The sequence below is a fragment of the Pipra filicauda genome, unplaced genomic scaffold, assembly GCF_003945595.2.
Source record: "Pipra filicauda isolate LSUMZ 115617 unplaced genomic scaffold, ASM394559v2 scaffold243_size1161148_pilon, whole genome shotgun sequence".
Lineage (NCBI taxonomy): Eukaryota > Metazoa > Chordata > Aves > Passeriformes > Pipridae > Pipra > Pipra filicauda.
The window spans coordinates 567,494-815,524 of NW_024104358.1; the positions used below are offsets into that span (position 1 = coordinate 567,494).

A 248,031-nucleotide genomic window follows, 5' to 3' on the forward strand; every position below is an offset into this window, starting at 1 on the left:
GCATGTTGTCCTAGGGAGGTATGAGGTTTCATCCTCTAACAGAAAGTTGGTGTGAATATTTCCCAGAACTTATGGTTTATGTCATTCTGGGCAACAGTTAGGGCCTGTTTTTCAGCGAGGCTGAGGAAGCCAATATGTAAAATGCACTTATTGCCTGTGAAAGTCAGACACATGTAGGGACTGGGGAAAACAGAGCTGCTTGGGGAGTTTGGATGAATATGCCATCACTGCATATGATATTGTTCCTTTTAAAAGAGTGTGGTTTGTATGGAGTTCTGTAGCCTGAGATGTCAGCTTCTAAATCTTAATGGAGCAATTTTTTTTACCTTGCAGCACTGGATTATCCACAAAGACACATTTTTCCCATTGTATTTCATTCTTAGAAGAAAACTACAGCTGATGATGATGGTTGTTAAGAGTATTTCAGTTCTAGCCTTATTTTGACAGCATTCTAAATGAATTATGGGACCAATTTTGACAGTAGTGTTAGCCATTGGTCCCATTTTCATGGTGATTTTGACACTATCTCTAGCATCTTTTTCAAAGCTTTGCATGGGCTGGATGCCATGTAGTTTGATGGTGAGCCTTCCCATTGAAATCCATACAAGTCTAGCACACGGGCAATTTCACAGTATGGAAGTGATGTTTCCAAAAAAGTACAGTGTCGGTATCTTTTCCTTGGGCATGGGGCCCACTTGCTGCCTTCTGAGCTGAAAAACACTCCAGTTGTAGCAGTGGCTTTGTGCAACTTATTTAAGGAGCAGAATCTCAGCTGCTGCAATCTTAATAGCTCCTCTGATTTCTGTTTCCACCTGATAAAATTACAGCTCATCTGTTTGCTTGTTGGTTTCATTTAAGGTTTGAATTGTGCTGATGAGCCTCATAAGATCCATTGCCTTCTGTGTCTTCTATTGAAACATTGGTGCTGAACTGGGTTGACCTGCGATGCAGGAGCTCTTCATGTTTAAACAGCTCTTGGGTGAAATCGTGACGCAAGCTGTGACAAGGTGAGGAGGGTGATGGCCTTTGGTGGGCCTCTGAATCTGACACCTGGTCATCTGTCCCTCAGACCTCTCACCTGTGCCACAGGAGAGCTGACAAGATAATTAACGTTTTGAACTGAGAATAAAACCCCAGTAGGAACCCAGCACAGTCATGGCTCTGAATTCTTCCTGATCATTTAGTAGGACAAAACACACCAGAGAAAAGCAATTGAAAGATGTTCTTATTTTGTAAGGCCACTTCATACCCATATAGTTTTCTTCTCCACATGGTTTGATTTCAGCCGTCAAAGGGCACAGCAGGCAAGGCAGTGGAGAATCAGGCTGCGTCATTTTAATATGGAGCTTTAGCTGTGTTTCATTTTAGTAATATTTCACAGGAGGCTTCTATGACTGACAGGCACCATATAAATAAAATATATAATCATTTCAAAAGCATAACCTGTAGGTTGCTCTCTTGTGCTGAGTACATTTGCTACTAATGTTCTTCCTCGGCCACAAATAAAATGAATCAACAAAGCTGCTGCACATGGTAGTTTTAAAACCAGTCTATAAACTAAACATGTAAAGAGGTGTATAAAACATAAGGTAGGGTACATCTATACACACACACATACACATATATATATGCCAGTCACTCACTCACTGTCACATATTCACGTGGTACAAAATATAAGTTTCTTGCTTTTCAATCATATACTGTTAACAAATGTAAAAATACAGCATCAGTAAAAATAAACCAAGCAACTCAGCTGCCCACACACTGAACTGTGGTATGCCCTGCTTGTCAGTAGGTGTCATGCAACACCACAGTTTTTAAACACCTATCTTGCAAATATCCCTTAAAGAGGATATTCACCTCCAAATGGCTTCTGTTGGTTTTTTTCTTTAAAGTCACAAGTATTCTTACCTGAGTGATGAACAAGTGTAATGAGAGTATCCACTAATGAGGGACTGCAACTAATTCCCGTCTCTTTGGATACAGAGTTGGTTGCGTTTGGAAAGGCAGCAGCAGCAGCAGCAGCCAACGCAGCAGTCAGCTGAATAGACAGGGCAGCAGAGAAGAAGAGAGCCCTTGCTGAAGAGACTGAGCACAAAGGCACCAAGCCTAATACCTGCTCACCTCTATATTACCTTTTCTTTCCCCTTTTCCCCCTGTGCCCCAGTAATCCAATAAAAACTCCTTTGTTTCTGTCATAGCTGCAAACACAACTCAATAATGTCATCGTACAGATCAGCCAGCTCAATTTTTCTCTAATCCAATCAATAAAATGACCATGCTGTGCTCCCTGCTCCAATTTAAAATCAGGGATGATAGCCTGAAAGAAGCAAATCCCAGTGTGCTGCTGATCAGACCTTAGGGTATCATTTTGTTTGGTTGCTGTTTTCACAGCTTGGTCATACACACATTGAACCTGCAAATGCAGCAATGAAGCTAAACGAAGTGGGAAGCAAAACCAAAGCTGAATTTTACAGAATTTAGGCTGACTGGAGCCCTCAAAGAGCTCATCAGATGCCCCAGCTGTGAGTTGAGTGCCTGGGTGCTCAGTAGGAAGGAGTAGGGTTCAGTGACATGCCTGTGCCCTAAAACCTAGATCCATCCACAGCCCTGAGGGGTTCAGACTGCCCTGAGACAGGACATTAAACATAGTGGCTGAGATCAGCAGGCATTTCCATCCCAGCTCCCTCTGGATAATTCCTGATAACACTTTGAATGTCTATTGATCAGGCAGAAATTTTTCTATTTGCTCCTGCAATTGAAATCTCATTTGATTTGTTGGCATGAAGGCATCACTGGCTTTTAATACAAAGAGAATGATATTTTTTTTCAACATCTCTAAAGAAGAAAATTGTTGCAACTCTTTTCTTTTTTTTGTTTTTTTTTTTTTAACATCTTTAATGCCAAAGCAGCTGGGGGAAGCAAGCCTGAATTTGTCAGACAGATAGATAGCCCTTGTTGTAGAGAAGTGTCTTGGAGTGTTCCGGTTAAAATTGGTTTTGATTTGCCAGAGTTAAGAGCTGTTGAGAATTGCACATGCCGTAGATGTTTTAACACTGATAATGCTGAGCTGGGAGCTGGCAGAAGCTCCCTGTGCCACTGCTGTAGCTGCGGTCTGGCCAAGTTTGCTGAGGCATGGGATGTCAGAGGCCCCTGGGGGCTGTAAACCAAAGGGATCAGGTGAAGGGATCCAGAACACTAAGTAGAGTGAGCTGGAGCCAAAAAAATGCCAAGGTCCCCATGGGGATCTGACTTCTCAGACCCCTTCTAAATCCAGCCCTAAGACAGGGAGACCTTTTTTTCCCCGCACAAAATCAGCCTCCCCAGGGGAGATGCCACGCTGTTGTCACTGGTAAGGTAGCAAAGTGCTCTGACAGCATATTGATTTTGCACAACGTAAGGTACTTCATGGAAAGAGAGATTTACTGTGTGACTGATAGACAGAAAGGCAGGTAGCTATGTAATCAGAGAAAATGGAGTCTACTAGCAGCATCTTATTTATGGTTGTTTATTGTGAAAATACAGAGCACCAAAGAAGGACTGTTATTTTCTCTTTAAAAGGGAGAACAGCTTCCCAAAACCAAGTGCAACATTGCAGTTAGTGACTATTGGACTAAGTAACTTGGACCGATGTTTTATTAACAGATATGTATTGCTAATAGAATACCTATTGATCTATCACTTGACTTGTGGCCAAATCTTGGTTTTTGCAGAACCTCTGGGGTAGCTATAACCTGTGCAATGCCATGGCTGTACACCACCAACACATCACCCCCTTCCACAGAGAGCCTATCACCTCCTATTTATGTTATTGTTTCTGCATCCTATAAATGGCCACAGCATATCTATCTATAGGTCCAACACCTGGTGGTGAGCAGAGAGGAGATGCAGATGGTGGCATTGTAGTTGTCTGTAAGGTTGTCAATAAAATCTATAGATTGAGAAGTAAATATGGAGTGTCTAAACAGCTGGAATATACAGAGATGTAGAGATACAGAGAGGGGTGTCTGTGTGAGTGAAAAACAAATTCATTCATGAGATGTATTCAAATATATGTCTGGAGATACATAATTTCCATATATATTACAAGACAGCAGAAAAAGTAGGGTGGATATGCATTTTCAGAGATTTCCAATTCTCTAAGCAAGGGAAAATACGCAAATATAGCAAATAGCTCAGAGCAGCAGAACTAATGCAGGCTGCTTTCCTATGGATTTGTGCCCTGGCTTGACTATACAATATATAACAACTTGTGAGCTCCAATTTACTATTTTTCATGTCTGGAAATCTGACAGGGTTTCCTAGCATCTAAGAAAGGGTTAGGCAAAGCTTGTGCTGCAACCTTTCCTTCAGTGGAGATGACAGCACAGCTCCTTCCTCTACTTGGCTGCTGATTTTCATTAAATCTGTGGGAATACAGCACCACCAAGATTGTCAAATATGTTTGAAATTAGTCAAGATGTTGAAAAGTTATTAGTAACACATACTCATGCATACACGCACACACGTGCAGCGCGTGCTTGCAGAAGCATGGGCTCATAGGAAGCCAAGCCTAGAAGAATATGTAAAAAGCTCTCTTATCTATAAGCTGCGCATTCCCAGTGTGAAGCAAAACAGCAGAATGTAATTTATTAAAATATTTGTCAGTCTGTTCTTAATTTAGAATCTGGTTCTTTCTATAGGAGAAAAAAAGAAGTGCCCCTCCTAAGAGCTGAACAAGAGGCAAATGTGTAACTGTTCGTAGATTCGAAAGCTGAAGGACAATTACATTCCTGTAGTCCCCACATCCTTGCCAAAGAGTGTACAGGCGAGATAGTTCCCACATGCACAAGGCACAATTAGTGCCATAAACTGAGTAAGACTTTGGTAAGATGGTACCTGTAGTCCCATACCCAGTTCTACTGCCATGTGGTAACAAGGAATTCAACCTGGAATGGGGTAAAGCAAGTCTTGTAGGATGTTCAGGGATTTTAGCATTTATTTTTTGAGGGGACATTGGAAAAGGTTGACTTGTTTAGCTTATCAAAGTGGAAGTTGAGAGAGAATATGGTCATTTTCTATAAAAATATCAGTGACAAATATAAGCAAGGCAGAAGAACTGGTTAAATGTAGAGATTGACAACCTAAGAGCTCACAGTCATAAGATAATCTTCTAAAATTAGAAGTTGAAATAAGCTACCTAGTGAGCAGAGGAGTTAATTCCTGAATCTGCATTTTAGCACAAGTGGGAGTAAATAACAAACTCACATTAAGATCTAGCTTAATAAAAGATTACCAGGAAGGCGTTTGACATAGTTTGACTAGAAGAACTTGGGCTTTGCAACCCAAAGTGTTCTTCATCCTCATGAAGTTCTAATGGGCTTTGTTCAGCAGTTCAGAGGCTGAATATTTGAAGCTGAGCTGTACACTATATTGAAATAACGGTGAGCCAAAGGATAGGTCTGCAGTGCAAAACTATATTCAGCATTGAAGGAGGATTAGGAACTACCCAAGAATAATGCAGAATTTAGGCCACTTCCCCTACACACCACACCAAGTGGCACACATTGCAAGCCTCCCAGTGATGTGATTGTAGCCCTATCACTCTTTCCACTTAACTTGGCACCATGTCAACTCCTGTTAAAGGCTATACCATTAGTGAGCACAGCGCTCTATCCTGTTTCATGAACTTTATCACTTTCTTTGCTCATGCCCTATTTACTAGGCTTGTAAAATATGTGTAGCCTACAACTGGCAGAAAGAGTTTGACTAAAAATATAGTTAAGAGAATTCTATACAACACAGACATGGAAACTGGAAGCCATCAGCCATAATGACTGTGCTGTTGGACGTGCATAATTGTCACTAAGCCACCCGACAGCATTCCATGTTACGTGGGTTTGATTTCTTTTCCCAAATACTGCTGAACAGATTGGTGGGAGTTTGAGGAGAAGAAAACAGAAAGATTTATATTCTGCCTTGCACCCTAGATTCTGAGCCTCACCTTCCACCAACTTTCCAGCCTGACATCATTTCTCCGGATGAGTAGGTGTAGGAGAAATCTCATTCCTAATGTGGCATATAGACCGTATTTCAGTCTCTCTTTATGTTTATCACTAACATAAATCTCTTTTCTTACAGTGCAGAACATCTCTTGGAGGCAGGAACTCATTGACCACATGCTGCAGCAGTTGGAGAGCCATGCCTACTAATTACTGGCACTCTGCAGCACTTCATCAACATTTGCTGTTGCAAGTAATAATAATGAGCCACAGCATGGGTTGAATCACATAACCAGTAACTTCCTCCCTACTTCTTGTTTTTTACCCAAGTTTTTCCTTTTCACTTTTCACCTTTGCACCCTGATCACCTCCCTCTTCCCTGGACCATTGCGTCTGAGGCAAAGCCCAGCCAGTACCAGCTCAAGAGCTCCCTACCTCTTCCAGCTGTACCTCAAGAAATCAGATGTAGCATCAGAAAGTCCAGCTCACGCAGGCTATACAAAGGGTGACTCCAAAAGAGTGCCTAAGCCCATACCCCAGACCCTCCCTCAGCAGAAAACTACTTCCTTATTACTATTCTACATGGTACAACAAATTATCTTCTTTCCATCCACAGGCCCCTGTAGTCCCTCCTTAACCAAATCAGTGTATTCCAGCAGCCTCAAGACTCACGGAGGTGTTTTCAGCAACACGTGCTTGGCTCCTAAGACAAGCCCATGGAAAGCACTAGCCTGACACTGCACAGAATGAAGCAAAGTACAACCCATGCAGCATGCAAAGCCTCAACTTTAACTGCTTTATTTTCTGGTATCTTTTTTCTTACTTACTTTGATTAATACTTAAAAAAACACCAGCAGCACTAAAATAATTGCCAGTATTTTGACTAACATCTTGCATTTTCCAGGTTGAGAAGCTAACATTGGTCATAAGAAATCAGCCTGAAATCCTATGTTGTCCAATGTCCTGTTTCTGAGGAAAAGCAAGGGAAGATCTCAGCCACATAAACTGGTACTGACACAAAATATCCTTCCTGCCTCCAGCAGCTTCGGGACTACACAGGCTGTGCAGGCACTTTTTGTATGAATGATAATATGATAAATGCTCTTTATTTTTAGTCAGCCAGCACATACAAGAAGCTTTTAGGATTTTAGTCTACTCAAGTAGGAGGCAAAAAGATTTTTAGATGTTATTTATTTCTATATATAGAGGAAACTACTGTTTATGCCCCCCAATGTATTCCTGTTTTCCTTTTATTCTCGAGGTTTTTCGTGCTGGAAAAGCAAATATATCTGTGAGTTAAACACATCTTTTTAGTTGAAACTGATATGAGGACTTACTGGGGAAAAAAATAATAAGGTAAAATGCTGTCTCAGTTGAGTCTTATTTTTTTCAAAATAAAATCCATATTGATGAAAACTTGTCAAATCAGAATATGGATGGTCTACAATCAGGTAAACAGTGTTAGTTTGCTAGCTGTTTTCCCAAACCAGAGCCAAGATTTTTAATGGTGCCAAAGATGAGCGTCAGTAGGTGCCAAGAAAGTCTGTACAATGCACAACAGGAAGTTTTAGCGGTCCTACCAAGCCTAAAAATTATGCTGCATGCTCTGAGTGTCCTTTCCTGGCACTTATCTATTTAGCTGCTGCAAACATATGTGCTATAGCATAGTTAAGTTGCCCAATTTGAAATATTACTCAGTCTTCAACTCCCACTGATCTTAGTGTTTAGGTTTCTGGGAAAAAGAAAACAAACCACAAAAATAAAACTAGAAAGATTCGTCTATCTTTTCAGGAATCTAGATGTGGAGACAGAAAAACAGATACTCAAATCCTGGCACCAGATGTCTGATGGCATGTTTGGAGAATTAGTAAGACTGGAAAGACAAGAAAAATGGAAAGAAAGTCTTCACCCAATATGACAGGAATGTATCTGCAAGCAATTATTATGTCATTATAGTTTCACAAACAATACGTATTAACTGGTACACAAATCTCCGTAAGTGCTAAATGAAATGTTAACCATTATATTCCAAATGCTTTATCACAAGAGACATTTTGTGACATCAGAAACTAGTTTTCCTTCCACTCAATTATCTCTATTAACTGGTATATGTATGCTGAATCCCTGCCGTGCAGTTTGTAATGCTGATCCTCATTAACTGAGTAAACAAAAATGCAGCCTCATTGGCAAGGCAAGTCAAGTGATCAGAGAGCAGGGGTCACTGTGACCAGAGATCATCCATCATCAGTCCCTCTGCCAGGGTATGAAGTTAGCATGTAGTTGTTGGGCACTCAGGGTGAGCCGGACCACAGATGGAGTCTGGAGCAAGCACAGCACTTTCACAAAATCCCACAGCTACAGCAAGGTGCAAGACTTTGCTTTATGTAAAGCATTTTAGAGCATCAGGTAGATTTCAATGTCCCAAAATCTGGAACAATTTATAAAACAAGATGACATAAACCCAAAAAGCACAGTGCACACAAACACGTTTTCTCTTGTGCAGCAGTGCAAAATTGGACAATTATCCTTCCCTTGAAGGACTTGAATTATAAATGACATTTCTAGATCTCTCTCTTGCACTGTTGAATAGTGGGCCTGATGCTTACAATTTGACGTCATGTATAAAATGCTATCAAACCGAGGATCCACTTCAGAAAAACATTTAAGCATGTGCTTAAGCTTAACTACTGCAATGAAGCTGATGGGAGGAAAGCTCATATTTAAATACTTTGCAGACCAGGGTTGTCATTATGAGCCTAAAAGCAGCCCTAGACTGAAACTGCTCTGACTCCAGAATGGCTGCATCTGCTCTGTCTCGCTCTAGAGTGGTTTGAATGGCTGAGCAGGGAGCACAGCTGTGCAGAAAGAGCCCCAGCCCCAGAATCCACCAACTTCAGTTCTGCTGGCCTCTTTCCCCCCATTCGGTATAATTGCATGAGCACAGCTTGAATCTTTTCTCACTTCTACAAGTGTAAATCACAAGTAAATCCTCTGAGGAGAGGCCTGAATAGTGAAAAACAGGGAGAGAGTGAGGCCAGCTCTTCTCTCCATAGGTACTCAGTAAAATGGCACCAGCCCTGGAAAAACAATTCCTAGGAAAAAAAAATAAAAAGGAAAGAAGTTTCTGTAAAACTGTCACACCCTACAGCTCCGGATTTCCTACTGTTCTGTCATCACCTTCTGATCTCCCTTTAACTTTGTAGCTTATCTAATTCTTCCTGAGTTTTGCGATCCTGGTTCTCCCCTGACAATATTTCAGTGTAAATCCACCAGCTGTGGTTAGGTGCGATTTACACCAGCAGGAGCAGGCAAGTGAAGGAATGTCCCCAGTACCCCTTACCTTCCCACCCCTGACCATCCTTAACTCACAAAGAGTAGGGATCACACCCAGCAGCTTGTCCCTTGTGGGCTGAGTTGTACAGGGGTGGAGGCCCGTTATGAGATTTATTAGTGGAGAATGTGGTGATGGCAGTGCTATTCTTCCTGAAATTTGCATAAAATCTGTGCAGAAAGAGGGAGAAAAATTGTGAACATCTGACTATACCCATAGCCAGTACAGAATTCCATTACTGTGTTGGCATGAGCCTGTGAGCATGGCACTTCTAAATAATTCATTAAATTAGCAGAAGTTGCATGTGGAAGAGGTACACTAATACAATGCAGAGGAACGCTCTTGTCTATGGCAGAACAAGCTTTACAAGATGAAGTATTTGCCACCTGATGTCAAACCAAAGCCTAGAAGGATATTGGTCTTGCTCCAGTTAATTTAGTATAGGATAAAAGCTCAGAGGACACTCATTGCCCAGTCTCATGGAAGCTTATTCTTCGTTACAGGCTACAAGGATAGTCGCTCTCCCTCCCCAGGGCAGTTGGGCCACTGGGCTGCAAAGAGACCCTGCTCAAGCACTGCCAAGACAGAAGAGGGGATATAAGCAGGACTAACACTGAGTGTTTCACCCACTTGGCATACCAGCTCATCCAGCATCACTCTCTAGATGAGGGTGATGAAAAGCTCTCAGCCAGGCAAGTCACATGGCTGCCACTCTCCTAGAACTCGTCCATTGTGTATGTGTCTCCCAGCCACTGGATGAGGCCCACGAGATCAGCACCGTGAAACTTGAGCACAAGGCTCAGGAGGGCACACAGAGCTCTCCAGGCCAGATCCAGGCCACCAAGGCCTAGGCTGAGGTCCTTAACTGTCTCAGAGGAGCTGGGAACGAGTCCCAGGGCCAGGACTCCTGCTGGGGTTCAGCACTGTCCCACCTGGGACAGGCATTTCCTCACTGTGTCAAGAGATGTCCTTGATGTCCTTGATGTCTTCAAGCAGTTCAGGTAATCTCAGGATTAATCCATAGAAGAATCTGCTTAAATAGCAACAAGAGCATAACTAGAAATCAGCATCAGCTGGAGAACCCAGATAGGAGCAACACAATGTTGGTCACTTACTCCAGATTAATTCAACCATCTCTAATTTGCCTAACATACTGAATTTGTATTTACTCTGAATTTGCTATATTAGCTTACATAGAGCATGACATTGGCTCCCTGCAAACCCTGTTTCTCATCTCTTTGAAAGCTAAATTTTTACAGCCTTTTTTCTTTCCTTTATTTTTTCTCTTTCTTTATTTTTAAGACAATGAAATAGAGTTCCTTTCTATTGTTTTGCAAACAACTGCTGAGTAATAGAGCAAAACTATGTCAGAGCTCTGTATTGCCTGAATGAATGCTATTCTCAGAAAGGACAGTGCTTTCATCTTAATTGCTAGCTAGCAACAAAAGTGTTGGAGTTCAGCACTACAATATAATTCAGTGATGGAAAAAATCTTAACAATTTACTAGAAAAGAGAATATTTTTTACTGTGGGTATTTTATAGTGCTGCAAAAGTACGAGAATTACATACCCCTTGCTAACACAATATTTATAAATCCTTATTATGCCAGTTTCCATAATTTTAAACTTTTTTTTCTATTCCTGAGCAATTTGCAAATAGTGCTCTGTGTTCTGATAAACACTGAAATACAGATATCTTGCAATACCTGGTACTTCTGACTTTACAAATGAGCTGTACAAAGCACCAGCAATTTAAAATTTATTTTTTAAAAAACATACATAGCTTTGAAATTGCAGAACTATAAAGTATCGCCTTGAATAAGTGTGTGATTCCTTGCGATGCATTTAGTGTCAGGCCTTTCATTATTTGCATGATACATGATCACTGTGGCTGGCCCCTTCCCAAAGAGTACTACAGTTCCCTTACTCCCTCCACCAAAATTATGTAGCCTGATCTAGTGGTGGCTCAGCCCAGTGCGATGGTTACAATGCTAAAAAGGGGACTAGTGACTTGAAGTATCCATCCTTACCTTAAAAGAGCCTAATCTCAGAGACAGGGTCTGAAGGTCTATCAGGTATATAGGAGCAGAGATGCCTGAGACCATGGACAGCAGGGGCTATCACCTTTCCCAGGAGAGAACTTTCTGTCACAGAATATTATCTGAGAATTGCTTTAAAAAACTCCCAGTCTCTAATTAAACAGTATTAGTATATCATGTCATTAAATATGAACCTTTCTTGCTAAAATGCTAGACTTTGTTATAAACAAAAGCAGTCTTTTCCATAGGTCTGTGGTGATCTTCAGTGTGAGGTTGGTGAGGCACAGGCACAGGTTCTCCAGAGAATTTGTGGATGCCCCATCCGCATTTGTGGCATTTGTGGATGCCAGAACTTGTGTACAGGCCAAGTTGGATGGAGCTTTGAGTAACCTGGTCTAGTGGAAATTGTCCCTGCTCATGGCAGGGGACTTTGAAACCAGATGATCTTTAATATCCCTTCCAACCCAAACCATTTTATCCATGATTCTCTAATTCTATGATGAGTTTTTTAAATGTGTAACCACAAGCCAGTGAGAACCTTTCACATTACCATTTGAAGCTGACATCCAAACTTCTTCAGCAGCTGGTCCCTGTATCCAATTAGTTCTCTTGACAGGACCTGAATATTAATTTGCTGCAGGTTTTAATTAAATATTGAAGAATTACAGTGACATGACATGACAGCCTACTGCAAAATAATTTACAATATCCTGTTATATTGTTATTCTAAAACAATTTTCCTAGCATGTTTAATCTTCTTAAAACCTGCTGCTAAATGAAATTACTGTATTTTGCTATATATCAAATAATGATAAATGGCATCTTGCATTTACATGTGCCTTCCGTATCCAAGGAGCAGAGTACTCACTCCTTCTTACCTGTGTCCCTCCTTTCCTTAAAGAGAAAAACATATCTTTCCATCATTGAGAAGCCCGAGTTTTTTTAGAACAGATCCTCAAGGGGGTCGCTAATATTTTAAAAACTGAGCTCACACTGAACATGTGCTATTACCATCAAAGGCAGAGAGGTCAAAATAGATATTACAAATCTGTACAAACCTTCTTTGTCTGGTAACTCGGGTCAAGAAGTGCCAATTCACGTGTCTGATGTTTTGATGCAGTTTGTGCATTGGCAGAAAAATAAATCACAAAATCCACCATTCAACAGCAATTAGGTGTGTAATAAAATGGGCTAGATCCCGTTCTCCTTTGCAGCTGCAAAATACCACAGAGCATGATGAAATTCCTTCGATAACTGCAACCCAGAGCCAAATTTACTTGACAAGTGCCAGTATCAGCAGGTATTGTATCAACCTACTGTGGAAATATCTATAGAGCTGGGCTGATGCTTCTTTTCAGGTTTTTATGCAGTGCCCATCCCCTCATTAGCTAAGCAGTGATCTACTGTGCTTATCCTTCCACACACCACGAGGTCATGTATTTAAAATAGACCTTCATGATACTAGTATTTGAATATCACTGGCTCTTTGAAAGACACTAGAATTGAATTTTGTAATCAGCTTTGCTTGAACTAAACCAACAAAGGAACATAAGATCTCTGAGTACCCAGTATACTTTTTAAATGTTAGAAAGATCTTTTTTCCAGCATGAGCAGGAAAAAATGCAGAGTTAATTTTGACAGCACAGACACTGCTGCCATTGTGCAGGCAGAAACTCGAACTTCCCAGCTGTCTTGCTGGCTCAACACTCCATTAGACATTTGAAAGGGAAGAATCCATGCTGGAAATTTTGTTTGGAGGAATAGCCTTGAGGGCAGAATGTTGGATCACTGTTACAGTGTTCTGGAAGCCACATTATTATTATTATTATCATCATCATTATCATCATCATTATTATTATTATTTCTGGTTTTCCCTTTATAATCTCCAGCTTCCAGGGACATAATGACACACTTCTGCTTCTCAAAACCATAAGCATGGCAACTGAAATTTGGGCCAGCATCACCAACAACCTGCATCCTGAATATAGGGAAGGCAGAGGTGCCTGTGGACTAGCCTGAATGCCCTGCAGCAGTCCTGCTCGGTGTCAGTCGTATCTGCAATAATGTGAAGGACACCTGTCTCTAAAGGAAAAATTAACATCAAATAATTTCAATCCACCTTCAAGCACAGCAATAAAAATATGGGTAAGGATCTGGGATATAACAACAGTGTGGATTAAAAATCAAAAGTAAATATAACACCTTTTTTCATAGCCTTTCCTCTGAGCCTGCCACAGGCATGTGGTTTATTTTCTTTCTACGTTGTTTCAAAACATCTTCCCAGAGCAGGGATGTTCCTCATGGCACCCCTGCAGAGAGACCATCCATGGTAGTGGCAGTCCTGCTCACAGCATAGGTGACATCCTCATGCTGGAAGAGAGGAAAGAAGTTTTACTCTCCCTATGCTCCCCTTAATACATATTTGTTTTTCAAACCAAGTGACTGGGATTGCTGCTGTGGAAGTGCTTTGGGGAGCCCATGTGACGAAAGCTTTAAAAGCATAAAGGGAACTATTATTTTTTATGAATCCCAAAAGGCTATTCTGAGAGTTGCCCAAAGGGAACACATGAGCAATACTTGAGAAGAAGAAATATTATTTTTCAGTAAGGTATAAAATATTTACTATCTGCCAGTGATGGCCGCTGAATGATTTGTGAATATTACTTTGACAGTGCAGTGTTTAAGGATGCATTTCTCCATACATAGGCAGTCATCAGAGCCATATATTAAAACCTGAAGATCTCTTGCCAGTGTAGGTATTGACTGCATTGGAAACAAATGCATGTATAATTTACCTTAAAGTTGTGTGATTTTTAAATATGTGCATACATATTGTATATATTTCCTGTTGGACGAAACTTACAGCTGGTATGTCTCATTGCTGCAGAAAGAAAGATCAAGGTTATATTTTACATCACATGAAGGAAATTTAGATGCCTTTCCCATTATTTACTTAGACAGAGTGCCTGCATTCTGTCCTGTCAATTGAAGAATAAAAGCTTCCTCCACAGTCAGAGCAGAACAAAAGGTAGCCCTAGGGATAATTCACCTTCCCTACCGTATATCTTGCCTTCAGAAGCAGGGGTTGCTCTCTGCAGGTGCCCACCTCTCACCACAGACAGCTAATGAGCTGCTTAGCCCAGAGACTTGAGAAGGGAAGAAAAGTGAATGTCTACTAGTAAGAGAAACATACAAGTATTTTGCCTTTGTTTAAAAAGTATTTTCTCAAAGTTCTTAGTCAGCATCCTTATAGTTTGTAGATCTGTGCAAAACTCAAAAGACCAGTGGAGTCTTTGCTCCACTGGTTTTAATTCATTTACACTCAAGCCCAGTGGGCTGCATTTTTAAGTCTGGCTTCCACTGAATCCAGATTGAGCTGAAAGGCTGCAGATATCATTGTTCAGTATACAGGAATCAAACCTCAAGCTTTTAATGGTTTCAGAGAAAGGAAGATAAATCCCTTCAGTTTCTCACTTTTCCCCCCAATGTTATGTTTATTTTCCAATTGGTTCAAAACAGCAAATTTTAAAAAAAGACTTCACATTTGCTGCAAGGATGTTGTGTAGATATGCATAAAACTCTAAACTACTCGAGTGATGTTATTCTTCTGAGTGCATCGCCCAGTAGCAGCGCTGGACCTTTGGAAGCCTAATTACACACCTCTGGATTATTCACAGAAACGAAGCCTGTAAGATCAGGCTCCCCTAATGAGAGATCACTTCACCCAAACCTGACATGTAGCTACCTCTGATATGGATTGTGGTAGCATTTAATAGTGCACAGCAAGATAACCCAACTAAATTAGGACAAGATGTGGAAAAAGAATAATACTGCCAACAGGAACTCTGGGGAGACTGTAAGTAGGCAGATTGCAGCTACCCAAGCTGTAACCAGGCCAAGGAGGTGGGGGGGACACTGTCAGTAGCACAACAGTGGCTGCACTGTTCCAGTGATTGGAAGGAACTAAAACCTGGTTTATCTCTTACACCTCATATTAAACCGCACAACCCCCTTATGGCTCAGGTGGGAGTAAAGAGAAATACCCTGGAATCAGCTCTGTAGGTTGCAGAAGGGCCCAGTGTAGGCTACCACCTGGATGCATCCCACCCCATGGATGACCAGCTACCCTTGCCTGGCTGCATGCTCTGAAGGAAGGGCATAGAGCTCTAGGAAGCAATCTGCGGTTATTATGGTTGCTATTACTTTTCCAGTGCTTGCTTGCTTTATGGAGCTGTCTGGGGACATTAGGAAGTTTCTGGATTGTATGAGACTGTTAAACTTTTTGGGTACCTATGAATAAACTGAGCCACATGAAATCATAGCCTAAAGGAAATTAAGAATCTCAGTCTAATACTGGATGCATGCCTGAAAAAATCTATAAGTGCACCAGCAAGCTGAGATGTCCTCCCTTCATAACAAATTCCTAGTGGGTACTTTGTTGGGGTTGATTGGTTTCTGCTGCTCAGCTTCAGCCTGAGAGCATTTTAGTTGAACACGGCAGAGGCACCTGAGCTAGCAGGGCCAGAAAGCATCAGTCTCAACCTCTTCAATATGAAAACATGTCAAGCTATTTAGAAACAGCTCTTTTTGTGGCTGCTCAGAGCATCCCAGAAAGCACTAGCATGAACATAAAGTCAGTTCCTTAACACTAGGAATACAATTGTTCAGGCATCCCGTGACACACCAGAACACAGATTAACATTAATGAGAAAGCTCCCTCTGCTGAACTTCTCAGCATTAATTTCTCAGCCAATCCATGTTCTGTAAACCTGAAACCACATAGAGAGTCCATGTCAAGAAAGAATCTGGTGTGTCACAGGGCTGAGAAATTTGGAGCCCAAACCTACCTCCGCTGGGATGATCCTCTTGGTCTTGGCTGGTGGAGTAGTCATCCCCATCAATATTAACTTGTTGCATAAGCACTTCCACGTGGATTCTGTAGTTGACTGGAATGTGTTGCATGACTAACTGTGACACACTTCAGCTATTTACTCCTATATCACTAGTGTGATGTATCTGGTGTAAGACATCCAGGTTGTACACCAGAGGTTCACACAGCACTTCATATTATAGAGTTGACCATAAGAAATTAGATTTATCCTCCATGTCTTGTCTTGTCTTCCCAAAAACTACAAAAATGGAGTTCACTATGTGATGGATTATTAAAGTAATTCTCATCTTGAGCCCCAAGTATCTTAAATACTGCTTGAAGCCCTCAATAAAATCTGTACTCATTAATTTTGCTCTTCTGCTGGAACTGAACCTCTCTAAAACTAGGACAAAGCTTATCCGTGGAGACAGAACTGGTCAGCCTGCGACTGTGGAATGAGCTCCCTGAAGACCTAAGGTCCCTGTTTCTCTAACCTTGCTTTCTCTAAAATAAATACAGACAAACATGTGCATTTTTTCCAAGAAAACAGCTAAACAAAACCAAAACTGATAAAGCTGTACCAAAATAAGACATTCCAGAGAACACACTTCTCTCCAAAGCAGGGGTAAAGAGTAAACATCACATGATAGATATTAATCACATCACTTAAGGCATCAGTACAAGGCATTCAGATACTATCAACATAAACATATGCAGATTAAAAAATCTGAATGCTGAGCTATTCAGCCAGTTTCTTGAATGGTCTGTTATGAGACTTTAACTTCTCCCTTAAAACCACCTGGAACTGGAAAACTGTGATGTCTCCTTCTGTAGGGGAGATCAAAGGAGATATTGATGTCTAAAACTGACACAGCTAAGAGACAAATTAGTAGGAATTGTAGTAAAAATAGAAACAGGGGATGTCTGCAGACATGTGATGAATTTTTCGAAGTCAACAGAGCTATTATAATTGTAAGTCCTGCCTTAGAAACCTATGACAGGCCTTAAAAAGATCTGATGAAGAGGTGAATAAAGGGGATCAGTTGATAAGGGCTTGTTCTTTGCCAAAGCAGTTTGTGCATGAAATTTTGTTGCATGAAAACCAAACATGTTAATGGGAGAGAAAGTAACCATCATGTCTTGTACAGAAAACCTCTGAGCTAAAAATGACTGAAAGATGCTCCCTGTATCATATATGTTTGTCTTATCCTTATAGCATTCATTATATAACCATCTTCACTCTTCCATGCACACACAAGAGCACCATAAGCCTTTGATCTGACCGCTTGCCATTTTATCCAACTTGATCATTTCAGCATCTTTCATTAAGTGCTAATAATGGATCATCATCAAAGTAAGAAACGAAATTAGAAATATGGTTGGAAATTAGTTTGAATCTCTCTTTTTTCAATTTTCTTCCTGCTGGACTTTAATCCTCGTCATTTAATGGCAGTCGCTCTGCTTCCCTACCTCAGTGACACTATGTGAAGGACTCAGAGGTGCCCTGACTTTTCGGTAATGAGGGAGAGTAGACACCTTTTACAGTTACAGAAAGGGTAGGAAAAAAGGTGTTGTGGGTATACAGACGTGGTCTGTTCTTGCTTCTGTGAGAGACAAATATGGCAAAAAGCCATCTACTATCTTTTGAGATGATTTTGGGTACCCAGGACAACCACATGAGGCTGCCAGATGAGCCTCTGAGTTTCCAAGGGACCCATCACTTTCACAGGGAGGGTCAACCACAGAGAAAGAGGTACTGAGGGTATCTGTGGTGGCACAATGAACTGCACTCAGTTTGTTACAGCCACAAAATGACTGAAGTTGGATTTTGACATGAGGACCAAAATGACAGCAGAGGCCTGCCCCACTGGTCAGCATGGATGGGACTTTTGTCCTCTGCAGTGACAGAAGAGAGCTGCTCTGGTAGCTGTTTATCACTGCCCACTGACAAAGACCATCAGCTTCATGGAGCTGCTGACCTTTTCTTTTCAAAACTGTGCTGTGAGCTACTTTTCTACAGTGTAAACCAGATTTCTTTTATACCAAGCCCAGCACCTATGTGAAAAAATATACAATATACATCAATATACATGGCTTTACTTGGGGCTACAGCAACTATTAGATGCAGTCATGCTGCAAGGAGCAGGTTCCAGAGACCAAGGGAGAATCAATGTCAAGCTGCAAACAGTGGAAGAGCCATTTCTGTTGGACATTCTTCAGCATCGGTTAGATTTTTTTCTATTGTTATCTGATTTACTGTGGGTTTATGCAAAAGGTTCGGGAAATCACCAGTAAATAAGTGCCCTGGAAATACAAATATAAAAATATACTTATGTTCCTATTCTTCAAATCACTTCTTGTAAGCCAAATCTTGTGGCCCCAAGGAAGGTACATTGCACATGTTACTAAGTGCATACAGGAGAAGGTGAAGTGGAAGCTGGGGTCCACTGAGAAAAGTCCATGATAAAAAGAGAAAGTCTAACAACTTCCTGGAAAGATGTAAATATAATTAAAACATGGAAAGGAGAATGTCAAATGGAGTAAGGTTAATGGTTCACACACTGCCACAGCTTGATTATGAAGAGCATTGTCGATTTTATCAGAAAAAAGTGGAAAAGGAGACTTCAGCAATCTACCTCACTTCTGAAGCAATCTACAGAGCCTCACCACCAATCTCAAAGACATATCTTGACCAGGTCAAGAATGGCCACCTGAAGACTACAGTATAATAAGGTAAGGAGGGAAAAAACCTTAGAAATATGGTTCTACATCCTGAAATCTGATTGAATCTCACCTGGTTTGCAGGCTGATCAAAAAGAAAATGCAGCAGAAAGCTTGAGCTGACTTGAAATATTACCTCAGAGCATTTTTTTCAGCTCCCTCCTGCATTATTTGGCAGTGTCTTTTGATACTGCTATTCTTTTCTCAGTGAGACAGACACAGCTGGCTTTCCTTCAGGCAAATGCTGCCTCGGGAGCTGGAGGAAAGGCCACTGAGGAAAAAAAGTCCTTGTTGTATATGCTATGCATGGAGAGGAAATCCTAATGGTATCCACATCATGTGGAGGGAGGTACGAAGGGGGTACAGGGGCTGTACACTGAGGAGCCAGATAAGAAATGGAAATCCCAAATCTGACTTAGAATATGAAATAAAGTGGTAATACTTTGAGAAATGGTTCAGAAGTGTAACGGTTCTGGTTTCTTCAGGGAATTAGTAACACAAAAGTCAGTCTGATTTTGCTCAGCGGAAGAGAAACAATACCTAGCTGACAAGATAGCTCCAAGTACAGGAGATGATTAGTTAGATTACACTGAACAAAGAAGGCTGCTGTGACAGCAAAATTTCCTTTCTTGTGTCTCGTGCTTTTAACAGATGTTTACTGGGAGCACTTTTTTTCACTCAGTCTTTTAAAAAATCTAGTTCAAAGGAGTTAGGAATTCATGACCATCAACATAACAAAAGAAGCAATAAACTTATGCATATCAAGGCTGATGTGTCAAAAGCTCCAAAGACCCAAGCAAGCAATAGAGTGATGTACTATGATATAAATAAGATGCTGTGATCCATCTCAATAAATTATTTTTATTACAATATCTCAAGAAAACCACACCTTCTGAAGAGAGGGCTTCTCTAATAAGCACTTCCCTTATGAATAGAGGTATCTGTTTTACAACTATACTGAGTGCTCCTTATTAACTGGACATTTTTACCATAGCAATACCATTCCTATCCTAGGAGGATTGCCATAGTGACATTTCTATTATAATAAGTAAGAAGATAATTTTATAATTTTTTTTGTACACAAATGTAACACCATCGCTGCAAATACAAGCAGGCCCTTTCATCTTGACTTTTCAGTTGTGGAAACAGAGACATCTTTACCTTCATGGACATAAAACCAATATTTGCAAAGTGATCACCACTAGACCACATCACTCTGATATGGGTTCATTTGTCTTGTTTACTTCAATTTCCACATTTTGGCCTAATTTAGCTGCTTTATCATCACACACTAGCTTCACACTAAAGATGGCAGTAAATCATATGCTTCCTTATTTGCAACCCTCCAAAAATGTTCTCTGTTTTTGGAGAAGGAGTAGGATCAAATGAAAACAAGGAGTTATGGTAAGGAAGAAGGTGAACATATTTGAAGATGCACTATGCTGTAATGAGCCAGAGCTGCCACTGTATGACAGTACATTTTAAAACCTGAACAGCAACTAATGAGAATGGAATCCATCCACAACAGCCATAGAGCCTAGTGAGACCCACAGATTTCATCATGTTTTATAAGAGAAATCAGTTTCTTGACTTTCTCTTGTGTTGGGAACTGCTTACGGTAGTCAGCGGGTGAAAAAAAAAAAGACCTATGTTTTTGGTTAAGTATAAAGAAACAGCAACTGTGTTTCAAAAAGGAAAGTCATCTCTCTGGTACGTTATCAAGCTTTTGAGTTCAGTTTACAAGCTCATGGGCAGGCAGTGCATGTTTTGTCCATGCTGCCAGTGTAACAATTGCCATAGGAAATGGCAATTGTCTGCATCATGGCCTTGCTTCAACTTCTGAAACATCAAGGGTAATGCCAAGGAACAACCTGAGAAGTACAGTTGTGAGGCAATAAAAGCACCATTAAAGCAAGGTCCACATTTATAAAAAAAAGAATATGCTACTCTTACTGTATTTCATGGAAAAATGTGTTTGTTGGACAGCAGCCACTTGTGTCCAGTAAGTGCCATCTGCCCCATTGCTCAATATCACGTACCAGATGCTGTGCACATAACTTGACCAAAAACGGGTAACCCTCCCCACCCCATTCTGTATAAGATAAGATAATGTCCATTGGCATAATCTCACAGTAAGAGGTGAGGGATTTGATTCCACCTTCTTATGGATTTTAGTGTTAACGCTGAGAAATTCATCTCCAGTAGCGTTCTTCCATCCATCCATCCATCCAGACACCAAGGTACTTACCCGAGGCTAGTAGCCATGATTAGATTAACTGTGAACACTGAGGCTTGCAGACAGAAATATGATACTACCAGGACTTTGGACTTGGGCCAGTCAGTCGTAAAGGGGAGTTAGAAAGTATTTTCCAAGCAAGGAGGCACACATACATCTGGGTAAGTTAGTGCAAGCAGGACAGGATGGGCAGATAGCCACAACTTCTGAGGCACATGTGTTACTTTAAAGCAGTTTTCCTTCAGTATGTCTGTCACACCCAAATTTATTATTGTCACATAAAACTCATTCCTTTCACAGAACTGGCTTCTAGTCGTCTCTTTTTAAATTATATGGTTTTCTCTAGCACAGTTGTGCTCTTTGGGAAAGGAACTGTAATCATCTGGAGTAACAAGTCCAATTCACACAGAAATACTTCTTACAGAAGCTCAGTATTAAGATGGTAATATCCCTTAGGCTTGGTATTTCTGTGTCAGGGAGATTCTGAAATTCACTAGAGAGATTTACTCTCAAGGGCTAAATAAATATCTACCTGTGCAGGAGATTCAATTGCCACATAAATTTGGCAGTTTATTGCCCTTTTGTGCCACCAGTCTTGTGCCACGCCCTTATCAGCAAACAGCATTCATCCACCTTTGCACCTTCTGAGATCTCAGGATACAAACTGGTGATCAGAGATGGAAGAAATTCACAATGACAATTTAATATCAGGATAAGTAGGGTTTCAAAGTTCCTCTGGGCAGTGGCCTCTTCCTGCACAGTTTAAGCTCTTACACATTGTTTGGGCATGGTTTATGTCTGCTTTTGTCCTGAAAAATTACATGAGAAGGAGGAACAGGGGAGAAAAGACTGAAGAAAAAGCTCATGAGAGCATGACCTGTCCTTTAGTATTGCGTGTGAACCTCCTCAGCTGGCCACCATCTCCCAAGGTGCCACCAGACGTGTCCCATGGCTCCTGAGTCATCAAAATTCACAGAGCCCATTTGAAGAGGTGAGTCAAGGCTCAGATCCTGAAGGTACTTGGCTTAGAGAGGAAGACAACAGTTTAATCTGACAAATTGATTCTGGAGATTCCCATTTCCCTCTACCAGGTGTATCCCTATCCTTTCCCTCCAGCTCTCTTGAAGGTAACCTGAGCCAGTAACTGTCAGCTTGCTTTTGCACTTACTTTTTGGGTTGTCCTTGTCTGAACCACATACGAATGTTGAAAAATGTCAGTTTTGATACTGTTGAACACTTCTTAGTATGAGACAGAAACCTGCTGAACCAACCAGCGGCCAAACCACCCCATTACTTATGGGCCTCCTCTGTCTCAGGCAGGTGAGTGATTGCTTTGGGCATGTTTCTGTCAGCTGGAGTGAGCAGCGTGTCCAGCAGCCAGGAGCTCACTGGGTTTGGTCTCCGCCTCCCGCCCCAGCTTTCCCATTCCCATTGTGGACATCTGGAGGAAGATGTCTCTCCAAGCGCCCCAGGGAGAGGCCCAGCTCAAGCTCAGCCAGCTCTGGTAGACACAGGGGCTGCAGGAGAGGCAAGGCTGGTAGCCAGGCCATGCTGGTGGCCAGGTCATGCCAGGCTGCTCTGAGAAGGCAGAGCAGCCACCTCTGCTGGCCAGCGAACCAGCAGGACCCGGCCACGACGAGTCTGGGGAGTGCAGCTGGAAAGCACAGACTATCAGAACAGCTGCCAACCATGTTTAACTTGTCCTGAGCGTCCTGTGTCCTCCTCTGGTTCGGAAGTCATGTTGAATCAAGCCATCTCACAGGAAACTCATACGTGTGCCAGAACACTGTTACCTGCATATGCTCTTTGGAGCAAGCAGATTCCCCATGTGGCATTCAGAGTTACGGTGTGAGATAAATGGGAAGGAAAAGCTCATCCTCTGATCTTTCCTAGTAAGCCCACAAGATAAAGGGAAACTAGCGACAAAATCCAAAACTTCCCTCTGGCAGTCCTGACAACTGAGAAAAACACCTGTAATTAAACACTAGAAGAGAGCAGAGAGGAGAAGAAGTAGGAGGAGGAGGTGGAGGTGGAGAGCTGTGATGAAACAGGCACAAGGGTTGCCAAAAACCCCAACAGCTCCTGCCACCCATTTGAGGCTGTGCTGTGCCTACTCAGAGCTGCCACCCCTAGCACAGCTGTGCCAATGTGACAAGCTTTCGACTTCTTTTCCCCGCGCAAAGGCTGAGGAAGCATTGTATTCAGCCTAATCACCAGTTGAGCAAAGGGTTAATCCATCACTACCACACAGTGTCACGAGCTTTCTGATGCTGCCTGATTTTAAGACAAGTCTTATAGCATTTCTGACCCGGAACATCAATTATTAGCAATGTTCAATGGCCTTCCTCAAACATTTTTGCAGGACCCACAGATGGTTTTGACATACTGCAGCCACTATTTAGCCATAGGTGAGTTCAGACCCTCTCTCCTCTTTGCAGTCAGTTCACTCGTTTTATAACTGGTATTATATCAATTACAATTTTTCCACTTTGACTTTACCAGCCCCCATCCTTTTCCATCTAATAGATCTGCGTGCCTGTCTGAAGGTTTCAATAATAGGATGCTGAAATTCTAACCAGCTCAAAACATCATCTCAAGCATACAATTGCTTTGTGAGAAGCTTTCATGGTGAATTAAAATAAAGATTGTCAAGACATCTACTTTCAAAGTCCAGAAAATTGCTTGGGTTGGCACTTCTTAAACAATATAATTTTAGAAAGTTGATAACAGTTGTAGAACAGAAGTTGATTCTTTTCTTCACAGGTTTACTCATAACAATAGGAAGCTTAGTTTTCTCTCTCATTGTTTCCTATTCAGACAATTGAAGGATATTTATGAAAATCCTGGAGGTGTTACATATTCTGGGAGGGCTGACCTTCTATCTGAGAACACCCGCTGAGTGTATATTTTCTGCAGTCACTGCCTGAAGTGTCCATGCACCCTACAACTCCTAGTGCATGTATATATACCAGATGGGGGACAACAGAGGAAGGTTCTTCTGCTTTATCAGATGGCTATCTCTGCAATCTGGTGCAGTACCTAAATCCAGAGAATTGCAGTGATTTCCCAAGTAAGTGTAGTGAATGCTCCATCTGATGCCAAGTCCAGTACCCTAATTACAGAAATCAAAGCATTGATTGGTTTGGGTGTTCGGGGAGTGTTGATCACTAATGTTCCAATATTCGTATTTTCAGTCAACAGAAAAAATACCCCAAGAGAGAGACGACCAACAATTTTCAAAGTAAGGGAAAAGTGTAGATATCATCAATAGATGAGATTAGAGAGATGTGGTCTGTATTGCATCTATAACTGGCCTGCACTACAATGAACATGTGCAGTTTAATGCACTTAAAAATAATCTGTATCCCTGCTACACTCATTCCATCAGTTTTACATTTATGCAGCTAAAGGCAAATGTTTAAACATTTGGTTAATGCACCATATGTCTAAAATGTTTTAGTTCCATCTGACATTTTTTAAATATTTTTATTTCAGTGGTAGCTCACTGAGTAAATCCAGTTTTTCTAGAGCTGAGTATCCCCCACTCCCTTTTGCCACAGCATTCCTAGACCTGTCTGCCATGATGTCTTAATTTTTTGGCTCACTAATGTAATTTAATCTAATGTAATTGGTTTGGCAGCTCTATTAACTTTTTTTTTTTGTATGTAGGTGCTAAATGAGGCAGAATGTGTGCATGGTACGCGAGGCTGCTTTTTTCCACTTGCCTATTTTAAAGAATGATTGAAATTTTCTGGACAGGGGTAAGAAAAGTGGGACAACACAGCCCCTCTGTGCAACCCACCTGGCGGCAAATGAAGCATCCTTCATGGTAGATTAGCAGTGAAGCCTGCTGGCAAGTGATGGCACAGTGCAGGTCAGGATCAACTTTGTGCATTAGTCACTCAGGGTGACTAATGTGCATGAAAACTGTACCTCAATGAGAAGACCTTACACAGATAAATATAGAGACGAGACGGACAATACAGAGGCAAGAGTCTCTCTTGCTTCATCCAGGGGAATTTAGGTTTGATAATGGTTGGGAACCCTCACTACTGCAGGCTATGCATTGGGCTCCTCAAAACAACATTAGGTAAAAATATCCAAGCAGATATAATTACTTCAGTGTTTTCATTTATGACTGGCTTCTTCACACATAACTAGCACTCTGCTTCCAAACAGTTGTAGCTCTCTGGAAATTCTGACTGAGAGCAACTGTGCAAGTTTTTCAGCGAGACAGAAAAGCCATTATAACAAATATCAAAACAGCGAGTCAGCCTAAATGTTTAATGAAGTGAGATTCAAACAAAGTTTAATAGATTTTCTTCAAAACTTCAGAGAAATATCCTTCTTCGTTCTGAAAGAAAAATCTTCAGTTTTCTGTCTGGATCAATTTTGTAAATTAAAATTGTAAGGAAACACAAGTAAGTTTTTATTGCTGAATCCTCATCATGCAGCATTGTGAGGAACATTTATTAGTGTGGTACTAAAACAAGAGTTAGTTCTCTGATTCCGGTGATAGCAAAACAAATTCTCTGCTGATGTGACTTAGTTTAAGTCCTGGGTGCCAGGCCAAAAGGATACTTCACCTGATGCAACAATCAGGTTGTTCCGAGAGATAGATTAATTTAAGTGTAATGGATTTATGTCAAGAGAGAATTTAGCCTAATATTCCTCACTCTAGCTTCTATCTAGGGAAATATTCTAAGAGGATATTTAAGTGGGTTTTGACTGATTTTAGTTATCGAATTCCAATAGAAGACCTCACTGGGGAAAGGAGAAGGTCAGCTTTTCTTCAGCACAATCCAATTTAGATGATTGTCAGAACAGCAGCAGATGCTTTTGAAAAACCAATGATAAATATTTTTCAGAACTTAGGGACAATTTCTTTTTCACGGATGGTGAGGCACTGCTCAGTCATAACAGCGTGCAATTTCCAAAAGTACATCTTTGCCTCTTTGGACATTAACACTGGCTTTCCCATGAAAGTGGAAAGAGGCATAAGAGAGAGATTTGCATATCTGCAGATTTAGTCCACAAAGGATGATCAGGACTTTTAAGAAGAATTTACATAAATGTCTGACAAGGAAGGCAAATGGCGGATTTAATTGTGTCTGTCTTGGATGAACAGAGAAACTGGACAACTTCTTGGTCTGAATGCCCTGCAGTGCAGCTCAGTATGCTTTGCTGTCGTCTTTTCTCTCACAGGTCCTGCCCTCTTGGCAAAGGGGTGAAGTTTTACACTTCTTCCTTCAGCAAGATACTGCTTTAAACAAATGCCACCAAATGAATCCCGATAAAGTAATCAATCAATTTAACAGAATCAAATCTCTGTGTACTAAAAGGTGACATGAAATTATTGTCTAATATAGTAAGGGAATAAGTCTGCTGTAGTCCAATTACACCTTCACTTATACAATGAAATAGCTCTCAAGCAATTCTTCAACAAAACAATAAACTTGTCACGAAAGAAAAATTTATTGTTCATCAAGGTTGTGTATTTAGGAAGTAATACTACTTTCAGGGTCATGCTGGTAGTAACCTGGCATGAGATTAAGGGAAATTATAGGGAGTCTTCATTGCATTTGATATTTTGCCTTTGCAGAGCTACCAAATGCCTATCTGAATCCCTAAACTTCACCAGCAAAGGATTATACAGTGGAAAATAAAAGCAAAAGTTAAATAAATACAAAGAATAGCAATTTATAAATGTACCACTTTTTACTTTGTAAGAACTTTCTTCCTGAAAATAATCTTAAAAGTTATACCAGATAAAAATAACTACACTTTAAAAAAATATTCTTCTGATTTGCACTGATGTAGCTGACAGAGGAGTCTGACCTCTTGTCAATATGAAGTATTCAGACTCCATATTCCTGAATCCATTTATAATTCTGTTTGTAGTCTAACAAAGAAATTGTGAGGTAAAACACTCCTAATGATTTTCAGTATTAAGAATTCCCCTCTCAATCTTTGTGAGGGAAAAAAAAAAAGACATACTAAAATAGAAAGTGTCATATCGCAGGCTTTTGGTTAGCTGAGCAGCAAGTTAAAATCACAGGGACAAAAGGTCATGAAATAGGCTTAAATATTGATTGGATGCCTGCTCTCATTCTGAAAAGTTTAAGCTGTATATTCCCATGAGTTTCAATTGCTAAAACCTTTTCTAACAGCTCTTCCGGGCTATGCAAGCAACTTGCTGTCTCACTAACTACTTATCTAATCAAGCTGTAATTAGTGTGATTTTCTTTAGAGAAAAATTAAAAATGACCCAAAGCCATATTATAGAAGATGCACATTCAGTGAAAGGAAGAAATACAACAGATTTAAGAACTACCATTTATAAAATGAATGATGCTTTTCCCATCATAGTTTTTTGTGAAGATTTGTGAATGCTGTGAACAATTGCTCCACGTAAATATGATTCCTGAATCATTTAAGAATCATTTAAAGCAGAGCAGGTTCTGCTTCTGAGCAATTAGAGTGTGATCAGAAATCACTGAGCTGCTGAGCAGGGAAAGTGAAGCTAGTTATAACTCTGCTCCTCCACAATGGGGTGAAGGATTGCCACATAATTAAGCTTCCTCAAGCTTTTATGGAAATATTTATGAAATGAGAACATCTTTTAAATAAATTACTGGTCTATTTATTATTCTAAAAATGTTGCATTGACAAAATATTCACCCTGGCTTGATTGTTAAACTCGTTCGTGATTCAGGCTCAGCAGTCCAAAGCTAAAGAGCTGAACATTACAACCACAGGACATTTTCAGCCTGTGCCTACTACATGACCCCATCAACTCAGGCAGAAGAGACAAAACATACCAGGATCACAGCAAGTGGAACAGGGAAATCTGCCTTCCCATCATTGTCTTTGCTTACCCTGACTACAAAGGCTGTCAAATAAACACTGTGTGAATTACAGGTCCCCTTATTTCAGAGAGAATATTGCAGAGCTGCAGGGCTACAGGAAAGCAAGGCAGGTCAATAGAAACAATAAGTCTTGGAAACATTCTCCTAGGAGAAAAAATTGCAATGATTGGAGTTATTTACCTGAAAGTTCCAGTTCATGAATAGAAACCAGAATAGTTTAGGATGGCTGAACTGGTTTCTGGCCTCCAGATGTTGTTCTGCCCTCTTGAAAGATCCCATTTGTGCGGCAGTGCTATCAGAGATGTCTGTAGAGCTATTGCTGAGCCCCATGGTGTAAGTCAGCTGGAGGGGGGACCACTAGGGACAGCTCCCTTCTGGGCTGTCAAGTGAAAACCTTAGAGAAGGCAGAAGGGTCATTTGTGCTTTGCCCTCCCAAGGTACAAGAGAGGCAGGAATGGAGGTGGTAAGAAGGGAATAGTAATGAAATTAAATACTGAACCAACTCAAATACAAGAGAAAATTTCTTCCTGACAAGCGGACCTATGGTTATGGACCTTGATGTTGCAGGGCACTATTGATGGTGACAATGTGAGAAGGTGAAAGAACTGGGTGTGAATACTGCTTTGCTAAAGGTAGTGTAAGTGAAAATTGCTACAGTTTTGACTCTTACTAGGAGTCTTTCTTATGCTTACTTTGAAGACTTACTTCGTTACTTGAGCCAATCTGTAGTGAGTAGCATGAAGAGGATGCCTAAAGTAGTAGTTCTGATCAATGGAGGGCTTCTGGTACCTTCTTTTAAAAAGGAGAAGAATGGGACACCTCCAGATGTACCGTCAGAACTGGCGCAGTGTCCTGCCCCCTCTGTTCATTGCCAGCCTCATCGGACTGCAGCCCCAGGATGGTCCCAGAATCCATCTGCTCAGGGTCACAAAAAAAGGAAAAGGTAAAGGTCACAGGTTCCAGCAAGGGAAACTTCAACCTAGCACAACAAAAGAAGATTTCAGAGAGCGAGCAGAGGCCCAGGAGAGGCAGTGCCACCTCCATCTTTGGAAGTATTCAAAACCAGCTTGGACAAGGGTCTGAGCATCCTAGAGTAATATAGTCCTACTTAGAGCAGGAGGCTAGAGTAGTTGATCACGTGTATTTGCTAGTCTCCTGTACTTCAGCACAGAGCCAGATTAAACATTAATTCCTCCATATCAGTAAGACTTGTCCTTCAAGATGTGGGAAGGAAAGATGGGAAATTGACTCCGCGTAGGAATGACAGTGTGGAGAAGCCCTGGGTTCTACAGGGCTTTATGTGTGGGGTAAGAGCCAGTGCTGGATGCTACCAGCTCCCTATAGACCATGGATGGAGGGGAAGGAAAGCATCAGTATGTGACAGCACTGAGGAAGTCTATCACGATAGCTTGATTCTTGACTTGCTAATGGATCTACTTCAGAAAGAAGGGAGTTTAACAAAGATTAACCTTTGTATTCTCAGTGAAATAAGAAAGAAATGTAGAACGACTTTTTACCAATTCACTGATACACTTTCCTCTCTATGTCTGGTAAAAGGCAATAATAATCATCCTACAGAGACTCGAGGAAAGTCATCAGCGTACATTGTTCTCATTTGATTTTTCATCATATCTGTCTATCTTCTGCCACAAATCATCTGAAATTGTCTCCATTCATTAGAAAAGAATATAATTAGGAATCATATGAAAACATTTCTTTTTTTAAAAGAGCACTAACTTGCAAATGTCTGGTAGATCAAGAATATTTTCCAGATCCCCAGGCCCCACTGAAATGAAACCGAAGCTCAATTATTTTTCAGAGAGATCTACAAACCTCTAACACTTTCATTTTATTTCAATACTTTTTTCCTCTCCCTACTGACCTCAAAAACTCTTTCCCCCAAGACATAGAACAATCAACTTTTCTATTATTATCTGAAGAAAGATGTTTGTTCCACATTTTTAAATAGCAATGCAATAATAAGGCAGAGGTTTATTTGACTCACAGATACCAGCAGCTGCAGTTCCCCTCAGTAGAATAACCATAACTTCCCAGGCTGAAAGGTTTATATGACATCCTTGCACATCCCATGCACAGATTTATGGCCAAGTCCATCTGCAAGGCCATCTTAGAAAAATTATTGTGCAATTCTAGAAATCAGTACTCCAAAAAACAATTTAGTATATATTAGCAATTTTTTTCAAGTACATAAGCTCTTTCGAAATATTAAAATTCATCCCATCTCAAGGAGCTTGTGAAACAGTGGTTGTACGAGTACTCACATGACATTGCAATGGCTTCATGCACTGGTGCTAAATGCAGACAGACTTGACTGATGATTCCCCCTCCACTGTTTCTGCCTTCAATTCTCATCTCCAAGCACACAGCAATCATACTTGGATGCAGCATTTCTTTATACCTTTCTGGTAACTACTCCAGTCTTCTCATAAAAACACCACATCCTCAGTAGATGTAGTTCTTTGCTCTTTCCTGTACCTTCATGATCTACTATCAAAGTGTGAGCTCTTGGCTTTTGAGACTATTAAAACTTCCCTTTATATTCTATGTGCATGAAACGTTCACTGTGAGTGAGATCAGGACACTTGCATGTTATGCAAGCACAAATACTAAGTGCAGAACAGTAATTTTCTGTTTTGAGAACTGTAGTGTAGCCACTGTCTGTTTTTTTCCCTCCATTCCCTTCATTTTTGTTACCAGTATATAAAGGCACTAATTCTGCATATGCTCTAGTGAAGAGGATGTCTTTTTATCCATCAACTTCAGTAAGGAAGGGCTTTCTTCCATGAAACTTAACTGATCTTGAAAAAAATATTCTTTTTTAAAGATAGATGAATAAATCTGATAAACAGTAAAATTCAGATCAATTCACTCAGAAGTATTACATTTCTGATTAAGTCTTGTAATCCAGAGCTGCTCAGTCAGAGTAAATTTGTTTACCACTCTTGATCTCAGCAAAATTTGCTATTTTACACCTGTTAAGGATCTGCCTCAAATTACAAAGCAAAATCACGTAAAACTAATTTTCATCTGTTCTGTGACCTTCCCTTACAGGATTACAGTCATCCAATGTGAGTAATTCCCACTGAATACATCTTCCCCATTACGATCAATAATGGAAGCAGAAAGCAGATGAGAAGATATTGTAGCTATGTTAGAAAATTTTCCCAACAGATTTGAGTGACTATTTTATTTCTCACAAATACTACATTTTTAAAGCAGTCTTACATGTTTTAATTGCAATGGGCAACATGACTCGCTAGACCATCATTGCAAAGCAGTGCCTGAAGCTCACAAAACATTGAAACTAATGATCTAAAATTTCACAGAGAGAAGCACGGGCTGCACAGCAGGTTTGTGTTTCTGTTACAAGAAATATTTTTATGTAAACCAAAATGACACGTAGAATTTCATTAATAGATCATAGACCAAGGGAAAAGAAGTGGTGTAGCCACTACGGAGATATATAAAACATCTCCTGTAAGACATGAAAAGTGTGACTGGTGGGAGTCTATATTTCCCTGTTATGTCAGTCTGAATGCATGCATCACACTGGATGCGTTGATTTCATTTTAATTCTTCTTTTCTAGTGCCAAGAAATTCATTCTGATGCTAAAAAATTTTTTTCTTTTATTTTTCATACCAATTCTCATGATATTTGATATTTTTTTTTGTTTTAAAATGTCTTCACTAACTGTTGACAGGCTAGAAAGGTCATCAAACAGATTTCAAAGAGTTGTCTGACGATTTTCTTATTAGGTTGGTGAGTAACAACTCTATTTCAAATTCAAGAACAATAAAACATGTTTTATTTTTCTTTAGGCAGCTTCAACACCATGAGCACTTGGAATTTCTGCTTCACATTCGAAATTTAAGTGAGTAATTTCAAACTCACTAGTCACCCTTTTTTCTCTGCTTCAGAAATTAAAAGAATGTTTGCTGAGTTGGTAATCCCAGTGGTCCTTCATGTGGAATGACTTAAGGGTTATAAGGCGAAGAAGTACAGGATGGAATGACAGACACAATACAGCAACAAGGTAGGGCTGGACATCTAAAGGTTTTAACCAAAAGGCTGCTGAGGCAGCATTTCTAGTGGTAAGATAAGGGTAAGTTCTGAGTTTTGATCTGTGTCTTGGGACATGCATGATAGCTATGTGCAAGGGATGACTCTGCCCAGTGTAGGGTGGGATAACAGGATAACTCCCTTCCCAAAATCCACCAATATCCACCTGCACTGTTTGATGCAAAAGCATAGACTCCATCCCAGCCTAAACCAGCCCACCTGGTTAGAGATAGAAATTGGCCTACTAAAAATATCACATGAGGTTGGAATGAAAACTGCCTGCAGCTGGAGAGTGGGAGGGGACATCTGTCCTGCCTGCCCCATGCTGCCAGGGAGGCCACCTGCCCGTGAGACTGAGCTCCTCAGCTGTACGGCCCAGGCACCAGCAGCTCTGCTGGCAGGGAGCATCAGCACGTGCTGTCCCTCAGCCCTGGGTGGACTCCAATACCTACAAGGCTGTTGTGTCACCTCATTCAACCATCCAAATTACACTGCAAGCAATGCATAGTGAGGCAGCCAGAGTCACAGCATGGGCAGGCATGAGAAGTGACAGGATTGGGCATCTTCTCACAGCTGCCCCCTGACTGCTGTAGAGCCACAGACAAAAATCTCCACTGTTTGAATGTCACACAATGTCCTTCACTGGTGGCTTTATTCTGTGATCTTCATGGGTGGTAAAGAGCTGGAGGGGGAAATACTTGTTCCCTGCCAGGAATTATTAATTCCTTCCTTTATGAAATGAGAAAGGCATGTATGAGCAATCCCTAAACACAAATTAGATGGCTAGCTCAGGGGCTGTCGGTCTGGAGAGGCGCCACCTCCTATTTTGTTATGAGGTTTTGAGGGGAGCCTCCAGCAGTTCCTTGCACCCTCAGACTTTCTTCTCCAGTTAGAATGGGCCATGGGGGGTAGGGGCAGCAACTACACTTCTTTCAAGCAGTCAACTCTCCCAAGCAGTGAGAAGGAGCTACCGACACTTGGCACACCTAGAAATCATGTCAAGTAATTGCCGACAGGGGGTTGGAACTGAGGTCATCAGTCTGCTTTTAGAAAACTGTATCTCTGTAAATATTATATGTACATATTATATGCATTGCAAGCATATTTCCATTTGCAAAAAAGTACAAAGATGCAGAATAGACTAACAGTTGGGAATACTTACAGCTGTTGTGTATTATTTTTAGTCGCTCTTCTCCCTTAGCGAAAACTTCACTGAGCAGGGAAAAAAGGCTCTTGGAAGGGAACAAGAAGGAAACTACACCTCCAAGAGCAGGATGAGTTTCTGATTAGAGCAGAAGAAGGAGCAGGTTACAGTTGTGTCTCTAATTTATGACTAGTTACTTTTTTTTTAGCATTCTTTTTCCAATTATTCTGCTCTATATTTTTTTAAAAAGACCTACTAATTCACAGGTATTCAGTAAAACACTCCATGAATTAATTACAAGGGGATTTATCATATGTTTTGAAATAGACAGAGAAAAATTCTGTGCTGAAGCAAAGGAGCAGCCTTTATATTGTAACCAGAACTTCTAAGAACAAACAGTCTTGACTGAAAAAAACATCACACAGAACTGAGATCCTAAATAACCCAAGTGCAAGAACTAAGGAAGTGAAAAGCATACCAGAGATTTCATTTTAAAAACACCAAACAACAAACAAACCCAAGGGCAAATCTGCCTGTGATTCTTTCCTAGGAAGAACATTGTACTGTATGCTTGTAAATCCTATGTGAAATTCAAGGAAACAAAACTGCTCCCACCCTTTCAAAAATGCACACCAGCCCTTCTGGACATATTGAGGGTGACACCAGGCCTTTGCTTTACCAGTTAGCTCCATTTTGGCAGTACAGTTAGGTACTTCATTGTATATTACCTAAGGTTTTGTTATGGGAAGAAACCAGTGGATTCGGTCCCCAAAGGGGGCAGAGAGTGCAGTGCTGCAATCCTGGCCTCCCAGCACCCAGGTACATTATTTAGTCTTGTCTTTCTCAGACACTTGCTTGGGAAGTGGATGAAATGATGCTATCCTCCTCAAAGGGCTTTTGTGCCAGAAAGACACAGAAAGACAGTAGCACATCCATGACTTTTGGTAACTGAGATGTCATATGCATGTAAAACTGATAGCAGCATGTAGCTCAATGGAACCTACATGGCAGAAGAACTCCTGGGTTGCTCTGTTGCTCCTATGCTCCTCAAACTGGAGAGAGGAGCAGGACTAAAAAAAAATGGAGTCTTGTGTATTTGCAGGTTTCCTAATATGGGTATCTGACTGTCGATAGTCAGCATTTTAGAGAACAGCAATATTAGAAAATAACTCAGAAAAGAAAAAAAAAGTGATATTAAAAATGATTAAAAAGTTGAATGTTTTTGTGCTCCTGCTAGATGAAGTGCAGCAAATTCAGCTTTAACAAAAAGTAATCAAAGATAAGAATATAAATCATTAAACCGAGGAGGTACTGTACTAAGGAAGGCAGAGAAATCTTGCAGCATGAGGCTGTAGCAAAAAAATCTACACCAAACAAACTCAAAAAGCTAATGAAAGGGTGAAATGAAGACCACACAAGAACTTGAGATAAACAATAGAACTTTTTTCAAATATATGAAGAAGAAGAGGTCAACAAAGGAATCATTCACATCTCCCAGAGACAGAAGAGTAGAGACCAGATGCCAGAAGAGGTAGGTATTACAGAAAAATTAAATGAACCTTTTGCTTCACTGTTCATGAGGGAGGAGGATGAATTGTTGCTAAAGAGAGAAATGCACTTTCCTGAGTGCAAAAAATGAAACACAAAAAAGAACTCAAGGTCAAGGAATAAAAACTGATAACATGATTAGATTCTGAGAATATTTCTGAGACTCTGGGGCTCAACAAGTCCCACTCATTAGGAAGATCACAGCAAGGTGCCCCTTATAACTGAGTCAGCTTGAATTTACTGAAAGTAGATTATTCCTGATCAAACCTATTGCTTTCTATGATAAAATAACTGGATTTGTGTACAAGGGGTGATCAGTGGACAACACTTATGTGAACTTTAGCAGGGCCTTTGACAGTGTCTCCAACAACATTTGTACCTGAGTTTGGACTCTATGGTCTGGATGGGTGAGCAGCCAACCAGGTGGGTAAAAATTGGTTGGAGGGTTAGGCTGAGGGGACAGTGATTAATGGGTTGTACTCTATGCAGAGATGAGCTGGGGCTGACTGGTTTCACTGCAAAGACTCTGGAGAGTCCTGGCAGACAGCACACATCAGGAGTGTGCCCTGGCAGCAAAGGTGGCCAATGGCATCCTGGGCTGTACTAGTGGGAGCACAGCCAGAAGCTTGTGGGAAGGGATTATCCTCCCACTAAGCACCTGCTGGACCACATCTAGATATTGTGGTTTTTTGAGCCCCCCAATACAAGAAATACATTTAAAAAAATTGAAAAAAAAAAATTTTAGGTGCTGGAGAACTGGATTTGTTCAGCCTAGAGAAAAAGTGGCTTCAGGTGGACCATGTTAACATCTATGAGGAGGCCACGAAGAAGATGACCAAGCTTTTCACAGTGATGGTGGGGGGATGAGAGATACCAGGCACAAATTTGAACAAGAAAAGTTCCAGCTGAGTATTAGAAAAAACTTTTTCTCCAAGAGAACAGTCAGATATTGGAGCAAGTTACCCAGACAACTTGTGTAGGATCCTTCCTGAGAAGTTTTCGAGACTAAACTAGATAAAGCCCTGAGCAACCTTATCTGATCTCACATCTGGCCTTTCTTTGTGCTGTGTTTGGACCAGAAACTGTTGGGTTCCAAAATATGATATCTGCAGAAAGAAAATTGAGTGGTCTCTGCAGAAGGCCATGGGGAACAGAAGCTGGAAAAACCTCTCTTCCCTTCCCTCATCTCTGTGGACTATTCCTGCCTTCTTCAGCATGTGTAAAGAAACTCCTTACATGATGTTATCACATGTCCTGCCTGAGCCAGAGAATCCACATCCTAATCTCATCAGACTTCTGCATAAAACCCATTGTGTTCCCCCCTTGCACATGTATACTCTGTAACCTTTTGCATATGTATATCCAATACCTAATCCCCCCTGTAAATCCCCCCAGATAAAGTGGGTTTTCCACTATGGTGTAAGTGCTAAGGCCCAAAAGTTTGTAATTTAGGATTTCCCCTTTACTTCATCTCTGTAAAGTCCTCAGTTGTAATACTGTGAATATGTAAACCCCCTGTTGAATATGTAAACCATGAACCCTTTAAATACAAACTTGTGAGTCCAAATAAACTATTCCAGTTTCTGCCTCCAAACTGGGATCGTGTTAGCTTTATTGACTTGCTACAAGAAACCTCCTGAGGTTCCTTTCAGCCTTGATTATCCTGCAATCCTATGATCTGTAGGGTTCAAAGACAAGCCAGCTGAGAAGGGAGCAATGGAAGGTCCCACTAGATCCTCGAAACAGACATGCTGAAGAATTAACCCCTTGAGGGTCCCTGGCAAGAGAAATAACAGCAATACCACTTAAAGGCAAGATTAGGAACAGAGACTAATAAGCAAGTGAGGGAAAAAGGAGCAAGGATAGAGCCTACAATTAAAGGCAGAAAAGCTGCTTCTACAAGCACTGTCCTTGGCTTGTTGTGCAGATTCAAAGAAGCCTCAAGGAAAGTTCTCCCCAGTGGTTAAAGATATCTTTTTCCTTCCTGACTGATGTAAAAATATGGACAACCAGCCATCCAGTGATAGGAGTGTCTACCATGCAGGGGCAGCTGCCCTGGAGCCAAGAGCATGTTGATGCTGACTGTTGAAGATACACAGATATGTCCACAGCAGAATCTTTCCAGTAAAGACCTGTAGTCCAGGTCTGGACCTGCCTGAGAACGATTTTCCTACTGCTGCAGAAACTACCCAGAGAACGTCACCAGTAGAAGCAGCCACCAGAGCAGGAACCACTCAGAAAACTTCCACCATTTTTACCTGAGTTTTGTTCACCCCAGCTTAAAAGTTTGCCATGGAGAGACAATAAATGCAAACATACTGATTCTGCCTGTGGAAATCTCTGAGAAACTCAGGCTGCTGAAGGCTGGAAAGTATCATAAAAATATGACTACTTTTCTGTTCATGCCTATGAGAGACTGGGATGGGTAGATCATTTCCTGTTACCTACTGTAATCTTTTTACCAAGTGATTTTGATTTCTATCCATAAAATGGAGGGACAATTTTTATTCCAATAATGCAGGGACTTTGTCAGACTATTCCACAATAATAGGGGGCTGTTAAATCTTCAGGTAAATGCAGATCAAGAAAAACCATGTGTTCTTATGCTTGTAAATAATTGCAATTTAAGGTGCCATAAAAAGAAGTCAATAAACCCATTCCCAGGAGATCAGCAAATAACACTGCCCAAAGATTACAACCCAAGACTGGGGTCATTCTCAATAGACAGCTGTCTCGTTTCCCTTACAAAGAAACAGCCATATATCACACTGCAACTCATCACAAAAGTGTAATAAAAAATACGTGTTCATTAACCTGCAGAAAGGAAATGGGAAGGAAAAATACATGCTGATGAAGCAAAAACAAATCAGCCTAGCCAAGACACGATATTGTAAGGAGCTCCAAACGAACTAAACCAAACTAGGTAGTTGGACAGTAGCATTGAAACAGCCTAGGCATGTGGTTTGTGGGAAAGAGTTTAAAACTACTTGTTTATGTGCTCTGAATTAGTTGTAACCTCCAAGGAAAAAGATACAGGAATTATTGTGGACAACTCAATGAAGATATGTATTCAATGTGCTGCAGCAATAAAAAATCAAAAGGAAAAATAAAAAAAGAAAAATAATAAAAAACAGACAGAGAATAATACAGAGAACATGGGGATTAATGAGACATCCTCAGCCTTGCCAAGTCAATAGATATTTATTTATTACGCCACCTCTCCTGAAGTCTACAGCCTCAAGTGTCTTGCAAACCAAAGTAACCTAATTGCAGAATTAAATAATAACAAGGGGAGATAAATTTGATTCTCTGTTCACAAATTGAGTAAAGAGCAAAGGGTTGTTAAGCAGTCTGGATAAGGGCTGCAATCCTTCATGACTGATGGAGAATTTCTGCCCAGAGATGACAAGAGAGAAAAGAGAGAAGAGCAAGAAGGCAAAGAAAAATAAAGGCCTGCACTGGCTGTTGAAATGGAAGCAGTGCGACTAGATGGCTAGGTTTGTTTGTGGGTTGACATCCACATACATAGCAAAAAATCTATATGTTATAGCATTTCAATGGTAAGCTCCAGGGGAATCATAGTCACTGGTTCAGTAACAGCAGGGGTGGACCTCCAGTGCTGCAGCCAGGGTTAAGAGACAACCATTTCAACTTTCTGTGCCCATTTTTCACATCCCTCTTTTTGCTTGTTTTTTTCCCCTCTGGATATTTATTTTGTGGGTTACAAACAACCTCTTTATGTTCTCTGCATGTTTGGTGCTGAATGGGAAAACCACAGGGTATTAACTGTGCAATGTATGGAGAGCAATGCTGACAGGCTCAGAGTAGGAGAGCTGAACATCTGGCCTGTCAAGGACATGTCATGTGCATGTGATTTCACAGCGGTAGTAATAGGGTGGATTTGCAGACTCAAAATGAGACAACAATCAGTAAAAAATTACTGAGACAACAATCAGTAAAACTAATGGAAAGCCTGAGTTAGGGAGACTTTGAGAAACTATGTAAGAGTAGCTAAATCTCAGATGAATGAAGTTAAAGGCAAAGTAATGGTGTTGAATACTACAGGAGTGGTTCATATTCATACTATTAAAGGTGGAAAGGCATCACTATCCGCATCACACAGATGAAGAAAATGAGAAGAGAGAAGTTAAAGGTCACCCACAAAGTCATGGAGTCAGACACTGGTACATGGGAGAATCTCAGCTTTGAGTTTGATCAATCAAATCTACCAAGAGACTACACTGTAGAAAAGTCGCTGAAATGTTGTACTATGAGAAACACCATTAATGTGCTTTGAAAGTTTCCAGCTGGAGGTGAGCTCCAAAGAGTAAAAAGGTGAAAAAGAAAAAAAATATTGTCCTGAAAATGACATTAACTTGGGTCACCTCATTTCAAAAAAGATGTAGCAGAAACAGAACTGATCAAGAAAGAATAAATATGTGGAACTGGCACTGCTCAGCTTTTGATTTGTAACCCCAAGAAGGGTACAAAAGTCAGTGCAAGAGGGGAAGCTGAAGGAGAACTGGCACTGTAATGTCCTGAGAGCTTAACTTCAGTCTAAGGCAATTCTCATTCACCCTTTGCTTCCACATCCTACGTTAGAGGTCATGTATTCACTGCCAATCTCTCAAAGCACACACTCAGGTCCTCTATATACGCTTAGCATGAGTATCATGGATACATGTTTTATTCTTACAAAGTAAATTTAAGTGTGCCAGGAACATATTTTTTTAAAAGCAAGGAATTTTAATCTGAAAAGGTTGCATGGAATTAGAGAAAAAATCAGCATGAGCAAACTTCTGAAAGGAAAAATAAATCAGATATTGAAAGTGGATCTATTTTGTACCTTTTAATAACTGAAATAAAAAAGGAAAAACTTTTAATAAGTGAAAAACTAGAACTGGATGCAAAAACACCCCACAGGTTTTTTTAGTGAATTCTCTGTTTTGAAAGAGTGAAATAGAGAACATGGAGGCACAAAGAAGATGGGAAGGAGAATGAGCATTATTTCTTAAAGAAAGATTTTGTATAACACAGAGATGACCTTCTCTCTTTCAGAGAGGTGAATAAGTTAAAAAAAAATCAAAAGTATTCCTCTTAAGCAAACACTCAACATTGTTTACTTACATCTCTCTTCCTGTCAAAAGGAAAAAAAAATGGAGGGGGTAGAAACTGAAATAGGATTATTTTTTTCCCTTTCACTTAAAAAAAAAAAAAAGGCAAATTTAAAATCCAATTTTGAAAATTAAAAATTACATAAAATATTTTGAGGAGATCCTATTTCAACAAAGAGGAAGTGTCAAATTAGTCACAGCCACGCAGGTCATTGTCTGGGACAAGAGCTGAGGAAAAACACACATGACCCTTTTCCTACAGCAAATTCCCATTTGTACAAAACAGTGGTAAGGTGTTAGGTGATAGAAACCCAGATATTTCAGAAAATTGAACTGGAAAACATATTCTCCTTACACAGACCTCTGCTTCCATGTTTAAAGCCTATTCCCTGCTTTCAGTGCTGTCATAGCTTCCATCTCAGTGCTCCCTCCTCTTACCACTTCTTAAAGTAATACAGGTGACTAGATTAATTTAACCTGGAACCATCATCCAAACATAAAATCTACATTATTCCCAAGGTAGTAAGTTCCTTTTGTCCGCTGTCCTGATAGCACTTCGGGGACAAGAATGAATCTGAACTGCAATAAAGATAAAATATTTCTAACCCCTTTTTTTTCCTGTATGTGACTATCCTGAGCAGACGTCTCTGCCAGGTGTTACAGAATGAAGAAGTATTTGAATAACCATGGTCTGTAACTCCCTGCAAGTCAGTTTGACTTGTCTAGCAACTAGAGGTCCTTTGCTTGTGTTGCTGATGTTGCTTTGCTTGTGTTGTTGATGTCGAATGGCTCTTTCTTATTTCTGATAAGATAATAAAGCCAAGAAGTTTCCTTCTGCAGAACTCCACTATCCTCCTCTGCTGTCTGAAGGCACTATGCTCACTGCTGGTAGGACTATTTAAATACAAGGTTTTGGTCTTTTTGTTTTCCACTTCTCTTTCACATCACTGCCTGTGATCTCCCATTACATGAAATTGTCGGGGCAAATTTGCTCATCAACTCCTCCTTGAAGGTCTTACTTTTCCATTTGAAAGATCTTTCATAGACCTGTTTCTCTAAAATATTGGGAGATGGAGGAAATACCTTTCTCCCTCAGTCAAGTAAGTGAAAGGAGTTCTTCCCAAGTCCACATTCACCTCTCACAACAAAGTGATCCTGCAAGAGGTTCCAGGCCCCTGGGCAGAGCCGTGTGCTCTGAGCCCTCCATGCAGACTGACCATAGGGGAGGTGTGGGGCAGTCAACAGCACTAAAAGCACATACAACATCTGGGACTTATTGTGCTGCTTTAGCAGCCTCCAACATAGCTGCTGACTCTCTGATCCAGCAGTGCAAAGCTCCTGCAGGCCCACAGTCCACTCTCTGGAGCACACCAGCCAGTTCCACCTTCCATTCTGGTTGCATATCAGCAGGACCCATGTCTCCTTTGGGCCCCATGAAATATGCCTGAGACCCTAAGACAGAATTAGTATTTTGTTTTTTTTTTTTCTCAGAGACACATAGGGGGACCCGTACTGCAGACACCAAAGCTCCACCTTACAGGGTGGCAAAGAAGGCAGGTGTTGCCTGCCCTGAAGTGCAGCAACAAGAGCATTTGTTTGTTTGTTTTTGTGAAGAGTTCATTATCTAACTTTAACATATATCACTGACTATTGTCATGCTAACTCAACATCTTCTACATTCAGAGAAGTAAGTCAATCCTAGAAAGGGCACCCAAGTCCTCTGTTTGTTTTTCAAAAGAAGTTTTGGGTAACTGAACTCCTTTATATGCTGACAACATTTATCTGCACATTGAAAATGTCATGTCTGGTCCCAGGCCTTCCCTAAACAGCTACCTCAGATTAGCTGTAACACACTTCTTGGTTAAAAAGAGGCTAAGAAATTAATGAATAAATTGTTAATAGTGTAATACAGTATTGCCCAACAATCTTATTAGGAACTAGACAAACAAAATTTAAGCACAAACACAACATTTAGAACAATGTATCCTGAGGTTTCCTGGTCTTGTTTTTTTTATAATGTCTGTGTATTGTAGCTAGGACAAAGAGTATGTCATTTCAGTTTCTTTCCCCCTCTCTGCGCTGCTGTTTTTCAGTGGAAAATGTTCTGGTTTACATTTACTCTGCTCCAGTGGTTGTTCAGCTATAACATGGTGTATGAAACATCCCAGCAAGAGGATATCAGAAAGGTTGTTCCTTCTCTGAAGCATCTAGAAATTAATCTGCTGCTCTGAGTATGCCTATGCAGGCTGGACAAGCAAGTCAAGTCCCTTTTGCTCACATCTGGGCCTGTATTATTACATTTTGTCCCTTGTGAATTCATGCAAACTATAGGGGCAATAAAGGCTGACTTATTAAGCAGATTCCAGACTAGATAGAGTTAATGAAACTCTACATGGCTGCACGCAGTCAGGAAGACATCCTCGCAGCCATTAGTACGGCAGCCATTAGCATGGTTACCAATCCTGGTATTTAAATGCTTGTCTTCTCTTGGTAGTTTCCTTCTTTTACGCTCCCACTCTAAATAATAGATTGCTTAGGACAACTGTAGAAGTAAGAAATATTTCTGAAAATCTATTTCCCCAAATATACAAGATTTTGATACATAAATCTGAGCTTGGTAAAGTCTTGCTGCTTCTCAATTATGCAGTAAAACTGTACAAATACAAGGAGGTTGAAAGATTGCCCAAGGTCACAATGGGAATTGGTAGCTCAGGTTGAGTGAAGCGTACAAACATGTGAGCTCTGATTTTCGTCATCTAGTTATTGGACAACACTCTTTATTTCCAGATACTATTGACTTACACTCTTCTACCCTTGGAATACAGCTGACATTTTGTTAATTCAGTATCCAATAGCTAATAATGATCCTGCTAAAGATAGACTGCTGTGGGGCAGTCAAACTCTATGAAATGATTGTACAAAAGTGTGATCAGGAAGTAATTTTTCTTACATAGTCTGATTTCTAATTCTGCAGTCTGAAGAAATTTTTTACTCAGATAAGTTTCATGTAAAGTTGGTAAAAAAATTTCCAGTGGAAGAGTTTTCTGGCAAAAACTGCTAAATACTTTCAAAGTGAATGGTTTTCAGATTTTTTTTTTTTTAATTTTCAGTGGGATGCTATTGAGATTTCTCATTTTAATAACATAGAAATTTTTTCCCCTAGAAAGGAAAGAAAAAAAAGAAAGAAAATTCTCAAGTGGCATGACTATCAGGAAGATGTCCTCTAAAAGAAAGACTCATAAAAAAAGAAGGAATTTTATCACATTATTAATTTTCCAGGTTCGTCAGATGACATAACATGTCAAGCAACATCACTCACATTATTTGCCATGACAGATCCTGCCTGACACAGTGAATCACAGTCGCCAGGGCATGTGACTGGCAGCTCTTAGTGTTGAGGGTCTGGTTTAAAGTCACGGGCTTTCATTTACACCTGCCTGCTGTACATCTGCAGTGGCCGGGGCTGTACATGCAGCCAACTGCTCTCGGTTTGTTTCCAGATTCAGAGACAGCAATAGCAAGGGGCAGAGAGTCCTTTTCAGCACTCCTTTCTTTTCAATTCTCTGTGCAAAATGACTAAAGATTTCCATTAAAGCATCAAAATATCTTTCTAGCTGTAAGCCCAGCTCTGCATAAGATAAAGAAATAAAAACTTTATAAACAATCTTAGCATTCAAAAACCTTTCCAAGCCAATTGCCATATAATGAATTCAGTGTAAATTTGTGCTGACCTTGGATACAAAATGATCTCTTTCTGCCAATAATTTGCATAGTGGATATTGCTTTTGAGTCAGGAATACAGTAAATTGCAGTATGAAGGTTTTAAAGGATGAAAAGAAAGTAGAGATTGAGTATTAGGTCACAGAGACTTGCACAAGCCAGGAGGAACACCAAGAGACATTGAAGTTTTCCTCAAATGAGGAGAGAACTGCATTGTTTCTTAAGGAGTAAATGCCTTTGTGTTTATTCATATATGTTAATTCATCCACATGGTTTGGCTGGAAGCTCATAAGGTAAATTCCGCATAGGGCAGAGAAGACAGAAAATGGCTGGTCAAACTACACTTGCTGCCCTTCCAGCCAAATGCCCTCCCATCAACCTGGGCACACCTCTGTGCTTAGTGCAGGGGATAGTGTGGATCCATGCAGCTCCCAGCCAAATCCGCGAACCAGCAGCCGAATCCAGAATCAGCCTGCATGAAAGCAGAATATAAAGGAGAAGAAAAATGTTTTCTGGCCTCTGTGCCAAAATGTTTTGCTCAGACTGCTCTCTGAAAACTTCACAGGCACTAACATGCTGTTGGGACATCTACAATCCACCTGCCTGCTGAGACAGTGCCTCAGCATGGGCAGAGCAGGGCTGTCTCCCTCTGCCAGCAGCAGCCTCTTCCTTGGAGGATCTTCCTCCAGCCAAGGGTAAGGCACTGAATAGTCCTGATCCTCCCCCCTCTTGTCAGTGCTTTCCTCCTTTTTCCTCCCCCTCATGTTACATCAGCTCCTTGGGGTATGTCTGATATTTTCCCTATGCCTTCAAACTCCCATATCAAATGGGTCCATAGGCCTACCAATGGGACATTTCTTGGGTACTTTCAGAATACTGAAAGCTAGTGCGAGACACCTCGCATATGCTAAGCATCACTGACCTATGAGCAAAGGAGCCTCTGAAATGGTGGAAGGACAGAATGCACTGAAACTACACTGAATTGCAGCCCCACATCTTCAAAGCATCCTATGCTCCTAATCGCAGTTTGCCATATGCACTGCACATGATTTTGGCAAGTTGGTCTCTACTGGAAGACTGGTTATTCTCAGTGTAATACGAAGCCACTGGTGATATCGCAGAGCAAAAATTGTGGTTGCTATTTCTCTGTCTCTTTTTAACACATGTAATTGCTTAGTGAGCTATTCACACTACATGATCTTAATCTAGCTCAGTCCTAATAAACACCATCTCGCATTTGTGGAACACCTTTGTCCCACAGGATCTGAAAGTACTAACAGAATTGTACTGTTTTCCTGGATAGACTCATTTTTATTCAATAAGATCATAATGTGCCTTGTACAGTCAAAGATTTTTTAAGTGAATCTTTAGATGTGTCAGTCCTTGCCCAAGAGAATTTCAGTAAATATGCATAGATCATTGATTCACACAATTCTGGACCTCTTCCACTTTATTCTGAAAAGTCAATATTTTTGAAGGATTCAGGGTAGGAATGTTAGTACAGTGCATTGGTAAAGACAGCTCTTCTTCTGAGGGGATATGAATGTTAGCACCAGAAAAACACTGTAAATATTAAAAGAATATTGCTCATGACAGAGAAGCAGTTGAAGTAAAATGAGGCCCTGACTAAGCACACATGTTGTTTATTGGGCGGGTACTTACCAGTGTGAGGAAGGGTTTCCTGCTGCATGGCATGACACAAGAGATGTCAAAAAACACAGCGTGGTTTACAAACCATGCTTGACTTGCTGCCTGAAGGCATATACCACACACTCCCAAAATCCCGAGTGATAAAAATATAAGTGCATGGTACTGTGGAGCACCACAGGGGAAAGGGTTGGATGAGGTTTCAGAGGAGACATAAAAATGGAGTCCCACCTCTGTCCTTGGCATGTTGCACGGTGGGTGTTACAGATACCAACTGGACCACTTACAATTGATGGTGCTTTTGTCCTCCTGCACGCTCAGAAAGGAGCCCATGTTCAGCTCTCTGGCCCCATCTGCACCCAATATAGTAATAGGCCACTTTGCAATGTCTTTGTAGCTACCAGTGGCCAAAGGACACCCTACCTAAGGACACCCTGCTCTCTGGCCAGTACTGGCAGTGTAAGCAGAGTGCTGGCACCCTGCCTTCCACCAGTGCTGGTGGCAGTGACTGCCAACACCATGCCCGTGGTGGACACCAGCAGTGTAGGCAGGATACTGCCCCACCTTAGATCCCACCTTGTGGATCTGAGGTGTGGTTTGTTCCTTTCACCACTGCTGGTGGAGCCAAGGGATGGAACAATTTGTACCTCATTCAAAAGGTGTTTGCAGAGTCAGCTGTTGCTGCAAGATGATGCTGCAAGTGTAGATGCTGCTGGCAGTGCACAGAGGCCACAGCATCTTATGGTCCTTTGCTATCAGTGATGGGATGAGTCACTGTATGGGAAAATTGTTGCTCATCTTTCCTTCTGCATAAATGAAGATTTTTAGTTATAAAGTGTTGTCAGACTCCACTACTGTTTGGACCACACCAAGTTAAGAGGAAACAGTTGGCAGTCTTAGAGCAGAATGAGGGTTTTGGATGAAGACACAAAAAAAAGGGTGAGAAGGTTTATGTGCAAGGAGGAGAAGATTTAATACTTCCGAGCACTCAATCAATATTGCAAAATTATCTCAGCAACCTATATTCAGCTCCTGGCAGGGTCAGAACAGTTCAGTTTCCTTCCACAGCTTAAAAACAAACAAACAAACAAGCAAGCAAACAAACAAAAGGCTCTTTCCGTAGTACCCTGCAGGTTTGTTCTTCAAACTATCCCAAAAAATTGAAGGCCCTAGACAGAAGAAATCTCGTGATGCATCTCATAAAAGGAAACATTTGTTGGAAAGTCCCCAATTCAAACTTCCCAGTCCTGCTGTATGTGATCCTCATTATCTGTCAGGTCTGACAAAATCTTCTCTAAGTCAGTTGGATTCCCCTAACCGATTGCAGTGGTGTTTGCAGGTCACTTTTGCTGGGAACCCCTTGGAACTAATTAGATAACAAAAGGCATTAAGTGCTCAGTGGGAGAGAGGAGGGACAAGTTTGGGAAGTGCTTGTGAATGTCAAGCACCAAAAGAAATAAGTCAGTAGGTCATGGGGGAGACCAGATATAGCTGTTCAAACCCACCCATCTTCTTACAGAAAGCAACTTCATTTATTTCACCTAGGGACAGAATAAAAGGGAAAAGCAAAGGGAGACTCACACAGATGTGCTATGAACCACTGAGTTCTTGAGCGAAACCCGAGGCCTCTCTGGCCTCTTTCTTGCATATTCCTTCTCCCACACATACAAAAGGGATAATTACACTGCAGGACAGGTGCTGAAAGGAGAACTACACAAGTCTTTGTTCTGTGCTTTGGAGCCAGATCTATGCTACAAATGGGGAAGACTGATATTACTAATTCCAAGATCAAGTCCTATATGGAACTAATAGGAATATTTGTTATTGGGACACTCTTTCCTCTAACCTCAGGTTACTGATGAAAACATATATTTTCTTCATTTCTTGCTGGTATAGAATAGCATTCTCTGCTGTACACGTGAGTAGTCTGCAAATTAGGAGTGCAGAGGTAGACGGTCAAGGACAAAAAAATAATGGACTCATGCAAGCAGATGGCCTAGTTTGTAATATAGAATCAGTCACCGTAAGAACTACACAGTTTTGGTCCAATGGTACTTAAGACATGCCTTCATCAATAGTTAAGAAGGAGCTTTAAGATCATTCATTGAATTCAGCCATTAACCCAGTACAGCACAGGCCACCACTAAACCATGTGACGCATCTACACATCTTTTAAAAACCTTTAGGGTTGATGACTCTACTACTTCCTTGAGAAGCCAGTTCCAATGCTCGGCAATCATTTTGGTGAAGAAATTTTTCCTAATATTCAATCTAACTTCCCCTGACTCAACTAGAGGCTGTTTCCTAAGGTTGTTTGTTCCTATCCTCCAAGAGGAAAACTAACATTTGCCTGATCTAACCACATGGGTCGAATAAACTGGGACAGCTATCAGAAAACAGAAAATCCTCTTGTGCTGAGTAGGGAATTTACCCAAGCTGACAATTCTTGTGTTATAACCACCATGTCAAGCTTCAGAGGGGTGATTTTTCAATCAGATGCATCTTAGCATACCTTTCCTAGGTTGATTTTACTATTTTTGCCTGAGGGAGGATAACAAATGTGACTGCTGAAATCTCTGCCTTCTGAGGGCAATGTTACGTGAAAATGGATTATGCTGCTTCATATTAGCTGCAAGGAAGGCAATGACACAGCTGTTAATGGTCGACATGGACCCAACACGGGAAATTACTGACAGACACAAAAATACAATGGATCTGGTCTTATGGACATGTAGCTTCAGTTCCCAGCTGTGCCCAGGCACAGGCAAATTCCTCACTCCTGGGTGTGAAATAGGGGTGATATTGCTTCTCACATCTCAGAAGTTTCCTGGAGACCATGGGAGCTGAGCATTGTAGAGTCTTTATTAGCTACAGTCATAGAATTTTTCTGCTACCCTGGGGGACACTTTTGACTCTACTGACCTGTATTTTTGACACAGGGACATTTCAGGGAGCCTGGAGTGAGCTGGTTGCACATGGAGTGGTTCTCTGATCACCTCTCTGAAGACTTGGGCTGCAGACAATTCGTCCCATGGGAGTCAGCACCAGGGTGAACACGAGTGTCCTTTACAACTACCAGCAAGGAAGGTTGCCAGAAGTGATGGGACAAGGCACCAGATCCTGCTATCCCCAGGCACTAGGGATGAGGTAGGCTTGGAGCGGAGCCACAGCTCCCGATCACCTGCACCATGTGCAATAGCAACCGTTTAGGTTGGAAAAGACCTTTAAGACCATTGAGTTCAACCCTAACCAGCACTTCCCAGCTTGGGAAACTATTTGAAAACACAGGTTTCATGGAGTAAGTGGAAAGGCACTTCAACTCCTCCTCAGGCCATGAGCAGCAGCTGAATTTGGGAGAACAATGCATCCAGAGTAAGGACTTTGGCTGTGCCAACACAGAAATCAGAAGATTGATGGATAAAATATGCCCCTCTTTCTTCCTAAAATCTCTCCAAGGGCCAGGTCTGTTATACAGATTGAGTACATCAGTCTTCTCCAGAAATGGTAGATCCAGCTTGCATGGAAAACTTAATTACTTTCTCTGCCTGGGCCGCTTGACTTGCTGTCTGTGGAAACCTGAGTAAATGCTGTCTGGATTGATGACAGTCAATGGAAAAGGGTTCTATCCAGCCAAGAAGGAAAGTGGATGCTGAGCCAGAGTTGCAGCAGTGGATTTGCAGGCCTTAAGGCCAGTGGAATTGTCATGGCTTTCTCATTTGCCCACCTGCATAACAGAGCCCATCAGTTTACCCTGGTTATGCCCCCATCCAGCCCAATGCTGTGCAGTTTAGCAAGAGCACACTCCTTGGAAAGACAGTCAGGCCTGATTTACAACCTTCAAGTGATGGAGGTTCCCTCCCATCCCTGGGTAACCTCTTCTGATAATGAATTATGAGAAGGAAGGGAGCTGTTTAGTCAATGGTATTTGTGTACAATGATTTTACATGTTGCAACGGTGCCCACTGCAGTAAGTAAATTGCCCCCTGGCTTTCATAAACATCATCTGTACACAAACATTATCCAGAGCAACTGTATGGCAGGGAAATTCTCCAGTGTAAGATAATGTCATCTCCACAGCAATAAGAAAGGTAAAACAGTGCTTACCAGCTGGGAAAGAGGGAGAGGTGACAAACAGCAGCCAGCTGTAAAATGACCGTGTCAGGGATACAGCTGCTTGGGTCTGCCTGATTTAAAGCACAAGCCCTGCAAAGGCATGCTGAGGAAACTAATTCTGTAAGAGAGTAACTTCATACCCGGGAAAATTATGAGGCACCCAGAAGTCAAAATGGTTCTGTGGGGTGCCTTTTTAATATGGCCACCAGCAGAAAAAATGTCGGAAATTAGGTTCCATCTAATCAGATGGAATTGGCAATAAAGGCAAGACTGCTCCATTTATTTATTTATTACATTAGGTCCAAGGGAATGAGAGCCCATTTTTCTTCAAAATTTGGATGTAATTTTAGCCAGCTCTTCATTAGTGTTTTCTACCCTCCATCTTGGAGTGCTTTGCAGAGGAAGTTGATGGCATCATTCCTGTTTTATTGGCAGAGAAACTGGTGCCAGAAATGGAGAAGTGATCTGGCCAAATTCTTGCAACATCTCAGTAATAGACCAAAGAAGGGAATGTGGCCCTGCTGCATCACATCCCTTTCCTGCATCCTCTCAAGCTGTGCCCAGCAGGAGAAAAGCCCTTGGCAGTCCAGTATAAATCCACCACTACAAACCAGGTACAGACAGACCGAATGGTCCATTTTGACCATAGTCAACTCATCGCTTACATCTGTGAAGGCTGCAGTAACCTACTCCATCGTGTGATCAAGGGGACAAATATTTTTGCTCATGCAACATAGACTCATACAAGGAAAGTGTGCAGAGCTCAAGTGTCTTTCTATTAAGCTGTGTGATATCTCAGTTGAAAGATGGGACACAACTGCTTTAGGTCATTTAGTCATTGCTTTAGTCATTGAATGCTAGTTTCCAGGACAGAAAGACTTGTCATTTTGTGGCTGAGCAGCAGCCTAGCTATTAGAACTGCTGCTTTTCTCACCCTGACAGGAAACAGCCCAGAAGAAAATTTTAGCCTGTCTTTAAAACATAGATGGGTTTGTCTTAGGTGGACTTTTGACTTCTTCAGATATGTTTAAAAATTAACACTTCTTCCTCCAGCACCCATCTGCTAACACAGAGCAAAATGGGAATTCAATTTCTGCCTGGTGTTGTCAATTGAGCAAACAGCTTCTTCATGCATCAGAGGGAATCTGAAGCCTTCATCTCCCATCAGCACCTTCAGCTTCCAAAGAAAACACTAAGTATATTGTTCATCAGTTCTTCCAAGGGGGAAAATAAAGAGTTAATTTTAGATAAATCATGAGGACATGGGCCCATCACTAAGCACTGTGGTACTAGGCAAAGACATGAAATAAAGAACAGTCATTGCTCCCAAGGGCTTAAAATGGCTGGATCTTTCTGAACAGTTCAGCGTAGCTTTTTTTTTTTCTTTTTAATCTATGATTAGGTGTCCCAGGAGAGGCAGCTGCCTGATGAGCACTTCAGGAAATTTGACCCTTATCTGCAGGTGCTTAAATGGAAGCTGAGCCCTGGGGAAAATCATGTGTCTGAATAGCTCAGTAAGTGGCAGTGAGGATGGCAGGGAACTATTTCCTAGTCAGGAGAGCATGGCTGTGATCCAGCCTCGACCGAGTCAGGGGCAGTGAGACCAGCCTAACCTCACAGAACATTCCCCAACCCAGGAGGTGGCAGCCATGAATGGGAGAAGAAGGAAGAGCAGGGAGCCAAGAGCCACAGTGCCCCAGGGAGAACCTCTCTTCCTGAGGGTGTGGAGACACTTCTTGACCTTGGCCAATAACACCAACACACAAAAAGCAAAAGCAGTATCTACCAAATCAAAGCACTGCACTAATCCATCTGTACAACATGTACTCAGCTTTGGTGGTTTTTCTGGCTGTTTGAGTACCTCAGGCATCACCAAGAATTGAGTTTATATTATAGATCCCATCTCAATCCATGAACATCTTGGGAGTGTTTCTGCAGGGCAGAGCACCCAGCTGCCCATGCTGTTGCCCACTGACACACTGCCTGTTTTAGATCTGAACTGTGACAGCTCCTTGTACCCCAGACATCACTCACACACAATTTTGGGGATGACACAGGCTAGGGACTGTCCCTACAAGCATTTGACCATATGCATATTGGTTTTGAGGGTGGAAAGAGAGGGAGGGGAAAAAATTGAGGCAAGTGGAAGTAAGCCAGGCTGTGACACTCAGCCTCAGGCCTGGAGCACAGACCCTCTGCTGTTCTAGCCTGCATAGTTGGAGCCATTTCCTGGTCTTTCCCCATTTCCAGTCCAGGGTATCAGTAAGCTCTCCCTGCTGTCCTCTATACCTTCTGCTCCCTTTCTTTGCACCAAACACTGAAGCCACAGGTCTAGGGACAGCATGTCTTAGCCAGCAGTGGGACTCGATGCCTCCATTAGCAAGTTACAGAATATTGACAGTGGAAATCACAAGCTAGTCATATTTCTATGTCTCGGAGACAGTTCTCATCTGCTGTCTGCTAAATAACCTGATATAACCCAACCCACACTCAGGCAGACTTTTTCTTCCACTCTTCAAATCCTCATCTTGTCCCACCTAAATTTTGTCTCCAGGGATTTCTTGCAAAAGGAATCCGGCAAATAACAAGTGACCTTCTCCCCCTGCTCACTTCATTCTCACCTTTTTCTCACCTCCCCCAGTAGGTCATGGGTTTGTCTCCCTCTAGTCCCTGTAGTCCCTCAGGACAGAACACCTGCTGTTCTCTCTCATGGTTGTATACAAACATAATTTTGATGCTATTGCTCTTCACAAAAAATCTGGTTCATTTTGTCTTCCCCTTCCTTCCCGGTCTGTAAACCTTTGCCACTTCCCCTGGTTGTTCTCATATCTTTTTAATGACTCCTCAGAGCTTTTCTTCACCTTCTCTGCAACTTTCAGAGAGAAATGATGTGGATCTCTCCTCCCATTTCTCTTTTCTTCCTTTTCCAAAGTTTATTTCCAGCCTATTCTGCTCATAAACTGATCGTTCCTAGACCTTGTTTCTCAGTTCAGATCTGCAGGGACCAAGCACAGTGTGTTCCTCCATATGTTCTACCACATCTTTCTGTTTGCTTGCTCTCTAGCCAAGTTAATTGTTAATTAGTCATAAAATGTGAACCTCTCCAAAAAAACCCCCCCCAAAAAAACAGAAAAAAAGAAGAGTGAAGAGGAAGAAGCAGACAAAGAAATAGGCTCTGCAGCAGAGCAGTGAGGGTTGTTGTGGGAAGCCAAAGCTTGGAAGCCTCCTTTCCCTTTGCTCTCACCTCCTGACAGCTTTCCTGGACAGGGAAATGCCTTTGTTCCTCCCCTTTCCTCCTCCTCTTTGGAAATGTCTCCACAGAAAGCCTCTCTGAAGTAGCTGGGAAGCAGATATGGCTTCCCAAAGTACACAACAGCCCCATGAGAGTGTCACTGTCCCAATGCCAAGGGCACAGTCCAGACCAGGTTCTTCTCATGACCCCAACTCATTTAAAACCCACCCAGCTGTGGAGTGTCCCTCACACTTCAACTGGTCCAATGGCAGCTTTATGTTTTTAATGGTACCTTCAGCATGATCAGGTTGTCTCTTTCTTTCTCTTAAGTATTTTTAAATATGCTAGACACCTAGTGAAGAATATCTCACCCCTGCACTCCTCTCAACAGTAAAGCAACAGCATACTGATGCCCCAGTGGGATGTTTCTAGATGCCTTCATTGAATATGTGATCACAACAGCTATACATGAAAGACATGTGCTATACATCTCCTTGCAGAGGACATATACTAGATATTAAACACTGAGGTGCCCATTTTCTGCCATGCTCCAGCTGCTGAGAGCCACCCTGATGCAGCAGAGTAAACACAAATCCAGCTAAACCGGGTTTACAGCTGCTTTGTGTTAGTAAACTAGAACAAAGCAGATGGAGTTTACTAGTAGACTGGCTCTTACAATATTCTTGGGTCCACATGAGCCCTCATTTTATCAGGACACTTCAGATGGTAAAGATAGGAGCTGTGAATCCTGAACAAAAATCCAATAAATCAGTTGAAGACAATGCACTCTCTGTGTAAAATTACACCATAGCAAGTATTTTACAGGAAAACCTTCCAAGTCAGCTGCTTTGGAGTACAGAGGAGAGAACTGAAGCTTCCAGGAGCAGCAGTGATTCAATGATCTTATCCAGCAAAATCTTCCCTGCTCCCCAACTCATGTTGGAGCACTGAAATCAATTATGCTGTGAAAAAAGAAATATTATGCCATGAATAAAAGCTCATATGTTTCCTACTTCTGAGTATTCATCTACTAATTTTCTATCACAGAGTCAAAGAGATTCTTTTAGCCTGGAGTTAGGTGTGCAAAGTTCCTTGTTCACACAAGATTTGCAAACCCCCTTAATATGATGTGATTTAAATTTGAAGTAGTATAACCTTGTAACCAGATAAAAAGGGGTAATTGCAAAGGAGTGCAAGACAGAGCACACTTAAACCAGTGTTTTGGAAATTTAAAGTGAAAAAGAAAAGATTCAGCACTCTTTAGTAAAGCAGGAGGTTGTGTAAGCACTTGAGAGGAGAAAAAAAGGAAGGCAGAAAAAGCTTTTTTCTACATGGAGAATTAATTTGAGCACTGACCTCCAACCTGCTCTGGCACTTACACATTAGTATAGGTGGAAATGTGGACATAGTGCAAATGACATAAACAAATTCCTGCAGAAGAAACTCTTCTGATGGAGACATCCATTCTCCAGACTCAACCCCACCATGCTAACACACTTTCCTCTTGTGTTGCATACAACTCCTGCTCTGCTAATGGAAAACGTCTGTACAAAAGGTGTAGCTCACAAGAGGAATAAAACTCATTGCAGGCTGGTTTGAATTTCTCAGGCACCAGAGCTGCCCTGAGAAAAGCCTTGGTTTTGCAGGCTCACTAAACCCACACTGAGCCCATGCAGATTGCCAGCCAGGAGTATCTACAGCCCTCTGATCTACTGCATTGCTCAAGGCAGGATGGATGGCACCAGGCTCCAGCTATCAGCTAGGCTGAGTTACTCTGTCAGGTAAGAAAATGGATGCTATTGCCTGCCTGGCAGTAAAAGGAAAAGGGAAAGCAGCAGTAAGGGATAGAGACAGTTATTATAAGTTTGACTAGGGACAGAATTAAATCGATGTGGTAAATGGTACTTAATGCACTTTAGTGACCCAATGCATTTACTTCATCATACTGTGCTGTGTGGCTGATCACATCTGATGCATAACACATGAAAAGCACTAGAGGCCATTGCTGGAAAATTTCAGGATGCAAACCAAATTGTCTGGGCACCTCAGCACTTTTTTTTCATCATTTCTGCACTCACACGCACACCCCCCCCCCCTTTCCTGCACAGCACACTGGATTCGATAGTACCTTTCAGAGATCAGCTTGGCACTGACTCCACATTCCCACTGAGTTTGCCCTGTCAGGACCAGCAGTCAGGGCTCCAGCTCTGCATAAATTCTGACCATTTCCTTCATTTCATTTGATTGAAACAGCACAACTGCTTCTTTTTTTTATTTTCTGACCAAAAATCCAAGAAAACTTGGTGCAATCTTGGAAAATTAAATAAGTGGTCAAGTGTGCCAGCTGTAGAATACAGTGGTACTTCACTCATTCACATGGCATCAATCCATACACACAAACCAGGCAGGCTGTCCTCAGAAAGTTCAAATCCAAGGGCTATGTGAAGGCTCAGATCTCTTCATTTACCTGATGCCCTGAGGGATACACAATGCCAGAGAGGTGGAGATGTTAAAAAGACAACACAATTCTAGAAAGATGCTAGTTGTTGGCAAAGCTGGGTTCTTCTTCTGGTCCTGGCATTGGTTTTCCTTTTTTTTTTTCTTTCCCCTTGCCACCATAATCAGGGAAGATGCTGAAGAGGTCCTTGAGACCTCTGAAACTCCTTGAGAGACAACATCAGGCATTCCAACAGCTCTCCTTTGCCCAGCTCCACAAACTCCTGTCCCACAAACCAACCAGATACTCTCCACAGCTCAAGAGCTGAAACTGTGTGTCTCTAACTTGCTGGGCTGGGAAGAAGTGCTTTGGTCAGGAGGTCTGCAGGGATCCACAAGCTTTATGTATGATGGGCAACTGCCATGAACTTGCCCACTGCATCTTCCACCCTCACAGTGATCCTTCTTTGGGGTGGCAAGCTGAGACCCTGCAAGCAAACTGAGAAATATCACACTGACCGAGACATCTCCTAAATTGATGCTGAGGACATGGGTAACCTCCAGAACAGCTGGAGCTGCAGACAGTGTATATCCATAACTGTAATGAGCTGGGACTCAACAGGCTGGGGTGGCATCGCCTTACAAGCCTGGTCCTCAAAAGTCTGCCCCTCTGTTATACAACATTAATGATTTTTAACATTTTCGTAAGTGGTTGTGACTGTGATATTGTTACTGCTTTGTGTCACCATAAATCATCATGTTTTTCCAAGCCTTCTCTTCATTTAGAGGTTAAATAGAATAAATGAGTAGAAACCACAACCACACATGCAACAAAATGAGGAGCTAGAAGCAGCCACCTGCAGTGCTCCCACTTACTCACACATGTTCCAGAGCTTCTTCCACATGATGCAACAAAAATTTACTCTTGGACTGAATACTTCACCTGAGGACTAGAAAGCACTGGCAATGAACTCCTAAAGCTCACATTCTTCCTTATAAAATGAGGATATTTATGCATATCCACTTGCTGTTTGGGAACAGTATGGTACAGTGAGGTTAAATGGGTTTTTACCTCAAAGAAATCATTAGAAGAGTTGGGAATAGGACCAAGAATACTACCAAAGGACCAAGAATCCTATCAAGCAGTCCTTGGTCTCATTACGTGAAAAACATCTTCCTTAGCACTTCAATTACTACTGACATTATCCCTCCAAATGTATCAAATGAATTCTGTTACTAGGGCCATAAAAAGGAATTTGAGGAGGCTAAACCCAACCCCCACCTGTGCATCATGTCCCACTTTTGGACCTGTACAGCACAGCAGCACAATGAGCACAGCAAAGCCACTTTGAGGGGAAGCATCAGGTCCAAGGTGACCTCAAGCCATGTTCACCCCAACGCCAAACAGCTAAAGAAGATCACTGATCTCCTGTGGGACCATGGCTGGGGCTCAGGAGAAGCATGAGGAAGACTGCAATAATTTTGGATTCACTCCAGTGTTGCTGAAAGCAGAATTTGGCCCTGCTTTAAGAGAGGGAGACAAAAATATACATTGGATTTATTTGCCTTTGGAGTGAACTAGACAGATTTCAATACTTAAGGGGATTGCATTTAAATCATCCATGGATTTTGAAAACAACATTATTGCTTGGTATCACAAGTGATTCCCAATGTTTAGATCTTCCTGAGCTAGATTCAGTTTTAGTCCTAATAGTGACAATTCTATTATGGCTGCAAGGGAAATGGAATTGCAATGAACTGGTATACATTTTCCTTAAAAATTATAAAGTGACAAATGTTTTATTTCAGTTTCTCTTGAGGATTTGCTGGATATTAAAAATAATCTTAATGTAGTCACTGGTTGGCATTAACACAGTACTCTAACAGCCTGTTTCAGGGAAAGCAGAGGACTGTATTTTCCTGGCAGCCTCTCATAAGGTACTGTTCACATTGTAAATGTGCTTTGTTATCTAGCAGGATCAAGACTTCACTGAATAAAAAGGTATTTTAACTTCATGTTTTGAAAGTCTAATTCTGCCCTTTCTGGGGCTGAAAACAATCCATTGTCTTCAACACAAACAAGAGGGATTTACACCAATCTAAGCAAGTGGAAAATCCATTTTTTCTTGCTATGTTGATCTCCATTACAGTGTTTTAAACTCTTGGTTTTTGAACACAATTTCAGGTACTCTTACCTTGTCATTTTCATATTGTCTTCCCAGCTCCCTGATGCTCCATCAGTGGTAGCAATAGTGTGTATATGGCAATCAGGCCACTGGTACATTATTTACTGCACTGTACAACTCCACAGCAGGTTTAGGTGATGAGACGGTAAAATGGGGCAGATGTTCAGAAAAAAACCCATACTAGTATCCACATAAAAAAACATGGTAGAATTAAAAACTAAACACTTTAAAAAATCTAATTAGTCCATTTCAGACTTGTATTTTCCAAAGCGCAGAGTTACTGCAGATGCCTCTGATTCTCCATCTGCAAGCCAAGATGGTCTAGATGAACTAGATGATCTTTAATGGCTCTTCCAAACCAAACCATTCTATGAACCTGTGAAGATGTTCTAAAAGACTCCAAAATCTTCCTAAAAATGTAGGACCTTGTCAGTCTTCTACAGGGCTACCAAATGAAATCCCTGCTGGGGCTGCCACAGACCTCAGGATGCTTACATCATACAAGGAGGAACTGACTGTGGATCTGTTTCAGAAACAAAGAAAACCCAAAATGTATCCCTCAGTTGCCAGCAACTAGCTTGCTTTGTGGTTGTGAATAGGAGATGATTCTGTGAGAGGGGGAGGGAGGAATATGAGGGAAAATATTTTACAAACTCAAAATTCTCATTTGTAGTGCAACTTTGAGTGTTGTATCTTCTTTTTTTTTTAGTCATTACCTCAGCAGTTGCTGTTAACATTATATACTTCTTGTGAAAACTCAGAAATGGCTTCATCTTGTTTTCTGGGATGAAGAATAGCTGTTCCTTACTTTGCTTCATCACCACCAGCAAGACAATAGTTAACTACAGTAAGGAAAAGGGGAGGAGCTCAAGCTGCACAGAGCAGCCTCTGCAGCAAGAGCACCCATACAGCCTTAATGCGCAATAGAAATGCAGGTGATGTGCAAATCCAGCTTCCCAGAACTAGCAGGACCTGGAGCAGGCAGCTCATAAAACCCGCACACAGCCCTAGAAGCCATGCAGGGAAATGAAGTGTGGAATAAACTATATCATGCAGCGACAAGAATGTCACCTCATGCTGCTCAAAATCTTGAGCAAAATCTGTTTCTCTCCAATAACATTGTGCATACGATTAGCTAACAGTTTTAGAAAGGGAAAGCAGAGACTTGTTTCTTTTCTCTCTGCTAATCATTTAAAAGAGAAAATAAAATAAGGCGTTGAACAGTGCCAACTCTCTTATCTACCCCCATTCAAGTGACAGCACAAGAGCTTCAGTGAGGTTGTTCAAAAAAGCCCCAAGAGTGCATTTAAAGTTGAACTGATGATGTGCTAAGTATTTGGGGCAGATCTTCAGTTCATGTAAGAAAGTAAGGTCTCAGGGACTTCACAGACCTGGCTTTGCTGTATTCCAGCTAAGAATCAGTTTTTATTCCCAGTGTAGGAGGCTAGCAAGCAAAACTGACTCAGCATGGGATTTCTTCACCTGACACATACAACTCGGAGATCTCCAATTGTTTTTCCTTTACTTACCACTTTTCTATACAGCAGAGATTAAGCAGGCACAAGTTGCCAAGAATCTCACTGATCTGATTTGTTTTGGATTTGATCTCCACTGGTGACACAGGCTACCAAGGGGTGCAAAGCTACAGCAGTGGTTTGGTTGAGGTAAATATTGCACTTCTGAGGTGACTTATCCCAATTTCCCCCTTACCTCACTTTGGTTCACATCACATGGCAGTGATGGAGCACATAAACTGGATCCTTTTAAGATGAAATAAAGCTAAAAGGGGCAGATGTGGACCTGACACACTCCACCCCCACATTTAACCCATCCCTCCAAGATATGTATAGCACACAAGTCAGGTCTCAGACTACAGCTCTACACCAGCCAGTCCATGCTAATTACTAATGGAGACAACAACCTTCTGGTGGCTCCTGCAGATGTAGCTATGTGCATTTAATCAAATTAATTCCACCCCAAGCTGTTCTGTATAAATAACATGGCAACAAGAATTCAAGTGTTGAAGGAGTGGGAGCACTGATCTCGGATCATTTTCAGGGTAAAATTTTTTTGTTCATCTTTTGGCAGGGAGAAGCCCATAGCCAGTGTCAAACAACAGTGACTGTTGAGATGCTCTGTTTTGAAGGAATCTGTAGTGACTCTGTAAATCAGGAGCAGAGCAGATTCACCCACATCTTTCAGCCTCTTCCCAAGATACATCAGTCATCTATGACTGGCACATCAGATGGGTCAACATAATGACCTCTACATGCTCTGGCAGTCTGAACCCCAGAAGGGATGAGGGCAGCCTGAACATCTCAGACAGGAACAAACCAGTGACTAATCTCTCAAATGTACAGGCCATGATCCTGAGCCCACTAGCATTATCAGGAACTTTCCCAGTGTGGGATTCATCCCACCAGATGTTGGCATCTGTTCTGCAGGACCTGCAATCAGTGTGCCTGTACCATCAGCAGGCAGAAAACCAGCACATGTGAGGCACAACTTATGCTAAAGCCCACGTCTGAAAAAGGTGAGGAGGATAATCCCTAGCAGTGCTTTGTTCTGTTTATTGACTAGGCAGGGTGACAGTGAGGTCCAGCTCTGACAGAGAGGAGTACTTTGTATTTATCTAGAGTTAGGTGGGCTGAATGTGAACCCCTGTGACTGTGACAGGCTTCTAATAACCTCCTAACAATAAATATGGGTCATTAAATTAATACACATACTGTCAGCCTGCAAGGATCAGCCTTCAAAGGGTGTCCATCACTTTTGCACATACACATTACGGTGACTCCTAAAAGTCACCATTACCTACCAATGACTGTGTCACAATGCAGGGAGACTGTCCTGCTTTACACAAGTGACACAGACTGAAAGTTCTGCTGCTCTCAGGTAAGACAGTAAACACCTGTCAGTGTTGCTGGACTAGAGACTGCTGTGTATAAATGTTATACCACGTATATTGTTGACGGAACAAAGACACAGGATATACATAGAGTCATTGCTCAGTTCAGGCCAAGGAGAAAGAAGATAAAGAGCCTTTCCTTTAACTATCCTGAACTTGAGACACATAGCAATCATGCTCCCAAATTTGCATTCTCAAGAGCACAAGCAAGATTTGTTATTCTACCCTAAAAATGAGAACACACTGCAACAGAAATGTACGTCCTTTATTAACAACTTTTCAAAATAAATCTGAAGAAAAAAAGTCTTTGGTGACACTATCTATAAAAACAACCTATCTTAGATGGTAAACCTATGATGTTATACAGGTTAATGAAGTAAACCAAATTATATGGCTTTTTAATATCTCATTCTCTCTTTTTCTCTCACTCACACATTTGCTTTAGGTTTAATTGCACCATGTTGTCAATAGTCAAACAAAGAGGGAGAAACACTTTAAAAAAGATGTGGCAGCACTATGAAAACATTGGTAATGCATTAGAAAATTTTTCTCAAAAATGTACATTTTATACAAAATAAGATTGTATTTTTGTTTGCTTTTTTGCTTTACATTTGCCATCCTAAGAATTCCCATTTCAGGTTTCCATTCTCATAATCCAAACACTATACATATTTTCTCTCAAAATAAATATACAGAATTATGTACAAGGTCGCAAGGCCCATTGGATCATTGCTAATCCACTGTGAAATAGTCACTAAAAACATCATGAAAGAGTGGGAGGGAGCATCTCAAAGCATCTGATAAGTCCCATAACCCCCCCGTCCCTAATTTAACCCCTGCCTAATTTAACTCCCCCTAATTTAACTCCAACCTAAAAAATGTGTGTGAAGACGGTTAAAATAGTGGTATAAAGGCCAGCTTGACTTAGTTTTAAACAAGGGTGAGACGTACAAAATTTTGGAAGATGCAGTTTTACTTCCAGCAGACACCAGCTAAGACCCTGCACAGGGCAGGTCCCTTCTTGGAAGACCACAGGTCCATCCCGTGAAGTCCTGCTAACGCCCAGGGAAATGGCTCTGTCAGGTTGATGCCCTTGAAGGCCACATTTCCAGGACAGACATCAGAGCTGCCTGGAAAAAAAAAAAGGAGCAGACCACCAATCCATCCTTTGCTGTAAGAGGATGTTTAACTGGAGGAATTAACAAATCGCTGTCAATTGATATAGATGTTATGACAAACACTGAGTAGTCTTTTAGTAAGGAGGGAGTCTGAAAGAGGAGGACACAGCATTTTACATTGGGCATGTAAAGATTTTTAAAAAAACTACATCTAGCTGTTTCTTTCATCGCTTCAGTGTCAAATGATGACTTCCATTCTCCAAATAACATCTTTTGGTAAATGAGCTATTTTAAAAGGCGCCCACCGGTGAGAGATTAATTTCTTTGTCAAAATTGGCTCTAAAAGAGAAACTGCAATCTGAAATTGATCAAATCCATTGCTTTCCAATGGAAAAGATCAAAGCTCTTGATAGCCATGCATTAGCACACCAGTGTGTTCACTATGAAATTATTACAAAGCTTAAACATTCACATCTAGAAAAAGGTATGGTAATAATTAGGGGTTCTCACAAAATAGAAAGAGGGCAAGTAAAATCTTGTGCAGGTCCAAGGGACTGCAAGGAGTTCCAGGCACTTTCTATCTTGGAAGTTTGCCCCTATTTTTGTGTTGCATTTTTCTCATGAAACCTTCCTCCTGCAGTAGATCTTATTCAAATTATAACTGGGAAGGGTTTCTTTCTCTCTTTTTTTTTTTCCCTTTAATAATTCGATTAAAAATTAATCACTTCTCCCAAATTCTAATCTCTACTTTTATTCTTTTTTAATGGCATGGATCTATTCACATTCATCCACCCATCTCACCCCTGATTAAATTAAGGTCAGCAACCTTTACAAAAGGCCACATGCGTAACACTCAGTCAAGTCATCAGGCATTCAAGTACCTGTAAAGTAAAGGCTAACATAGCCTGCTGTTAATGAAAAATAATAACAGAAAAAACCTACAAAAGGAGCAACAAGGAGTGAACCTTGTTTCAGCACCATCTGAATTGGGAAGGGAGAAAAAAAAGAATAAAGAACCATTAACTTGCACCTGGGACATGACAAAAGGGTGATTTCATTCACTAAGGAAACAACACAACTCTGCCCGACACAGCTACACGTGGGAGGCTCTGCCTGCTGTCCTAGGAGTGCTGGCCAAGAACAGACACATCGAGTGTAATAGAACAAGTCTCCAAGCTGAGTCTGCTTCCCCTGGGTCCCTGGGCAGTGGACACGGAGACCAGCGGCTGTTCTCGAGACTGGCCCTGAGGCACATTCTTTCCAGGCAAGACGACTATGCCCGGGTAACACACTGCAAAGAGAAACGCTCCTACCTATCCACATCCCTTCTGTAGCTAAGCCTTCCATTGTTACTTGTTTAATTAGCAATCTGTAAACAGAAGGGGCCTCGAATCACACTCAGAGTGAGCTTTAGCACAGTCTCTTTCAGCCACCCCCAAAAGTGACGATAACAGAATGTGAAACAGCTTAAAAGCTTGGCCTGACTCAGTGCACTCCGAAAATGGTTAGTTACTCCCTTTCTAACTAAAACCTCAACCCACGTGCCCCCAAATGGCATTAACTAAAACCCAAGCAGAATTGTAATTCTTGTTTTTGTAAGGTCCCCTCTTTTCCCTTTCCCTCTCCCTGGCCCCTCTTGCTGGTTATAGACCAGTGACTGCTTCCCAGAGCTGCAGATGCTCTTGTGGACACGGCTGCATGCCCACCTGCACACGGGACATGAACCCCGCCGACCTCATCCAGTGTTTGGCACATTCTCCAAAAAACGAATCTAAGAAGGTCTATTCCAGTCATCGAAAGAGCTAACTGACCTCCAAGAGGAAAAGCACCATGGGAGCCACTGAGCCATTCACTCTGGAAAATCAAACCACTGATTTCGCCTTCCCCCGCAGATCGGCAAACACAGACCTGAGAGCACCAGGAAGTGAGGTTCAGGTTCTTATGAGATGAGGGCAGCTGAATTAGCAGCTCACTCTACACAGATTGGAGTATATCCTGCTCCCTTTCCCTCCCTGGCCCTGCCCACCTACTGCTGCCTCTTTATACTTCTCTCCACATACTGATTTAACTCTCTAAAATGGCATTAGAAAAATCCAATAAATCACTGGACAGTTTTCCATGAGTGTAGAGAGTTAAATGGGCTCACAGAAACATCTGGTGAAGGTGGCAGAAGGTATGAGGTGAGACTTCACGGCCAGGGACCGGGAAAGCAACAGAAGTGATGGGAAAAGTGGCACCTCTTCCTTTCAGCAGCATAAGTCACTAGCCGCAGTCTCACACATGTTTTGGCAGATTCCTTTAAAGATTTGGTTCAGATTAACAAGGGCATGTAGTGATAGGACAAGGGGTAATGGTTTTAAACTGAAAGAGGGCAGGTTTAGATCAGATATTAGGAAGAAATTATTTACTGTGAGGGTGGTGAGGCACTGGAACAGGTTGCCCAGAGCAGCTGTAGATACCCCATCCCTGGAGGTGTTCAAGGTCAGGTTGGATGGTGCTCTGAGCAACCTGGTCTAGTGGAAGATGTCCCTGCTCGTGGCAGGGGGGTTGGAACTAGATGATCTTTAAGATCTCTTCCAACCCAAACCATTCAATGATTCTAACACAAAATGTCAGGAAGCTGATGTTCCTGCCCTAACTCACTGTGCTCTGTTTAAATATTGCAATACATATGCAAAGCAAAGCACTCTCTGCAAGTCTTTACATGTCAAGTTGCATACAAACATTTAGCAATGTGCACTTTGCACTTTTAAAGCAACTTTCCATTTAGGGATTCTGATCTTAACAGCAACAGAAAGCATTTAAGCTTCACAGCATTCTCTCTACAACCAGCAGCTATTACTTTTACAAAGGTGGAAACTGAGGCATGCCCTGGTTATGGGAGATGCTTAAAGCTGCATATTAAATTGGTGCCTGAGCCTGAATGAAATTGGTGAAAATTCGGGTCCAACTACTCTTCATCCCTGCTACCAGATTGCCTGTTTACAAAGGAATGAGGTATAGAAAGGCTTGCTGGTCTTCTGAGCATCGGCACTAAAACCTCTTGCTGTGACTTTAACAGAGCTCTTGAGGGTAGTAATAGTTACAGAGCACCCCAAATGCACCCCATCAAAATGTTAAGTTCAAAACATTTTTAAAGTGCTTATTTTCTAACCAAATTGGAATGGCATCTTCCTGACCCAAATGACTGCTTCTGTTTTCATACTTCAATGTAAAGAAACAAATAAATAAGCAAAGAACTACAGAGAAATAAACAATTGGAATATTTCAATTTAAAAATACTTATATTTGAAATGCTAAAACCATTTTGCAGTGGGAGCAGCACTGGTATTTCAGGGACAGGTTTTTTGTGTGAGTTACCTTGCCCCAAGTATACCTGGGAGTACCCACTGCTGCCAGTAACCAGTGTCTGACCATACACTTTACTTCAGGTGTCAGACCCACAAGAGGGAATTTCTCCACATATTTGCACTTCCAAAAAAAAAAAAAAAGAAAACAAAAAAAGAGAAGGAGAAGCCCATGCTTTGACTTCAAATAAACCAGTTTGTTACAGGCCAAATTCCTGCACTGCAAGCACTAACATGCCTTGTTTTCTGTCAAAACCCCTTTTGCCCTCAGAAAAAAAGCTACTTCTGGAAGCTTAGCTGCCACGGCCAAGTGGCACCACTGCCCCCAGCAGCAGGGACTTGCACAAGCTCTGGGTGTCCCACATGACCATGACAACAGCTGGCCGTGCTGACTGTCCCTGGGGTGCTCAGCCACCCACGGACAGGGACACTCCGGATGCACCTCTCCGACCACAATACATACACCCAGCACTACAGCCCTGCTGTGCACACGTGTCCCTTTGTTCCATGCAACTGATTTGCTCCTCCATAAAAATGCTCCTCTCTCCCTTCAATGCAAGGTTGATGGCCTTTAAAAATGGGGTCCTCAACCAGAAGGATCTACCCTCTTGTCTGGTTCCTTGGGGGTTCTCCAGTTTTCCATGTGCCCAAAGGAGTTTAGCCGCAGTGGCTGCTACTGGCTTGGGGAAAACAGGCAAAAACCTAAAAAGTCAGCAGTAAATGAGAAATGTTAATACTTCGGTTATGTCCTGCTTGTGCTCAGTTTGTTTCTGAACCTGATGCATTTTGTCTCCGTGAGATTCCAGCGTTTAACTGTGCAGGGGAAAAGGAATGAAAATTGCATTGACAATCAAATGCACGAAAGAAAGAAATGGCAGCTCTGAAATATTCACAACCAACACAATTTTGATTAAAGAAAGAACTCTGTTTTTAATAGGGTTTTTTTTTTGATCATTAAAAAAGTTTAAACCTGCATAGCAATCATTTCAAAAATAATTATTTAATGTTCCATAATGAAACTGTACACGACCTAGTCTCAGCGACAGCAGCCTGCCGGGCGGTTCGGCGCAGTCCAGAGCAGCGCGCCCCGGAGCCAGGACGCTGCGTGCGGGGTCGGGCGCTTGCTGTCGGTGGCACAGTCTGGCAGGGGGTGGCTCGGCCCCCTCAGCAGCGCTCCTCAGAGTCGTTCAATGTCTCGGTACTTCTTCCTCAGGATGGAGACCTGGTCTTTAAAGAGGACAGGGTCGAGCCTCATCTGCGAGTGGATCAGCGGCATATAGCCAAACCAGCTGGCGAAAGTGTTCATGCAGCTCTGCCGCTGGGCGAAGTGGTCGGGGTCGGCCCAGCGCGAGGCCCGGGATGCCTGTGTGGAGAGGAGAGCAGAGATCAGACACTGGCCATGATACAACAGGATGGCGAGAAGGGCAAGTGCCGTGGGAAGGCTGACACCGTGGTGCCGGGCCGCACTGGGGCTCAGGAGCATGTGGCTCAGTGGCAGCTAAAATCTGCTCAGGGGGTTCAAACAGGGGGAAGGACACCCTGCCCACTGCAGAGCCAGCAGTGGTGAGCCAGACACCCCCAACTTTCCAAAACGAGCAGAGGGCAGTGCAGCATGATGACCAGAGTTCAAGCACGAGCCAGCCTGATGTGGAGCATGACATCCATGAGCAGCCCTTCCATAGTTCATCACACTCTATTTCACCTTATCTCTAACTCTTCTTTCTTTCAAACCCTCCAGTTATTTCAGAGATAGAACAAGTACTTAAAAACCACTAAAAAAGACAAGAAGGTCACTGTTTTTCAGCAGAGGTGCACATCCAAGCCCAGCCCAACAGCTGCCCATGGTCTTCAGCCACAGGAAGAAAACAATTATTACAGTTTCTCAGGGTCAAAACTGCACGTTTGCAGTCTAGATCTGCAGAAATTTATACAAAAGTAATTTCAACCAGCTTTTAACTGAGCTCAGCAGAAGCTGGCATTACTCATGTGTGTACACATCCTGCAGAGAAAAGCAGGATGCTTCCAGGAATCCCACTGGCCAAGGCCAGTGCATCAGACAATACTGTCTCACAGACAAAGAAAATTAACTGATGTTCCACACTACATCAAGCTAAACTCTGACCCAAGGAAAAGACCCAAGGTCTTTGACTGCATACATGCAAAATATTGTGGCCTGATTTTCCAAAGTTCAGGGCAGCTATAATCCTTGTGGAAATCCATTGAAACTCAGCAGCTCTAGAAAAAAAATGTCCTGACAGCTTTAAAGATGTTGTTATTCTTTATCTGTACCTAAAGAGCATTTATAAACATAATAAAACTATTATTTAAGATAAAGTATGAATGCTGAGAGCCTAAGAATTTTTTTTGTGCCACTTCCCATGCATCTCTCTATAGCACTTATGGTTCCACTATAGTTTAAAAACAAATACAAATTCATAAAGTCAAAGGATGTAAATTAAAACATGAAGAAACAGATAAAGTCAAGGACTTGCCAAATGACTGTGGTATCAAACTTGATCTTTGTCCAAGGCCTGTCCAGTTTAGCTCAAGTGGTAGGTTATAATGTGCATTGATTACAGCCTCCTGATTATACCAAGCCACTAAAGAGCAAGTAAAAGCTTGTTGCTGGAGGATTATAGCAGACATTTTGGCCATTAACAGTGAATTTCCATACGACTATTAATCTCTGTCACAACACTGAGGTTATGTTAATTTTTTATTTGTCTTTCAAGGAATTATGAACATGGTCCATTACATTTCCCAAAGCTGCAGGAACAACTTGTCTTTAGGAGAGAGTTATAGTTCATGGCTGACTCGAGTCACCCACGCTGTAGGATGAAAAATGAGTGTTCAGGCTCTGCCAAACAGCCAAAGCACAGCCCTGTGGAGAGGTGAAGCTGAAACTGGAAGCAATAGGTACTTTCTGGATGGCACCTTCTTGTTTGCAGAAGGTCTCCTGGGCACCCAGATGAGTCAGAATTGCTGAATGCTACCTACACCTCAGGTGAAAGCGCAGTGACATACAGATAAGGGAGTTTACAAACTGTCATGGTCACTCCCCAGTCAAAGATCCAAGTAACGCTAATAGGAGGAAATGTGAGGGGAAAATAGAGGGCCCTTTATTTCTCCTGCCCCCTAGTAATCATGGCACTGTTTGCAATGAGAATCACAGACACCGTGGCACCACAGATGGGAGGCTGTTCAGGACTTGCAGGTTTTGCAGGACTTCCTATTCCTCCCATTGCTCTCACACAGGGTAGGAAGACAAATGCCCCCAGGTTACCATGTATCCCTGTTACTAGAGGTATTTCCATTTCTGTAAAGACAGAGGGTTTATCCAGTAAATGGAAGAGGATCTAAAGCAAGCATTTCATAACTGCTAGTGAGTGATGGCATGGCTGTGGGACAAAATGTTCCTTGTCGGAAAACACTGCTTTACATATCACAAATTACCTCTGTTGTGACAGTCCAATGTCAGTGCTTGAATCATGTTATATAATTTAAAATAGCACAGGGACAGCCTGGTACATTATATTAATTAATAATAATAAAAAATAGAAAACCTTTCTAGAATTTACTTCTGTTTCTAGCATTCCATGGCTAGGTCTTAGGTCTAGAAAATTTAATTAGAAAACTAGAGTTTAACTGAAATTCAGTCACCACAATCATCAGGAGTTTGGAATCACAGTGTATAACACTGTGTGAGAAAACTATGAAGGGAAGCAGCATCCACAGTAGATGTTTGCCATCTTTACCTTTTCTCTCATTATAATAAGCATATCCACACCCTATTTACAGTTCTGCTAAAATAAAAACTTCAAAAAAATTTAACAGAATTGTATCACTTTGTAAGCCTAACTTAGAAGCAAACCCGTTATATTATCAGTTCATCCCAATTGCTAAAATACGCTGTGAATACATACCTGTCCCATCATGGTTTCCTTATATTGTTTTTTCTGTGTTACTTTGATTGGAGGCAATTTTGTCACAGCTGACACCAAAAAATTCATTAGAATGTCCTCACAATTGGCCAGTTGGTCCACCATATTCTTTAGGCTGGCAGGCAGGTAATGAGTGTACAGGTAGTGATAATATCTGGAAACCAACAGCAGAGTTATTAATACAAGTCACTGGGCTTTCAGGTACCACGAGCTCCAGGAAATTTCTATCTCAGTTCAGACACAAGTTTTTCCAGCCAACTCCCAATACACCACATCCTTTTTTAGTCTCATCCTCCAACAAGAAGGGAAAACAAATCAGTTTCTCATCAAGTCAGTGTTCATGGAGAAACAGAACGTACACCTTTTTGGTAACTGGGTTGAAAGAAACAATGCAGACCTAAGCATCAAGATAAAGGACAAGCAGGAAAGAGAGCCCCATATTGCTACAACGTGACAGACAACACTGATGAATTCATCCCCCACCTTTTCTTTCCAAACTGTTCAGTTGGAAAGAACTCTAGTAAAAGTGGCCTATTGCTGTTCTTACTGTTGAAATTATTCTCCTTTGGGCCTACACTATCCCTTATGGCCTGTCTTCTCCTTTGTGGGGATGTAGATTAGATACTCCAAAATTTTCCGACTTTTTCCTAATATCTAGAGAGGACTTTGGTCTGATGAAGTCCTAACGACAGGGGGTTTCTCCAACATGCTGCAATATGCTGAACTGTGATGTGTCCACTGTACTTCATTTCTAGAGTAGCCAGAAGACTTTGCAGTCTGCAGCTGTCAGCCAACACATACCCAGAGCTGGTCTGGAAGTAACCTCCTTTCTGCTATGCTACAGGCCATTCAGCCAAGCATCTTAATGAATTCGGGAACTCTTTGAAGTGTGTAATTCCTGATGTTAAAAAGAGCAGTCCGACTGCCTCAAAACACAAGTGACTTCAAAGAGACCCAACAAGCGCAATAATGATTACCAGATTCCCAGAGCTAAACCAAGAACTTAAATTATTACCCCATAAAAAGTAGACTTATTATCTTTCCATTTTTGACCCTCCCCGGAAGAATGTTCTTCACACCCCACCCCCCCACCCCCCTCTTTACTATTTTTTGTTTCATTCAGAAGGAGGACAGCAAATGCTCCAGGTTCTTACTTGTGGTAAATAGCAGCTCCTGTCAATACCATGGAATAGTCATTAGTCCATTTGGAGGTATACCCCCACCTCTCCTTAGTGTTGTCCCAGAAGTGACTGCGCGCAGGGTACCCTACAATCCTCTCTGGAAAGCTCTGCCAAACTGTAAAGGCAAAATCCACCTGTGGACAAAGGCACAGGCCAAATGAATACCGAAACTGTTTCAACAAATGTCAACAAAACAAAATATTACCTTGCCACTAATTCGCAATTCAGAATCTTGGAACTGTTGCAAAACATTAATTCTATATATTCATCAGTAAATTAAACTGACTGCTTGACATTTTGCCCTATAATTATGCACATTTTAATGGTTCCTGTTAAAGGGAGTCTAGAGCATCACAGCATTACATTAACATTTTCAAACTTGCCCTTTACATATCAAACCTTTTCAAGTTACAAAAAGAATGGGTGTAGGTGCATGTATTTATACTTCGATGCAATACCAAGAGGTAACAGCCATGTGGGAAACTGAAACTTTTGCACGTCTTTGTGCACCTCACCTACACTTCAGCAATGTTAACATGAAGTTTGGGAAATCAGGAGTCAAATACTTTAAATTGTAAAGGTGGCTCAGTGAGATTAAAACAGGCAGTCAGTGTGGAGTCCATTTATATCTTTCATCTGCTTTGAGCGTTCTGAAGACCACGCTGGTCACACTTTTAGGAGTGTCTACGTGACCGAAAAGGTTCAACATAATTGCTTAATAAAGAGAAAGATAAGATTCCCATTTAGTTAAATGGCATCAGGAGCTTAAACTTTAAGAAAAATGCTTGATACTGTATGAGCCACAAGAGGATGTCAAATGCTGCCAATGGTGGTTTTCTATTACATTGTCTTGCCGTAACAATTTTAATAACTCGAACCTCTGAGAACTGAGAAGTGACAGGACACTGCTACTCCAACATCCCACCAAACAAACCCTGGTGATACTAGGAAAGGGATGACTGGGATAGTTTGCAAAAACCTTGTCAGTATTATATTTGAAAAGAATTTGGTAACTACAACGAAAAGCTGGTTGGCAGTCCCTCCACTTCAGCTTAGATTTGGAGCTCAAGCTAGAACAAAATTATTTTAAAATGAGTTAAAGATGATTCTAATTGTCCTAGGTAAACCCAAGAAAATGAGAGCTTTGCTTCTGCGCTGCACATTGGGCTGCTCCAGTACTAGAGGGACCTAAAACCTTGCTCAAAAATGTTTGAAAAGTCTTCCAGGAGAGCAGCCAAAGTCAAGGGTGTAGAGGTTAGATAAAAAATAGCTTCTCTGAGAACAGTCCCATTTCGTGTTGATTACTGTCAGACTTCTCACATTTACAAATGTTTTTATGAAACAGAAGAGTCACACATGGACTGGAACACAAAGTTAGGGACTGGATATTTTCTTTAAAGTTGTTTCAAGGAATCTGAGGCCAACTAGAAAGACAATGTGCACAAAACACTTACCGTTGTGATAGTTCTGATCAATACCACATGAAAGAACTAGAGAGTTTTTTCCCCTATAAAGGCCTTTCCCATAAAACGTGACATCTGTTTTCTTTAGAGAAGTCTGAGAATCTCAAACTAAATAAATAATAAAGCTTCTGCACTCAGTGCCCTCTCTTGTGCTTTCAACTATCTGTCCTTGTACCAGGGAGACACACTAAGGCAATCACCCTAAGAGTAAACTGCCTTTATTAAAAAAATCCCTCAGTTCTCATCCTATATAATTTCCAGCAGCATTGCCACTCTCAGTTGATCAGCAGGAAAATCCAGCCAAGCTGCCAGTCTCTTAAACCTCCGGATCACTGACCCGTGCTGATTTCAGATTACGACTCACGCACACATCCCTCTGCGCATGTGGAACAGCTCCCGTCACAGAGCAATTACGCGCTGTTCCATTGTGGATGGAAAACCTTTACTACCCCAGGGCTGGACAGTCCAGAGGATGTGCCTGGTGACTGCTCCTTTCAATGAGAATGTGACTGTATTTGACCACATTCCTAAATTGCTTTCTCTGGACCTTGAAGCACCATGAGCAGCCATTTTCAAAGGAAATGTCACACCGCATTTGCATAAGCTGTACAGTGGTGGAAGTGAAGCAATGGAGGCCCACCAGCTCTTCATGGAGAGCCACCAAGGAGAGTTGCTGACCCTGGTACCCTGGCAGAGACACACCAAAGCTGCAAGGTGGGTGCCGGCAAGAGCTGGCCAGCTGGTTCTGTCTGCAGCACAGGGGCCATGAGCTCATAGAGCAAGCAGCCACTGCACAAGCACGCAGGATCAACTGCAAGTTGCTCACAGGAGGGAAGAAGCCACAAAGAAACATGTATGTTGTCTCACACAACAACAAATATTTGCATTTCAGAATGTTTAGGGTAAAACACGGCCAAGAGGAATGAGGAACACTATTTATTTACTTCATATGTGTTCCAGAAGCGTAAATGATTCCAAAGTTTGGATGACGAATAAGTATCAGTTAAAACAAAACAAAGCCCCAAATCCTCATGAAATTCACATGGAATTGCTGTAAATACCCCCTCAGGGCAATGAAGTCCCTGAGAGGTCTTACCATGGTCCCCAAGCCAGCTGACACCCTTCATCCCGAGCAACAACCTGCTCAGGAACTCCAGTCCTAGGATAAATGCCTTTTACTGGCTGTGCAGGGCTTTGCACACAAGTGCTTTGGCAGCAGCCATATTCTTTCTTATCTAGCAGAAACTATCAAGGTGTAACCTTGGCACGAAATAGGTTCAATGTCAACTATTTCTTCCATTTGTGAAGCAAAAGAGGGTTACTGTGGCTCTTTCTGGAGCAGTCTAACCACAGCACAACATCCGCACAGAGAAGAAGAGCAGTTGCAATGTCATCAATTTAGAACAAATTCAGTAACATCACAGGGTATATAGCAGTGACTGAAGATTAATGTTACACATTTCTTCACTGATATATAAGTAGTGGTAGCATCTCCACCACTGACAAAAACGCATTTTTATAAAGGTGAAGTGAGGAGAGGGGAATGGCCATGAACATGGGGGAAAAAAGGGAAAACAAAAGAAAACCGAGTTTTTCAAGCTATTCCCTGGCCATCATTAATAATGTATTTCCCAAATATTGCACTCTATATAAACTGTCATCAGTTTCCCTTGTGGTTCTCAGGAAGAGGTTCTAGAAATCAATACTCATCCCAGTTGTAAAAATTGGTTTTCTACAGTATTTTTCTTTTCTTAGTGCTATCTTGCTCTTGGCACAAACACTCAAGGACCTAAACTAGCAAAGATCTCCAATTTTATGGGCCGACACAATGGTGAAAGAACATTCCTCAGTGAAATCCTGCATTAGGGTGGCACTGCTGTCTTTTAGAGCGATAGCAGTCCCCTGCTGCTGACAACCCTTCCTTCTCCACCTACACCCTACTGATAATGTAGGGAGGGGGGGAAGCTACCCCAATCAGAAAAGTGAGAACAGAATATTAAAGCTGACTGCTCTCGGCTGCCTACACCCGCCTGCAGCTATGTTACTAAAATAATAAAGAACGGAAGAACCATATGCTAATGATGAGCCAATTAACCAGGGCGAAAAGCTCCTCTGATGGCAGGCAGTGCCAGCATTGCTGAAACAAGTGCAACATGTTAAATTTGAGGAGTGTGGCAGGAAATCTTATAACATTTACTCACTGGCAAAGCCCAGAGAAGAGCATATCTGCTGTGCTCAGGCTGAGCCCAGGAGCCAAGCAGTCTCCCAGCATGACAGAGACCCTTACCTCAGTGGTTGAAAGCACGGTGTCCTCATCCAGGCTTAGCACTGCATCTGTCACTATGTTGTCGTAGGGCAGGAAGCGACTGCTCATAACCTGTGGGTATCCAAGGCAGGAAGGGGAGAAAACAAAAATCACTACTCAGTTCCAAGGTAAATACTCCATTTTATTCCTCACTCTTATTTCCTCTTGTCTGAGGTACATGGCATATTTCTGTCTGATGGAAAGGACTCTTCAGCTCAAGAGTGAAAGAGTGTCATTTTTTCACCCCAGCAGTCAGCCTACACCTTCTGCCTGAGGAGTAATTTCCGAAAAGACCTCCCTCTTTGGAGCAGGGTGCTTTCCTTTTGTGAGAAACTGCAATGGTCCATACTGAGAATTAGATGTACCTACAGCTTCTTTGGAGAGGACATTTTCCCTGGTAGCTAAGACTGTCCCTCACTGAGAAGGACTTTGCAGCATTCATAAGGCTATGCAGCTGGGAAACCAAGCAGCCCAGACTGTGTGTGAAGGATGTTACAGTACCAGGATGGTGCAACATTCCCTGTCAAAAAAGGAGAACATGCTATAGAACACATGTATCGAGTTTTATTTGCATCAAGAATTATATAGGTGTTGTAGCTTTTTAAAAAGTCACATTCTAAGTGATCCTCCAGTACCTGAAGGAAGCCCACAAGAAAGATGGAGTGACAGGACAAGGAGGAATGGCTTCAAACAGACAGAGAGTAAGTTTAGGTTAGATATTAGGAAAAAATCTTTACTGTGAGGGTAGTGAGGCACTGAAACAGGTTGCCCAGAGAAGCTGTAGATGCCCCATCCCTGGAAGTGTTCATGGCCAGGCTGGATGGAGCTCTGAGCAACCTGGTCTAGTGTGAGAGGTGTCCCTGCCCATGGCAGGCAGGTTGGCACTAAATGATCTTTAAGGTCCGTTCCAACCCAAACCATTCTATACATATAAAACCTCTATGCAGTATAAGCTTTGGAAAGATATGGTCCTCAAAGTAATAGAAAATAGATGGGAAAGCTGGATCAAAAAGATAATAGTAAGAAATTAAAATCTATATGGTTTCTTTAGCAGACTAATTAGCACCTTTGGAAAGCTGATGTAACAAGGACACAACATGATTTTTTTCCCTCATTTGCTAGGAAAAATAGTCTGGCTAGTCACTAGACTTCTTTTCCTATTCATTAAGCCAAAAAACACTATGAAAGTCGAGACCAGTAAGAGGAAACCACTATATGGAAACAGAGACATGGAGGAGTTTTACACATCTCTCATAATGGACATTGTCAGTTCTGCATCCCCTGCAACATGTTTGGGAGTAAGTCTTCGGAATCTATGCCTTGATTCAGAGAAAGCTCTGTCTCCATAATCAGGATGTTCATAATGTCTATCTGGAGAGTATCTCTTCATTGCTACAATGGCCTTGTTCTGGGGAGGCAGTGGCTGGTATGAGATCTGGCTGAAGTTGATGGTTTTGCTTTGCTTACACTAAGGCAAAGCAGAGCAAACAGCCGGCAGGAGACCTGTATTCTCACCTCTGATCTTTTACAGACCATGTGAAATTGTCAAATAGTACAACAGTCGGGACTAGCCATGTATTTGTTTCATAGCTAAAGCTACCTTTTGTAAAATGGGTGTGATAGTATCTCTTGATTTCATGGGGAAGAGTTAAGGTTAGGTAAAGGCAGACCTCTGCGATCACCCGCACGGAGTAATGTGCCTGCCAGTATGTTTCAGTTAAGTCTGGAGATGAAAAGCAGTTCCTTTATGAAACCTTTAAATTGCACTGCTCTGGCTCTACAAGCTTTGTCCAAACAAACAGCTTTCCACGCATGAAGCCATTTGGCATAAGTTGGGATATTAGAGGGAAGAGACTGTCCAGTATAAACACACCTTTGTGTACTCAGGAGACTCACTTGGAATCTAAACAGTGCCTGGGGCCAATTTCTACAAACACTGTAGAACTGGTCAGAGATTTTCTCCTCTATCTCACATCTGCAAGTTTTACAAAAAGAAAATTAAAAAAACCCAGAACAATCAAAAGGTTCAGAAATCACCATAGCCCTTCTTGGCCCTGCAGCAACTCTCCTGATACTGTTTACATGGCTAGCTAAGGTGAGAGCCTTTAGCTGCCAACTTTGCAGGGCTCTCTCTCTCCCCTTGTTAAGGTGACAGGGGGAAAAGACCAAAGAGAGGATTATAAATTCAAAATAGGATTGTACAGCCAAAGCAACTTAAAGTTTCCTTTGCCAATGCAGAGCTCAAGAGCCAGCTGACAGTGACTGCAGAGTGGACCAGCCCAAATCTGTTTCAGAGTTTCGAGGCAAGTCTTGCTTCTCTCATTGTAAAGGAATAATCCACATCAGTGTGGATTTTAAAAACCCATTCTTTTCCCATCTGATGCTGTCTGTTTTGACTTTGTGAAAGTACAAACAAATGTGTGTTGCACAGCAAGAGATGATGTGGTGATTTTGCTCCCACACCTGTCCCATGTCCCTTGTCCCTTCCTTTTTTTTTGATGGTAAGACCCCATCACTGGCATCAGTACCCCACAAGACCATAAGAAAAGGCACTTTTCAAAGGCTAGTTCTCATCTTTTCCTCTGCTTTTGAGTTCACAACTGACCCCCAAGTCTTGCATCTGACTGCTCAGACTCAATGCTGAAGCTGCATCACTACCTTCATGCACTTGCAGAGAGGCAGAAATCTCCACAGATGGGATCAGCACTACCTACTCTTGGGACCACATTTCAAAACTGGGTCCCATCTGTGAATCTCAGATTCAAGGCATTAATTGCCATGCTGATGACTTCTGTGAGCACAGGGCCCATGCATGAAACACAAATCTGTGACCAAGCTGGTACAAAAGGCTAAGGAATAGAAAGGAGCTGTCACATAGTTGGGAACTATGAAGCTTTCACCAAAGCAGCCAGAAAAATAAATTCTTATCTCATCGGAGAATATAGGCAGTATTTTACTGTGCTTCCATCCACCTACCTTGCTCTCTCCTTCGATAACTATGACAGGCACAGAAGTGGCAGGCCAGCGGTGTTTGGCTGGGAGAGGTTTATCGCAATTCCATAAAACAATAATCTGAAAGAGAGTATTGGACCATGATCAGAGACCTTTGTGGCAATGCAGTCCAAACACTAAGGTCCCAGATCTCCAGACAGACATGTTAAATTCAAATCAGGAATTTCAAAATCAAAAACAATGGTACAAATATGTACAGAAGTAACACTTCCTACAGTAATTTCACCCAACCTGATTACTTACAATATACATCCTCTCAGGCAAATATAGACCAGACAGGAACTTGGGAAGTCTTTGTCTCAGCCAGGTCATACGGATGTCACTGATTTATTTTGGCTCTCATTAAAGGCAAAACCACTTGTGACACTCCACTGCAAGAGGGTGTTCCTACTGAACTCCCCAGGGTTTCTTTTAGAGAAGCCAAAATCCTGGCACTGATAAGTCTAAGAGCCACAGCAGGAGGAAGGAAGATCACGCAGCAGCTCTTGAGGCATAGACATCCTTTTGCAGCTTGCAGCACATACAATGTTGATCTTTAAAGTGCAGTCATTATTTTACCTGTCTCATGTAACAAAAGGGTTTAATTACTATCTCTATTCCACTCCCATTATACTCAGAACTTTTGTTTCCCATGCATGTAGGTCACAGATAACAGAAATCTCAGAGGAAAGAAACATCAGAATTGAAACAGGGCTGAATCACCAGGCTCTTCATTCCTGGCAGGGCGGTTTTTCTCTGTTGGGACTGACAGCCAAACAGTGCTGCTTACCTGTGCACAGTACTGGGACTTGGCTACAGCAACCAGGAGTTTCAGCACAGGTTGAGATTGGGAAACCAGGGGAGTTACTGCGTGGATAACGGCAGTGAATGTGGAAAGAGGCTTCAGACCTGAAGAGATACACACGTGTTCAGTAAAGACAAAACCGCCCCAGTTAGTACAGATTAAAGGACTCCAGAGATGGAAAAAACTATGTGCACTTGATGTAAACCTTGCCATGTTTTTTTAGGCCATGTTCCTTCATCTCAGATACTAGGATACCAGATGAGGAGATCACACTTCCTGTTAACTCCCACACCCTCTGAAATACCTGACTCCAAGACACTTACTGCCTTTTCTTACTCACTATTTCCAGAGATGTCCTGCAATCTCTTTCTTCCATCCAGTTTGTCCCACGGATAATACTGACATCTAGTTTGTTCAGTCAAATATCCTTCTTGACACAGGCTCTGTTTTACTGCCTGGCTCTGGATGCTTGGTGTTTTCTACAGACTATCTCCATAACTTCCAGAAGCTTGTTCAGTTTCCTCAGTTCCATTACAGTCTCTGACAGATTTTTGCTCTTTCTGGGTTGATTCCCCTCCACATGCATCATCGATTACCTCCTGAGCTGATAATTCTGCTTGCCTTCCATTCTGATATTTTTGTCTCACTATGATTTCCTTTTCTGCCTGAAATAACAGATCCTACTGGTGTCTATCCTTCATTAACGCTCTCAACCTCATCTAAATTCATCTGTGTGGGGTCACAGTCATTTTTCATCAAAAGTATCACAGAAACCTTCTTCCCCCCTTTTTAACACAGTAACTGTGAATTTTTAGTAGGTGAGCAGTACAGATCCACAGAAGTGGGATGGCACAGGCTGAGCCAAAAGTAGCAGCAGTCTGGTAAGCAGGATCACTTCAGCCTTTCAGCCTGTAGGCACATTTGCCTGCAGAACTCATTGTTCAAGCTCTGCTCCAGGAAAAAGCCATGAACCTAAGCCCTATTCATTCCTTCTAGTGGGATCCATATGAAGACATATCATATGGAGAATAAATCCATACCAACTGTGCACTCCAATAACAAGTGTCATGGGTAAATTACCACTTTTCCAATTTGCCAAGCACGAATAAACAAAGAAAGGAAAAAGCTACTCCTCTTATGTCCCCTCAGGCCATGAATGCATCGGCAACTCAGGCATTCATTACCAGCAACTGAAAAGTATGAAGGGACATAGATTTTTTTTTAAAAAAATCTTTGCAAGGGAGAGACATATGATGCATGTTGATGAGTCAGAGACATTCCAGTCTACAGTAGGCAGGGAAGAAAGACTGAGACAGGATAAACGAAAGGCACCATTAACTACAAACAAATGGCAAGTCACTTGGCACATGTTACTCAAAGACTAAATGTCAAATTTCCACTAGAAATTCCAAATGCTACTACATTATAGCAAGGATTCACTCACCAAGATTAGCATAGTAGTAAGGAAAGTCTCCCAGATATGAGGAATACTGTGGCAGTACAAATAACCCTCCAGGATGTTTGTTCCATATTAAGCTGTTACGTGATATGTGCTTAAATATTCTGTCCTGAATAATCTGGAAAACAAGAGAAGTAATAATTTTTAAATAGACTATCATAGTCACTAGTAGAAGCTTCAGGGACTCCAGCTGACTGGAATCATCACCCATTTTGCAAAAAGCTGAGGCACGCAAATTACTTGACATTCCTCCTTGATCTCTCTTAAAAGAACTCAAAACCTGAACACTCTTGACACCACTTCAGCAGCTCAGGCTGTGTACCATAGGTTTCAGAACATCTCATTAGTCTCTGTGGACGTGGGGACCACGCAATTTATAGCATTTTATATTTCAAGTCAAATATTTTGTCTATTAGAGTATCTTAGCAGTTGTAAGCCTGATTAGTTCATTGTCAGTTTTACTACCCAGAACTCACAGATGATAATTATTTGAAGATGGCATTACACAGCTAGGTATTATTTGGAGATAATGAGAGCATTCAAAACCACAAAGACTTGCAGCAAATCAGGCAGCACTAATTATAAGGTTTTGCTTAATTATAAAGGGATATTAGCATTCAGACACATTGCTGATTCCACGTCTCAGTTCTGCAATAGTTCCTTGTTGGATGAAGCAGAAAAAGATCTTTTGGCAACTACTGTCTGTCTCTGTAGAGGGCCACAAACATAGATTCCTAGGCTTTTAAGGTCAGAACAGATTCCTAGATCATCTACTTCATCATCTAGAATACCACAAGCCAAAAAAAAAAAAAAGTACAAGGCCATACAATTCGTACAATTAATATGTATTTATGAAACTAATTACAGTTGCTTCACATCAGATGTCTGATTGCAAGAACCAGAGTGGTTCTTACACTGATGGGAATTTTTTTAAACTTTTTGCAAAGAGATAACAAGACTCAGTGGTGGGAAGCTATAACAGGACAAGTTCAGCCTCCACATGAGTGCAACTTTTTAAGTGCAGTAGGCTCTTGAGTCACATGTTCTTACAGATTTGCCTTCCCTCAGAGCATAAGAAGCTGCCAGGTCTGGACATGGGACACTGCAAAGGGCCAGGAGGTGGTGAAGAATGAATTTTCTCCCAGGCTGGCTAAAGAATGCCTTGCCTTCTTCTGCAGCTCGTCTTCCGTGATGTCCCAATATTTCACTTAACTGGCAGTTTATGCAGTGCACAGGGCTCAAGCGCCAAGAACATGTTGGTCTCCTAACCTAACATGTCTGGCCTTAACATAGGCGTATCTAGGTGAAATTTCATGTGTCTGAAGCTGGAGTGAAGTGTAAGAAAACCAAAAGCAAGCAAAAAGACTCACCACAAACAGCAAAAAAGCAGCTGCTGGAGTCTAACCAAGCTCAAAACTCTGTAAGCTGCTGAGTTCAGGGACATTTGGTCAATACAGAACATGAACAAGTGTTGCCACAAGCAGTGGTTTTCCTGGAATTTTTGATTGCCATGACAAGAAAAGATTAAAACACCAGTAACATTGTGCTAGACAATCCACTGCTGGTGGTAATATACGTACTGCTAAACTGGGGCAGATGTTGAGTGCATGCTTGTCTGAATTTTGCCTACAACCAATTACCATAGCTAATATGCAGTAATTCACTCACATGAGTGAGTTAATTTAATTTTTTTCTTTTTTTTTTTTGAATAACAGACTTAGGACTGTAGTTTCATCACTGACAAGAATGTACCTGAATATTTCTGTTTGGTAAGTTAGGTATATCAGTTGTCAGATCTCCCACATGGCAGTGGGGAGAGGAAAAACCACAGACAATGACTGCTGTTTGCCCATCTGCAAGTTATGCCACTAAACAAAGACAGAACCTAGAAAGTACATATTTTTGAGTGTTTACCACAAAGCCTAAACACTACAGCTCCTCCCTCCTGCTTTCTCAGAACTGGGGCACAGTCAGATCAGGAGAAGTCTGTGAATTTACATGGTCAGGAGGTTTTCACAGACGGTAGAGTTTTCCACTAGCTGGTAGCCAACAAGGCTGCAGGGGAAACACATGGCTCCTGTTCAGTGCCGCCTCAGTGCGCCTGGAGCCAGCGCAGCTCCAACGGGGAGCAGGGCCCCAGTGCCATGGAGCACACACAGCCTGCAGTGCATGTGAGGCACACAAACCTCACCAACATGGTTCTGCTCCAGGCTCAGGAGCTGGCCTTGATGGTTCATCACAGTTAACAAACAGATCACTAATTTATCATTCTCCTGATCCATAAGAAACCTGTCTGTCAGGATAGAGAGGACAAAAGACAACTTGGCAGAAAGAGAAAAGTGTAAAAAAGGATAACATGGAGGACCAAGGAATTAAAATATAGAGTGTACAGTGTTGCACATGTTGCAGAGAAGACAGCAACTACATGGTTTCTCCAATGATGAGGCACGACAGGAAGTTTAATAAGTGAAGAAAGGGGTTAGGATCTCTGGCAAGATGTCCCTTTTCTTTTTGGAATGCATTAATAGTCCAATATTTTTGTCTCCCTCATCCTCACACTTCAAAAAGTTCACATATTGCCTTAATCATAGCTGCTTTTCGAAGTGTCCCAGCCAAGCATCCAATATTTCTTGTCTGTACTTTGTGCTGTCTCTTTCCACTCCTCTTCCTGAGCCGAGGGCTGAGCACACTGTGCATGGATGCAGGATGTTTTGGGTTTGCTTTTGGAGAAGACCAGGTTGAAAAAGTGCAGACACCCTGGAGCATGGATGGTGTCTGCAGCAGCACAGCACTCCCACTCACCAGCCTGCAGTAGACACTCGTGAGCATCGTTTCCTATCCCACACCATGTCCAAGGCACTGGGCAGTTCCTCTGTGACTGCTATAGGGGGTTGCTGGCCAAATTATTCAAACCTCTTGTTTTGGACTATGAGCTCTTTGGCTTAGGCCACCAAATGTTGTGAGAAGATCAAGGACCTTAAAATGTGACTTAAGGTTTCCACAGGTATGCATGATAAAGGACTGTGATGTCCTTGCAGACATCTGAGTTGATGAAGATTTTTTCTGTGCTGATATCCTCAGACATGGACATACACTGGCACTGCAGTTAGCAGGCAAGTGATTATTCTGATGATATCTAGAATCATCAGAGCACTCTGAAACAACAGTGTCAGAGAGAAGATGGACCACATCTACCAGAAAAAATAATCCTGCTAGGAATTTACTTCCAGACATCAGATTTTAAGAAGACGATATACTGCTTGCAGGTTTCAGACACCAAAAATTGCTCTCAACTCTTTTACTCCTTTCCTATGGAAAGTTAACTCAGGATTTTACTTAGGCAAGTTGAAATGTGAAATTAATATCTGTTCATAAGAACAGAGTCCCTCTTAGCTGTCTCAAGAAATTGAGAGTCCCGAATTAAAAAACAATCAAAAAACATCTCAAACCAAAACTACACTTGCAAACAAATGAAAAAAACCAGAACATAACTTCAAGACCAGGCATACATTAATTGGTTTCATTAAACTAAACCTTTCAGGAAGTTTTTTGTCTTTTAGTTTTTGCACTCTGAGCGGAAACTCCAGCTTGCTGGTTACCCATCTGCTTCAGCTTTACAGGTTTTGCTGCCCCTTGGAGTCATGCAGCCACATGGGCCAATGGGTTCCAAAGCGGCACTAAAGACACATCTGTGAGTGCTGGAACTTGATTCAATGCACACCAAGGCTGTGGGGGCTGCCCCAGCACAGGCAGGGGAAGGGCAATGGGGAGAGCAGTGTGCCCCTGTCCTTTTAGCAATCCCTAACGATAACAGAGCACATGCAGGGAAGGGGCAGATGATGTGTGAGGCACCTGATGGTCCCTCCCTGGGAGCACTTCTGTAAGGGCTAATTAGACTGCAAGCTATGGCACATGGTCTTTGGCTTTGTGAGTCTGATCCTGGTGTGGGCTGTGATAATTATCACCACCTCATCAGTGGCTTATGAAGAGTTTGAGGATGCAGAGCAGTTCCCAACAGGCAGCACAGATGAAGACATGCTCTTCTGAGGGTGAGGGAGCATTGTGAGGACAGCTATGCCAGGGGCTCTGCAAATGTTCCCTGGCTCCTTTTCTTCACTGGCACAGAAAAACCTAAGGGACTGTCTTGCAGCAGCTGGAGATAGATCAGCCATGGGCAACCTGTACTGTAGACAGAAGCACTCATTTGCAGTTTTCAGGGGAAAGCAGGCTCAGTGGGAAATGTGGAGCTTTACAACTGTGCATTACAACTGTGCATTACAACTGTGCACAAAGATGGATGGTATTGCAGAAGCATTAGCATAAGACGAGTGCATTTGCCCCTACAAAGTGAATCTTTTTCAGTGGTAGAAGTGTGTCAGAAATTTATGTGAAAAATTGGAAAACAATTAGAAAAGAAACCTGCTTTTGAAATTGCAGCCTGGGCCCTACTTCTAAAGAGCCTTTCATCTTTCCTCTGCCTCTGAATTCAGAAAGGATTCTCTCCACATTTGAGATCATCTGTCTCCCCCTCTAATAGCAGTCTAATTATGATTATTTATTAATAATTTATAAGGATGATCAAGCCTTTCCTTTATCCTGCATGTGAAGATAAGACCCAGCATTTACAAGCCCCCCTTTTTCCTTTAGCCAGACCAATAGCCCCATCACAAGGCATCAAAATGTTAAGGAATGGTCAAGGAGGAGCTCCATGGTAATATTTTTTCCAAAATGAATTCCAGAAGGGTTTCTTAAGAAATACATTCACTACCAATGACAAGGATAGTGATTCATAAGCCATAAAGCCTTGCTAAGTCAAGATCACACATGACAACTTTTCCATGTGTTGGGTAGCTCCCATTTTTCACTGTGTCAGTTTTCTAATGTGGATTCCGATAATGAAGAAAGTATTTCCTTAGGGGAGAAAACTCATCAAGATGCCGAGCTTTTTTCCCAGTGACCAACTACACGTCATGAAAACCAAGGTCTGACACCAGCTGAGGACAGAAGCAGCTGGACAGGTACAGAAATCTCACTGCTTAGCAAGGTCCCAGATAATTTTTACTCACCTCTAGTGTAGTCAATACAATCTTCTCAACTGAAGAAAAATAAGCCTCCCACAAGAACTGTGTCTGCTGTCTAAGTGCTAGGATTTTATCCTGATGGATAGACCTGATTGTAGAAGGAATCTGTAATACAAGATGCAATATAGTCAGAAGCTTTAGAAACAACACAATCTCATCAAATTAATATGCTGCTGACAAGTCCTCTCCTCTATTAGTGAGCTGCACAGCTTCAGCACTCCTGTCCAACAGAGATGTGTGTCGACAGTTAAAGCCTTGATGTAAAATGAATGAGACATAACCCTTTATAACCTCTGGCACTGAATATATGATTTTTCTTTTTAAATCTGCTTTCTTTTAGTTTTTGGCTGTTTTATGGTAAAAAGCTGCCCCCCCTCAGCCTTGTGGTGTGGCACAGTAAGGAGCTCCTCCATACACTCCTCATGCTTTTAATCCCACGAAGCTCTTTGTGGACTAGTATTTTAACAACCTAGTACCTGCAGGTCTTGAGAGTTCAACAATAATCCCCACATTCAAAGTATATTAAAGGGATCTGGAATTGCATTTACCACAGCATGGCAACGCTATGTGCCCTAAAGAAAACATAGCAACATCTTAAGTAAGACTCCACTTTTTGGGAGCCTGTGGATCAAACTGCATTTTACTAATTACCGAAGGTGGAAAGAATAACGTCTTCCACAACACCTGTTATTCACAAGGGAAAACAGTGCTTATTTTTCCCCCCTTTCCATTAAATCCACATATTAATTGTGGTATAAGTTGCCTTACAAATAAACCCCAAATTGTCTTTCTGCAGTGCTTTTCCTTTAGAAAATGTAACTGCTCACTAGATGAGAAGGCAAGGGCTTTATGTCTACATCCTTCCCTATCCCCACATCCTTCTTCCACACTGGAGTGAAACTAATGTACATACATGCCATGCTTTAACTTAGGACTTTAACCAAGGCCTCCAGTACCCCACTTGGACAACACAAACTGACATTACCAAGGGAATTTCACTGCAATTGGCTACTCACAGCAGCAAAAAAGCATTGAGGATATGTTGCTGATTTGTGTTCATTTTTTCTAGCAATGAAGAGTTGTGCTTTTACACCTACATTTTTTTTGATTTCTAAATGGAATCATAGATTTGTTTAGGTTGGAAAAGACCTCTAAGATCATCGAGTCCAACCGTTAAAATAGACCATCTTTTTCTCAGACACTCATTTTTCATAAATCTTTTACCTGAGTCATTAGTTGTAAAAGCATATACCTGGGCTGTGTGTTGGTTCTTGTGTATCCCAGCTTATTCTGAAGTTTGCCTGCAACCCACCACATCCTATTCTTTCCCACACTTTGCTTATTCCTAAAATATTCTGAGATGTGGCAGTGATCACTATTTGCTTTCACATGTTCTCGAATCAAATGATTTCACAAGAAACCTTTTTCCTGAAGAAAATTTGATATTTTAAGAATTTATATGTAAAAAATTTTCACAAGAATCAGCAAATTCTTTACTGCAGAGTTTGTAACCAGGTATGGACACTTTGTTCATGGCTCCATTGGGTGCAATGTTAGATGAAACATCTTTGCTCTCTCAACCCTTCAACTATTAGACCACCATCTTAGAGACACTGCTGATGCAATACAGAATTTGAGCTTATGAGAGACTTAGCACTGCAGCAAGGTGGAGCAGAAGAAAAAGGTCAGATTGTTGAATATGCTACTTTACATTCCTTTGCTACCGACCCTTTAAGTAAAATATAGGTCTTTAGGTAAAATATTCCCTGCAAAACTAGTATGGAAGACAGAAGTTGGAAACATGTTTTTCTAAGTGATCACATCACTATTTGTGATGTGTCCCAATAAGTAGAGGGATAATGAACATTATCTGTACTGGCTGCATAGATGTGTATTAACCATGCCCAGGAACATTATCAGCAGCGAAGACAAGATTAACGTCACTTCAGAGTGGCACTACAGCATTTTTTCAATAAACTTAAAATTTCATTGCAATATGTGCAACCTTGGGTCTGTGTGTGTATGTGTGTAAGCAACAAACAAAATCAATACTCATTCCCAACTATAACTTTTGAAAAGGAAGGTTGCTCAGACTGTGAAGGTTACTGCAAGAAGTTATGATTTTACACACCACACCACATTTGTGAGTGCCAGCAAACACGGTGTCAAGGCTAAAAAAGGCCTTGGTGTGGGCTCTGTTACAACAGCTGGAAAGAAAAATCAGAGCTTCTATTTTAACTGCATTTGCCTATTAGTTTTAATCTACTTGTCCAGAAAGACAGGTGGGCAAAATGATGTATTAATACTAATCTGGCATGATTACACTGGAATTATTAGAACTTTAATAAAAGGTCATTTCAGCAATGAGTAGGGGGGAGGGAAAAACCACTCTGCACAAATAAATGCAGAAAGGCTGGATTAAGCTCTCCCAGCGCTATGATGAGGAGAATATGCAAATAAAAACATCCGAGTTGCTCTCAAACAGGAAATGAAAAACTGTAACATAACAAAAACATTTCCCAGAGCAGACATTCAGGCCCTCTGCCAGCTCTTTAAAAACACTGTTAATAACGGTGCAGTAGTTGTTCAATATGGAAGCAGCTGCGAAGTGAACGAATGGCATGTTACCGGAAAGCGCGAAGATCAGAAAATTATTATTATTTAAAGAGAGACATAATTTTGCTCAGAAAAATGTGCTGTTCACAGAAGCAAAAATCAAATGGCCCTTTTATATTTGTAGCTTGTATCACATTAAATAGAATAAGCAACACTTTGCAAGGCTTGCAAGGCCAGTTCTTCACAAATATTTACTTCCTGAGACAAGTTAAGAGGCATGAATTGAGATTTTTAAAGATACTTTGTTTTGGGGGTGCCACCTTTGAGGGCTTCTCTCTGTGGATGACACTAAACTCAATGATAAATAAAACTCTTAGTGGCTATTTAGTGGTTAGTCAGTGGTTATTCCAGATCTTGTGGTACTCAGCTTCATGCTGGGCAACGGAGATTTATCAAATGCTACTTTGGGGAAAACAGTTTTTCAAGAACTTCTCCTAACATCAACTTCTCCACATACTTTACAGAATATATATATATATACACACTATAAAACCCACTAAGGTATCTGAAAAAAAAAATAAACCTAGTGAATTTAAAACCAAAGTAGATGCTAAAGGGAGCAGGGAATGTGTAACTTCTCAGCCCACTTTTTTTCTATGATCTCAAGATTAATGATAAGTGACGTGAACACTGCTTCAGAAAGCAATGTTCCACACATCAGAACAGGGACAGATGCAACTTCCCACCAAACTGTTGCATGATAATTCCCGCCTGAGAAAATATCTGCTTTCCTGAGGATTCCCAGTGCTGTGGGACACCTGAGGATAAACTATTTCTGAAGGACTGGAGCAGAACCCGCCCTGAAACACTCTATCTTTCATCACAGCACCTGGGACCAGGACAGCTCTGCCTCAGATTGGCATCCGAGTGCTCCACACCAGAAGAGATTTCATGCTCTTTGCAAAAATAAAAGTTTAGGAATGCATTTAAGAGTGTGGCCTGGTGTCTGCAATGACCTTCAGGTCAAAAAATGAATGATGTCATATTAAATGAGTTCACAGTCCGGTGTGACACAGACAATCCCTTCATGATAAAAATTCCTTTATAGTCCTGACCTTTTGGATTCATCTTCCCTGTCCATTTAGATGGTGGCAGCAATAATCACCTGATCTGCTGAAGGCCGTGGTCTTTTCCTTACCTGTAATAACAATCTCTCATCGCCTATGATGGCAGCTTGGTTCCAATCAATCACTTCTGAGAACGGCAACTCCCATCCATTGCTGAGCATGACTGGGACACAGGCGGCCTGCAGGGACACAGAGCAGGGTGGTTACCTGACGTTTTCACCAACACCAAGACCCGTGTTTTCTGCACAAGCTCAGGAGAGGCAACATGGCAAAGAACACCAGAAGCCAGAATCCGCAGGAGGGCAGCCCAAGGGATTATGGTTTTCCATTTATGCTTATTCATATGCACTGAAAGGTGGGCTTTGCATGGAGAGTGGAGTTTGCAATCTGGTGCTTACACTGCCAGACAAGGGTAGAACTGTTAAATGCTGTAGACATAACACTGGAGAATTTAATAAAAAATCATGACCCTCCCTTGCTGCTTTGTGAACCATTCAGCAGGGAGCAACTCCCCTAATTTTTATATTATGTTGCTACGCAACTCTACAGAAAATACAGGTCATATTTAATTCTAGAGCACCTTTCCCAGAAGGGAGGAGTGAATTCCCTATCCTTTATGATATCAACCCTCCAAACAGAGGCAACTGCACAAACATAACTCATCTGTCATCACCTGTCTACAAAAATAAAAATTGCTTTATGTCTTAAAACAAACAAAAAGCATATACATTTAATATCTATTTCATACCAGCATGATCTGTCTAACCTATTTAATCTTCTAAGAGTTGTACAAGTTCCTCTGTACAGAGAGTTTGTAAATATTTAGTAAATAGGTCAGTATTTCCATAAACAAATGATCACTACTAGGTTCTGGTCAGCTCAATCACAAGGTAAGATCCAAACCAAAAATCTCCTGATGTGATGAAAGAAACTAGTACCAGAGGATTTGTATCAAGCCTGTGCTCTGGTTCAGTTTCTTTTGGATCAAGCTAAGCTTAAGATCTCTGAGTTTGGTCCAGACCTCTCCTCATCTCCCAAAAGACTGCTGTACCTTCCTTGGTAACATGTATCACACACAGCATCTTAGACTGGTCAAGTCTCCATTACAGGAGTGCTTATCCTATGTAAAGAACTGTGACCTTCAGTAAGGAAATTACATCAGTGCATGGAAAAAAATCAACCAGAAAACACTTAGCAATGTGTTTTCATGTTTAAAACATTCCACTAATGTGGATCAGGCCTTTCAACGTGCCCTGGATCCAGACAGAAATTGGGAATCCATCATAATTGGTGAATACTGCTGGTAGCCTGCTAGGAAAATCCTTGGTGTGTGCATTTTATCATTGAGTCGGAGCCTCCAAGTTCTGTACAGTCAGGTATGGTCCCTGTTTTCTCCTCCTGAGATGATGTATCTAACAGAAGCTGCATGACTTGGGGACTAGATGAGAGAAGAGCTGAGCAGTGCCCTTCTGAAAGATCTGAAGTGACATGTCATCCCATATAAGCCAGTCTCACTTCTTCCTCCAGAGACTGGAGAGGGAATAGCTCTTTGCAGGCTATAAATCTCCTCCTGAGTAGGAAAAAGAGGTAAGTGACAGTCCTGAACTTGGATCTCAAACCTGATAGTAGGTGCTGGCTTCAGTGGTTAAACCCAAGTGTCCAGAGCATCCATAGTACCCAAGAAACCTATCAAAGGCTGGAAGATATGATACAGGATCTACTGGAGACCTTCTGGAGAAGCAGCAGAAATCCAGAAGGTTTTCTGGAAGTTACCTTTCTGGGCTTCTAAAATGACATCATATACCTACACTTAGGTAGCTGAATCCTTCTCTGCATTGCAGTAAACAGTACTATTAGAGAGTATGTCTGGGACATTTTGTGGTTAATGAAGAAAAGGGATGTGATGACAGCTTTACTGTCAATGCTGGGATACTTCCCAAATGGCAGAAGAACTCCCAGAGGCAGGACCCTGTAAGGCATCTTCTTTAGTCAGATTTGCTGTCTCACTAAAACCAAGAAGTGCCTCAGCATCCCCTTCTCTCCACTTCAGCCCCATGGCAATCCAGATGCCACTCCTAGATGCAACCATGCTCTGTATGGTTGACTGAAGATCCAGGATCCCAGGCTGAGCTGAATCTTGCCAAAAAGAAAAGTCACACTACCTGCAGCTGGAGTAGGCCAGTGTCAGGCTTGATCACTGTGCTGCCAGGCACACTGCCACAGTGACTCCAGAACCCTTTGGCATTGCCTTCTGCTGGTGGCCCACAGCAAAAAAGGGAGACGACTAACCAAAATGTTTTTAAAAGTTGAAGGGGATTCATGTGCGCTCCCTGACATCAGCCTATATCCACCTTTGTGTAAAGCTTCCATCTGGATCTTTACCCCCTCAAGGCCACCTTCTGCATGTTCAGTAAGTACCATCTCAAAACTGGCAATGCATAAGCAGGTCTGTTTTGGCATAAGTGAAAACAAAAAGCTATTTTTGCTGCCCTGGGGCTTACTTGTAAAGGTCAGTGTCTCCCACGGGAAGTCTCACAGCTTGATAAAATACTGCTCGAAACCAGTCCAACCTCTCAGTCTCACCACATCCAGGGAAACCCTCTTCCTGGAGGTAACGCAATTCAACCTTCAGATGAGCTCAGTGCTCAGACCCTCCTGGGAAGAAGCTGCCAATTGCTCCAGAAGTATGAATAGAGGCTTTCGCAAAGTGGATTACTGTCCACCAGGGAAATGAAACACATTTCCCTCCTCCCCACCTCCTTGCTATTGCACACCGAATTGCAGCCAGTGTAGCCATTGCTTTAAACTGCAGCTCTTACCTGCAAGGCTTCCAGAAACCTGAAAGAGCCAAGCCTGCGGCCACGGGGAACCAGACAGAAAGTGGCATTGTGCAGCATTTCACGGTAATCATACCTAACAAGAACAGGGGAGAAAAGAAAAAATTCAATTAGTGGTGAGTCCTAGAGTAACTGGGCATGAAAATGCAAACAGCTGCTGAAACAGACACATCTGGATAAAATCATCCCCAACCAAGACTGTTCACCACCAGGTTAACTAGCTCCATCCCTGCACGTGTGTCAGCTATCACCCTGGCTCCTTTTTGTTCATCCTCAGGAGCAACCACCATAGGAGAGAGCTGGGGAGACTGGTAATGAAACTGATAAGGAAGGAAATAATTTTGCCTTTGCAATAATGAGCCATTTCTATATAAACAGTCTTGCATGACTTCTAACAACAAACATTAAATGTTTTGATACCTAAAGCATTGTTGTGGCACTTCTGTGACGCTGATTTCTATTCAGATTTAGTCAAAGTCATGCAGAACTGTGTTCATGGCTGCACAAGAGGTTTGTACAAAGCAAAAAAATTTCAAACTATGCCAAAGAAATCTTCCCTTATCAAGCAGGCATTAAAAAGGCATGGGGGTTTACAATGACTCACTTGGTGGTTATTGTTAAGAGTGGTGAGAGGGATAAACTGCCAAATTTTGGCAATTAACCACATAGTTGCAATGACTCCTTCTCCTCTGAATGAAAGTGCTCATAGACACTTTCGGGTTTTTTTTTTTTTTCAATTCATCAATCACTGCAAAACCATTCACAAAAAACACACATCAAGTCCTAACAGTTTCCAGGCTGTTATTAGCTAATTGTACTTCTGGCAAACCAACCCATGGAACTGTGAATGGCATCAAACTTGTCTGAGTCAAAAGGATCCAGACTGAACACCCTCTGTTCTCCAGAAGGTCCTGGACCCTGCAGATAGATGTTATTTTGACAGCAACTTGCAGCACTGAAATTTTCTAACACTAATAATGTAATTTTACCATGGCCTGCAGGTAGAGCAGTTTTTTTCTACGCGTGTCTGTGTATGTATATACATACATACATGATTATATTCTATATACAAAGAAGTTGGGATCTCCATTTGTATTCTCACACAGGCCAGACAGATGGGAGTAAGCCAATTTTCAATTATAAGCTCTGTCTTTAGGAAGAGACGTCTTGCAAAGGCCCATTTGCTTAAACAAGCGTGTATAGCTAATTTGCACAAGAAAAGGTCACTGTGAATGGATTAAGATTATCTCCACTGAGAGTAAAATAAAAACCCTCATTGCATTAATTAAAACTACAAAACAGACTTCAAAGTCCCTTTTTATTTTTTAAATTCTATCTCAACTTTGGTTAAAATACATATATACATATTCCATCTGAGTGGCAATTTCTTTTTCTCTGTGTGGGATAGAGATGAGCAGCCATGTCCCAGTTCACCAGTCAGCACTGACACAGCACACAGGTGAAAAATCTTAGGAAACTGGAATACCAAAAAAAAAAAAAAAAAAAAAAAAAGTTGCCATTTTTAAGCATCCCTGTTTCACATATCGAGAGGTCTGAGGCTCATTGCTTTTGCTGTATATTGTATGACAGAAAATGTTAATAAATACCAAAAATAGAATACCCCGTAAGGCTAGAATACACCAGTCAGAAGTTCCCCATCATTAGCTTGCTAAAAATGTAAAACCCTATTAATATCCCAGAATGCAATATTATCCACAAAATATTGATGGTAAAACCAGAATACAAAGAAATACAGAGAGCAAGGCCACTGCAAGTGAGTCCTCCATATCCCAGGGACATCCTACATTGGGCACCTTTTCTTTCATATCTAACTTGCTGACATTAGGATAGTTATACAAAAGGAAAAAAAAGGAAAAGGATTTTGTTGACCGTTTTCCACCTCCCATTTGTGCCTTTTAAAACTTAAGATGTGATTTATTGCTGAGCTGTGTAATAGCACGGTTCATGGTCATCAAGCAATTTATCTACATCATACGAACACAGAAAGCCTCATCCTAATCTTGATATATCGGCACAAAATTTCCCAAAAATTTACTCACTTCGGGGAGAACCCACAAATACAAAAGGAGCACATCCAGACTAAAGCAATATCCATCAAGAACCGCTGCAGTGAATGAACCACACCAGAGATTCTTCTATTGAACAAATTTCCCTGCAATTTCAACCAAAATGCCTTAAGGTGACTCAACAGGATCTTTGAGCGCAGTGATAAGGGATCAATTTTCAGTTTAATCCCCTCAAAGACGACTCCAAGATCAAGCATCTATTTGAAATCCATGAACACGCGGAGCTACTTTTACTCCTACTAGTTCATGGGTAGTGTGCAAAGCAACGAGGGCACCCTGCCTTAGGTGGAAGACAGAAGATTGACCAGTATGTTTACATATTAATTTGGAAACACCTTTTACACAACACATGCAGCCAGCCACAAATACAAAACCATCTCTGTCAAGTTGCAAGCACTTGACAGAGTGTAATTTGAAGCGTTGCTTCTGGAGGAAATAATTTACATGTACCAAACAGCATCTCAGAGTAGAGCTTGCAGCAGAGAGCGTTTCATATTTTTCTCAGACTGCCAGGCAGCATTTGGAGGAGACCTTGGCCACAAAAATGTCACCAGGTAAATGAAACTCCGGCCCACTGGCCATGGCGGGGACAGAAGGTGTCAAGGCAACTTTCAGTTTCAGACTTCTCATTTGGCTCAGTAGGAATCACACACACAACAGGAGGTTTGAGTTTTGCCAGGTTTTTGTCAGGAAGATAAAATTGTTTATGTATGATTGGCAATTTTTTCCACATAGAAAGCAAACGGCATATACCTAGAAGCATCTCTGCACTTCCCTTAACTCTGACTTCAAAGACTTTCAATGAAGTCAGTGAGATAATCTCTATGATTAAAGGTAGATATCGGAGTTAAATCTTTGCTGGACTTGAAATTTCTCCTTCACTTGACCAGGAGAGAAATCAGAGCTGGCACGGACTTCCAGGAACACCCCCTCATCTACAGTACTGACATTGTACATTAAGCACTGACCTGGCATCTACTGCAAATACCAGTATCACATCAGCAACAGGCTTGATTTCCCCACCATCTCCACTGACTAACCTCAACAAGACCTCAGGGAGGCAATGAAGTATTATAACCCCGCTCGTGACTGGTGAAGGGGCCTTAAGCTATAGAGAAAATAGTCAAGTGTTTAGAGGAGGTTGTTACAGAGCCTCCTCTTATTCTTCTCCCCTGGCAATGGGGGTTAGATCAGTTTTCAGAACTACTTATTTCCATTAGCTGGTAATATCTGAAGATGGGAGGGACATTTGTTACAGTCTTCCAGCTTGCCTTGCTGTGGTGTGGGGACAGCTCTGCATTACCTGCCTATCCAGACACTCTGGTTTTACTCAGTTATGGAGCTTTTTCAGGGTGAGGAATCAGAAAAAAGGCCAGCACCAGAGAGCACTGCACAGGCAGCCAGCCAGACACTTCTTCCTTTCTTGTGCTGCTTCAGTATTGCAGTACTTTGGGCACTTTCCTTTCCTTTTGGCAGCTAATCTTCCCAAGCATTTAGTGTAGAAAAGCTTTGAGAGGAGCTTTTGAGAGGAGTTCTCTGCTTTGCTCAGAGGGTATTTATTTCCAGAAAGCTCCAGGTTTCCACATTAGAAGACTGTGGGGAGTGGGGGCACATGCTTATTGCTCATATATTCCTGATTCCTTCATTCTGCACGCTTGCACAGAGGTAACATTTTACTGCCAATTTTAGGGTTGGTTTGGCCTGGGTCTCAGCTGCAGCATTCAAACATGTTAAAATCCAAAATGCATACGCCTTCAAAATGACAGTTGGGTCTTCAAAACTAAAATAGCTACAGATTTAACCCAAAGCTGGCATCCCTCTGCAAGTATCAGCATCATGCTTTATTAACTTTCAGGCTTCCTTTTGTAATGATTAAGTGTACCTTGTTCACAGCTAATACCTTTATAGGTAGGATAAAAGAATAGCTCTATTTGTAATCAATTCTAATATATTCACAACTTAATTGAATTATCCCCTCCCTCTTACCACCCATAGTTGAGAAAACACGTTTAGCCCCATCTATCACACAGGTGTAAACACTGCAATGCCATGTGGGAAATTATCTGAAGGAGAAACTCTGCTCAGCCAAATGCTCTTACCACTTTAACTTCTTGATCCAACACATAGCTTCTGTCTTTCCCCATCCCCCTTCTTTTTTTTTTTCTCCCTTTCTGATGTGCCGACCTTGTCAATCAGCACATGGATTAGAGGGCTGCTTGGGATTCCTGGTTCTCCATTATCCCAAGCAGCCTGGGCAGGCTGCAGAGGCTCTGCAGTGACTAATCAGCCATGCCATACATTCCTTCTTACAGCTTAAGTATTTCCCCATGTCTCTACACTTTAGAGATTATAAACTAGCCTGGGAAACATTTTCATTACCAATTTTAATATAAACTATTTTTTTTGAAAGCCACATCACCATCACTGTTGATTGAAAAGAGGTCTAAAGAGATGTTGGCTGTTTAGACCAGCAGATATGTCCAGATGCAATGATTATGATACTTTATCCAGCTCTATGCCACTCGTCACGTAGGGTCCATCTATTCTTATCTAATCCTCTGAACACAGATATGGGATACCATCACCATTCCCTTTTCATAGATAGAAAACTTGAGATACAGATGACTGGTGGCTTTTCCAGCAGCTAAGCAGACCTTGGGAATCCTAAGCATCCTAACCTGTCTCCTTCCTCTCTGGTGATGCAGCATTCACTGAAAACTAGGTGCATATTATGGCTATCAAAATTCAGATGGAAATACAGGAGCAGAACCCAAGCCAAATACAACAGGTTTAACCCAAATCAAATGCAATGGGTTTAACTCAGCAGTACGTATTTTGACACACATAATGCCACACATAATCCATCTTTTGGAAGATACTGGACCTCCTCTTTGGCAGGGATTATCAGCACATACCGCTGTAGATGTCAGATGTGACGAGAGCCGTTTTTTAATTTCCTGAGCCAAAAAATTGCAATGGCACTTAACCAACTATGTCTAGGGCTTCCTCCCTTAATCTGTAACACACACTGCATCTTCCAGAAGTCTCTGCATCAGTTCAAGTGCTACAACAAAGACAGATATTAAACACCTATAACCTGAGGGTAAACGGTGGAGTGTTTCCCAGTTTTCCAGTATATTTGGTTTCAGCCATTAACCAATTGGCCATTTTTCCGTGTGTGAATGCTAAATGCAGATGGCTCTGAACTACTGGCTGGAGAGCCTGAGAAGAAACCCACTCAGTCACATGGAGTGTCTCGTTGCTTGGTTTCCATTAAGGTATGTTGGGTTTTAAATAAACTGTCAAGTAAAACTTGGCACTGAAAACAACAAGTGAGTAACTGCCTTTGTAGAAGAGCTGACAGCTCAGCTGTGTGTCAGATAGATAGCTGCCCAAGACTGAGCTCGGAAGGCTAACGCATCCTACTTGGAAGGGTGCCGTCACTGGAACTGCTTGCTTTTGGATTTACGGCTGCACAAGGCTTTGGGGTGATCTTAATGCCGGTTAACTGGCTACTGGCTGCCAGTTCATCTCCCGCTCTGCAAGCACTGGTTCTGGAATTAGAAAGTTTGGAGGTGCAAAAACATAATTGGAAAACTTTTTTTTCCCTGTTTAAAGGGCTAATTGATTTCACAGGTGTTTAATTATCATTTGCTGTGAGATAATACCTTGTAGTGCCATAAAAAATGGATTTAATTTTCGAGTGCTTGCAAAACCATTGCCAAAGCCAAGTTAGAGCGAAAGCTAGATAATTATTCTATAAATCAAACACACTGCCTCCTTTCTTTGAAATTTTTAATACTTGGCTATAATGATATCTGACGACCTTGAAACTAACATAAAAAGGAGTTTCTTGCCAAGTGCTGAAAGGCAGCCATTGGAGTATTTCTTTCAGCCTAGCTCATTACCACAGCCGCTGCCACCACGCTGCCCTGCCTGCAGGACTCCAAGGGATGCTACAGTCTAAGTGCAGCGGCAGCGTGTGCAAACAGCGACTTCGGAACACAGGTAACAGCCGAGTATGGCCATGAGCCCAACCTGAAAATTCTGCACAATTCTACTAGGAAATTAAATGCAATGGAAATTAAACTCTGCAAACATGTAGCAATTAACAGCAAAGTGCGACTGTTTTCTCCCTTCCATGCCAGCATCTTCCTTTAGTTCGGAAGGTTGGATTAATAAAGAAAAACAGGGAAGTAGACTTTTTATCTTAATGGACTACTAAAGGAACTTTATTTTAAATTTAAGATGGACAGTAAACGTTAAAACTGAAGTCATCTTTAAAGTCTTCAGTGGCATCACCATTGGATTCAGTTCACTTCAATATTATGAACAGAAATATTTGGATACACAAGCCATTAAAGTCAATGTGCATTCTAACCAATAAAAATGCTCTAAAGATTTTTGTCTAAATATTTACACATAATATCCTGTAAATCTATATGGTGCATGCAAAGCATGCACAACATTTGGCTTGCCAAATACTATCCAACTGGCTCTCAGTGTGGGGGCTACACCACCTAGAACAAGTAGTCTGACACAGTAGCAAACCTGGTTTCACCGGCATAATTTGATATTTAAAGATAACTGCTTATTTACCAAGTGTGGTAGAGAGGGTTTGTAAGCAGCATGTTAGAGGCAAACATTGCTGAGGTGCCTCTCTAGGCAGCGTTACGCCCCAGTTACCAGCAACCTGCTAATGGCACCGTGCAGCGCTTCTTTTAAAACCAAACACTGGCTCCTAGGCTTTGAAGTCCTCTAAGAGCGCCTGTTTCACCGCAGCACCTCGCTGTGCTGGCAGCAAGAAAACTCACATCATGGCTGCACAAGAGAAGTCCGTAGAAAAGCATATGCACTGCTCGTTTGTACCTTGTGAGGAATGTAAATGCAGCACCACATATAGTGAATTCAATACCCTCCGGGTCGGCGGGAAAGCAGTGAAGATGATGATGCTCGCACGCACAAATGCATGCACAGGAACACACCCACACAGCCACATGGCAAGATTTTACCTGGACCCACTTCCCCTGACACACCCTCTGAAGTGACAAAAGCATGTATGAATCCTCTTTGTCTGAAATGTGCCCATCTGGCACTTATTGACCATCAAGCTGATGGACCCTTACAAGGTAAAGATAAGGCCAACCTGTTAAGATGATCCAGTGGCTCAGGCAGGCTCTTTCTAACAGGATTCTTCTAAAAATAAATTATACCAGCACTTTGCATCATTATGGTGCCTCTACCTTGCCATTTTCTGGAGATCACAAAATCCTTTTTGAATATTTTAATATAAAGAACCTCAGCCTGCTGGCAGGAGAACAAAGCAGCACCTCCATTTCACTGATGAGAAAACTGCCATGCAACCTAAACTTGGGCTTTATCTACTCAGCTTTGTTCCTCAGTATTCTGCATAGAAAAATGCAGGAGTAAGTCAAAAGTAGTATCTAACTCTTGACAGTCCGCTTTGGTATTTCAACAGGGAACTAATATTCTGGGCTGCATCAAAAGAAGTGTGACCAGCAGGTTAAGGGAGGTGATTCTCCCCCTCTACTCTGCTTTGGTGAGACTGCATCTGGAGTACTGTGTCCACCTCTGTGGTCCCCAACACAAGAAAGACATGGACCTGTTGTAGCAGGTCCAGAGAAGGCCACGGAGACGATCAGCTGGAGCACCTCTCCTACGAAGACACGCTGAGAGAGTTGGGATTCAGCCTGAAGAGCAGATGGCTCTGGGGAGTCCTTACTGTGGCCTTTCAATATATAAAGGGGGTTTATATGAAAGATGGAAAGAGACTTTTTACCACATCCTGTAGTGACAGGACAAGAGTAATACTTTTAAATTTAAAGTGAATAGATTTTCATTGGACTAAAGAAGATTTTTTTTCTACTGTAAGGGTGGTGAGGCACTAGAACAGGTTGTCCAGAGACGCTGTGGATGCCCCAATTCTGGAAGTGTTCAAGGTCAGGCTGCACGAGGCTCTGAGCAACCTGATCTAGTGGAAGATGTCCCTGCCCATCGCAGGGGGGCTGGACTAGATGATCTTTAAAGATCCCCTCCAACCCAAATCATTCTGTAATTCTACGATTTGGGGCTATTATATTCTGTCCTTCACAGAGTGACTTTGTTTGGACTTTAGCCGCCTTCTAGCAGTGAAGCAGTGTCAAACGCTAGTCCTAAATAGCCCCATCTGATCCCATTAACCAAAGTCACATGCTGTGACAGTCCAGCAGTGAACAACTTTGGGGTAATTTCCCACTGCAAAGACAATTTTCTTATCGATTCATTCTCTAACTTAGAAAAATAAAAAAACAACCCAGTACTAGAATTTCAGTTATTAAAGCATCAGTTTGGATTAAAGACCCAAACAAAGAAAAATCTATACTGAATTTTCTGAACAAAGAAACAAATTTTAGTTCATCTGCCACCCACTCTAATTTTGAGATTACAAGACATACCTGAAAGCCTCAGCATGCAGAGAAATAAAAGACTTATTGTGAGATCTCTCACCTGTCAACACACCTGTTGGCTCTGAAGCTGATGATTCCCTCCTGCCTGTCAAAAAAAATAAAGGCCTCCAAATCTTTCTTAATTATTTTTAAATAGCTCTTTACTGAAAACTCGAGGTTAAAAAATGCTGAAGAGGATCAGTTTTCCAGAGTATCATGCTTCAGTATCTACGGTTACTGAATGTTTTAACTAACACAGAAAGAAAAAAGGTTGATTACAAGCCCTGGATGGTAAAATACGAATAAAATCAGTGCTCTGCACCCATTTTTGCCACAGTCCAATAACTGGATCCTGCAGAGTCCAGAGGACTCCAGCGTAAACAACACCATCCTCTCCATTAAGCTGCCTGTAGGACTGGGGCTTCAGCAGAATAGTAGAGAAAGTACAACCCCCCGAAGATCAAATTAGAAGGGGTTATTGTTTCTATTCTTGCTTTGAATGTCTGGCTGAGCTCTTTACCAAACGATTTAGAATAGTCCTTACGAAGCTTATCATTTTCTATTCAGCTCCACAGATTTTCCCATTACGGCTATCGAGCTCCTAAGTGGCTTGTTGGCATCTTTAAAAGTTATAGTCCTCCAGACGCAACATCTAAAAATGGAAAGCAAAGATGATGTGCAGTACTGGCTCTAATTATGCAGGAGTTCATTTCTATGAATGACTGGATTTGTTTCCAAAAAAACAAAGAGGGACTTTGCACAGGAACTGCTGGCAGAGCCCCATGTTGTCTAGGCACACTGACCCAAAATGTGACCACGCTTGGAGGAAAAATTAGTTCAGCAAATCCATGGAACAACTTTGAATGAAATAGAGAAGTGATTTATTTATTCATACGAGGTCAGCTGCAGCTAGTGCCCAGGAGTGGTAACACCACAACACATCTAGACACTTCAATATTCTGGTAAGATTGTCAGTTCTTATATTTGCCTTCATCTCAGGATCTCCAAGTATATTCGCTCTCCTTTCTATAAATGAGACAAAGCTACCCCAAAAATAGGATTAGGATACAAAGTGGGGAGGGGGAAAGAACCCTCGTTCTGTGTATTTTGATTTTATTGCACTGAAGTTCAGGGTGAAATCCCAGCACTGTTTACAGTCCAGGGTGGTTTCCACTGACTGACAGCAGGTGCTGATCTTCAAGACTTAATGAGGACTAATTTCTGCAATAAAGCAGAGCAGGAGTGTGAACTGTGGAAAGGGAGGAAACTCCACATTTTTTTCCCCTGTTGCAGCCAACAGTGAGTATTAAAATAATTTTCATTTTCTAAGAGAGAGAAAAGAGGATACAGAAGGAAAAATGCACTGAAAAATGGTTTTTGGTGATGCCTCCTATTTCCATTCTCAGCTTTGTAAACATAAAACTACACCAGGCCACACCATGTGCAGTTTGAGAACCCGAACTGTGCTTCACTGAGTGGCCAGGTAAAATGAAATCTGTCACATCACAGATCTGCTCCTTCTCTGTGCTTGCTCACTTCTGCTGACAACAGTAAAATCCAAGTTTTCTATTATTTGTTCTTCTCAGCAAAAAAGGCATCTATAACAAGTGCATGGCTCCTCTTCATCTCTGCATCACCAAGTCCCCTTTGGAGCCAGACTCTCCTGAGCCAGAGGATGTCACATGCCATTAAGTGTAAATTTAGAATTGCAGATGACTTTTGTTAGGCATTTTTTACCTTTCATAGGGTTGTTCAGGCAATTCCAGTGGCTTTCAGCTAATGTTGCACCAGATCAGAGTGCCTATATATATTACATTCTGTAATGCTGGAGAGTTATCCACTTCTGACAGAACAAGGGGTAATGGTTTCAAACTGAAAGAGGGTAAGTTTAGATTGTATTTTTTACATTGAGGGTGCTGAGACATTGGAACAGGTTGCCCAGAGAAGCTAGGAATGCCCTGTCATTGGAAGTGTTCAAGGTCATATTGGTTGGAGTTTTGAGCAACCTGATCTACTGAAAGATATCCCTGTCCACAGCAGGGAATTGGACTAGATGATCTTCTAAGGTCCAATCCAAATCTTCCAATGGTTCTATGATTCCCCACTGTGGCACTGTGGGACTTTTAGGTCCCAGCCTGAGCATGCAAAATCACTGTCCAAAAAACCCTAGAAGCATGTTTGCATCCACGCATACTTACATGCACACACTTCTGCACTATTTACAAAGGACTCTCACCTGGAAACCAATGATGCATGTGCTTAGCCTTCCTCTCCTGCCTGACCCTGCCCTGACACACAAAGAACCTCACATGCAATTTTCACAAAATTAGTTTTTCAAAAATCGAGGCCCATTTTGAGAACAATGTTAGAGGAATGACCAACCAAAGCAAACTGAAAACCTTGTTTTGAAGGAGATCTCTTCTCAAGCATGCAAAGTGAGACTTGAAAACCAGTATGCAAAGGTTAAGTGCCAAACACTACCCAAACCAGACCATTTTGTAACTGAGTGCCTCTTTTCATTTTGCTCCTAAGAGTCCCAAGGAAACCACAAACCTGCTGATGGTGAATGCCTGACTGCTCACATCTGTACCCCTAATACCTCACCACAGTGTCAGGCATCTGAGCTATGTTGGGCCCAAGCCTAAGAGATGCAGATGGTGTTTCTCAGTCCCAACTGATGCCCACTCCTGCTCCTGGTGCTCAGTACCACTCATAATCACATTTCCCTTTTTTTACATGCCTGCCCTGCTGGGCAGTGTTTGCCTGAATGTGCTACGTCTGTTTGCAAGCTAATAAATTATTTACATAAACTATTCAGGCATAGCAGCAAAGACATAAAACATTTATCAACAAAGGGAAGGGACCAGTTTGTCATTTTAAAATAATTATGGTTCTTTAAAGAAACCAACAAATTCAGTTGTCTCAGAATTACTTACTAGTGTCCGCAGACTTGAAAGGACTCTCTCTTTTGCAGGCAGTAGTCTCCACTCCAACTAAAGCTTTAACCATGAGAAATTTTGTATCTCAGCAAGGAAATCTAAAGATTGCAGGTTTCGTAGCCAGAACCTTCATGAGAAGCACAGGTCACGTTTGGCATATCTTTGCATCTTCTCCTATGATCTGCGAAATACTGGAAACACCTCACATGGGCTGTGGAGTTGCAGGGCAGGGAACTCCCAAGTGTGTTTGCGACTCTGCTCTGCGGTTAGTAGCTGAAGAACACCTACAGACACACACATGGGAGCAGCACTGCCAGCCCCAGCCCCGGGACACTGCCAGACACCTCCTCCAGCTCCACTGGGAAGCGTGCAGGGCCAGAATGACACTGCCTGGCCAAGAAAGCCCTCTGCTCTCTCCGTGCTACCTGCCCTGCCCTTTTATACCTCCTTCAGCAGTGAAGGCACAAGGACAGATGGAAAGGGAAAGGCATCAGCATGCAAGTGCTGAGAGACCTATGATCTGGTGCACTTTGCAGATTGCCAAGGAAAACATTACTGTCCAGACAAAAGGGTTTACAAGAGGATGCCAGCAATGATGAGATTAGTCAGAGGAATAACAGCTCTTTGGCCAAAGGCTAACAGCCAACAGATGGAGGGGAATGATGTTGACTGTAAGAGAGGCCATGCAATGATGCAGTACAACATGCAAGTGGACTGCTTTTTTATACAGGTGTGTTAATTCTGGTATTAGGTTTAAAATATATTATTTTTGAAATTACAGTGATATGCACAGAGCAGGTAAAAAGACATCTGTAAAAGAGGCCTATCAGGGTAACTACAGTTTCCTACCTCTTAAAAACTCTAACTCTGCAGCACCCTGTGGTACTGGGAGAACAGGCTGCAAAGTTCTCAGCTCAGTCTAGGTTTTGTGTGCCTTGTCCCCAAGGGGTATAAATGAGACCGTGAGCTCTCCCTGCAAACCTCTGAGCAGCTGTTCTCCCCCAGCTCCCTCTCTCAGACTCCAGATGGGCTGTGATACAGGCATTTTCCTACAGCAGTGCCTCAAATCACGTGTTAGATGCGTCAGCAATTTCTGCCAACATCGGAGGCTAAAAAGATGCAGACCCGGAGCAGGTTTTTTGGAGCATCCTCATGGAGCACAGTGATGCCTTAAGCCCCTAATGTTTTTTATCTTATTTTTCTAATATTTGTAAGAATTGTAAGTTTTATAAGTAAGTTTTAAAAGCAGCAACTTTCCCCCCCCTTGTCCCTTGTTCCTTTCCCTTGTTTATACATTCCCTAACCCTCTTACCCCATTCTATGCTCCCCATATCAATCCTGCTTCTGAAAACAGCAAAAGTGTTTAGTCTTTTGTCAAGGCAAGGCCTAGACAGTTGACAGAGCAGTATATCAGGGCCTAAACCACAGAATACGGTCAAAAATTAGGTAACTAAGTACCCTTTGTGCTCTGAAGATGGTGAAGATGATGAAGTAAAAGCCCCCAGACCCATTTCTCAGGGGGTGGACAGCGGCGGACCAGAGGAAGGGCCGCAGGGTGGGCACATCTGGGATTGGATAGATGGTATTATAAAATATAACCTCTCAGGCACGGCCAGCACGCGTCCTGTAACATCTTAGCCTTGGCAAATAAACCCTTTCTTATCTCACCCCTAATTAACTGCTCCGGAGATTTTTTCAGCACCAAAATACAGCGGCAACAACAGACATCTTTTACATACTGTTTAAGAGACTATAAAATGCAGTAAACCAAAATCCTCTGTCGTGCTTGGCATCTGAAAAAAAGACTTTTTACCTAAGAAAGGAGCAACTGTGTAAAGGATTAGAGGGTCACTGTGGACAAACAGCTCAAGGCTGTTATGGAAGAGCAAATGAATCCTTAGACACATCAACCATGTACACACAGAGAAGAAATTGTCCCTTTGTACCTGGAGTCAGTGAGGCAGACACCAGAAAACACGCTGTGCTAATATCCCCACATTTTATAAAGCTGTTGAATAATTGAAGACAGAGAAAAGGGACAGAGAAGTTATTTAAGGGACTGTAGTAAATACCCTTCTGAGAGAGACTGAAAGACCTCAGCTTGTTCAGCTTATCAGCGAGAAGAGGAAGAAGTGGCTTGATTACAGCACGTAAGTGGCTCTACAGGGAGAAAAATAAAAGGAACCAAGAGTTCTTCAACCTGCTGAAAAAGGGCACAACAAGGATCAAGAGGTGGAACTTAGAAGTGAAACAAACATCAATAGAAATCTGTACAAATGCTCGGCACTGAAGGTATTTTAAGCACTGAACCAAACTGCCAGGAGAGATGGTGGCTCCTCCACTAAGTGATCTCTTGAAATTGGAAGGAAGTGCTTAGCCGGAGGACATTCTGTAACTCATCCCAGTTTACTGGACAGAGCACAGGGGTAAAGTGGGTGACACAGAATGGGCTGTAGTGCACAGGAGATCAGACAGAGTAATCTCCTGGTCCATCTGGCCTTCCATTTTCTGTAAAAGCTACTGGTATCTGGTGCTTTTTCATAGTCCTGAGCACAAAACCCCTACTTCCAATATTCCATCATGCAAACTTCATCCAATTACATTAGTACTGAAATGCCTGGAGGTATCTTCTGGTAAGAAGCCTAGGCACTACTTAGATCGCTTTACTAGAGTTACAACAAACAGACTAAACAATAACAGCCTACACTTGATAACAAATAATCTTCAGGATTTTTGCTACTTCAGACCAACACATTCAACTTACTCATTTATCTGATGAACGAACAGTTTAATTTTTTTTTTTTTACAGAGATCAGTGTTATATTTCTATATACCTCAGCTGATTTCATTCCTATAAAACTCTTCATAAGACTCTTCCACAAGGATGATCACCTCAATCAAAGCACTAATGCACAGTTTTAGCAAACTTAACAGAGGTATCCATAAATTATCAGGGAAGAAGGGGGGAAAAACCCAAACAAACAAATGATTGTGCCTAGATGGAAATTTTAAAATGATCTTTTTTTAATGGATTACTGAAACCCTCCCACGTTCATCTGCAGATACTGGATACATGAATGGATAAAACTGGAAGCCTAGGGATTAGCAAAGTCATTAATACAATCACATTTTCCTTATGCAGAATATCTTGTTTTCTCCTCCCTCTGTCTTTTAAAGGTTTATGATCTCTGTCTAGTAGTGCAGCCAGTTCTTCCACAAAATGTACTAAGACCTCTGTAATTCAGTTGGGAACAGCAGTCTTTATGATCTTTTGCACTGAGATGTCCTGTTTAAAACTAGTTTCTCATCATGCATAAATATTCTGCTATGGGAGGTTTGCAGAAATGGAGAGAGAATGTGAAAAAAAATTGAAGGCAGCTCCTTACTTTTTTTATCATCCCCCGTGATGGTCTGTGTTCAGAGGGGAGGAAGGTCTGAGCACTGCAGTCACACCTCACAAATACAGCCTTCTTGGTTTATACCTTCCTCTGCTTTGGGCTTTCTTGCTCTGCTGAGTAAATACCTATCCAGCAAAAACCCAACCAGGCGAGGAGATGCGTGCTTTGTGCCTTGCCCACACCTCAGCATCTCAAGCTGGCTGTGGTTTCCACAAGTGTCTCCCAGCTCCGCTCAGCCAGCACAGAGAGCAGCCTTTCATTCCCTTCTCCCTTGGCCTGACAGGTTCAGCATGGTTCTGCTGCGACCTTTTCCGTGGAGTTCTGAAGGATAACATAATTGCTGCCTCAGCAGATTCCCCAAGAAATTCATGAGAGAGCTTTCAGCTCCAGTTTTGTGAGGAATTTGGAAAAAATTAAGCCTTTAAAGTGACACACAACCTTACTGTCTGTCCCAGTGCTGCCACAAAAGTCAAAAGCCTCAGCAAACACTGCTTGAATGAGAGATTTGACAAAAGCCCCATAGAGAAATTATGGCATATGATGTTAACCCATTACTCTGTGAATTGTATTGTAGCTGGTAATTTTTGGGTTTCTCTTCAACCCTCAGACTCCTGACAAATGTGCAAATTCATTTTGCCCAGGGAACCAGCACACTGTGCATTCAGATGAATGCTGCAGGGAAATGTTCATGTACCTCCTCTGTAGCTGTTTATATTCATCACAGCTGCAAGCCAGTAGTCTCTCAGCCTCAGGTCTTAATGCATCTACACTCTTACTTATTTGAAGGAACATAACTAATCCACACATGCTACATGTGGAGGGAAGGGCAGCGTCAGCTGGACTGAAGGATACGCTGTTCCACAGCATCCCAGGCATGGATGGTGGTGTAGTGCTGCTTTCCCAGTCATACAATCCAAATCCCACTAAGAGCTGGTACCTGTCTCATCCTGTCTTGGTAAGCCCTGCTGCACAGGAGAGGAAAGAAGGGCCAAGGTCAGAAGGGAGCAGGCTCAGGAGACAGCCAGCTGCTGCGTGGGAACAGGAGCTCCCTGCCTGCAAAGAGAGAGCTGGGCTCTGGGGTTAACTGGGATTGAAAGGCCAAGCGTCCAGCAGAGACATCCCCGTGGGCTGGATGGGACCCGGCAGTGGCTGGGTCTCCAAAGGATAGGATGGCAGCCTGCTGGCACGATCCAGCCGTGCGAGGTTCTTACCCGAGTACTCGAGCCATGCTGCCCTCGGGGCCAGCCCAGATGCTCTCATAAATTAGAGCACTGAGGTCACCATGGCCAGGTTTTTGCACATCCCAGTCTGCAACAGCCCTGCTAAAAGCTGCGCTCTCTTCCCCAGGGCATGTGGCTGCTGACAGCGGTCCTGGGCCAAGGACACACGGCGTTTGTGCCCAGCGACCCCGCAGCCTCCTTTGGTGCCCTCTGTCCAGAGACACGGTGCAACAGCGGGCATCCCCTGTAACCTCAGCCCCGGAGCTTCAGCCTCCGGAGCTTGAGAAACCTGGCTGTAGTTTTCACATATCAAGAGCAACGAGGCTTTTATTTTGCTCTGTCCGCTGCTTAGAAAAACACACCAAGGTCAAAGAAAGAACATGAAGGTTCTTCCCAGCAGCATCAGGGACTCTGTGCCTAACAGAGGTTACGCCAGCAGTAAAAGCGCTTCTGCCTCTGACGTCTGTATCGTGACCCCGAACAGCCAGTACTGGGCGAGTTCCGTGTGTAGCCCGAGGACTGTTTGTAAAATGATCGATGACGCACACAAATGGGCTCTTGTTTGTCTTACAGTACACTGCAAACATTGCTTTTAACAATGAAGTTTTTGCCAAATGGTTCACCCAATGGAACACACCCAAAATGGGATCCTGGAGATAAAACTGCAAAAACAAAAGTAATGTTATCACCAGCTGTCTTCCAAGAGGGACTGATCAATGCCCTGTGGTTTGGGCCTAGCCTGCAATACTGTTTTGGCAGAACTGAAAAGTAGATGCAAGTAATGCCAGCTATCCACCTCTGCTGCTCTTAGGATCAGCCCGGATTGATGGGACCTGCTTCACTGTTTTTAAGCTGAAAATCCTCTCCCACTCAGCTTTTGGACCAACCTGAGCCCTTAAAATTTGAATTCCTTCAATTTACTCAGAATTTGTTTTTGAAGGAGTTCAAGTCAATAAGGAATACACAAGTGCAGATTTTGGTAAGCAGAATCTCTAATTACCTCTACCAACCAGTAAAAATAAGTTGGTGGTTACTGTATGATTGTACCATGTCCCCAAACCGAGCAAAACTGAATTCAAACCCCTCTGAAAATTAGGTGAGAAAGGCTTGCAAGAGGAAGGTAAGTGAACTATTTTCCATTTGAGCCCTCTCCTGATGTCAGGTGGATGATGTTGGTCAGATTCTGCTCTCAGTTACTCTGGTGTGAATCTCAGTGGAGTTGCTCTGGATTTACACCGATGTAGCTGAGAAAAAAACCTGCCCTGTCAGTTGTCTTTCTTCAGTGACCATTCTTCTAAATCTTGGTCTCCATCCTAGATCTGCTTCTTCTTATGAGTCACCTGACTTCATCACAATGTCAGCTGGCATCTCTCTGCTGATCTGCCAGTGTTTAGCTCAGAGGATTTTCAGATGGCTTCACGGATACTCTTAGAAAAAAAAAAAAATCAGCTCAAGGGGTACCTTGCCTATTCTGAGTGCAATCATTTGGCTAACAGGTCCAAATGTCTCTGCCCATGCCCCAGAAAAAAATTCAGCAGCACCGTGGAAACTGGAGTTTAATGTTCTGCATTTAAAGCCAAGGGGCTTTTTTAATCTTTGGCACTTGTGAAAGGCTGTTTTTCACAAAACTGAGTGATAAAACCCTACAAGAAACACTCATCCCCAAACTATCTGTGTGGCTTTTGCACACATCTGTTTCTTTCCTGTCCTCAAGAGATGTCTAAAATCTAATTAACCAATTAATTTGCAAATATATTCTAATTTATTCAAGACAGATTTTCTTAGTGTTAAGTTATCTGACAGTGAACCATACGCTGTACACAGGAACAGGACTTCATTAAAATACCAAAGGTTACACAAATGGAATAAAAATTATATTTGTACTACAGTCAGCACATACTTATATCCCCTAATGAGAAAATGTGTTTGTATTTCCCAATTTCTAATTTGTTTTTGCATGTTTGGTGCAAACCTGTGGTTAATACATTTGCAACACCAAACTACTACACCTAGTGTGGAAACATGAATATCTTAAGAGGTTTCCATGTCAGTTTAAATTGCAACAGAATTTAAATACACAAATAATCCACTGGTAATACTCTTCTCTCAGCCCAAGCAATGCTACAGCTCATTTGTTATTGAGAATTACATCCTTGTCCCTGGTCAGCCTTGCTCCTCCTGCCTCTCTCTGCAGGCAGCACCTTGGCTGAGAAATCTCAAGTTCTAATTGACAGCACTTGTGCAAGGTGAGTCTAGAGGAAAAAGCTGATGCCTCGTTCTTGATTGCCCCATGGAACTGCTAGTTTTTTCTGTTTTTTTCTTTCCTTCTCAACTCAATAGCTGTGTGGGTACAAATTCCAACAGCTGGTTTCAATTCTGCCAGCCACTGGAGAGATTGTATCATTCACCATCCCATGGCATCAGTCACAGCTCCACTTGACCTTCTCAAAAGCACAGGAGGTGCATTATTGTGCTCAGTAATAACCACCCAACAACAACAAACACAAAATCCCCCATTCGCTAGTTGGAGAGTTACTAACTCTCCAAGAATTTTATTATACAGTGTTAGCACAAACAAAAATACTTTGTCAGTACACACTGGGCACAGAATTACTTCCTGAAGACATTAATACCAAACAGCTGTTTTCTTAGCTTGACAAGCAACTTAGTACTTTTATTGTAGTTCATTAAATTCCAGTTGCCCCACAGTCAGTTAAGACCAAGCTACAGTTCTTCTAGGTGTACATAAGGGGCTGCTCCTATACTGAAAGGTGTTCTAACTATGTCTGGAATGCAACAAAAAAATCAGGGATTTCCCCTCATCATACAACAGATCACTGGCTGAGCTACAACAGCATCCAGATCTCTCTCTCAGTGCTGCAAACCCCGGGCTGCCAAGATGAACCTAAGCCTGTTTTCATGCCACCAGGGCTACATGCGCACAGCAGGCTCCACAAATCAAGCACTGCTCATGGCTGCAGGCACTGGAGCTTCAGGAATCCATCAGCGGCAGTGTCTAGCCCCTGGGAAAGGGGATGGGGGCTGCAGGGGGCATGGCACCTCCCATGGGGTTTGACAGCTGAGTGGGATGGTCTCAGTGGGAATCGAGACTGCTGGCAGCACTCTTCTTAATTAAAGAAAAGGAGTAGGAACAGACAGCTTTTCTGGGGGTGGGTGAATCAGGTTCCAAGACCAGTAAAGCTGGGGGAGAGCGAAACCCCTCTCTCAGGGCACACTATCAGTTTTAAAACTACACTTCTCACATTTTTCTCCACTTATTTTTAGCAGCAATATTTAAGGCAAGTACATAAGGAGGCAGAAGTGCCCTACCTGCCCCCACCTCCTTGTACTTAATTTTTAAAATGTTTACTTTGAGCATGCACTGACCTGGAAGAGGGGATGACCTGCAAAGTGACCAACTCTGCAGGTGAGTAGATGTATAGCAAGATGTACAGCAACCATCAGAAGGGCAAGAAAAATATGAAAACAATGGGATGAAGGAAGAGGAAAGGACTTAGTGGTAGGATATGAATGGCACTGCTCAGGCAGCCTCAAATGCTCCCACAAGAGAATCTGGTCTGGGTCCAAAGATGGCTAATGGGGAAGGGGCACAAACAGTTTCCCAAACAGAAAGCAAGTGTTAAGTCTGGGGAGGAGACCAGAACCAGACCAGTGTGGAATGCAAAACAATGAGCAATACAGAGCAGGGACACTTGGCATCCCATTTGTGTTTAGCTGTACAATAAGAATAGCCAATGTAAAGAAGATGGATTTAAAGCAGTACAAGATTTTAATTTTTTTCAATCCACGGTTTCTAATTAAGACATGGAACTAATTGTCTTTAAATATAATTGAGGCCAGGAACTTCTAGGAGATCAGAGAAAGTATGAGCAGTAGAAAACATGACTACCACAGCTACATTATATTTCACATAAAATGAGTGAGAGATATTTAAACTCTGTATGTCTCTGGTGTACCTTGGACTGGAGGTGTGGAAGAAACTCATCTTGGAGGAGTAATTTTATGATCATCCCTTAAGGACTGCATGATCTTCCTCACACACCAGTACCAACCACAGCCAGAGGCTGGAGGAGACTGCCCACAGATGCCAGTTGGCAAGAAAACAGCCCCTTCGGGAGAAGCAGAAGAACCCTCTCCCATGCCTGCAGGAGAAGGAAGGATATGGAGAGAACAGATGGAAAAGAAGTTGTGGGGGACTGAGGAGCAGAGACAAGGTCTGAAGCTAGTTTTAACTCCTGTTTGTATGTGTTTCTTTCACAGCTGCAGGTGAAGCCTGCAGAAAGCAAACACACAGGTACAGGGCCAGGAGCATAAGGGGAGTCTTTTGCAGTGAGGTGAACTGTTTGAGCTTCCTATCGTGGCCCATTATGTCAGGAGGATCCGTCCACATGGCTTGACGTGGCCAATTATTTCTTCAAAAAGCTTTCAAATTAATTTAATTTTGCTCATATTCAGACTGAAGAATCAAGCAGTGCAGCTATTTATTTACTTACTGCAGTGGTCACTGACAGAGCCACCTACAATCACCAAGGTCTGAAAATGAAGCTCTTATGACTGGACAAATAAACCACAAAAATCTCCTCAAATGCTCTCAATTATTCCTAGACTCTGACTTGAAGCCCTGTCCATTTGAGCTCCTGCTGACTGAACGACGTGCTGACTGTCACACACCACAGCTCATGAGAGATGGGGAGCACTTGGGTTCATGTTGGTTGCCTTGTGGGTCAATGTGGTTGTCAATGTACATAGGTGCAATCTCATTTCCTTATGGAAAATTGAACAAATTAATTAAATGGATTAACTGATTTCATTAAATACCTGAGAATCTTTGCCACTCATGCTACTCCTGACCCTTCTTCTATCCTCAGCCAGTGATCGAAGACCTTTGAACCCTGAAATAACAACAGGAGACTGCCTCCTTTCCTGACTTTGAAGATTTCTTGTCCTATAAATTGTATATATTTACATACTTGACTATAGTGTATCACTTCAAAACTGTGCAATCAGGCACCATTTCTCTGGTTTAGTTATTAATAAATACAGATGCATCCACCACTGACCAAACATGCAAAGGTTGGGAAACATGAAAAGGTTGATCAAAAACAGATCCTATTTCAGTGCCAGCTTAAGCTATGTGATGGTGTATCCTCCCTCCCACTCCTCAGGCCACACTATCATCTCAGAAACGCTTGTTAGGCCTTGGCCTTGATGAACAGCACCTGCGCTAAGCTCCTCTTGAGCTTATCAGAAACACTGTCTGCTCCCAGGGACAAGTGCTCTCTAACATGCTCCTGTTTTTAAATAAATATTCTTGGAAACTTATTTTTCTTGCCTGAATAACAACCCACGTGCAACAACATTTTTTTAATTGAACTTCCAAAGAAAGTTACTGACCCACATCGTGGCCACTTTGGAAAATTACTATGACTAAAGCCAACCCTCTTGCAACCCTATAAACAGCAGTCCAAAGTGAGACCCTTTGAGCTCTCCTGGACTGCAGTGGGCTGTAACCAGCAATCTCCCTCTGAGAGGGACTCCTCTCAGGGCTAGTGACCTCTCAAGCTTGCTATACTTGGAGGACTGCTGCCAAATAGAGCTTGGGCTGATACCCCCACTCCTCAAGGCTCAATAGTTCACCTGTTGAGAAGATGCAAGGCCATCCAATATAAGTGAACTTCACAGAACTCAAGGGGAATTCCTTTAGGTCTGTGTGCCTGTGAGTGTGAATATGCTAAAGCAAATTCACTATGAATGTTGCTCTCTTAGAATCTTAAGTATGTTAGATTAATATGTAAGGCAGGCCTATAAGTGAGGTACTGTTGCGCTTATAGCACATTCTATAGAATCTATTCTTAAATTGTTTAAATTAAGCTATCAATTAAGTACTGTGAAGGCTGATTGCTGTTAGAACCTTTAGGCCTAAATTGTTGGTCAAGTCCAAGGCTAAGTTTGGCAAGAGGGTCCACTCCAAACCTTGTGACTCAATGGCAGGGTCTTCTTTATTCTCTTTTATCCTTACTCTTTCCCATCCTTACTCTTTTTCCATCCTCAGCCTCCACGTAGGTAGGTTTAGGTTGATTTTAGTTTTAGACTGATTGATTTTAGATTTTAGTCCGATTTTTCTCTGTGTGCTTTAACCGTCTAGTAAGTTGTACAGTGACCCTGCCAATGAACTTTGTCACACTTCCACTTTTATATTAAACCTGCTTTTGCCAATACCTTTGTGGTGATTCTCTGAGCAACCTAAAATTCTCGTTTGCAACCAGCTATTAAAGTGTAGTCAGTATCATCTGCCTTAATGTCAATCACAGTAAATTGCTGTCCCAATACAGAGGATTGCAGGAGCAGAGCACAATTTCTTTTACATTTTTCTTATGAAGCAGACAACACTTTTTACCTTGCTTGAGCAGAGCCTACCGTTGACAATACATATCATATGCATCCTGCTTCTGGCTCACCTCTGAAATGGCAGTATATGCTCTCAGATCTTTCTGACAAGCTTTAGCTTAGTTAAGACTCACTCAATATTTTCATTTTAGCTGTTGGGAGAGGAAAATAAGGTGGGAAAAAGTCTGAAATTGTCACAACAACAAAGGGCATTGTCTATAATCGTACAGCTGTGATTTAAAGGCAAGTGACAGTCTATAATTGAATTGTCTGGGGCTGCCTATGGTTTATTTACTGAATTTAGACATGCTGGGGGGGGGGTCAAAAGAGCACAAGCCTTTACTTATTCATAGGGAAAGCAGGAGGGGGGTCTTGGCACTCCAGGTACCTCTGGTATTAAGGAACCCACTACATGTGGCATGACTTTTACATCAGCTTCACTGGAGCAGCAGCTAAACATCACCATGTCGAATGCAGGGGTAGATTTGCCCACCGCATGGGACTTCCCACCAAAGGAGAGGATGCAATCCCTTGTAGAAAACTGCTTAAGTCTCTCTAGACAGGTCTTTACCAGGCTGAGAGGGCAGAGACATTTCCCAAGCCCTTGCTTCCATACCTTTCTTTTCTCCAGGGCCTGTCACAGAACTACAGAATCATAAAATCCACCCTTCAAGATAATCCAGTCCAACTGTCAACGCCACACTGCCACTGTAACCCCTAGACCACTAAACCATATCACCCAGTGCCAGATACAGATGCCCCTTGAACACCTCCAGAGATGGTGACTCCACAACCTCCCTGTGCAACCTATTCCAATGCCTGACAACCGTAACAGTAAAAATTTTTTTTCTAATATCTAATCTGAATCTTCCCTGTCTCATCTTACAGCCATTTCCTCTTGTCCTCTCTCACTGTAGGTATGGAAGGAGTCCTGTGTGGCTCTCAAGGTGGCCTTTTGGAAGCAGCCACAGCTTTTTCTTTAGCATACTTAGAAGTACCAACAGATCAAAAACAAATAGCTGTGATAAAGCCCCCAGAGAAAGCCATCCTGCTCTCCCAGCGCAGGGCTGCACAAGGCTGAGGCAGTTGCACCAGCCCAGGCTCCCAGCAACACAGTCCTGTTTGCAACAGCCTCCAGACCCAAGTGGTTGAACGAACATACGTGGTGGAAGTGAAGGACTGCTAATGCCTTCCTGCAGGGAGCTGATGCTCCAGCACTGACCCCAGCCTCTCCACCAGGGCCATCAAGAACAATCTGGACACCTGTCCAGAGAAAAACAGGAAATAAAGGTCTGAGGCCACCAACACATTTAACACCGAAGAGCTAGCACAGTGTGCTAATCTGCACCACTACAATGTGTTAATCACCAGCCCCTGCCAGTGAAGGTCTCTGTTTCTCGGGAGTCACAGACTGAAAGAAACATGGTGGTTACCGAACATTTTCCTCAGCCTGATACTTTGGATTTTTCTACAATATTTATAGGCAAAAATGCAGACATACAGAAATGCTTCTGCAAATCTCCTGGAATGGCTTTTGCATGCGTTGCCATGGGGGCTTTTAAGGACAACCTGTTGTCCGTCCTCTTTGCCCTACCAATAAGCTAACAACATGCAGGTGTTAGGAGGGACTAGGAAATCTCTTGTACCAACTATTGTAGTGGGCAAGGAGAACTGAGACACAGATGGGAGTGACACTGTGGTTTAGGCAGAACAGCTTGGATAAATCCCTGCCACTAACAACAAGTTTTAAGAGCCTTTAACTACACTGTCTGTATGTTTCTGTGTGCTTTAATCAACTCTAAAATGATCTGATTACATACTGGATACTCCCCAGCGCTGATCTAACAAGTGCTCGGAAACAATATAGTTTAACTATAGCATTTCTCTTGCATTTTTTCAGTTAAGGACATTTTACTTTTGCCAGTATAGATCTTTTGGCTCATTGTACTAACCTGGGACCATCCAGCTGAACCAGTTGGCATTTCCTGGTGGAATTAAGGGTGCAGAATTAATGGGGGGATTGACTCTGGGACTACTGCGATGGCATTCACTAGTCCTATTCTCTGCTCTCTTGGTAAAGCCCTGAGAAGAGGAAGGAAAACACCAAAATCTAAGTGGATGGATTGTTACAGACTTGCTGTTCACACTGTGGCAAAACTATGTCTGTTAGTGAGAAAAAATAATTAGGTCCCAAATTTGCATTAAAATATTTTTGCACGATTTTGCTCTTCAAGAGGAAAACTGTTCCCACGTCATTTATTTTTAGGTATTTTACATTAAAGAGATCAGATAAAGTCTACTTATTTCAATTTTATGGTGGGAAGTTTGTACAGTAAAGATACCTGGATCCAGGGGAATGCAGACAGAAGAGGGGAATAGGTGAAGATAGTTGTCCCTGGAAATACAGAAGTACAGCTGAGGCCAGTGCAGGGGTGATGAGGGACATGCTTGGCTCACTCACTTCAGCGCCCAGGGTGCATCCTTCTTCACCACAGTCCATTTGCACCTTATCATTACTTGCAGAATAATTTCACGTATTTTGAGATAGTAAACTATTCAACACACTCATTATCAGTTTCATTAACATATTATAAATGTGAATGTGTCAGCACCAATCCTTTTGACACAGCTTCATTGAGTCAAAGCACTGTGCTTTCCAGCCAAAGTCCGGAGCAGGGTCAGGGATGTCCTGGTACACAGAGAGGATGTTTGTGTCCTTCTGACACTGCAACAGGAGAGCAGAGGGTGAGGAGAAGGGAAGGACAAAGATGCAGAGAGCGAAGAGACTTTAGTGGAGAAAGGGATGATGAGGGCTTTATGACAGGAGCTGTTCCACCTCTTTGTGAAGCTAGCAGAAAGATTTTCTGCATTAGAGCCTTGGCAGAAAATGCTTGATTTTATTTTGGTTTTAAATCACTTTGGAAAGGACTGCAAGGTTATGTTTCAGCAGAGCCTTGGCATCCCGGATTCAGTCTCAGGCTGATGCCCAGAGCTCCAAGAAGCATGTTTTGTGACTCCCTCTGAGTCCAGCCACTCACGTCCCCGGCACACATCTTTGGGAGGAAATTATCTGTCTGCACCAGACGCAGCTTCTGCATCATCCACCACACATTTCTCCTTTCACACAGAGGGAAAATGTCCTCCTAATTCCTTCCAACCCACCCAAAAATGTCTTTAACCCTTCTGATTCACATCCTGAGCGCTCCTACGCACCAAAGGGCAGAAAATCCCTCCTTTGACCTCAAAGGCATGCTCTTCAGTGTCAGGCCAACTGTGCTTTACTTGCAACTGGATGGCTCTTTGGAGACACGTGCCATTTCATGCTGTTGGAGAGCCCAAAAAAGGCTGCTTGAACAACAACTTATTGCTTTTTTACTTGGCACCAGTTAAAAAGAAATGACAATAGGAAGGAAAATTTTAGTGATGTAAATGTCACCTGGGGCTTCTCCCTCCTTGGCATGATGCTGAACATCAGGCAGCAGAGCTGAACTGCACAGCATCTCTTCATGCAGGTTGGGGGGTGAGAAGCTTCCATGATTACTGAGATGTGATCCCTCCCAACACTGTGCAAATCCAGGTGTGAGGGACTCACTTCCATGGAGCCATCCAGGGAATGACAGAACATAATCTCATATGCGCCTGTTTGACTGACACAATGAGATTCAAAGGCCAAATCTTGAAAACCACTTGCAATACTTACCAAAGCCCGTGTTTTGAGTTACATCTCCCTAGTGAGAGAGCAGAGGTGAGGTTGAAAGGTATACATTTATTTAATTTCCACTGAAATAAATATGTGAAGTCCTGCATATCTGGCCTGGAGTGTTTGCTCAGCTCTGGAATATGGCCACTGAGACCACTGAAAAGGGGTTGGATCTGTCTAGATCCCTAGGGAAAACAAAATCATCATGAGCATTTGCAGTACATACCCGAGTTGCCTCTTGCCCCGCTGCTGTTGCTCATCTCAGCACCACATCAGCCTCAAACCCAAGTTTTTGGTATTTTACCACACAAAGAGATGTGGGAGAAAGGGTGTGAGTGAACATGGTGCTGAGAAACGAACCAAAGTGGCAATTTATTTCATGCTGATATGGTCCACCACAAGTAACAAAGAAACTTTTTTGGACTTTGGTAGACAAGTAGACAAGCAAATTGGACACCAAGGATGCCATGGAAGGTGGATTGTATGCCCCTTTTTAGGCAGGCACCCCCAAATTAGCTTGCCTGACAGCACCTGACAGCCACGAGCAGTGGTATGGGACAGTTCAAAACCAGCCATTTTGCATCACTAGGGGCGTAGATGGGACAGACAGCAGCAGAAATAGTCACCTTGATCTGGTTCAGGGAGACCTTTAGGACAAGTGTCCACCCAGGTGAGAGGGGATCCATGCATCTCCTGCAGCCCTTTGGCCTGGGCAGCACTGGACAAGGACCCAGCATTGATCAATCCAGAGCTTCCACACTGCCCTCTCCTCTCATAAGGAAACACAAAGCCTCAAACACTTTAAATAACAATGCAATGTCATGCCTTATAACAAAGGGATCTAAAAAATAAATTTCTGACATTACCTGGTTAGGACACTGCATCTTGTTCAATTTCAGACTGAGTGCTGCTAATTATTTAGGCTCCAGAGCTCCCAGATTAACACGGAATGTGCAGTCAGTGCTGCACACTAGCAGCTCTCTCTGCAAGACCAGTCCCACTAAGATCCCAGGGAGCTGCCTTGCAAGTGCACAGCCAACTGTCTGGCTCCAGGCTCCAAGCAATAACCAGCAGCAGACATGGGGCATGTCGCTGCATTCATACAATACGTATGGTTATTCTAGGAGTAAATAAGAGGCTCTGTCATGTCACCAATCATTTGAAGCAGCTCCCAATGATTTGAGCCGTTTTCCCAGTAAAGATAAGGACATCATGCAATTCAAGAGCAGAAGTAATGAATGTCTGATGGACCAAAGCAAATCCTGGCCCAAGCTAGTTTTTTAATCAGCCAGTTTTTGAAAGGTTATTTGGCAGGGTTGGCTGTGTGTTCAGAGACCTGGGTTTTATTCTACTGTGCTGATGAACTCCACTTTTGAACTTGCTGTGCTTTAAGCCATTGGCCATTACCACTCGTAATGCTACCAATTTTCAAACATTGCCAGAAAATAAATGTGTATTCCAAGGAGGTGGCTTGAAAAAAGAGAGCAAGAGGGAGGGAAAGTTGTACAAATGGGAGCTGTGATTGTTGGCTAAGCCCTGTTAGGAGCTGGATAAATATCTACCTGGTTTGGCACCCCGTTAGCCAACGACCCACACTGCACAGCAACATCCCCCTGTGAAACAGCTGAACCACAAGCACTCATCCAAAGAACTGGGGAGACAGAGCAGAATTTGGTTTCTGCAGTGCAGGGAGTAGAGACCAAACACTAGAGAGGTGCAACGGCAAGTCCCTTTAGGTAATGCATCAATCAGACCACAAGGCAACTGTAGCCAGAAGTCAACCATCCCAAGTCAACCAAGAGCTTTTGACCAGTTTGAGGTGATGGGTTGCAATCAGAAATGTTCTCCTAATTTCATGTGGACAAGTTTTGGCTCGCTGTCTAAACTGCTTTCCTTCTTGTCACTTCTGTGATGGTGATCTGCTTGGGAGGGCAAAAATATGCAATGGGGAGCAGAGACTCCAAAGGAGTAATTTTTCTTTCAGAAATACGCTTCTCTCTCATTTTCTATCATGCTTGAAAACAGCATCTCAGTATACTTCTGCATACTCAAATAGAGGTTAATAAATTACTCTGCTTGAAAAATGTCCATATGTTTTAGACAGTGAGCTTCTGCTCAGAAGTTTCTTTAAAATCTGTTTTTCGTCCTTAGAGAATAAAACCAAACGTTTTTCAACTTCCTCCCCCTGCCCCATGGCAACACCTCTCAGACACTGAATAAGCACCCAAAATGGATCATGGGCACAGGGCCACTTTGGGTTAATACCTTAGGGCAGTGGGTACATTTACACCGTGGTGCCATGCCCAGAGCACTCCAAGCACCTTGTTCCACCTTTGCTGCCCACTCCTGGCAAGGCCATGCACCTTCTCCTGCTGCGCTCTGGATGTGGTTATGGAGATGAACATCCCTTGGCTGATGAGAAGGAAATCTGTCTTACATTCACTAACATGTGTTTCACAGTTGAAAGAAAAAGTGCTTTAAACTGAGGAGAACATCTTCATTAAAGACGATTATGAAAAAACCCCAAACCCTTGATTGATTAATTTCTTCTCAGCAGGCACTGCCCACTCACTGAAATAGATGTTTTTAATAAAAACATTTACATTTTTTGATGCAAAATCAAATACTCATTATATTTGGTTTTAATATTTTAAGTGGTGGAATAAGTCTAGATTTCTGTTTAAAAGGGCTCTTGATTTAAAAACGAAGTTTAAAAGAAAAGCGAGAGCTTAAAATCCAAATGGGGCCAATTCTCCTTCTTTCATTTCCTGATTTTTTCCATTTGAATTTTATCTCTGCCTCAGACTCTTCCCATATTTTCATGATTTCATAATCATATTTTCCCATGAAAAATAAGTTTCTTGTTACTGGAAGAACATCTTCAAAATCACAAGAGAGAAATTTACTGCCAAACACTACTGGAAAAATAATTATTCTGACTACTCAAGGCACTGTCATGTGGAGTCAAGGTGAAACTCTTTCTCATGAAGAGAAACAAAAAAAGATTTAGGGAATTCACCTACTTAATAAGATAGAAAACAATATTTTTGCTACTTTTCTTTCTAATCTTTCAGTTATTCTAAGTGTTGGTTATACTGAGCCTTTGTAAAATACCATGAGGCTCCAATTACATGTCCCTAGAAGTTGTCATTTCTGAAACTGAAAAGCCAGAGTCCTTTAAGAGAATTATATACCAAATATAATGCACAAAGCCTGTGACTTACACGGAAACCATTCTGGACCAAACCGGAGATACTGTTGCTAATAATCTGTAAATAAAGGGGAAGTGGCTTTTTCGATTTCCCAATTAAGCAAGATAATACTTCCATCAATTATGTTTTTATGTGACATATTCCCAATATGGATGTAATAAATGGTATTATGCCTCCTGGTTAACAGCTCAAAGAAAATCCATTTAATTGTCCCTGCCCTTGCAGAAAGTAACACCCGTCGTCTGTAAACCATCCCCTAACTCGTACACACGACTGGTATATTTCTGGAAGCCCAGTTCAGTTTTACATAACATTACACACTAATTAGTAACTTCTAAATGCCAGTCTGATGATGCTACTCCACTCAGAGAATATTCTTCCCTCCACAGCAAAGGCAGGATTATCCCAGCCTCACAGATGTCCCCAGGGAAGGCAGTCCCTTATGAGTTCCTGTGCCGACAGCCATGGGATTGTGGATCGAGTGCATGAAGCTCCTGTGAACAGGAGTCATGGGGTCTTGGCCAATTTCCCACTCGGAAAGTTTCAGTGCAGAGCAGAGAGGCAGGTGAGAGGGGGTTGGTGGGGTTCACCCTTTGGGGGCAGTTGATGGTGGTTTGGTAAAACAGGGTAGAAAACTCAAAGTGCTGCTGCTGAAGGCCTGCAGAGGTGTCCAAGGAGCTCATGTACAGTAACTGAATCGATGGTGACAAATAGAAAGGCAAGTAAAAACAACCCTGCCCAACTGAACCAAAAACCAGAGGCAAAAAACAAAAGTGAAGCCTGATAGCCCCTCTAGAGGGCAAGAGAGGAGAAAGGTCTGTCCACCTGTGGCTACAATCTCCATCCAGGCCTTCTCATCATCCTCCACTCTGTTTCAGGGCATTACAGCCGAAACACATTCTTCGCATATTTTTCCCAGAGCAGTTTTTCTCCCGGCCACCCATCCTGCTCTGTGTAAGCAACATGGTTTATGTACTCAGTGCTTAGCAGCTATTTGTAGGAGCTCCCCATATGTCATTAAACACTTTATGCCTAAATTTTAGCCTGCATATCTCTACTTCATTTAGGTTGCTGCTTTGCATCAAAGCACGTAGTGGCAGACAGCTGCAACCTCATCCATCTCCCCCAGTTGGGCTCTGAGCATGCCGGCTGAACATGCTCATGGATTTGATGACTACACCTTTACTTCAGTGCAGGATGAAGTGACTGAACATCCAAGTTAGACCTCAAATCCTTGAAAAAAAAGTATCTTAAAATTTTCAGAAGCCAGGTTTTGAGGTACTCTGGCCAGGAACCTTTTGGATGCTCCACCAAGTGGCTGTATGTCAGGCCAGAAGCAGCAAGGCATCTTGGTCCACATCCCACCACAGACTGAGTGTCATGAGGGAGCAGTTGGTCACTAGCAGACAACTTGTAAGCCCTATAAAACCCCCACTGAAAGGCCACAGATGCTCCTGAGGATGCCCAAGCCTGCTTTCAGACCTCCATGGTTGTCATCTCCTAAGCTACAAAGCCATGAAACATGATGAGACAAAATCTTGGTAGTTTCTCCGTTCTTCCCAACAGTGATGTCCAAAGACCAAATGCAATGGGAGCAGCTGGAGGCTGCGTTGTTTGACCACAGACACCTCCTCAGGATCACCACCAGTGCCTGACGCCTAAAGTCCAGTGGGTGACTATTTCCCCCACAGGGAATATACCATGCCAGGTTTACGGAAAACAAGCTAATACATACCTGTTTCTAGGTTTTAATTTAAATTGGGTGGGCGGTGAGAGAACATCTCAAAAGCAGAGCCAAGACAGAGAGTCACCAGCAGCTTCTATTCCTCAAAGCTTTGTAAAGTGGCAAAAAAAGAAAAAAGAAATCTATTATTTCCAAGGCAGGTTGCTTCCCCTAATTAGTGAGTCAGCTCTGCTAATAAAGATTACAACAGGGCATGAAAGCAGTGCTGAAGATAGGAGTATTTATGCAGGTCAGTGGGGGTTTTCCTAAACATTTTGATTACAACTTTAACTACACTAAAACACACGCAAAAACCCTATCATTAAATTTAAACAGCCTGATGATATGCGGTACCAGACTATGAGAACTGTAAATAAATTGCTGTAATCTGCCATACTGTCACTTACTCCTGGCTCCTCAGCAGCCATAATTGACTAACAGGATAATAAGGTGGCAGCTACGAATCTGAAGGCTTGACTCCATTGTTTTAAACGCCCTTGAGGAAAAAATATTCCAAGTCAAGAAGACAAAGTGGCCTGATCACAATCATATCCCTTGACTCAACATATTTAAATGCTCATTTGGACTCCTGGATTACTCTGTGTCAAATGTGATGTCATCCTGGTCTGTTGTGCAGAGTGACAAGTGTCCAGGCAATGCCCTTGTTCCAGAGAGCCACCAGCATCCCCTGCTGCCCTTCATCACGCAGGCCTTGAAGCCACAGCAAGAAGCACCCTCTTTGGCCAAAGAGCTAAGTGAGAGACCCCAAGTTTGTGCAGCCTGGCTTTGTCACAACCTAGGGAAAGCCCTTTTACCCCATAGAGGCCACTTTTACCTGATTTTGGGACCAGAGTACCAGCAGCTATCCCCATTCTACACAAGGGTTACTGGGCAGCCAACCACATACCCATTTCAGCAAGCAGATTAACCATGTGAAAATGGTCCTGGTGAGCTAGGACACGCTGTATCGATGAGTGGGACAGATTAGGAGGATCCACTCTTCAGTGCTGTTTACAGAAGAGTATCTGAGGGTCTAAGAGCGAACAAATTATTTTCAAAGTAGAGCAGAGGCCAATCTGGCTTAGAGAAATTGCCTTTTTGTTATCACAGCACTCCAATCCATCCTGTAGTCATCCTAGAGCTGGAGTCAAAGCTCAGACACAGACCTCCCACTATGTGTGTGTACATGTGCATGAGAGCTGGACCACGGGAAACATCCCCACCAGTACTCAAATCCTTAGGGACAAAAGCCTGGGGTAAGATAAGTACATGTGATATGGCCACATGGGTACCAGAGCAACCCCTCACACCAGCAAAGTCTTTCAGAGAGCTAAACTGCTCCCTGGTGTAAATGCAAAGCCAATGATGTGAAATGTATAAGCAAACTGACCTCCAGAGTAGATCAGCATCTATACTTCTGCAGTCAAACATGCTCCTCAACACAGCTTGACGGAGGTGCAGGACAGAAGGCCAGAATCAGTGGCAGCCCTCCATTTCCCACAGCTTCCCTCCCTGCTGCTCCAGCCTCTGCATGCCAGACAAGTGCTTTATTGCTTTTTCCCCTGCCCTTTGCCTTTCTCAGACATCAACAACTTGTTTTGTCTCTTCCTTATGAGGAATAAAAAGGAGCAGTGGGGTGGCACTGCCACGCTCCCCGCAGCAGAGCTCCCCACTGCAGCCAGCGCTGCGGGGCGGCTGCTGCCATCACTGCATTCCACCCCAAGCCCACATTGCTTTAACTGTCGTAGCCCAGGTAAGAAAACCACAATGGAAAATTCTCCAGTTATTTCATAGTGATTTGTTTTAAAATCTGAGGCACTGGTGTCAGTTTTGGGAATCAGACTCACAGGCCCCCCTAGCCTCCCACTTCTCACCCTCAGCAGCCACAGGGCTCCTGCTGTGACCAAGAGAATCATTTCTCCATTGAGAGCATCCAGCTTGCTCCACCTCCTTCAGGAAAGACATGTTTTCCAGCACAGATGGAGGAGGGGAGAGCCCTGCTCCATCAGGGCACCTCCAGCATATCAAAGACAGTGTCTGCAAAGGGCCGGACCTTCAGAAAAAGGAAAAAATCCTGGCAGGCCCCACAGAAGTGAAGTGGGTCCCATGATCAACAGGGAGAGAGACAAACCAAGACAACAGGAAAAACCAGCCAGAAACAGGATTCCAAAATCAGAGATGGGATTGCTCTGGAAGCACCCATGGCTAAAAATCAGGATTATTAACTACTAAAGGGGCTTTTTTTACTTTTCCTTTTAAGGATTTAGTTCCCCTTATTTAAAAATAAGGATTAACTCCTAATTTGAGCCAGAGCCTATAACCCTACCTAACAACAGAGCTGGAAAGGACTGCTGTTTATCCGTGATTCAGCTGTTTACAGCACGGCATGTTAAAGCAATTAAGTGTCCTTAAAGATAAAATACTCCTGCACAGAACACCATTAGATACATTTGAGCATGCAGTGTCAGCAAGCAAAACAGTATCTTTGACTCAGTGCTCTAAAAAAGTTTGGGTCTGGGTAATAACTTTTCTTTAATAATGCAAATTATAGAAAATAATGAGAACATTTGCATGCTTCTTCGACAAAGAGGGGCATTTTGAAGTCTCAGGGAGCAGCCCAGGCAATAAGAAATGTTCTTGTTCGCATGTGTCAGACTGCCTTGCTTTTTCCTCTTTCCTGCTGACCAAAGTGTTTCATGCTGGAAATGCTAATCATGCTTGTGTTTGCCATAGCTCACCCTCTTGTTCTTATTGTCTACAGAAACCTGCAATTCAACCAAATCACCGTCAACTGCGGTATTCACCACAGCACATCTATATGCCCACACATGTTTTACCCAGGCACTACTCCGCACATCCACATGCATGAATCATCCTAGAATTCAAGGAGATGGGCAAAGCCTGAAACCTCCGAAGTGCTAAGCTAAAGAGGATGAATCCTCTCGTTTTTCTCTCTGCTGCCAAGTTCTTAGCTTTATGCTTCCATCCAATCATCAGATTAAAAACCCTGGTTTTCGCAGACTTTGAAATTGAGCTTATTCGAGAGTCACAAGATTAGAACCCAAGGGTGCCTTCCACTGAGGCAAGGAACTGCCTGGACAGGCTAAACAGTCATTAACAAGACTTGAAAACAAAGGGAGAAAATATTTTTCAAGGCCCGGACAGGAATGTAAAACAATTGAAATAATAATATTTAAGTAAGACAATTAGTAGCCCTAAACCAGTCCAAGAACACTGCTCTGGGCTAGCACAAGCCATCTGAGAAAGCCCTTTCAACCAAAGTATATGGATGTGCTGGTTTTGGCTGTGGTAGTTAACTTTCTTCACAGTGGCTAGTATGGGGCTGTGTTTTGGATTTGTGCTGAAAACAGGGTGGATAATATAGTGACATTTTTGTTATTGCTGAGCAGGGCTTACACAGAGCCAAGGCCTCTTCTGCTTTTCGTACTGCCACGCTGGGGAAAGTTGGGGGTGCATGGGAGGCTGGGAGGAGACACAGCCAGGACAGGTGACCCAAACTGACCAAAGACATATTCCATACCATATGACATCATGCTCAAGATAAAAACCTGGGGGGGAAGAAGATAGAAGAGGGGACATTTGGAGTGATGACGTGTCTTGCCAAGTCACCATTACGTGTGATGGGGCCCTGCTCTCCCAGAGACGGCTGAATACCTGCCTGCCCATGGGAAGCAGTGAATTAATTCCTTGTTTTGCTTTGCTTGTGTGCTTTCCCTGTTGAACTGGCTTTTGCTTTCCCTGTTGAACTGTCTTTATCACAACCCACAACTGTCTTTATCTCAACCCTATCTCAACTAGCTTTTACCCTTCTGATTCTCTTCCTGATCCTGCTGGTGGAGGAGTTAGCAAACGGCTGTGAGGTGCTTGGCTGCTGGGTGGGGTTAAAGCACGACAATGGAAAATGATGATAAAATCTGGCATAAAGTTTCCTAGTACCCACACATGACATCTCCACACCACAAAGATGTCACCAAGTGCACACTGAAATTTGTGCAAAAAATTTCTAATAGGCTAACTTTGACTGGTACTGACCCCTCTCCTGCTCTTCTGAACAGCTCATGTGCCCAAACATGCTTGCTACCTTTTCAGGTATCCCAGGGTCCTCTGCCTAGCTTCCAGCTGCTGCACCTCCAAAAGGGTGCACATGTCCATTGTGTCCTGAACCACAACTACCAGGCCTGGGAAGATGCCTTGGATGCATCTTGTCTGCTTGGTTTGCCTGGATCCCTCTTCTGGGGTCCTCAGGGTCCTGACAAGGAAGCAAGACTGTGTAGGAACCTTCAAACCCAGCTGGTGCTGTGCTTTGGCTGTCCGGAGGGTAACAGCTTAGCTGTGATTGACACGTGATACCCACATTAAAACAGCACAGGGGCTCTGAGAAACCTTCCCTTTCAATTATATCTGTGGAAACTAGAATGATGTTGGGATGACGAATGCCTGAAGAAAATATAAATTTGGGATTGTTTTCCAGTCACAACACCCCATCATTGTCTCAGGATTTACAAGTCAGGTAGTTCATTCACACTTACACTACTTGTACACAAGATCTCTAAAAAATTACTGTTTGTTTTTAAATAATCTCACTGTATTTTTCCAAGTGACCCTTATGATAAGGTAGGATGTGAAGGTTTTGAAAATGCTGTTGAAAAACTTAAAATTTCATCCGTAAATGGAAAAGAAACAACAATGAACAAGAAATGAAGACACTTGTTTCTTCCATTTCACCCGTGCTATTTATTTACAATAGAAAGCTCTGCATTACCTGCTAACTCTGGCTGTATTGCAGGGCAGAAAAAATGAATGGATAGCACTTTCTAGACCTAAAATAATGACAATGATGAGCTCAGAAGACAGTGTGGGAAATGACTTCTAGGCAAAGTCCTGATTCACTTTGTTACACAAAGGAAAAAACCACAGAAAACCTAAAACTCTATTACACTTTCCCTAATCTACACTAAATTTTTTTCCGGATAATAGGGTCTTCAAAATGATACTAAAACATCTTTTGAATGAGAGGTCACTTGCCTGTATGTAGAGCTATCTGAATGCATTTATGCTGATGTAATATGTGGTCTCCCACTACAGAGGAAAGGTTGTATTGAGGAAAAGCACTTACCAAGATTAAATTTACATTTTCTGAAATTGTCAAAAAGTGCTTTTCATGAAGAACAACTGCAGAAGCCACACTCACATTTGGCAATGTCGCAAAAAGCACTTTCCAAAATAGCCTTTACTACTCCTGAATGTGACAGAGCTAGGACATCCACAAAAGGACTGATTTACAGTTTTTAAAGAAATGTGTTGATGTCTTTGAGATTAAAAACAATATCAAAATTAATTCAGAATATAACTTAAATGATGGAAAGGTTCACAGACTGAACTGCACACTTAGCTACATCTCAGACTCAGGACCTTTATATGCATGTATATACGCTTGTATATTAGCAAGCACAAAACACCTTTACTATTTTTATGTAGCTCTCAACACAGTAAAAATACATTTCATACATGTAAGCTTGCACTTTTACATTAGAAACGTGTCCATGTTATACACTGGGGACCCATATGAAAGAAATTCCTGAGACTGAAGGAAAAAGGGTTCCCAACTTATACGAGCCACATCTTTCTCTTAACACAGAAGACCAAAAAATAAAACAATTCCAGTAAGGCTCAGCAGCCATCTCTGCTGTTTCAAGAATCTGCACATTGAACTAGAACCAAATCCTGCCAAGCCTGATGATCCAACAGCCCTAAAGGACTTCAGGCATTAACACCTCTCTTCCTCTCTCCTTCAGTGCACACATATGAGGTGAGGGTTACATTCTCATTTTGAATACAGGGGAAATTCATACCTACAGCAGCACTCATCAACAAAAAAAGACACTCTCAAGTTTATGAGGGAAGTTAGTTTTGCAGACAACACTAGCAATGTCATTTGCCAAATGGGTTGTTGCCACTCAAAATTTCTGACCACATGAAGAGAGTTATCGGACAAATTAATCCTTCCTGGTCTGTGCTCTGAAATATCAACAATTGGTCCAAGTTACATTCTTCCCTGAACCTTTTCCGGTGTCCTATGAGAAATGAGTCTGGTATGTTCAGTCCAGTTGCCAGAGAGCTAATGTTTCTGCACCACAAAAATTATAACCTTGGTTATTGTTCCCCCTCGCTGGCAATTCTAAGCAGAGATCTCAAAGACTGAATATGCTTCAAGCCAGAAATGACTAAATCTTGGAAAAGGCCAATTTTCAATGGCAGGGGCACTGCTGTTGACATCAACCGACCCAAGATTTTGCTTCATGAGAGGAGGAACCCCACACGCAAGTCGAAAGAAAGACCAAAGGAGTTTTACTGTACCGCTGCTGTTCCAGGACTACACATGCTTCCTAGAAATGTCAATAATTATCTATTATTGAAAAGAATCTAAAAGACATGACTTAAAAGCACTCTCATTTTGATTAATTTCTGCCACTTGTAGGCAGAACTCATTAAACATTTAGACTAGAAATAGGTAATTTGGGTAGATTATCATCACATTTGCAGAGGCCTAGCAAACAATGTGCTGCTTCATTTTCAATTGTTACACTTTTTGGCTAGAAATTTTTTCAAAAAGGGTAAAAAATTGGTGTGCTAGATCACCAATAACTTGGGTCACTGAGATGGTTTTATTCTTTTCCTCTGATTTTTTATGAAGATAGTCTCCTGTGTCACTTTATGAACTACATCACTTCAGTGCCAAAATCAACAGCAACAAACAAAAAGACCAAGGTAGTGTATTTGTTTCTACACATATGCATATATGTGTGTATATAGAGATATATACATCATGCAAGAATACAGGAGAGCATTCTCATGAGAGAGCTCTAAAAAAATGATTCCCCAAACATTCTTTCTTGGCCAAATTCAATTTCCCTTGATGAATATTCCATAAAATGTGGTGGATTTTTTCCTTTGCTCTCAACGCAGAAAAGAATCAAAGTTACTAAAGAATTAGAAGAGCCTCCTCCTGACTCACAATAAAAGCTGATCATTCCCACAAACTTTCCTATTTGCAAACAGCATCCTGCTCTTTCCGGCCTGCATGAAATTCCATCTTCAGCAAGGAACCAACACTGACCTCCAGTATTAGTTGGTGGATAGTAACACTTCAATGCAATGGAAAAGGAAAGCAGAGCATTCCTAATGGAGGAGATGAAACCTACTGTGCCCAGTGACAGTGGCCCAGGGCTGGAAGTATGATATGTTGGAGTACAACCACCGGGTGGGTGACCTCCCTTCTCCCCTTCCTTCTCCTTCCCTGAAGAGCCAGCATGCCACAGAAATCAAGGCTGACCAGCTCAGGTTTATTCTGCTATTCAAATAAAGCCTTTAGCAGTGGCCAAAATGAAAGAAAATTCAGGAAGTGGTATTATCACAAAAGCTGCTCATCTGTTGAGCCCATATGAAACAAATCAGTAGAAAAGCAGCATTTGTGGGTCAGTGTTGTTTCCTTCCTCCAGGCTTACGATCATGCACAGTGAAAGTGATTCAAAATCATGCCAAACATGGGCTACCCACAGATGCTCTCACCACTCCAAAACTGCTTGCACACGACCCCCTCAAGAGTGTAGTCTAGCCTGTATTAACCCCATCTTGCCTCTGCCTAAAAGCACCAAATTAAGGTTCCCTGCATCCTTCACAAGCCTGAAAACACTATTAGCCATTTCAGGAAGAATTAACACTCCGTGGACACTCATAACTGTAATACTCATAACTATGGAACAGGAGACATGTGAAGATTGAGCCCAAACAATTTAACTGCTCTACAGTCTGCAATGCTGCATGGAACTGAGAAGTCAGACCCTAAACCTCTGCCACCAACTCAAAACAAAAATTCCTTCTCTGTTATGGAAATAATGGTTGATTTATAGTTAGAGAAAATAAAGTTGGCAAGTTTAGTAACTCCTCCAAGGTCACAGGAAGTCAGCGGCTGGGCAGGAACCAGCTGGTGGAATCCAAACCTCTCTCCACTCCCAGTTAACAATGGATTCACCAACTTCAGTGAGCACACACGGGGCTAGAATTCTCTTCTCCCAAAGCCAGCTAGTCATAACATATTCCCTCCCCAAGAAAAACAAAAAATACACGTTTTGGACAATTTCCTTCCTGCAAGCTCACTACAATGACTGCAAAAGAGCAAAAGTGGGGATTAAAAAATCCTCCCAAAACCAGTATTAAAGATTAAGATAATTTTTAACTACTTAAAGATTGGGAGCAGTTGGTGGTTTGGTAAAACAAGGCAGAAACCCCAAACTACTGCTGCTGCTGAAGGGCTTCATTGGGATCCAGGCAGCTCAAAACTTAAACACAACTCATTACTTAAACACTTAATCCTGGGATTATTTAAAACTCACGTGCATGGATATATTATGCTTTCCAAAAAAAAAAATCTGGAAAACCTCTTGGCAAAGGGTGATTCCCGTGTTTCCTATTTGTGCCCACCTAAAAGAATGAGACAGACGATAATAGCTGCCTCCCTGCAAACAAGTGCTGCTGGGAATGCTGGAAACATCCAGCGACCAGAAGTTAATTTTTTATTAATTAGAGCACAAAGCATCCTGGCTTATCCCTCATTAGGCATCTCCAGGCAGTTTGGCTTGGCTAAGCAGAGAGCCAAGGGAGGCAACAGGCACCCTGTTACAAGGCTGTCATGGAGAAAGCTGATCACTCCTGCTCCAGGAAAGCTTCTTCAATCAGGACACGGCAAGTTTGATCAACAGCGGTTTCTCAGGTTGGATAAAGGTGATCCCAGTGCATTGCTTGCTTTGTTGTCTGACAAGGCTCCTGAAATCTGAGCCTGCAGCAACAAATCCCATCCATTTCATCCAGGCTGGGGTTTTTTTAAACAGGTGGGGAGGGACAAAGCACCAGGGAAGGCAGGCGGGGAAAATCATCAAAAAAGCAAGCAAAGGGAGAAGAGAGTGAGAGTGGGTATTGTGGATTCATATATTTAAATATAACCCTATTATGTCTGATAGGCCAAAGCAAAGGGTCTCAATTTGAAGTTTAAAAACAGATAAGACTGTGGAAATGAACTCTGTGGGGCAGGTACACCTTGAAATATTCAGCACCACGAATTACCAAACTTGATTATTTTTCTCCTTATAGTAAAAAAAGATTCCACAAGCATGGAAAATTTAACCCCTCTAGATCATCCCCACATCCTGGGAAGTCAGCTGAACATCTCCAGATGGGCCTGAGAAAGGACATACAGTGCCTGCATGTACATCACTGTGCATCCTTTCCCTATGATATGCTGCAGACAAGGAATGCTGCTTTCCCCACGATGAGCCGTGGGGAGGTGTGTGTCTGTCCCCATGCACATGCTCACATGCCAGAGTTTCTTCTTTTTCATTTATTCTTCTCATCTTTCATTTCTTATTCTCCTGGGAAGACATCTCAGACAGTGTCTGGCCTTACCCAGAGATAAACCTCCTTGTTCTTGTCAAAAGCAGAGTCGGGAGAATGGCAGCACAGGCAGCGCGCTATTTTAACTCTTCCTCATAAAAAGGGATGAAGAATGGCAGCACAGTATTAGCGCTTGCACAGGTTACACGCAGCCCACCGACACCATCCACACCTTTCCGAATCAGCTGGCATTTTATTTAAGTGTCAGCCGAAACATTCTTATTCGCAACTCCTAACAGTGGAATATTAAATGATACTTGCAAAATGGACATCATATTAAATTAAGGACAGTTTAAAAATTGAAATCAATCAACAATTTTAAATTGACTCTTCAGCAAGCTCAGTGTTACTACCTACTGCTGTTTTTGCTAGGCACAGGCAGTTTTGTTCCTAACCCTCCTTTGCAATTACTGTGTTTTGGATTCAGCTGCATTGCATCTGCCTGAAGATCAAAACATGCTTTTCAAAAAATTACAAAACCCTGAATTAAGTAAATAAATGTATAAGCTGAGGTTGGAACTATCTAGGAAATACACCCCAGAGTGAAGTTAACCAGTACAAGAATTAGAAATAAAGCTGATCTCTAGATTCAGATTTCTTTTAAATTGGAAGTATTTTCAAAGTTTCTGGGAAGCTGAGCCACTGGGATGCAAAACCAATTATCTATTTCTTTAAATTACTTTAAAAGGTAACTTTATACATCAGAGCCCATGACTGTTTAAGTATTTTCAGAAAATTTGCTGAAAACTCATCAGTATGCCTCTTATATGCTATACTGTAGCCCAATACAGAGGCAATAGCCATAGGTACCACATTTGCATTTTTATGCAGACATTTACATGAATAAATGAAGTGTTTTGTATGTCTGGATTCCCATTTAGGCACAAATCCCTGTTTCCAAGAGCACATTTTCAGGAGCATGCTGAAAACAGAGCCCTTAAACAATGTCTTGCTGCAGCGGCCTTCCCCCAATGTGTCAGTGAGCTTGCAATTTTAAACTCATTTTTCCTCTGTATCTCCAGAGCTCTGCAAGACCCTTTGAGGATTTTAAACCCCTACAAGCATGTCTGTTTACCATGGCAATGCTACAGCTGACAACAAATTCATTCCCTTGCAAATGATCCTCTTGGAACCACATTTTGGAATTTGCTCCACCATTTCCAGAGAAGGTACATCGAGACCTAGAGAAACATCTAGTCACACACATCCTGAGCATTTTTAGCTCACTGGAAATTTAAGTATTTTAAAATAATTGAAATGGGGGGGAGGAAATGGACCGTGGGAAAAAAGTGATTAACCAAAATATTCAGACTCCCTGCAGGAAGGCTGCAGATAGATGGTGATGAGGAATTGCCAGGGACTTCACACCCTAATCAGTCTCTGGGGAAGCCTGCTCCCACAGCAACAGACATGGGCTCTGGTCCTGGGTCTGCTCTGAATTTCCTGTGAGACTGGGAGTTATTTAAAATTTGTAGTGCTTCAGCATTTCAGCAATTCATCAGTGGGTCAAATCACAGTTTAACACCAGTTTCAGTTTTTAAAAGGAATGTATCCAGTTCAGAAGTCGGTTGTACTCGCCCTACTCACTATGAGACAAAAGGATAAAGAAATCCCCCATGCCATTATTAAACAAAACAAATATCCACAACATCCCTTGCTGCAGAACTGCCTTTTGCTAAATCCTGTGAAATGCTATGGCGAGCTATTTGTTTCCATCCCCAAAGAATTCCCCTTAAAAACTCTGCAGTTCAGTTGCAAAGTGTTTATTTCATGCCTTCGGAAAGCTGGATTTTCTGAAGGGACACTGCAACATTCACTGTCCTTGAACCTCACAGTACTCCTGCATCTGGAAGCATGGTGGGGGGAGTGTGGGGCTGGAGCCCACGAAACCCAAGCACAGCTTGGAAAGAAACCGAAACTCCATGATTCCCTTAACGCACATGTGTTTTGCTCTTCAAGTTGAATCCCCTGCTTGCCGTTTCTGAGGCTAAAGCTAAAAAAACTTATAAAATGTCTAAGTCATTCCTTTTATTTTAAAGGTTCAGACTTGAAACTATTTGGCAAACTGCTTTCACGCGTGAAAACACCAGATGAATCATTATTTTTATCAAATTCTGTATTTAAGGCGAAAATCCCCTATTGGAATAGAAGACTGCAGAAAGGCTGGTTTTGTAGATACAGCAGCAGAGGGTAATACTACTACTCTGCCATGAAAAGACACCACAAAATACTTGGACCCACACCTTGAAGTCCCTCTCTGTAACAGCTCCTCATTTGAAGATGGTACTCAAGGTGTGCCCACTAAAAGGTCCTGCTCTACCACTGGAGCTTCAAGGCATGGGTTTCCATCCCATAAAATAACCCAAGGGCAAAGTTTCCAAAACTGTTTAATATCTAAGTCCTTGGTTTTTCCCCAAGGAGACTCGTAGAGTGCTTCATCTCCAGCCTGGCCTGCCTGCAGCTCATCATCAGCTTTTTTTTTTTTCCTTCCTCCTGCTGTGCTCTGAGCTGGATGGAGGGTAACTGAAAAAACAGCTCAGATATTGCTTGCATGGTACAGCACTATCATCACATTCTCACACCTCCTCTGTCAGGTATGGCAGAGCACACCCTCAAGCTCAGATGAGGTGAATGCAGTGAAGGACATGCTGCCAGTGTCCAACAGGCTCCAACGCTATGACAGCAGCCACAGATGGGAGCATGTCTCAGCAGTGATGAAGGGGGCATTTCAATCTTGTTAGTTCAATCACATTAAGCTTAACAAAAATGAAAAACACGCCTTCTGTCCATCAAACAAAGGTGTCAGACAAGCTGAAGCTGCTGCCTCAGCTCTTTTAGTTACTCTTGTTAGAGTGTATGTACAGTAAGTCTGGACTCCTCTCTCTACACCTTCAGTGTCCACATGTGGTACCTGAACCACCTCTCTTTTTCCTGTCATTAAAATGGGCAGAGGAGCCTTCAATACCTTACTGGGTTATGATGCAATTTGGATGCTGTTTGCAACATGTGATGAATTTCTGGAGGAATGCAGCACTTCCATTAACTGCTCTGTAACTGAAAGCTGCACAACTTGAAAGCTGTTTTCCTACTTGGCTCTTCGGTGGAGTGGAAATTTCTGTAACAAAGGTAAAATCATCAACCACACCAGGAGCTACTGTAATGCAGACTTGTGCTGTGGCTTTTTGAGCCTAATTCCAGTGGTCCTTACATGGGGTGCCAGGACAAAATCTGCATGACCAGGAAAGAGAACTAGAAATGTAGAGAGGAGCCTGTGACGCTGCTGCCACCGCCTTCCAGTCTCCTTCACACCTGGACTATGCAAAAAGCCTGAGACTCTTATTTCCCTGCAAAGTAGCTGGAAGAAACACCAGCACTGCATGACCACCTGTGTGGGGCAGCAGGTAAGTGGGTTTCTTGTCCAGGGGAGTCCAAAAGCTCAAGCTGTACCCCAAAGTCTGGATGAAGTGTTTCACCTGGCTAAAGACCATGATCAGTAAAATGTTGTGCAGTACTACATTGCTAACACAAAAAATAGGTATGCTATTAAATGTGCCAGTAATGAGTTGAAAACACAGTTATTCTGGAAAACAATTAAGGCTTATGAAATGCTCCAAAGATTTGTAGACCCAGTAATGCCAAGCCCTTTTAAGCCCTTTCTTAAAAAACATCTCCTCTCACACAGTAAAACAGGAAGCAGTGCCTTCAGACACTTGGCGTTAGCCACCAGGAGGCAGGCAAATCTAAACAAGTTCACGTAGGCGCAGAATTAAACCTGACAGCCGTACCAATCCTCGGCAAGCAAACAATATGACCAAAGGGAAGCAGTGAAACGTCCCCCATTCGTAAAGCCAAGCTTAACTGTAAGCAAAAAATCCTTCCCAAAGAAAGCTATTGAGAACTGATGGAAACCAATGACACGGCCTATCATTGCAGGGGGCATCATGTGCTTTTCCTGGTGCCTCTGCTCCTGGGGCAGTTTGTGGCCGGTGGCCCTTAGATACTGTGTGAACTTGCTGAGCAAAGCCCCAGTGAAAAAGGACACACTGGCTCCACTGTCCCAGCACAGCCGGGAAAACAAAAGAGGAAGAAGCCAGCCTGCTCCATATTCTCCAGGACTTCCTGCAGAAGTGGGCTACTGCTAAGGGATGACCTGCAAGCGTGAATACCCAAAAAATCTTTTAAAATGTCTATGTGTAATTAGGAAAATGCCGTGATCTATGGTATGTAAATTACAGGTATCTCTGCAGACTGTGAGAAGGCATTTCAAGGTAGCTGAATTATCTTGACACAAAGGAGTTATTTATACATAAATTACAGCAACTTTGCCAATGCTACCGAGGCTGTCATTTCCCCCTGTGATTTATCGTGATCTTGTAATGCAAAAGCTTCATTTCCCTGTCACCAGAGCAGTGATGGCATTGGTAACACCATGAGTGCTTTCCTTGCCAAAGGTGGTGGTGAATGCTGGGTGCATTTGCAGGTTACGGTGGTCCCACTAGCCACTGCCAACCCCACACACCTGCACCAGCCCCTGACCCACTGGCCGCTGGGGTGGTCACAGCTGTGGGATGCCCGCCCTCATCGAGCAACTGGCTTGGAGGAAATGGCATTGACAGACCAAAATGAAAAAGACCACGTTTAAAGCTGAAAGATGAGTAGGACAATTAAAAGTTAATTCTTTCATAACAACTGCATGAAGAATTAGCATCGTTAGGGCATTTGCTTTAATAAATAAGGCACTTTTTTACTCACCCTCTAGACCAGTTGTCACCCACAGGCTCCATCCTACCAGGTTTGCTCTGACCACCACCAAGCTGCCCCCAAGCTAAGCAAGGGGAGGGAAGGAGATGAGATGTCCCCCAGTACAAGGCACAGCTTGGCTATGATTCAGAGGTGCAGCCACAGATCCTGTCCCAAGAGGGGCTCTCCAGTTGCACCCTTCCTTTCATCCCTACAAAAACACTCTGGCTTTCCTTCCCAGACACAGCTCCCACTCAGGTATGAATCTGTACGAATGCAAACTTGGTCCTTCTGATTTTTCTCATCTGTTTATGAGGCAGTAAAAAGATATTTATCTCAATTTCAAAGCAACAGTCATCCTGTGTGAGCCTAAAATTTCCAACGTGGCAGTGTTCTGGCTCTTGGTGAAGGGTACAAACTTAGCCAAAATTATGGGAGTCAGGGTGAAGTCTGTATTTATGCTAAGCTGGAACTCAGATTTGTTTAATTAAATTACCTGATGGGGAAGTACTGGAACCAAGTAACAGCAATTAGTTGAAGTACTGAGTTTTCTCCAGCTGGACCTTGACACAGAGTAAAACCGGGCAAAAGGATCACAATAACCCAAATGTGCACTTGCAGTTAAAGACCAGCCTCACACCTGCCCAGCCTGCATCATCCCTTTGCCAACATTCTACCCCTAAACAGCCACCTAGAACAGAGAGACAGGGATCGAGGGAAGCCTGGATCCATCCCAGAGTGCAGGATCAGCTCCAACGGCAGCAAACCTTTTGGGAGAGGGGAGTCTCTGACATCCATGGCCACCACGCTGCTCAGCCAGCAGCCCTCTCCCAAGTGAAGGCCACTCATCCAGCAGCGAAACAAGGAGGGTAAGACCAAAAGAAGAATTTTCTCTAACCTGTGAAAACAAAGCCCACAGTGCCTCCCTAAACATCCATGTAAACTCTTCGGTTTCCAATCTTTCTCTATATTTAATAAAAAAAAATAGTTTGCTGCTACGTTGGCAATTTAAAAAGTCCCTTAAATCCCCATAAAAAAGCAAAATGATCCCTCATGCTCAGAAGGGCCGTCCTGCTGAAGAAGATAATCCACTTAGGAAAAACTGCAACTGTTCTTGGAAAGAAAACAGAAGTCTCCTTTAGAGATTTCTACCTCATTCTCAAAACTCCTAAGTTTTAGCAACAAGGCTGCTACCCCTCTTTTTTGTTGCAGGACCCAGGAGTCTTGCTTTTACATGAAGAAAAAAGGAGACGGAAATGACAAAGTGGAAAGAGCCCCCCTCAGTTCAAAGAGAACAATTAATTTTGATTTTCTGTAAGTGTAAAAGAAAGCAGGCACATTACTTTATACTTTTATGTCTTTGAACTGTGACCACGCATTGTAGATGCTAAGGCCTGCTACTAGCAACAAACATGGACAAGAAAGAGGACTCATTTTACCCAGGAGGGTTGGCTGCTTTTCTAGTGGTACTTAGGAAGCCACTCTTGACCAGAAGCTCACCAGGGTATTTCTTGGCTGGCAAGGCTGCTGCAAATTGAACTGGAATAATGCTAAATGAGGGGGAATCCCTTTGGTTGCATTGCTAACAGAAGCTAAAAGAAAATTATCTATTTACACCTTCATGCAACATCCTCTCAAATCATCTGAGCACAAAGGTAATCAGCATTTGCCAGCAATTGCTGTGTTGCATGGTTCATGGCAACCTCACACTGGCCTCATGGGTTATATCATATGCTTCAGAGAAAAAACAATTATCACCGCAAGTCTAAACAAGTCGAATAAATAGGATATGTGACCAAGCTGTCCAGCAGGTTTATGAAAGCAGAGTAATTGTTACTGTCAGACCTTGGAGGCATAGGAAAAGAGGACAAAAATGCACAGAGGTAATTTGATACACAACATTTCGTATATGCAAAGCAGAGTGATGGTGAATGATTAAAGCAGCAAACACCTCTAGCCAGTACATGGGCTGCAAACCACGTATCTTCCTATTTTGCTGGTTTGTACCCTTCATGAGCTATTATGACAGGAACTTTTGAAAAGAGCTGACTCTCCAAAGCAACAATTGTAGTGGGCCAGCTTACATAAATATTGGGACTTAACATTTATCTTTCCGATGCACGTAGCGACGAGAATCTCCATCCCACAGCACCACAGCGCTTGAGAGACAAGAATTAAGGGGGAAATAATGTGAAGAAGTGGGTCAGATAAGAGATAAGCGGAGGACAGTACACATTTCATGCACGCACAGTAGGCACAGGACAGGGCAGGAGATCTAGACTGCTAGGCTCCTTTCCAGCTCTGCCCTTCCAGTTCCCTTTGGGGTGGTGAAAAACCTGCCAGTTGCCTCCTCTGTGGGCTAGCTTGCACATCCATAAAATGGAAACAAGGGTACCCATTTCCTTTGTAAAATTCTTTGAGATTTATAAGTCTGTACTCTGCAAGATTTCTACTTTGCTGTGCATAAGTGCCACATGCGCAGTTTATAAAGGGTTTTCTGAAATGAACTGTTCCTGTTCTTATTAGTACAATCCATGCAGGGTGGGGAATGACTAATTAGATTACAGCCTTTCAGAAAAAGACCTGGTGATTACAGTGAATCATATATGCAGTGTAAGCCAGGATATCTTCTCAAGTTAAAAAAAAAACAAACAAAAAAAACAACCGACAGAAAGTAAAACCCTAAACGCTGCCCAGTCTGGAAAGCAGAGACAGGAGCACAGGCTGCAAGATGCATGAAGTCATCTTTCCACTGCTGTCAACAGCTTGCGTGGCCCCAGCTGACAGAGCAGAGGTGACGTGCCTCCAGAAATATGTAGGGCAATTGAGTTTCTAGAAAAAGCCCAAGTGAGGCCACGTTGTGCAGCAGGGGAACAGGAGAAGTCCTTGAACTGGACAGCCCTGCAGTTTCGCGCTGCTGGTCTGGCTGTGGGTTATACCACCGAGGTGGCCAAGAGGATGCAGTTGGGATTAGCCAGCCCAGTACTGCTGCACAACTGACTGGGAGGATATTTGGCTGCCCTAGCAGTGAACAGCCAGGGAAACACCTGAAGCTACAGGTGTCAGCCCACCCAAGACAGCCCTCAGGGCTCTGGAAATAAAGGTGTATGCCAGGGATGGCAAGCTCCTGCTGAAGCTGTGATGCCAAAAAGGAACTGTAAAAGGCAAAGTCGTGAGCTCTCACCTACCCCTCCACATTTCCTGTTTGGCCTTAGCATGGATCCCGTTTCCAGTAAGGTAAGAGAATGGTCTTTAAGGCTCTGCAGGTAAAACACTTTGGGTCAAAACACTTTCCTACACTTCCAGGAGACCTGCTGTATAAAGCAGTGAAGAGAAGATGTGGGTCCCTCTCCAACTTGTTCTGTGCTTTGGTCTCCTCCCTCCCCTGCTCCCAGCAGTATTTCCTTGGGCTCAGCTGGAAGGATTGTAAATAGAAGCAGGTCGGGATGTGTAAGCTATTCAATATTTGCACCGAAAGAGGTCAGGTGCCTAGGGAACCAAAAGGCCCATTTTCCTCCTGGAAAAGGAGTATTAGCACTTTCTTAACAAGACTGTGCCCAGTTAAATTTAGCGACTGGCACACATATTGCACAAGGTCATGCTGGCTTTGCAGAAGCCTATCTAACTTTGACATCGTCGCACCTCATTTCTTTTTCGTATATTTGCAATAAACTAATTTGTCATTCATGCTTGAACATCTATCCTCTGAGTCATGTCTGGGCACAAGGGTTTTTTAAGACTGGCGTCTGGGGGCATGAACAAAAAGGCCATTAATGGCAGTGGAGGCTACGGACAGTAAGAGGTTTAACTCACCCAGTTTATGAAAGTAATTTGTTTTCAGGTTATTGGCGGTGATGGTGGATATCAGAGTCACATTGCAAATAAGAAGAAAGAAAAAAATCAGAGACTCGAGAACCGGGCTAAAAACAACACCGCAAATGAATAACTGTGGAAAACATTACTGAAAAATATTGTATATCCTCTTTCCCAGAACAGATAAACCCATGAAAAAGAGGCCAGGTCTGGAGACTAGTTCTCCTACAGACTCTTTTTCTCATTTCACCATTGTTTCTTAATACTTCATATTCACCAAGTGCAATATTAGATTATGACTGGCATTTCTCTTATGTGGCTTATATTAGAGAGGGGCCCAAGCAAGAGCCAGCTGGAAGGAAAAAGGGAAAATATTTCCCAAAATTTTTCATTAAAAAAGTATCTGCTATGAAATCCACATCTGGATTTTGCTGCTGAGACTTATCTCTAGCTTACTTATTTCATTCTCTTCTATTATTTTTGCATATCTACTATTGAGTTTTCTTTATGTATATACCATTTTGTATACTCAGGTTCCCAGATAATCTTGCAGCCAATAAAATCCTTTTCCATCTAAAACCAAATTATTGACCCCAGTCACCTCCAGCCCTGCTCTGAGTATAATGCCTACCCCGTTTTCAAGTCATCAGTTAAGATGGATGCTGGATTACACTCCACTTGGGTTTTTCAGCCTTTCTACATGCTGTTGAGTGGATAACCTGTTTCTTAGCAATTGTGTCATTTTACAAATGAGCAAAAAGAAATAAAACGTTTACATACAAGTTAATTTTCCCCCCAACTTTTAAGGTGTTTTATGCTAAGTTACATAACCTAACACTTTGGAATGGACAGTACCATATGAACATTTAATCATACATATGAGACTACTATGTACACATACACACTTATATATTATTTATACGGCCATATATAACTCTAATTAAATGAATGAGTTTCAGCAGTATCACTTAAACAATATTACCAGTTTTTTGTGAATTGTTTTCCCCTGAATTTTCCATGAGACTCACAGTGATTGAAAACAACTGCACCACCAAGGTCTCCTTGTTAATGGATGTGTCAAAATCACAGAGGCAAAAGTAGTGACTGCAGCTCCACGTTACACTGCATTTCTCATCCATTTCACAGCACAGAGCTGAAGTTATTTTTTAAGCCATATGGTTTTGCTATACTTGCAACCTACAGCTAACACTATACTTTTAAGTGCATGAGTAAGCATTTACATACATAGAATACAAAACTCAATCTCCCAATACTCATTAACATATATATCTTTGCACACACATGCGAGATTTATGTAAAAATGGATGCACTTAAGAAGCCCCTTCTGATCCTTGAGATATTGGCACCTCCAGTAATATGCTCCATCTTTGAGTGGATGCAGGTATCTCTCCATTCCCTGCTCCTTCCACATACTACTGCAAGGCATAAACCAGTCTATATAAGCATTATGTATTTATAATATATGGTACATTTATACCCAGAGAAGTACTCCCCATGCATCCATTTTGAGCAGCCTGTGCATAGATTGCTGCATACATCACTGGTGCAATCTCGTAAATCAGTCACCCCTAAATTGAATCTCCACTGCCACAAGCATCTTGTATGAAGATGTTATAACTCAGTAACAGTACAATAACCACCCCTCATGACCTACTAAAAATTGCATGCCCCCATTTGTGACCCTACTGCCTTAAAAGTCGATGGTGCACAAAGCTGCCGTGCTCAGTAGTACACTTGTGCTTGGAGATGAGCAGCCAAGATGTAACTGGTACCTAACCAAAACTAGCATATGCTCAGACACAACCAGCACTGGCACCTCCCTGGGTGATCTTCCATTACTTGAGGAATAAAAACCACAAACACCTTCAGTCAATTCAGTTGGGGAGCTTAGCTGAGGACTGCACTCAGTACCCACCAATGCAGCTGTTGCCTCCATCCCACTCCTGCATGCTGCCCAAGGCTTATGCACGGCACTCAATGAAGAGGACACAAAGCTTTGAAGCCACTGTGGATACCAGCAGGAGAAAGCCAAGTCAGGCTCCTCAGCTGTTCCACGTCACACACTGCCCAGTGCATTTTTATTTGTTCTATAAGACCAACATAAAGATAGATAAATATTGAGAGCTCGTGAGACACTACTTTTTATTCAGATTGTTAATTCATGAGAATAAAACATTGCTGCCTCTATGGACAGGCTCAGCTCTCCTGAGATCCAGCAATACAACCAATGAGAAAATTTAAGAGGGGATCCTTCCCAAGACTAAGTGCTACACAGACAGGACACAGGCAACAGGTTTGAGTTTGGTTGGGCATTTGTCTTCAGCAGGCCAGGGAGCAGGGTCATGCAGCACCATTGTATACAGAGAATATATGCTGGGGAAGAGAATTACAACACCGTAAAACACATCATGGGGTCCAGCCAAATCATATCAACTAGGAGAATGGAGCTCAAAGGGTTTGTGATGCCAAAGGAAAGCTGTGAAGTGTTTACTGACAGGTTCAATGTCACTGTCATTCCTCTTTTGTACAGTTCTGTTATTCAGATGCTGCAACAAAGCCCATTTTTACATTTCATGGCTTTTCTGAAAGGGTTATTCCTATTTCTCCTCCTTTTTGCTGAACAACACCAACGTGAATTTCAGCATTAATTCCCACTGATTACCTGATCTGCAGATGGTTATGCACATGAGTATTTGTGCATGCCAATCAGGTAGATTCAAGGGAATTCTTCAAATATATAAAGAAGAGCAGAAAGGTAACAGCAAACATGATAATAGAAAATAACAAAAGATGTATCCTGTTCAATATACTTAAAAAAAATAAATACAGGTTAAAAGATATACTAGTAGAAACATTCTTGAGATTATCAATGAAGAATGATGCTGCATGATGTTTTATTTCTTACTGTTGCTTTAATTAAGTTAAATTAAATGAGTGGCACACAAAAGCAATCTAAAAAAACCTGAGGTACTGCTATTCATATTTATCCTCAATGTCATCCACAAAGCTACTGCCCTGTGAGTCCTCCTCAAACACCTTGAGACTAATTTGCCTATAAAGCCAAGGAGACTTATTTTCCCCATGAGAAGGAATAATTTCATTCTAGAAGCAATGTGCTACACAAGCAAACCCAGAACCAGGCGATGGAGAGGCTGTGCTTGTATGCGGGGCAGGAGCATAGATGCTGCAGAGGCTGAGGAGACAAAGGGGGCACTGCTCCTCTTGAACACCTGATCCCCAGCAAGACACAACTGGAGACCCGTGTCAGCAGACAACCCGCATCGCCTGAGAGACATGCCAGCACTTCAAACAATTGAAGCCCCCCAGTGCCTAGAGCCCAGCAACAGAATCTGGGCCAGAACATATATTTATGGTGTTTTTAAAATACCTATGAAAACGAGGAGATGCTGTGAAGAGAGATGGGGAAGAGGTTCTTTTTCTTCTGCCCATCACTCCTGAAATAACAGAGAGCTGAAGAACTACAAAAATGAGGGGAGAGGAAGAGGTGCTGCTGTCAAGGCCCAGGCAGCAGTGTCAGGGCAGCACGGGGCAGCTGTCTGTCTCAGCTGAACACAGCCTGTGGGACAGAAGGTTCTGTGCAGCCTGGGATATACCAGCCCATGGGGGGTGGGGAGGGCGAGTGGGTAAATCCTGTTTGGGGAAGCAAGCTTTTCCATGCCTAGCATGGGGTCAGAAATTAGATTCTTTTGTTTTTGGAAAGAAGTAATTCTAGCTGACTCCATTCCTGTTACAAATGAAAGGCTGAAGAAGGAGGGAAAAGGTTTAACATGCACATTAAATTTAAATACAGACATTTGACATTTGTAAAAAATTAATCTGCAGCATTTAACTGCAAAGCTGTACAAATTGGTGCTTTCTGTTTACATAGGAGGCTTATGCAGTCAATTCTCATAGTTCAGTGGAAATTGTACTTTAGCATTTAACTCCATTAAGCTTATTTTTCTGCAACAGAGAGGAGGGGTCCAGGGAGCACAGTGTAGATTACACTCGAAGCAGATATCCTACGAACACGTCTGGAATGGTTTAACAAACTCTTAAATTGACAGCAGCCAGAATGCAGTAGTTTTCATAGAGGGAAAAAAGGAAAATAAAAAAAGGTCATTTTAAGAACATTTCTGTGCCTCCCAGATGGTAGGCTGCTGCAGAGCTGTTGGCTAAACCAGGGATGCTTCACAAGTGAAGGAAAGCTGCACATCCTCTTGTCCCACTGGCCCCTCGCCAGTACCACACCAGCAGGACTCCAGAGGCAGCTCTGCACAGCCAGCACACAGCCCGGGCAGGGGCTGGATCCTGCCCTAACCCACCACCCTGTGCTGGCCCTGATGGAGCCTGGTCCAGCCCCACCAGCAGGAGCAAGCAGCTTCAGTCCCTGCTTCAGGTTAACAAAAAAAAAAAAAAAAGAAAAGAAAAAAAAAGAAAAGAAAAAAAAAAGAGAGAAAAATAGTAGATCTCATCAAACAAGAAACAAACCTCGATTTTGCCTTCCTTGCTCTGTAACCAAAGGCAGATTATCTATACACCAGCAGAAACAGAACAGCAGCTCCACATCCTGCATCTCCCGAACAGCAGCGCACGGTGCCATTTATCGTCAGTCCTGCCCCATGATCAATCAAGCACTGTTTTGGCTGCTCATAAATTTACCTCTGTAGATAACACACCACATAAGAGAGAGAGGGAGGGAGGGAAGGAGAGAAAACAAGACAACACTCCCACTTATCCCCAAGGCAATCCTAACAGCTCTGGGCAATCTGATACAAATTGGATTTTAAGACCTCAATAAACATCTAACAATATTTGAGATGGCAACATATTAAGGGTATTAATGTACCAAAGAATCATGTCCCTTCTTCTTTTCTTGAAATAAATAAAAGTTGGAAAGCTAACATCTAAAAACCTCAAACTTGTCCTGTGCAACATCGTTTCAAGGAGGTGCTCTGTAATAGCCTGCAAACAACCAGGCTTGCACAGTACTGATGTCAAGTTGTCAGATGTACAAATCTCCACCATCAGTCAGGCTGATTAATATTTGAATAAAGCCCCTATCTCTACGTACACAGGAAAATATGTGCAAATGAGATACTGCAATGTAAGGGAGATTAAGAATCCGGTACAACATGAGATTAAAGATATTGCTTCTGCCTGGGGTCTGAGGTCAACATTACTTGCTCTTCCCGAGACACAAAAGCATCTCTTTTGACTCAGAGTGTTCCAAAGGCCCTCCAATGCTTTTTCGTTGACTTCAGTTGCAAGAGATAACACAGGTCCCTTGGTCTGGTGGTGGATGTATTTGGATTACTTTTGGCTTGGATACAAGGCAAGGCAAGTATCGGGTGGAGACGAGGTGCTCTTAGCACCCTCCTGCTGGGAAATGTAAGGGCTGGAGAAAGATTCCAAAGATTCTAGGGCAGGGCTCTTGATCCCAGAACCTGTGCAGGGGGGACTGCACCGGTCAGCAGTGCTGGAGAGGAAGCAGGACACACTCATCAGACCCAGCATCCATCATGTGGCTTCATGGTCTCGATGTTGATGGGGCTCTCATCTATAAGAGCACATGTGGTGTTTCGTCATGGCTGCCTGTGAAATGCTGAGAGGCTGCCATTGGATTTGCCTGCCCTGCTGGTGGCAATGGAGCAAGACAGCCCAAAATGGCCTGGAGCCATCCAGTAGCCAACAGCTGGCAGCAGCTCTGGGTCACTGCCAAGCCCCATGTTAGCCAGGAAAGTGCTTCTGTTGTCTGACCTTTCTAATCCTGCTGCACCTCATACACACCACGGCAGTTTGAGCCAAAGTGCTAAAGTTAGGCTTGGGAGTGCCGTTCCTCGAAAGCCTTATCCCTCTGACACAGATCATCATCTAAAAAAGAGATTTTCTCAGTCAACTGAATCTGCTCTGAGTGCCTCTCTCTGAAAGAAGGCCAAGAGTAGGGATTCAGTGGAGATGAGGCCAAATACCCTGCCCTTCATGCCAAAAAACATCAGCTACTGGTATTAGGTGCCGTTGCCAGACGTTCACAGGACAAAAGCAGAAGCCCTTCAGCCCAGATGAGCAGATCTGGATGTGCAGCCTCAGCAGTTAGGAGCAGTTTGGTGGCACAAGACCAGACAGGGGAAGCCCAGCAGAGCCACAGCACACCCCAAGAAGGACATGGCTGAGGCTGGGGCACACACTGTGTGCGGGCCCTGCCGGGGGGCAGCACTGCTATGCCAGCACTGCTGCTTCCCCTTCCCTCCCTGCCTGTTCAGGCAAAGTGCTGGCAGGCCTGTTTGTAACAGAAAGGGTCTTAAAACAACAAAAAAGCCTAGACAGCTCTGCTTTTCTGCTGCTTTGTTAATGACACGCTGGCCTCCAGTCTATACAATAAGATCCAAAGGAGGATACAAAGGTCATGTTAGGAGAACACAGCTCCCCTGACTTCAAAGAGAAATGCAAAAACGCTGGCAGATTATGGCTTAAGACTGCCTGTAGGTTTCCTGGTGACACAGACCATTCACATCTCTGTATGGACCTGGCCTCTGCACGCGGGTCAGCATTGCCAGCATTGCTGCTCTGCTCTGCAGCTTTCAACGCTCCATAAAGATGCAGGTTTTTCCTCCTGCATATTTTTTTTATTTAATTGCTTTCATTTACCAACCAGCATGTCATGCTGGACATCTAACATCAGAGAAGGAACCACTGTGCCTGCTTCTTGACATGTACGAGCTCATGGAAACATTCAGGGTCAGGCTGGAGAGGGGTCTGAGCAACCTCATCTAGTTGAAGTTGTCTTTGCTCATTGTAGGAGGGTTGGAACTAGATGACCTTTAAAGGTTCTTTCCAACCCAAACCATTCTGATTCTATGATGTAAAACAAAATATGTACTTCAGGCAAGGCATCCTGTGCTGAAAGGCTGAGGCATAGCAATCACTTCCTTCCTGAAAAAAAGCAGCCAAGATTAAAACCACTCTGACATCAAACTGTCTGACAAGGACCCTGTTTGTTCAAACACATGAACAATCAAATACACATATATTCATGCCTACCATAGTTGCAAACTGTGTTACAGCCATATTTGCAAATAAAGAGCAATCAAACCCAGGTCACTATCTGCACAGATAATAGCTGCATATAGCTAATCATACAGAAAAAGTAAATTTTCAATTATTTTGTATGTAAATTATTTATCATGCTCCATTTCAATGCTTTTTCTTTCATGCAACTCTGATGAGTAATAGATGCAAAGCAAAATTTTGAAAGCACTGGAGTATCTGGCAAGCCACCTCAATCCTACTGATTTCAAATAAGACCTAAGTAAATTCTGTCACATCTAAATACACTTAAAATACCTTTTACATAGTCCTAAAACTGTAGTTAAGAGTGGAATCACAGTCCCATGGTCTGAATGCAGGCTGTCAGTACTGAACTGGTCCTGATGGCAACCCTGCAGAAGGGCTTTAGCAATTCACTTCACTTCCCTGACTGCAATTCTTGTCTGTGTGCAGAGGATAATAATAACAGGGTTTTATTGAGTATAAAGGGGTTCTATTGGGATTAACATTTAAGAAGCAGAGCGCAATCTAAGTGTTACGTTTGATTAGGAGCAAGGCTCAAACTCTGACACAGAGAATATCTAAGAAAATGAGGATGTATAAAAATCACCATATGAAAAGCAGCTCTGTAACAGAAGAGCTGTTCTACCCAGCCCTGCAAGACCATCCCAAGTAGAAACCTTCGAGCTATGATTTGGCATTTCTACATAAGATTTTCTCCTTCTCTATATCTCTTTTTTTTCCCCCCATGTGATTAACAGCTTTATTAATTTAACAGCTCCTTACTTAAGAGGATTCCACCAGCTTACTGGTAGGATCCTGGATAGACAGTGCAGACTGTACTGTACACAGGAAGGCAATCTAAGCTCATCCTGATGTAACAACTTCACACAGTACTTAACATAATCGAAGACACACAATAAAAGTATTCTTCCTAAACTAATCAAACCATTAAAACATCAGCCTCAGCCCAGATCCATGATGTATTGTGTTCAGCTGGCAGGGAGTCAATTCAAAAGGCATTTCCTTAAACCTCCCTGATTCAGTGAGTCTGACCACCACCGTCCCCTTGTACCCCTCCTGGGTTCTCAGTGCTGCCTGCCCGTATAAAGCTTGAGCGAGCAGATATTCCAGCACCAAAGCACAAAGAAGAGGCTTTTCAACCCCCTCCCCTGCAGGCCTCTCACCAACACTAGTAATAATAACTGTAAAAGAAAAATTAATAAAATAATTCACCCTGGGATGCAATATTTTTTGCTGTGCTTTGCTCAAGTCAATCACTCAACTCATAAATAAATATAAGAAAAAAAACAAGATAAAACACACAGAGCAATGAGAATGGTCCGGGGTGTGCTGGTAAAGCAGCACATACCACAAGTCAGACTGATTACTCAGCAAGCAGGAAGCTGGTGTCATGATCTGACTCACATTTCTGAAGTCACTCTGTGATGACTACAGTATCCACAGCCAGAGATGGCTCAGATTGCTCCTAAAGAGGGTAATGCCAAAACTATGAACAGCTAGTTTACAAGTTCATGGGAATTGCGTGACTTTTTTTACTTGAAAAATATTCAGTGTGTCAGACAGCAACCTTCTTACCCCCTCTGAAAAATGCTTGTCTCTCCCAGAGCCAGATCCAAGGACACTGCACCCAGCACGATGCAGGGGTTAGTTGCTACAAGCCCTGTGAATGCTTTCCTTGGCAACTACATTCATACAATACAAAGATTTTTTTATTTCCTTTCAAGAAAAGTTTTCTTAAAACTTCTTTTAGGTATTAATGATATTTTTAATAACTGTTCCTCTTCCCTCCAGTCTGATTTTTCTGAAAGGCTACAATACTTTCTAGCACAAGCAGTAAACCTGGCACTAGACAAGGCATGTAACAGCCCAGCACCCGTCCCAGCCCCAGCTCCTCTAGCTCCTCCATGCTGCTCAGGCAGGGCTGGCCCAGGGGGGCTGCATGTGCCAGCAGGGCTGCTCTCACCCACTGCCTGCAACAGCCCATTTTATCCATCTTCCCCTAAAACATAATTAATTCACAGCTCTCCTCCAGCCTGATTTCAACAGTACAGACACAGGGAGTACAATTGTTGTGCTTGCAAGAGCCTTGTCCCCACTTTTTAAAATTAAAAAGGAGGAAAGTTCAGGGATAGGTTTGTCCTGTGACTCAGCTTCCCACTCCCTCATGCCCAAGAACTTGGCTTCCCGCTCTGCTCTCCCTTGGGCCAGAACCTCACGTGCAGTATTGCATCTGGCTGGCAGTGCAGAGCTGCTTACACAGTCCAGGGAGGTTCTTTCTGGACCGCAAAGGATGTCAGTCATCACGCCAGGAAAAAAACTCTCAAGCTTCCCATTCCCCAGAGAAGCTGTGGGGAGGAAAAGGCATGCATTCTTTGACCATTCAACTAGGAAGAAATGGGGCAGAGTGACATCTTTGTAGTGCGTACCAGAGGGAGCAGCTCGTGCCAGCAGTATCCCATGTGCAACTCTGTTTCCTCCCTTGCTGGGGGTTTGATCTACCAGGCATTACATTCCCCATCAGTTTTTCTCTGTACTTTGAGCCTGAGTCTGAGCACCATGGTACTCCCTTCCCTTCAGAGTTTACATCCTCACCCCCTTGGCTATCCAGATATCTTAGCTGGTAAGACATCATGGACTTGTTCACTGTCTCCCTGCAGAAACTTTTTATTTGTTGTTTCCAACAGATTTCCATGGAAATGTTCTTGCAACCAGAGCTTCCAGCCTCAGAGCAACATGTATTTTTTCTGGTGACAGTGATCCACCCATCAAACCCTGAATGCTCAGTATTCTGTAGGAAGCCCTGAAATAGGCTCTTGCATACAGCAGTCACATATGATTCTCCTCCAAATTTTTCTGGTTTGTTTTTGGGATAGCACTGGCCCTTAATGATCTTCGCTTTGTCCTTCCCACTCTTCTAGCATTACTCATACACAAACTGAAGGACACCTACAACCTCCACCACACAAGCATTGTAACAGTTTCCTCCTATCAATTTTTACCACAATGATTTCTTACTCATGAGGAAGTGTGAATTCATAAAGAACATACCAAAATGTCTCTCTGGGGTATAATTTTACATATTAATTAGTTTATGATCAGAAATAGCACCAATGAGGTTCAATTGAAACATCCCTTCATCCTGTAACGGGAAATCCTCCCTGGCTGATGGTTGAAGCTATTGCTGAAGTCAGATAAGATGGTATCACTCTCTTCTGGTCCTCTTGGTAGGAACTGACGTAAAGAAGGGAGCCTTCTCCCATGTGCAGCAGCTCAAATACACTATATACTCTGCAGATGCTCAATGAAGGTGCTTATACACTAAACCGTTTATCTACTCGCAAGCAGAAAGGACTCGGAGGATTTTCCTGTTGCTGTTGCCCCTCATTTCTCCAGGGAAAAACCTTCCTTCTCCACTCTCACCCTTATTTGAAAAGATACACAGAGTGGAAGCTGCCAGATGGAAAATACAAGGGAAACACAAGGCATAAAATAGGATAGTGCATAAGACTAACAAATGGGAGAAAGAAAACACATTTTTTTCACGGTATGGTGTGATCTTAGCCAAATAAGCATAGCAGGATTTGTGCAGGTTCATAACCTGCTTCAATAAACAACAGACTTTGCTCCAGAAGAGAAAATGTCCCTAATAATTAACTTTCAAGCTGCTCTGTGGGATTTTCTGATGATCCCGTGCTGCCATTTGGCATCTCTGCATGGGACTTTCTGAGTCTGACTCACATCTCGTTATACAGTTTCCTTGTGCCACTGTAATGCAATCAACTCCAATAAACTTGCTCATGATTTACATCACCCCCAGCAAGAAAAGAGTTGAGCCCTCCATCAGTTCCTCATTCTTAAGCAAAGCTTATTTTTTAATTTGGCTAAATTGCATTCAGCACAGTTTCTCTGTTAGAAACGTAGACATATGGAAAGCTAATGCAAAGATTTTTTTTATTACAAGGAAAGAAACAGATTGATTAAAGACATTTATAGGATGTTCTCTTCAATATGGACATTACTTACACTGCACAAGAAAAACTTGCACAAATCCATGTGAGAAATTATCTACACACGTGCACAAAACCATGCATTTCCACACTGACAGATCCAGTGCAATTTCTAACTCTTCAGTGCTTTTTATGTGTACTTAAATATCCCATTCCCCTTTATTTTTAACCCAGAGTTCAAATGAATGTGATTTTCTCCTTTTCACACTTAACAGTCTTAAAAACCCAACAATTAAAAAGAAGACACTTTAGAAGAAAGCATCAACCTTTCTGCAGCATCAGGAATGGTGCTACAGCACTGGCAGACAGAGATGCTCTGCCCGCTCCACAACATCTCTGCACAACCCCAGTGGTATCGTCCTCCCCAGCCAGGAAGGACCCCTCCCTTAGTGCTATTCCCCATCCCAGATTTCCATGGAAAGGGGCGTGCCAAGTGCACACCAAACTGGGGCCCCACTCATGGCAGGCTCTGAAGCCCCAGCAGCAGCGTGACCTTCGCCTGAAGCTGACCAAGCAGGGACCCTGTGCCTCTAGAGCACAGCTCTTCCTACCTGAGGAGGATTAAAACACTAAAGACTGTGAAGTATTCAGCAAAAACATGTATTCAGTCTCCAGAAGACTGGGTGTTCATTTCTCCTATGAAGAACCTGACCTCTCAGAAGACAGCTCTACTGAGTGGAGCTGCCATGTGTTCCCCAATGCTGGCTTTATGTGAGGGGCAGGTGTCTGACACGAATTAGATTTAAACTTGCTTGGTTTTGCAGCAATAAAATTTAAACTTAGGCCAACAGACTAGAAAGAAGCTCCCTGATTTTCTCCCTGGCTCAGTTATTTATGCATTTTCTGCCTCGTGTCTCCAAAAGAGTAACCAACTTCAAGTGCACTTGCACAGGCATTATGAATAGGAATAACGCCTTAAGCAGCTGCTAGTCATTCAATTCTTTGAGGATTATGAGTCTCGCTTCAGTGATCTCTGCTTTAACCTACCCATATAAACCAGCTGTGCTTTAGCCCTCCCCGTTTATACTCACTGACACTTCTCGGGTAGTGTTTAGATCTAAACCCAGGTTGTATAAACAGCACAAGGCAGGCTGCATTGTGATTTCTTTCATACACACTAGCCCCAGCTTCTTTCTTTTCATAATTTAAAAAAAAGGCCCTCCATTATTTTGTCCTTATTTGCTTTTCAAATAAGAAGGCAAGGCGCTTCTAGCATGGAAGGAGATCTGCACTGGAAAAGATTAAGAGGGATAATTTCAAAAGCACAAAGGCCACTTATGCACCCAAGTCCCACAGTGAGGGGATAGAAGTGGGGAGAGGAAGAAACCAGAAAAATTTAGGGGCTAAACTTGCACCTTAGAGCTGACACTGCTGGTCCTTCTTCCCTCCAGCTCGGCTTCTGTTCCTCTTCATTGCACCTGCTGAAACAGCACTTGAGAGCTGCTGCCTGATGCAAGTATTGCAGCCTGTATTCAAACCAATGGTTAAAGCCTACAGGTGCCATTTGTTCTCCTGCAGCAGAGCAAGAAGAGCCACTGCCAGGGACCTCCCAGAAATTCCTCTTTAGCCTGAGAAAAATAAACTAGCAGTTTGCAGCTGAAAATGTAGGATTCTCTAGATATTTTGGTAATGACCTTCCCAGCAGTTTATCCTCTCATCTATTTTGAGGCTTGACAATATCCTCCAGAAGACTCAGCTAAACAAATGTTTAATAGCATGATATGCTTCCATACTGGAATGGTGAACACTGCCATTTCTTTTAGAGTCCTTAGTTTTGGCCTAAGAGTCCTTTATTCTGTCCTATTAGTTTATGGTGTTCCAGCCCAGAAGTGTCTACTTTTTGGGAAAGTTGGATGTGAAGTGTTTTAAAATCTTCTCTACTATAGTTTGGCATGCAATCATTAAACAAAGACTCAAAAAAAGTTAAAAAAACCTAGACAGAACAAAACTCTGGAACACACAAAAAGCTCTATAAAAAGAACAAACAGTAAAACTTCACAATCTGAAAAATTATGTCAGGTGCATGTTTCTGAAAGGCGTGTGGGGATGCAGGAGCATGAAACCGAAAGCCTTATAAAGTGACTCCCGGACTCTCACAGCTAACTGCAGGGAGGAATTCACGTCCTGCTTTGCTTAGCCAGAGCAAGCCAGCACTAATTTTACACCAAAGAATGTAGCCTCATCTTACACTCCTCAAAAAAAAAAAAAAACCAAACAAAACAACAACAAACCAAAACAGAACATGCCTAAAATGTTTCTGTTCCTGTCTAGACTTAGGCAGCCAAAGGGATTAATCAGTTCCTTTTGCCCAAGCTGTGAACCATCCTGGGCAGCCAAGTGATGCTGATGGTAGAGGGGGATGCAGAGTCTGCAGCTGTGTGGTCCCTGCAGGGGCAAGAACCCTGTTTAGAACAGCAAGTGGTGCTGTGCAGCTCCATGTCTGCTTTGAGGACACCCAGTAGGCCACCCTACCCCACTGCTTTAACTCCTTCCTCAGGATGAAGCTATAGCAGTGCTAATTTGGTACAGAAAATGTCCAAACTGGCATGAAGAGAAGCAAGCTGGACATCTTTCCTGGCAGGGTCTTTGTGTCTCACTGTGTATCTCACTTGATCAGGGCACATAATCTTCCAAGCTTTTGGCTTCTTCCCCAGGTCAAGTGGCTGCCCTACCCACAGGGGGATGTCTGGGAGTAGGGCAAGTGACAGAGATGCACTGGCCATTTCCACACTGACCCCGTGAGGATTCCCACTCAAGGCCTAAAGCATATGAGTGGTTTAACTCACTTAAACATTTACATTGAAACGTGTTTCGTTATAATTGCACACTGGTCTCAGTAAGATAAGGCTATTGGGATTAAACTGCCATTATCCATTTAACCAGTTATTAGCAACAGCTTTACTAAATGCAGGGCCAGAAAGCAGCCAGGCCAACCCAGCCAGAGCAGCCTCTCCATCACACCTCACCATCCAGCATGGCAGACTGAGTGCTCAGAGTTCATCAGGACAGAGAGGCAAAGGACACATGTAAAGAAAAGCCCTTACTATAAAATCAAAGCAGTAACTATTTCAATATATATGAGGAGCTCTTGAGCTTGTTTTAAAATCTGGGAAGCAATGGGGTAGGAGGAGGGCTGAGGAAACTTGGCATCGTATTAGAAAGCCTCTTGGAGAGGTGGTTGGGGATTTTTTATGATTTTACAAGAATCCCTTGTAAACAGAAAAACTCAGAATGACTCAGAGATATCTGACTTCAAAAACTGTGTTAACTTCAGCCCATAATGGAAATTTCTGTTAAGAGAAACATCTGCATTGATTTACGTATCAGTGAAACTTAACATGTTCTCTAAGTAGCAGCACTTCAGTAACAAAAACCACAAAAAAGGGCAAAAAAAGCTCCTGTCACCTTGTATGGGATCTATATCTCAGTTGCACAGATGCAAACGTAGAGAAAACACTGCTGACTTCTAAGGGAACACCATTCCAGACATAGGGCTCAGAGATTAGCAACTGCCCTTTTACACCCACCCACCCCCCCCCAATATGCAAGCCCAAACCTCCAGCCCAAAACATGAGAGGTGGGGAAACTCCAGTCCCAGGGGCACTGAGTCCTAAGCCAGCAGTGCAGCTTAGGCAGACAGGACACAGCAGCACAGAGCCAGGCACCATGTAGAAATGGCCAAGCCTGTAGTTCCCACCAACACCTTTCCTGATGCCTGGCCTCTGCTGCATCTGAATTATCAGTTCCCATAAATGATAATCATGGCACACCAAACATTTGAGAACCAGTCCAATCCTCCTCTCAGTCAGTAAATGTCTAACATGAAACTACATCATTCAATTAATTAAATAACCTGAAGGAAGGTTCTAAGACACTGTCATGCATATTCAGTCAGAGCAACAGAAGAACTTGAAAGGCTAATATTCCTGACTGTCTGGTGCTTAACATTCCCAAACTCTCCACTCATTAAAAACTGGCTGTCGATAACAAAAAAAACTTACATAGATAGGTATAATTCCAATACCACAAATGCCAGGCAGTAAAGAGTACAATAGAAAGTTTCAGGAGTATTGGGTATTGAAGAATCAAAGCTAATTTTTAATATCAAGCATATCAAAAGGATAATATCCATTCCTTAGCAGCACTAGTGGAGAGGGAAACAAAGAAGGACCTCCGCAGAAAGAACGGGACTCCCCACTGGGCTCAGCAGAAGCCATCTCCAAGTTCACGTGCTGAGAATCCAGTCTCAGCATGGGTAAAACTGTGACTTGAATGTGAAATTAAAAAAATGTCATTAAAATGGTCTCTCTCAGCTGACAGCTGCATTCAGCCACCTTCCTGATGTGACAACCTCTGTGACAGAAACAGTCCAGGTGCCAAGAGCAAGATGAAGGAGAGTAGTATATAAAAGTAATGGTAATTATATAATGTTCTCTGTGTAAAAAAGAAAGCTTTTTGTGATTAATAATTAATTCGGGAAGAGAAGGGAGGGTTGTAACTTCTGTATGGTAAACAAAGGGGTCAGACAGTCATCTGACTGATCACAACTACACAAAGGTAAACCAAGATCACTTCTGGAGATTTTGGTCAAGTCAGGCCCAGTTCACAGCTGATATGTGGTAACACACATGGAGGTCTGTGCAAGGATGCACAGGGATCCTGAACTCCTGGGAGTTTCTGGCCCAAATATTTAGTACATCAGATCACACTGCACTCCTGCTTCACAGAGCAGCACAGAGTTATTTTCCACTTCGGATGGCATGTCTCTCATTGGGTACCTGGAGGTTAATCAGTGTGAGGATGGAAGTATTTCCAACTGCCCCCCACGACGGATGCCAGTGTCCTCACCGGTGAACCACGGCTGGACTCCGACTGCACACAACAGCTCCTCGGGTGAGACCGATGGCAGCGACACAACTGATGCTGACCGTGCTGAGCAGCACAGCCCCCCAAGGCCCTGGGCAATCAGATACAGAGGACATCTGTGTCGTAAGACCTCCGAGTTGTGAACAAGCTCCATCCTCTGCCCTCTTCCCCTTCTCCTCCTCATTTAGCAGTTACCAAGCATTTTCTACAGGCTGCTTTCATCACATAAGCTATGACAGGGAGCTTTTCCCATGCGTTGCAGTTTACAACAGCAGCCAAAGTGACTTTGGACTATTTGCATACTAATTTATAATTAAAAACGGAAAAAAATTCCCAACAGGGTAATTTTAAATTCCAGCAATCTTTTTTTACCCAGTAAAGTTAACAGGTAATGCCATAAATCCTCATTTCCTTTTACACCGATAAACAACACCAGAGCCTTGCTCTATGGAACAGGATTGCCTGAAAATGAATTGATTTTCTGTCCATGTCCTCCCAAAATAAGCGTGGGGGCTGGCAGCAGAAGTGCAATGCCTCCCTTCTGCACCAGCAATCCAGCCAAAAACTTCCCTGAGCCTAGTGGCCACCAGCACACAATGGAGAGCCAGAGGAACTATGCATCATGTCTGGCTGGCTGTGGATCTCCAGCCAGGTTGACACTTTTACAGCTGGGTCAGCCCAGGAGGCAAAAGGGCAGGGAGAGAGGGGGCAGTGTTCAAAGAGAGACCCCAGTGAGCCTCAGACTCCTTGCTCCAGATGCAAAGTTGCCTCCAAGATGTAAACAGAAGGAATTGCTCTCCTGTCTGGCTTGGTTGGTGATTTAGACAAATTATTTGACTTCAGAGCATTGCAACAGCATTGTCTGGCAACAGGTAAATCTTACCCACCATGGGAAAGTCTGAAAAACTGAAAAGGACAAGGGGAGCAGGGGTTAATGTGTGCTGGTGCTGTTAGGAACACAAGGGTGCTTTAAAATTCCTGACTTAACTACCCTCTTCTTCTGTTTGCATCAGAATCTCTGCAAGGACAGACGCTAATTAGCTTTGACTAATTAATGAAGAAAAAATCTAATTAGCAACCCTCCAAACTTTGGATGACCTCTCTGCCCAGTGCTTGCTGTTGCACCCCTGAGTACCCATAAATTGCTTCCTCATGCAAAGGGAAAGAACAAAGGGTAACAAAAGGGTGAATGGCAATAGTAGCAAAGGGTCAAAATGCAAGATTGGTTTAGTAGCCCTCTACCACAAGCATGAAAAGGGAAAGGCTGTTTGAAGATATAGGAGCTAAGGTACTAGATACCCAGCAGCTGGCTCCTGCCCCATCCCCTCTGTCCCAAGGCCACCCAGCCCCATGTGCTGTACTTGGAAACCTTTGGCACCACAGACCATCCCCAGCAAAGCCCATGAAAGGCTCCACCACCCACCAGCGGTTGTGTGTTGCTGTGTATCCTCTTAGATCTTGCTGATCCTTGGGCTTACCCCACTGCCTTAGCAGGTAGAGAAAAAGGAATCAAGACGCAGGTAAGTAACAGCCCAAACTGAAGATCTCCTGCCCTGGCAGGAGGAGGTGCTGGGTGCATTCCGCTATGCAAAGGGGCCTCAGCAAGATAAACATTTCCAAAAGGCAAGCACTCCACCCTGCTTGATGGCTGTATGAGATTCGTATTTTGAGAGGAGAGTTCAGTGGTTTGAGAGCAGCAGCGACAAGCAGCACAAATGTTCTTATTACAAATTTGGGATAAAAGTGAAGCATTTACTTTGGCATGAAAGTCTGAGCTATTCTTTCCTAAAACTTCCTCAGTAAAAGGTATTTATTTGCAGTACAGGACATTTGAAGAGCTTATATTAGCCAAGAACATTGACAGTGTGGTATCAGACAGTGAAAACTGAGGGTTCACCATCCATTTGGTGAATTTCAAAACATTTTTACTAGAATCAGCTCATCCCACCCCACTTTCCCCTTTCCAATAAAATGGTATTAGCAATCCACTTTAAATCCCTATTTCCTGTCTGAATTAACCCCCCAAATTACTGAGAAATGCATATATTTGGAAGACTTCAGCTTCATGACTCCCAGCTAAAATAAATTTGAAGACATGATTAACATTGAATGCATTGATCTATCTATTTATCCAGTAAGATGATGTTTTAATATACCTGGGACAAGCGGTAATTCATGTGCAAACATATTTGAATTGAAAAATTAAAGTCAACCATGAATTATTCCACTATCCATCATATTTACAAAAGCTGCTATGGCCATTTCTAGCTGGCTAAATCATAACATTGTCCCTAGAAATACTAGGCAATATATCTAATAGTTCCTTCCATTTTGTTATGGTTCATTTTTTTTTCTTTTTTTTTTAGAATGTGCTCTCTTAATTTACCCTTCATTTCTATAAAATTGTATGTTTGATATGTTTTCCCTGCTATTCACAAGAATGCAGTTAAAATTACCACAGCTAAGAAAGAAAAATATTTTCCTCTTTTTTACCCTGTTTATTTTGTATATTCTCAGCTTCTCTGTTTCTTCTGAATATCTGGCAGTTTCTTTGTTTTCTGTGTGTTGTCTTTCACATAGCAACAGAAGAAAGAGCAAGGATAAAGAGGGAAGAAACCCTTCGCACGGGAAAATATGAGCTACTCTCAAATCCAAAGAACTTTGTACACTCAGAAGAGCTAATTAACAAGCTAAATAATATACTCTGGAAGCAAACACTGACGCACAAATGCAAAACAAGACATGAGAATCTGAGGGTCATGGCGAATCGCAACACAAACATGAGTCAACAAAGTTATGCTGCAACAAAAAACCCCCAGAATCTTGATTTTTAGGAAGAGAAATGGCATACAGAAGAAATGGGAGATAATTGCTCTGTTTATTCAGCCTTTGTAAGACCTCAGTCACATTCCTGTGTCCAGGCTCAGACAATGCATTAAGACAGATACAGCAGCAGACAAATTTAAAACAGTCCAGACTTTGAATAGGGGAACAAAAGTCAGAAGAGACTTAAGAAATTTAACAAATTACTGAAGGATAATAAAATTATAGAGAGTAAAAAATAAAAGAGGGTTATGAAGCAAAACCATAAAGAGTTAAGCTATAAAAATGTAAAATATAAAAAAATAAATTGAAGATTACTATGTCCAGTGGTGGATGACCAAAAAATCTCCAAGTGCAACAAAATGCATTACAGTTGGGTATCAAATGAAAAAAAAAAATCAATATTAAAGTTAGTGAAACACTGGAACAAGGGCTTCCTAAACCTGCTGTGATATTAACTTCATGGAAGTTTACAACAGCAGCTTAGCAAATGAGATCAGGGCAAGACTTCTTCTTGTCCCAGTGCCAGCAACTAGATCATTTCTTGCAAACCTATATCATTGCTTAGGATTCTTACAGAGTCCTGCTGCATGCCTGAGGCTGAGGATGGAACAGCAATACAGGTAGCAACAACCTAGGACAGAACAAACAAACAAATAAACAAACAGAAATGAATCACTCCCATCCAGCATGTCCTTAGATCATGGGGAGGATAATAGTTTGACAAAAGACATTCATTGCATCTGCATTTCACTGACATTACCAGTGCCAAGATCCTTGATGTTCATCTTTACACTGCAAAAATGTATTCCTATATTTAGCTAAACATCCAACCCTGACAAATAAATGTTTCATCAGCAATCTTGATTAGCAAGGATGGAAGAGTACAGATCTCTGCTGCAGTTACGTTTCTGTTCCCGAAAATATTCCCCAACCACATTGCAGAGAGGTTGTGTGACGGGCCCGTACTTGCTTAACAGACCAGAAGCAACTGCAAAAAGTCAGAGGTTCCCACCCCTGGGCTGGATGGTGCTGCCAGCCAGCTGCCCTGCACGGGGCACTGCTTCAGCAGTGCCTCATATCACTTCTTGCCACACCTGATTCCTTCACGGAGCCCGTACAAAATACCCAATTCATTATGTCCACTCCATTCCCGGAGGTGATTGAAATAAAAAGCTGTTCTGGCAGAAAAGCTTAGGAAATGAAACACGAGAGAGATGGGGAAAGAGAAGGAAAAAACCAGAAATCAAGAATAGAAAAAAGCACTCAACCAGGTGGATGGAATGAGTCCAGAATTACTTACAGTTCCAGAGCTGAAAGAAAAAGAAGAAAACGAACACCTGGGCATATTGTGAGATTAAAAGTATATTTAGTATGTGTGTCCCAAGACAAGGGCAAGTCACAGATCTGAACCATGGTCTGAGAAAAGAAACTCTCTTTCCCACAAAGATGGAATCTCAGCATTTCAGTTCAGGAAAGAATAAGTATTTATTCATAAAGATAGCTTTCTCCTTCCCTGCCAGAAGTAATGAAGATCATACTGAAAATCTACCACCTGCACATGATTATTTAACCACAATCAAAATATTTAAAAAATGTAAATTAAGTACACTGACAGACAGAAATGCCAGTTCCAGCCAAACCTCCCCATGAAATTCCTTCCGTAACGCTGGGATTGCCACGGGCTATAATTAAAAAAATTGTCAATGTCTGAGGTCCCAAGTATTTTCCCACAGAAAACCCACAGAGAGATCCAAGATTTGTATACTCTGTAGCAAACATTAACACAGGCATCAGCACAGAGAAGGTACAATCTGGGAACAGTAAAATTGAGGCTGGTTCACCAGTACTTCTGCAGTATTTCAGCACCTCTTGTTCTCACTCTGTTTCTCCTTTTTCCTCTGCTTTTCATGAACGATGACTGTTCAGAAGTGCTGATCCTACATGGTTAACTTGAACGAGAAATTACCAAACTACATCTAAACTGAATCTACTAAATTGAATCAAATCAAATCTCTTCCTTTCCCTGTGTCTACTGGGAGATCTTCTGGTGCAACTCATGTTGACTTACTGTAACACTTTGCCCTTACTAAACGCCTTCCAGTTTTCCAAGGGGAAAAAAATGCACAAACACAAGGAGTTTGTTCTGGTGCTCTAGACAGGCAGGAAGACAAGTCTAGCAATGCCAAGCACCAGGGCATTGCCTCCCAAGATCTCCAACTCAAAAGCTTTTTCACATGGCTGAGCTTCAGCACCCACCAGCAGGTCTGTGGGTCCTCCCAGGCTCTGCGCAACAGCTCGTGTGGAACCTGACACAGATCCACTCGGCCAACCCCGGGAGCATGACGGATGCTATTCTGAACAACCTTTCACTGAGGAGGGATTTTGTGCCAGTTTTTGGCAGCTGTGTAATAAAAGGAGCTTAAAGTGATTTGGTTTAGACAGTTAGATATGGGTGGTTGCAGAGGGCCACTCCCTCATCTAAGCCAGGAACTTGAAAACACCCCTTAAAAAGAGTATAATCTGTTATTAATAAATCTTCAAAGGCTGCTGACATGCCCAAACACACACAGAAAATGAGGTTTTGCAAATGATGGTGAGCTAGTGCCTGCTTACCATTCAGTTGGGAACCAATATGGAGAGCAACAGAGGATGGTTCTTACACAAATACAGAAACTGGAAGCCCTAAAATCTGATTACTGCTCCCTTCCCACTGGCTATCCTATTTACTTTTTCTTCTGTTTTAATACCACATTTTTCTATTTTTATGAACCTGCTTCCTGTAGCTATAGGAAAGAGCCTTGCAAACAACAAGGGGAAGCTGATGACACAGGGGAAAGAATGAAGCTGCCTAACAAAGGTGAAATAAATCATCTGGAAAACATCTATCTCTTTCCTCTAAACTCACAGTTCAAAATAATTCCCATAAAGGGAATGGAGAAAAACAGACCTCATGCAAAATAACACAAGGGTTCTCTTTTTTTTCCTGCTGTTGTTGGGTTGGCAGTGCTCATTTAGAAAGGTATCCCATCCTAGATGGGGTCCTTAATCTCAGCCTTCCGAGAGGGTGCTGGTGAAGTTAAAACATGTTTAATTCAAAACCAAAACAAACTTCTCTTTCTGGCTTGCAAGTATTACATGACTGAGGTAAGGGATTTGCAATACTAGTGCATTTAACGTTCTTTAAACCAGGAGGCTACTTGCATGTAAACTTGGTGATGGTCCTCAAGGGACAACTCAACACAGTAGCTTACTCCAAGCAGATACTCCTTGGCGTACCCTTTATGCAAACTATTCTGAAACACACTTCTACCAGAGTTCAAGACTAATACTAACCAGTGAGGGTCATACTGGGGAGACACAGCTTAGGTTGCACATGCTCGGATGTTGGGACTTCACCTTTGGAGAGGTCCACTACTGGGATAAGACACTGGTAAACTGCAGGGTAAAGCAACTAAAGGAGTTATTGTTCGACAGGAATTGGCCAGTCTGCCGGGCCCAGCACTGCAAAGCCTGCTCTCATCATCAAAATGATGAAAAAGTTAGTCCCATTCACCATGGGTGGTCCAGGGCAGGAGCTGGGTTATGGGCAAGGGAATCTATAGGTGAGATGACACTGTGAGTAGACATTTTCAGGCACAATGATGCTGTTTAACACATTTCCTTTTTCTCTCCCAGATCTCTCAGCAGGGTTCATGGAAAGATTATTTAGAAAGCCCTCTTTGGTACACTATGATTTAATCAGATATAGTTTGAATATCACAAGACGTATTAATTACCATTGCTGCACAAGTGCAACTGAAGAAGTAAAATGTTTTTCATTTGCATAGGCTGAGAGTATTTGTTTAAAATGTTCTTGGTATCATTAGGATCTAATCAAAACAGAGTGCATGATAGTTACGCAGGAAATACAAAAAAAATTACCTGCTGCTTAAGTATCCAGTTTTCTAATAATATTGCAATAACGTCTTGACAGATAATTGGCTTCCCAGTTATAATGGAATTCCTTATCTAGCTTGCTAAAATTACCTATTGGTATTTTCAAAAGACAAGGAAAGGTTGGGAAGGAAATGATAATTCTCTCCAGTATGGAGAGATTTAATCAGGAAGATAAGTAAAGATACCTGACTTCTTTTGAAAAAAAAAAATAAAAGTGATTAAAATAAGTTTTACAAAGGCTTCAACCCTTTTGGAAAATTATGCAAGTGAAGTTTTAAATTAAAATTTAGAATAAATTGATTTATAACTGCTGAGTTGTTTTTAATTACCTGTTTGAAGGTCCCTGCAGGTAAAACACCTGATTTGAATTTTACATATATAGGTAGGAAAAGTACAAAATATTTAAATAGTTTTACTTTAAACTGTTACTAATTGTGACCTCTGCTTTCCTGTCTACCATAAAAAATGGATAAAGGGCTACATTTCCACATACTTCATTACTGCCTTTTTTCAATTTTTGGTTGTCTGAATCCCAAGAAACAAAGTGACTCAGTTTCCCAAACCTTGGAAAAGCAAAATCTTTTAAAGCTTCCTGGAGTAGTGTTTAAGAACCATGACAGTGCTTTTAAATTTAAGCAAAGGATTTTATGATCAAATGCTCTTACACTGCAAACAACACAAAAATCTGAAAGCATTCCCTCATGGAGCCTGTGCTGTTGTGGTCATACTGCACACACACCCACTTTCAGTCTCTGCAGCTACTTCTGCAGCCTTTGATTTCAGTTGGTCAGTTCACATACAGAAATGCAGGATCCAAGTCATGAGCTGGACTGCAATTTATTTTCAAGAAAATTTTGGTCTTCTCAGTGTCCCGTGATTTACAATTGCCTGGGAATATAGCTAAAAGATGTTGTCCCTAACTAACTGAAGTCACCACCTGAGATAGATCTAAAATTTCCCCAGGGTTTTAAAAACATTTTCTTCAAATCTTTGGAGTTTTAATAAATCAATACATAATTTTTTTTTTTTGTTTAGGTAAAGCACTTCTTTAAATGATTGCTCTTTTAATGCTGTGGTATTAATACTTTAAAACCAAAGTTAAAACCATGGTTTTAACACCTATCATTAAAAGCACATCAAATTTTGCCTTTTTCCAAAATTGTTCAGGCTTTCCTCTAATCTTTCCTTGAATGTTCTGCATTTTACCTCACCAGAGGCATAACATTTCAGAAGCATGATTAGTTCTTGACAAAATGTCTTTCTCAGGAGGCGTCCTTCAGTACGGTCTTCAGTTCTACTAACAGTTAGCAAAGTGTGAGCAAGTATAGAGCAGACACTTGAATGTGGTCATAAGCGGGGCTGGAGATGTGGGGTGGGGAGAAAAGCCTAGTGTTCAAACTTCTAGGTAATTCTCTCTGTACTGTGAAAACCAGATTTGTCAGCTAAAACCCCAGATACTAGCACAGCTTAGAGGGTATCAATAGAAAGTATGTGATTTGTGAGAGTTGTGCCCTTTTGCGGAAATGAAACTAACAGACACATGCAGAGATGGCAACTTCTAAGTCGTGGAATTTGTTTAAAGCTCTTTCTGTTATCATGCTTTGACAGAAACAGGTTCTAGCCACAAAATCTCACGTCCTATCTGGGCTCTGGTGTCAGGCTCCAAAGGGAAGTTTTACTCACTGTGCAGCTGACAACTACATCCAAAATTCCACTTTAGATCTAAGTCTGGATAGAGAAACCAGGTGCTCTCTATCCCTCAAGTATTCAGATGGTTTGAATCCAAATGTCTTGTTCAAGTCTACCCTCCTCACAAAGAGGATAAGCCAAATAAGTCCCAACAGAGTACGTATTTGCAAGTGGCCCAATAAAAAACCACTTGGCTATTAAGTGCTGTACAAACTTACACAACTCAGCATTTGTTCTTCTAGAGGACTTCCTATCTGATGATTTCTGTGTACTTTATTAACACTTGAGTTTCAGAACATGCATAAGGCATTATCTTCATTTTACAGATAGGAAACAGAGATATTTATTCAGATAAGCCACAGAAAGGTGAAGTGACTTGCCTGAGGTCACATCAAGGTTTCTGGCAGAGGCATGATCTTTCCAAATCTTCTGAACTCTAGGCCTCTGTTTTAAATTAGAAGACTTCATCACGTTTATAGCATTTCACCCTCCCCTACTGCCAATCGTTTGCAGTGTCAAATTTGCTCCGAGCTAAACGCATTCATTGATGGAACTCTATTACTTGCTCCTAAACATTACTTACGGACTGCTACTTCAAATGAAATTCTCTGCACTGCAGTCATATTTTACCTACATGGTTATTCTAATTGAGTATTGAGCAAAGTGGCTAATTAGGAGTCTTCAAGGGACTGTTTGTTTAATTTTGTTTTGGAATGTGTGCTTGCATAAATGCCATACAAGAAAAAGTCTGGAGGCCACAATCATCTGCAATGTAAAAATATTTCAGTTTCTGTGAAGTTTTCCCTCCCCCGAGGGTTCTAATTCATCTCTCCTAGTTGATAAATCAAGTCAGAAACACCCTCCCCCCCTCGCTTTGGTGTCTAGTAGAAATATGACCCTTTTCTTGTCCAGGCATGCAGACAAGTGATGAATCAGACTTTCCCCAAGAAAATGCTGCAGCTCTTTTCCTAAGGCACATTACTGCCTGAATAACTCAGGTTTTCCTGAGCAGTGGGCCTGCTTTAACAGCCTTTATTTACATAAAGGGAACAAAAGAGGTATGGTCTGGGTCTGATCTGGAGAAGGTTATCAAGTGCCATCCAGATAATCCCTACAGAAAACCAAGGTCTTTCACAGCACACTGCTTTAGTCCCTGCCCTGGTCCCATCTGACTGCTGAGACAGTGCCTGAGGTTTCAGTTGCTTGCAGCAACCCCAGCCCATTCTCTACCATTCACTGAGGAGCATTTAGGCACTCTGGGCACACTGAAAATACCTGTGAAGGCTGCCAAACACGACTTAGCACTACTGGCAACACACACCAATAAGCCTACCTCCTTAAAGTGTTAAAAGGAGTTTTAACTTGAATCATTAGCATAATTCATTATGATCTAAATCACAAGTATTTAAAAATATTTCCAAGTCATTAGAGCCCTAGAGAAAGTGGATTTCCCCACAAAACTGTTTCTTCCCCTTCAAAATGGAACAGGGCCAATTTCTTTTCTGCCCTGCAAAAAGACAGAATCTGATCCAAAGAACAGAAGAGATGCAGGCTATTTAGAAATGTGAAAATAAATCTGCTATAACTTTAAATATGTAACTGCTCCCTTGATTATCCAGTCTTTCTACATATTCATTGGCTTAGCACACGTTCTTTCTTAGCATGACATTCAACATTGTGGTTTCTAAAATTTTTGCTCATATTGTTAGGTATCAACATGACTGAATCAAGAAAATTCAAGCTTGGTCAATGTTCAGAAAATAATTAATTATTTTGTCTTCACAGGACTCATGCAACATTTATGAACGCTCCCATTCTACAGAAGAAAAGACTTCTGCAGAAAGACAAGGTGTACTGCCTCCTTTCCTACAGATCGTCAACCAGTCACATAAGAAAACTGGAGTCTGGTCATTTTTATTTCTTGTACCCTGAAGCTTACAACTAAGTGCAATGATTCGGGTTTCCCTACCCATTTCATTCTCTGCAGTCTTTAACTCCAGATACAAACACGGCTCCATTGAACTCACCAGCAACTTTCATGGTATTATTTGTGAGCCAGGACCTCACTTCCTCTAACTTGGTGAGCCACCAGTCAAGGAAAAAAGAAACACTTGCTCCCAACAAAGCAAACAGCTCCTTTATGGCATGGCAAGGACTCAGTCCAGCTAGGAGGGAGCTGAAGCTGAAATGCAGCTGAAATTGTATATTCCTCACTGGCTCTAAGAGCAGAGGGAAGGCTGGGGGTGATCTTATATCTTCTAATTACTGTTAGTTGGGGAGATCTTTTTTCTTTTTCTTTTAAATAAGAATAAATTAAAAATTGATAAATGTGCTGACTACTTGGACGAGGAAAAAAAAAAAGGGCAAAAAAAGCAAAGCACAGAGAATCCATTCCTGTTCATATTGCCTGGCAGGGTACTTTGGACTTTGCCTGCAGCATATGGTTTGATACTGTATATGCTCCATAGGGTACTAAAACTAGAAGGAGAACAAGAGAGAAGGAGCAAATAAAGGTCCTCCTGAAGCAATAACCTTGTATATGTTGGACCTTCCTATACAGTCCTTCCAGTTGTTCCCAAATCTCTTCTTACTTGATCATGTGTATTTGGTTTTCTGGGTTTTCCCAAACTGCTTTAAAATATTTTAAGAACAGGATTAAGGAGCAAAAGCTATCTGCATTGGAAATAAAAGTACAGTGCACCTCATGGATTTACAGTTGATAACTGCTAATCAGTTGTGTAGGGCACCAATATTTAAGAAATTTTGTATCAAATCTGACAAGCCACTTTAACTTCAAGACTCCCAGTCTTGAAACATTTTTATACAGCCCTGCTCCCATTTCTTCCTTCTGAGTAGACACTAAACAGACTTTTTTCATCTCCCAAGAGCTGTGTGATAGAAAGAGTACTGCAGGATGTACTCATCCAAATGATTGTTTATTTGGATCACTATAATCCAGACCGATTTACACAAGAAGGGTACCCATTTAAGTGAGTTGTTTCAGTTCATTCCTACTTCACACTTACACCAGGACTCCCCAAGCCCCATGAGTTAACACAGATGTTTGAGAGATGAATCAGTAACTGAGGCTTAATATAAAGTTTGCAGACACCAAGCAGAAAGAAGCACAGCTGTAATGCACAGACCCCCACTGTGCAAACGACTCCAACTTCCTCTCTAAAATAGCTTCAAGTATTTTATTAATTCAGAGAAGGTCAGACTTACATATCAACATCCACTGGTTTCGAGACAGTCTGTGCTGCATATTGTGAGATCACTGGATATAGTAACCAGCTAGTCAGGTATGTCTGAGGAATGAATATTCTCCATGTGGCTGAGAACCAAATACAATTCCTCAAAAGGTAAACGGAGCCTGTGCAGCACAGTAACTGAAAGCTTTCAGTAGAGGCAGTGAGCTGACATTCAGGATGATAACTGGGATAAATCAGCTTTAACCTATGTGAGCAGTGCACTACCTTGTCTCAACAAGTCTTCTGTTATCTCTGCTCTCAAACTGCTGCTCTGTATCCTTGACAATCACATACTCCACACAACTTTCAGGAGATGAGTGAACTTGCACACTCACTGTGCCACTCTGAATGTGGCACAGGCAGCATGGTCAAAGCTGTGCCCCACTCACCATTTTACACCCCACCCTGACAGCATTGCCTTGTAAAAGCTCTATAACGCATATGGGTTTGGCCATTCTACTGCTTCTAAGTACTGTGCCCCACACCTGACAGGACTGCTCCTCCCAGCTCCAGGGATTCACACTGTACTGTACAGTACGAGACAACTGCAAATGACTGAGAATAGGAAGATTCCAGGTGCTTATTAAAGTGGTCGAGCTAATGAAGTAACACTGATTGTGCTGAGCTTCGCCCTCCCTTTGCTAGCTGAGCGAGGCTGACAGAGGAGGTCTAGGGGGATGTTAAACTTCCTACCTACTTAATATCAACTAACTTGAAAAATTAATCAAGGAAATTCACATTAATACAACTGACAGGCAAATGTAATTACACTGTGCATAACATTTAATTCAATATGGTTACTGAGCCTAAAAAGCACATTACTTTCTTTATGAGATTGCTTTGCTATTTATTAGGGAAAAGGTCTTTGTAAAATGACTCTTATCCAGCTGCTGGGAAGAAAGAGAGATCTGGGAGCTACTCTCATGGCATAGAAATTGCTTTATTCATTTCAGCTAGATTTGGTGTTTAAAAATGAGATATAAATCAAGGCCAGGATTGCATTACCAGTCTTCCACTTCTTTAAAGTAACTTCAGGGTGACCACTGTGGAAACCCAGCCTGAGCTGCTGCAGCCCTATTCCTCTGACCCTTCACACAGCTCCTACACACACTCCAAATTGCTGTTTATCTTGTTGTTTTAACAAGACTTTTTTTTTTTTGATTGCCCAATAAATGTCCTGTTCAACTCTAAGTTTCAAAGCTATATCAGATGTCAGAGTTTTATCAGTCTAGCTTTCTTGCTTCTTGGGAAAGGAATGAGCAGCAGTGGTGACAGAAGAGTCACCTACTTGTAGACCTCAGCAGAAAACTCACTAATGCCTTTTAAATTAATTTGAAAGGCTGTCTTGGCACAGAAAGGCCAGACCTTCCTCTTTTTAATTAAAACTTAAAAAAAAAAAAAGCAGGGTGAATTTATACCTTAATCTCCTTCTCTGGTCAAACAACGTAGCTTTACTCAGTGCTAGCAAGTGGACTTTTTTTTTAAAGCCCTGCCCTTCACTCATAAACAAAACCAGCCAGAGCTCTGTCTCATTATAGCCTGCACAGACACATGGTCCTGCTGTGAGGGCAGCCCCATGCAGAGAGCTGCACAACAGCAGAAGGAGCAGTTGTCTGCTAGTTTCTTATTATAACAGAGCCCCCGTTCATACAGTGCTGGGGGCTGTTTAGAAATTCCAGCTTTAAGCCCTGTTCCAATGGTTTGTAAACCTGTATGGGAATATTTGTTATTGATTGAATCACGACACGCCAAGCCCTGCTTGTGCAGCAATATGTGGTCCCCTGTCAATGGATGCTCACAGATCCAGGGCACTGGCTCCCAAGCCCCATCCCCTCTGACGTGTCACCTCAGCTCTCGTGAAACTGACTTTTGGTTTCCAATTGCAACAGCAAACCATGGTGTTCTTATTGATCTGGTACAAGAAACGTGGCAAGAGGAAACACTGGAAGTGAAAATTTTCTCATTTGCTCTTTGGTTTCAGAATTAGGCAAAACATGACAAATTTAGCAATATTGTGAACAGAAACAGATACACTGGTAAATAAATCCATTCCTTCCATTAGCCCAAGCAGTGCTAGCCTTAGCTATTATACTTTCACAGCTGTCTTAATGAAGTTTACAACTGTCTCAATACAATTAAAAAAAGAAGCGGTTTTGGACCCTGCAGTAACAATTATAAAATTAATCTAGACCTGACAGATATGCCAAAACATGCACCAGGACAAGCACCATTTCTCGATCTGCAGATCAGATGCTACAGCAGGCCTGTCAGTCAGCTGATGATGAGTGCAACAGGCCTGAAGTTTCTGTGGCAGTGAAGATAGTTAATAATTGGAATAAAAGTGTGCGTTGCCCATAGCTTAGACAAGGGAGGTACTCATCATGGCTGCTGTTTGGTTGGTGGCCCCTGCACTCCTGTGGCTGGGATGCAGCAGGGAGGTGGGCAGGGCCACGGGCAGGCTCTCTCTGTGGGTGCAGACAGCACCCCAGTGCCTCTCAAATAGCAACCACTCATCACAGGAGGCCATCTGCCCGAGGCTGCTCTGCACAAGAGCTGGTGACCAAGGGTGACAGCCACCCGTGTTTTAAAAGCAATCCTCAGACTGGCCAACATTACACACTGGCTGCTCTTCTCATCTGATGGCTGGGAGAGAAACATGGGCTTCCCTTCTCCCCCTTTCATGAGGTGCATACACAGACACACACAGACACACACACACACACACACACTCTGCCATCCTCGCTCCTCCCTCGCTCCAGGCAGGGGTCCACAAGCTCCATCCCGGGGCGCATGGCCAGCCTGGCATCCAGCTGCTCACCCTTGGCAGGACCAGCATCTTGACTCGGGAAACGGTGGATGCCTGTGGCTCTGTGACAGATCTCTGTCAACAAGAAGCTGTTAAAAAACAAGAGTCAGGCAAAAGACATCCGAGACCCCCCTCGGTTCAGGTTCCCCAGGGCTGGGCTCAGTGCACAGGGCCGAGGGGTGCCGGGGGCATCACCCGACCACAGAGAGGGGCCGTCTGGCCTTCCCTGCCTTCCCCACGCCTGGGGGCCCCGGCCCCGCATTCATGTCAGACGCTCCATTGTAGCATCAGCCTCCTCTTCAAATGGCCTTTGTCAGGCTGAGCGGCCCGGGGAATAATCAGAGCAGGAGGCGGCGGCCGGCCCCAGGCTGGAAAAGCTTCTCCTGAGTGCTCTGGAGGAGGGAAGGGCGCTGTCGATGGAATGCCCGCCCTGTTGCTTGGGAACTTCCCAACCATGAAAAAGAGCCGGAGGCGTCACTGTTGGCAGGCGCTGCTCACAACACGATACGGATAAACTGCTATTGGGGAGCCTCCAAATATAACCAGGAGAGTTTGCACTTGGAAAGTATTAAGTGACCCAACTTTAAAAAAAAAAAAAAACAAAACAAAACCAAAAAAAAACAACCTAAAAATCTACTGCAAGTAGAAGCCTTTCAGTTCCATACGCTGGGCCATTTTTCAGCTAGCTGTCACTTTTCACTTCAAAGGTTATTCCTTAAAGCTAAATAAAATATTTATGTTATCCAGTACAAGACATGAAAAATTTCTGATTTGCCCATTTCTGCCCATGGATTTGAAACCTGCTTGTAATTTCCCTTCTGTTGTTTGCAGGTTTAGCTGTGAATATTAAGTGTTCATTATTACTAAAACTGAAAAACCAACAACCAATCCCAAGGTCAAACCCAGATATTAAGTGCTGGGTCATTTCCTGCCTTGGTGACAGATCTTCCCCAAAACACTTGCTATCACATCAAATCAATTAGATTTTTTTCTTTCTGTATCAGAGGTTATCAATAGTTTTTTCATTGGTGAGAATGAGGTGGACCCCTGCCCTGCAGGGAACCCTGCACAGGTTGCAGACTGCTAGACCCCTATTTACACACACACAGAGTAAATGTAAATATCAGTGCTCAACTTAGATTTTGTTTTATTTATTTGTATCAATATATCAAACATATCCAATTTTATTTTCGTCAATCAACTCAATTAACAGCTCACTGCATATATTGTGTAAATAAATCTCATAATACTGCCACTCCACTTTTGCTTGTTTAATCCCCAAGCTTTAGAGCTAGCAGCTCACAAATCAGAAATTAAAAAGTAGGTTCACTCATCCCCAAACAAATTTAACTCCTGATAAATTCAATATTATTTTGGTTCTAGTTTCATTTAGGGTAAGGAAAGTGCAACACTTTCTATGTCCCAAGTTAAATACTAAACCTATAGTTTTCACCAAACATTGAAAGAGAAAAGCTCCATAAAAATGCTATATCATTATGCATCTACTCCCCATGCATTTGCTAGTAAAAACTAACCTTTGTAAAGGCCAACTTTTCCTGTTAGTTTTGCATGAGTAAATTTAATGCTGTTCTACTGACCTCACTCCTATTTTTCTACTTTAACTTGGCTTAGTCAGGTTGGAGTCATGTGGATGAAAACATGGCATCTTGAGAGACACAGGGTTTAGTTTTTGCAAATACTGGAAATATTACTGTAGGTGTCGGTATCTAGCACATAAGAGGCATGATTAAATTATTATAAATAAAAAAATAAAGATTAATAAAGCATTTTATTACCTGCAGTGTAAAGGGTCATAACACACCTTCAACCTGCAGGAGAGGGAAATCCCTCTCTGTACATGGGAGCTATCATCCCTGCCAAAGCAAGCATGGAACTAAGAGGTACTTAATGAACCAGAAGAACCAATCTAACCTACAAAGGAAAATGAAACATTCATTTTGAGGGAGTGTAACCAAATATACTTCAGATGCAACACACAACATTAGGAAGCCAACTTAAGGACAAAGGCTGCATTCATACATGAGTTATGGCAGCAAAGTGCCCAGGTGTCTTCTGAGATCCTAAGGACACAAACAAGTTTCAACACAGGTACAGAGATCCATCCAAACACATCTGGAGGCACCATCCAGCATGTCAGAATGTACACCAGCATATTAAAAATAACCCACTCGGTGTGATGATTCCTATGTGGGGCCATCATTGCTTAACAACCAACAGGCAGAAGAATAGCCCCATCTGAAAACTAACAGAGGGTCTGTTGTCACAAACCATGAAATAAAGTTGTCCTCATCTTGATAGCATAAGAAACACAAATTAAGAACAATTCAATAAGTAAACTGTTACTACTTGGGGGATTCAAGTATTATAAAGAAGCTACCTGAAGACAATTGGGAGATCAAATATTAAATAATAACATATTAGAACTAACAAATTAAAGATGAAATGTGCTTTATAATTTGAGTCAGAAGTACCACCGCCTTTAATCTGAAAAAATGCAACATATCTAAGAACAACCGAGGTGGCATTAATCTCTGAATTCAGTGCTGTGACAGGGAAAAATAAAACAAGGACTTTAATCCCACATGAGGTTTTATCTTGCACTGTTTTGATCTGGCAAACTTACTTCGAAGTTTGCTTGTTTTCACAGCATTTACTAGAGAATCATGACAAGGGCCAAGGTCCTCCATTCAGCCAAAGCTTCCCAGTAGGCACCAGTCCTGCTGTCCCTGTTCTGTGGATGAAGCGGCCCAGTGTCCAACCTCTGCTGGCTGCACATCCATATTAGAAGATAAGCATGCCTGCAATCTGTTCCAGTTCATGCTAATTACAGACAAATCCTGTTTAGTCTACCCATGAAAGTAAATTGATTTGCATGGGATTATTTACAGGGGTAAATGGGATCTAGACTGGCCCTAAGGATTTGGGGCTTTTGGGTGAGATATCGATGAAGTTCCCAGTTGGATGAATTTTTGAGTGTCTTTTCCATTGCATTAATACAGAGATTGTGATAGAGAGATATCCTCCTTCCATCAGCCCTCCACAATACAACCTCCTTTCTTTCTTTTTTTTGAAAAATAGCAGGGTTAGTTTACTATTGTAAATATTGAGCTTTGCTTTGAATAGCCAAGGGATCTGGTAATAGTAGATAATTGCAAATTTATTTATTTTTTTTAAAGGTATTCCCAAAGGGACTACCTTCTTTAGACCAGTTTTCATTTTTGATGCAGACAGATAAAGCAATACTACAACTTGGCCCAGACCTTCCCTTTGCCCCATTTACTACACTCCTCAGGGACCCATACATCTGTTTTAAACGAGGCATATCTTATAGACCTTTCTCCCCAGGCTTTCCAAGCTCTCAGCTTCCTGCAGAGTCGCTGTTGACACCTCACATGCACCTACTTTGTAGACCCATTGTCTTATGACAAGGCAATCACTTCGAGGCAGGTAACTTCTTCCCTGTAGCAGCTCAGGCAGCTCCAAAGCAGGGAAGTCTTCCTTCAACAGCAACAAGACCAGAGATGACATGGAGAGACATCTGTAGACCTCGAATCTCTGAATTTCACCTTCTGGGAAAGTTCCCATTACACGAGAGTGCTTGTGCTGGCAGGGAGGGACCATCTCTCCTCTCATGCTGTGAAGCTCAGAAGTTCACATCTACACCACCTTCGCCTTTCAGCAGCTGCTATGCTGGCTGGGGGAGGATCACAGCTTGTTGGATCCTTGCTTTTCTCTTACATACAATACATGTGCACTTGCTGTCTCAGCAGCAAAATCTTTCAGCCCTGGGTGGGTTTCCCAGTGCCTGAGGTCACACAGGTGTCGCACAGCTCCATGGCTCTTCCATCTCAAAATAGATGCCATGGATTAAACTGTTCCCTTGAAGAACACGGTGTTTCTACCCTGACTGTACTAGATTAATGGATATTACCATCAATGTTTCTCTCTTGCATATGTAAATGCAGGTGAGATTAACCTGGCCTTGCTGTGACCCTTCCTCTCACTCAGGTCAGGCCAGGAGTACGACACTTTCTGGCCTTACTCACTCTCAGACACCACTAAGGTCAACAATGCATACAACAGAATGGGTAGGATTTTTTAAAAACCATTTCCAGGTTGGCAATATTTTTAAACATCCTAAATGTTGCACCAGCTCAAAAAAAAATTTCTCTTGCTCCAGCTGTCATAGTTGGGTGGCTCTGTGAGTAGTTTGGGGTTTTTTTCAGAGGCAGATAACCTTCCCCTTTAAAGCTCAGCAAATGTCAGGTATTTACAGTGTCACTGCTCCTCTCGGGTTTCTAAGGACTCTCTGATACAGATACTCAACCATAACCAGGGCTCATACACAAACAGCTTTTTTTTTTCCAGTTTGCCTGCCCTAACAGCACTTAAAGCTTTTCAAGCAGTAAATTCCAAGTCAGCTATAGAACAAGAGACAGAATTGCCTTAACCCAGCTCTTCTGCTCTCTGTGTGATCCTTGCTTACTGTTCCCATCAGTGACCTCATGTTAACATGGTAGTTTTCCTGGTTTATTTCTTGTATCCACCGGAGCCGTTCATCTGCTGCTTGGGACAAGCAGCATCTCTTCAGTAAGCAATTGCACAGACACAGAAAGGTAAACCCCAACTCCCTGTGAGACTCCAGGACTGCTAACGCACAACAGCAGCAGCTGCAAGACAACACCCTACAGTCCAAATATGTGCACAGTTCCCAATCCTGGGAATCAATGACCACTATGAAGAATTATATACGACGCTAAAATACAATCTGATAGGCACTATAGCCTTAAGGAGCTGAGGGGTGGGAGACAGTCATGGATGTCCTGTTTGCCAGTACCCACAGGCAGCTTATCTGCAAACTAGCAAGCCTTCAGGTGATGAGCCATCCCTTTGCCAAAGTCACAGAATCACAGAATCATTGAATCATAGAATGTTTTGGGATGGAAGGGACCTTAAAAATCATCTGGTTCCCAGATGATCCCCCGTGCCATGAGAAGGGACATCTTCTACTACATCAGGTTGCTCAGTGCCCCATCCAACCTGGCCTTGACCTGTTGAGTCACATGATGTGGTGAGTCATGCGTTGTGTTCCTGAGTCCATAGTGTCTCAGTTCATGACAGCTTGGGGTTTGGCCCAGGAAACACACTGGTCCAGTCATTTCATCCAAGATCCCTCACTTCCAGAAGGCTTCACTGGTTCAGTCTGGCTAAGAAATCCCACAAGGCATTTGGCTTTGCTTAACAGTGAGTGTATCTAGAACCGATATCACAGTCAGCAATGACAATAGAAGGCTGCAACCCCCAAACTTAACTAAATAGAAGGATAAGATGAATTTAGGCTGGATCAGGAGATCTCCTCTGCTAACTCAGTTTATTGTCTGTATTGACCAGCACAATCTGGCCAAATCCCCAGTGCAAACAGACAGCTTCTGCCAATATCGTCACAAAGCCAAAAAGTCTTAATTTGCTACAGGAAATGCTCATTTTACTGTATCTTGTACATCTGGCAACAGCAAAAATGCATCTAACTTAGTCAACAGTCAGATGCGATGAAACACAGCCAGCATTTTTCCACTGGCGTAACGCAGAGCTCAGCAGATGAGATGAATCCAAAATTTGAACACCACTGAACATCAGATGTTTCTACATTCAGTTTCAATTAAATGTTTTTGTGAAAGGCTCAGAGAGAGAAAGGGGCTGTCTAGCAATATGCTACATGACAGAAGATGCATAAAACAAAAAATAAATAGAAGCACCTACACAAAGTGCAAGCCTGTGCCAGCAGCACAGCAGAGAAGATCTCTGTGCTGCAAATCGAGTTTTCCCTCATCCACTGAAACACTCAGCTGAATTATTCTTTGAACGTTCAGGAAGGGTTGGGGTTTTTTAACAGTTGCCCAATATAAATAATTAAGTTTGACAATTTGTTCCCATCTAAAACATACTTAAGCCTTAGGATGCACATTGTATCAAATCCACAATATTTGTTTTGTATTTGTGTAGCATTTTGTCAACACATGGTTTCCTTCTAGCTTTGTTGTCAGTAGGAAGCATTGTCTTCCTAGGTGCCAATGCCACCTACAAAATAGCAGCCGATTCTCCCATCCACCTTCCCCCAGTTCTTCCTCCATACACACACTCTCTGCTCTGATTTCAAGTTTTCCAAGATGGAAAACTGTCCACACAGTTGCATACAGTCATGGGGAGCAGACTGGGAAAATTCTCCTCTGCTGCTGGAAAACTTGACTAACCAGCATCTGAGATAGCTCCAAAACTGACTTGTTCTCTCAGCAGAAGAGAGGCATTGGTTGCTAATGTGGAAAGCCCAAATTCCCAGCAATCATGCTTAATTTCTGACTCACTCCTGTTGGCATCATTCATTTCTCCCTCTCCCCTTTGTTTCGATCTTTCCCTGACCCCCAAATACAAAAGCGAGAAATTGTCTCCATTTTCCTCGTTGTTCAAAGGGAAAGAAGAGGTGATAATTTCCAGAGCAGGGGCAAGAAACTGGGTCTGCTGGGAAAGATGACATATATTGCCCTCCACGCAAGCAGAGCTTCATATGGAAGTCAGGGGTTTTCTTGTTCCCTCTCTTCTTCACACTATCACTTGCTTTGGGAGTCTTTACTTTGGTCTGACACTTTTCACAGGGTTGAGATCAGCTCTGAGATTTGCCAGTTTTCTCGTGGGAGGGATCTGTTTCATTTAAGAGAGAGTGGGGGAGAAAGTGTTTGATTTTGCAAACACAACCTGCACGCAATGATATTTTTATTCCCTTGCTTTCCTATCCAAAGGTCTAGTCTCAAAACTACTGAGCAAAATTTTGATTTAAAATACTGAGATTAAACTGAAGGCTGCAGATGGGAGGACTTTCAGTTTTCACTAGAGGTTTAATCCTACCACCCTCCACTGCTTTGCTATGGGCTGGAGGATAGTATATTCTCCTGCTATGCTGTTGCTGCCGTCCTAGGAGCCTTGTCTGGCTTTTCCCAGTCATTTCTACCTGGTGTCAGACAGCAGCTGGGAGTGGAGGTAGGCAGTGAGTGTGGAGATGTCAGGGCTCCCACTCTAGGGCTGCCAGAGGGGCACAGGGAATCCCCAAGGCCCACCCGGTCGTGCCTCCGGGGGCAAGACAGCCCGACAGGGATTGCCATCAGCAGGGATGGGAGGTGTAAGGGGGGCTTGGCCCCAGCTCTTGTCCTGCACTTGTCTAGCAGCACACAGAGCACAAAATAATCTTTCCAGTTAATGTTTTTTCATCCCAAAAGGAATAGCCTGTCTAATGCTGAAAGCACCCTGAACTCCTCTCCCCCCTCCCTCGTGGGAGGGAGCCATAAGGCTCTTGCACTTGGTGGTTGGAACACCATGACCCTCTCCAAAAATCTCCGGGGAGAGACAAAGCAAGCAAACCGGTGCTGTGCTTTATCCTGGGGTTTAATAAAAGGAGGTTTCCTGTCAGTCTGCTCTAATGAGATGCATCACATGGGCATTTCGCATTAAATCACAGTGTCTTTACTTCGTGCTTCCCACCCCCCCCTCCAGGAGGATTCCCTGGCCCTCAAAGCCCTGCTGCTGTCACAGGCTCCCTGGATGGAGCCACATACCCTGGCGCTGCTCAGATGGCAAGAGAATCCCTCAAAGCAGCTGCTTCAGCCGCCGGAGCTCTCCAAAACACAAGGCCACCTTCCTTTGGCCTCCATGTGTGCCTCGCAGGAGAACAGGGCCTATTTGCTTAAATTATACAAGTAAGCCAAAAAACTCTAGAACCAGTGCTAAAGGAAAGAACAAATGGGATTAATTGCCAAATCTACAGAGCATCGGTGTGCTACTGAAGTCCGAAGTAGCATATAAAAGTATTCAGCACATTTGAAGAATCCTTCAATAACCTGATGGATTATTTTTTTTCTGTGTGGAAATGTTACTTTAAATGTAATTTCCCTAGTGCATTTAAAATGACAGGATGTATATCTTTCTTCTGATCCAAAGTAAAAATGTGGTTTCTTACATCTCAAAGCCAGCTACAAATACCTATAACCTATGAATGTAAAAACCCCTTAGGAAACAGAAGTAAAATCTATCTATATACTTTTTTTTTTCATGCAACAGATCAGGACTGACAGAGTACTCTGGAGCTGGAACAGGTTTTCTACTCTAGTAACAACAGTGAGAATTCTTCAGCAAATACAGAAGAATCCAAAAATTTAACCTTTTATATGCCTTCTGCTTTTAGTGCTCTGCGCATGATGCTCTGCCAGTAATTTAAGTAATTTCTCCTCACAAAGAGAAAAAAAATCACAGGGGTGGGGGCATGGGACAAACCCACATTCATATCTGGAACAAAGAAAGGCAAACCAAAACCGTTCCTCAATAATTTCCAATCATATACTCCCTACGTAGAATGGCCAAGTGCTGCAAGAAAGCAGCAAAATAAACTTCATTTCCAGGGAAAAGAAATACCTGGTTAGAAATAGTCTGAATGAATGAACCTGGTGTAGATCATGTGAATGTAATCCTCAAAGCTATTTCCAACTAGACAACAGTAATGAGAAAAACTCTTCAACTGAAGAAGTGGGTTACTTTCAAGCTGCATTCCTTTCCTTCTGGATTTATTCTCTTCTCCTCTTCCCCAAATGCAGTAAACTCATGGAGTAAAACTCTAAAATTTGGGGGGGGTTGTTTCACTTTGTGTTTGTTTTTTGTTTCGGAGCAACCATTTCATAACCATAATATTCACAAACACTGTTTGCTTTTCAAACAGATGTTGCACTGTAATTCTGTCCAAATGAGTTGGTTTGGGATTTTCTGTTCGATTAGGGAACAAATCTGTTAAGAGCAAAAACACTGGGGCTATGTGAAATTTGTAAGAGTTTCAATGAAGTAACCTGAGAGATTGCCTGAAAGCAACACGACCACTTGCACTTCCAAGAGAAATTCATCAACAGTTGCTTTCTACCTCCCTCCCTAGTATGTGTCTCAAAAGAAGCCTCAGGCAGACCTTCTGTCTTAATCCATAGGAGTGCTGAGGTCTAATAAGCTCCTAGGGATGGAGGTGAGAAAAGAAGAGCAGGACACCAGGGACTACATACATATGTGCAGGCACGAGCTGCACAAGCCTTCTCTCCCCACGAGCCCACACTCATACAGGTAGAGTAAAAGCACATCAAGGTGGCAGAACGTTGCAAAAGGACCTAAACGTATGGTCTGAAATGAGGCTTCTTATAGAAAAGATAAGGGAAAAAACCCACCCATGCATTCCAGAGAAAAATGATGGTCCCAGAAGGTCAAATACTGCACAAAGGAAAAAAAACGTTGGCTATTATGCAATATGAGATAAACTAATCGAGGTCAGAGGAACAGCAGCTGCTACGCAGATGGTACTTTCCACATCTTGACTGCCAAACTGGACAACTCGGGAGACTCTATTTCCGTTAATCTTCTTGGGCAATGACGGGCTGCAGCAAGCAATTTAAACAGTCATGTCCGAGTATCCAAGGAGCCTATGGACAGCCTGTGAAAAACAATGGCTCTGGGGTTAACTAAGCCACAATTCTGATGAAAAGCAGATGTCATTTAATTATAATGGGGGGCTTTCACTAATTATAACCCATGGACATATATTTTAAAGTACACCAAAGATCAGAACTAACAAAAGCCCAAGGCTACTAGTACACACAGTTCTTCCCATGGCATTAAAATTGTACGAGTGGGAAGAGCAATGGGCTACTTCAACAAAAAGAGTCAGCATTTCTGTTGTTACAGCAAGTCCTGCTGTCTTGATATAAAGAGCAGTACAGACTTAGTTCAGACTCCTCTTCTACTCATCTAATTATTTTATCAAAAGCTAAAAATCACAAATTAAATCTGTGTTAATCCAAAAGTTTTTGCCCTACCCTTCACCCTCATGAATAGAGTACTATTCCTAACTGAACTACAACACAGCGTTTGGCAGATGACTTCTTTTTTTAATCTCTGTTTCACATTTTCTGTATGTAGGAGCCCCTGAATTACGTAAGAGGATCTTGGTCAAAAACTAAGACTTTTAAACATTTTTTCCCCTGTCTGCATAGTGATTGTAAAGGCATCTAAACCACAAGCTCTCTTAAGCTATGAGTTCCTATTCTGCTATGTTTGGAAGAAAATGCTTTCTATGAAGAGTGATGTAGGAGGCAGTGGCAGATAGCCACATGAACTCCTTGCTTTGGGTCCATATGTGATCATTTCTCAGTACAAAGAAATCCTAATGACCTCAATTTCTGTGCCTAAGGTTCAGTTTTCAGAGTATTTTAAACACACCACCGCCCCAAATGCTCTTCAGATCTAATACATGTAACAATCCCAGGAAATTCCTTTTGGTTTACCCTTTACTTACAAAGAAAGCCTCACAGATGAAATTCATTTCTCTTAAATTCTTTAAACAATATGCAAGCAGCGCAGGCTTCGAACACAGTGCTAATTATGGGTAGCAGGCTTTTTTCTGTTTAAATGGTCAGGTTAAAATCTATGGCATGGCTTACAAACTACAAAAATTCCTGGTTTAGTAGGTAATGTTTGTGGCCCTTCCTGGTGAGGATCCTGTCTACATGCAAGGGAACATAAGGGCATTAAAATGTATATCAAGACATAAAGAGCAATATTTTAAATTATGTGTGGCAAAGGCTAAGGTAATTTCACCTCTAAGTTAAAAACTCGCAGTTTTTATTTTCACATAGAGGGTTATCATGTGAAAGCTATATACAGGTATGAAAAGGGAGACAGTACAGAAGCAAGAGTTTACATAGAAAGGTGACTTCCTGTCCTATGCCAGGAGAAAAGTCAGCCTGACTCCCTCGGTATCAATGCATGGCAGAAACTCCCAGCTTCCCGGGTTAACGGTGGTTTACACATCCCTTACAGTACTTAGCACCTCGCCTCAAAGCCATTTTCCTTTGGGGTCAGGCAGGGAGTGACACCAATTCGTATTTACAGCTGCAACTACACTCCTTTCATGCTTCTCCATCTTTAACTCAGCCCAAGACCCTGCTTTTCTGCTATTCAGTAAAGATTCCAAGCCTTGCATTTCCATACACTTCAGCACTGCTCCTCTGGCAGGCAGGAGATGCCAGCAGACAGCAAGAGCAAGGCTGGAGGGTCTGTCTCCCCCTCCCACACGTGCAGACCGCACATCGGCTTTCCTGCAAACCCTCACCCCAGCAGCAAGTGGCCTGGAGACCAGGCCATAGCTTCCTCACTTTGCCTGGTTAGGGCTTACTTAAAAGGAGTGGAAGGATGGTTTGAATTCTTACATCGCTTCTCCCCCTTCCTGAGGAAGCTCTGGCGTTCTGGCCAGATGCTGGGAGCAATTCCAGCTCCATCTGTTCGAGAGTTTTGAGTTGTGCAACATAAATTTTACTTTAATGTGTGGTAATAATGACCTCCAAAACCCCATCGTGCCTCATTCAAATGTGCTAGCTGAAAGCCAGTTTTCATATACGTTAACACATTAAGTATTGTAGGGTGCATGTTAATGCTGTTTATGAAGATTAAGCCACACAAATTCCTATTAGCACTAATGGTGGTTTCATGACCTAATCCCCAAGAAACACAAAAAAATTTTATTTTTAAGAAGCTCAAATCTCACCCCTATACTCCCTACCCGTGCATGTCTGATCACTCCCACCTTTAAACACCCCACGCGCATCCATTCTCATTAGGCCTCCCGGGCTCCATGGGTTCAGGACAGGTCAAGCCTTCAGACTGAAAAGGCTTTTACAGAAGTTACAAAGTGGTACAGGAAACAGCACCAGCGCTTCATTAAAGTGAATTTTCCCTGTTAAGGTAATACCAAATCAGAGCTAGGGTTTGTAAGAAAGTTTGAAAATCTCAAACTTAGCTGAGAGTGAGTCTTGGCATTCTTACCTAGACATCTGCATGGTCTGTTTTAACAAGCCAGAAACAAATGCTGGCTGTGCTCCGTTCCTGTAGTTCTACTTTTCCACAGCCAACCTATCCCATTTCACCTACTTTTTCAATGGCAAAAAGAAGACACAAAAGCTGATGAACCAAATGTTTTCAGATGTAAATCTCAATTCTCCTGTGAAAAAGCAGAGAGCACAGGATGCTCCCCCCAATCTTTGTTGCTTTGCTTTAATTCACAACCTAGCATATACAGAGAAGCACTGAAGTGTTGCTTTCTGGGTGATGTATTCTTATCATAATATATGTTATTTGTGTCCACAAGCACAAAAGACAGAAAAAACTATCAGTCCTTTTCCAGGTGTCAGATGTTATTCAATACCTTTGCAAGCAAGCAAACATCCAGCTTTGGCAAAAATCAGCATGATGGTTATTTCTTTTCATTCTGCAAAGATCTTTGCAGAGGTCAAGGTCATGCAAGAAGGAGCTGTGCAATTGGTGAGTTTTGTCAGAAACCAAGGAGGGGGCAGAGTCAGGTCTTGAGACAGATTCATGCTGAAACTGCCATTTTCAATGAGCCACGATTCCCAAAGAAACAGGTTTCCTCTTCAAGCTCTCTGACCTCCTCTATCCCAAGACGTATATTAAAATCAGACAGCTCCTTCCTCTCCCCACTCTAGCCTGCAATACTCTCAGAGCACCCAAAAACCTGATGGCTGGGCCTTCCACATCTGTTTGCTCTGCACTGCCAAGCACAAAACAGCTCAGGGCTCTGTTTCGTTGGAGGCAGGACTCTCATCTAGAGGTTGAGATACGTTTCATGCCATTCATCTCATTTTACAAACTCAGGTCAAGGCAGCAAGCTACACACCAGACAATGAAGTAAAACAATGATAAGCATCATTTACCAAAATTATTCAGCTCTCAAGACCGAAATAGTGTCTGTGTATCCAGTTACCACAGGAAAAAATGTTGTCCCAAGGCACAGTGAATGAAGTCACATATTTGGCCTTCGAGGTAAAGGAATTTTTCTCATGAACTGTCACTGGTAATAGATTAATGAAAAAGTGGTTATGCTTGTCTTTTAGCTTAATATAAATGGCAGTGAAGAACACTAATAAATATATAAATTTCACATGCATGCTGACTCCAGAAACAATTAAAGAAACCGATGTTATAAAAAAAGGGGTGTAATTATGTAAGTGCAACACAATTCTGTGCACACCGAAACCTAAATGAATTCATCATAACTTGTCTTGCATTCAACAATCAGGCATAAACCTTTGTCCATGATGAGCAGTGAGATGATGTAGTGGATCCAAAAGACTACCATACCTCTGAATTCAGTTTGTCTAGATCTACTGTTCCAGCATCTTACACTAACCAAAAGGGGAGGGGAAAAAAATTAAGTGTAAAAAAAAAAAGATTCTTGTCTAAGTAACCTTCAGAGCCAGAAGTTTAATAGGAACTAAGCAACTAAGGATATTGGATGAGCTTTGATACAGAGCAACTGATAATATACATTGGAATAAGCCCTAAGCTATGCTTGCAAAGCTTGAGTTGGATGCAGTGAAAGAGCAGAACAACAGTCAGGGCAAATTTGAATGCCTGCAATGAAAAAGGAACAACAGAGATAAGGCCAAAACATGATGAAATCACAATTTATTTTGTTTAGGGCGGGGAGCCCAGACTTTTCCCACTGGCCCTTTTCTAAAATAAATAGGAAAAACTAACTAACTGTCACAAACTACAGAAAGTTCAACAAGCAAAAGAATTTAGCCATGGGTTCCAGATGATGAATTCTAATAGCTGGCACTGGCATGCCTTTTACCAATTTTTCAACAGCTCTAAACAGTCAAAGAGAATCATATTTTGGGCTTAAGAGTTTTGGAGCAGCGGAGAAACCAGACCCTCTCTTCCTTCCCATGTAATGCAACAGAAAGACTTAATCTAGTTTCCTCAGCAGGGCTCGCTGCCAAAATATTTAGTCACTTTTAGTCTGTTTGCTTTTGATACAATTAGACGTTTCTGGTTTGTCATATCCTTATCTGATTGAGTTGGGTATTTGTTCAACATGAGTGGTTGGGAATGGGGTATTCTGTTCGTGTGCATATTCACATACACCTCTGACCATCATTCTCTGAAACACACCCACACACTAATACACGCAGTTTGAGTTAACTGCCATATGGAAAACCAAATATGGTCAAGACATCCTGTGAAATAAGACAAGGAGATTGGTAAACTCCCAAGCAGTACATAAAGAGAGGTTTCAAGGTTTTTATTTGAGTAAGAGATCGGATCATCTAGCATTCTGTTTTGGCGAATTTGTGTCAAATTGACATTCCAATTCCGGCAGCATACATAAAACTGCACAATTATTTAGCACTGTACAGATTTTACATAACTCTTGAAGTTACTGACTTGATTCATTTTCCTTCCGACTATAAGACAGATTAATCCGAAATGAATTAAGACAGGCAACCAGAAGTAATGTTACTATAGCTGGTAAACATTCTTTAAATTGCTATATCAGTAAGCTGCTTAAAAGCCTCACTATCATTGTATGCTGCATCTGCTCAATAATTACTACCTCCCAAACCAGGGATTATGACTATATGCTGAGTACTGCAACACAACAGGCAAAGCAGTACAGGTAGCCAGCAATCCCCAGAGCAGAAATGTGAAGTACTTAATTGCTCACACACAAAATACTGGGCCCTGGAAATACAGTGCCCACTCCCTTGTACAGGCAGATGCTCTGAGCCTTGAAATCAGAACTTCTCTCTCATCTTAAAAAAAAAATCAAGCTGCCATGTATTTAATTACAAGAGGTAGAAATATTTCAAGAAAGAAGGGAAAACGGAATTGTTAATGACAGGAGAGTATATTGTAATTACAGTTTACTGAGGTAAACAAACAAAAAATAAAGGGCATTGCCCAGAGCAATGTGGAGGAGGAAAGAAAGATTCCTCTCGCTAAAAAACAGCTTTAAATTTCAAGACTAAGACTAGAAGCACTTTGGGAAAAGACCTGTTAATTCCTATAGAATTGTGCTTCTGTCATGGTTTAGTCCTCTACACCTAAAGGAAATGTGTGTGTTTAACAACTCCACAGCTCCACAGATGTCCAGGATAAAACATAACCTCTGCTCACGAGCACTTTAGTCTAGAAAAGTTTTTCCAATTGCACAGAAAATGCGGCAATTGTGCACTTAAAGAGTTTGTGCTGACAAAAAGGAAATGATCACCATCGAGTGTGAAGCACCTCCTAACTGAGGGCACTTTCTAGCTGTGTGCAAAAGTGGTATTACACAGCTGCAGTAGCTGCACTAACTGCAAAAACAAAAATCACACTGTTGAAGACAGGCACAGACCACAGTATGGAATAAGAATAAAGAGAAATTTGTATAATAAGAATGTTTCAGTTGTAAGTTTAAAATTAATTTCGCTAAACTTGCCAAAGAGATCTTAATTCGGTGATGTCTCAATCTACATAGCGAGAGACAGAAGAGAATCAAAGGAAGAATTAATTGGCAATGCAAGCGTTTCCAGTTTTGATTTGGTTTGTCTCCTTCAACAGTAACTTGCACATACATGTTCTAATACCTGACATTGGAGGCATCTGAATTTTGTTCTCAGTTCCCAAGACGAATGCAAGAACACAAGAAAATAGCTGTCTTCCACCTGGGCACTTGTTTATACTCTGCTTATCAGATTGTTTCCCTTTAAAAGTAAAATAAAAATAAATCAGTTGTTATTCACACAGAAATTTTAATTACTGACACTAACTCCTTGGCTACTGGGAAGTTTTCAATCTCTTGACTGATTAATAAAAATGTATCCAATGCCCAAAGATACCTGTTTAGAGGGAAACAGAGGTGTACCATTAACTCTTTAGCTTCAGGATGTTTGGTAGCACATGGACCCTTTCCTCACCAGAAGTCTTTCGAACACAAATGCCACAGTTAAAATTTCAGGTAGAACCAGAAATACGCTTAAACTGTAGTTCTGGAAGAAACTCAAAAGAAACAGAGAGAACACAGTCCTACAAGCTGCTTGTTTTCAAAGCCATCATGTACAATTTAATATCAAGTAAAATTATGGCTGGCTGGCACAGCTCTCCTGAATGGGCGTGCTTCACAGGACTTCAAATGTGCTATTTAACAAATCAAAAGCAATGGACCATGCAAATATTTCAACAAAATAGGATCAATGCTTGATATAAACTTATTTAGACAGTGCTCAAAGGAAAATTACAGTCTACAACAAGAATATTTAAGATGATGACTCTTTTATGAAATAAGCCCTGTCTTACTCTTGCCCCTCCTTTCACATCGATAATTAATTTGGACTAGAGGATGAAACAATGTAAGGACTCCCATGAAGGATACCATTTTGTCATTACCCACAATAAAGAGTATCTATTAAATACAAGCCTGAAAATACTTTAGCTCCAAGCTTTTGATCAGACTCCCCTAGCATATTTATACCCTCACTGTTGTTACATGGTTTAAAAAAATTTCAAAAAGGACCAGCACAGAAATGGAAGAATCAAGTCAAAGGAGAAATAAGGAAATTACCTGGCTACTATTTCCAGCCTGTTTTCTGGCCCAATCACATGCCCTGCACACTCAAAAGTGAAGGAGCCAAGTATGGAGGGCCCAATTCTGCAGCATGTGCAGACAGAGTCCAACCGTTTCAAAAATCATTCAGGGTGTCAGACAACCACCCTGGGGCCAGAGCAGGTCATCTGGTCTGACATATTCCAGCCACCTGGGCTGTGTGCCCAAATTCTCCCAGGGACACGAATGAGGATTTAAGCACCTAAATGCTTGATTACCAAAACCACATGGGGGACCCATGTTGATGTTTGAGGATGTCACACTAGCTAGTGCAGCAGTACTGATGCTATAAACAGGAACACCTGCACAGGCTCCCCAGCTCTGGACCCCTGCTCCGTACAAAACATTTGTGAAAGCTGAGAATAAACACCCACTGGCACTTACAGCAACAGAGTACCCACCCGCTCCTCCTATACTGATAAACTTATCCATCTTCCCCCATATCTGTTTAAAAAAAATAATTACCTCTACATCCTGAGAACATGGCTTTGCAGGGCACACATCCTCTAATCCTGTAATCCGTTTTAGATACATAAATTTGGGGTTTGTGGACACTCCTGATGACTTTCTATCTACTGGTCCACCAGTTAGGTGACCAGTCCTGGTTTTCTACCCCAGAGAGCACTGGCTGATTGCTCTGCTGCATACCAGATTTGTTTTAGGGTGACATATCTCTCTGTGACAAATGGGCTGAGAACTTCAAATGACTTAGGGGGAGGGGAGAGTTTCGCCTTATCTGTGTGTCATTAGGAAATATTATGATTCCAGAATCCAGTAAGAAAATTTCACTGTATTATCTGAGCAGACAGAAAATGTGAATCTTCTTTTCAAATATACAACTGCAAAGCATTAGACAAAAGACAAGTAACTAATCCTTGTTTAAAATAGCTTGCTTTGTTTAAAATACAACATATTCCCCCTGGCATTAACTACCTCAGATCCCAGAGGTTTGGGGTTATTTCAGGCCTTGGTAACCAACGGAATAATTATTATATTATTAAGAGTTTAAGCAAAATTTCTAAGTAGTGTAAATATCTTCCTGTAACTGATTGGTGATAAACTCCATTACACATCCTCCAGAAGGCAATATATTCTGAACGCTCAGACAATATTTATGAGTCTGTTTCAAATGTTTCTGATTTTATTTACAGTGTTTAAAGTGTGTAGGCATAGTCAAAGCAATACATTTTAAAACCCTGCCATAAATCATTCGCTGTGCAAAAGCAAACTTTCATTAAAAAGAAAGTGTTTAATTGCTGAGAACTTCCTGAATGTAAACTGTCACTCTGGATATCACCTCTTGCGCCTTTCTTATAGTTAATGGTCAATAACTTGTGGTAGAATGGACACTCTGACGACCCAAATCATCTGGCTCTGCTGTACCCAGCAATCCCCTGCTGATGGGCCAGAGACCCCCAGCCAGCTCAAGCCCTCTGCAGCCACTTCAGCAGCACAGACCACCTTCATCATCCAGGGGACCAGCCCATCACTGCGGCTCCCAGCCTGAAATTCAGCATTTCAGCACCTGGTGACTATGAAGGAAACCACTGACTATCAATTACTCAGAGTTTTCTCTAGTGTACGTTCTTCAGATCAGGTTTACCTTGGTGATGTAAATAGGCATTTGTTAAACTCACTGATGTTAACAATTGGCTGTTAACATTTAAACTGTCTTCATTCAAAACAAGATCTAAGAGAGATTTCAAAAAGGCAAGAGCTGACAGTGCTACAAAATGTGAAACAAAATCGGACCACGTCCTTCCACGCCAGTATTTCTAAAGGCCATTTCACACTTGGAGGAAACCATTCACATTTTAATGTAAGTGCTTTGACTTCACCGAGGGATGTTGATTTGCCTCCCCTTTCCTGGCTGCTCCACCTGGAGAAGACCTAATGCACATTGACACTGCCCAGCAAGGGACCCAGTAAGGATCCTTTCACATGCAAGGATCCCCAGGCTGAATCCAGTGACACCATCTGGTTTGCCAGAAGAAGTTTTGCAAGTGAGAGTCGAAAGACATAGATATTGAAAACCACACTGAACCATGGAATTCAAAACTTCTTATGAAGACAATGACACTTGAAGAGACCATATCAACATATCCAAGAAAAAAAATACTTTGGCGGAAAAATCCAAAAGATTCTTTCGATCCAGCTGAACAATAAAAAGGAGAGAGAAATATTCCCTTCTGAACCCAACAGCTCAAAATATGGACACAGTTGTGTGCATCACAACTTTCACATCTGCCCTCTGCACCTGCACAGAGGTAGATAACTCAAGAGATAACAGAAGGTAAGGGAAGAAGAGGAACTATAATTATCAATAAAACCCTGATGTTTTTTATAAGTATTCTCAGAAGGTACCTCACCCCTTAAAAGCTCAGCTCCCAACAAAGAACAAAGCCACTCTCACCAAAGAGCACAGCGCTGTCCTTATCTTTCTCCACCCTTACAAGATCCCTTCTTAACTGGAGACATTAGGGCCATGGCCCAGGGCACAGCTGCTCTAGTTACTGGGAAAATCGAGTGGTTCTCCTACGCAGTGTCGACTAATATCATTTAGGAAGCTGACTTTGTAAGCATTAGAAAAATCAAATTAATTTCATCTGCATTACAAAAATCTAATTTCTTTCATAAGCATTAGCTGCCTTTGCTTATCCAGATTTTCCAGCAACAAAGCTTGCTCTTAAAAGCTGGTCACTGACTCTTTTTTGTTTGACATTCTTCTGGTACTGGCCAGAGATTTCACTTAGCTTTAATCTCACTTTGTATCATGTAATTAAGAAAAAGAACATTCTGCAATAGCCCTACCCTTCTCAATGCTATCATCTTCATGAAATTTTGCACCAGAGTTCTGACAGCTGCTTTGGTGGTCACAACAGGCAAAAGGATGCTCCAGGGCCAACTTCGCCATTACGAACATCCAGGGAAACTTCCAACTATCCGTGTGGTCACAGTCCATAACACAGTGTTTGCCAGCACAAAGTACTTAGATATTTTAATATAAGCAGCAATTCATGTCATACAAGACCAAACTCAGTAACGAATGGGAGAAGAACAGGGGTAGCCAAGTGGAGGAACAGCTGTAGATTAAACACCATCCATAGTGCTTTGCTGGAGGGAGAACAATAAATAAAGGCTGAACTGCTGATCTCAGCTCAGTCCTTGAGGAGCTGTAAGGTCTAGGCCACAGAACAGGTACCAGCATAAAAAAGCATAAGCTACACAGACAAATTGGGTAATGTCTGTTCAAGAGAGAAATCTAGGCTTGAGCAGGGAAAAGATCACAGATGTGTCACTGCTGAGACGGAAAACCCAGTCAGGTAAAAAGATTTAGGTCTCCTGCATAGCAGGACTAGGAAAATCCATGCTGGCTGGCTGCCCTGCATGTGACCCACTGGAATAAAGACTCAAATCTACTCTCCAGACAGACAGTTCCTTACAAAGGAAACTGGAGATTAAGACTCCACTTGAAATTACCACTTTGTAGGTTAATCTGTGCACATGAACACATGTACACACATGTACTAACACATCGGAAATCCACTGCTGGAAACACATCTGAAGCAGGTGGAAATGCAGGATGTAGAGCATTCAGGCTGGGAGGTTTAATGCAGCCATAAATATTACCAGTCTCAGCTATTCCAGCACGACACAACCACCGCTCATCAATATTGCTGTCAGCTCCGTGTTAGCAACAAACCACATGACAGGCACGGTCACCCATTCCCCCTGGCCAGGAGGGACCGGCTGCAGATGGAGCTCAGCATGCCCACACAGGCACAGCCCTGGACACCTTCCTGCAGGGGTGGGAAGAGGAAACACAGACTGGAACCGGACACCGGGGTGTCATCCAGGAATTTGCTTGATAGCAGCTTTGTGATCAATTGCTGGGGTGTTGGGCTTTTCAGAAATTATCCAGGAATGCAGAGGCAAACAGAGAGTTCCCTCTGAAGTCTTGCAGCAAGTGACCTGCCTGAATGCTAAGATATGGACGCCTGCATTCAGGCAGCCTGTCCTCACCTCCCGGCCTTGGAAGGGCTCCTGGGCAGGGAAGAACAGAAAGGCTTTGATGCAGTGCTCGAGTGTACATGTCAATAAGTATCTACTGACTGCTACAGAGCCGACAGACCACTTTGTTAATGCAGCCAAGCCTTTAAATTGAATAATCAGAAAATCTCTTCAATATAAATTTTAATTTTTTAATTTCAAGTTTTATTCACACCTCTTCTGATGCTGAACTCACCTACAGAGGGCTTTGCTGCTTCCTTTGCTAAAATGACAGCTTTTAAAACAGCATCTGCAGTAAGGTCCATCAAAACCAAAATTCAGTTTATAGGATTTTAGAAAGCTTTCAGTTAATGTTCACTGCTAGTTGTTTTGCATTCTTTAAAATACTCCCCACTGATCTTCCCTTTTATGTTATGTCTCCTGTAATGTCAAATGGGTCAGATTTTCAGAAGGAGCCAGCTCTGGCACAAATTCATCCCCACTTAAACCAACAGTAAAAACATCAAAGCCCTTGAACAGCAGTCACCTAGTAATACCTGTGCTGGGGAACTTCCACTATGAACACTTATTTTCAAATTTCGTTCTGAGTATTCATTCTCAAAGTTTTAAAAATATTTTAGTGCCCTTTCTCCACAAACCAAGTAACTTCACCATGAGGTTCACGGGGTTTGGTGGGTCTAGATTTCAAAGACACAAAATGAAGTGGGTTTTGGGGAAGAAGACACAAAGAAGCAGGCTAAATGTTGTAGAGAGGGAGAAGTTATAGAGAGCCCGCAGAAGAAATATTTTCTTGCATTCATGAAAGGTTCTAATAGGACTCACCATCACAACTTTCCTGCAAAAAGACTGGCGTAATAAGACACTAGCCTTCGCATGGTCCAGGAGAAAAGCCTGGAACACTGCACCCCATCAGATATACTGACCTGAGATACTTGGAAGAGACAAGAAAATGAGTTTTCTAGTTATTTATGTAAGCAATTCAGAAAGCACATCCACCAGTTTCTCTTCTCAGAGAAATTTTATTTTTGTGGGGACTTTTCAAGGACAAAGACTTCAATTTCTAAACGTCAGCCAGGAAAGGAAAAAGAAAAAAAAAAGGGGGGGAGGGGATGAAAACCCCATCACACTTTTTTAGTGACAACCAATGCTGCTCCAATTGCTACCATAGAAGGGCCCAGGTCAGCAGCGTTGTCAGTGATGACAGCAGCGTTGACTGCTTGGTCTCGCTTCCACAGCACTCCTGATGGTTGCTGTGCTGCTGGCATGGTGTGCCATCCTCCTCCCAGCACCTAGAGCCCCTGCCTCCAGAAGATGTCAATAATGAGATTCAAGAATAGTGGACTTGTGTTTACTTCAGGCAAATTAATGGGAGTATTCAAGTTCACACAAAGGTTTGAAATGGAAGGTAGGAGGAAAAACAACTGATAAAACACATCCTCAGAGCCTTACAGGGTGCACTGTATGCATTCTCCCCTCAAACACCAGTCATGTATCAAACAGGGATCTCTGAACACCTGCCCTCAGGAGCTCTGGGTGACAGCCCGGCACATGCACAGCAGCCGGCTGAGCCTGGCAGAGGGGCACACCCAGTACCAGGGAGGGATGTCAGGGGACCCAGCTGGTACACCTGGCCAGCCCTTGGGACACAGCAGGTTAACCTGATCCCTCTGCTTTTCAGGGAGCTATCCTGCACTCTCAGAGGGAGTTTAGCTTAAAGAACAGGCAGGCAGACCTGAGAGCAGAGGCAGGAGTACCCCTCGCACTGCCTGCACAAGCTGGGGCCCAGCTCTGCTTAGAGGGATAAAACCACAGGTGCCCATCAAGCAGGGGCATGGCCACTTGTTCACTGGCCGGAGCTGACCTTGGAGCCGCTCGGGCAAACCCTGCAGTGCCCTCTCTGCCTTTCCCCAGAGCTTAGGAGACCCAAAGCAGGGTCTTCTTTGCATTTTCCCTTCCTTCCCAGTTTCCTGCACTGTAATTATCACAGGCCACAGCAGAGACAGATAAGTGACGGGGGCAGAGAGAGCAGGAGGGAGGTGCTGGCCTTGCTGCCTGTAATGGTGGGGTCCTTCCCCGGAGGTCGGCCATTAGAGGCCTCACCTGTCACCAAGCCAGAAATCACAAAATTGCAGATTAAAAGATCTATAAAAGGCACCATAAACAACTCCATCCCTCTAGTGACAGGAAGGACGTACTTGACAGGTCTCTGGAGTGTCGAAACTAACGATGGGGACAGAAAGGCAATGAGGTGCACGCCAACTCAAAACAGATGCCAAGGGCATCTAAAAAGGTTGTGTGTAGGGGAAAAGAAACACTTTTATCAGCATTTCTCTAGAAAACACAAGTGATAAAACATGGGATGGAAAATACAGGAGTCACATTCTCAGCAGCACTGTGTCTTACTACCAAAACCATCCTGTTAAATACAACTAAAATATTCCTGCACTGAGGTATTCCTGCGCCCAAGCCAAGAATAGCAGAGTTGCTTGCTAAAGAACAGACAAACAAAGCATGAATCTGAGAGAGTTAACCAAAGCTCACTGAGGAGTTTCCAAAAGGCTACTGGACAGTGTAAATAAAGAACTGAAAAACTGGCTGTACAGAAAAACTGGGAGGTAGAGCTGACTTCCCCCTTCCCCATACTTCCAAGGAATACCATTGCAAAGTTTTGACAATTACAAAGCACATTAGCTAATCATGAAAATTCATCAAATATGTCATAAGTGACAAGGAAAGAGTACTTGACTGCTAAAACTGGATGAGCCACAAAACCTCCTGACAATCACTTACATAAATCACAGGAACATATCCATCATTTGACACAGAAGGTGTTTCCAGAGAGCAATATTTTCATGCCAAGAACAAGAAAGTTTGTATACCTCTTTTGGAATCACACCATATTTTGATCATTACCATATCAAACCATCATCATGGCTGGGCTTCGTGAACGAAGATTTGGGGAGGGCTCTACCCACATTTGTTACAAGCGCGCTGGTGGCTAAAAAGGTCAATACGAGACAGACACATCGGTTGCAAAAGGTACAGCAGAAAGACTCCATAGGTGGTATATTCTGCAATACACGATTCTTTCTGTGTTGTCTTTTCTCCTCAAGAGTGATCCTGCGTGCTTTCTCAAAAGAAGCAGCAGCATTACAGATGGTGTGTCTCCAGACCTCCCGATTGGAGGCCAGAGTCGACCAGTTATGTTGATCAATATGGTCGAGGCTGAGATGTTGTTTCAGGGAGCCCTTGTATCTTCTCTTTGGGGCTCCTCTCTTGTGGCAGCCAGTGGCAAGTTCACCATAAAGCAAGATCTTAGGGAGGCAGTGGTCCTTCATCCTTGAGACGTGTCTTGCCCAATGCAGCTGTGTTCTCAGCAACATGGCCTCAATGCTTGTGACTGCTGCTTGTTTTAGAACAGACATGTTAGTCACATAATCTGACCAGTGGATGTTTAGGATTGTTCGGAGGCAGCGTTGATGGAAGTGTTCTAAGAGTCGCAGGTGGTGGCGGTAGATGACTCATAATTCAGATCCATATAAAAGAGTAGACAGCACAATGGCTCTGTAAACACTGATCTTTGTACTTTTCTTCAAGTGTTTATTTCGCCATATCAACCCATTTCAGTGGGAAAAAATGGGTTATGATTTTGTAGTCTAAAACTGAAACATTTGCAACTGAGGCAGAGGGCCTTCCTGTCCACACCAAGGCAGCATGAGCAAGGTAGAGTTGCACTGCTGAGGACGCTTGCACCTAAGTAATGAGGAACGGCAGCAAACACATGTGAACACTTTACATGGTGACACTTCAATCCAGGAAGTAGTACCAGATTAGAAATGCTAATCCTAAATGGTTTACAACAGTATTGGAACAAAAGAAAACAGGCAGAAGGTTTATTGCACTTTGTTTCAAGAACTGTACATATGGCATTATATCATATCAAAAGGTAAGAGCACTTAAATGAGTGCAGTTGTAATTCTTTTGTTTTCAAATGCTAGGTTCTGGTTTTGCATGTGTAACTGGAAATGTCCTAATTTATTTTGTATTTCTTTTTTAAACTTGTTTCTTCCCTACCCTCCCATCCCAAGTATTCCTAATACGAATTTGTAACTTCATAAATATAAGTTTCTCTTCTTCCTGCTACAAATACAAGCCCAAGATAAAACTTGCAATCTACTTGAAGATGAAATGTTATTTTGTTTTTTGTTACAGGAAACCCTGTTCACCTCCTGTGAACCTCCTGCTCTTCAGAGCTGATCCCAGTCAGCAGCCAGAACTGCTCTGCTCTTTAGATGTTTGGTTGCATCCACCCCACACTGAGACTCTCTGCATGCTTCCCATTAGAGCAACTAACTTACTTCCTTTTCCATAAATTCTGAGTGCAGAGCAGAAAACAGCACATGGACTAACATAGGTTAGCAGCTTATAAGCTTCAGCAGCTGATCTTTGCACCAGGCATGGGTTTCCCTTTGGGAAGGGGTAACACAGAAGATACAGTAAGCAGTTCTGCACACAAGGTATCAGAAGGATGCAAAGAGCAGCAATAAAATACATGTTTCTTGACACATTATTTCAAGAAGAAATAACCTGCCATCCTCAGCTTCTTTCCTTCCTTCTACAATTTTTTTTTTAAATTCTGAGTCTTGACAGTAGCTCTCAATATCCCACCATTTTATACAATATTATGCATTGTCAACATCCTGTGGAGTTTGAAGATGTCAATGATAGCTTAAAAAATAGCACACTAGTTCTGTTCTCTACCATTCTTGAAATGCTGTCAAGAGATATATTGATAATTAAATCTCTATGTACATCAAAAGACATCCCTCAGCCCAGTAAAATGCATACACTCCAGCAGCACAATTAGTCTGAGATGACATCCTAGATTTTCTAGCTAACAAGGTCAAGAGAGAAAAGATGGGAAATCACACCTATTCAACTGCAGTCTTTACTGGCATTTGTCTGCAAATGTTAGCTGTATTTCTTTTTTAAATTTAAACTTGTCTTGCTAGCAAATGGAGAAAAAGATTGATTTTATAGTCCATACACTAAAATATAGCATGTTGAAAAACAATATTCCACATGCCTCAGGAAGATCAGCAATTGCATATCAGTTCTCATCATTTTCACATAAAAATTTCTGCACAGTTGCCACCTACTTAACAATAAACAAATAAATAATTTTTTTTTTAAAAAGAGATTGTCTCAATAAAAATAAGGCATCTCCATATAATATCATGGGCAAGGTGCCTTGGTTACCAGAATCACAGGCAGGTAGATAGTTGAAAAACATCTGATCTTCAATTATTTTATAAAAATATTTGCCACCAAATGTGCCCAAATAAATTACGGTCAGTGTACCTGTGCGTGAGCACACTGAACCACAGTAAGCTGCTGTAACTCTCTGACAACAGCAGCACTGGTTATGGCCACACAAAGGAAACAAAGAAGTCACTGATATTTGTACTTTAATCTGTTTATGTGACATTATTCTACTGAAAATCCAGTTCTTCCGATGACCTGCAGGGTATGCAATATAATACAGCTCAGTAATTTTGCTCTTTACCTCTCCTCAGAAAGAGAATTACATTTCTCTGCACATGCTGTGATTTATAGCATTCTGTTTTGTTTGTGCTCATAGATTCCTATTAAGGCCACTAAATCATATAGCTACTGATGGACCTCAATTAGCACTGGAAAGACACAAGAAAAGCTTTGTCAAAAATAGAGTTAGCTGACAAAAGACATCTTCGAATCCAAGTTTTCTCATACAACAAAACAAATAACCTGATGAAACAAAATACAGTGGGAAAGTAGTTGCAACCTTAACCATGGAGAAACACCCCATCAGTTCATAATGAGCACGGGACTGTCATTTATCCCAAAGCTCAGAACAAGGCATTGTCCGTCTGCTCTGACAGCTCTTTGTTACTATCCCCATGATTGTTTGCAAGCATATTCAATCCAATTAACAGTTTTTTGTAACAAGTATATGGCCTTTGCTAGAAAATGTAACGAACTCTTTGGAGAGAAATCAGAACCTCTCACTAAATTCCCTTTCATTGCACAAGGAGTCCAGGCTCCTTCCCACCCCCAGCCCCAGAGGATGGATTTTGTTACGGTCACTTCACTCAGGGCTGAACCCTCAGTAAGCTGGAACAGACTCAAATGGATGGCCTAGAAAAATGTGTATATTGGAAATTAATTTGAAACAAGGATATACAGCAGTTTGAGTATAAATTCAAATTCACCAAGGGCTAAGGGGTGACAAGAACTTTAAACTTCCATTAACTTTGGCATTTTTATTTAACAGCATACCTGAAATCTACTGCCAATACAACAAAATTTGGTGGTTTCTTTTAAAACGTATCAAAGTGGTTCACTAAAATCCATCTTTCAAGGTACCAACAGAAAATAAAGAATTAAGGTTAAATTAATGACCATGAAAACAAGTTAAGAGGCATAAAACAACCTTTACTATTGCCTTTGGTTTCTGGAAGATGTAGAACAAGACAAATTCCTTCCCAGCATCTCCAAATACATTATCTCATGGTTTAACATTTTTGCTCTACAAATGTCTGCCAAGTGACCACAATAGACTAATCTTTTGGAATAAGACAAAACTAGATTTTTTTCTTAAAAAAAAACCTTTAAATATCTATAGTCAAAGTTATGAGATGGGGGGAAAAAAAGCAACAAAAAAAAGAATAGTTCCTTTTTACTAATTTTCTTTCCTGAAAACAACTGAAAATAATTTCTAAAATATTCAACTTTAAAAACCTTGCATCAGTTATCTTGGTCTAAAACCATGTAATAAGTTTTTAATTACCATAAGAAAAATTCTTTATGTGTTTTTAAGAATAATAGATGGATTTAAATAGTAAAGTACCCACAAAAGGAGCTTCCAAAGATTTGCACTGACAGTGAAGTACCAACCCTACAAACCCTAACCATTGGGCACAGCACTTTCCCTCTTGTGCAGCTCTGGAGGGAATGGCTCTTTTAAGCAATGGATCCCAAATCCAACAATACGAGTACGAAGAGATCATGGGGAATAAGGAACACAGTGAAGGACTGAGTAACATGAACGTCTTTAATAGTATGAACATCCTTAATAGCAACATAACTTTTTGAACAGCTGGCAGTGGGAGAAAGGAACCTTGTGGAGTGCCAAGGAATTAAATTTGCCTGTTGGCAAGAATGCACCAATTTTTGTTTTAGATTTAGGGGTAAAAAATGAATGAGAGAATGTAGCCAGATCATGGCCCCTGGTCCTCAACTCAGACCTACGTAAAGAGGGTAAGTTTTATTTTTCTATCTAATCTGATGCAGCTGGGGCCAGTTTAGACCTTGCGGAAAAAGAAGTTCCAGAATAATACAGATAAAATTCTTAACTGCAGGTAGAGTCAGACACTGGTGATCCAGCGATTTATAATTAGTGGTGAAGAGCTATGAAGAAGGAGAAACTATAGATATTTTTGTGCTGAAGTACAAATAGGGAGCTTCTACAGAACAGGCTCTGCCTTTTCCAATATAAAAGGAAAAGCAAAACAAGTAGCATTTTAATTGGAATCATCCCGTATAAATTAAATATGCAGTCTCTCTCTGATTGAAAGCAATGATCCTCATTCCATTCACAAACAGTTGCAAACTTGTGAATATCTTAATTTCCAGTTTTCTACAGCAGACTTCTGACATTTATTAGAAGTAACAGAGGTTTCTACAAAGGGAACCAGCATGCATCATGTCACCCTGTAAAAATACAACCAGGAATCAAGAAAGAACAAAACTTTTGTTCACAAATGCCGTCTTGTTGCAGGGAGATGGCCATGCCTTCTTTTGTAAGCACACACTTCAACATGTATCTGCAGAGTTCAAATAAACCAGCTGACCTAATTAGCAGACCACAAACCACAGGACAAACAAGGGAATAGCTTCTTTGGCAAGTGAGTCTGCCTTTCCATTGGTGTCTAGGACCACACTAGGCTTATCATTATAAAAATTTTCTACATAGATCATACTTTGACTCAGTCTAGCAATACATCTCTTCTCTTTTTAGGTACTTAAACAACCTTTTAGAAGTGGTAAGAAAAACAGTTCTGATGGCAGCTTTTTCAAGAGAAAAGTAACTAGGCAAAACACTGTCACTGGCAGGTAGGCACCTGTCCCTCCCTCCTACTTCTTTCCACCGATTTAGCACATCCACATCAGCAGATGGAAAGACGACAAAGATTTATTTGCTCATAAACACTTCTCAAGTCAGCAGCAGACAGCTGCCCTCTATCTCAGGGAGAAGGCTCTATTCTGACAGGCACTTCAAATGTATTTGTCAATATATATTTGGGCATATCAATACCTGCTGCCTCTCTCATCCCCAAGCACCATCTCTTCCCCACTCCCATGCCTGTGACAAGAAATCTGACATCTCGGGAGAAAAGGAAAAACACGTACACTCACATACATACACACATCTTTGATCTATATAAGCTCAAGACACAATAACTCCCCTCCAATATTCTTACCCTGACATTTCACAACTGCAGGAGACCAGCCATTTCAAAGCAAGTTGAATCTCAAACAAGTCAACAACATTAGAGGAAAAAGAAAGACACACTTCCAAATAAGCCAAACACCTTGACCAGACACATGCCCAGACTCTTGATTTTTAGAGGTGCAAGAGATCTGGATTTGAATTTTGCAATTTGGAGCTCACTCCAGGTCACCTCTTCCACCTTATTCCACAAGAAGAAGCTTTCAATAGAGGCAGACTACAGCTAACAAAGTCATACAATTTAGTTGATCCAATAAAATCATCCAGATGGGAAAGATCCTTCCTCGAATGCCTTGTTATCTTAATTAGATAATCAAGTTTTTTAAGTTCTTTAGTTTGTGCTGTTGGGAGGCAGACACATACACATGACTCACTGAACAACCCTGGGTGAAGTTCAGCTCTCTTCTTGCACCTGCACTCAATTTAGCAGGACTGTTTCTTGCTTCTTCGCTGCTTGCCACATCAGCTCCTTGAGATTATGCAATTTCCCAAAGTGGGGCAAAACTCTGCCTCACATGATCTCTTAAAAGAATTGATCTTTGGAAAAGGTCTCCTTGGCCTTCTCTGGAGTCTTTTGTTTCAGCCCCCATGCTATTGATGCCAAATAAAAGAGGCTACACATACTAACTGAGCCAAGAAAGGAAAAAAGTCCAGATGGTTTAGTAAGGAGTTTGACATGATTACAAAAAGTTTCCAAAAACTAGTAACTTTCATGGACTAAGCTGTGTCCTACATTAGTATAGAATGACTTTTTTCCATGATCTCTTTTGGTCTTTTGAAACCTCCCAAAAGCTCAACATTTCGAATGTAATTTGCTTTATGCCTATTAATTTTTGCTACATTCTTCACAGAAAATGCTCCTCTTTTCCTTCACAACAGATGTTTCAGAAATCTCCTTCTGTTTGTTTTCTGAGAAGCTCCACACGTACCGGATGTGCTTCTCTAAGAAGAGCTCCATGGAATGGGGTAAACATATGTAGACACAACTAGGTTAGGCAAGAGGAAGGTACTTAAAATTGCCTCAAAATAAAACACAGTTACAACCACAATATCCACAGCTTATACATTAAAATAATCTGATGAGAGACAAAGTTGTTAAGTAAAGTTCTCAAACTTAATTCAGGACCCACTGCTGGAGTGAGACGTTTAGGATAGGTCTCCTGACACCTAACTTCAGCCACCTGAAAGCCAGGCACTGTAAGTCAGCTATACAGGTTCCCTGAGTCAAGAGAAAGAGATGGGTTACTCCAAAATCCAGTTCATTCCATCTGCTAAAGTGACATGGATGTAAGCAATGTGGATACCAACCCGAGCAGGGCAACACCAACCTCTGGATCTGCTCTCTCTTTTCACTGTCTAGAACACAAGATTGGTTGCCCATCCCGGATGAGGTATTTATGTTTTAGAAGATGAATTCAGAGCACTACAAACTCCTCTTTAATAGGAGGTACTTTATACATCTCAGAGATGTTATACACTTTCATGTACAGATCTCAGCATGTCTTGTATACAGATATTAGGAAGAAATTACTGATGGAAGTAGCACACACCAGAGCACCCTACTGCTGTGACACACAACCACCACTCATCCAGGCCTGTCAGCCAGATGCTGCAGCTTTAAGTCTGCATTATATACCAGAACAGGCATAGATGAGCATGTCCTGTAACTGTCTGTGCAGCTCACCACTGCCCTGCTTGGCAAATCTGAAAGCAGAGGCTGTATAACTAAATAGAAGCTGATCTAGTGATGGAAGCATAGCAGCAGAAAACAGAAATACTGAAAGCCACTTCTTTACATGCAGAAAGATACTTCCCAAAGGAAATAACTCACTTTCTTCTTCCCAGAGCAAAACTGCAGTGGCACTCATGAATGAATAAAAAGGAGAGGAAATAACACAAAAAAGAACTGAAAACAGTCTAAACCCCTTTGTGCAAACCATGGACTTTGGACCTGAGAGCACTGTTTTGAAGAACTGCTGCCACTGGGCTAACTAAGCTGAAACAACCTGCTGTTTCCAGGCCACAAGGTAACACCTCACAATAAATGGCTGTGGAGTAAGTTCTTATAAAATGAGATTAGCTTCACACACCATGCATTCAAAATTCAACATGCAACATCATGTCTGCCATTCCTCAAAGGAATAGCAGTAAGATAGAAAGCTTGAATTTACTCAGAACATAATCACTCATTTTATTTATCAGTTCAGAGAATGCAAATCTTAAGGCACTTTGTGAACAGTCTACAACAACAATTTATGACCCACAATGATAGTCTAATACATGCTCAAAAGCTAGATACCCACATCCTCCCAAGTAGAACTGAAATATATAAGGCCCTTATGCAAACACTGAACCAGTGTTATTAATCTAGAGATCCTGGCATAACTACTGCAGGCAATCAAAAAAACCAAACTCAGTAACAACCCAGTCCTGGTACAAAACAGATCAAAACTAAAGTTTAGAAAGATAAACAATATCTGGATATAACCAAATGGGGAAAATGCAGAAGGCTGTTTCAAAGTTAAGGCTGTCTGGATCTAGATAACACTGGGTCCATTCTGTGCTCCAAGATACTGTCATCAGTATTCCAGCATTTGAATTTTTTGTACCTATAAATGAGTGTCAGGTTCAAGCATGTCTTTCATGCAGTAACCTCGACACTTTCTATCCTTGTTGCTTGCCATATCCCAGCTGCACATCACGTTCTTACCAGTCCCGTTGCTTAGGAAGAGCTCAGTCTTACCTCTACCAAATCCCATGAAGACGTACAAGGTAGTAGGACTTTTTTTTTCAGGTGCTCCAGACTTGAGCCAAACTGCACATCTGAACATGTGTGCATTGCCAGTAGAAGGGAAGGCCTTAGCCTCACCATCCTACTATCTGGGTTTGGGGACAAACCAACTCTGCTACAAACCAATCTATAAACAGCTGTCAGCAGCAGCATCTTAAAAGGCTGCAGAAAGTGGTAGTTTCAGTGGTGCAAAAAAGTCCAAGAAGGGGCAAATTATAACCACCAGGATGCCTTCAGCCACAGAGAAGCAATGATAAACCAAAAGAGAAGCCAGGTTTTGTAGATATCAACCTGCCAGACCATGTTAAGGTTTGTGAACACAGGTGCCAACAGCTAGGACCTGAAATTTAGCCCAGTGACCTTATTTCTGAAAGTCCGTAAACAAGGAGCACAGAACTGCCAGAGCAGCACAAGGAGCTTGAGGAAAAGCGTCACTGCTGGACACAACTGTGGATCACTGCTGCCTCAATGCAGGAATGAGTGCTATTACCAGAACTGTTTTCAAATCAACTCTTTGCAGGCGATGGAAAGGAAGGTAAGAGTCACTGCTTTGTTTTGGATGGGAAAAAATGCTGTGCACTGGAAGTAAACCGATTTAAAGATACTGATTTTACAATGCTGAAGCATGCCAGCTACTCTGAGCACCCTCATTATAAAGGGAAGCATTGAGGGGAGAGCTGGAAAGAGAAGGCATCCATCAAGACTCCCCACCTCTGCCAAAGCCTTTCTGAATGCCATCCTTGTGATTACTGCGGCTGTTCAGACACATATATGAAAGTGCAGTTACTGTTAAAGAGCGGTCTGGGCGAGAAATCTCTCCCACCCTCTGCCAGGTGGTTTTGACAACTTTCATCTTCGAATTTCCACAGGGTAAAAGTCTTCAGCTTACAAGCTTCCCATCACATCATCAGGGGGAAGAAGCTTTTGTTCACAAACACCCAAGTCATAACTCTACCACAAAGCATGACTAGAGCAAAACCATGCCCTGGGTACCCAGCCCACAACACATGCCTGCATGATTTTAAACCAAAACTGACCTTCAGAGCTGCCCTGCTGCAGAGCCACTGTGTCTTCATAGGGGTGACCAACCAGTCTTTCACACCACCCCATGCTTTGCCTGTGCCCCTCTAAATGGTTTCTTGTCCACATAACCCAGGCAGTGGACAACTGTTTTGGGACGCTCACCTGTAAAAATGCTTCATGACTTTATCAGCTGTCTTATCAGAGAGGTTGTGGGAGGGTATGAAGCATTACAGGGAATTTAATGAGAAAATGAGCATACAGGGGCAAAGTCAACTGCATCTGGAAACACTGGTTTTGCCTTTCAGGTGTTAACCTTTTAAAAACAGATATACTAGAGATATCAAGACAGACACAGAAGACAGTCAGCAAAACAAACACATAAACAGGACCTTTGGAAAAGGAATTAAGCATGCTAAACTCTAACATGTTGATTTACTAATATAAATGCAAATTTTACTTAAAACTTATTTTATTTTTCTTTGCATTTTTCCAACACAGACACATTACAAGCAAGTTGTTGCTGGTGGGCTTACTCAGCTATGAACACTACACTACTGCTATCAGTAAGATCAATCATGCACTAAATTGCTACTGAAAATATACTCTCTCTTCTGGCTTTATTTCTTCACATGTACATTTTTTATGTAGGGAGTAACTGCATTTTGAAGCTGCCTGCAACTTAACCATTGGCTTTTGCACAAGGGTCAATACGAAATATTTTTTTCCATACTCTGATGATACCAAAAGCTGTGGCCAATACGAACACACAGGCTATGGTCATGTTTTGCTTGCGACTGTGCTGGTTAACCAAGGAGGTAACAACCTCTTAAATGGAACTACATCATTTTTGCCAGTTTTCACTGATAGATGAACCCACAATATTCTCCTTCTTCTCTTCATAACAGGCATATTTCAACTATTTCCCTCACTTAGAAACTAATTAAACTATGATTACACTTGAAAAAAAAAATGTATCAGCAAAAAATAACTATCAACAATTTAGCACCACCAGTTGAAAATTAAAAGACGCTTATATAGAAGACTCAAAAAGCCTCTACTTGACTTCGACTTACCAAGAGCTAAAATGCCAAGAGGAATCTGGACACCCTTTGAAGGTTTCTACCTTGTTAAGTAGAGATGTATGAAGGGAACGTGAGGCTGTAGGGTTGGAGATAACCCTGTGGTAGGTGCTTTTGATGCTACAAATACTGGCAGACCCAATCACCACCTTAATGATATCTGAAAAGGAAGCTTATTTTTCTAGCAATTGTTTGGTGGTTTGTTTTTGTTGGTTTTGGGTTGGGTTTTTTTTCCCAGTAGATTGCCTATAGTTCTCTGCTTCTTTGGGAGATTTAAAGTAGGCCTGTAAGGCTAGGGGTTAGGGAAGTAGCACTGGGCTTCGTAGTCAATTTTTACCTTAGCATATATGGAATCTGGTTTTCCCCAGTGGGATACTGAAATGTGAGTCTTAAAGATACCTTTGTTTTAACTGAAGGCTTTAAGGTATTCCACTTCTTTGAACTCACTCCTTGTGAAAATCCATTAGGTGCTGAATTAAATTTGCTTTATAAAAATGTAAGACACTCATTCAATTGTTTTTATCCTCCCACAGGTTGGCCCATTTCTAACATGTTCTCCACTACATCTAACAGCATTACCACGGACTTCAAGGACTTGTATTCACGACACTGTCAACAACACTACAGGTGTTCTGCTGCTTACAGAAAGCACTGAGTACCAGAAAAAGAGGAAACAAAGACTGCAGCATTATACTGAAAACTGAGCATTGCTACTCATCACTTTGGATTTGGCTCAGCACTGGGTTAGCAAATCTATGTTTTGTAACACCAAGTATGCAGGATTTCATTTCCTGTGGTCTTGAAGACTCCTGATTCAGCAAGCAAAGTCTCGGTATCTCTTCCAATTCTCCAGCTCTTTGGTAACATTTTTTCTAATGCTGACCCAGTCCTTATAGGATGGGTTTGGTAGCATGAAATACATTAAACCTCATCCTCAGACACAGGAAGAAATACAAAGAGACTGGGATGTTCACTGTATAATCCTGAGCACACCAGTCAACCTCCCTATGCTTCATTTACCACCTGAAAAGCTGGGACACTCCAGAAGTCTGCTACAAGGCTTAATTAACCAGCATCTGGGCCTTGGTTCAAAGGTACTGAAGAGACCAGTACAGTCACTCAGTCCCTGTGAAGGTGGGGGTGAGAAAGGGAGGTGTTTTATACTGTACAAGGTCTCTGAGAGTGCTGCCATTGATTGATAACAACAAACTGCTAAGGGAGGGTGAAAGTGTCTCAGTGGGGACATAGAGGTGAACAGCACAACCTGTCACACTGAACCCTTGGGTCCTAAGTCCCTGCACAGGTGGGTACCTGCACTGTATCACACCAAGGGGCCACACAAGCCCCTCATCTCTACTCTGAACTGAGGACTAACTGCACTGTTTTCTTTTTTTGCAAAAAGAAATTACGAGGGCACAAACTGAGAGGTCTAAGTCAACAAAAATTCTTCAGCAGAGCTGGGATTTGAACCCACTCTCAGTTCAGGGCCTTATCTATTAGGCAAAGCTGTCCAAGACGATAAGCTCTGTTTCCATGTCCTTGCTAAAAAATATCTTTTATGGGCGTACTTTTTTCCACAATGACCTAGCTCGTTCTCGTTACTGTTTCCGCTGGAAACAAAAATTTATTTTGCACTGTTTCCTCTGGATTCCCTTTTTTTTGGAGAATAATTGCTCCTAAAATTAAAGATTTTTTTTTTTGTTTGTATATTCAGTTCTATATGGCTCTTTCAAATAAATGCATAATGAAAGGCAAATGGAGTTTAACAACCATGTTGCTGAATAATCTTAATTTACGGATCCCAGCACACTCCACACAGATCTGACCAAGGAGTTGAGAAATCTTGGCCTTGTGCTTAGGCAAGGTGGCTGCTGGACCAGCAGCATGTCAGAGTGGTTTTCAGGCTTTCCAAGCCACATTTTTACTCTTTTCCCTCCTACTGAGGAAATATTTCCTGAACATCACAAGCAAAATGGACAGCATGTTATCAATATTCTCATGTCTCTGTCAGTAAAAAGTGCACCTTTGTACTTGTGTTGATGTCCTTATTTTGGGGAGAAAATTATGACATATTGCATCAGGAGAAAACACTTTTTTAAAAAGAAATTATCAAAAATAACTGTTCCATCAACTGGTTTATAGTTCCAAAGTCATCTATTTTGGCAATGTAGAGGTCTGTTCATGCTGCATGAGATACCTTACCTGCATGATAGAATCAGATGTAAAATCTCAGGCAGTTTCCCACAAGGAAAACCTTTTATGAACATGGACACACAGAGGACAGTATGCGTTTTGTCTTGGAACCGCACACTTATGCTTACCTACCAGACTTTTTTTGGTAGGACAGAAGCTTCACCTCTGTTCCAAGGACCCTGTGATCTTAACTAGTGCAAGGGTTCTGTGCTATCACTTCTCTCATCAGAATTGCTGTTGGCCCCTGCTGCTCTTGCACTGTAAGGTCAAAAGGTATCAGAGATGAACATCAAGAAAGAAATAAGCTTTAAATACTTTTTAAGAACCAAATGTGCTACAAGTAAGCCCTCAGTCTGTGATTACTACATATAGCAAAGGAGGGCAGTGGCAAAACAACCAACTTTGCAAGATCAGCAGGGGTACACAAAGAAAGTGGAAAGCCAGTTGACTGCGAATATACAGCTCCCAAACTATAGCTTTAGGTTTACAGGACAGGTGGTATTCAATCCCCACTAAGTTTACCTGCTAAGTCACAGAAGAAAATACTAATATTCTTGACTGTTCCATCTTTTCATAAGCAATCACAATAACAACACAGTATGGTCACAAGTGGATAAGAAATTAGGAATGGTCTATGGCAAAGTTTTGTTCAGATTGCAGCATCTGTGAAAAGTACATTGCTTATCTTCTGCCAAAAGTCCTAGAGCAGATCCTCTTATGCCTCATTCAAGTTTATTTCTTTTTGGAACCACTAACAGTTACAAATCCATTTATAAAATTCTGTGAGAAACAGTCAATTATCTTCCTTTCTTTTTAAAATATATTAAAATTAGAATGCAATAAAAGTCTAATTTCACTGTGTGAAGAGTACTACTCAAACTCAAGTGCTAAATTATTACTCACTTTCAATTCATCACTGCTTTCCAGAATTTACATACATCAAAATCTCAATAAAAACAACTTCACAAGCATTGTAGACAAGGAGAGAAACAAGACCTGGACAAGACTGTATAATAAGCATGACCATCCAAGCCAAGCTTCTACCCTTTTCAGGCTGTAAACCTGTGTCCTAGCACTTCACACCAAAACTGAAAAGTAGTATGGAAATATAACTAATTCCTTCAGCTGCAATGAACTGCAGAAGCAAATGTTTTCCATTCTGTAAGTCTTAAGTTCTCTTAAATTAATTTTTACTCATACACCCCCAAATAGCTGCAAAGCCAAAATATATTTTAGTGTACATTTCCCTGCTCTTCTTGGAGGTGAAGGGAAGAAAGAAGGGATTGGCAAGATGCATTTAAACTCTAAAATAATCCTTATAAATGACATTTTGCCAGGACACTTCCTTCAATGTAACACAAAAGAATTAATGCAAATAGACTACTCTTGTAAAGAGAATTGAAACATTCCCGTTTTCTTTTTGGCCCTAAAACCTTTTACCAGAATCACTGTAAAGTAGTTTCATTCAGGAATGTGAGCACAATACATCAGACTCTTCTCATTTCAGAAATACTGAAGCCCCTATTGCTCCAATCTTCCCACAAGCACCACACCACTCAAGCCCACAACTCAGTTCGAAGCAAGGGCTACACACACCTCCTGGCCTGCTTCCCTTTTCCATCCCACTCCCCCTGATCGCAGCCACCTCTTCTCTCACATCCTGATCTTCCCCAAAATTAAATTCTCGTGACTGGTTTCAAAGCATTCTGCAGACCCCTTTCAAGCAGATGGGCAATTTGAGCCTTTTTCCCAACACAGGGGCAAGAGGAGATGTGTGCCTGGAGCAGATGTGACCTGCCCACAGGCTAGACACAGTGCCAAGACCCAGGAGAGCTGTCCTGTCCCTGGCAGAGGTCTGTGCACGGAGCGAGCTCAGGCTCTAACCCCCATCAGCTGAACAAACCCCAGCTCAGTACCCAATGGCTCAAGCCCCATGACACCTCACTGCGCCAGCTACTGAAGACTATTCTGCCACATGGAGAAGATGAGGGGTGATGGGTTACAAGTTACTTCTGGAAAGATTCCGACTGGGCACAAGAGGAAAATCTGTCACAATGAGAACAATGAGCCATCGGAATAATCTCCTCAGGGAAGTGGTGGATCCTCCAACACTGGACATGTTTAGAATTTGGCTGGACAGGGTACTGGTAATATTGTCTAGATCATGTTTTTGCTAAGAAAGGCTGGACCAGATGATCCTTGAGGTCCCTTCCAACTTCATATTCTATTCTATAATTCTTATAGCACACAGGCTCTGCATGGGGCCAGCCCATGAGATGCTAGCTGGATTGTTTTTTCTTGATTTAGCATACATGCCTGGAAAAAGAGGTGACTGAAAGGCAGGTGACTGACCAAGTGCAACAAAGACACTTGACACCTCTGCTCCCTTTGGTTTTCCTTGTGGTGTTCCCAGGAGGAAAATGTCCCCAAAACATAGAGTCACCACGAAGCCAAGATGCTACTTCAATTCACCTATGAAGTATTTTGACAGATACATGGGATATAAGTGCTTCTGGGTATCACACAACATGAAAGAAATTCAGCTTCCCACAGATTAAAACCTTTATTGGATGTTTCTCTGCCTGGCCTGGACGCATTGCTCTCCAAAACGGAGACTTGTATCTGTCTGACAGAAGTCAGCTATTGAACAACACACTATGGCTCATGCTTAAGGCTCTGAAATATTGTATCCATTAAGTGGTTACTTTTTTCCCAAGGAGCCTATGGAGTTACAAGAAGCTACAATTTTCTCCAGATCTGTCAGTCTGATAATTTCTAATACCTGTGGCCCAACGCAGAAGAGCTGCACTGGGGGACTACGACAAGGTTCCCATACCTTCGTTTTCATCAGGTTTTACAATCCAAAAGAACCTTGTGGAGAAGGAGAAACTGAGACAAGAGCCTCATTCCTGCCTCCTCCCATGCCCTCTTTAAGATTTCATTTTATTTTGCTGCTACTGTTTTTCTGGGGAGCTGGTTTTTTTTTGGGGGGGGGGGAGTGGTTTTGTTGAAGATGCTCCATTTCCTTCTTCCCACTTGTCAATGCTGGTAGTTTATGGACTTTTGAACTCCTTGGGTGAAATGCAGCTGAAGATTTCCAGACCAAAATCCTGCATGCAGCTGCAGCAGCCTCTGAACAGCTGGGTCAGCCCCATCAGCCCCTCTCCAAACTGCACATCTGAATGAGGAGCACACCCGTAAAATACCAAAAAATATGCAAAAGCACAGAGGCACTGCCTTGCACAGAAAAGGAGCTTTTAAGAAGCACTTTCAGTATTAAAGTGTGGTAATTACTTTACAATTATCCTAACTAGCTGTGGTGCACCCTTGGTGTTACCTGAACCCATGTACAATAAGCGTAAGGTGAAGGGAAGTAGGACCAAAGGCTCTGTTCAGCAATCTGGATACATAGGGTAAAGTTGATTTAAAAGAAGAAAAACTGGATTGTGGAGAGATTTCTTCCTCATATCTCCAGTCACCACAGTATAGATATTCCACATGCCATTCAAACCCTACTAAACAAAGGCAGAATCATTACCTAAGGTGTAATTTCATGGGCCCTGTACTGTATTCCTCACTGGGGACTGCAAGCATCACTCAAAATGGTAAGCAGTACACAACAAGAGCGATCAGGTTTTTTTAGATATCAGCTCTGCTAATCAAACACGCTCACAGAACCCGGGACTTAAAACTGATGGATGACCCCACTCTTATTCCTACAGACCACTTGCCTCAAAACCATTTAGTAGCAAGGGCACCATGACAATTCCAAGAGAGAGGGCAAACGGGTGGTCGTACATGTTCATGGGGGTGCTTGCTGTGAGAGAAGGACAAAAGCAAACACACCTGGGGAAAAAGAATGCAGAATGGTACCTCTGAACTTTGCCACAGGACAACATCCAAAACAAGCAACAGGGAAAGCTGTCCTTTTTCCACACAAACTGAGTATGCAGCTTTTCTACAGGCACTGGAAATACAAATATTTGTTCCTCCATGAAAGCACTACCTCTACTAAGAGTGGTTTTAAGCACAAGTCCAAGCCCATATTCATCTAAGCCAGGTATAATTCATATCCTCATCAAGTAACTACAATCTGAGCTAATCATCTGCAGAGCTCATGGTCAAGCTTTAGGGCGAGAGTCATCCGACCTACTTTTAATGCCACATCAGGAGGAGAAGAATTGCACCCTGGCGTGTACATTTCTCTCCAGCAACTATCACACGAATCCAGACAACCCACCTTGCACAAAACACCTCTACATTTTATTCCATGTGTCCAGGTTATCTGCAGAACTGATACTCAAGGCCGTGCTTCCAACCACGTTAAGCCTTAACAGTGGTCACAGTAAGTATCCACCTGGGGTATAACTGGTACGGATACAACTGGCATCACCCCATTGGCTTCAGTCCCTCAGATAGAGCAGTCCCAGTGTTCAGGGAAGGGGTCCACAGGATGGCTGAGTTCAGATGGGCTGCCAACAGTGTGAGCACACCACACCCAATGCACGACCATCCCAGCACTACCTCAAGGCACGCACGCAGCAGGGATTAGCAAGAACATTACGCTTTTGTACATTTCCTCACTGCAGACACTCAAAAGGGCTTGACTGAAGCAGAAGATAAACCCTTCCCTCTGTCCCTGCTTTGCTGGATTAGATAGATTCACTCACACATCAGTTATAGCTTCAAGTTCAAGAGAGAGATTTCCCTTTCCTTTCTCTTGAATGTTTCTTGTTAGAGGAGATTGAGGGAGTAGGACACCTGGGGATCAGACCTAATGGATTCCAGCACCGAATCTGAGTCTCAAAATCAAATCCTGCTGTCGCTGAAATGTTGCTAGGTATCTTTGTTATTCTTTCCAGTATCTGTCTTCTTGTTTTGGTGCTGTCAGAATGATTGTGTTTCCTTAGACAGTGAATGCCCTGGGTGCCACTGTTACCATGCTCCCAGAGCTCATGTGGCATTTCCAGTGCCTAGGACATAACAGGGATTATTGCAGCACACGCTCCTGCCTGGGAATTTGCTGGGTGCAAGGACTAAACAGCAAATATAAAAAGCCATAGATAAGTTGCTACAGTAATTAGATTATACAGTCGTCATGAATACAAAAGTGTTTGGGTGCAGCCTGAATTCATTAAAAGTACAACCAAACAATTGCTTAAGAAAGATTTTTTTTTTTAGCACACACATATGTTTCATTATCAGCAACAGCACAAAGATTACTGGTGGCTGCACCTCTAACTCTCAAGGACTTGTTAGCTCTAGCTATTGATCCATGAACTAAATATATTTTTCTAGGAATTTCTGGCCAGGAATGTTCATACCGACCCAAACTACTGCAGTTTTAATAGGTCGCCCATGGACTGTAACATCACTCTCCATGTTCATCAGGTTCATGCCTCTGAACACGTTAATATCCACCAGTCTCCCCCACTAAGTAGCAAACTGCTGGGATTTGGTTCTCCCTTTGTTTGAGGGTACTTATTAGGAGGGGGTGATGGGCTACTAACATCAGGGTTTAACTCAAATACACAAAAGCCAGGAAATTCACAGCCAAGGCTGAAAATGTGTGCTGACACAGCAGCATTATCTCCTGCCATTAAGCCTCTTCTGGATCTTTTGGCACAAGGGTCTGGGTTAAAGCCTGTGTGTCAGCAAAGATTTTTCAGACCTTGCCACCAATTTCCTTGCTTAAGTTGCTAGCTTTACTCAGATATATTCTTCTTAACATTACATGAACACTTCATGAAGACGAAGCACATATGCACACACACCCCACAACTCACACCTTTCCATGTGTGGTTTCACCTTCCTTCTCCCCAAGGGCTGTGAATACGGCATGAACAAACTCATGAGCAAAATCCCAGCCGTCCTTCCAAAATGGACACAAAAGGGGATTAAGCAGTGCTGAATAGTGCTGACAAACAGACCTGGGCAACCGTAGCAATTGGTATTTCAGAGCAGCGTCACATCCCAAGGATCCGGCTTTGGCTTCCCTCCCAAACCTGGGAAGGTGGGCAGGAGGAGGACCCTGGGGATTAGCCATGGCATAGCTCTCCTCAGGGGCAGAGAGGCCAAAAATGAAGCTGGGGGAACTGAGTTTTGGCTCTTCTAGTCACCCTTGGTGAATTCATTTAGTCATTCTTTAAATAAGGGGGTGAGGATAGGAAGCTTTGGGAGACTTTACTTGGAAGTGACTTCCCAGAAAGGGGAAATTCTCCATCCCAATGGCAGGAGGCCTGGGCTGGCTGCAGGTGGGCACAGCCACAGCTGCTACCCACCCCTCTTCCCTGCTGCTCCAGCCCCTTCAGGGGCTTCACTAATCTAAAAATACAACAGGGCAGGGTGGGGAAAAAAACCCAGAGCAATAAAGAGGTGAGGTTTCTCCCATTTCTGCCTGTAGCTAGGAGCTACACACTGGAGGATGGCTGAAAATAGGTTAAATTGTGAAACTGCACCAATGGGTGAGCCCACTCCTGCAGGACAGCTCACCTGGGCACACTGGTGGGTCCCAGAGTCCAGCACACACAAAACATCCCACACATGGGACACTAGACCAGCCCCTCACATCCACAACCTGCATCAGGACCTGCTAACTTAGAAATGCTGAAGCAGGTGAAGTCTCAGTCATGGCAGTGAGAAAAGGAAAGGGGACCTGGGTTGAAGTGAGGAGCCAGAGGAGTTTGCCCAGGTTAAACAACTGACAGCACAGCAGCCCCCAACTCTGAACCAAAACCTGCTCCTTTCCACACAATTTAAATGTTCTGCCAAGCAAGAGAAGCTCTGGCTGCCCATAGGGCTGAGATCCAGAAGGGTACGGTACAGTCCACACTTTCATTTTCTCCATCTACTTTTAAAATCCAGACCAAGATTTAAGGCAGACTTAAGAAATTACTTAAATGACAGCAAATGACCAAGACATCTCACCAAGAACAAAACTAGCTAACTTGGCTCTCTACACAGGCACCCTAGAATTAGAGTTCATCTCATTGGTTACAAGGCATTTGTCATAGATGTATCACTAAATTAAAAAATTAGGACGTTACTTACACCTGCCCAAAATTTACCAGCTTTATACAAGGGACTTGCCAGAATGACTCAACATCAAATAAAAGGGCAGGGTTGGATTTTAGTTTTAAAGACATGTAGTTAATATAATCCATAAATAACTGAAATAGTGTTTCTGACTAAAAGGGCCATTGTTCATTTTTATCACATATATGAAGAGAAGTGCTATGGGGAAGGCAGGGGAGGCTTTCCAACAGAACGTTACAGATTTATTTTATAAAAAAAAAAAAAATCCAACCATACGGAAGGATACCTTTGGGGCAGTAGTTTCACGTGTGCTTCAGTACAAAGGCAAGGGCTTTAACTATGGATGTCAAAGAGATGAACTTAACCAATACACAGGAAAGAGAAAGGAGAAACTGGTGACAGATAAATTTGTATTTTATTAGGACTCTAAAATCCTACAGACCTAATGTTACTGTTAATATAATATAGCTATGAGGATTTTTCCAGATTAATATGAGTCATTTTGGACAATGACACTTAAGCAGTTTAATTAGTCACTCAAAGTCTAAACCTAAACCAGTTCTTAGCTTTAAACCAGATCAGCTCCCAGTTCCAGTTAACTGGGCAACCACGGAAAAATTTGTCATCACAGGGGAGGCAAAAGTACAGTTAGAAGCAGATGTGCTCCTTTCCATGGCAGTGACATCATTTTGACAGTAAAGCAACAGTAAAAATTTGTCAGGCGATAAATTCCTCTCCGAAAATGCCGCTGCAGCAGTAACAGCTGCCAGGAGCAGGACATGTCTTGGGACAGGGAGTCTTAACCAAACAAGCCTGCATCTTCAGCCATTAATCCAACTGGAAACCAGTGGGTCCCATCCTGCTTCCCACAGAGGCCATGCAGAATCCACAGCACCATCAAATGCTGAGGAGAGCAGAGCTCCCTGGATTGACAGGGCTGGCAGGAGAGCAGGCGCCCGCCCAATTAGTCTGCCCCACAAGGCTGGCCAGCTGATGTTAACCCCATGGGGAAACCAACCCCTGGCTCTGAGCACACAAGGGATTAAAAACCTCAGGTTGAGATCACTAAGTCTTCCTTCCAATTAACTCAAACAAACAGATGAACATAGTCTTCAAGCCATGCAGTAAACAGCAAAACAAGCAAAAAAATAAAATCCAAAACCATGTGACATCGCCCTCCCCCTGTACATGTTTTATTCCATCGATGACAGAGGACTCAGTCAAAATCTGCAAATTGGTAGGCAGCACATTCTGTGCTGTCTGTCAGTATTACACATCCTAAAGGGCTGAATAAATAATTGAAGAATAAATAATTGTGCCAGGGCTTTGTCTCATGGGCCATTTTTATAGATTGCCGTCTAATGATAGCACCATCTGCGACACTCTGCATTAATATGGGATAAAATTACATAGTGCTTTGTTTGCTCTGACACTGTGATGTTATGATGTCTCTTAATATTATCTCGAATAAAAGGCTAGAGTAACGATGGAAATGTCCCAATTGCTTGTAAACTCTCATTTAGGGGAATCCAAGTTTAAGCAACTGGAGATGTTCTTCCCCTGGGGACAGGACAGGGAAGAGTGGGGAAGCCTGGCTGTTTCCAATGCGTGTCATATCAAGGTAATTAAAAAGAGAGGAGCTTGTTAGTACATTTTTGTTATGCATGTCCAATTCAGAGGCTGCAGGTTAACAGCCCTTTGCTGACAATGTGGCAGCCGGGCTCACCTCCAAAAAAAAGCACACCCCGGTCCCTTCCTCAGCACAGACAGGGAGGCAAAGAGATCAAGCACAGGTTATCACTCTCTAAATCCAAAGGAAATAAAATTACTTACATTAGTTTAATCTCACATGAAAGCATACCAGAGGTGATGGAGGTTACCTGCAAGGAGACACATGCTTTTTGCATGGGAAAGAAAGCAAGCTCAGTACAGTCACCACTTGCTTTCCAATAACACTTTACACTTCTTAACAATTCTCCACCCAAGAAATATTTTCTTATTTATTCTGAGAAAGAAAAACCTGAAGCCACAATTAAATATTTACCAACAGTACAGCTTACACTCCTCCTGCCTTCTGTGCGTTTGCGTTTCTCCATGCGTGCAGAACACCAGCGGCATCTCCCTTCCCTCCTGAAAGGGTCTTGTGGACACCACGTCTCTCTCCCTCCCCAGCTAAAGGTGCAGGGGACCGGGCAGAGCAGCACACCAGCAGCCCCCTTCCCTCACCCCTATGTGTCTGCAACTGCTGCAATGAGCAGCTGCTGGCTGGTAGACTGGAGCTGTGTGCGGACAGGAGCTAATTTGGATCCCGGGGAGATAGAACAAATGCATTTGCTGCCTCAAAGCTACTACTTACCTTTGGAGCTAATTGTGAAATTTTAAGAATGTTTTGCAAAGCCCAATCTCACTGTCATCACAATCCAGCACCACCCCAGGGAGGCTGTGAAGAGAAGAGTTTTGGCCTCTCCAGCTCCAGCCCTCCATCCCCAACCACCTCTCAGCACCTGCATCCAGAACTGAGCATTTTGATTTCCACATCCCAGAAAAGCAACCCAGAAGAAATGTTGGGCAGATGGGATCCCTGCAGTTACGATACCTGCAATGTCACGACTGTGACCACAAGCTTCAGGAACTAATTTGCAAAGCAGGAGTTTTCAAACTCTCCCTGGATCAAGTTGCATTTGGCTTCAGAAGTACAGGGACCAAAGGAAGAGGGTTTGCAGGAGGTTTTGGAGAACAAAGCATTGTGGCTGCTCCACTCACTGGGATGAGGGTAAGGGAGAAGCCTCTTGCCTCCAAGCCTTTCTTGTGCCATCAGACAAATATTTTTTAATCACTCAGTCCCACCCTAAGAGCTGGCACACAAACCAATCTGGGACATGTGGTTATAACTTGGCTGACCAGAGGCCAAGTTACACCTAGATTAACAATTAGAAAGAGACCTACTGGTACAACCCCCTGCTGGAAGATGCCTTCAACCAGCACAAGGTTCCTCCAAAGAGACAATACATGCAGCATCCTACCCCTGCTCTTGCCAGTGTGGGTCATGGCTGAGATTACTATACATGCACTCACTGGTTACAGCGTGCCCTTCAGTTTCCCTCAAACTTCAGAAACCCAAATGTGTGAGGCAGGATGCTAAAGCACACCACCATAGCACAGGAGGGGGGGAACCCCCTTCTGCACAAAGGGCTTGCTGGGATTTTCCAACAGATTTGGCCACCTACACAGTTCACATAACCTCAAGAGCTTCACCCCCAAACTTGCATTAAAGGAGATATACAGATGGCCACGGAGGGGCCCCCTGTCCTCCTCTCTGCCATGGAGACGCTGCAAAGTTTGGATAAATTCCATCACCCATCCTGCAACTCCACTGGGCCAGCTGGGAACACAAATCCCTCCCCTATAGCAACAGCGGGACTGTTCTGCATTAGTGACTAAGAAATGTTCAAAGGTACCCAAGCAGACACCACACACATTTAGCAAAACTTATCCTAACGCCAGAACAGCACCAACTTCACCCCATGGGTATCCTAGGCATGCATTCCTTTTCCTCATGGAAAAAAAGTAAGAGAGCCTTCCTTGAGAGCAAAAGGTGGAACACAGACTGTGGATGTACACGAGAAGTGGGGAACAAGAGACAACACAGACACCAAAACATTACTAGGGAAAAAGTATTAATCAAACAAATTACCAAGAAAGAAGAATCAGACTACAAATCAGAAGAATGTGTTTCCTTCAGCAAAGAAATAAAATGATCCGTGTGCACCCTCGGAAGTGGCTCTGCCTTGCAGGCATTCCTCTGTTTCATTTATCTGTTTTGCAGATAAAGAGGGACCAGCGACCCATGAAGTGTGGGGAATTCATCCCCTGGTGCCCAGGCGAAGCACAGGACAGCCATTGGGACAGCCATTGTGCTCAACTGAAGTTCAACTGCAAATCCTGTCAGAAACGGCACTGCTCCCTGAGGGCTACAGAGGAGGGTCATGGGGAGGAGGAGAAGCTTAACAGCAGATAAAAAGTGAAGAGGAAGGTACAAGTGGGGTGTGGAGGGCATGCTGGCTGCCGCCTGGTCTCTGAGGGCAAATAACCACTTTTGTCAAAGCAGAGCAACCAAAAAAAGCATAATAATAACAAAAAGTACTGCTCTTGACATTAAATATTCATGGCAACAGCTATGGCGTGGCTAATGGAAAGTGTCCGTAAAACCTTTGAGAAGTTTCTTAATGCACGAAGGCTGGCAGAGGTCACAGCTCGCTTGGTGCAGATCAGCAGCAATTGAACAAAAATAGTTCGTCTCTTTTCAAACTAGCACTAAAAAGGTATCCATTTATTGCACCAAAACCACTGAAGGCACCAGGAAGGGTCATAAACACTCATTAACGCTACTTCTGGTAGCTGCCTCCCAGCTGCACAGCCATTAAAACCTCCCCTTACCTGACACCAGATTTCGGCTGTTGGCAGAGAGGAGGCTCCCAGGCCCAAGAACAGCGTTCCACAACTTCAGCGCCACCTTCCCCTTTCCCATGCTAAGAGGTAAGGACCAAAATCCACACAGTCCAGTAATCTCCACCCTGCAGTGAGGCTCTGATGTGGATTAGCGCACAAAACTTCTCTACAGAAACACCATGCAGGCCACTTGTCTTTGTTATCTCAATTTCACAACAAAGCTACATACAGACCTCATACATACCCCTGTGCTTTTAGGAGAGGGCAAAATATCTGATATTTCAAGACCAGCAGAACTGCAATTTGCCAAAATACCCAGTTCTCTTCCTTGCCCTTATCCTCAAAATAAATCAGTTACCCCAAACTGATAGTTGCAAACTCTGATTTTTGCAGTTTCCATCACTGTTTTATTCTGAATAGCAGTGAAGTTCAACTTCCCACCTCTCCAGCTCATGTAGGGGAACACTGGGGTTTTCTGGGCACAGCAGGAGCTGAAGCAGTGCCAGCCAAATGCCATCTCCTCCCATCACACATCCACCTGGACCCCAGCAGCACAGAGAGAGGGAGTGGGTATTTCCAGACAACTTGGTGTTGACAATGCAGGGGAGCACCATTTAAAACCACTTCCAGCTATTTTAATGGAGAAGTCCTGCAGGATCACATCAGCTGGAATAAAAAGCACCATTTCTGACACCGCATGCTGACTCTTGCCTCTCCTTCTTCACAGCAGAAGGGCAGATGCATCCAACAACAGCAGCTTTCTATTAGGAGCTACCCATCCACAAGCTCCAGCGCAACAGCATTTAGAGTTCTGACATCCCCCTTCCAGTGTTAATTCCATGCAAATAAAAATCACAGAGCCCTGTCACCAGTTCAGACACACAAAAGCAATTAAAACTCTGTAACATCTATGCAATAAATCAAACTGCAAGGGTAACTTCGAGGCTGCCAGGTAAGTGCTGCCTGCAGAAAGTCACCAGGCACATACCTCCTACAGCCCAGAGGTCACAGAGACAAGCATGCCCAGGTGTTTTAAATGTATCATATAAGACTTTAAGTATAAAAAGTTGTACAGATTTCTCTTACTCCCTGTTGGCCAATAATTTTAATCCATATGCTGCTCCTGCTGCATCAGCACGGGTCTTTTAATGCTACTACTAATGGTGAAGATGTAGACACCAGTTGCTTTGTTTTACTCTGGATTTCAGAAAGCATCGTGCCTACATAAAATTGTTTGCAGTGCAAGAGTAGGTCACGTTAGGAACCAACATATTAGTCATATTAATAATTTTTTTGTCAAGGATTTGAAAGCACAGGAATCTGTCACTTCCATTGTTTGGTTCCATTAATCTTTACCAGTTTATTTATCTCCTACGGCTTGCTCAGCTTTCCAATCACTTGTATAAAAAGGTTTCCACTCTTCTACTTTTTAATTAAAAACAGAGTGGAAAAAAATATTGTGATTCACTCTCAAGACACAGAAAAATCCATTTCTAATGGAATAGAAACAACCAACACAGGCAAACATTTCCTAGAAAGTCAACAGCTGTTAGTGGGCCTTTTTAGGTTAATATCCATGATATTCCTTGGCTTAATTTTACATAGAAAAGGTCACCATCCAGCACATTTTCCTCCTGCACATTATTAACCCTCCATATTCTGCAGGTCCAAACACTAGACTCTCACTGTGACAGAGCTTCCCAAGATGTCTTCTGTGAATGCCAAAATCTCTTGTGAAGCATGAGCACTAGTTAAACCCTGCCCTGCACAGAAAGGGGTAAAGGACTCTTGGGTCAGGCTGTGCTGCTCTCCCCACTGGTCTGGATAGGTCTGACAAATTCATTCATCAAACAGTTAGGAATAAGGCCTGCAAAACCCACCAAGTTTCATGTGCTGAGTTGTCTGTCGTGCCTGTGCCCTGTCATCATGGCTAGGCTTCACGAATGAAGATTTAGGAAGGCTCTATCCACATCTGTTACAAGCACGCTGGTGGCTAAAAAGGCCAATACGAGATAGACACATCCGGTTGCAAAAGGCACAGCAGAAAGACTCCTTAGGTGGTATATTCTGTAAGACACAATTCTTTCTGTGTTGTCTTTTCTCTTCAAGAGTAACCCTGCGTGTGTTCTCAAAGGAGACAGCAGCGTTGATGTGTAGATGGTGTGTCTCCAGAACTCCCGATTTGAGGCCAGAGTCGACCAGTTATGTTGATCAATATGGCCGAGGCTGAGATGTTGTTTCAGGGAGCCCTTGTATCTTTTCTTCGGGGCTCCTGTGCCCTGTAAGACCAACTATTTAACCTGTGAGGGTTTGATTTTCACAGCTAACACATGTGGTGCATGTTATTTTAGAGTTTGCAGTGGCCTAATAGTAAAGACGATTAAAAGCAAAGAAAGAAGGGGAAGTTGGTGGGACGATGACCAGCAAAACAGAGAAAGTCACAGTGTATGCAATTCTGTTTAAAATGTGTGTGTGCGTACTCTTCAAAGCCACAAAGACAGCACAGGAAAATTTGTATTCAAGACCTTCCCGAATTCAAGTTCAGCATATTAGATCATTCCTTCCTGCAATAGCATTTTTCTTTACAGTTTGCCACAACAACAAGTCAAACTCATCCACAGACAAAAAGCATCAGAGATGCCATTATCCACAACAGACTTACATCAGGGATGAACATGACTGCAGTATCTGGAGGAAAAAAAAGTGCTGAAAATAAGATATTAAGAGCCAAATTAATTGGTGACATAAGCAGGTACAAGTACATTGAGTGAAATGGAGTAGCTTATGCCTGCAATGAATATAACCGTAAGCATTTAGCAGGTTCTTCCTCGAGTCTTTGTTTAAACAAATCTGAATTTATTAGTCTGCTGCTGAATAAATATGATAAACTCTTATTGAAATTATCCTCTGGTGAGCAGCAATAAATACTAGGCAATAGTCTTTCAAGTGATCCATTATTTTAAACTGGCTAAGAGCAACTCCAGGTTTTCTGCGTGCACAGACAAAAGTTATCTTCAATATAATAACTGAGTGTAAAATAGCATGCTGCTTTGAGTTTGGGAAGGCACATGGAAACGTTCCCAAGCTCAGTACCAAACCAAGCAACTCAAGACACCCCATCTCCATGGAGTTCATACAATAACAATACAGAACATTTCCATATTTTACAAACTACTATGAAATGCTAGAAGTCAAAATTTCCAGGGCATAATGTAACAGGGAAAACGTGCATGGCATGTGGGATCAGCTTTTCTGATATTACAAAAAATTGGAGCAAGGACACACGCAGCATCTGCAATTAGGAAGAAAAAAATCAGCTTTTGTAAGATGTGGCACCCAAACACGCGTCAGAGTTTATTTCATTAACAAGTACTTCGACACACACATAGGTCTCATAAAGGAAAGCAGGGGGAGAAAAATCATGTATAAAGCATCCTATTTGTTCTCTGTTATCCAACCACACACCTAGAGCCACTTCAGCACTTCCCAGTGTCCTCCAAATATGATGTTTAACAAACCTTGGTGTTGTGATACACTTTCAGCACTGCATTTTGACATCCTTTGGATGTTTCCGTCTCCAGAAGTTGAGGCTCAGGTGGCTGCTTGACCTGATACCCTGCACAGGAACTGAAAGCAGGCAGTGCCTCATCTTCTGTATCTTCTCTCCAAAGTTACCACTTATGGCAAGGCTTCAACCACCATTAAACTCTCAGTGCAGCCACTCTGAATGGCACACTGAGGAATTCCTCCAAACAGGTGACAAAAGGCCCCCTGTGGCAGCGCTGCCTCCATTCCCCTGCCTGCATCCCCCTTCCCATGGAGCAGCAGTGTCTCAAATACCACTGTAACATCTGCTTCCCAATGCAACTGTGCCTGATTGTACAAAATAAAAATCAAAACTAAAACACATAAGCATGCAATATCAAATTTGCATAATGTGAGTGAGACAAAAAATAAGACAGTTTAACTAAAGTGATTACGCAGACAACTCTCTGCCAAAGGGACACCAAACAAACATACTCTGTTTAAAAATACATCTTGTACATCACTTTCACCATGTTTAAAAGATAATCACACTCTTTAAACCAGAGTCATTTGCTTAAGTCCAGGGCTGTGCCAGCCCTGGGCTTTCCCCAAGACCTGACTGCAACATGCACAGACATCTCTGTGGAGGTGGAGAAGACATCTCCCCCCACCAGTATGACCCCTCTGCCTCCATACTGGTTTCACACCAGTTTCAGGTGAGATGGCACCTGATCTAAGTTGGATACCTCGATGTATAGCTGGCTCAGCAAAAACCCCACCCCAAATCATCACATCACACTTTGGTGTTTTGGTTTGATTTCTAAGGAAATTGGGGAGCAGTGAGTGAGTTCACACAAGGTTTGTGCTTTGAAATCACATGCTTGTGGTGCACCATCCAGCACTGTCAGTTCTCAGATTTGGTTTGTTTGTGAATCAAGGTGCCAGACACAAATGCCTTCACACCAGAAGCTCTCCAGGTCAACGTGGAGGTGTTTCAAGCCATGATGAGCGTCTCTGCTGCAGGTGTGTTTGCTTCAACTATGTGGTTGTCCATGTGGTTTACAGTTTATATCTCAAATTAAAAATTGAGAGAGTAACCTTCCCACCTCCTCACTACCCAAACAATGTAGCAAATACAAGAGGAACAGCTGAGAGGGAAGAAAAAGCTGTTGTACTAAATGATGTAGTCTTGTTTTTCAAATTCTTAATTCTCCCCCTCCTTCCACCCCTGGGCTTTCACACACAACATTTATCTCCTTGATAGCTCCTTGAAGCTCACCCTGCTTCTCTGGATGGCCAGGACGTCCCACCTAGTACACATCAGCCCTGGCACTGGGCCACCCCAGCAGGGCAGAGGCCATCTCATATACCCTGGCACAGCTCAACCAGAGACCCTTTCTTTTGTGTAACAGAAGGAAGCATAGACTTTCATGCCCTTGACTGTGAGTATACCCTCTACTACAGGGGTGTATTTTACTGTTTAAAACAAAATGTGTGTTGTCTTTTTTCAAAGCTACTCCCACTTTAGGGTCATCTTTATTATCTTCCCCTAACTCCAAAAATTACAAGGTCCAGCAGACTAATTCCTAACAAAGACAATGATAAACAGAAATGGGTCAGACAACAGCTTCATCTATACTTAAGAAAATACCGCACTGCCTGCAGCCACCGGCTCTTTACTTTGGCTTTCCTTTGGAATCCCAAAGATGGCATCTTTGTCTATACATTTTTTTATCTCAAACACCCGTTTTACTGCTATTTGCCTGTGAAAACACCAGTAACTGAGAATATCCTCTGCCAAAGGGAAGCTGTTGCCTTGATTTGGTCCTTTTGCACAGAAACCTCCACCAGACAGGAGTAAGTCTGTCCTTTCCTCCACTTCTTTCCAACCCACCCAACAAACAAATGCACAGAAGTAGCATCTATATGAAGATTTTTCATCAGCAGTACATTGCTCTGACAGCAAACTGCCAGGTTTCCATAAAACCCATCCTGGAAACAGCTGCATTTCAGATGGCCCTGAGAACCAAGGCTTAAAGAAAGTCACTGTATCTGTACCAGATCTTTGGAGTCTCTTTTCCTCCTCCCTTACCCCCATTGGTCTTGTTTTACCTGAGTATCTTCACCCAGTAGCTGTAAGGGAAAGCAGACACAAGAACTCACCATTGCCATTAATGAATTGGCTCAGTCATGCCATTAACAGTCCCACTTAACCGCACTGTAGTATTCCTTTGGCAGCTTCTCCCATCATAATGTAATGCCAATCCACCACACTGTCCCAAGTGAACTGCCAGGGCTCAGTTTACCACGTCACTTTATTTCCACACCAATCACCCGAAATGCTATCCCACTTGACTCTTACTGCCCTGTAATTAAGCATATAGTCAAGATTAGAGCAGTCAATATCCATCTCAGCTTTCATGAGCAACCCACGGACATGAGGTCAAATAAAGAAGTATCACTGCATGGGGATACTTACCAGCAGCACCCTCATTTACAGGCAAACTGGACATTAATCATGAGGTCCAAGATCATGATTTTACCCTTTTTTAGTAGAGAAATTAAGTCAAGATTATATATACAGCTGGTTCTTTAATACTAAGAAAAAAAAAAAACAAAACCAACTTCTGGCTGCATACATAGTTGCCTTGCCTTGCAACAGGAAGCTTTCGTTTACTGCTCTAAGCATTCAAACACAAAAATCTGTTTTCTTCCTCCTCATGCTTTAAATATTTGTCCAGGCCATTCCCAACTATCCTTTCAGCATTCCTTAAGAAACAGCTACCCTCCCTGTCCTGATATTGCTAAACACTCAGGTTCAGCTATTGATAAAGACCAGAGGGGCAACATGAGAATGGGGAAGGGGATCTGGCAACAGAAGTCTTGAGAAACCTGAGCTTCATTTTATGTTCTGCATTGGTTTCCAGGGAAACCTCAGTGTGCTGCCTGGGGCTGCCACCTCCCAAAACCCAGCACCTGGGGCAACAGTGGCACACAGTGCCTCCCATCCCTTCCACCACCAGCTCAGCCTCCTCCTTTGGGCCAACCCAATTGCATGTGGGAAGATGCCATTGTGGTCACCGGTATCTGGGCTGACAGCATGAATGCAATGACAGCCCAAAGGAATCACCTCGCACCAAATGTAAATTACAGACACCCAACATTTTATCTCCCCAAACCACAGTCCTAGGTTCCTGGCATCAGTCCTATGAACACCCCACGTCTTAGAGTTGGATGGGGAACACATCATGTTGCCCAGCACCAGGCCAGGGCAAGGGGGGCAAAGTGAGATTTGTATATGCTGCCTGTTGAGGAGCTGGGGTGATTGTTTTTTTGACCTACACCATCAACGTGCTCCTTAATACCAACATGCACCCTGATGATCAGGCAGCCCCAATTCAATCAGTATGAACAATGAGGACACCAATCACATTTCTGCCAAAGCAGCCACAGCACATGGTGTGACGTTTACACTGGCGCTGCCTCCCACTTGAGGATGCTTGTTTGAGCTAACAAAACCAGAACTGCTCTAAGAGATGACATCCCCCTGTCACAAAGTCTGGGGCCATAACATCCCCTGTGCAGCATATCTGAGTGACTTTGGCTTTGGAGACCAATTCCCAACTGACCACCCTGATGTGATAGTGATGGCTGCTCCATCTGCACTGTTGAGGCGTCATGGTCACACCTAAACCCACAGACATGCTTTAATTCAAAGAATCTCCTCTGAATAAGCTTTACTTCTTCCTTGTAGGGGCTGAAAGCAAACTAACTGAGTAGCTTCCCCTTCAAATCTTTCAAGCCTCCCATTCAGCTCTTGGTTTCTGAGAAGCACAGCTGAACTCAAAATCTGTCATACCTCTCAAGGCTCCAGCTGCAGACATTCTGGACCACTCATTCTCCTGAGCCTGGAGCAGAGAACCACACAAGGAAGGCCACTGCTTAGGGATGGATTATAGAAGCCCTGAAATCCCCCTCTCCGGCAGTTCTACTGTCAGCTCCAGCAGGGCCAGGAGATTCCCTACCTGCCCAAGCTCAAAGGAAAAACATGGAATAGTTTGAAGTAGATGGTTTCAGTGTAAGGGAGCAGAGATCTTCAGTGTGTTGTATTTCCTACGAAGAGTCTTCTTACAAGTGACTCAAGCTGCCCAAAGTGAGTTCAAGTCAGCTCTTTCTTCTGTCCCTTTTTCATCCTGCTCCTTTTCACAGGACCATATTCATAATGATGGAAAAGTTTGAGTCAAAAGTGTCATCTACATAAAGGTTGCCTCGGTACTTTGAAGAGGAGTGCCACAGAATGTGGAAATAACAGGATTTCACTTTACGTGGCATTTAAAAGAAAATGCACCTAAAGCCACCACTGCACACAATGGGAAAGAGAACAAATAATGAGTCCATGCCACACATAGCAGGACTGAAGCTAAAGACTTCAATTCATTTACACTGGTAAAGTGAAACCCAATTATTCCGGAGAAATCAGAAGTCTGAATGAGAACCACCCAAACTTTTAAACACAATCCTTTTGCTGTGAATGCAAAGCAACGTTATGGAGACACTAATGTTCTGGAGACATTAATGAATCGAGGATCAGTAAACTTTCCAGGGAGATAACTCCCAACTCTACACATAAGTGAACCGATACCCCAGACAAAAAAATAAGGCAGATGCATTCCAGACCTTGCATGAAAAAGTGGAACATTATATACTGTGTGGGGACGACAAACATCTCAGACCATTTGACTCGTAGCTGGACTCTGCAGTCTCTGACAATACTTGACACATTTAGCTCACATGTGACATAAGACTTCAGTGCAAAAGGACACATTTACACATCAGCCTGCCATGTGGCATCCATCCTCCACTTCTCAGGCTTCTGTTTAAATAGATCAAAGACTTCTGGCCATGGAAAACAATGTAAGATCACAAAAGGCAGCCGGGTGCCTCCTAACACCTTCCCTGCTGCTGCTGTTGGCCGTCTGCTGGCTGGGGACTGAGAGCAGCCACAACAATGCTGTTAAACAACTAAAGTCAGCAATGTGCAGATTACAGCAGTATCACCAGATAAGATGAAAGAAAAGCGTATTTCAAGGAAAATGCATTTCAAGGAAATTACTACAACACAGGGCAGCAGTAGCTTGGCACACAGCTGTGTGCAGGCACTGCTGCTGCCCAGGAAGCAGGATTTGCTGGGGGAGGATTCCCCTGCCCCAGCAGTGGGTCCCTGCACCCAAGACTGTGTCAGTGGATCGTTCTCTTTGAAGAAAGAAAGATGCAGGGAATGAGGCACTTCAAGGAGAGTTTTCTTTGCGATGCTATCATTTGGCAATTTGTTAAGTGCTCCCAACCCCATTGTTTCTGAGACTCACAGAACAAAAGCAGCTGCTCATCAAGATTCAAAATTACAAGGCTTGCCTTGCAGAGAGAAAGCAATACATAAGTCATATCTGCTTTTGAGAAGGCTACAATTCACAAAGAAGCTGAGCAAAGGTGTATTTCCTCTTTTATCACTTTAATTAATTGTGCAAAGAACAACAGTGTGGAAGCAAACATATTCCAAAGCATGCTGAAGGTGCATTTCAGCCCCACAGGTTTCTCTTTTTTACAAAAAAAATGGATTCTTGCTTATTACTATTTAAAAGAAAATAAAAAGGAAGTAAGTTTAGACTGTGTGTTTTCTAAAAGGATTTGGTTTTCACACTTTATCTTCAGACAGCCATAAGCCACTCGCGTGTCTCGCTTTACTATCTAATTGGTTTAAATGATCTAGTTTCACTTTTTCACAGAAGAATATGCCGCTAGCATGTAGTGACAGGAAGAGCTTTTGCAGAGTAAGAGCAAGCCAAAGGGAAGCAAAATGGCATACTGCCCTACAAAGAGCAAGCAGCAAATCTAAGATGAAATGAGTACCATTAGCTCTTCAGAACTGCTGAATCCTGTGCTGGGAGTCCTGATGACCTAACTGGAGGCGGATCAGGCCAGCAACCCTCCATAGAGATGAAGATACACAGCAGTTAACATCTGACAGAAATGCGACAGGGGCCAAATCAAGGAATCCTCGCACACACCCAAGCGCAAAGATGGACCATTGTCCCTCATGCTGCCAAGGACAGGCAACATGCAGAAAGGGCTCAAACCCAACTTTAAGGCTCACAGCTCAGAAATGCTGAATTGTTCATGTAGCCCACAGATTTTCCACCCTCTTATTTTACCAAAGCTTTCAAATAAAACCCATTGTTTGTAAGGAAAAAATTTCCAAAAAGAACAGAAAAAGTCTCTTCTCATAGAGATCCATCAGTGCTATCCTGTGTATACACTCACACCACCTTACACAACACACCTTTGCACAACAGGATTTAAAAAGCTGTAATAACTGATTCCCTACTAATTTGGAGAGGGGTTAAAACCATACAAAGGCATCTTTATCTTACAACTAGACCAAAACAAGGCAGGAACAAGCTCATTCCTAGGCTTATAAAACAAGCCTTTACAGATAATTATGTTTTATTACTCTTCATTTTATGAGGATTGTGCTATACAAAACAAATACCAGATGCCTATTTGTAGCATTTGGGGGGGAGAAAGAATCTCCGCGAGCACTGCTGTAAGAAGCCCTGCTTTTAATTAAACACAATAAATGCATAAAAATTAATACTGCTGGAAACCAGCAGGTAGGAAGCAAATGGATGATCTGTAACTGTTGAAAGACCCTCTCCCCTCCACACTCCTGCGGCAAGAGCAGCCACTCACCAGCCTATTGCTTAGGGTTGGCGCTCTCTGAGCAAGGCTCTTTACACATGCGTTTCCCTGAAAAATTAGTACCAAACTTTTCAGATAACCAAAAGCTTAAAGAAAAATGGAAGGGAGGGGAAGACAGCAGGATTGAATACTACTTTTGTTAAAGAGACACACATGTACTTAGCCAGGAAAACCTGTAACTAAGAGTCAAGTAGCTTAAAGATGGGGAAAGAGGAAAGAAAAGACAAGGAGGTGTAAAGGGATTTCTGGCAACCTTAAAATAAAGCAACCATCCAAAACAGGATGAATCCTTTAACTGTTAACTTGCCAGACTCACATAACATGCTCCCAAATGGCCTGACAGAGTGTGCAGGACAGGACCCCATGCCTGAGACGAGGGACACGCATCTGAAACACGGGTACACAACCAGAGGGAGGCACACAAAGCATGACCAATAACAAGCAAAAATGGGACACAGTTCCTCAATGACAGTAAAATGTAGCCAACTTTACAGCAACTGCTAGATGTCAGCCATCCACCCTCCCAGAGGCAGCACGAGGAAATCTATGTCCCATTTTCAATGGAGGTTTCCTTTTTCACTTTAATTGCATTAAGATTCAACCATGGGGTGACAATAGACACTTCTTACTTAAGGCTGATACCAGCCCTACATTGTAAATCCAGTTTTCAACATCATGTCTGACAATGCTTTAAAGTTCTGCAAAAGAGACTGAAATTGTGTACACAGAATCTCTCTGCAGCAGGAAGCCATCTTTTTTTTTTATTTTAAGAAATATTTTTAAGACATGGTGCAGTAATAAATGCAAGGTAAGTAGCAGTGGGATGGCTTCCATGCTTTGCTGCTCATTTGCAGGTTTCCATCTGTTCTAATTATCAAAGCTGAGGATGGGTCTCTTCTATTACCCTCCACCAGAGATATCCTCAACCTACTTCCTAATCAAGTTTGTTTACAAATATTCATTAAATTCCATGCTTTATTGGCCCAGTCATTTAATTGTAAGACCATGGTACCACAAGCTGCAATTACAGTAATCAGTGCATTGATTATTGTGAAACACAGTTATCCTGAGACTAAAGCTAAAGTAAATAAGAACTATTGCTATAACCAGTAACTACACCAATAGGGCAACCCAGGATCAAAACACTATCCCTAAATTTTTAGATCTCTAGTGTTATACCCAAACAACACAGATAACTTCATTGTGAATTATTTTACTGTGACCTGTGTCAGAGAAAATTTTGCATGAAAAATGAAAGAATAAAAAACCTTTTTGCTAAAAAGGGCTATTATTACAGGCTGCCAGAAATAGCTAATCAAACAAAAGCTGAAACCTGTTTTCACTGCAAATCACTAATGTTGTGATGCAGAAAGCAAAGAGACAAGAGTCCTAATGGCTCCACTCAGCAACAGTAACAGAAATGAGTCCTGTGAAAGGTGGCAAGTGCAGAGTGCAATGATTTTTTTGACACCTTCAGGGCAAATGGTTAAGACAAGGACCGGGTCCCCTTGCACAAACACAGAGCAAGAGTCAATCCAGACCATGGGGCGCTACACCTCCAAGCTCCACAGCAAAGACAAGCCAGGGTCTGAGGAGAGGTAGCAGCTGAGAAAATAGCCAGCCCTATGGTTACCTCCATGTCAAGAGACATGCACAGAGAATTTAGAGATGAACAGGAATTTGGGGCTTCCACTGAGCTGCGGGGACCTGAAGCCCTCACACTGGGTGCAGAGCTTGGGGAGCAGCTTCTGTGGCCAAACAAGGGGCATTGCCTGCCCCAGCCAGAGGACCTCTTGCCAAGACAGGACATGCTAGGTCTCTGACCATGCAAGACTCAGCCGGGGACAACCAGGCGCTGCTCAGACCTTCCAGTTCTCCTCATCCTGCCCACGGCAATCCAGAAACAACACAGGCAGACGGGACAATAAGATGGTGGGTTGTTCTCAGATGAAGGTGAACGACCACCTCCTGCTAATTAACAACTCAGGCACTTGTCTCCTTACATGCCACATCTGCAGAAGCCATCTTCCAAGGAACAAAGCTGAGACTCTATTACCACTCTCCGCAAGTAAATGTTGGGAAGGCCATAGAAAAGCAATCGCATTTGTGTGCGTGTGAGCTCACAAACTAACCCCAGGAACTCTCTTTATGGCAGGGGGTCATTTACAAGGAGAGATGAGAGCAGCATGCACCCACATCCCCCCCTTTGATGTGTCACCCACCTGCCTTCACACAGCCCCAGCCGCTTGCACGCTTTGATTACCAGAGCCTTCCCCGCCACCACTTCCCTCAGCTGCTTTAATCTTGCCACAACAACAGCGCCATGAAAAGAAAGGGGGAGAGGGAAGAGGATGAGAAAGAGAAATAAAAAGAGAGAGAGAGAAGAGATTTGGGTCTGGAAAAATCAACTTGATAGAGGAATCTGTAAAGAACTGACTTGCTGTCAGGCAGAGATGAAAGCACTAGAAATAAGGGATGTGTTGAGCGCTTATTAAAACAGTGGCATGATTCTCATACGGAAAGTATATCTTTGGCACCTGCTTGAAATCACTCCCATGAAAGTTCCACCCAACAATCTCGGACGGCTAACTTTAGCACCATTTTTATCTTTTGTTGAATATGCATAAAAGCTTCTCAAGACACGTGTCTAATCCAAAAATATAACAAGAAGTATTTCAAAATCTTGCATAAACTCATCCACAGGCCAGACTGATCATCAAGCCTGAAGCAATGCCAAACAGTGAAGCAAAACCTAAAACCAGCTTGAATTAAAACTTGCAGAACTGTAGTAAAAAAAGTAGGCAGGGAAGGGAGATGGAGAGCAGTTATGAAAATGCATGATTGCCTGAAATATTTCCCTATCTTCAAAAACTGTCGCCTTGAAATTCCTACCTGCTTCATTCACCTTGCTGCTATCAGATTTTTTATTACCCTCTCTTTTGAGGATTTGTCTGGCACTTAGTATGCAGGAGCAGTGCGCAGGAATAGATCCTGCTGCCATAGATAATGCGGTTCTAAGGGAAACCCATCAATTGTTAATGGCCATGCAAATTGTTGAAACTAGAGAGTTATTCACAGTTATCTCGCTGTGATTTGGTAAGTGTCCATGCCTGATGTGATCACTCACTTGATATATTTTTCTATTACAATTCAAGTAGTAGCCTTAGCTTTTGGTTTTAGGGGGAAAAAAGCATGAGGGAGTGTAGGAGGGCAAAGGGATGTTATTTGTTCTAAATTATTTTAAACAGTCATACATGCCTTCTTATGCAAAGTATGATAAATCCCTCCCCGAGACTACAGTCATGCCTTACTGAAACATTTAAATCTCTCCGATCAGGAATTAAAGGAGTTTACCATGAAACTTCAGACCCTGATCTTACAAAGCACATTCATATGTTCCAACAATACACATGGTGCACCCATCCGTTGTGGCACTGGATCTTCCAGCTGCAGGTTGCATCTTTTTACAATTTCTGATCAGGGTTTTCTCCTGCCTATGCAAAAATTTGCTGACATTTAATAAGCTATAGGCGTCTCCTCAAATCCATAATGCATTCAGTCTCTCGCAGCAGCAACTTACTGATCATTAATTTTCAGCTTTATTGCAGCTCCAACATATCAGATGCCTTTTTTTTTGCATCTTGTCTGAGATTTATTACTTTTAGCAAAGTGTACTTTGTTTTTTTATTTTGTTTGCTTATTTTTAAACAGCCCTGAAGGGGAAATGTTCCTCTTCTTTATAAAATAATTCTGAAATCACGCTATTAAAAAGTAAATCCTATAATTATGTTTCCCATTAGGATTAGATAAATTACATTTAATTAAAACAAAAATCTGCTAGCACCCAGCACAATGATTGGTGGCAAATTCAGAAGATGAAACATTCATGTCTTTATCTTCCTGAAACAGCTGATTGAGTCTAGGAGCAGACACACCCAAACAAGCCGTCAGAGATATAAATTCAGACATTATAAAAAAAATTTGTCCCTCCCTTCAGATAAAGATTCTGATTTTTAAAAGCAGCCTTTGATTTTATTCTTGCAGACAACAACTACAGTTTTGATGAGCTTTCTGGTACTAACCCACTGAAGTACCTGACTGCACCAGGAATTCCAATATTGTGATACAATGTCTGCAATTATTCGCGAGGCAAAAACCAGCATCAGAAGTCAAGATCTTCTAGGAGAATGAAGAAAAACAGGATTCCTAACCAACACTGCCATGTTTCCCTGTTTCCAGCACTGCTGTTGGTCAGGCGATGTTCTCCATCAGACTGAGGGTTGCAGGGGTCATAATGCACACTGCAGCTCTAGGAAACTATTTATACCATGCTCCGTTTTACAGCCTCGGAAAACTAATTATTAACAGGACAGGGTCCTCCATGTACATTTGGCAAACACTACGGCATGCATTTTTCCTTTAGGAATCTACTGCTACGCACGAGCCATCGGCATCACGCTCTCAATTTTGTTTAGGAGCTGAAGAATGATTGATCTTATTGATTTGTGTCAACAGTCTGACATGGCCATATCGACCAGCGGTAATTTTGTAGGAGGAGCTGAAAAGGGAACTGGAGATAGCATTCTCTGTAACACGCCATCCAGCCCAAAGAGAAAACATTGTTAGTGATGCTGTTACAGCCGTCGACGGGACCGCACTGGAACTCGAACCGACACAAGTGAACGATGAGACATTTCCCATGACCGTGTTTACAGAAAATCCACTGCTAAACACCCAACTGTATAATTATAATCTATTACAATTATGCAAAGAAGTAACATTTCAGAAAGGCCTTCTCATTTCCCATTCTTAGCATTGAATACTTTTGTTTTGCAGCCAATCAACTAAATTAGCCCTAATTCTGTTTCATTCAGAAACACAAAAAGGATATTAGAGGGGGAAAAAGTGAGCAAATGGGAAATTCACTTAGGAACCCAGGAATTATTTTCTTTTAACGTATTTCTGGACTAGAAACCATCATGGAGGAAAAAAGTCAACTTACAGCAGAAGAGCTTTACTGAATTTGCTAACTGCATCACGAGAGCCCTGATCGGGAATGATAGTGCTGCAGTGCCTGGAAAGGCCCTTTGGTAGGGGCTGAGTGAAGTAAGGGAAGTTAAAAGGCTCATATACTAATGTACCACATATCCTGACTCAGGACAAGTGTCAAACCCCAGAAGAGCTTTTGTGGGGATTTCCCCCTGCCAGATACACAGAGAAGAGCTGCTTTATACTGCTTCTGACAACTGCCACCTTTTATGAGAAAAACAGTTTAAACCTTCACTCACTGATACTTCTTGGAAAGGGGATACAGAAAACATGAATGAGTAGTATCTCAGCTTTACACAGTGCTTTTCCTAAACATGGCAAAGCATTTAAGTAATCCACGAAATGCTTGGGGAAGGCAAACTGTTCTTCTCAATTTAAAAGCATATGGAAATGTAACCATGGTGGCCAGTAGCAATCCTGGCTGTCCAAGTACAATCTCGAAACCACGTGCGCTACAGGAAGGAGAAGGCAGGAGGTCCTACAACAGCCCTGCCAGCACTAAACTTCACCCAGGGACTGCAGGAGCATGGAGAAGTCTGTCTCAGTGGAGTACAAAATGGGAACCTGATTTAGCCAAGATGAACATCTACTACCTTTCAGGGAACACCCATCTAGCCTCCTGTCCGCATCCTGGCTGAGGAGGTAGCACTACATCACTTGAAAAACTGAGGTTAAATCCCAGTGAGAAGTCAAGGAAAAGACAACTGGGGAAAACACAAGATATTTAAAAAAAATGGCATCTTTTTTCTCCTGTTATTAAGGAGGCCTAACCCTCCTGACTAGCTTACAGTTATGTTTTCTTATTCTTAGAAATTATAGCATTTTAGGAAGTTAGATTGCATTTGGAAAGCCATCAGCCTGGCAGCACTCATGCCAGTTCTTTCCCAGCAAAGCAGTAAACCACAACATTTTGCTGAGATAGGCCCCGTATTTCTTAAAACATTATTTCCCTCTTCTCATGTGAAAATCTCCTCTCTTTTGTTGTCATTTGGAATTCATTTCCTTAACTTGTTTCTCCTGTACCACTGCAGTGTGCTGATCTCCAACCTCTCAGTCTCTAAAAACCCTCCCAGGTTTTGTGGTACCCATGCTACAGTACCAGGACAGTTTCTTCCAATGCATGGTTGACAACTGTTATAATTTATAATTTGCTCTATAAATGGAAGAAAGGATTCCCACCATCCTCTGGCTTAGATCTGTAATCACCCCTGTGCACATCTGGTGTTGCAGGCACCTCCTGCTGCAGCTCCCTCCCGCTCTGCCTGCTCCAGAGATGTGGGGATGAGTTGGATCAGCATTACCTAGCACCGATGCTCCCAACAGCTGACTGAGGAGGCTCTTAAATTAAGGGCAAAACAGTAATGACACATGTCCTGTTTCCTCCTGAAATTTGGACTGAAAAAAGAGCAACACAAAACCTCATATAAAAGCACAGCATAGCTGGATGAACAGAAGAAGAGGAACAAATCTACTGCTCTGTGTAAACCATGAGAAGGTTTTGAAACCTATACGTCTCAAAATACTTGGCAATGTGGAAGGTTGCAGAACCTTAAATATAACCTGAAGTTATACTCACACATTCTCACAGGCTAAACTAATCTCCACACAGCACAGGACAGGAGTATAAATCTTGCATCATCATCTAGATATAGCCAAGTCCTGGAGAAGTCAGTCACCTCCGCAGCTCAGAACACGGCATTTAACTCCATTCACAGGTCAGACAGTTATCCGCGTACCTACTGATTATTTTTCTCTGGTTAGAAAAACAGTTTGTTTACCCAAGACCACAAAACTCTGTGGATTTTCTGAAAGAAACCCCTCAGAGAGAAAAAGAAAACAATCACAGATAATACTCCAGATTACAGCACATTCTCTTGACTCACAGCTGTTGTGTAAATAAGTGCTTCATGTCGACCAGTTTCATTTACTTCCCTCTCCCGCGAGCGGCGGCTGCTGGTTTACTTTCCAGTGGGCTGTTCCAGGGCTGTATGTGGGGCAAAAGGATTATTTCCAGCAGAGTCAAACCAGTAGTCTTTTTTGCTCGGGTTTGTCTTGAGCTGAAACTCCTCTCGTTTAATCCCATCCTCCCAGCAAGATGCACTACACTTCAGAGCTGCACGGATGCAAAGAGGTCCACAGCTGGGAACACTCTCAAGGCAGCAGGGAGCAGCAGGAAGGTGCACACAGCCCCCCAGGAGAACCCCAAACTCAGCGACCCCTCTCCCTTAGGAGCAATTTCAGTGAAGCTTACCTTAGGCCACTACAAAATGTCCTGCAGAAGTCGGAGTTTTCTCTGTGAAACACCCAGCCATGGAGGGCAAGAAGGCAGGAGCACTGTGGGATGCTCTGCAGCACATTCTTGCTGAGGGCAACTCACTGGGGGCACAGGAGGGCTTCATCTTCCAGGGTAGCTGGAAATGTTACTTTTAGCGCTGTTCTGATCTGGGTTCAACAAGCCCTTCAAACTACTTGTTTCAAGATTAATTCTACTTGAAATTACAATGATGACTCATAATTTTTTTATTTGGGTTTTGTTCTATCGTCAAGTGTCTCTTCAGTGATGAGTACTTATCAATAAACTACCCAAGAACAATTTTCCTGGGCAGGAAAAATTAAAGCAGACCCCTCTGGCCGTGAAAGCAGTGTTCACCTACATTCTGCATGCAGAACACACCTGCTGCGGACCAGATCACCCATCTACCGTAATGCTTTGTCACCACAGAGCCTCGTATGAGATGCTTCATAGAAAGATGCAGAAAGGCCTGGGGCAAGCAATTATAATAATAACTCGCCCCACAAAAAAACTTAATTACTTGAGGTTAGAAGGGCGCCTGGTTTAATGCCCACGGGCAGGGTGGGCTCCTTTGCCGAGGCTAATTCCACACACCCGGCCACACATGCGGCAGCACCCAGCACTGCTCACACAGGGAAACACTCTCATGCACATGCATCCACCTGCTCCCACACCTCTACTGAGTGGGAAGAGCCTGGTGCAAACAGTCAGGAGGATGAGAATTGCATGGCTGGCTGTGAGCTCAGGGACGCTCCTGTCACCCCTGCTCCCAGCTCCTCCCAGGGCCTTGCCTGCATCAAATCAGCATCAACAGGCCCATAAGGACACTCTGCGATACATACAGAGAGCAAGAGGAGGAAAACAATAGAGCAAGTCCTGTATTTCTCAGACATACATTAATGCTTTGTTATTTACCTGCTTACTGCATTTTGGAATAAACGTATTGTAAACCAGGCAAATTTCCAGTTTCTTGAAAATCGATATTAAAAAAGTAGTCTGGTGATGACAGGTCTCTGCAGGAGCCAAGATACTCTGGGAAAATGCCCAAGCTCTCTCAGTAGTTTTTGAGTTTTATCCAAGCTCCCAAAGCAGCCTGGTGATATACAAGACACACAGACTGGTTCCCATTGCAGTTCAGATGTCCTGAGGAACAGCCATCCAGAAACTGGGTGGTTTCTCAAACCCATCCTAAATAGCTGCAAATGAGCTGACTCGTGAAAGCTTTTATATAATTCAAAAAATAATGCAGTGAGTGATGAAGTGTAGCATTTACATTTGTATTTTAATACAATACACGGAAGCTCAGTAAATACAAGAATTTCGCCTTTGTTTGAAACATGCACATACATGCGTATGCAGCGCCCAGATTACCATCACATGTTGGGCAGGCAAGCCTAAGCCTTACTTCACATTCTTCTGCCGGTCTTGTGAATGGCAAACTCATCCCTAGTGTCTACATCTACCACTTCTCTTTTTTCAATATGTGTATATTACTCCTGGTGGGAAGGAAATGAAACTAAAACTTGCATCTCTTCCCATTCTGTGCCTATTGGTCGACTGTGACTTTTACTCAGGATTTTCAAGGTGGGAGGTTCAGGGATGATCGATGCATGTTCCACCAGTAGAGTGCACACCAGGTACTGGATACCAGGCATCAGTGAAAATGTTCAGTTGGATATATTCACCTGTAAAAGTACACATACGACCCTACCTAGTGCTATCATGTGCCCTGCAGAAATGTTTCACAGGTACAAGCACACAGTGTGTGTGCACCCAGCAGTCCCAGGCAGATGTGTGAGCAGCTCCTTCCATAGGCTCCTCCACCACATGCCTCCAACCTCCTCTGGCAAAACTAGTCTCACCTCATGAGGGTCTGTGAATTTTGCCTACCTTTCTCAGTTCAGTCATGATCACTCAGGCTTTTTGAGTGCTGACTAGTCACAAAACTGAAGTCTGTAATGAACACCTCACTATACTATATGTTCTCCACCATAGTTCACATTTCTCCAAAAAAGACATTTTTTTCCTCACTTCTCCTTCCCCATTTTACTCTCTTCAACCCCATTCATTTTTCCCCTTTCCTTCATTATCATCATTTACTTCAGCTGTCCTCCACGGATGAGGAAAGAGTCTCCTTGAATGAGCTTCTGATGAGACCTTATGTTTTTAGATACCATCACCACTACCCTCTCCATCTTCCAAGGGCAGAGTTGCTGTAAATCAGAGAATATGCCACAGACATTATTTACTTTCCTAGAAAGGTCCTCATTTTGGTGCAAATCTCTTTTCTGCATCTTGCTTTACTAGAACATTACATTCCTCAATTTCTTTCAGTATCCGTAGTCATTTATATTACCTTCCAAAACGTAATTATTTGGAACCAGTTAAGCCTGTATATGAATTCTGCCTTTGTTTAAAACACATTGTACATATGTATATATTTAGACTGTCATTAAATATTTAAGAGGCTGTCTTCAAACTTCAGCAGCAGCAGTGTTTATTCACTTAACCCTTTGTGAAACTGAAAGCTTGAGGCTGAAATCCTGTTGTGGAGGAATTCAGAAAGCCCAGCTGCCCTAGTGCCGGGTGACAAAGGCCAACTTTGACAACCAAGGACATCGCAAAGTAACTAGAGGTTTTCTTTGTTTTCCTTTATATCCTGTTTGCTAGTAGTCTAATCATGATAATGTAATTCATTTTAGTCTGCATTAACTTTATCTGCTGAGAAGCATAACTAGGATGCAAATTAATTAGCTGTGACATACAGACGGATCTTTCAATACAATTCACAGAGTCAAATGCACACATGCCCAGCCCTCCTTCCCCCAAGTAAAGTAAGACATTCTACACGTTCTTCCACAGGTCAAGAAGTCACCTTTGTTGGTATCTTCAACCTCCTAGAGAGGAAACACCACATCCTGCAGACAGGTGGACCTCATGCAAATACAACCCAAATACTCTGTCATAGATGAAACCCCATCACAAGTAACTTGCAATGTGTGCTGGCCCCAAGCTTAACACAACATAATGCCACCACCCTGCTGACATGACCTTAACATGTTTTAAAATCTGGTCACCTAATTTACCCAACTTGGCAAGGCCTCTACCTAGAGTAAATCATTCATATTTCACCCTGAAAAGGACTGGTATCTCAGGGCCAGTTCCCTATGGCCAGGGCATCCACACTCTTGTCCTTCACATGAAGTGAAATGGTGTAAAGATCACAGTAGAGGATGGGAAAACAGGCACAGAAAACCACAATATGCAACTCCCAACTCTATACAGATATGTAAATAGATGTATCCTGGAGAGTATGTTTTTTCTTCTTTTTGATTAAAACCTTGAGGATGCATTGTTGAATCCAAGCCCAAAATGCCTCACAAGAGTCCCCCTGTGTGCAGTTTTCTGTCTCTGTGTGCAGAGACATTTCTTTTCCCAGCAACTACAGCCTCGTTGATTATCAGATGCTGCGATAGGACAGCAGCATCTGACAGTTGTCCGGGATGGACAACAGAGTCCCTCCTACAGCCTTCACACCTGGGTTACAGATCAGCACAGAAGCATTTCAACCACCTGGCTGCATTATCCTACCTTGAGGATGTGACCCTGTCACATTTTATAAAGGGAGTGGAGCACCAGGCATGGTCCCTATTTGCACAGAGGAGCCAGAGGCCACGGCAGGACGTGGTGCTGGGAGATCACCAGATGGCATACTTTGCTGTGCATAGGCACCAAAGCAGGAGTGTGAAGGGGCAGCAGCACGCTCTGGCAGGTGCGCTCACTCCGGTAAAGATGCTGGGTCAAAGAGCTTCAGCATTTGCAGTTGTTCAGCAGAGCAAAGCCCATTCACCTCAGCAGCTCAACCACAGATTCAGCCTGCCTCGGTTCTTAAGAGTAATCTTGTTTTCTTGTCAACATCTTTTTTTAGTTCCTGTCTTTTAACAGTAGCATTGCAACAAATGTTGAAGCCTCTCCACACCACCTCGGATACTGCCACATGTTAGCAGCAAGTCCACTTTTTGTATGAACAGCACAGCAAACCAGTTGGGTTCATGGTATTGTATCCCCTGAGGGTTGTTATGTACACCTCTCACTACAAAATAAGTGGCAAAGACACTTTGGGAGGAGCAGAACTCATGGGGAGAGGTCTATTTTTTATTAGACCAAATGGCATAGCTGTAAAAAAATTGACTCACGTCAAACCACAGGCGGGTATGTTTGCTTTTATGACACCTTGACAGCACACATGGTATACTGTGCAGCAAATAACCAGGACTTTTCCCATCTCTAAATTAGCTCCAGTGCTGAGATCTAAAAACCAAAAACCAGCACAGCCTGCAAGGCTGCAATTGTCAGGTCTCCCTTTTTCCCCACAAAAAAATATTCCCTGAAGGAGATCACAAACCAAAGGGACTCCTGGGTGACAAATCATGAGCTTAGCTTAGTATCTCTACTGATCACCCATCACTGCTGCTGTATCGTTTCCACGTGTGCATCGTTTCACCATTCACCCATCAGTTTCCTGAAAGTGAATGGGATTAAAAGTCCACTGACTGTTTGCACTGCTGTTTCCTCCCCCTCTGCAGCAGAATTACAGTAACCGAAAGGTGAGCAGAGTTCACACAGGCACACGCAGGCTTCCTGGCTTTGCAGTGCTGACCTTCCCCATCTTTCCCAAATCCCTGGGGATAGTTTCAGTGCAGAAGCAGGCAGCCAGTCGGAAATTTTCATCAGTATTAATGCCAACGTAGTTTCTTCCTAACTGCTCTCCAGAAGTATTTTTCCACCCAGGTTCCCTTGTGCACCACAAAACCCTCCAGCTGTTGGCAGCTCCGGGTGCAGCTCCACTGCTGTACACCCAGTGCTGTACAGCTGGTCTGCTTTAATTCAGCGTCTAATTCCTGCTACCCAGGAAACATTCTCACGTGAAAAACTTCATATATAGGCACCCACTCTGCAGTAAGCATAGTGGTGGTCGGCATTTAAATGAACTAATCAGTTGCAAACGGCTTAGTCAGCATCGCAGTCCTGGAGGTAATTCCCAGGAAGCGATTTTCCCGGTAGCTATATATACAAACGTGAAAAGCAGACTGGAATACAAGGGCAACAGCACAGCGAGACAAAATCTGGCTACACTGTAACATTACCAACAAATAAAAATAAAAGTCGGGGAAAGTCAAGGAACCGAGCAAGCACAGGATGTGCTCGCATCACTGGTGTATCCTCTCACACGTAAAAGACAAAAACTCGGACACAAGACATGAACACAGTCAGCATTTCTTTTTCCTCCTTTCTTTACTGATGCTGCGCTAGTTTGAACTGAGGGGAAAAATACGGCTAGGCAAGTTCCTGGCTTGTCTGGGGAGACACACGAACACCAGCCAGACGCCGGGCAGTGCTTTTTGGAGAGAGCATCTCAGCCATCGCCCTCAGCAACCAACCCTCTGCAGGAGCCAGGGTCACACGCGACCTGGAGAGAGCTGAGGAATCGTACAAACTTTGTTTCAGGGCAGAGAGGGCACAGGGCATCTAAGAGGCGCTGGGAAGACAAAGGGTAGCGCCAAGTGCCAGCGCATCCTCCAGCAGCATCTCCGCCGCTGGCCACGTTTGGAAAGCCAGTGGGCTGCGGATGCAGGTCATCAGTCCCTGGGCAAGCAACGCCACGGTTGCAGGACACCGCATCGCCCTTCAGTGCCTCCCTGCCGGCTCCCCCGGCCAAGGCAGCACCGAGCCAGCCGGCAGCATCACGGGGGACAGGGGAAGCCACCGACCTGCCCAGAGGAGAGCTGGAGGCTTTCCTCTGGCCACTGAATGCGCATCGGTACACATCTGCTCGCATCTGCCCGGTGGTAGGGGCTGCCTGCTGAGCCGGGCACGCCGGCATGTCCCTGGGGACACAAGCACAGGGAAAGGGGCACCGCTCACTTACTTTTCGTATTCGGCGTTGTCTCGATCGCAGCGCGAATCCTTGTGCTTTTGCCAGTCTTTGCCATGCTTGCAGGTGGTCAGGAGGACAACATCCTCTCCGTTATGGACGTGATATAAGGCATTCCTGGTGTCTGACCCTATCCCCGTCAGGTACCTTTTCCCCTTGAATACCAACATGTACTTCCTGAGAGGAGGGATGGTGTTAAACCTTAAAAATCCCTTCTCCCCTCCTGTCCTAGGATGATCCTTAGAAAAGAGTGGGATAGAAACGTCAAAGTTGGGTCTGAAGTTTTCAGTACTGATGCTGGCTTTGGCCAGCATGGCCTGGCCAATGTCGAACCCCACATCCTCGGTGTAGTCGGGCCAGGTGCCGGAGTATAAATTAAAAATCAGGTGGTTTCTGCCGTTGTTCCACAGGTGGAGGCTCTGTACCTTGGAGCGGAGGTTGTGCACGTACTGGGGGGAGAGCTGGTCCCGGTCCAGCGTGTCCAGGCTGAGGACGAAGAGGCAGGCCTGCCCGGGGTCCGAGGTGTAGAAGCGGGAGCCCTCGATAGCGGCCAGGACGTTCTGGTAGCTCTCGGCGATCTTCTCTCCCTTCTGCTGCGGGTACACGTAGACCTTGAAGCCGTTTTTCCGGCACTGGGCGAAGTCGAAGCAGGACTCCATGCGGCAGCGGCGCCCGCGGTAGAGGCCGGCGCTGGCGTCCCGCCGCTGCCGGGGGGAGACGCGCCCGCCGCCCTCGGGGCCCGGGCGCTCGGCGGGCGCGAAGGGCCGCAGGGCATCGGGGAAGCGGGGCCAGGGCCGCTCGGCGCCGCCGGGACGGGGGCCATGCCGGCTACCGGGCGGCGGGTGCCGGGCCGCCCGCAGCCGCACGCCTCCCAGGTAGAGCAGCAGGGCGAGACAGGTGCCGGCGGAGAGCAGCGTCAGGTAGCGTTTTTTGGCCTGCATGTGTCCGGCGGGGGTCCGGGGGGCTGCGGAGGAAGGCGGGGGCGGCCCGAGCTCGCCGGGCGCCGCTCTCAGCTCCGCTCCGCCATCTTCCCGCCGGCGAGCGCTTCAAACTCTCTTCGCCCACCTCCGCTCGGCGCCGTTCCCCAAGCCGCCGGCCGCGGCCGCGCATGTGGGCGACCGCCGCAACTTTCTCGCCGCCGGTGTCTCAGGGGCGGCGGGCGGCGGCCGGGCGGCGGCCCGGCGGGGCGCCCCGCATGCACTCAGGGCCGGCCCCCCGCGCGGGGCGGGCACCGGGCAGCCCCGCTCCCGCCTTCCCGCCGCTGCCGGCGCTCGGCTCCGCCACGCTCCCGCCCGCCCCTCCCCGCCCCGCCAGCCCAGCCCAGCCCGGCCCGGCCCGGCCCCGCCGGCTCACAGCCCGCGGCCGCCGCGCCGCAGCCTGACGAAGCCCCGCATCGCCCGGAGCCCCCCGCCCGGCCCCGGCGCCGCTCGCTCCTCGCCTCGCTCCTGCTGAATGGCCCCCAGGACGGAGCGGTGGCGGCGAGGACCCTCCTCCTCCTCTTCCTCCTCCCTCTCCTGCTCGCCCCTCCCTCCTTCCCCGCCTCCCCCGGGCCGCGGCCGCCGCGGCCACCTAGCCCTGCGCCCCGCTCCGCCCGCCCGGGGCCGCGACCCCCGCCCGCCGCGCCCGGCCCGCGCCGCCCCCGCCCCGCGCGCTGACCTCACCCCGCCGCGCTCCCCGCGCCCCCATTGGCGGGCGTCACGTCCGGGGGGGCGGGGCTTCCGCCTCGCCCATTCATAACCCGCGGGCGGGGGGCGCCGCCGCTGGGGCGGGAGTGGTTTTGCCAACTGAGGTCAGTGTGGGGGGCGCCGGGGCCGGAGTGCTCCGCGCTGCCCTCGCGGGCCGGCAGCCGGCGAGCCCCGGCCCAGCGCTAGGGCCACCCTTCGCTCCCGGTCCTCTCCGCCTCCCCGCCGGTGCAGCCCCCGGTCGGGGGCGGCCCGACCCCGCTCTCTGCCAGCAGTGCCGGCGCCGCCGCTGCCGCCCCCTGCCGAGCGCGGCGCCGCCACTGCGCTGGAGCCGCCCCGGGGCTCGGCGGCGCGCAGGGGGAGCGGGCACAAAACCGTGGCTGAGACCCAGAAACCCAGTCGCGAGGGGCCTGGGAACAGGCACCCTGTGTGGCGCGGGCAGGGCCAGGAGCCGCGGGCGCGGCCGCTCTCCCCGACGAGGAAGGCAGGGAGAGGGGGGGACGCGGCTCCGCTGCCCGTGCTGGGGCTGCCGGGGCTCCAGGCGCTCCCGCCATCGCCGGCCCTGGCCGGGGTGCGTTGAGTCGATGCCCCCCGGGAGCAGGCCCTGCGCTCCCCTGGGGTGGCTCCTCGGGGCTGGCAGGCGGTGAAACGATGCTGATGAACGAGGAGTCTGTAGGGAGCTGTCTCAGCACCCAACCATCCCTGCAGCGACCTGTTTGAGCCGAACCTCACTCGCTCCTTTGAGTTCAGTTCATCGCCAGCCTCTGTTACTGGGAGAGCCCTCGTCTCTCAGGCTGGTCTGTGTGGTGAGCCCAGGCTGGGGAGGGTGGCAGGAGCGCAGCTGGGAGCCCCAGATTGCTGGAAGGGGTGATTGCACCGCGGGTGAGCGTATGTGTTGCAGTCCTGCTAGCTCACAAATAATACTGGGGAGATTAACTGGGATGGGCTTCAAGGTGCTTGAATATCACGAAACTATCCCAACTGTCCCAACGTCCTTTCCTTGTTGCTTATATCCAGCACTAAAACTAACGGATTTGCCTGCTCTGGGTTGCAATCCACCTCTCCTGCTGCCGGATAAAGAAGGGTCTTATGCCACCTGAGGGACAGAAACCCCATATTGGCCAAAAGCTTCCCCATCCTTGTGCTCTTCCATGCATGTCCTAGGAATGAGCTGAGGCTCCTGTTGTGTCCTTTCCTTTTATCCCTGTGCTTAATGGTGAATTGAGAAGCAGAAATGTGAGGTAATGTGGGTGAAGACAGTGTGCCTCTTCAGTGAAAGAGGTGAGAGCCTACTACGGAAGGGTGCATTACTGATAGAAAATGAGGGTCAATCCTGTAGTTGGAGCCAAGAGAAGATAATTCTCTTCCAAAATAATTTGATTGGAGGAAAGACTGTTGAAGAAAGAAGATGGGAATAATAAGAAGAAAGTCAGATTCTGAGAAGAAAGTCATATCTACAGCCGGAGTAGATTTAGGTACAGGGGGTAGAAATTTTGGACAATGACTTAAGTGGGGAAGTGGGATTAAATATTCATCTATTTGTTAACCCTGTAATCCTTCTCTGAAACACTTGTCACAGCCCACATACAAGAACTGGGATGCTGTTCAGGAAGAAAAACGAGGTCAGCTTCTTGAAAGGTGAACCAAGGCTGCTCACAGAGGCACCTTCTGTCAGGCGCAGGAAGGTGGAATCCCATTACTGTCTGCAAATTAAGCCACTGGGGACCAGTTTCAAACAGAAAAGGAAGGCTGTGAGCTTTGCAGCCTGTGCCAAGGACAGTAGCTGTTACAAATAGATTGTGAAGGTGGTGGGGTGATTGTGAGCCTGTGATACCAAAGCACTGCTTCCCACAATAGGGAAGTGTAGGAGGGAAGTGAAAGCTGTTGTGTTTCCAGCTGAACTGCCCTACCCTTGACGTACCCAGGCTGTTGCCCGCTTCACAGCACCAGTGAATACTTCAGCTTTAAAATATTTGGATCTGGAAAAGGGCAGTGAGGTTGTCGTTTTAGACCACAGAGAAATAAATCTCCGCAGGCTTTATCCATAGGATTCCTGAGTTGCGGTATCATTGCCTCAGAGAGATCTGGATCCCATTGTGGCAGGCAAGACCTACCTAGGGAGGTGTGTGCATGCCTGTAACTGGGTTGAGAGTGGCTATGGGGATCACTTGCCTTTTTGAAGACCTTTCTAAGCCATCACCCACTGTTTGTAATTTTCCTATGTAACAAACTGAAATCAGCCTGCCTCCAGCCCATTTCATTGCTGCAGCTTGGGCCCTGTGGGCAATGCAGCAGGTAGCAGGAATCACACTGCCTGCCTTTGGCTCTTCAGTGGAGAGTTATCCACAGCCTGGGCAGCAGCTAGAGGCAGAGCGCTCCAGAAATGGAAGCCTACCTTTCTCTTTGGTAATAAATCTGGTCTGCATCTGCTACCAGGCAGGTGGATGGTGGAGCACAAACCAGTGTATAATGCATATCATGCCTGGAGAAAAGGAAGATTCGGTGGTGAAAGGGTATTTCATTGTATCCATGTGACAAGTACACGAGTCACAACCTGGGTTTGCTCTGGTCAGTGCTGCCTGCTAAGGATCTGCAAGGTTGCAGGTGCCTTTTGACCCTGGTTCGTTACCCTTTGCACTCTTCCAAATAATTTATATCTTCATATGTCTGGCAGTTGTCTGGGAACCTGTCCAAGCCTTCAAATAAAAGGCCAGGAGAAGGAATTGGTTTTCTATTTCTGGCTTTGCAACTTAACACCTGCCCAATCTGTGGCAAGTCACTTGGGGCCAAATTCTTAGAGATGGGTTAGTATGTACTCCTCATTTTGAGCCTTTCTCTTGGTGTCCAGCTGTAGCTTTAGATGCTTTCAGAATTTAATTCCTCAGAGTTCCTGGCTCAGTTGCCACCTAAATCTGGTGGTACCTTCCTCTTTTTTAATGTGAAAAACTTCCTGCTGCTTGGCCCACTTGAATGCGTGTTATTTTTGATGCTGTTGAGTAATGCCCTTGACTGGATGGTGGATATTTCTCTATCAGGTTGAAACCCGAATGTAAAAACTTGCTTCTTGGATTGAAATCCATTCAAACCATAAGAGGAAAATGCTGAAATGCTGTCACTTGCTTACCTGCACCAACCCCCCCCCCTTTTTTTTTTATTCTGGTAACTCTGTGCTTAAGGTGTTTCCCCAAGTAGGGGACCTAGAATCAGGCCCATGCCTTCCAGGAGAGCATCCTCCCAGAATGGGTGGAGTGGAACTCCCCCTCCTGAGACTGGCTTGTCACCCTAGGGCAATCACCCTATTAGATTACCTGGGGGCCTCACATTTCCGGCTAAATGAGCTTGATAATGCTTTCCTGGCTAATAAGATGGCTCGAGAGCTGATTTATCACCATTGTCAAGTCTGTCATGATCCTAGGGAAAAAGCAGCATAAAAACACAGTGGAGCAAAGATGTTTGGAAGGACTTATTGACAGGCACATGTGCAGTTAAAAATTGTTACTCTGTTGCTTAATTAGCTCAAACCACCATTCTTTGCACCACAGTGTGCTTTTCCATGGTGAAGTGCAACAAGAATTTCCAAAGAACTAAGCAAAACCTTGCAGAGCTTTCAGCCTGGAGCTCCAGGCTTGGCTCCGTCTTTATGAGCCTGGTTTCCACAGATGCTGAGGACCTGCAGATGCCACTTTGGTTTGGGTGATTATACGCAGATTAAAGAGCAAAGCTTTTAACAGAAGGCTGGGGGAGAGGATCTGACTCCTGTGTGATGTTTGCTCACCTTCTGGTGGGAGCCAAGGAGGTCCCCGGGAGGCAAAGTCAGCGTTCTCCTTTTATTCAGTAATGACAAGGCCAGGTTAAACTTTGGAAAGCATTTTTGAAGCCCACTCACCAGTCTGGAAAGACTTAAGGCTGGCTTACAAACTGTCTCTGCCTTCAAATAGCCCTTGGCCAGAGTTGTGTTGCTTTATCATTAAAAAAAAAGGAAGCAGGAAGGAGGGAAGGACAGAACAGGCTTTCGAGTAGTTGTTTGTGGAATGGTAATACTCTGTTAAAATTATTCCTCATCTTGGAGCAAATTAAAATGATCTTTGCTCCACAAATTAAGACTAATGCTGTGGTTGTTTATCATGTCTTGGTAATACCACATGGGAATAAAAATATCAAGTCTTATCCACTGAAATATCAGATATGTAACTGTTCAGGCTTTGACATTGTAACAGCTTTTTCTCATGTCCTGGGAAATAACTGGCTGTTACAGAGGCAGTTTAAATGTGAGAAAATCAGTGGGTTTATAATTAGTTTATTTTTAAGGAAGCACATAACTGCCCCTTGCTAAGAAGGTCAGAGTTTCAGGTGGGATGGAGGGATAGCAGTGTAGGCACCTGATTTACTGTGACATTAAACAGATAGTAAAACCAGAGACTTATAAATATTAAGATCTTAATCTCACAGCAGAGCTCTGCTGGGGAAAGCCAGAGACAAACAAGGCTTTGCCTGTAACTCGCTCTAGGGTCAGGGCCCCGGTGTGCTGCCTTACGGAAGCAGGATGACTGTGCTGAGTGGGTCTGAATACAAGCAGCTGGCTCTGACAGTGGCTTTGTATGAGATTCATCAGAGGACTTAGCACTCTGTGGCTATTTTGGGTGCAATCAATTCACAAAACTCTCTCTTTGGGTGCAGCCTAACTTGGGAATACCTTAAATCCACAAACATCTAATGTGGTGGGGTTGGGAAGGCTCCCGGGCTGCTCAAATACCTGCTCTCAGGTGTGACCAGCATTGCAGGTGGCTTGGGGGTGATAAGCAGCAAGGTCCCCAGGTCCCAGCTGACTCTCCTGCACAGAGCTGGTGGCCCAGTTCCCCACCTGAGTTTAACTTTTCCCTTCATAGCCCCTGGGAAGACACTTGGCCAGGAACTGCTCTGGGGAAGGGTGTCCCCCTACACTGTCCTGCTGGGCAGGAGGGCTGGCAAAGAGGGAGTGAGACATGGGACATGGGCACTGGAAGAGTGGCCAGGTGGTGGGCAGCAGCCTGCCAGAAGCCCTGTAGAGGTGCTGTGCCATGGGTTAAATCTCCACCACCAGTTTTGGGAAAGAGTTGGCAAATGCTTTC

At 42.8% G+C, this 248,031-nt stretch overlaps 1 protein-coding gene and 1 long non-coding RNA gene across 3 annotated transcripts; one reads left to right on the forward strand and one right to left on the reverse strand.

Moving 5' to 3' along the window:
- The first annotated feature begins 4,835 nt into the window (after positions 1 to 4,835).
- On the forward strand, positions 4,836 to 8,462 carry LOC113993232. Of its 2 annotated transcripts, XR_003542552.2 has the most exons (3): positions 4,836 to 6,788; positions 6,886 to 6,989; positions 7,773 to 8,462. It is a non-coding gene; the product is annotated as an uncharacterized LOC113993232 (long non-coding RNA). The 2 variants fall into 2 exon arrangements; XR_005563730.1 differs by lacking the exon at positions 7,773 to 8,462 and having other exon boundaries at positions 6,886 to 7,400.
- A 57,083-nt stretch (positions 8,463 to 65,545) lies between these two features.
- On the reverse strand, positions 65,546 to 242,451 carry EXT1 (exostosin glycosyltransferase 1). Its single transcript, XM_027731177.2, has 11 exons — positions 241,236 to 242,451; positions 90,370 to 90,463; positions 87,622 to 87,729; positions 83,853 to 83,972; positions 78,772 to 78,904; positions 77,313 to 77,431; positions 76,508 to 76,603; positions 73,514 to 73,603; positions 69,737 to 69,897; positions 68,565 to 68,736; positions 65,546 to 66,004 (listed from the first exon to the last, which is right to left on the reverse strand). Exons 1-11 carry the CDS (start codon positions 242,180 to 242,182, stop codon positions 65,819 to 65,821), a joined length of 2,226 nt encoding a protein of 741 aa, XP_027586978.1. The 5' UTR covers positions 242,183 to 242,451; the 3' UTR covers positions 65,546 to 65,818.
- Between the last annotated feature and the right edge of the window lie 5,580 nt (positions 242,452 to 248,031).

Excerpts from the sequence above, each read along its gene's own strand:
- EXT1 (XM_027731177.2), bottom strand. The coding sequence starts at position 242,182 with ATGCAGGCCAAAAAACGCTACCTGACGCTGCTCTCCGCCGGCACCTGT. Across the intron at positions 87,730-90,369 it reads GGTTTCTGGAAGCCTTGCAG|GCCGCCTGTGTCCCAGTCAT; the intron begins GTAAGAGCTGCA and ends GTGTCCCTGCAG. Across the intron at positions 69,898-73,513 it reads CCGTGCTTTCAACCACTGAG|GTGGATTTTGCCTTTACAGT; the intron begins GTAAGGGTCTCT and ends CTTTGTCCACAG.